General features: G+C 41.3%; 4 protein-coding genes across 5 annotated transcripts; 2 read left to right on the forward strand and 2 right to left on the reverse strand.

Moving 5' to 3' along the window:
* Nucleotides 1-88,104: 88,104 nt before the first annotated feature.
* Nucleotides 88,105-233,899, forward strand: LOC311212830 (contactin-4; the record flags this gene model as incomplete). Its single annotated transcript, XM_084292463.1, has 22 exons — nucleotides 88,105-88,159; nucleotides 117,569-117,695; nucleotides 118,758-118,933; nucleotides 139,863-139,958; nucleotides 158,655-158,858; nucleotides 165,292-165,394; nucleotides 166,012-166,196; nucleotides 174,602-174,738; nucleotides 176,173-176,302; nucleotides 180,639-180,789; nucleotides 199,963-200,090; nucleotides 220,738-220,913; nucleotides 223,403-223,523; nucleotides 225,409-225,567; nucleotides 226,273-226,422; nucleotides 226,956-227,026; nucleotides 228,829-229,063; nucleotides 229,594-229,709; nucleotides 230,422-230,608; nucleotides 231,089-231,201; nucleotides 232,519-232,687; nucleotides 233,799-233,899. The coding sequence occupies 22 exons, from the start codon at nucleotides 88,105-88,107 to the stop codon at nucleotides 233,897-233,899; spliced, it is 3,090 nt and encodes a 1,029-aa protein (XP_084148589.1).
* Nucleotides 233,900-237,528: 3,629 nt separating this feature from the next.
* IL5RA (interleukin 5 receptor subunit alpha) lies at nucleotides 237,529-255,239 on the reverse strand (the record flags this gene model as incomplete). Its single annotated transcript, XM_084292921.1, has 11 exons — nucleotides 237,529-237,621; nucleotides 238,701-238,782; nucleotides 244,651-244,747; nucleotides 247,118-247,253; nucleotides 247,885-248,030; nucleotides 248,957-249,147; nucleotides 249,223-249,355; nucleotides 249,887-250,025; nucleotides 250,848-250,993; nucleotides 252,329-252,436; nucleotides 255,167-255,239. 11 exons carry the CDS (start codon nucleotides 255,237-255,239, stop codon nucleotides 237,529-237,531), a joined length of 1,344 nt encoding a protein of 447 aa, XP_084149047.1.
* Nucleotides 255,240-257,967: 2,728 nt separating this feature from the next.
* Nucleotides 257,968-263,618, forward strand: TRNT1 (tRNA nucleotidyl transferase 1). The gene is made up of 7 exons (XM_084292624.1): nucleotides 257,968-258,128; nucleotides 258,652-258,845; nucleotides 259,446-259,584; nucleotides 259,834-259,960; nucleotides 260,673-260,866; nucleotides 261,037-261,287; nucleotides 261,923-263,618. The coding sequence occupies exons 1-7, from the start codon at nucleotides 257,981-257,983 to the stop codon at nucleotides 262,166-262,168; spliced, it is 1,299 nt and encodes a 432-aa protein (XP_084148750.1). The 5' UTR covers nucleotides 257,968-257,980; the 3' UTR covers nucleotides 262,169-263,618.
* Nucleotides 263,619-267,606: 3,988 nt separating this feature from the next.
* Nucleotides 267,607-286,374, reverse strand: CRBN (cereblon). Of its 2 annotated transcripts, none has more exons than XM_084292531.1 (11): nucleotides 286,272-286,374; nucleotides 283,152-283,264; nucleotides 282,787-282,989; nucleotides 281,764-281,913; nucleotides 280,208-280,370; nucleotides 277,050-277,112; nucleotides 276,275-276,359; nucleotides 275,632-275,747; nucleotides 274,058-274,122; nucleotides 272,176-272,307; nucleotides 267,607-271,208 (listed from the first exon to the last, which is right to left on the reverse strand). In XM_084292531.1, exons 1-11 carry the CDS (start codon nucleotides 286,336-286,338, stop codon nucleotides 271,025-271,027), a joined length of 1,341 nt encoding a protein of 446 aa, XP_084148657.1. In that variant the 5' UTR covers nucleotides 286,339-286,374; the 3' UTR covers nucleotides 267,607-271,024. The 2 variants fall into 2 exon arrangements, with proteins under 2 accessions (XP_084148657.1, XP_084148658.1); XM_084292532.1 differs by having other exon boundaries at nucleotides 283,152-283,261; nucleotides 286,272-286,329.
* Between the last annotated feature and the right edge of the window lie 1,984 nt (nucleotides 286,375-288,358).

Genomic DNA, 288,358 nt, shown 5'->3' on the forward strand with positions numbered 1-288,358 from the left:
CTGCAGTGGCCCCCTCTGCTGAGCCCGTAACGCTCTGAGGAGACAGCAGGAGTTTAAAATGCTTGAGATACCAATTTGTCCACTTATGAATGCAGAGCAAGATAAATAACGCATGTATGCCTGTGTCACTGGCACTTAAGGATGTGCATGTCAGCGTTGATAAAGTAGTGAACTTCCAGTGTTTGGACTAGATTAGCGCTCATCTCTTCACTGGAGCAGTGGGACTTCATTTAGCACAACATCATCAATTTCTGTTAGGACCAGATATTTTTGCCTACTTGAAACAGGACAGATCTGAGAAATCATCTAAATAAAAGCACGCATGGCCAAAAAAAATAAATAAAATAATTCAGTACATGCATTTCTTGCGGCACTTCTACTCAACAGCCTCTTCAGATGAGCAGACCGGAGGTTACATGAGCTGCAGCGATGTTTTATGTCTACGGAGGGGGGTGAAGGAAGACTTCCTTTCTTTTTTCCGAGAGTACTGTAATGAAATGGACTCTTGTTGCATTTGATCACAAAAGCGCTTCTTAACGTGATGTTCAGGAACATCATTTTCTTCTCGTGGGCAGCCACAGTTCGCAGTTGCTTTGGCAGCTACATTCCATTTAATCTGTCAATTTTTCTCACATGGTGTAGCTGCTGTGAAAGAAATTGGAGCTGTTATACTGCGTGCTTTGATGCAGTTTGTAAAATGCAAGGTGGGAGACAGTAAACCAAACACAGCATGCCAGTGATTTCTTTAAAATTGCCGATGTTCCAGCGCTGCGATTCTCTGTCCTAGTGAGCTGTCATCACGCCTCATCGAAAAGGATTGCATTGCTTAAATGCTTCATTTTCATTTGTTTTGACATTTTGGTGCTGCCTATTAAATACACTCCACAGTGCTCGGAAGCTTTCACCCAGTTTCTTGTTTCTAATGACTTTCTGCTCTACGTGGTCTGATTTGTCTCTGGTAGTTCAAGTCCAAGACATCCATGTGGATGTCAAATGCATAGCTTCTATGATAACTACGCTAATTGATCTCTGAAATATTTTTCACGTTGAGATCTATCCCTTACAATATTTACGAGCAACAGCAAACATTTCACAGCAAGAAGCTGGCTTGCTCCATGCTCCAGAAGGGATTTCACAACGCAGGCTGCTGATGTTCTGAATGACAGTGGGAACATCACTGGCCAAGCAGCAGTGGGCAGAGGCTGTCACCCTTCGTGGAGGTAAACCTGTGGGGTTACCTGTGAGGATATAACAAAACTAAGGTATTAAAAATAATTTTAAAAAATAAAAACCCAACCCTCCATCATTAGGATCTGTAATCTGAAGTATCAGTCTCTGTAGTCATTGCATGTAATGAACAATTGGATGCCATTGCCTCTGTTCGCATTTCCTTCTCAACAATGCAGAAAATGAGAAGTTCTCAGAGTTCAGCAAGGTGGTATTTCGCAATGGTATGGAAGGCTCTGTGCCAGGGAATTCCCAAGTGCAAACTTGGCTAGCTAGAAAATGACACAAGTTTCCTAGAAATTGTTCCCCGAATGGAACTAACGTATTGTGGTTGATATTATAGCTATGATTTTGGAACAAAATGTTTCTTATTTACCTGATTGATAGTGTAGGATTTCTTATAATCTAACCAGTTGCAATGTCCTGCAGCTTGGCTTTCCACACCTGACACTCAGTACTACTTAGCAGAATGCATGCTTAAACTGTCCCACGTAATGATGTGGTTTATTTAGCTGTCTGCTGTTTTTTTCACTTGCTTCTCAAACGTTTTGGAAGAACGGGGTAAAAAATTCATATATTTGTCACTACACTTTATGAGGAAATTTTATTCTGGGAACTGCTGGAATTGTTTCTTATTATAAAAGCTACCATTAGAAATAAGAAATGGTGAAATTAAACTCAAAGTCTACACTTTTATACATAAAGCTATAACTTCATACATAGTTATACTGTCCCTTTTCAGAAGAAGGATAGTTTGAAACTAAATCCACACGTTTTATAACGCCTTCCTACTTTCTCAGTTATTTTTGTATTTTGCACAATCAAAGGGGAAATTAGCATTGTAACTGCTCAGCTTGTGACCCAGGAATGATCTGGGAAGGAGATCTGGCAGGAAGACCTGATGCAGGAAGGTTTCTGTGAGCTGAGAACAAACGATCTTGTGCAGGGAAAGAAGCTTTGCTTGTTGGTGGGATGAGAAACAGCCCTGTGCTGCCTTGTACTGAGGGTGCAGCTGGGCTGGGGCATGAGCCCAACATGGGGCTAAGGGGCCAGGTGTGGATGCTTACAAGTGTGGATGGGCCATGGGGGTTAAAAATAAATATGTGCTTTTCAAAGGGTATTTCAATACACTTGCATATTATTTTTTTCAAGTGCAGCAATGGAAAAACAGGAATAACTATATAATGATTTAGAATTATGTGGTTGCATTTTAGGTTAATGAATAAATATTCTTTATCTTAAATTGGTTTTTATCAATTTCTAATGCTCCCAGATCCAAATAGCAGTGACTTCTGTGATAGCTCAGCAAGATCAAAGCAATTTGCCCCAGCTCACAGGAGTTAGCAACTTCTGTGTTTATTCTGTGTGCATTCCGCAGAGCTGGGGCCAAATGCAGGGTCTCTGGTGGAGCCTGATGTGATTTCCCTGAAGTTAATGACATTACACCAGGGCTGAGCTGGACTTCTGGTCACTCTCAGTAACCTCTTGTTTGTCTTTGCTCTGGAACTTTCATACTGCAGTTTTCAGGTGATTCTTCATGTGCCAGTAAATTGGTGTGGGGCTCTAGTTCTTGCTACTGACCTTCAGTGTACTTCTATCAATATTAAGTTTAATGGTACATTAATTTTATGCAAATTCTATTTTTAATTTACTGTTATCTGCTAGTATACCATACTCCTTCTGTAGCACCTACTGACATAAATTACACTGAAGCAATTATCAGTATGAATTCAGCTCTGTGCATACCACTGTTTTCAAATTATTAATGCTGCTGCTCAGAAAAAATGCACAAATCTGCGGTTAATTGGTCCTTTCTGTAGGATGTTCTGAGCATGTTTTTTTGAAAAAAAAAGACACTAAACATTCCTACTGAATAGATAAGAACATTATCTACCTACTTGTTCTGCATGAATTAAGAGGTTTTTTTCCTCCTGTTAAGGTATTATACGTACACAAAGAAATGTCAAAATAACTTTCAAGGATTTGCAAAGCCCCCAAAAAGTTAGAAGTTTTGCCTATATGACTTTGTTTCAGTTGCAGTGTATTTGTGTGAAATGGTATCTTTAATTCTATACTTTCAACAGATCTCTCACTTCAGACACTTCTGTCCTGGCTGTGGGTGACTTCTGCAGGTTCCTGCAGTGGTGACCGGTGAGCCCTGCTCTCCCAGCTGCCTGTTAAGCCCCTCAACTCTTGCATTTCTTCATTCTGATGCTGTCACACTTCTACATGTTTTATTTGCATGTGTTCTTGAAGAGTGTAGAAGAAAAAAAAAATTCCTAAAAGATCCCAGGAGCAGTGGGGCTGCAGGTTGTGCAGCGTGTCGGGTTGCTGAAGGCTGCTGTGGGTCAGGAGCCGGGGCTTGAGGAACGGAGACTCCTGGTTAGGGCAGCCCTCATGAGAGCCTCGAGTGCTCGTCAGGAGGAGCAGGCGTGCACCAGGGAGCCTGTCTTTCCATTTGGATTTCATCAGCACTCACTGAATTTTGATTACACCTCTTTAGGAACTGGTTTTGAAAAAGCCTGCCGTGAAGCTAAACCCAAAAACTTCAGTTTGGCCCCAAAGCCAGGTAAGAAAAAAGAAAAAAGCACAGAAGCAAATTGTCTGCATTGGGCTGCTTGTGTTGCCTGATTACACTAGCAAATTTTCTCAGCATAACGAAGGGCAGCTTCTCTCCAGCATTCACTCCAAGCCTTCCACCAGCCCACCTGAAGGACCTCTTCCCTCCCTGCATGGCTGTGGGAGGCTGGCACGCAGCCGGCTCCAGGGATCACTGTGCTCCTACAATTTGGTCCCTTTGGTCCCTTTCACAGTCCTGGCAGGACATGCTATACTCCTTCTCTTGTGTGTACCAAATTGTTGTCATGTGCTGGTTCATCCCAGCTGCTGTGGGTTTGCCTTAATAAGAATTCAATGTAAATGCTAAGCTTCTTGCAGCAGTTTGTGCTGTTTACATTATAGTGTCTCTGGTTTCTTATACACTCCTGCACAGGGTGCTGCTCACCATGTCCTTGGATCAAAGGAGCTTTTCATGCCTTGTAATTTCTAACACAGTATTGCTTTCTTGATGAAGTATTTAATAGCCACTGGGCTTTCCCTCTGCTTCAATAAGAAATAGTGAAGATAAGCCCGTGGGAGAAGTCCCTTCTGGCACTTCCACTAAGACTTTCAGCCAAATTCTGAGTAGCTGAGAGTGCCTGGTTAGATGTAAGTCACTGATTTTGGACTCAGGTAGAAAGATTTTTATTGTTTTTTTTTTGTCTGGTCTAGTTAGATTTAAGCTGCTTCAGATAAAGAAATCTTCTCAATGTATTTTCTGTGGGAGAAAATCCAGATGCAGGTGGTGCCAAGAGCCCTATTTATGGCTCCACTGATTTCTACAAAAGCCTTTTTGAAGTTGGTGTTGCTCTATCTTGCCATTGTCTGGGGATAATGTTCACTGCTTAATCTTGTACTAATGCTTGGAATCTTTCAGAGATAAGTTGTGGCTTATCAGTTACGAGAATTTTAGATTAATATGGTTTGCAAATAACTTTCATTTCTAGATCATAAGCTGAATCTGTGTAAGTGGAAAAGTAATTAACTTCAATAATTTTTGTATATTCCTTTTTGTAAAAACAAATCTGCTGCTACAGTCTGTCGTACCACTTTCAGAGAAGTGGTTCTGGTAACTCTAAAACTTACAGTGGTGGTCTCTGGGAATCTGCTCCAAGAAAACTGTGCATGCTGTACACTTAGTTTTGCCTTAGAGTCGCTCGTGATTTTGAAGGTATCTGTATAAAGAATCATATGAAAGGAAATGATTTGTTTTTTCTTTCAAAAATTAAAAACGTTGGCCATCTCTCTCAACCTAAATGATTCTCTGAGGCTCACTTGAGCCTTTCAATATGGCATGAGGTCTGTTGGTTGATCGAGAAGCCTGTTCGGACAAATTGAGTGCTGCTAGTACTTTAGGAGCTGTCCAGCGCGTTTGGGGAGTGGAGCCTATACAAGGTCACTGTCTTCTAGTATCTATTCGTGTTTCTTTTGTTAGTGGCTCTAACTGTCCTTGGAGGTTTTCTACTGGTATGAGAAAATTGAAAGAAAACCACATTGTGGCTGTGAACCATTAACCTCCAGTTAGAGCCACTAACAAAAGTTCAGGTGTTTGTACCCTAACAATGGCTCTAAGAGGCAGGTTGTTTGCTGCTGTACTCTTGGGGCTGGAGAGTAGGCACTTCGGTGTTGAAGGCTATCATTCTGAATATGAGTTTTCTGCAAGCCTCCACGATGACAGGAACAAGCAGCACTCTTTGAGGACTTCTAGACTGTGTTTGGATACGTGCAGAAATTCTGCTGGTCTCTTTAACTGGGTCTTGAGCAAAAAAAAAAATAGCATGAGATGGCATTTTTTTAGCTTTATTTCAAAGCTAAAATATTTCTATTTTATATTCCTATTCAAATATTTCTATCCAAATACGGAACTTCTCATTGGTACTGGACTTCATTTGGTATGATAGCTGTCCATTCTTACTGGGCCATTTACTTTGACTGGGAAACAAACCCATGCTATGTATTATCTAATTCTTCTCTCCCCTTTATGAAGTGAAGAATGGCACAGAGCTGCAGGAGGAAAGAAGCTGGTACTGATGAAATAAGTTTCTATTCATAGTTCCTTGATAAAGCCCCTAATCTTGTGAAGAATACAGAAGACTTATGATATGATTTTTTTAGAGCATTTCTTATATATGGAGTTGTGGAAAAGTTTACTGCATCAAGGAGATCCTGGCAATGTTTCTCTTGGAAACCATGTTGCCTGCTTGATTCCTTTCTTGATTCATCTAAGACACTGAATAGTATTTGCAAATGCAGCTATGGACTTTTGTGCTCACATAAATCAGGTGCTGTGATTATGATGTTTGTGTATTCTTGTTGCAGAGAACTCATTTGATGTCTGTGCAGACAGCCCTATTAAAATGCTACAAATCCCAAGATGTACTAAAAAAAAAAAAAAAAAAATTGATCCAAAATTAATATATTAGTGGAAATTAATTCAGCACAGAAGGAGTTGTTACACATCTTGGGGCCTGCTCACTCTTTTACAGCTGTGACATGGCTTCCCAGATGGCACAATTATCTTTCTAAAATATTGTGGAAAACTTTAATTTGTCATTTGGATTAGTGTGGTGAGCTTTCTATAAACAAAGGCAGAGTTCTGCCTATCTGTGTGCTTCATGGCAGCAATTAGCAGTAATTCACTTGGAATCAGGAAAATGTTTTACAGGAACAGGGAACAAGCCAACTTCTTCGGCTCCACTTTTGAAATTGCTGCTCTGCGTGGGTGTATCTCAGGTCTTTGAAATACAACCAGAGTTCTGTATCATGCACTTTTCCTAAAGAATACTTTGTGTTCTAATTGAACTGCAAAGATTCTCGCATTGTGGCAAAGTACAGCATGCACGTTTTCAATGAGAACTAGACTAAAATTTACGGAAACATTGAATGCAGCATGTTGGATGGCAGAAGAATTGTGCTGCTGATTGATTCCTCTGTCAATCAGGAATAAAGCTACAGCAGACAACATACATTCTTCAGTACAGCCAGCACCAAACCCATCTTGTATACTGCATATGAATTTTCAGAGATGTTTCTGGCTAATCTTAAGTATAAATGATGTCCCAGTTCTAAAACATAAATGCTGTTTACATTTAAATATATATATATAAATAGTGCTGGAGGAAAAGCTCTAGGATTAGGAAAATATTGCTCTTAGATTATGAGAAAAAAAAAAATCAAAGGTTTATTAGACTTGTTTTCCAAATCTTTGTGTTTGTGGACTAAATCTGTGGTAGTGTACGTGGGAGTAAGAGAAGTAATCCATAATGGAGAACCAAATGGTCTCATTCAGAATGGAAATCTGGCTGGTGTTCCTTGAGAGCAGTTTGAGCTTGCCAGTTGTGGGAAAAATCAAGTGAGCTATTTGTAACATGATAGGGTGGGTGGATACCTGCAGAATTATGTTCCCACTTCACAGTATCTCCGTATCGTGTGCAGTGACACCTTAATCAGCAGTGGTGTGACACAGGTGTGGGAAAAATCAGATGCAGCATGACAGGTTTTTCTTAGAGGCATTCTGCACTACTGGCGAACAAAACCCCATTTGTTTTTCTTTTCCATGTTTTCAGAGAAAAGCTGTTTCCCTGGAGCTGCAGAGGGGATGTCCTTTTGGTTGATGGGATAACTATCAGGAACAAATACAAATAAAATCAAGCACTTATAACTAAAAATAATACCACTTTAATCATACCAATTCAGTAGACTGGAGCTCCAGGAAGGGAATAACACCCTTAAGGAGAAAAGGAGAGGGCATTTCTCAGCAGGTACCTTCATGCCTTTGGTGCACACAGAGGTAGGAGTCCAAGTGCTCTCAAGTGCTTACAGGAGAAAATTATGATGCAAAAGCCTCTTGTCCAGATAGATATACTTGACATTTTGCTGAGTGAAATAGGTTTGGTAGAACAAAATGGAACTGACTGTGTGGAAGTTATCCAGTACTTAAACTTGATTTGATTCTGGCAAGAAACTGGAGGCGGTGAATTAGGCCATCTTTCTATTATTGCCCGTAGGTGAGCCTGATAACAGGGAGGGAAAGTCTAATCCTGACCGAATGCTTCCCACTATGCTGAAATGCCGGTGCTGGGGATTCTTTTGCAATGCTTTTTGTTTAAAATGAGAAATTAGTCAAAACCCAAACAGTTTCCCACATGAACATTCTTGTTTTGTTTTTCATTAGGAATAATCTTTACATCCCCCCACCAGGCATTTACACATGATGCCCCTGAGCCTCCCCATCCCAGCCCTGGCTCTCCCAGCCTCTCCTTCTATGAGAGGCTTCAACCCCCTGCCCAAGACCATTGTAATGTCCGCTCGCTGGTCTTGTTCCCATATGTTCCTGTCTCCAGTACTGGGAAATATTCTCTATACCATTTTTTTTGGCAAAGGATCATTAGTGTAGCTTAAAGTATCTGATGGAGTGGCTATTCTGGAACAGATGACCTTCATTCACTCGCAGTAAATTTCCTGGAGGAGGGAGGTTGTCCCCAAACAGACTGGCTTTATTTATGGAGCTGGGAGTGTGTTGGCAGGGGCTGGGTTTCCTTTCAGAACTGAGGTTGTGTTGGCAAGAGGAAAACCACTCCACATACAGTCTTATCTATGTCCTTATTACAAGAGCATTGAGAGATTCCATTCTTCTTCCAAAGGCCTCTGGGGGCAAATACAGCCACAATATTTGTGAGAACTTTTTTGCCTTATTCACAAGACCGTCCTTAATATCTCTTGTCTGGATTATTTTTGGTGGGCACATGCAATTTCCTATTCCCTGGAAGAAGTTGCACCTCAGTCAAGGAAGCTGATGGGAAGGGTGTGAAATGATGTGCCAGCTTCTTGTGGGTGTCCCAGGTGGTTTTAGCTTAGGGGTAGCCAAGGGGCCAGCCTGGCACCTAGCTGGTCGCCTCGAGCCAGTGCCACGAAATGAACCTCTCAGCTGCCAGCTCCATCCTCAGGAACAATAAATTCATGTTTTCATCCCAATAATGAGTTTTCTACAGCCGTGTCAAAACTCCAGGGTTTCTTGTTATCAGAAGATAATCATATTCAGGCAGCGGTACTTACTGTGCCCAGTAAATGTCCCAAGGATGTGATTATCTCTGGATATCTCTCTCGCCTGTTAAGCTTTGTTTACTTACAGTGGAGGAAACATTTGTAGTCTCTGGGGTTGATTTTATTCATTGTGGTAATGATAGGAATAAAGTGACCATTTGCTTGCTGGTATCAGGCAGCCAGATTAAAGCCCAAAACGTATTAAACCAGTTATTGAAGAAAAGAGAATGTATTTAAATGACATCTCCTTCCTCTTGTATTTCAATAGCTTTTACTGTGCAGCTGATCTTAAGGCAAAGTTAACAGGATTTCTGGAAACAAACACTTTCATATCCAGATAACCTTTCTTTCCTGTACAAAATTTAGGGTGTTTCTTTTAACACCTATGTAATGCCACTGAACTTTCTGAAGCTGCCTGGAGCTGGAGGTAACAAGACACTGTTTTAGCAACATTAAAGGTGCCCAAGCTAGGGCATCACACCAGGCAGGGATTCATAGAACCTGCAGAGGAAAATGATTTGTGTTCAGATTTCACAAAATGTAATGTAGAAAGATCTTGAATGTAAATGCGTTATCCTACTGTTACAATGCAATATTTGTCATTATTGACAAATTGCTGGCACTGCTGAGGATCTGGTAAATACCTCTACCTGAGTAACAAACTGCACTTCCAAGTATCTTGTATAGGAAAATTTCTCATCCTTAAGGAGGTTATGACTGGTGACAGCTTCTTAATTATTGTACGACGAACAAGATCTATAAAATAATTTGGTTGATTAATGAGTTAAGAATGACTGTTGCTGCTTATATAGCTTTAAAAGAACTTTTCAAGCAGACTTGTAATTTGTTCGGAAGTACTTTTATAGGCACTATATTTGCTGGCACATTGTTAAATACTTGGTCAAATTCTGCTTTTGTATGAAATTCTCGTTCCCTGTGAATTCAGTTAACTCATCTCCAATCCTTGGATTTTAATTGTATGTTTTGTTACCCTATTGCTTAATTTTTCTTCTGTGAAACTGAATTGGATTAAATATTTCATGTCTCACCTAGCGCTGGGGGAGACCTTGGCTGAAGCCAGGAAGAGCTGATACCCTCAGAAGCAGAGAGAAAATAGGTTAATTACTGTCTATTGGCAAGGTACAGTAGGAGCTGCAGCCTTGGATGTTTTAGAGAGCAAATTAGACACGCATTTCAGAAGAAAGACTGCACACAATAAGTAGTGGTAATGTGTGCCTGTTGGGGTGATTGGGGCCTTCTGAACTTAAATTAATTGACAATGAAAAAACCTACCTGAGCACACGAATTGAGGGAAGTCTTTTCCTTTATTTCTGTCAGACCAGTCCTTAGGTAGAAAATGTGCAACACCGTGCTGATAGCAGCCTGTCTGCTGCCTGCGCTGTGCTCGCTGCTCAGAGCCCAGTGGAAGCTTTATCTGACAAACACTAGGAAGATTGAGTATGAAATATTGTTTCAAATAACGTCTAAGCAAAATTGTGATATATGTATTCATGGAGGCTTCATAGATTTATTTCTTTGGAACAACTTTGGGTTCAAATCATAACATCTACTGGCAGTGATTAAATTTTCTATTAATATTTCAGATATGAAGGATGTTGTAAGTAGTGCTGCACAAGCAAATACTGAAAATACACACAAGAGATGAATGTGCAACATAAGAATGCACTGGTTAGCAGTATGAAAGCTGAGTGAGATTTTGAAGGTATGGAGGAAGGCCCAAACTACTTTGGGAAAGTAAAAAAGGAAAAAGTCCTGGCATTTCTAAAATAATTAGAAGCTTTCTACTTAAGTTTCAATGCATATACGATTATATGCATTATATATTAATGAGTAATTTTTGATGCATCAAGTTATGAATGCTTTTGAATAATGATAAATACGCCAGCGCTGCAGAATGACGCATGAAAAACTGACATCCTTGCTTGTATTTAGGAGTTACCTGTTAGTGATTTTGCTCAGATATATATAAAACATGCAAAGTACTAGTAGATCATGGAGAAGGAAGCAAGCTGTGTTAAAATATAAGCTGCACCCCCACTATGAGGTTAGTAGAAAGTTTAGATATGAGACATTCCTATATATACATATCTGTTCTGTGCACTGTGCACCTATATATAGCATATGGAGGCAACGCAGAAAGTTTAACCCACAGTGAATGTGTTTGAACAACACAATTCTGAAATGAAATATCAGTCAGAGGGCGTATCGCTTAGAGAACTCCTTTTGATGGAGAAAAGTGCAGCAGTAATTTAGTTTTACTCACTGCTCTAAAAATAATTTTCATATTCATCCCATAAGCATTCTGCACATGATTTCAAAAATTTCCCTAAAGTGTTATTTTTTTTTAAATGTTTTAATGGGAAGTTTGACTCCTGATGTAAAGGTAGCCACCTCTACTGCTGATTACCCAGTGAACAGAAGTTCTCTTCTCCACAATATGTTTTGGTTCGACAGACCTTTTTGTTAATGTAGCACATTACCTGACGAACCTTAGCTCTGTGACACACACTGCTCCTGGAGTCTTAGCTGAAGGTTAGCTCACAGTGGAAAATGTTGTATGTGTGTTGTTCCCCATTATCAGGTAGGGAAATGTCAGCTGCTTCCCTGGGGTCCATCCCGCAGGGGTTTAGGGGAGCCCCGGCATCCCAGATAACATCTCAGCCCTCTCTGCACCTACAGCAGAGAGCAGCAGCTGGAGAACGGGCTGAACTCTCTTCCCATCAAGGAAAGATGTCTTTTCTTTGGCACAATGGTTCTTGTTACCAAAGGTGCGATGGATCAGAAGTTCGCTGGTGCAGGCAGGGCAGATGACACGGGACTGTCAGATGAGACCTTGTCCTTTTAAGTTTCAATTCTGTTATTGATTACAGCATCACTGTAATACATCAGGTACGAGCTTGCATTTAATTTTCAAAGGCTTCAAGTTCCTTTTGTACTATACCTCATGAGTGGCATAAATCTTTTAATGAATTTTAAAAAGATATTTTCTCACATAGTAAGCAGTCATTCATAATTGTCCGAGGAATTCACTTGTCTTTAAAATGTATCGTGTGTTGGATGAATGGGAATTTCTCAGTTGTCAACATGTTGTGATTTTTTTCCCAGTTCCTTTTTGTCTTTTCTTGAGTTGTAGAAAAAACAATTCAAACTTTTATTAAGTACTTATTTGTCATAATGGATACCTTATCCTCCTATTGTTTTATAGACTGCAGTGATTTACAGAACAGTCAGCCTGGATTTCCAGGCTGTCTATCAAGAAGAGTTATCTGCTCACAATTGATAGAGAGAGAAAAAGACTGTTTCTTCCTACCCCAACACACACTTTGACTACTTGTGCATTTTGATTGACCCTGTGTTAATAACACAGACTTTATCCTTACAGATACCAAGTGATCAAAAGTAATGCTCCCTGCTGTAATTTTCCCTGTGGCTGCATAAAAATCTAGGGGGAAATGAGAAATTATTTCACAGTGAATTCTCCTGGAATATGTTCATATCCCAGAGATCCCAGGTAACAGGCTTGCCTAGTATTTCAATCCAGGATATTTGGTTGCAGCGTATGGAGGCACCAGAGAATTTCCAGAGGTGGAAAACATAACCACAGCTGCCTGGGTTGTGTGGGATGCTGTGCCTGGGAGCTCCCAGGCACTACAGCTGTGTGATGTGACGGGCACTGGAGCTTTGTGCACCAGGTGCTGTCTTCTCTGTGTTTTAGCTGGCTGGGATGCAATGTGCATTAACATCCCGAGGGAGCTGTAATTACGCTTCTGGTTATTACTTACCCTGACTTGTTATCTTTTACAACTGCATAAAATCCATTTTAAGTTTTCATTATTACTTTTCACCGTGTTTCTACTCTCTCTGCTAGACCAGCGGATATCGTGAGGTTCTTCAGAAGCAGCTCATGACATAAACTGTGGAGCTGGAGCGTTACATTCCTTTTTATTGTGCAGCTGTCTAGTTCGGGCGAAGCCAAATGTCCATCCTATTTAATTAAATGCTGCCTTTGCCCCTGCAGTGAGTGCTTCAATTGGATTTTGTTTGTCACTAAAAAAGCATCATATTAAAAAAAGTCTGATGTGATAGCGGAGCCTTTTATAATGAATCCCACTTAACAGGGTGAATCAGTTTGGGCTAGGCATGATTAAGTTTGTGATCAAGAGCTTGACTAAGAATTTTATACTTGAAGTTGATGAAGAATATTGGAGGATAATTAATGCATAACTCCTGTCTTTTACATGTCTGGAGAATCAAAATTACTGAGAGTAGTTGTAGAAAACAGTGGGATTGCCAGCTTATTTGGAGCATTTAGCTGAAGCAGTTATTTCCAATTCATAGGTAGCTTGTGGACAACAGGGAAAAAGGTGTCTTCTACTGGAACTCCATCTCTGCTAATTATCATAGGGATCAGAAATCCCATGAGGTTGAAGCTCAAATGTGTTTAGGATTCAATTTTTCTTGAACAAATAATATAACACTTCAAAGTCTGCATATTTCCTGAATTTCTGGGACTGAAGGAGCAGAAGTTTGGAATCACAATGGAGCTCTTGTCATTTCCAGTTTGTGGACATAGCTGATGTGTAATTAAACCATAGTCGGCTCAGATTCTTCAGCTCATTTCAAAGAGGACCTTGCTCAGCATCCATGTACGTAGGTGAAAATAGCTCTTTGACTTCAGAACGTTTGGATAAGGTTTCTTTTGTCACTTCTTTTTGTCTATTCTTTGAGAAACATTATCTCACTGCTATTAACGTAAGGTATTTTTACTGCAGAAGTCAGAGGATAACAAGATGAAACCTGCAGTAATACTGAACAAACAGACTTGAGGTTACTATTTGCCCTAAAAAAAAAATTGTTATCTGAAAAATCAGACTTCTATTTTTCTGCTAAATGAAACCAAACCTGAAATTACTCTTAACAAAGGTTCTCCAAGCTACTGCAGAGCCTTTTTATTTTTTTCGTTTAGATAATAGAGCTTTATTTTAAATTGTACTAAAGAGGAATCAAAACTATATCTTACACAAATGAAGTTGACACAATTGAAACAAAACTAAAAATATGAATTTTACTCACTTTTAATTTCATAGAAATCACACTTCTAAAACTTGCATTTGGAAACAATGGAAACCTTCTCAATCAAAATAAAAACAAACAGCTTTTACACCCCATTCATTAACTTGATTTGGCTCCAACACAAGGGTCCATATGTGATTTTTAAAAATGTTTTTTCTCTATTCAGAACCTGTAGAGAGCTGGTGGGTTTTAAGGAGAAGGGTATCAGTCTGTAGAGATCTTTTAAAGCATCCTACAAATGTGGGAGAAGTGGTTTCTCTTGCCTTCATTTGAGGCTAAATAATTCTGCAGTTTGCCAAACAATTTGGATGAAATGATACAAAACTTCATTAAAAAATAATACAGAAATAGTGCAATAGGATCATGTGACTGTTGTCCAAGAGAGTGTGCTACGTGAGGATGGGGACAAGCTGCCAGGGCAGAGCTCTCTATTGGTGTGATTATGTCACTGTGGGACCTTCAATATTGCAAATAAAATCTGTTTTGTATTTTAAATCCTTGTTTCAAGTTTCATATTTTTCTCTTGATAGATAGAGACTGTATAAACTGCAATATTGAAAACATTAAGGGTGAGAATGGTATCACTACATCAAAAGGCAGTATTGAAGGTGATGGGACTTAAGATCCTTGCCCTTAATTTGTAAAGGCTTTTAAAGAAGATAAGGACTGGAAAAAAAAAAAAAAAAAAAAAAAAAAAAAAGGGCAATTTGATCAGGTGTAAGTTCAAATCTTTGGAGAGTTCTATATATTCATGAGTACTTGGAAACATGAAATCATGTTGGAAGTGTAAGAACTTGAGCTTTATATAGACTAATCAACAGATGTGTATTCCCCCTCCCCTTATATTCCTTTCTCCCTTTAGGCTTATGAATTAGTTTTCCCCTTCAGCAGATTTGTTTTTTCCTTTATTTCTCCTACTTAGATACTGTAAAAAGTAATTAAGATAATCTTATCAAAGGAACATGAAACAAATTTAACTGATTAAATTTCAGACCAATTAGTCATACAGAAGCCTTTGTGTAGACCTTCTGTGGATTCTGCACTGCTTGTACTTTCCATTCCCCATTTTATAACTGCATGAAGTTAGGAAATTGCATTCCATGGAGATGGTAATTAACTTTGGTAATTAAAATACCACCTTCGTAGCAGATAACCAGTCAGCTTCAGGTCAATGACAATTCTTGATGTGATGCATCTAATCTTAGAGAGGATTGAAATGTAAGAAATTACGTGCTTCTTTTTTTTTTTTTTTTTGGGGGGGGGGGAGGGGGAAGGGCTGAATCTCTTTGTGGTGAAATGCAGTAAAGCTCAGATGGGGGGGAGGTTGTGAAACTGAATTTGTGTTAGGACTTAATGTAAAATAGATACAGAGTGGTGCATCTTAGTTTATCCAATTGTCTTGCTCTGCATATGGATTAGATGGTTTTCTTACTGCTTTATTTCACACCTTTGCTTCTAAAAATTCATTTTGGGGGTGGGAATGGCCTTCAGACAGTATGTACACTGTGTGCTTGTCAGGCACTGTAACTATAAGTCTCTTGAAATCTATTTCTTTGGAGTTAGAATAATTAAATTCTGTATAACCTACACACGGTTTTATGATGTAATTAGTGCACATAGTCTACAGATTATTTTTCCACATGAAAAAGAGAGCCAATGCAGTTGTTATCCCTATGTTTCACCAAGTGAACCTAGATATTTTTGAGGTATTAAAGAAGATAGGAGGAAAAAGCAGCAACTAAATGTCAATTCTACCTCTAAAGACTTTGACTAGATTGAAAACCAGGATAAGAAAAGCATTTCCATTGTCAGAAGAGATGCCTTTTGGCCATAAATTGACAATTTGCCTTGTGGAAGCTGAATGTTTTTAAGGAAAATAAATAAAAAGGCCAGCAAATTAACTGCATTACACTTTCTGACATCTGATTTGGACATGGACTTGAGGAAAGTTGTTTCAGTGATGAAATGACCAATGCTGTCTTCCATGTGTAGATTAACCCAAAACCTGAACCAAAGTTCTGTTCCAATACCACGAGTTCTGCAGCCTGAGAAGTGGTTGTTGACCTGGAAGGAACAGTCCATGGGAATGCAGTAGAAACAAAATACAAGTGAAATCTGTGGGAGAAAAAGTCAGGATCTTTCAGCACTATGATATAAAAGCATTTTTGGTCTGCAAGCAGAGAGAAATGAGAAGAGGGGAAGATGAGTGAAATGAGGGGTCTGCTAAACACTAGCATCAGGATAAAACTATAGTTATTTGGAAGTCATCTTTTTTTATACTAAAAAAGCAATTAAATATTTTTCACAGATGCCATTATTTTCCACAGATGTCATTGTTCACTCTCTAACTTTAGAGTCTCCTTTGAAATACAGGGAAGATTAGTAATGAGATGAAAGTTGACTTTAACTAAAAAGAAATTAGACCTTAAAAGGAGATCAGTAATTACAGCTATCTTCAAATAAAATGGAAACAAGCCTTGAGGAAGTAGAAGATTATCAGTGTTTGTAATAACTGAGCCCAAGGTATGTGTACAATTTATTAAAAACCCTGAAAGCCAGGGATCAGAAAAGCAGGTGGTAGGATGCAGCTACTGAATAATCCTCTTAACCTCATCAATGCTCAACCAGGGCAAAATAGGAGGCTGGCTGGGGGAGCTGCACTGCTGATGGCAGTGAAACAAAGGGAGATCAAAGCCAGTGGAGTGGCGCTGCTGAAAGCTAACTATGCCCTCTGCTAACAACTTTGTTACAGAGATTTCCTGTGTGGTTGTCTGAAATCTCTTGATCAGTACAGAATAATGAATTAGTGGATTATTAAATATTTTAAGGACAAAATATTTAGAATGTTTTTCAAAGAATTTTTATCAGTATGAAATCACTGCAGACTTGGTGGCATTCAGAGTGTGCTGTGCTATCTAAAGCAGCTGAACTTAATTCTATTGCTGCTCCACACCCTTGATAGACACACAGAAGTAAAGATGACTTGGGAAGAAACAGGTTTTAGTCTGTTGTGCAGCATCCTTGCCCCTGGGGTCAGTCGGGAAGAGCAGCCCGGCAGTGCACAGCATCCCCATAGTCTTTGCTCTCATCCTGCTGCAGCTCACACCAGCTGCCCTGCTGCCCTGCTCTGAAGGCAGGAGTTCCTGTGGCTGCTTCTGTGTTGTTCACAGGGGGTTCAGGACAGACACATAAATAAGTATTTTAAAACTAGCTTTAGCAAATGTAGGAAACTGCTGGGGTGTGCCAGTTTCTTTCCTTCAAGCCCAATTTTTTTTTCCTAATCTTAAGCAGCAAAACTCTTCAGCTCACAAAAATCTTTTTCACACTTCAAGGAGGCATCTCAGTGATACGTATTCACATCTGCTTTTTACCTCCCTTCAAAAGCAAGTGACCCGCTTAAATGGGATATTTAATCCAGGAAGCTCTTTTCTGGCTCTTTTCTTTACCCTGGGCTTGTTCAGTGAGGATCCCCCAGGGGCTGGGGTTATCTGCACCACATTGCAAGGGAGAGAAACTGCTGTGGGCAGCACTGCCTGGGCTGGCAAAGGGGCCCTGCATCAAGGGCAACTCTTCGATTTATGGTCAGGGCTGTTTTCCTCTCTGTCACTGATTCCCAGAGGAATAAGTGGAGCGGGTGCAATCCCAGGCTGGTGGGAAAGGCTGGGCCAGCCAGCCTCTCATTTGTTTTTTCTACTGTTGAAGGTTTTTGGTGTTGTTTTTTGTGTGTTTTGTGGTTTGGTTTGGTTTTGTTTTGAGGGGTGAAAGAAAGGCATGGCCTTATATGTGAAAAGTTCCCAAAAAGTACTTTCATGCCACTTCTCTCCTGTCCCAGGTTTCTGCTCTACTCAGAAGTTCTGCTATAAATAATAGAAAAAGAATCGCAATTAGTGAAATAATGAATAAGGGACTTGACTAGTGCTTATTGCCCAGACAAGGCTCAGGGTAAATGATGTAGCCCAAGACAAGTAGAAATGTTAGCCTGAATACAATTCATTATGACAAAATCAAGAGGTTTTAGAAAATTATTAAACCTTTCTGAAAGTAGATGTTCAGGACTGCCAGTGTGAATATTAATGTCTCCCATGAAAGAGGCTTTTGTTCGTGAAGTCCAAGATCATACAATCAGCAGAAATTCAAAATTAATCTTTACTGTATGATAAAGGACCAAGACAGGATAAAAGGAAAGATGTACCTGAAGGAAAAATTCATCCAGGGAGATGTTAGCATCATATAAAAAACCTCAAGCATCTGTAGTTCCCTCTGAAATTGTCTGTCCTTTTTTAGTACCACAGCGATGAAAGAATGTTGGGTAGGCGGGGAAAAAACAAAAACATTAAAAACATTTTTATAAAGCAATTAGAGCATTCCAATACACCAGTCAAAGCCCAGGGAAGCAAATGGGATTTTTCCTATTAATTTCAGGGGGCTTGATTCATATGCTCTTATTTATTTTCAGAAACAAGGCAATAAGTTAGTGAGCCACTGCATAAACACTTATTACTACTGTATTAAAGCAGGTTTTTCATTTCTGCGTTCTAGATGCTCCCCTTATGTGGAACAAGGCATGACTTAAATGTTTTTTTTTCTTTTTTTTTTGCTTGATAAATGGGAGTGCCAGGGGACCCTTAACAGTATGAAGTATGAGATGGTTTTCCTCTTTGTTCTTGTATGTAGCTGTAACCCATATGTAGGGAGACAATGAAACTGAAAAGCTGTACAGTGTAATTTGGGGCTATCACATAATCAAAAGTTATTAAATAGCAAAGGCATTCTGGGGCCTAGAGCCCTAATAAAGTACTGAGTAAGGTAAAGAAACCTCAGGAAAAGAAATCTTCATGTTCTCTCCAAGCCATGTCAGCTGGTTGCCCTTGCAACCACAGAGGGTCTTTTTCCAGCCATTCTGGCTGTAGGAAAAGAGCTCGCTGCTCACCTTCCTGCCTCCGTGACTAGGGCTCGTCCTGCCTGGCCTGCCAGTCCCTCTCCTGGTTTGTAACTTCATCTGTCCTAGATGAACTGCTGTGCTGATGACCTCATTGCTTTCTTCCTTGGAGCTGTTTGAGCTCCTCTGAGGAGGACGATCACAATTAGCCACAGTAAGTGACAGCAGAGCAGCCCTGGCGCCTTGTGTGCCAGGCTGAGATAACTGTTAACAGTGAGAAGATCCAGGAGGTCCTCATCTTCTGGAAGCAGCAAAAGCATTTGCACTTAGTTGTATGTGAGGTGTCAAGCTCAGTAACACCAGGGCCTATTTTTTGCAGCACTGCATGATCCATCCATTGCAGCCTGTCCTGACAAGCAGGAGCGAGGTTGAGCAGCAGCGCGGAGTCGGATGCAGCACACAGAAGCAATCTGTTCTGTACCATTTAATTTGGTAATAACCAGTAATTTACAGTGATGCTCTGTTGTCTTAATAGGAATACTAATGGAATCCAGTCCCTTCTGTCTGAATTTCGGAAGGTCACTGTTAATACTTTTACTGTTTCTACTGTAGAGTCAAGTGTCTGTGATGTATTGTTGGTGGGGATAAGAGGATGTTAATAAACCTAGTGTGGACTTTTTATTAGTCTAGTCTGAAGCTGAAAGGAATGTGGGTTTTATATTTCATATATTGCTTGTTAAGCTCTTTAGGAAGCACGTGGACAAAACTACTAAATAGACGTGAAATGCTTTGAAAAAGCTTATCACATAAGTGACTTGTGGAAGTCTTAGCTGTGGACTTGGTAGCCTTGGATCTGGCCTTGTGGTTGCCTTTCCTCTGCTTGCTTGCACCAGCTGAAAATCTAGCCTGAATTTGGGTGCAACTGAAACAGAACTTAGTAATAAGTCTTTCAGACCATAATGCTTTTGCATTTGAACTTCAGTGACAGATGGTCTGTGTTTGGCAACCTGATCATTTTCCAAGTCTAGCAGTGTTTTGTGTCTCTAACTATTTGAACTCAGGGCTCTTCCAAAAGTAATGGGGCATTTTTGAGGTCTTTGAGAGAAGTAGAGAGGCATAAGTAGCCTGAGAAATACCAACTTAAACCATCACCTATACAGATGAAAACATTTCCTGGAACTCTAAAAGTAGGGTCTTTTTCTTGTATTCATGGCTTATAGAAATGTTCTAGTGGGTGTAGTATAGAAAATAAGACACAGCTCTAATTCCATAGTGATGTAGTCATGTTTCTCAAGCGAAAACAGCTGTGATGTCGCAAATAACTTTGAGCATTTTGCCCTCCCACATCTTCATCTAAAACACATGCAAGGATTTGAGTAGTACCAAGCAACTCAACAGTGCTCTGTCTGTGCTTTAAGGAAACCACGTGAAAGTGCTTGCAAGGTGTCGTGGTTCCGCTCGAGTGGGCAGCCGAGCTCCACCACAGCCGCTCTCTCACTCCCCCTCCTCAAAGAGGAATGGGGAGAAAATATGTGAAAAGGGCTCAAGGATTAAGATAAGGACGAGAAAATCACGCAATAATTATTGTAACGGGCAAAACAGACTCGGCATAAGGAGATAGTAAGATTTATTGCCTACAACTAACAAGCGAGAGAAGTGAGAAAACAAAGGAAAAAAAAACAAAAGCACCTTCCCCCCATCCACCCTCTTCCACCTCCTCCCCCCGAGCAGCGCAGGGGAACGGGGAATGGGGGTTATGGTCAGTCTACAGCACTTCTTCTCTGCCGCTCCTTCTCGGTCACTCTCGTCCCCTGTGCTGTGGGGTCCCACCCACGGGATGCAGTCCTTGATGAACTGATCCGGCGTGGGCTTCCCACAGGCAGCAGCTCTTCCAGAACTGCTCCAGATATGGGTCCGTACCACGGGGTCCATCCCTCAGGAGAAAACTGCTCCAACCTGGCTCCCCTACGGGCAGCAGCTCCTGCCAGATCACCTGCTCCTGCGTGGGCTCCTCTCCACGGGCTACAGGTCCGGCCCAGAATCTGCTCCGGCAGGGGTCTTCCACAGGCGGCAGCCTCCATCGGTGCAGGGCCACCTGCTCCACCGTGGTCTCCTCCACGGGCTGCAGCGTGGAACCCTGCTCCACCGTGGTACTCCATGGACTGCAGGGGGACATCCTGCTTCACCATGGTCCTCACCACAGGCCGTAGGGGACTTCTGCTCCGGCGCCTGGAGCACCTCTCCCCCTCCTTCTACACTGACCTTGGCGCAAGGCTGTTCCTCGCTCCTCTCACTCTCCCGGCTGCTGTGTGGCGCAGCGTTTTTTCCCTGTCTTAAATATGCTCTCACAGAGGCGAAAAACAACATCGCTTATTGGCTCGGATCTGGAAAACAATGGGGCCCTTCCCAAACATGGGGCAGCTTCTAGATCTTTCTCACAGAAACCACCCCTATGGCTCCCTGCTACCAAAACCTTGCCACGTAAACCCACTACATTCCACCCCTCGCCTCTGTTAAAAGCATATTTAAGACTACTCACAACATACTCTCACTTTACAATTATCACAACAACCTTCACAAACTTCACTTACATCAAAAAGAAAAAGAATTCACCACACCAAAATAAACATAACATCATCACAGCACTGACAAGGTGGACATTTTACACACACACCACCCCTCGTCCCTTCACCACACTAACATATCACAGTTACTGCTTTCTTAAATTCTTCACAACTTGTACATTCCTAACAATCATCCTGCACATATTTTTGCCCGTTACTTCTACTAACTATCATCCTTATCTCAAATTCCTCGAGCCCCACGTTGGGCGCCAAAAAAGACTGTCGTGGTTCCGCTCGAGTGGGCAGCCGAGCTCCACCACAGCCGCTCTCTCACTCCCCCTCCTCAAAGAGGAATGGGGAGAAAATATGTGAAAAGGGCTCAAGGATTAAGATAAGGACGAGAAAATCACGCAATAATTATTGTAACGGGCAAAACAGACTCGGCATAAGGAGATAGTAAGATTTATTGCCTACAACTAACAAGCGAGAGAAGTGAGAAAACAAAGGAAAAAAAAACAAAAGCACCTTCCCCCCATCCACCCTCTTCCACCTCCTCCCCCCGAGCAGCGCAGGGGAACGGGGAATGGGGGTTATGGTCAGTCTACAGCACTTCTTCTCTGCCGCTCCTTCTCGGTCACTCTCGTCCCCTGTGCTGTGGGGTCCCACCCACGGGATGCAGTCCTTGATGAACTGATCCGGCGTGGGCTTCCCACAGGCAGCAGCTCTTCCAGAACTGCTCCAGATATGGGTCCGTACCACGGGGTCCATCCCTCAGGAGAAAACTGCTCCAACCTGGCTCCCCTACGGGCAGCAGCTCCTGCCAGATCACCTGCTCCTGCGTGGGCTCCTCTCCACGGGCTACAGGTCCGGCCCAGAATCTGCTCCGGCAGGGGTCTTCCACAGGCGGCAGCCTCCATCGGTGCAGGGCCACCTGCTCCACCGTGGTCTCCTCCACGGGCTGCAGCGTGGAACCCTGCTCCACCGTGGTACTCCATGGACTGCAGGGGGACATCCTGCTTCACCATGGTCCTCACCACAGGCCGCAGGGGACTTCTGCTCCGGCGCCTGGAGCACCTCTCCCCCTCCTTCTACACTGACCTTGGCGCAAGGCTGTTCCTCGCTCCTCTCACTCTCCCGGCTGCTGTGTGGCGCAGCGTTTTTTCCCTGTCTTAAATATGCTCTCACAGAGGCGAAAAACAACATCGCTTATTGGCTCGGATCTGGAAAACAATGGGGCCCTTCCCAAACATGGGGCAGCTTCTAGATCTTTCTCACAGAAACCACCCCTATGGCTCCCTGCTACCAAAACCTTGCCACGTAAACCCACTACACAAGGCTGGGACTATGGGAGGCAAAGGGGATGTGAATGAACTGAATAGCTTCCAGTCTTTATTCAGCAGCAGGTCCCTGCAGTTGCAGGGCTCCAGGAGAGCCTGGTTGGAGAAAAAGTGCAGTGTAATTCTTGCTGACAATGGGAGGGTAGAGTTTGAGAAGCTGATCACCGGAGCATCCTCTGGGCCAGTGATTTGACATCACAGTGCAGAGCAGAGCAAAGGGCACTCTTTATTCTCCTCGTACGGTTCTATCTGGGAATTTTTTATGTGAGAATAGGTGAGGGAATTATTACTGGAGCAATAATAATCCAGCCGGATGTGTGGTTAATGAAGTACATCACTCCATGCTGCTTACGTAGCTGATGGCTTGTGGATTCATCTCATGTTACAAAGCCTGTGTGTGTTATTTGAGTAACACAGCCCTTTGAGAGACTGCTCAGCCAGCCTTTACTCGCTATTTGGGAAAGTCTCTTGAGCAAACAAATAATTGAGATGTACGCATCTCCAACGTGTGGGACAAAGCAGATACACAGAGCATTGTTTTGTGTAAGTTGCCAAGACTTTCTTAGTACAATTCTGGTTCCCAGTAAAAGAAATTCATAGCTGCTGTAGCCAAGTTTCTGTGGAGTAGATATCATCTCCACCCCTCTATCTGGAACCAAGCCCGATGGGGAATCTGTATGGCATGCCTTCTTTGTAATTTTGTTCAGAGCTCTTAAATATAATGTCAGAGAATTAAACTGTTGTTGTTGTTGTTGTTAAAGGTTTTCTACTTAATGAGCATTGTGCTTTGTAATAGGTTTGTCACGTAAGCCTGCCTGGCCTATGTTTCATGAGGTTGTATGAATACAGGCAAAATACGTCTTTGGCCCAAAGACATTTTCATCAGGAGGAGACCCCTTGCGTGTTACTCAGGAGGTGAAGTCTCATAGTGTGGCACAGATATATTTAGCAGTCGGTAACTTAATGAAAACTCACTCATTTCTAGGTTGGGGATGGCAGGTGCAAAGGCAGAAGTATTAATTTTGCTAAGAGGTGAGACAAAACCTTAAGCTAGGGATCTCGACCCAGATTCTGTACCCTGTGCTGGGATGGTCTGCAGCTGTTTTCAGTATTGTACTAGGTGCTGAAAGGATGCATTTCACCTTAAGTCTGATGTGGATGACCAATTCACCTGGGAAATTTAACTCTCTACCTCATTGCTTGCTTTTTTGGTAATATGGAGCAGAGGAGGATGTCTTTAAAATAAACCCTAAGTTTTCCCATGTACTGCTCTCTTGCTGGTGGGTTTGTGCAGGGTTTCAGTGTTTGTCTGAGCTGAATGTAGGTTTTGATAGCAAACTGCTGTCAGAGCACCACGAGGCTGTAGATCACTAGTCCTTGCTGAAATAATTCCTACGTGAAAACAAGCATCAAGGAGTCAATGTAAGAATGAGCACGTGGATTTCCCTTCATTTTCTGAAACCTCTGGGATCACATATTCTAGAATCTCAGCCAAATTTCCTGAAACTTAGAGCACTGAGGGGGTTGAATAAAGAAGTCAGGGTGAGGTTCAGTGACCTTTCAGTGGAAATGCTGGGCTCCTAGCCCGCAAAGTGTGAGCTGAAGTGCCCACAGTGTGGCAGGTACAGGTATGTCACGCCATGGGGGGAGGCCACAATGACGTGGACGTTCTGGATGATTTAGGATCCAGTGAGTCCAGAATAGATCTTGTGCAATTGTCCATAAGAGCAGTAGTACAGCACTTTTCCTTGAGGTTTTGCACAGGTTTCAGCTCATAGACTTGTTTAAAAGCCTTGCAGAAAGCAACACTTTGGTGACAGTGTGTTACGAGTACTTCTTAATTGTTTGTTAATATGGGAAAATGTACGGTAGCATTAATAATAGCATAGGTCTTACATTTCTGTTAGCTTCAGTGAGAAGTTAAAGAAGTTGTGTGGGAAAAGGCTCCTTTTTTATTTAGTGCAGGGCAGACCTTAGAAGTTGCTGAGTATCTTCATCACTGTAAGGCTGATGGGAGCTGAGGGCTGTCATCACCTCGCAGGACTGTCTTGCATATCTGCACATGGAGCGTGTGCCTGCTCTTTTATAGCATCTTGGTGAAATCCTCTTATAGACGGAAATATCATGGGTCAGGAGCACCACAGATGCAGTGATCTTAAGGCAATTTTCAATATAGTCAGTTTTAATGACATTTGAAAGAGCTAACTGGTCTGAGGATAAGTACGATGGGGTGACATATGGCAAAGCAGATAGGGGTTTACCTCCTCCTGCTGGTCTGCACGTTTAACCTGAGAGGAGTAGAAGGGAACCCCCTGTTGAGATTGATTCTGCCTTTTGCATGTTTATTTCATCTGGGGACAGCATTCTCTTATTGGGTGCTTCTGCCGGCTGAAAGTTAGTATTTCTAATGTCATTGAGAAGCAACAGTCTGGGGAAATAACTCAATGTAAGAATGACTGTGTGTGTGCAGGGACTCTGCACCTGTCCTTACCTAGAGGCTTGAAACTGAGCTGATGCTGGAAAGGGGCCGCAGTTCACAGCTGCTGTTCAGGGGCTGTGAGTGCAGGGCATCATCCTCCCAGGAGGAGAGGTGCTGTCAGGTGAATGGGGCTTCTCGTTGCACCTACAGCTTATTTTCTTTCCTACTGCAAAGGCTTTGAAGTAAAATTTAGGAAGAGTGGTTTTCCTTAATGCTTTTTGTCCGAGTATTTTCTTGGTTGAGGAACGGAAATCCTGGTGGGGTCAGGGGAAGCCTGGAGGTTTTCAGTTCTTCACTGAACCTGTGAATATCTATTAAAATAGTATGTATGTATGCCTTCACAAAGTTGTTCCCCTTTCTCCAACTCCCTTTTCATTTTAAAAAAAAAAAAAAAAAAAAAAAAAAAAGCTGTACCAACCTGATGGCAAAGCTAGGTGACAGAAGGGAACCAATTCTCTATTGCTTTACATAGCAGTAACGCCCAAATGCAGGAGCTGTGTAAACACCTAGGAAACCAAAATCTCTGCCTTGAAAAGTTTACGAGTGAAAGAAGATTTTCAAAGACATAAAAGGCAGATTGGTGTCTTGCTCTTGCTGAAAATCACTGAGCACCTAAATCCTCTGAGCATTGTTGAAAATCCTACCCAAAGCCCCTCTCTGTTAGCATGAAACAATACGAATAAGCAGGAAAAGATTCAACAGTGTCTTTCTACCGACCATTTCCTTTGTAAGCCACTAATCTTTCTTCTTAAAGATTATATTTGATACTGAAAATATATTAGTAGGTGGGTCACAGACCAGAGGACTCGTAAAAAAGGGAAAAAGGCTGCAGATGGCTGGTTTCCATCTCCTCCCTGGCTGAATTAAGAAAGATGTTTTTCTCCCCACTACTCTATCTCCCTCCTTTCCATTTTCTGCATTATGTTTCCTCCTCCAGACTGTGGTGGTGGAGCTGAATGCTGATGAGACCATCGGCAGTCTGTCCCCAGACAGAACTTTTTAAGGTCATTTCTTCTGGTTCTCGATTGCTTGACCTGCTCACTTCTCTTCACCAGCTTTGGTAGGCTACCCAATTAGACACTGTTATTTTTATGATACTAGCTTGTCCTTCCCAGCCTTAATCTTCCTTTATTGCCAAGAACATTCACAGTCTCTGTAGTCTAGTTAGAGCTAAAGTTCATAAGTGAAATGTTTTAAATTGACAGTTTCAAGCAAACAACCAGCGCACACTGTGATGAGGGAGAGCAGGCTGTCGGTGGACACAGGTAAGAGCTGTAACGGTGGATGCAGCGATGCTCTCGCTGTTGGTGAGCTGTGCTGGCACTGGTGAATGCTTAGGATACAAATTACCTTTGAAGGGAAGATGGTACACACCTACACAGAGCAGGCAGGCTGGGCAGGGTTGTCTTGGTTTTATAACGGTGTGCAGAAGCACTGGATCCAAGGATTTGACCCTCATTTTCCAAGACCTTGGTGTATATACATCCATCTTTTTCATTTCAGACAAAGTCTTTTTTTTTAATTATATTTGTTGTTAGGCCAAATTCTACACCTATACATACTCACTTGCTAAGAAATCTGTTAGTTGTTCTGCTGGTCTCAAGTTTTGTGCAGTGGTCACTCAGAAGAAGAGATGGAAGGAGATGACATGGCTGAGCATCAAGACATGAATTCTCTTACCCTCCGATGTGAGGCCCACATCCTGTGAAACAGCCTCGTAAACCAGTGAAATAAATTCCCTGATAACAAACATTCTAGTAGACATAAGCTCAGCATCAATAAAAGCAAATTGCTCTTTTGAGACAGAATCTGCAGGTTCCATGTGTGGATGTGCGGGGTCATCCCTGTGGGATTGTTCCCTGGTCAGCACCCAAATGAGAGACAATCTGGGCAGAATACAGAAATCTGAGTGGGAAGAGACACACCATAGTTGGTATGCTCATGGTAAGCACTAGAAATCTTCTGAAGAGCATTCATGGTCTGAGGCAAATGGGCATGAAGTGTTGTGCAGTCAGATGGGACCAAACCCATTCACAGGCACGATTGTCCAAATCGCAGGAACTGGCTTAGGCTCCATGGTTTAAAGCTCTCAGTTTTGTCTGAGCAAACAGGAATGTGAATGAATCATACCGTTAAGTATTTACATTTCTCAAATGCCTGAGAAGCTTTTTAAAGGTCAATCTAATTAAGATAAAGTTTGTTTGTACCGATATAAAATAGTTACTATTATTGGAAATTCATTCCAATGCGATATACGGCATTTTACTTAGTTTAAAATTTAGTTTTGTATGCTTATTTTGGAAAGAGCAGAAATGATCTTTTGGTTCTGTAATGTCTTACTTAAAATGACATTTTAATCAATAATGAAAATTTTTGCTACAATTAAAACAAAATTCATTCTTCCTGATGCAAAATAATTAATCAAAGTTTTACAGAAGGAATCTTTTATGTTGGAAATAAAATTTCCTGATTGCCATCTTATGGGAACAAAAGCTTTTTTTCTCTAATTTCAAGATGCATTTAAATTCACTTTGAAAAGAGTAAATTTCATGATGCATTGCCTTAAAGGCTATAACATTAAAATCCATTTATGCATATCCATAAGAATATTAGTCATAAGTTTTTCTTAGTTTCTTTCTGCCTCTAAAATCATAAAGTGAGATGATCCACTGCAAAGTAGAAGAAAAGTCTTTCCTGACCCTGGGTTTCTTGAAAATATTCAGTACGTTGGGTTTGCTCCAGATGTTCATCTGGCTGGTAGCTGTGCATGACCTGGGTGCAGTTTGTCCTATGTAGTCAGATTTTCTCATGCAGGTTGCTGCCAGTCTTCTCTGCTGGCCTGTTTGGGGGTCACACAGCATCAATCCCCAAACATTTAGCCAACTTGCAGCAATAAGCTTGTGTGTCTTTTAGAGAACATCTCTAAATGTAATGAGAATATGACCTACAGTAAGAATGGTACTGAAGAAGCACCCACGTCAGTAGCAGAGATGAAAACAAATGATGCATATCAAGGAAAAGATACTCTTGAATTTTGGAATAAAGCAGAAACTTCTACCTACTTCTTTCTACCTACATCTTCTTTCACAGTCCCCCCACCTGTCAGCATGGCTCTATGCCTTCTTCTGTGCCTTGTTGGCATCTGACCAAAAGATTTGAAAGATTCAGGACTGCTTTGGAACCTGGTTGAGTCAGACCAGTGTAGAGATGTTTTTCGAGGAGTGTGTACTTCTGTCAATCACAAGAAAGTGAAGATGTTCTTATGCACGGTAAAATGTGGCGTTTTAGCAGCATCGTAAAAAATAATTACTGTATCAGTCAGGTGTAATTATCACAGGTGTGAGCAGAAATAGATACAGCACCATGTCTCTATAAATACTGAAAATACTTAGTGTTGATGGAAAAAACAACCCTTGGGCCTTTTCCTTGGTGCAGCAAGGTTGTGCTGGTCTAGGCATTGCTGCCTTTCACGGGGGAAGGCATTGGGGCAGACATCACTGCTGCTGTCCTACATGGCTGCTGAGTCGCTGCCTTTCCCTCTGCCCGCCTTCTGCGCCTCACCAGGGCATTGCCGTGTCCTGAAATAGAAAAAGGGCTGCCGGAAGGCTTGAATTCCAGACACTCTATCCAGCGGTGTGACATGAAGCAGATAAAGATTTCGCCCTGATAGCTCTGCCATCTGATAGGCACCAAATGGATGGTGCACCTCGCTATCTGAGCATCAGGGACATAAATACCCGCTTGTGCCTTAATGCAGATGGCTTCAGTGGGATGCTCAGCAGTGCCTGCTCGTCCTGGCTGTGCTCTGTCTCAGGTTAGCCTGTGTTGCATGTCAAGCTGGCCCATCTGATGCCTTTAGCTGCACAGTTTTGGCCTCAGCTGGATGGCGTGTCCAGGGGGAGGTCAGACAGGCATCCTTGCTGCTCATGTAGGTGCCTCATCCAACTGCTTTTAAGAGAAAGCAGCATTAAGGTTCTGCTTAGAGTGCACATAAATTGCACCAAAAACATTTTATTATTTTTTTTTTGTGGAGGAAGATAGTATTTTTGTGGGGGGAGATATAGTCTTATGAGTAAATAGCAGCAGTTCACAAGACCTCTTCTTTAACATGTCCCCATTTTGTTAGTGTGGGAACCTCGAGGAGACCCGCTCACAGCTGGACTCCCTCCTTTCTGTTCTGAGCTCTCAGTCACCGAGCATTCTCTGTGGTTCCTGCAGTGCCAGGGCCAGGCAATCCCCAGGCATGGGGAGGTTTTGGTGCCACCCACAGCACAGAGTTCAGCCCCAAAAGCCAGCTGCCTGTGCAGTTCAAACAGATGACAGTGAAAAGCACGTGAAAATAAGGACTTGTACTGCAAGAGTAAATTAGGTATTTAAAAGCTTTGTAGCTGCTGAACTGTTTGCTGGTTTGTTTCTGTTCTAGACATCTGGTGAAGGCACATGCAAAGAAACCATTGTCCATGTCCCTGCCACCCTGGTGGCACCCCAGCAAGGTGCAAGTGCAAATTGCATGGATGTTTATGTTTGCATCCACAGCACTTTTTTTTTTTTTTTCCAAGGGATGCTAAAAAAAGGCTTATCCCATTTCAGACAGACTCCTGCTATGCCTCGTCCCTCAAAACCTGTGCCTGAGGCACCAGTTCCCCTCTCCCTTGCAGGGAAGGGAAGATCTGGTGCACAGGGCAGGGTGTGACATTGTGGTGAGCAAAGGAAAAGGAGGCCGGTTTAATAGGTCCAGACAAATTCTTCATATACAAAGAATATACAAAAGATGGTAATTACCAAAATAAATTTCACAAGAACATGGGTTGAAATCCTTCACTCCTGGAAAGAAGAGTCCAGAAATGCATAATAAATTTTGTCAGTATTTCAGTTTTCTAATCAAAAGATGTGCAGTAAGCAAGGAATTGCTTTCTTGTAGCAGGGGTCCTGGCTTCCAAAACCCTGCAGTGGAGAAGATGAGAGGAATTGCTTTTGAGTCATTCTGGTCATAATGACTGGAGATTAGATTATAATAAGGTCAGTCTCTGAAACATTTCACTTAAAAATCCACTTTTCTATTTGGACATACATTTTAGCTCTGTGGCATGGCATTTATGTGGAAAATGATACAAGGTAAGAGGTGGAGTGCTGTTTAGAGGAAACGTTGTAGATTATAAATAGATTAGATTCATCCAATGGAGGAAACTTTCAGTCCTTGCTTCGAGCCAGACGTGGCTCTTTGCCAGGGACCAGCAGTCGGACAGCGTTGCCCACACTGCGAGTCCTGGAGGCAGTACCGAGGTCTCGTTTTCAGGCTTTTATCAAAGGAAAGGTTGAATGGAAGTTAGCAGCAGTTCTAAAAAAAAAAAAAAAAAAAAAAAAAAAAAAAAAAAAAAAAGGTTTCCCATTTAAAAATAAAAGTTAGATGTAGCTCTGAACCACCATGTTAGCAGGTGTGCCCCTCACACGTCCTTAGTCAAGGAATAGGTATATTTTTTTTAAGCTTGAGATTTTCATCCTTTATTTGACTCTCAAATTGAACTTGAATGTTGGTGGAAAGTTATGAATGAATGCTCATGTGCTTCAAGCATCCATTGGTACTTCCAACAAATGAATGCATTTAACTAATTTAAAACGTATTTACAGGACAACACGCTCACTTTCCTGTGGCTCTGTATGTGCTCCCATGTCCTGGATGGATGTGGTCCTTCGGCTTTCACAGCAAATGATTTTGCTGGTGGTAGGAGTACAGAATTGGGACCTCACCTGCAGCTTACAGGTGGAGCTGTGCCTGCTGCGATGCTGGTATTTGTGAGGCTACCAGAGAGGGAAGTCATTTATTCCTGCTGGGCATTGCATGAGTTTGAGCGGTGTGTGGAGCTTTATGAGCTGTGCAGGTTTCCTTCTGTGTTCTCCAACGTGCTCTGCACGATGATGGTCACAGAGCTGGAAAGCTACAGCAGTGGTTAAGATGGAGGAGAGACAAAACCAGCTTTAATTGGGTTTGAGAATGCTAGCTGTGTTTTAAAATGTAAATCTGCAATTATCTTCTGTTCTCCACTTCGACTTTACTTCACTTTCTAACTGAAAATTTATACCTTTGCTTTTGTTTACTGCACTGATTGATTTAGCTAATAGAAAAGAAAATTCTATTAGTGTAGGATTTTTGTTAATGTAAGGAAGCTTAAATAATTCTTATTATAATACAAAGAAATGTCATAACATTTTCAAAAATGACCAAGGTCTAGCTGCAGAAGTGCCTACCAGCGCCTCCTGCTCCCTTGTAGCAGCGGTGTGACTGATGGTGGTAACTTCAAGCCAACTAGCTTGTTCAGGTGATGAGCTTACATACATGGTAGATGTATATTTAGGATCTCAGCATGAAGAACATCCTAACGCATTTCTACTGCTGACTTTAGGATTTAGGAGTAAATTTAAGTAGATAAGAATGGAGCTGCTGTTGCAGGAGGTAGGGTGCTGTCACCAGGTCCTGCTGGGCTGCTCCAGTGATTGCTGGAGCTCACCAGGGTCCCAAATGGCTTTGGCAAATGTGTCCTCAGTTATTGAAATGCTTATGGTGTACGATCTCATGTTTGGGTTAGAAATGTCAGGCTTTAGAAGTCTAACTGCTGGGAGAGTGCGCTTTTATGTGACTAGTGGGTTAAGAAATTTTGCACAGTATGTGTTGCTGGCTGTTTGTGCAGGCTGATCAACTTGAATGCTTATCAGAACTTAAAGCAAACATCTGCATCTTTCATCAGCCTAAGTGGAGCTAAGTACAGTTGCAAAGCTTCTAATTACTGGTGTGTGTGAAGTGAGGAGCTACACTGCCCTCTGTACAAGCTAGATATGGCTTGTGTGGAGGAAGGAATGCTGTTAAATCTCTAGGAAAGAAACAAGGCATAAACAAACTTGTTAGTGAAAAAGCCTTTGATAAACTTACACATCTAAATTCACCTTGAATTAGATGCTTCGAGGATAAGGTCACTGTTTTTCATAAGAGCTTTTCTGTAATGTTTCTGCTTTACAAAAAGATGCAATTCTTCTCCTGAGGTATCTCCTGCCATTTTCTCTATTAGTCACAATGGCTCAACAATTACATTGCACTTTCAGCCTTTCCAGAAGATGAACGCAAGGTTTCAGATTCCTCAGGAAATGATGGAGACGGAACTGGTTTTAAAACTGAATTGCGGTCAGTTCCCACTAACCCACTACCTCCCCGTGGTCACTCTCCAGCACAATCAGACCAGCCAGATCCGTGCCTACTGCAGGGCCAGGATTAAATATCAAAGCTTGGTTCAAGTTTGGGGAAGTGCCCCCGGGATGCTGAATATTTCCATGACCTGAACGTTGACTTCTGTTATATTTCCAATCGAAATTGTTGACATTCTTTTAGTCCAGTAGAAAATAGTTCTTATTAACAAATCAAGTTATTCTATGTCAAACCAATAGCTTTAACAGACAACTCAACTTCTTTGAATGAACTGCTCAGCAAAGAATGTCTGTTTTCTTTAAACATGGAAGTGTGCCTGTGTGCAGCCACTTCTGATCATTCCTGGTTCTAGTCTCTGATGCTGTGGGAGCTTGTGTGTCTGTTTTGCTGTTAATATCAGTAATAAAGGTTGGAAGGAATCTGGAGATCACCTACACCAGCCTCCTCTTCCAAGATGGTCCAGGTTCTCAGGGGCTTTTTGATCTAGGTTTTGAGCATCTCCAAGGATTTTATATCTTGTCTGGACGTGTTGCATTTTAACAATCCGTGGTGGGGAAAAAATAAATAAAATATTGAGGACAAATGAAAAATATTAAAGGGTCTAGGAGCAGGTTTTAAATTTACTGGGCCTTTATGTGATATGTGATCTTGAGGTCTCTTCCAACCTAGAAATTCTGTGATTCTGTAAAATGTCGATTATAGAGGTGTGAGGTATGCAAACCAGGCATGGTATAAACAGAGGAGGGGGTCACTTGAAGAAGCACTGCTCTGGTCAGCCTCAGAAAGGACACAACCACTCATGATAAAGTTCTCATGCTCTCATCTTTAGAGTAAAATCAGGTAAATTACTGTTAATATTATAGTTAATATCTAGCAATTGCCTCTTTAAGGTACTGGTGTATATCTGTTTTCTGAAAGGCTTGTGAAGGATTTGTCTTGAATAATTTGTTGCAATACCTTCTAGTTTTTGTTTTTGTTTTTTTTTTTTGCTTTAAAATATATTTATGGATGTAAATATGTAGGTACAACAAAGATAAACACAGGGACTCCAAAATTCTATATTTTCTGCTTAAATAACTTTGTATAATTAGATATAGAATCACAAAGATCTAAATAGATAGTGGGTAATGTAAAATTGTTAGATTGTATATGATACAGAATTAAGTTTTCAAAGTAACTTAGGAAGCTAAACTCAATTTGAGACCTAATTATTTTAACAGCTATGAAAATTTTACCCTTATGCAGTTTCCCCAAAACCAAAGAGAGAAGTTCCTTTCTTCTTGGCACCGATTTAATTTTATTTTCTTCTTAAACACATGAAACAGTCTAGCGGCATTAATTAGGTTTTCTGAGATTTGTATTTGCGATATGCAAAACGAAGGCTGAGTGAATAGCCAGGGATTCGGCAGCCTGTATGAGTACAAACAATGAGGCATCTTTTAGACACAAGATGATTTCCCACAGCACTGCCAAATTCTGCACTTCAAATGCATCTCGTATAAAAGATGGCTTCCCAGGAAGCACGGTTTCCATTGAAAATCTGATTGTTCAAGCAGATTTTGTAGCATTAAAATGTGCTGATCAGAAAGTTAAATGGCTGTTTTCTGGCTTTAACTATGTATTAAAAATGGGTGCTTCTTGCAGGCTTTCAGTTGCCCAACCCCAGCTGAGAAGGCAGACTTAGCTCTGCAGGAGTCCCGTTTCAGCTGGTGTACCCTAACAGCAGCGGGTGGTGTGGCATGTGTCTGCATCTGCTGGGGGAATAGCAAATAGCCAGCTCTGGCTTACTGTGCCACGAAGGATAAAACAGTGAGACAGAGGGGTATCGGCATTCGGGACAGTGTTTTTAACAGATGTGGGTGTTCTAGAGTTTGCAGTACCTGCTTATGGGTGGTATTCTCTGAAACCATAAAATGACAATACTTCATCTTTTAAATATTACTAATAAACCATATTACTAATAACCTATACTTAAAAATAGCTGTGAAAAAGTTCAGATTTCCCAGTTTTGCAACGTACAGGTACTGATTGCAACAAGACCACCATAAATATTCAAAGCTGCTTGGGGTGCTTTAGACCCAAGCCTGGTGCACTAAAAATGCTCTATCACCTCCCGATTTCCAGGATTTCATTTTCTCAGTGCCAGGGTCTCAGGCTGAAATGTTGGGAAAAGGGCAGTAAAAAATCACACTGGACTAAGAAATTCCGAAAGCCCCAGTACATGCCTGCATCTTTAGGTGACTTTTTTTAGCATCAAAATCTGCGCCCGTAGCCTTTAGAAGATAGGATTTAGGAACTTCTGAAAATGTCAGCTAAAATGCACTTGGTACATTGACAGAGCTCATTTTATGAATCATCTTTTTCTGGAAGAAATAAAATAAATTACCGATCCTTGTCTTTAGGGAGAATCTTGTTCTATACATGGATCAATAAAAATGCATCTTTAACAAGGAGAGGGTAGATACAATGGGCAGAAAAAATAGTCAGTTCATCAAGGACAACTTGAAAGGAGGAGGAATGTGAAGGTGTTCCAAATATCAACATGTTGTGCCACACTTCCATGATATTAAAAGACCCTTTAGTGATAAATATTTCCAAGTTTCTACAGTTTCAGTTCTGCGAAAGTTATTTTTATGTAATGAAATTAACCGATGTTCAGAATTTTTGTACATGTGCTCGTCTCAAAAGAAGTTTTGTTACATCCTGCTCCATCCATCCTTTGTGAGCACGGAACAGTGATTTAATTTCAGACCTGAAGTGTTAAGTTTTATTTTTTTTTTCCTTTGCTCAGTCTCCTGTCTAGTCATACATAAATCAGAGGAATATGAAAGAACTAGTAAAAATGTCTGTATCCTTCTAGAGTTGTAATTTGGCTCCATGAATTATTAATTATTGGACCAGTATAGCAATAGTCTTTTCAGAAGTCAGTATAAATGTAAGAGGCTCACCTTACCAGCCAGGATCTAAGCCGTGGCAGTAATGTAATTCTTACCATTTAGCACTTTGTGGTATGTTGAAAAGGAATAGGATATTAGACCATTTAAACTTTCTGAAATGTAACACAAAGTAAGGAAGTGCTTTTTTTTTTTTTCCTCTTCTGAAATAATTTCAAAGAAATGAATACCCGTGGATTTCTCAGGGGCTTGGACTTGGGGAAATGCTGAAGCTGCTCCATTTGCAAAGCGTCACTGTGAGGGAGACCAGCGGCTCTGGGCACACTTGGAAAGTAAAGGCTTTAGCTGCTGGGGGTGCTTAGGAGAAGAGAAGTCTGTGGAGGCTTGAAATTAAGCTAAAATGAATGAAAGGTAGCATTTACCAAATACAAAGAAGTCCGGAATTGTAAGTAAAATCTTCCTTTCTGACTAACGTAGTGCTCTATTTTAATACTGTGCCATGCAAGTCTGGTGTTAATTTCGTAGGAGCTGTGCCAGTAGCGGGTCTGGGGGATGCTCAGTGAGTGTATTGTGCTCTGTAGGGGGCTGGCAAGGAGAAATAATAATTATAAGGGGGGAAAAAAAAATTATGTTGTTTGAATGAATTCTGTGTTTGAAAAAAATCTTAAGGACTATACCAAAACTCTGTCCTTCCCAGCTATAGTCTGCCTTTGGCTGTTTCAGAGTTGGGTGAAGCAGTGATTTATTGAATCACATCTTGCAAAATTTAAGTGGATGTAATGGAAAATTGAAATACTTCAGCACTTTTCCAATTTGGAAATCTAATTTTAACATTTTTAGTATTTTCGCAATGCTGTTTTCCATATCAAAAGTTATTTTAATAAGGAGTCTCTCCTGCAATATATCATAATCTATTTTTTTAAATACATTTTAATTTATAAACAAATTGGGCGAGGGTAATAAGAAACTGATTAGGTCCCTTTTTGCACTGAGTTTTTAATAAGCATTATATTACAGAATTTATGTAAAGCAATATTTCAGGGAGAAACAGTAATGAAATTCTAATGTGGATTTTACCTGAGATGGTTCCGCGGGACTGAAACAATCTCGCTGCTGCCACTTGCCTCTGATTTACAGCAGCAGTTCTGCTGCTGTCGGGTGCTGTGGGCAGTGTTAGCACCGAGCAGCGGGCAGCTCTGATGAGCCAGGCTGCACAATTCCAGGGAGGGTGCGAGCTCCTACCCCCATTCTTGCTTCCATGGTTATGTATGACAGGAGAATTTGGTAGATGATGCTGTGAATTAAAGTTTCTTTAATTTTCTTGCTCTTTTCTTGACTTCTAGGGACTATATCTTTGCAAAATGTTCTTTTCCTATGGGGAATTAATAACCATCACTTACACGATTCTGTTAAGCTGAGCACCTCCTGTACCAACAGAGTTAACTTCTTGGTCTGGGGGCACGCTCCGCTCCTGCCTGGCAGTCACTGCAAGCAGTTTGGCACCCTTCACCCTTCCTGACTGTGTTTCTGAGGCCAGCTTTGTGCTGGGCTGATCACCATTTGCTGGTGGTGGAGCACGAGGAGACCCGTGAGGACAGGGCATGGGGGGAGCTCATCTTCGGCGTTCTGGGGAATTGGCAATGATGGAATTGGGCAAGTAGTGCCAAGGATATTCCCTCCCCATGAAGGCTCTGGTGCATGCAGAAGGGTCGCAGCAGAACTGACCAGAACTGTGCTGAGAGGTCATGAAGGCAATTTAAGGCTGCTCCGAGGGAGCACACCAAGGTACGTGCTGGTGAGCCTTCTGCAGAGCATCAGCTTGCAGCAGACCGATCTGCCTATAAATAACACTAAAGTTTATAGGCTTTTAAATAGATGAAATCAAATTGGGATGGCTTTTTCTCATCAGTGTTTTTAGGGGGGGATTTTTTTTTTTTTCTCCTGGGAAGAGCCGTGACCCACCCCTGGCTGTATCAGCAGGGCTGTGCCATGCATGGCATTGAAGGGCCAAGGCTGGGTGGGGAGCAGCCATCTCCCACCTCGGTTGTGTACTACACCCAAAATGAATCCCTTTGAGAGCTGCAAGAGCAGTGGTAATAGCTAGCCTGATATCCAGCCTGCCACACGTGTGCTGCTGATCCGGCACTGGGGCTGTGTCTGAGCCAGCAGAGCTGCCTTGGTGGCTTTCAAAGCAAAGTCCCCGCAGTGCCTCCATCATGGGCTGGGAGCTGTCAGCCTGCTGCTGGTACCCAGCCTCGCTGGGCTGGGGCTGCAGTGCTGGTAATGATGCCTTCGGATATACCCTAAGAGTTTTTTTGAGGGTCCTGGAAATTCACCTTTGTTGCTGCCTTCAAATTGCTGGCCACATCTTGCTGGAAAAAGTGCTGTGAGCAGCAGACGTGGTGTATGGCCCTGAGCACAGGCGCAGAGAAGCTCTTTGAGTGCAACATGGGACAGAACTAACAGCACCAAATGCTTTAATTGGGTGTGCTGCGGTTGAGTACAGGCTGGGGACATTGCTCCCCTGAAGGAGGTTCCCAGGCTTGGCTTGCAGAAGGCGACACACACACAGGTCAGTCTCGGGAGGGGTTTTAAAATGGCCAAAGGAAGGGATGGGAACATGGCTTTTTGTAGAAGCTCCCAATGGCACTGCTGGAAGACCCCAATCTGTGCTGGGAGCCCAGCGCTGCTGCTCCCGCTGCTGCCACACACAGCTCCATGGGGTGACTGCCCGCCTGTCTGTCTATCTGTCTGTCCATCCATGGCTCACCCTGGCCGGGGCCCACATCCCATTTTTGCAGCTGCATTTGGGGAGAAGAAATCTGTCTAGACTGCACGCAGGGACCTGTAAGTTTGGAGGGCTGGAATAGAATTAGTTTGTGCAAGGGAACTTATCACACAGTGAAATTATCACGCGCTGAAATTATCATGCGTTGAACTGCATCTCCAAATGAAGACGTGACAAATAATCATGCTTTGATGGCTTTTGAATCTCACAAATTAAACCTATTAGGAATGCCTTACTCGGGTTTCTGCAGTGCAGTTTGGCACAAAGAACCAGTTGTATTCAGAGAGGCAGTAACAAGTATATACTTAGGTGACAGAAAACATGACAAAATGCTTATTGCTGGAGTGGAAGTACATGAGAAAATATATGGCTATTATCCAGCTGCAAGTTTCTCAATTTAAATGCAAACAAAACAGGAAAATGAAATGCAATTTTTAGTTTAATCAACTTTCATGAGTCTTCTGGGAAGCCCAGAAGTATCTGAAAGGAGCCTCTGGGACCTGTTGGGTTTAAATATGAATTTTGAAGTCTGCTCGGTAATAAATGGTATGCTGTGTTTGGTTTAAAAATTAAGCCTTGCAAGTGACATCTGTGTTTAACTGGAAGCTGGCTGGCAGGGGGATAGGCTGGTTGAATTAGCAGCTCATTTCAGAGGTGGATTAACCCTTTCTTTTGCTAAAACTGTGTTTCAAATTATTTGCCCCTTGTGTTCTACAAACAGCAAGTTAAAATCACAAATGCATCCATTTTACTAGTTAAAATGGAGACGAAATGTGGATAGGAGGCTTAGTAAACTCTCCACAACAGGCTGCACCAAGCAACATAGTGGAGAGAACCACAGAAACTACAGCAGAACTTTGAAAAAAGTCAAAATAATTAAAAATAGCAGGTAGCTTCTCTGCCCATAAAATCATTCATTGGGCAGAAAGGAATGATTTAAGAATGATTTTGCATATCACAGCATTGAATACCTGCTCTGTGGAGACATTACAGGTATAAGAAAATATTAAAAGTTTGTTTTAGATATATAGGACACATCCCATGTATAGGGTGCTGTAAGAACTGCAGAGTGCAAAAGGTATAGCAAAATCCTTTCTTGTTTCCCCCAGTCTCTGACCCTGGGAGGGGCCGGGACGTTTCTGCATTGATGTCCTTACTGTTACGCTTCTCCTGAGACCAATTACAAAGGTTCACAAGGTTGTTTTTATTTTCCTTGCTCTTGATGCCTTTTTAATGAGGCCTCCTAGTAAACAGCAAGCATTATGCTTTCCTGTTGTATTCCTGTCTGCCGCCTTTAAACATTTATTACTAATACATGTGGGAAATGATTTATAAATTAAATATTAGGAAAATGTACTTTTAAAAAACAGGAGTAGTTAGGGGGTATATTTTATAATTGTCATTGGGGGAGTGGGAGAGGAAGTCGGGCCAATATTTTGCTAATGGAAGCACAGTGAAAGGGACTGGTAAAGCATCAATGTGGTTTCATGTAATAAATAGAGATAATAGATGCAGGGAGTTTTCTGTACACATATCTGGGTCTGTGGCTTGGAGTAATAAAATCTGAATGCAAAAAAAAAAAAAAAAGGTAGCTGTGCAGAGCCGTGCCGCTTGTCCCTGTCCTTGCTCTGGCATGTTCCCTCCTCTGCTTTCTTTGCTGCTTTGCTCTCTGGGTCTCCAGGTTCAAGTGGTCCTTGCGAAATATTCTCTAATCACCAGCACCAGCTAATCAAGCCTAATAATGCAGTTGTTTTGGAGTTGAAACATGAGTGATAGAGCCCTGTATGGTGTCATTCCATCATGCTCATGTTGGGATGCTGCCTGCTGCAACGTTGCTCTTGCTACATTAGGGATTCCCAAGTCAAGTACAAATTCCATAATGATTTAAAGATGTTGCATTTTGTTACTGAATTTTATTCATTTACTTGCTGCTTAGTTAATACATAAGCAAATGTTCTTTCTGTTTAAATTACGAATGAACCTGCTGTTGGACAAGGCAGTTTTCACCTGGATTTGGAGCACACGTTTTGCTCTTTAATGCTTTGGTGTCAGACTTGCAGTAAGGCTAATGGCGAGCAAATGCACATCTGTTTTTTAACAAGAGTCTTTGCATTTGACTGCCCTGCAGCAGGCTGTTGTCTCTTTTCTTTGAGAGGCTGCCATGACCCCATGGTTGCTTCTCAGAAGATGTCTGTGCTGGTTCTGCTGGCAGGCTTGGACAGCATGTCCCATTTCACATCTGTAGTAGTTCGGGGTGGGTGGGTGAATAGATGAATACATTGATAAAGTTCATCTATACTCATCTATATGTGTGTGTGTGTATATCACAGAATCACAGAATTGTCTAGGTTGGAAGAGACCTCAAGATCATCAAGTATATATACATGTATGCAGTTGTTCTAGGAAATGGTACACTTGTGGCAGGCTTGGAGCTTGGGGAGGTCTTTTTTCTAGCACAGTGAGTTTGTTGTGTGCCCCTGGAAGGCTTGGGGGGATCCTGGCAGTGCTGGCAGCACTGCTCACCCCTTGCTGGTGGGGGGCCGCGGTGGCTCCTTTTTCTAAAAAGCATTCTGAGAGCATGAAACGTTACTTTGATCATTTTCATCTTTTATCTTTAAGTAGCTGATTTCACTCTCTTCTGCAAGCAGTCATCTCAGATAGCTAATCAAGCTGCATAATAATGAAAAGGTCAAAACAAAGTAGGGAGCTACCACTATTCATGGCAAAGGCTGGGCTCGGCTTTCAGAGGGGTGCCGACCATTGTCAGAACAGACATTTATCTTTATTTTTCAAAAAGAAATGAGGTTGCTATTTTTCCTGGCCTTTTTGCTATAAAGTCATGTTGTCACCCATGGATGTTGTGGTGAGAAAAATAAGAGTGAGGAGCCGACATCTCTTGTAAGGAAAAATTACCCCAGGAACGCAGAGGTCCCTAATTAAATTGAAGTAATGGCAGACTTTGGGCAGCAAGGGGAACATGCCCAGCAGTTGCTATCCATTCTCCAGATGATGGTAACAGCTGCACCAGAATGCAAACCAGGTTTCTCTTCAAATTGCCTTGCATGATTAGAGAGCATGATACTGAATTCATTCAACCTCAACACATCAGTGAAAATAGAGAATGATAGGAAATTAATCCTTTCCTGATGTTTTTAAGATGATAATTCTCCATAGTTATCCTCTCAAACCAAATTTGGAAGATCTTTCATCCATCTCTTCCCCTAAAGGCTTGCACAGGGGATGGCAGGGCCGGTGCTTGGTGGAGGCTGAAGCTAGGATGGAGCCACTGGAGCAGATGCTGCTCTAAAAAGTTCTTAAACTTGTTTTTTTTTTTTTTTTTTTTTTTTGTTTGTTTGTTTTTAATAAAAACTAACTTGGGCAATGGGGAGTTTTCCACATTCTTTCCACGAGTTTGTGGGAGTTTGGCAGTTGGTGGGATTGGCTTGTTCTCCGTGCTGATGGTGGCATTTATTTTAGAAGGCCAATCATTTATTTCTCGGTTCTGTTGCGTGGGATTTATTTTTAGTGTAACTAATCAAATGAGTATAGAACTAGAATAGCATGGGTGAATCAAATGAACCTTTACAGGAGTGGAAGTTTGATTTATTAAGTAGAATTGTAATTCAACCTGAAGAGTTTGATTGCCCTCATACCCACTAATCCTTTTTTTTAGACATCCCCAAAGATGTGTACGTAGGGTTGTTGTTTTTTCTTTTTGGCTGTTGTTTTCCTCAAGACCTTGAAATGGTATAAAAGATGAGCTCCAGCTGTTTCTCACTGTGTGGTGTTTTCGGATGCTCAAATTGCTGGATTTTAGCCTTCTCGGTTTGTTCCAGAGTAAGTATTACTCAATAGTTATTGCTACAGGAACATTGATTTTAATTTTACCAAAATAAGTACATTGAAATGTTTGCATGTTATTTATTACCAACTGTTGTGTTAGCTTTGGAGATGGAGATTTTATTTATTTCTGAGTATGACATAATTAATTTTGTGTGCTTATCTGAGACTTTCTTGCCAGTTATTCATAGCCTGACTTTGTCTGCAATCTTCAGACCATTTACTGGGTGATGTGAAATATTTTTGTGTTCTTGCATTAAGATTTAGAATTACAAGACTGACTTCTGGTATTTATAGTGGCTGGCTGCAGCAGGAGGCAGCTCACCTCTTGTCCCCAGCAGCAGAGGCATGGGGAGGCTCAGCTTTACCAATGCTGGGGAGCTGGGTCTCGCTGAGATCTGGGCTGGATCGGATCATCTTTGTGTGTATAAAAAGCACAGTATTGATCAGCTGAGCAGTGCCTCAGCTGCCCAACCAATTGCTTCATGACTCTGTGGGTCTAGCATATGAAAAAATGTTTTTCTGCATGTGTGACAAAATGCGTAATTATTTTACATAGACCCCCGCTGAGAAATGTGTGGGGAGGTTGAGGAGTTGTGTGAAGTTTTCATTCTTTCCTGGAAGGTTCCCCACTGAGGCATGGTAGCAATAAATTCCAGATGAACCAGGATGAAATGGTGTCAGATTTATCTGGCGTAGCTCTGGCACCTAGCCCTTGCAGCCCTGTCCTCCTGCCTGGCCTCCTGTGCTTGAACCCATCCACTTCTGCTCTCAGCATGCATTTTTCAGGTTTGTCAATGGGCTTAATGACAAGAACGTGGTGGCTTTTATGATAGTATTAAGAAGTTTCCAAACATAGTCTGAATTAGGAATAATCAGTTTATACAGGTGGGTATTTTGAGCAACTGCTTACATCTATTTAAATGAGAGAAAAATTGCAGTGTATTGGTGCTTTGAGGTTTGTTTATAATGGCCCCTTGATAAATATTCTGCTGAAAATGAAATACAGATCGTGGGGAGACAGTAAAAGACTTTGTGCCTCTTGGCTGTAACAACTGATTACAGTTTAGATTGAGTTTTACAGTAGCTTGCAATAATTGTTCAGTTTACTCAGTTTCTGCAGAGATACCAACCACTTTAAATATTTCTGAGTTTCTCAAAAACATTGAATAGCCATCTCCAAGGATTTTGAAAGGAGCAAAAACTCTAGCTCACAGTTAAGTATTTGTCTTCTTTTTTTGGCCCGTATTTGTCATATTCAGAAAATGCAGAAATAAAATGCAAAACAAGGAAATTGATTTTTATTTATTTTTCTCTTTAAAAGCCTGAGACTGAACATAATGCTACTCAGCCTCTGTCCCTGGCAGACCTTGTCGTCTCCTTCCCAGTGAGGTGCATCTTGGTGGGAGAGTGCCTGAGCACACTGCTTGGAAGGACAGACAATTGTCTGTCTTGCTGCCCAGGGCTGCCAAAACTCAACAAAATGGTGAAATTTCCAAGAAGTCCAATTTCACAAGATTCAAGCCCAGAAGGGTTTGGCTAACTTTGGCTCCAGCTGAGCCCCCAGGGGGTGTCCATCACAAACGATTACTGTCTTCAGTTGCTGATCGATGTAATGAGACAGGATACAGGAAAGGGTGTCCCATGGCTGGGCACAGCTAAGGGGGAAGGCAAATTTGTGAAGATAAGTGCCTCAAAAGAGATTTTGTGACTAAAATGGACAAATAAACCTCAGAAGGACTGAAAACAGCAAATAAACCCTTTTCCATTTTAGTGCTTTCCCTGCAGAGACAGGGAGAGCTGTGCTTTGGAGCTTCATGCTACTGTTTTCAATAATATGCCTGGGGCAAAAAAAGACTGTTAAATTACATTTTTTTTCCCCTCTGCTTCAGGATTTCTTCACAAATCCAAAACATTGGTTGTTTTCTGCATGCCTGTTTGGTTTTCTGCAATTAGAAACTGTAGCTAGATTTCATGGCAGTTGGAGTTGGTTGATCATGTAGGAGTAGCGAGAAGAGATTTGTTGGTATGTGTTTTCCCTTGCTTTCATTCATTCTGTTTTCCTGAAATGAAACTTGATGAGATATTTGGAGCTGATATTCTAGTTTTTCTAGGCTGTGCTTGTTGCCAACTGCTAGGATTTTTCTACCTGGCTTTTCACTATGCTTTGGATATCAGAAACAAGAAAAATGATACCCAAAAGGGGACAACCAGGAATTGTTTTTAAATTGTTTTACCTCCTGCCCCAAGGTTGTTGGCTGGGGGAGATCTTGAAGCAGCTGGCACAGGAGTGTGCAGGGGTTTCCTGAATGATGCTCTCCCACCCAAGCAACGCTTGCATCTTCATATATTTAAAATAACTGGTATTAAACGACAGTGTGTGTGCTAAGCAATAGTTTCAGCTCACATAAATATTACCACTTAGAAGGATTTTCCTTCTGACATTTCTTTATAAATGCATTTCAAAGCCTTCTTACTGAGGAGGTTATTCTGATGATTTTTTTTTTTTTCTGTAAATAAACTATTTTTGAAAAACAGATCCCTCCTAAGGGCAGTCAAGTGTCAAACACAAGTTATGGATGGTGTCAGCTGCATGTGGGAGCACACACTCCATTTATTCATTACAGCTGTGAAAGCTTAGCTGTGCAAATGTCGAGTGCTGGTTGTGTACCTGTCACTTCAGAGCTTTTAATGAACACTGATCACGTTCATCCAGATGTTTATTTGAATAAAGTGAATGCAAAGTAATTTTTTGAAAACAGTGTCAAGTTTTGTTGGTTTTTTTTTTGTTGTTTTTTTTTTTTCAGTATTAGGATGAACCTGAAGAGACTTATCCTTTCCAGTGAGCAGTATGTATAGCTTCCAATAATTCCCATCTCTGAAGAATTATTGCTCAGTGGAAAAAGGATTTGCATGTTTGCTTTGGTCATCTCGCAAAGATCGATTTAAACTTTTTTTATCAGCATACTATAACTTCTTAAAATCATGTAAGAAATTTAGTTCCAGGGACCTTATTCTCAATAATCTATCTTTTTCTTTAAGCGATCCCTTTTACCTTGGGGAAAACAAACATCTCTTCAGCTCTTGCAGAACTTTGTAGTGTAATTGGGGAAATAATGTTTATCTCTCATTCTTTGAGTGAATGCTTTGGCCATCCAGATTTATTTTGCTGCTTAAAACTGTTCTAAGTGGTAGAAAATGCAGAGCATAGAAATGTTGCACAGCCAGATTCGAGTCAAGACTGCTGGATCAGCAGAGCCCGTGCCTTGGAGCGCCGTGAGCAGGCTGGGGGGCATTCAGCAAGAAAGCCCAGCAACTGCATTCTCCTTTAAAAGCTCTTCCCTCCCATTTATGGCAGGGTTTGCACATGTTCTATAAGACATACATCAGAAACCGTGGCATGGTGATGGAGACAACATGAGGTCTTTGGGGAAACCTATAATCAACAAATAATTTTCAGGGATTCCATAGGAAAGTGTCTATTATGGGATCTAAAACTGCCATGCTCCTTTCCCCAAACCTGCTTCATTATCCATTGCTGCTTGGGCTGTTTCAGAGAAAATACTTAAAATAGATGTAGATATGGCAGAATATATTGTGGAAGCTTTCATTTTTTATTGTATTGCAGTCATGGAAAAGAAAAGCCCGTAAACAAATCTTTTTAAATGAATTTATTGCAAGTTGTGTAACTGAAAGAAACTGCATGTCTGCAGAAGTGGGAAAAATGTTTTATAGGTTGATCTTAATAAAAACTTTCCAATGTTTGTTTTAAGCCAAGGGCTCAAGTGAAGTCTGTAGCCAAATAAATTGATCTGCAGGCTCTGCATTTGTGATGGCCATATTAAAAAGAAATCCATAGGTCATTACAGCAAGAATAAAGCTAATACTATTAGCTTAGGAGTCACTCTTAAATGTTATTTACATAATGATCTTGTAAGGTGCTGAGCTTTCATAACTGACTTGTGTTTGAGGGTAGAAAACTTATAGGTGGTTTCCTTTATTCAGGGCTTAAGAGTTGAATACAATGCTTTAAGATTTTTTTGTATTTTTTTTTCCCAAATAATTTTAACAATAACCTCTTGAATTTAAGCTGGCTTGGAATTTGCAGAAAATGGAATATCTAATGGCAATCAGATGATAATCCTAATTATCTAACTTCATACTGGCAGTACCTAGTGCATTTATATTCTGATAGGTTTAGAGCTATGACCAGAATTTTGTCATTTTCCCTTGAATAAATAGGTTTTTAGGCTTTTTTTTTTTTTTTTTTTTTTTGTGAGCTAACCTGCTCTCCAGGGAGCAAACCAGCAAATAATTTATTCAGTGAAAATTCCTTACAATTTTCAAGTGAGAATAAATATTTCTATGATCCTTGTGGTTTATAAAACTTGAAATCTACCCACAGATATTCTCTTCAAAATGCTGCAGTGTGGTGTAAGGTTGAAAGCTGATAGCCAGCAAGTTTTTGTTTTTGTTTTTTGTTTTCCCTAAAAGCTCTTCAGAAAGGTTCTTCAAAAATTAATTTCAGCTTTTCAGTAGTTTTGAATTATTTTTCAGTGCATTGTATTTAGGTTAAAGGACAGGAAGAATGAAGAATTGCCTTTTTTTTTTTTTTTTGAGGTGGTTTTGGCTTTTTATTTAACAAAAATTCCAAAGGAGCACTCCTTCTTCTGTAAACTTTGCTGTTTATGCTTTACACAAAAGACAACTTAAAGCAGTAAATGTGTTCTAATATTTTACTTAAAATTTTACCTAAAATGTTTTTTGGTTTGAGATCAAAATGTTTTCACTGAAGCCTGGGAGCAGAGTCCCCTTCACAGGGCAGGACTCTGCTGCCCTGGGGTCTGAATGTATGCTAGCTCCAGCACAAGTCTTGGTTAAACAGCACCTTCTGTTTTGGCCCTTCGGTTAAAATGCCAGTGAAATAAACCAGCAAGGAGGAAGAGGACTGCACTTGCTCAGGGAGGTGGAATTTCTTGCTCCTTATTTTCATATATTCTTCGTTCTTTTGTATTCCTCTCCCACTGCTTGATGGTGTTTAACCTCCTGATGTATTCCATGCCTTCCGAAGCAAGGCAGCCCCGGGTGAAGCTGTGCACAGAGCTTCTCCACGCTCTCATCTGTGTGCTGCTTTACAAGGGATAACTCCTTTAGCGGTCACTTCGTGGTCTCTCATTGCAGGATTTAAAAATTAAAGTGATATTTGCAAATTAAAGCGATCTTTTAGAAGCATTATTTAACAGAAAATTTCCAAGGCACTGGTTCAAGGAAAACCTCACTAGCTGGACAGCTGGGGAAGATAGATGGGTTTTGTCTGCTGCATTAGTGGAGTTGATTAGCGATTTTGTCACCACAGAAGCCCCCCGGGCCAAGGCTGCTGGTGGCTGGGTGCTTTTGTATTCTGCTCCTCTGCAGGCCCAGGTCCCTCCAGTGCTTATATCGAGAGGCAGAGAGGAATATTAAATGTCTATAAGTGAGTCAAGTCACATATGGAGTGTTCAACACACGGCAGTCTCTTTTACAGTAAGCCTTGTTATTATATAAAATAAAAGTATGTATTCTGTCCAGCTTTCCCCATAAGGTTGGGGGGCAGACAAAGATCAATCATTGATAAAGATAGCCCATGGCAGCGGGTAGATGAGACTGTCAAGTCAAGTGAGAAGGCAATAAAGCACGCAAATATTAAAATATTTTGATTCTTAGAGGCTTCTACTTATAATCTTCAATTTCTGCAGCCGGAGGCTCCTGGTTCATCTGCAGCCCAGAGACAGCTCAGACCTTACACACACTCCTTAATGCTGTGTGTTCATTTGCGGAAAACAGCTGTATAGGAACAAGCCTGTGGAGGAGGCTAACCTCTTCCTCTGTGTGCTAAGTGAGAGGGAAGAGCCTCTGGCAACAAGTAAATGAAATTATCGATTATGAATACAATAATACTAACTCAAATACTAAATAATATTTGATTCTTGAGGGTTTTATTAATGTTTAGTTTCTAAAAAATGTTGGAATGTTGGTCAGCTCTTGTAATCTGGGATTTGCAGCATGCAGAACCTGCTTGACCCACTGTTGAACAGCATTTACAGCAAGGGCTTTACAGAAGAGAAGTTCCAGTGTCATCTTTCTGTGTGAGAATTTCAGGAGTCTCGGGGAGAGCTGAGGAGCAAATTACCAAAAGATGTGTGGTGTATGTGTAATACATTACATGTTCCATTTCTTATCTGACTAATAGAGGGCTGAAAGAGAGGCCTGAAATGCAAATAGCCCCGCTGATGTGGCAGACGAAGCGTAGCATGTCTTCCCAGAAACATGAGTTTTACAGAGCGAGTCACACCGAGCATTTCTCTCACACACTGCCAGCGCCTAACCTGGATCTCGGGCCCTGCTGGCAGCTCGTGGCAGAACTGGGGCACCAGGAGAGATGTGGGGCAGTTCTTGTGGTGGAAGATGTGGGACCTTCCTGCAGGAGTGCTCGGAGCCTTCACGGGTCTGTCCTTGGCCTGCGGGAGTGGCTCTGGTCTCCTGCAAACCACCCTGGGTTCTGAGCCCTGCCTTGAGAGCAGGGCTGGGCTCAGCTCACATAAAAGTGTTGGTGGGGCAAGGAGAATGATTGCTCAGAAATAAACCTTGCTCTGTTTTTATTCTCTGGGGAATAATATAACTATTCCCGAGTTTGGAGCTCAAGTAGAGAAGCTTGCATCTTGAAACAGCTGAAGGTATTTTTCCCTCTTTTTTCAAAGAGCTTTACATTTGGTAAAGGGAAAATAGCCTATATCTGGAGTGCTCGAAATGCCTTTTGTACATTACAATCTATTTCAAATAGGAAATATTACAGAGAGTCTGTCAGATATAAAGTTGGAAACTTATCTAATAAAAATAAATTGCCAGGTCACAGTTAGGTCCTCAGCGTGTTAGCTTTAGTGCCCACATGGGGACCATGGGGGTGGTGGTGGCTCCAAGGTGTGGTTCGTCGAGGAGTTACAGTGCAGCTTTAGGAGATCTTTCAATCACTCGCCTTTAACAGCTCATTTAGAGGTAATTCAAAATTTTCTTTTCAGGTGAAATTATGCTAATTTTATTCTGTTATGAATAGCACTGAAGACAAGTTTGAGGTAATCTCCTGATCTGGTTTTATACCTCAGCTACAAATGAACAGGGAATCCCTTGACACTTCAGCACTGTCGTGTGGCTCAAGGCAGGATTTGTTGGGCTGCTGGAGAGAGGAGGGAGATGGATGCTGTGCTGCCCGCTCCCAGTCAGCCCCAGTGAGGCTCTGTGGTGCCACGGCTGTGGTGGCAGTGCCATGAGCTGTGCTTCCATCCTGCCCTGCCATAAGGTCCCTCCTGTCCCCACGGGGATGACCCCTGACAGCTGCTGTGGCTTCCAGCAAGACCCAATGTTGACCATGGGTTTATTTGTGTCTGTTTCCCTCCCAGGTCTTTGCCAGCTGGGGTTCAATGCTGGTCATTTTTGTATTGTAAATTCATGTCATAATATCCAAAAATATAGGGTTGAACATGACTCGATAATGAAAATTGGTTTGAAATAGCTGGAAGCAGTTTGAGGACATTCTGGATCAAAGGCATTACCTGTTGTGACTAAGGCACTCATCCATCATTACCCTGAAATTTGCTAATTTACTAAAGACCGGTAATAATGTGTGTGCCTGAAAATACTTGCTGCTTCCAGCCAGTCCCTTTGCTAAGTAGAGGGAGTCACAGGAGCCCACAGCAGCATAGTTCAGCACACACACACACATTTTGGAGGCCCCCAGGTGCTTATGTCTGCATCTCTGAAGTTCACAATGTAACCACGTAGGATTTATTTTGTTGCCTTTTTTTAAAAATCCCAAAGTGGGATTCAAAACCAAGCTCCAGTGAGGCTGAAAGGAGACTGAGAAGTGCAGCACCGCGGGAAGTATGGGTTTTAGTTAAACGCTTTCTTCCAAAAAGTTACTGAAGCAATTTATTCGCCTAAGTCATAACATAGCTTGAAGTAGGAACATAAATAACGAGTGGCCAATCCCTGCTGGTGCAATGCAAAGGAAATGTTATTTGGGGACCACTCCATTCACTGCAGTTGATTTATAGGCTCTTTTCTAGCTACCAGCAGCCCATCCCGAAGGCAGGATGAGATGGTGCAAGGCAGGGAATAACAACCACCAGCTGCAGGGTTCCTCTGCTCCCAGTCCCCACCATGTCCCCTGTGCTGCTGGCAGCTGGCTGGGGTCTGCAGGGATGAAGGATGAAGAATTAAGGGAGGGAAAAATAAAAGGTGAATGAAAAGCTCCCTGTGTAATGAAGAGTGCTTCAGTGGGGTTTGTGCTTAGAAACACAATAGTGCATCACAGAGATTGCTTCACGTGAAACTTCTAAAAGTAATTGTTTATCTTAAATGTTTATGGATTTGTGCTTGTGGTACATTTCGGGCAAAACACAGGACAATTAGGCAAGTAAAAATTCACTATGGATGCACTCTAAGCCATGTCTGCTGTTTCAGTATTTCTTACATTGTCACTTCTGGGCCATGCTTGTAGGAATATCGTGACGTTGCCAGTGTGGGTGGGACCTGCTCGTCCCCTGCATTGCCCCACACACACCAGGGCCAGCCATAAATGAGGTGTTAGAAACCAAAATGAAGTTTTCTCACATTCACCAGCCAAAACATTTTGGGCCAAAAGAACAATTCTAAAATTTTCTAAATATAATTTTCATAACATCTTTTCTAAGAGTCGAAGCTTAGAAAACATACTTTGTCACTGATAGCAGGAAAAAAAATGCCTCCCTAATACACCCTGTGGTGAAACGATTGCTTGAAGGAAATAACACTGGCAGAATTTTTCTCTTCAAGTGGGAAAGGTCTTTGGGCTGCATTCATTAAAAATAAAAAGCTGTTGTGCAGTTAACTAATTTATTTAAGCTAGAGAGAAAGGCAAAGCAGAGAATGCCTTTTCCCTGGTGAGCTGATATTTCTGGTTGGGCACAAGCTTCTGCTGTGTCACTTCTGAAAAAGCAAACAAGAAGAATATATGCAAGGCATAGATCATTTGGATGTGTAAACTGAATTTCATCCATAGCTTAGAAATAGTTATAAACCAATGTAGAAAGTGACACGTTTGCTGGAAGTGAATGAAGTATTCCAGAAAGAAGCATGCTGTCCTTCAGCTCTGTCTTCCCCTTGCTCTTTGCTCCTTCCCTGGAGTATTTACCCTCAGGACTGCAGCTGCACAAGGCGAGGTTCCTAGTGAATAAATGTGAGGGAGTTTTTTTAATTTCCCTTGGTGCCAGCCAAGATTAGAATTGGAAGTAAGCGAGCGATATGAGAAAAACTTTCTCAGTATTTATCCCAGGTAAAAGCCATTGTTCTCTCTCCTTTCTTTCAGCAGGACTCAATGAATAGCTGTTATCCCCATCGCCCCCTTGCTCATCCCCACTGCCTCTACAGACAGCCCCTGGCATTGAGCCTGTGCCCCGGTATGCCAACTGCTTAAAAGGTTGAAGGCAAGAGTTATGTAGAAGACAAGAAAATAAACAATTCAGAAAAACAATTAGATTGATTCCTGTCTTAATACGATGTATTAAGAGAGCATTCAGGGTAACAAATGTACATAAATTTGAAGTCTTGATTAAATAATAATATTTATAGCAACACTAAAGAAAATGATGGGAGTAAGGGAATTAAGTGACCTTGAATCTGGGTACATTATTACTGTATAGATACTGTTTGACTTTAATTTTTATTAATGTAGATAATGGCTTACATGGGCCTTATGGCTGCATTACTAGTGCCCTAAAATTTAATTAGATTTTTAGAGCAGCCATTAATGTCTTCTCTAGGATTATATAATTCAGTGGCAACGTCAGCGAGCTTCATCCATTTCATTTCAGTAGGCTCTGAAAACAAACTGAAATGAGGTGTTGTCTACAATGCTATCTCAAACTCATGAGCCGTTCTCACAAGATAAATGCCATCGCAGCTGCCCGTTGTCATGCATTTTCTATATCATGTGCTAAATCACAGGGAGAAAAAATATTTTCTTGAAAATATTTTAAAACAGCTTTTTAGGATTAGGATGTTTGTTTCTCCATTTGTTAGATAAGATTTGGACCAAGCACTTGGAGTCAGTTATGATGAAAGAAGCACTCTTTCAGGTCAATCCAGCAGCCTCTGTCCCACCTTCACTTGCCAGCTCACGGCCACCTGCTGCACACCCGGTGCATCTGTGTGCCACTGCAGGAAAACGGGTTGTACTGTTTTGTTGCCATTGTAAAAGAGAAGTAGTGGGTTTTTTATTGTCCTGTCAAAAATATAAGCAGAAATTCACTGGGAGCGGTATTTTTTTTTCATTCTCTTCAACAGAACTTTCTGAAGAACCAGCTGTGGTGGGGCTGGAATAAAGGCATTGGAGTTCATCCAGTATCAGGCATTGAAACAAATCTCAGCTGAGAAGTGTATAGATAATATCCCAGACTAATTTAATTCAGACTAAGAAGGGTCAAACAATAGAGATGTAACGCCTGTGCCAGGGATGTCTGTCTTCTATCTGGTGTGTACAAGAGGCTATCCAGAATAAGCCGCTGACAGAAATTTGGCACATTGGTAACATGTTTCCAAGATATCCTTGCAAAATACACTTTTTTTTTTTAATTAGGAGTTATAGGCTGACATCTGTAGTTTGCATTGTGTGTAGGACAAATGAAGAGCTGCACACTTTGGCATTGTTCAGGCTGCAATTGGTTTATGTACTAGGATACGTTCACTGAAATTGTGTGCAAATCTCCATTCATGTGACCACCTTACCTTCTCTCTATGAGATAACATTATGATAATTTTATGCATGGAAAAGCTATAGGAAATAATTTTAAGTGTCTGATGTATTTCATTCTACATCTGGTCTTCATTGAGGTGTGTACAACTTCTAATGTCTTCACTACTTTGACAGAAATTCTTGTATTTTCTGTCATGTACAGCAGGTAAACCTCCCTGACTTGTTAATTCAATTATTTTTTAATTACGCATGAACGAGCTTCATAAGTCTTCCCTAAATAAATACAGAATAGGTCTCAGCCTGTAAATTAGCCTTGATTGTTAAGAACCTAGCTATGGGTGGTTTCTTTGCACTGGATGTGTGGATCCAGCCAGGGCTGTCTTTTAAGGTGAGGTGTCTTTGACTAGAGGAGTGCGGTTTTCAAACCATTTTTCTGCTACTGGGATGTGACTCAGAGGTGAAGTCTATGGAGCAAGGAAAGATGTAGAGAAATTTGAAAGCAGATTGAGGGGAGAAGTGGAGATGATCAGAAACCTGATGATGAGCTGATGGGTAGGAGGAGAGGTACCAGCCAGGAGGAGCTGCAGTCACAGGGTAAAACCCATGTTTTCTTGGGGTTAGATTTGGAAAGGTTTGTTCTCATGTGGCTGCTCAGAAGGAGGGCAAAGTGCATTTTGCTGGCTTGGTAAACCCTGAGCTTATTTCTTTGCTGTGTCATGGTGATGACTGAGAGCGTGTATTGATGTGGCAGAGCAGCAATGTTAACGGATCAAAGGATAAGATGTGTTAAAGAAATTATAATGATAAATGACAGTGACCTAATTTATGAAACAATTTTCTAGTACAGAATAATTCACTAATTTGTAATTATATGATTAACTCACCGAGAATCAGTTGTGTCAGAATCATCAAACAATATAAAAAATTGCTGCAAGTTTTGCAATAGCGTCTGGAGTGCTGTGAAAATACTCTCATTGCCTCCATAAAACTCTACACAGGAATTCAGTGATGAAAATTGAGATGAAAATTCAGAGGGCATCAGCCTAATTATTTAATGTCAGTGCTAACTGGAGAATGGGCAAGGAAAGTGTCAGATGTGTAAGAAGTTATTTCTAAGCTTTGAAGGAGAAGGATGAAGGGCGCGTTGGCTGAAAGGTTTCCATATGGCGAGGGGTGGGTGGAGTGGGGCCAACACTCAGGAGGAATCGGGTGGCTGAGAACACTCAGGGTAGCTGACGCCATGGTGTGCTGTTACTCGGCCTGCTTTTCTGTGTCATAGGCAGGAAGGAAGCAAAATAATGGAGAGATGAGGCATTTAACCACCAGGAACTTCCTTCTTATAGAAATACTACCTTTAAATAACCAACAAAACCAGTACTTTGGTCAAAATTTGGTATTGCTGTAATTCTGTAAACCTTTTAGAAATGGAAAGATGGATAGTTTTCAGTGTGTTTTGCCATAAATATCTAAGAGTGGCTGCACTGCTAAATATTACCTGCCTTGCATCTGCTGGCAGTTGCAGAAGCAGAAGCCAACCTCATTGATAGATGGCATGGAAACGAGAGGCTGTGGCGTGACGGAGGACCTAAAGCAGGCTGTTCAGCTGGAGGAACAACTCTTCTTTCATCATGCTGGAGCTGCTCTGGTGGCTCAGGGAATGACAGGAGAAGTATTTATTAGCCAGGAAAAGTCAGCATCCAGTGACAAGCACTATTCCTTCAACGCTATTGATTTCACTGAAGGCCATGGCTACTTGTTTCATGAGTAGTTTTGGCACAATTCCATGTGAACCTTTGCCAAGGAGTCTGTTACTTGGGGGAAAAAAAAAAAAAAAACACAATGCATCTGCTGGTGGAAATACCCACAGCAGTATGGGAGATATGAAACAAGTGCCGCCTGTATTTTGAGTTGAATGCAGCAATACCTGAGCTTCCACTCTTCATTTATGGATCTGCAGATTCAATAAAAGTCTTATTCATAATAGTTCTTCAATGCTTGTGAGATTGTGAGTCTGTCTGCCCATGTCCTCAAGTACTCCTAAACTTTGTTTTCTATGTGCTTTTGCCATTCATAATCTGAAGAGGTTCAGTGTGGCGGGATTAAGGTCGTTATCTGCGTAGCTTCAGAGTAAGCCCCAGCCCCAGCAGGGATCTGCCACTTCTGGAAAGCTTCGCTCACCCTAGAGGGACTCCTCTGTGCTTCAAGTCTAAATAAAAATCATTTTTAAATCAAAGAAATCTACTCTGTAGTTAGTAGAATTTCTAAAAACATGGTTAATCCTAAAAAGCTTTTCTATTTGATATTTAATAGAGTTGAGTTAATAATTCATAATTTAATGTATCTGATTAATTTTGCCTCTTTTTCTCAGAAAGTCTTTAAAGCACATAATTATCTCAAATGTACTTATTCAAAATGACTCGGTGACCTCTCTATATCACTTATTCTTGATTCAATTTTTCATAGCATGGTTCCTATTGGTTATCATTCCTGATTTCTTTGTTAATTGAGTAATCACAAATCCAGATCAAAAACACACACGCAAAAACTTTGGCAGGAATGCATGCTGAAAATGCATTGAAAATTCCTTTCTGCAAAGTATAATTTCAAAATGCATTTTCAGTGCCTATTTATGTTAACAGACATAAATTGCACACGATGCATAGAAAACAATGTCAGGGAAGATCTTGAAGAGAATTGATCTTAACACTATAACCAATATTCACAGCAAACTTTAAATATCACTTTCTTCAAAGTGTAAATAACTGAATCAATACCAGAGGTATTGTTTATGCCTATCCTAGAGATTTTACTAGGATAAAATGAAGAGTGTTGATGTTCTTCTGAATGCGAATCTGCATTTATTCAGGAACCTGGGCCCAGTGCAAGGACCACTCAAACAATAAGATCTCTTGCTCTGTCTTCTGCCAGCTCTGTAACTGGCCTGGGAAACTACAGGGAATGGGGAATGCAGGAATTGCAAACTTCCTGGACAGGGCTACTGAGCACCTTCCTTTACCACCGTGGTACCTCCAGCCGAGGAGGACCCAGGGTTCTTTTAAGTCAAACAAATGACGGAGATGCTATCCTAGGGATTGGTAGTGCTTGTGTATCCGTGGCAATTTAACTGTACAAATCATAGGCAGATAATTAACCTTCACAAGCTGATGCACTGAAATGTGCAATGCCTTTTTAATATCCAGAATCTGATTTACATAATATATTGCTAACTTGTATATGTTTATTAAAATAAAGTGCAGGAGGACAGTGGAGTTACACCCAACCTGAGCTGTCCAGCAGTCTAGCGATGCACACTTTTCATCATAGGGAGATCTTTCCTTTAAGTCTAGTATGCTATTTATTTTATAATTAAAATAATTTTTAAAACTTAATAGTCAAACATGGCCTTAATGTGCTAGTTTCATTAAAACTATCTTATCTGGCTTCCTAGCAGTCTGCGGTGGCCATTTGTTGTGGCCATGCTAGCAAACCAATGAAGTTTGTTAATGAATTTTCCACAAATTATTTTTTTCCCCACTAAAACAGCATCGACAAGTACTAGTAATTATCTTATGAGGATTAGGACTAAAAGAAAGCATAACTTCCTTGACTTTATTTTGTGGAATTCAAAGTACTTCTTTTTTAGCCTTTTTCATTAGAGGTTCTACTAACTGGTTGCAAATAAACTCATGGGGACGAACACAAATTGCTAAATCCAGCTAATAATGCCTTGGTTTAGGCTATTGTGTTTCCAGAAGTCACCAAATTTTATTGCATTAGATCTACTGATAGCTTTAGGTGGCTTTTTTTTCTGGTTATTCCTAGTCACATTTAAATAACCTTTCTGGGAAATAACACTTTTTCCAGCTGAAACAACTAAAAGGTATCAGCATCAAATCTGATAAATGGATACCCCATGGTTAAGAAAATTACATAGGCTTAGTACCTGAGGCAAGTGAGTTGCAATCTCAGCAAAAGAGTCTAAAAGGAGCAGGATTATCGTTCAAGGAAAAAGCCACATTAATGCTCTCCTTTCACCTGCAGTGGGAGGGAGTTGTCTTCAATGTCTCCATGTATTTACAGAGGTTTGAAAACCCACACTAAGGAACTTCTGGTGTAGCTTTTAGGAATGTTCTTGTTTAAATACATTAATATAGGCCAAACTGTGCTAATTTTAACGAAATTTGTATAGTGGAAGTACTCATGTTTACGTCAGTCTGGATATTAATTTCAATAATTGTGATCTCCATTTGAATAAAATTCATTCTCCAAGGCACCCTATTACTATATTTGCCACATCACCAAGGCTATGTCATTTCAAGTGAAAAATAAGAAAGTTTGACACTTTCACTGCTGCGCTCGTGCAACCTTCCGAACCTGACTGTATGCGCCCTGGTGAGAGCCCTGTGTTGGCTCCGTGCGGTTGGTAGGGGTGGGAAATACTTGGAAGAGTGGCCTATGTTGGTACTTGGCTGTTTTGTTGTTTTTTCAAGAGTTCCTCAGTTGTGCAGAACACAAACGTGGGGTGCATCAAGTTCCTGGCTCACTGCCATGGGCTTTTAAGGTTTCAGCTGTTAACAAGAGTGTTCGTATGCTGTGGTTTTTAAGAAAGTGAACCTTGAATAAAGGCTGTGCTGCACGCTGCAGACCAAATTCATTGCAGCAGCCAGTGTAATTCCCTGTGAAGGCTTTGGAAGCTGTGTTGTGCTGTGCCTTTGGTGAAAGGCACAATACAAAAGTCATTTTTAAGACGGGTTCAAACATAAAAGAATTTGTTGCTTTAATGTTAAACATTGGTACCTGCTGGAGAAACCAAACAGGGAAGGGGTGAAAATATAGTTTTTGTTGGCTTTTTTTTTTTTTTTTTTTAATGTAGGCAAAACAAGAAAAACTGTAGAAGACTCTGATCACAAAACATGGAAAGCATCAGGGTGGTGTTCAGTGATGGCACCTCTTTTCTTGGGTACTTGTTTGTACAGCGATTTCACAGGCTACAAATGGGATGCCCACTGGGTTTTGATGGGCAGGTGTGAGGACCCAGCGATGACTCTGGTAAATAAATTTAGGGTAGCCCAGCCAAAACTGGCAGTACAGTGGGCTTGCTAGGGACACATCACCCACAGGGGCATCTTGTCTGGGTCTGAGAGCAGTGGTGCAGACTCCCCCAAGGGTGTGGGGCCCCTGCAAGGGAAAGCAAAGTTGGACATTTGTTTTTGGGGACCTTGGGCAGTCGAGTAGGAGAGTCAGGGCCACTGCTTGCCATGGGCAGCACTGCTGAGGTTCTGCTGCTGCTCCTTTTCCTAAAAATAAATGTAATAACAAATAAGTGCAGAAGTTAGAGGACTAACCCTCAAATCAATATGTGCACATAGAGAAACATGCCACCTCCTCTCACTGTGTGATTTTAAGGAATGTAAGACACCCAGTAAGGTAGCACAAACCCGCTTTTGCATAAAGCCCTACCGTAGCAATCACCCAGTCCGACTGCATAACTGGGTTGTCCATTGAAGGACTTGGTTTTTTATTTGTACTTTTATTTATTTTTATTACTTATTTTTATGTTAGTCAGTCATCTTTAGGAAATATTGTTCTCAAAAGGCACAATAGCTAAGGCACAATAATAATAAGCAGAAAATAAATTTTCCTGTTTAACCTTGAGGGATCTTAGAAGTCACAAATTATAAAGGCAATAATAACTCCCATTTAGAAGACATTTGACAGGAGGAAAATGAAAAATGAGGAGGGAAGGGAATGTTTCTGAATAAATGTATTGCAATTCATTTTCCCACACATGACCAGAACAGAAGTTGTATGCAGGTATGGCAGTCAAACACGCCAACTTGGATAAAACAAAAATAGTGTTTTCCTTGAGTACTGTCTGAAAGTCTGGCTTTCACTACTCAGTCTTAAAGCTAATGAAGGCTTTCTGAAGACAATATGCTGAAAGAAATGTTAGCGACCCACATAGCTCCCATCTGCTTCTAAAAAGAAGCGCAGTCTGCATCAGACAGTAATAACCAGCAGAAATGTGTGACTGTGGGTAAAGTGAGTCTATTTTGGTCTAGTTTGTGCTGAAGCCATAGGTATAATTTGGCACTGAGTATGAATGTAGCTATTCGGAAATGCTAACATTTTGGCTCTGAAGAAGTAAATTTCACTCTGCAGGGTTTTTTTGCATTTGAAGAAATTATTTGATACCTTCCCATTCTTAATTTCTAGTACAGTGAGGGTAAATGGGATAGAAGGATTTAAATTAAAGAGTAATGGTTTAAGGGATTAATTAAAACAATCTAGTGTAAATTTCCTAATGCTCCTTACCATATTAATGTTTGCATGCTCTTACGAGGGCTGAGTGTTGGGTGGCTTGTTGAAAAATTTCATCACTTGGAAGCGACTCAGTGCATCAGTTCAGGCATTCTTGTGGGCAAGGTCAAAAACATCGAGTGTGCAGGTAGCTTGTAATTGGCTGTCTGCGGAAAACACCAGGGAATTCACTCTATTACATGCACTTTGGTGCACTAAACTGATGCTCCATGAAGCTGTCAGAGCATAGAAAAGGCTCGCTAATATCGTGCTAGTAATTATTGCAGGTGTGCCATGCTCCTATCAAATGGGCATTAGTCACTTGATGAACTTAAATGTTTTCAGTGATTGTTTTTCGATTAATAAGGTACATATTGCCATACAGGGACTTTGTGACATCAGGGAAAGTACTTTATAGTAAAATCTCAAAATAAGTTGTGTTTTTAGGTTGTGGATTGTTTAGGGTTGGTTTGCTTGCCCCACAAGTTTTTTTCTAGATGTATTTTTCTGCTTTCCTTTTGCTCTGATATTACCTTCTTTCCCACCTTTCTTCTACCAGTGATAGGCACTCTCTGCCAAACCTATTTTTTCCACTGACTGACTGACTGTTTTTATTCTTATTCAGCACAGTGTGAAGAATAGATCTCTTAATCGTTTCTTTACCTAAAAGCAGATTAAATACATTAATTTCTAGTGTCACATAGGTCATGATATTTATGTTAACTTCAGTGCTAATTGCATTGCATTTGACCTACCCAAACTGTAGTACTCAGCTTCTACGTTATTTCCTTCGTAGTGAGTTAATGCAACTAATTTCATGTTGCTTCTCTGGTTCTATATTGTGTGTTTGCTTTTCTGTTGTATTTTTTAATTCCTCTCATCAGCCCAGCTTTATGAATTGAAGAAAAAAAAAAAAAATGTTTGTGGTCCTGTATTCAACTTCAGGCTTGAAAAAAAAAACAGCATTGAAGACGCACACAGGTTGAATGACTTTCTGGAATAGACCAGTACTACTAGTAGTGATGGTAGAAGTAGAGTTACTGTCCAGATACTGTCACAGAGTCCTGTTCACCAGCTCTGCCCAAATGTAGCATCAGTTCTGCCCATTTTTATAACAAATCACTATTTTAACAGACATAGTGCCTGTAGGAACTGTGGCTAGGTAAGTGGCAGTGAATAGAAAACAACCTAGAGGAGCAAGGTTTTAGGAGGCTTTTAGTCTCAGTAAGGGGTTAATTCTCATTCTTTTGCATAACCATAGACCATTGCTAATTCTTAGCTACCCACTAACATTTATATTAAAACTCTGCAGAGACTGTTTTCTCCAAGTCTCTGAGCAGTCACTTGACAACCTGCAAAGTGGAAGATGAGCTCTGCTGAGGTTGGGAAGTAGGTGGTGTCTAAGGGTAAGTGTATTTGGAAAAAAGCTGTGAAAATTCACAGTGAAAGCAGCTTAGAGATACCTGAAATATGCTACGTTTAAGCTTTCAACTTGTACAGGCAAGCTGCTGATCCTGGGGTGACAAAGGGTTTTCAAAATTCAGAGTCAAGAGGCTGAGGTCTGGGTCTGAGAACTGAGCAAGTCAGATACAAGTGGGTTAAGGTTGACCCAAGCCTACAGCGTTGACCGTACCTTCTTTTCATCTCCAAATAATGTTTCTGACAACTGTATGTAGCCTGTCTTTCCGCCATCAGGCATGAAGCACTAGTGCTTCCATAGAAAATCTGCTTTAAGATGAAGAGAATGTTAGCTTTGCCACAGACTGTTGCAGGCAAAGTGAACAAGGCTCAGAGTCTTTTATGTATCATTGGCTGTAAACAAAATGTCCAAGCCAGGACAATTGAAAAATAGCTATATTGTATTTTATATCAAAATGTGCTTCTAAGGATTGTCTGTAAGTGGTACAGTGTGTGATTTCATGCTTTATTGTTCCTCAATCTGTTCAGTTTACAAGGAAAAGGTATTTTTCATTCTCCTAGCTGCTAGCTTTGCCAACACTACGTGAGCTCTGAAGCTCAAGCTGTGATCTTTCTGGCTTGTACATTTCCATCAGTAATAAAGAATCCACAGGATGAATTCTTCTTAGTTACACCTGCGAAACCCCATGATCTTCCAGGATTTCACAGGCAAAACTAAGCAGGGAATAGCAGCCCCTCTGAGAATCAAAAGGACAAGAACCATCAGAGAAAAGCTGCTAGATGGAAAAACAGCCATTTAGACTCATACAAAGAGGAGTATAACTGAGCGAGAGGTGAAAACATAATTAAGAAAACATGACAATGGTTAAAGTTTTCTGAGGAGGATTTGCAGAACTGAAAGATGTTATCTCGAGGGGGTGGTGACAGGTCTGTTGCTTGGATATTTTCAGTGAAAGGGTGGCAAGAAGACATAATTCATCATAGCTGGAGATAATTCAGGCATTTGGGAAACAGTGATTCTAAAAAGTCATACGTTTACTGTACTTTAGAGTCTCCTAGGATTTTTTGAAGTAGGACAATTCTTTGTTCCCCTTTCTTTGATGTTTTCTTCCCAGAACACAATATTGCAAAATTCCTTGGCTTATCAGACAAGCAATGTGATAAGAAATGCTAAAGGAAAGGACGTTCCAGCAGGCATGTCTGGGAGGAACCACAGCCATGACTCAAGCCTGTAATTCTTAGGAACCCTTCCTACCAGATTAAATGAGAGAGCTCACCAAAAGAAGGTTAGGCAATACAAGTGGCAATGTCTCAGCAGGAATGCATGTCTGCAGAGCATATATGTGGCTGAAAAGAAAATATGAGGCAGCTTTTGGCAGATGAACAGAGGGATTTCTCACAAGTGAAGACTAACTGTACAGGTTAGATCTTCCTGTTTAAAATGACGTTGTCCTTTTATTCTACTTTCTTCCATAAACAGTGAATCCAAAACACAGAGGGTCAGCTCATGGCATTCAGTTTTGGACACCACCTTGGCTCAGCCGACCCCTTTAGTTTCATCTGGTCTCTCATCATCCATGTACTTTGACAATTAAAAGACCAAAAGCAATTAAACTGTCTATAATTATCCATGATATCACATTGGCTTTCTGGGCATTAGCCAAACAGCACATTTAACAATCACTTATACTTCAAATACCGTAATCAGTAATTATCTAAAATGCATGGTCTTAACAATTAGCAATTCAAGGTCTTGTTTGCTTGAGAAAGTGAGCAAGAGTAATTCCATAGCATAGTGACATTCCTTTCATACCCAATTACAGAGTATGTGGGAGGCAGCATAAAACCTACCTTTGATATGAGCTCATTAACTTCAGCTTCAGTAGAAGTGGCTTTTAGGAATGATGGAAACAACTCACTGTCACAATATTGTTTAAACTGAGTGTGGGCACCATCTCTGTTAATAGTTCAGAATTTGTAGATAAAAAAGACAATATAAATACAAAAGGGACAAGCCATTCATCTTAGCGTTGACATCTTGAGGCTTGCTGACTTACATTAGCTTTTGTTTGGCTTTGTTTTGGTTTACAGAATATTTTCCAGTTAACGAATGGAACATTTGCAGATTGAAAATATACGCTTTTGTCTTGGTGGGATGATGAACAGGTTATCCTAACTGTTCAATATTTACTGATAATCTTAGAAATGTTGTTTGTTCAAGTATTAATGGAAGAAAAGTATGGATAGCATTAAAAGAATGAGTGTTGCCAAGCATCGTTATTCTCTTTGATGACTTTGATCCATTTGGTAAGTCATCAAAGATGGAAGAGAAAATAAATCTACCCTTTCGTGACCGTCATCTTTATAGAGTCTGAAATAACACATAGGGTAATTTTCCTTCTTATTCTAAACCGAAGTGCTTTTCTGGGAATCTTGCAGTATGATTTTTTTTAATCATACAGCTTATACTTTCAGTTGATAGCTCTCATCTTTTATGGGAGAACTTGCTGAAGTTGAGTAATTAAAGTTATTCTTTACTTCTTTTGTTTACTGGGGATGACTTAGCTAAACCGTAAAAACAATAAGAATTGTACTTTGAATGTTTTTCTGCATATGGTGCTCCTAACAAGTAATTCCTTAATGGCATATACAACAAAAAACATTCTAGAATGGAATCTGACACTTGAGTTGTTCCTTTTTCCATGTCCTCAGTTTTACCACACTGAAGTGATACATGGTAGATTCTTCTCTGATATGTATTTCAGAAGGTGCTTGTATATCATAGCATTGCAAAAAGACTTTGTCTCCTTTTGCTTTTAAAACCTGATTTTAAACCCACTATTGCCATAAAAAGTGCTCAATCTTCTGCAAGCATCTTAGCCTCCTGTTTGCATGCTCTATGTCTTTACCTTCTAGTCTTATACAGGATGAAACCATGATGCAATGAGCCATCACCTCATATAGACAGTACAGTAATTCTCTGGGGTGGGCTGTGATAAGAAAATGGGTGAATAAATAAATTCATAAATAAATTTTAAAAATAAATATTTAGGATAGTGACCTTTTCTGTAAAGCAGTTTTCTGAAAGCCCAGATTTATACCTATGATATTCTCATCCCAGCACTCAAGATAGACCAGATCAAGGCTCTCTGTTTACTAGTCCTTGCAGACTAACAGCAAGATTTTGCTGTTCGTATCCTGTATTGCCCAATCTGATAGTGCTCTGTTGCCCAGGATCTATCTGCTACTGTTATGTTGGTCTTTCTGTATGTGTGGAATGATTTAATAATGAATATGTGCTTTCTTTTCGGTAATTGTGTTTACTTTATTGCAATGCATTCCACTTTGAACAAATCGTTGAGACTTCATACAATGTAAAGTTACCAGCCTTCCTTTCTCTGATGGCCCGTCTCCAGGGGAATACACCCCATCAGGGATGAGCAGAACTAGAGGGAATTATTTGCTAATTGCCACCAGCATTTAGAAACAAACACAAGTCACAGGGCACTAGAGTGAATCCAACCCAAAGAACAATTAAAAAAAAAAGTCTACATGATTGCTAAGGAGACAAAGACTGAATGGAACTTAAAGGCAATTAAAGACTTTACTTTCATTTTAATAATAAATAAATATTTAGAATATTTTTGTTTGCTTCCCCTTTTGTTTGCTCATGGGCTCTGTTTGTTAATAGGGTTGGGATATAAAAGCTCCTTAACCTGTTTTTGTGTGCATCTCAGTTTCTGTGAAATATGTATACTGACGGCTGTGTAACAATAGGGGAAGTAGAAATGACAGATCTGTAAGCACTGGTCAATTAAAAAAGTTCAAGAAAAGTAGTTTTAGAATTATTGGACTAGGCTTCTCCGTAAATTGGAATTCAGTTCAGTTAATTGAATTCAATGGATCTATGGCAATTTACATAAAGTTATAATAAAAGCATGGTTATCTCCTCAAAAGGTGCAGTTTCAGAGCATTTTTTAAAATGGAATAATATAATTTTTACTTTATAATAAGTGAATGCAGAACTATATAATTGACATGCAAACAAAATTGAAATATGTATTCTAGTCTCCATTACAAAGAATTTGGTCTGCAATAAATCCCAGGCAACACAATGGCTATGCATATTGTATGGAAGCTAGATGGTGGTCCATTGCTCATCACTTTTGACAGTCTTAGTCCCAATCTTTTCCTGTATCTCAAGGCTTTGGTTTGCTGCAGTAAATATTGCATTAAGGAAATACAGGTTTTGCTCAAGCCCTGGAAGTTGTTTCCATAAACACGGATGGCCCTGCTTCCACCAGCCACCTGGCAAGGGTTGGATGGAGCTCGGGATCTGCACCCTTGGGCATCCACAGGCTTCGGGGACAAACGCTGAAGGTGTCCTTCAGGTGTTGCCCTGCAGCAAAGCTACTTTTTACTCTTCTGTAAATATTTCTCAGCATCCATTTGTTGAATGTGTTTGTGCAGTTATTACACTTCTAATACAGCGTTTTGTGCCCTGGATTGTGTTTAGAAGGTTCAATTGCAGTCTTTACTGATTCATAAGTGGCCATGGGGAAGGAATCTGTTTACTTAATAATAAATGTGGCAATTACATGCTTGTTACATTGACCTTATGAGCTACTGGATTTGGTGCTTAAATAAAACATGTATAAAGCAATAAACCTGCAGTGGATACAGGAGAAAGATGCAACTACATAGCTGCATGTAGTGAAATTAAAAAAGAAGAAAAAAAAGAAAAAGAGGGAGAAATTAATGATTGTAATGATACATGATGGTATTTTCTCTTAGCCCCTTTGAGGGGGAGACTTCAGGAAGGCTGCTCCTCAGAAATTAACCCAGCAGAGAAGGGAAGGAGCCAGGCAGAGGGCAGCAGGGTGATGAGCCAGTGGGTGCAGCCTGGGCATGGCAAATGGGTGGCGGAGCCGTGGCTCGGGCTTCCTAGCCTGCATCTCAGTCAATTTTAGGCATTTCTATAATCATCTCCCCATGGTGATAGCAGGTTATAGCCCTCACTGCAGCCTATGAGCAAGTACATGTGTTGTGCGTGGTTGTTTGTTTGTTTGTTTTTCCCCCTCTGAATTTTAAAAGACAGAGAGCAGCAGACGGGGCTGGCTCGTGGGGTGCGGCTGGCACTGTGAGCTGCTCCTTGGGATCCCCAGGGGGAGAGCCACGAGGCTGTGTCCCCACTGGTGCTGCGGAGCCTGGTCCTGCTGTGCTGCAGCAGGAGCGGGTGGCACGGCAGTGTGCTGCGTGGTCCTGCCGGCGTGGATGTGGCTCTGCCGGCTGCCTCCTGTATCTGTTCTGCTGCTCACTGCCGGATCAAACTGGTGAGATAGAGTAGTGCTCAGAGCTTGCTCTCTCCTTCGCCTTTTTTTTTTTTTCCATGCATATAATTGATCAATTTAAGCACAGTATCTGTTCTTTAGACCAAATGCTTTCTGTAAAAGTTAAAGATCTTGTTGCATAGGGTAGTGCTGCATGGCCTCAGAGCCAAGCATCAATAAAACTCTTTAAGAGCAAGCCTGAGCTGTTCAGCCAGGTGTATCAGGGAGAAAAGTAGGACCAAAATTATTTAGTATAAGCAGAATTTTTGTCTGTTGCATGCTGTGCTAGGATGTAGAAATTACTTGTTGACATAGCAGCTGTTTGCTGCAGCCATCAGCTGTGTGATCTGCATGGAGCTGGGATGGAGGGGGTGGGAAAGTGAAGCATCTGGTACCTTGCACTGGGCTTAAAACTTTCTGGTTTGTTTGTGGCGCATTGATGGAATGTCAGCAGCATTGATTTGTTTCATTTAAATGTTTAGAAGTGAGTTAAGAGAAGCGTATGCTTTGCTCAGGGAGACCTCACTGTGTCTTCTAGGAGGAATATAAAGACTGAAATTAGAGTTGCATGAAAAATTAGCTATTTGCTTTTGGTCTTACAAATACTTCTTGCAAATACTTACTATCACTGTAAACTCAGAGCAACTTAAATTCCTTGTAAAGATGCGTTAACCTAATGCTATGCAGAAGGCGTTGGCACTGCACTTCTGCAGTGCCCAGCAGTGGCTGCGGGCTGGGCTGTTCTCAACAAATTCTCAGATTACTTCATATTTGCGCTGATCCTCTCTTCATTCTCCTGAAGTATGTTTAGCCAAAAGCAGAAGTCGATAATACCTCAAATACTAACCACACATTTGGGTACTGCTGTGATTTTTGCAAGGCCAAGCAATTTCTGAGTTGTAGTAGCATTTAGATTGATAACAGCCTGTATCCAGGTGTATGGATCTGGGGGCATTGCAGCATGTTAGGAAATGCCGCTCTAGTTTCATATGCTTTTGTAGCACACTGGTTTAAATGTGCTGTCTTTGGGTTTTGTATTTTCTCGGGTTAGAGCTCAAAGCCCAGGAGTAATCTGAAGTCGCAAAGAACTGCTCTTAGTTCAGGGCCAGAGCAGATGCAGGGGTCGCATATTCTGTGGTGTGGGTGGTACATACAAAAAGACAAGTACCTTTCTTTTCCTGAATAAGCAATAAGTCACAAAGCAGAGAAAACCACGGGCTGTGAAGTATGGAAGTGTCTCACCAGCGAGGACAGAGGATATGCTCATTAGGTTTGTCTGAGGAGAACAGCACAGAAAAAAAGCAGCAATAGTGGGTTACCCATGTACTCAGGGTATTCCTGCAGCCAAGGAGTAAAAAGGAGAAGAATAATACAGGTGTAGCACACAGCAAGAAGAGATGATGAAATATCAGTGCATATTAGGTCCATACCCCAAGGAATTAGCATCTTACCCTTCAAAGGTACGCTGGGGTTTCATTATGAATCTTCCTGCTTTCATGGGAAAATGTAAGCCCAAATTAAGCATGTGCAATAAGTATGTTTAGGTTTCTTGTTTTCAGCATTTTTTCTTAATTGAAAGAACTTGCCCTCATTTCAGAATAAAAGGCATCCCCGATGAGTGCCAGTTGTGAAAGGGCTGATGTGAACATTATGATGATAATGTATTTCCTTAGGAATGTTGTAATTTCAGCATTTCTCTAACAATTATAAGCAGATGCAGGGGAAAGAAAAAAAAAAAAAAAAAAGTGGTACTGCTTCAACATGCATCACATTAGCAAAAGAAACAGCATACTTAGTAATGTATCAGGCTCTGGAAAGTATGTACATTTCCCTTTAATAGCACAAAAGTAAACCCATGCAGAAGTCTTGCTTCTACATTATAAGTTTCTCAACTTAGTAGTGAAAGAACCCCATTGCCAAATTTACCTAGCAGAATTACTTTTGTATTATTTTGCCACTATAAATAGTATGAATTCTCTAAATACTCTTTTTCTATCCATCAATTTGTTTTGCTTTACTTTCAACAGAGAATCCAAGTTGGTTTTGATGTTATGAGCTACAGGGTAATATCTCCTCCCTCCCTGGTTATCTAAAGAACAAAAATAGTGAATTCTGGTATCCTCATGCTGTTGTGTGTGGAGGAAAAAGTTGAAAGATGATTGAAAACCTTGGTGTAAAACAGTTGCAACCCCCCATCAAACAGCCTTGAAAACACCAGCTGAATCCCTCGACAGTGCTCCATGTGCTGGGCACGTGGTAGCTAACAAAGCTCCTAGCAAACCCAGCACGTACAAGCACATTTGAAAGCCAGTTTGAGTTGGATCTGAAATTGCCTAAACGTGTGTGAGGAATGATGAGGAATTGGAAGGGAAACCCGCTGACAGCAGTGCTGTTAGCAACAAGACCACAACTGCTCTTGCTGGCAGCATGGCAAGATCCAGCAAAGGAGTGACTTGTCCACTCTTACATAGAGCAAGACATCAAATTAGGCAAAGTATGGAAATGTGAGTGTGATGTAGGCACATGGCTCCTTTTTCCTGAAAGAAAAAGCTTTTACAGGCCTGGAGTTCAGTGAATGCTTCAGTATTCATTGTGTAAAGCTCTGTTGTCTCCTGTGAGCATCACATATCTCCAGGATACCTGAGTTCATCATGCTGGTGCTCTTCTTCTACAAGTGTAGAAATTGAAAAGGGGATAGAGTTGGGTGGGAGCACCCAGCAAGTGGAATAAAGTGTGAAAAGATCAGCTTTGTACTCAAAAGTAAACTAAGAATGATTTAACAAGAGGTTTCTTTAAAGAATGCAGGGAGTAATCACTGGTACTCTCGAGCTACTGAGGAATGTAACAGGAAAGCAGTGTTTTCTGTATGCTTTAAAGGCTTTCTTGCACATCATTTGAATCTTTCACTGCTGAGCGACAGATATCGTTTTAAGTTTTCTCTGCTTTAGTTTACTTTTGATAATGTCATTTCTGATTAAGCTGACATGGTATAACATTGAACCATTAAATAGTTAAGTTTCTGTGAGCTGAATGAAAGTCCTATTGCTTTTGGGTTTCAAAGTATCCATAAATGAGCTGAAGTAGTCAGTGAAGAGAAAGCACTGATGCAAGATCTGCCCTATTTTACTGCAGCCTTTTTCCCTAAGAAATGTATATCCGTGTTAAAGCAAAGCATACCTTCAGCTACCCGGGCTCTGCTGTGCGGAGTGTGGAGGTGACAGGGATCTTTGATTTCTGTAAGCTGTTAATTCCTTAGCTGCAATTTTATGTATTGACTTCGACATCATACGTTTGGCTTTGAACCAATGAATCAGAGGATTTTTGAATGTTCAGCTCAATGCTGCTTAGTTAATAGTTCTGATGGCGCACCAGACAGCTTTATTGTATGGTAGGAGGCAAGCTGTAAATCACAGGTAAGCCCTGCCTGTATTTATTGCACAGAAAGCCTTCGTTAGAGCTCTGTTTCTGTACAATTAAAAGATACGTATTCTCAAGGAACCTATAAAGTAGTTTTGCTTATAAAGCCACAGGCTGCACCAGTATCAGCCTGGTTTTGGGTAAGGAAAACCAGTGATTTAATGTTGAGAGGGAAGTGTCAGAAGGATACCAAAGAAATAAAGTATGTCTTATGGCAAGGTATAAAATGCAGTGTTGTGGACTTTAAAGGACATGGCAGTATTTACAGAAGCTGACTATCCCAGGCAGTTGGCAAACAGACTAAAGAAGACAAATTTAAGGCTTGCCAGAAGGAAATCCTATATCAGGGGAATGAAATTCAAGTGTTCTGCAAAAAAAATGTAAATAAGGCAGTAGATGTCTAAGAGGACTGTGGTCAAATGAAACAGAGAAACAGCTTCATGCTGAGGAGGGAAGATGTGCTGGACGTGGGAAAATATCAAGTGTAAGACCACAGGGAGGAATTTGGGAACAGCTGTCACATGCACTGGTAAGTTACTGTACGAATTATTATGAAACTTGAGTAGTTCATAGCATGATGAGAGATTTAAAAGGTGCATTTAGCTACTGCTGATGCCTAAACATGTTAATAACATCTCTGCATAAGCTAAAAAAAAATAGTGTTTTGTAGTAAGTAGCAATGCTCAGCCTAGAAGGGTACTAGGATGTGACTGATCTTTGCTTTTTTTTTTCTGTAGAGTTATTTGCTTGCTAGTTTTCAGTAAATGGCATGAAATTACATACACAAAGTAGGTTTGGCATGGCAACCTACCCTTACAGCTGTAAGGGAAAAGTGGGGTCCTAACAGACATTTCTGTGCACAAAAAATGACTGCTTGGACACAGGTAGATGTGTTGAGCAGAGAGACCTTTCTTTGCACCACACCTTGGGCTTCAAGCTCCCAGCTGAGGAATCAGAGCCCAAGCAATGTCTCAGTGTTGCAGGTAGTTAACAAAATGTCTCTGGTTGCTGCATGCAAGGTTAATACTAATCAAGGCTCCTAGTTAGTTGTAGTGATGATAAGGCTATTCCCTTTCAGATCTTCTGGACTATGAGATACTGGTCAATAACCAAATTTGAGTGGATGTGTCAAGTGTTGCATTTGTGATAGCAGGTGTTATAAAACTTGGTTTTCTGCAGTTTTCATCTTTATGGGTTATAGTGTGAAATATGGGATGAAGGTAATACACAAACCTAGATTTCCATCAGGAACATTGACTTGAGACTATCTGATGTGTAGTCGCCTGCAAGTTGTTTGTGGGACAGAACTGGTCTAATGTGTGAAAGACCAGATAAAGCCTACAAAGAGTTTTCTGAATTCTTTGTTCAAGTAAAATGGAGCAACTGCAGTTGCAGTTAATGCCAAGTCGCACAAACTGTCTGGGAGCTTTTAGAAATGACATTGGAGGGAAGGCGACAGGAGAGCTGCTGAGCTGTGCAGAATCAGCAACGTGCCTTGCACTGGAGCTAGGAATATTGCAGGGCTTTCTCTTTCATGCAAGATGTTGTCTTTAGAGCGTAGCACAAAGTCAAACATACAGCATTCTGTATTCAGCTGCAATAATATTTCCTTGTATGTTGAAAAATATCATTATGTCATTTTCAACTCAATTCATGAACTGTGGAGTTCAGGCAGTATTGCTTTTAAAAACTCTGCAAGAGTTTTTAAAATGTATATGCAGTGCATATATTTAAACATGCAAAGTTTCATCTTCTTATCCTGACCAATGCAGTTTCTGCTTTACACACAAAGCTTCTATTCTTAGTTAAAGGGACAGGAGACCTGGCTTCACCAATGAATCATGGTACCTTCAACATGAGTTTGTTGTAGGCCTTAAATTATGAAGTTCAGCATTTGGTTCTGTCGTCCTCAAAACAAAGGATTTGTTTCTAAAACGTTTGAGATTTTTTTCAATACTGAATTTAGAAAAAAAGCTAATAAAATCAGGTTTGTGTTACAGAATAAAAGGTTCCACACCCTGTTTGCTCTTCCACAGAAAGACATTCAGGCACAGCTCTGAGATTCCCAAGCACCTCAAGGCCCATCTGATTGTTTCAGACACAATTCCCTTTATAATGCAGGTGCCTGGTTCACCTCTCACTGATTTTATAAACAGTTCTCGAAGTATCTCTATCTCTTGCAAGCGGGGCATGAGAACCTAATCAGGTTAGATGGCTGGTGATTTTCCCTGTGTATAAATTATGGATTTGAGGAGATTTGATGAAGCTGTGTATCTTCAGCTGTCTCCGTGTGTGCGGACTCACTATCTGCCCTCAAGAGAGGGATGATAGAGGGTCATTAAACCATAATGGTATTTACTGGAGTGGAAGCATCAGAGACAGCCGGGTGACCACATCCCAGACTGAAGAAGCAGGAAATAATTTAAACCCTCTTCAAGAGGCTTGGACATGTAAACACCACGTGAAGCAGCTGAGGAGGTAGGGTGTGCTGCAGATCTCAAACATAGCCAGGGAGGGAAAATAGCAAATACCTAGGGACGCTACAAGAAAACTGGGGAGGCACAATAACGACATTCCTGCTCTGCATCCTTCCAGCCCCCTCTGGATCAGCGAGAGCCACAGGTAGGCTGCTGTTCCCCCAAGGAGACATCAAAGGGACCAGGGGCAAACCCGTGGCAAGAGTGACTGAGGGAGCAGCTGAGGGCAGTGAGCATCCTCACTGCCCCCAGCTCATCACAGGGAAGGGGACAGGTGGAATAAGAGAGGGCAGAAGGAATGAAACCAAACCATCTGCCCCTTTTTGTGCTGATAGCCACTAAGACCACATCAACTGTCCCTTCCCTCGTGGCTTTACGTTGCTTGAGCTACAGCATTTTCTCCTTTATGGTACAGCCATGTCAGGGTTAACCTTTCCAGGCAAAGCTGAACTCTTCTGGTCTAAATGAAGAATCAAGACAAAACGTAATGAAATAGAGAAAATTATTCCCGTTTTTCCTAAAACAATTGTATTCCCTATAGAGTTAGGTTCTCTGCCAGTGTTAACGTATTCCACTGAAAATAACAGAAGTTGGTTAGTTTATGTGTGTTGGGTTCCAGCCCATGCTATTCAAGATGAAAATATATCATATGGCTGTTTCTTAGTAGCCTAAAAGACTGCTGATAATACTAAACGTCTTCTCCTAGTATCAAATTGAGGTAACATTTTCAAGTTAAAGATCCATACAAGAGGGTTAACAAGGTTTTTGCATTATCCAGACACACTAACAGCAATGCAGCCTTAAATATCAATTGATTTAGAATATCTTTTAACCTTACATCAATATTAGGGTTTAGTGTAATGCTCCCACAAGAAATCTACAGACTGATCTCTGTACTTGATATTAGGCACCGCTTAACTGCTGTTTACTTCAATGTGTTCCCTAGATATTACATGTGTTAAGCTATATATAAGCATAATGACGTGTTCTTGTCACAGAATGACACATAACATTTAAGCCAAGTTCTCAAAATCACTATGAATTAATTTTGGCCCTGTCTAATTACTGCTTTTAATTGACTATGACTGTTCTTGATGCACAGAGAATCCATCTTGCCTGGGGATGGGTGAAAACATTACTCTGGATCCTTGGGAGTGCCCAGAGGACAGGCAGGGGTGAGCAAGCACTGAGAGAAGCCAGGAAAGAAAAAGTGACTTGAGCAGCCCTTTGGTTTTGAAAAGAGGAGGTAGACTGCAGTGAAAAATACTGAAAAAGTAAATACTACAAATGGTGTACAGCTAAGAGCTGTGTGAGAGAGAGGTGCTGCAGAGCTGTAGAAGTCCCCTGATAAATTGTCTTTGGCATGCAAGTTTGACCATTTCACCTGCACTCTGTTCACTAATCCATCACATGCTGCCTCCCCTGTTCCAAGTCTGTGGACAGCTGGAAACACTTTTTATAGTACTAGAAATAAATAAAAAAAAAAATCCTTTTCCTGCACATATGCATATGATATTTCTTAGGAATGAATCAACAGGATGACAAGTAAATAAATTGTCTTAGTTGGAGACAGAAAAAAATATTTGGTCTTAAAATCTCAAGGTTGAGGTATATTTTCTTACATTCCATCATAGCTAAAGATATAATTTTTGTGAATTAAGTTTTTCATCAATTTGCTGAGTTATGCACACCTGAGTATAGATTTTCATTTTCCCAGGATGTCAAATTTAATGTGCTCTGTGTATTACAGCAGTTCAGTATCATGTAAGCAACATATATTAGTTACTTCCTTGCTCCAAAATTTTGTACAGTTAAGTTTAACAAGTTGTTGGAGGCTGATGTTGAGAGAGGCAATAAGGAGATTTCCCATTTGTATTTAATCTGTTCAGCTAAAATTTTGGTTGTGAGGAATTTTATGTGTCGCTGTTCAGGGGCAGTGTAAATGGTGCAGAGCACAGGCTACATGTCCTGCCCCGGCTGTGTGTTCAGCTCCATGCCCTCTGTTCCATTTTCCAGCCCTGGGGGCAGCAGGAAAAATGTCTTTCAATGAGAAGTAAAGGAAATATGGCTGAAAAGCCTGATAACCACTGGCTTCAAGTTCCAAATGTTGATGTGTTTAGAAGCCATCTAGTCTATTATCACTCTGTCCTCAGGCTGCAGTACACCCTTAGACTTACTGGAGGGATTACAAAAAAACTACACCCTGCTTCATGGTGAAAACACAAAATTTTAGTGTTCAAGTTGCTGCCACACAGACGTTCTGTCTGGAACAGAACCTATATTCTCCTTGGCACCGTGTTTTTTGGGAGTTGACTGGGTGCTGCTAGGAGGATATCCCCCAAGTAAAGGCTTATTTTTCTTTCGCAGCCTTGCACATTTTTTTGGTGCAAGTGACAGCTGTGGGAAAGACACCTGTTTTTCCCCGCTATGCCTGTATGATGCCAGTGCCTATCAGATGGGGAAAATCAGGTGGTTTTTGAGTTCAGTTATATTGTACATAGCTAATGTTCTTTATATCCCACAAAACATTTAGCCATTCTGAATTCTCCCTGCTCATGCACCTCCTGTTCCCAGGCTGCTTAGAGATTCCTCTCTAATAAAATTTGTCCCTAACAAATGCACTCGTGGTTCAGAAAATGAAATCGGTGGAATTGACTTTTTGTCTATGAGATTTGAGGGCACGTTTCACACAGGAAATGGGTCAATACTCAAAATATTGCAGTAAAATAATCTGAGGTTGGGATTTTATTTCTCGGTTCAGAAGAAAGTTGGTTTTGCCACTCTGTTAGCTCTGTCCTGCCTTGCTGTTCTGCATCTGCAAGGTGACAACTTTTATTCTTTAAAGCCTGCCAATTTTGTGAATATTTTCCGTTATATGTGGCAAAGCTAATCAATATGATAATTTGAATTCCCAGCCAAGGGTGAAATTCTTATCATTTATCATATTTAAATTCATTTCATAGAAATGTAGGCCAAAGGAAGACACTAGAGGGAGAAGTGTCGCAATAACTTGCATGGCTCATGCAGTCTTGTCCCAGCTGTGACGTGATTCCTTCCTGCAAGGAAGGAGTACTCTGTCAGGGAATTTAGCTTGCTAGAGTTGTTAATGAGCACACATTAATGCTGTTTAATGATGTGAGCTTAGGAGACAGACCTGGCTCTTCTATTATATAAGAGCATGCCAGTTGCTGGTTTTGTTGTTGTTTGAGTATATTTAAATACTTCTGCACTGATTGGAAGGTCAGCATTTTAGGTTAGCCACTTCTCCCCTGTGCAAGTATACATAAATATTTAACGCCATTGTGAATTCAGTTCCTTTCCTCATCTGGTATGTGCACTCTGTAGCAGGGAGTGCTGGTAGCGAGCAGCACTGTGGGCAGTGTTGCACTTCGGTCCCCACTTGGAGCCAGTGCACTCCTTGTCACAGTGCAAAACATCAGTGTCGTTTCCATGCAGGAGAAAAATTTCCTGGTCGTAGTCTTTGTGATAAATTTAAACTGTAGGTCAGGAGTTGCCTGAATTCTTAAATATCCTTATTGAAATTATCCTCTGTGTGGATTTTTTTAATTGTTTTTTCTGAACTTCTTAGCTGAACGTTTCTGTGAATGAAGACATGGAAACAACCCACAGTCAAGTTCATCATCATAAACAGCAGTAATTTCCCATTTGAGCTTATAAGCAGGCAGAGCTCAGTAATATTAATTGCTCTTTGTACGGAGTTTAATATTCTTACAAGCTTTAAAAGTCTGAGGAGTGCTTGGCTTGAGAAGTTCTGCAGAAGTGAGCAGACAGAAGGCACAGACAGATAAACCGAGGGACATTTAAAAATAGTAACTTTATAGGCTGAAATTAAATATTTTTATCTCTCCAAACTCAAAGCAATTCAGTCTTGTGATTAGCACTCAATAGCAGTGCCTGCTGTGCCTTTACTCTGATTTTTCTCATGCATAGTGATTAAAAAAAAGAAATCGGATTTTTCCTGCTGCGTTTGTAACTAGCAGCTCTGGTACTTTGCCTTCTGTCTCATATTTTCGGGGAAACTACAGCTTTCTTGCACTCATCCTTCCACTGTGGAGGCTAAAATCAGCATATGTGCATTGCTTATAACATCTCCGTGAGCCTGAGCCATATCTTGGCTTATCTCCTGCCGCCCGGTGTCTGGCTCACGTCGTGCCATTGAGCGAGTTCTCTTACAAGCATTGCTTTGATTGAAATATTTATCTTTCTCCTGTTTTATCTGCAACTTCTAGCTCACTTTGGGTATTTTGTCGAGTTTCCCTTGGCAATATGGTTGTTGTAAAATACAGGGGAATGTAATGGTTGTGCCTTTAGCTGCTGCTTTAATTAAAGAAAAATGATTAAGGGCTCCTTGTTAAATTTTGGTGAAGGTTTATAACGTAGTTTCTCACAAGTTATCCTATACATAGACCTGATGTAACTGACAAGTTCTGTGATGCAGGTATTTATCACATTGCAGTATTTCTTGTCCAGCACCATTTTTATTTCCACTGTGGTTTTATCCAAAGCCCGTTGGAGCTAATAGGCTCCTATTACAGCAACGATCTGTAAGTTGGGCCGTAAAATGGGCTATTTCTGCTCTCTGGTTATAGCCACTTGTCATTGTTTTAACTGTCTTAACAGGAGATAAATTAACATACTACTGTTGTAACTGAAATTGTACAGTTTAAGTTTTATCGTGCGCACTAAATTCTTATCTCGCTATTCCAAAGATCACTTTAATTGTATGGCAGAGGAGAGCCCTAATGAAATCTGGGTCTGTCCTCCTTGTTCAAACTGCCTCTCTGTGCTGGCTCTGGTTGCTTTCGATGTCTCCCACCAGCTGTAGGGGTGGTTTCGCCTCTGGTGTTGTGGCTCTTCTGCTCATCTTGCACATTGACATCCCCAGGTCAGCGAGGGCCTGCTCGCCTTGCTGAGGTTATGACACAGTGCCAGATGTCATTCTCCAGAAGGACTCCTTGAAGGACAGAACTGAAGCCATGCATTAGGAGTCCTGGTTGAAGGCTGGAAAACCAAAAGAACATCCCTGAGCTGTTACCCTTGTTTTTTTATCCTGCTTTTGGTCCTGGCATTATGGTAATACTATGAAAAGGTTAAATAGGAAAAGCCTTAAACAGTAGGCTGAGCGTTGAGGGATCTGTCTCTCCCTTCAGAAGTGATTCAGGGAAATGATTAAGATGACAATTTCAGCAAGATGGATTCCTAACTTCCAGTCTATGAAGCTAAAGTGGATGATATTTTTCCTCAGACATGTTTTTCATGTCTTTCTCAGTCTTAGTTTTCTAATTTCATACTCCTCCTTGTTTTTTTTGAACTATTTATTTTCAATTCAAGATGTGTTAAGAGAAGTTGTCCCAGAAACCCCTAAGAAGTTATGTCAAATACTGAGTGTATTAAATCTGTGTTGACAGATCCATCTATGCAAAACAAGAAGAGGAAGATATTGACTGCGGATGGAAAAGAGTTGGCACGTAAAGATAAGGAATAGATGAAGGTTGAAATGTTGACAATTAGTGCTTGAGGAGATATTAAAAGAGGGTTTAATAGGCAGTAAAAAGGAGTGTTGTGACTGCAGTACTAGGATATACGGCTTATATTTAAATCAATAGATAGTTGGGACTATCTGCAAGCTGGCAAGAGATGAACTCTTTCCACCTCTTCAGAGAATAGGCTCAATTTGGTGTGAATTCATCCTGCTTTTCATACTGACTCCATCTGTGCAAGGTGGAAGAATCTGCTGCTCAGGGAATGGCTTAAAGAGAAAAGCTTGAAAATCTCTACACTGGAGATGTTTTTAGCATCAAGGACTGTTGTGTGTGCATTGAGACCTGGCCTCAACACCCCCCAGCCCCTTGCTTTTCTCATGGGTCCTCCCCTTGGTGCTGTGCTCTGTCCCCGGGCGAAGAGCACAGCTGCGGACAGCTCCTCCAGGGCTGTTTGGTGGCTGGGGAAAAGGAAAGCAGCTCAGGAGAGGAGCTGGGAGCCAGCCCTGCTGCTGGCAGGCACAATCCCCAGGTCTTCTGCTGCAGAGTGAAAGCTGCACAGAGCCCTAAGCTGAGGATAACAGGAACACGAATTTCTGTCCATGTGTTTTGAAGCCGTTATACATAAATCAATGCTCCAGTCAAGTTTGCAAACCTTATTTCCTTTCATCTGCTTCTTATGACAAGAAAACCAAGGGATTAATGTGATATCTCAATAAATCCTCATGCTACCATCCCGCCATTCCTGAAATGCCACGCAGCTCAGATCATTTGACATACTTATCCGCTGCGGAGATGGTTCTTGTTTTGTCTGGCCGTGGGGTTGCTTCCTCAGTAATTGATATTCCAGATTGAGAACAAAACCATGTGCAATGCCCCCTTCCTCTGTGTACCTCTGCCAGCTGCTCGCCGCTTCCCAGCTTGATAGCCTGTGGCTACGAGGGAGCATGCAGCCAGTCTTTTTTTTTTTTTTTTTTTCCTAGCAGCAGCCAATACTTAGTGCAAGGATGTCTTTAAGCAAATATACTGCTTCTATGAAAAATAGCAGAGGCAGAAAAAGGCAGTAATATCACATAATCTGCATAGTCAATATAGGCAAATGCAAGCGTGTTTTCAGCCCTCTAATAGGGTATCATAAACATGCAGGGTTTTATGGCATTCAGCTGAAGAATAGCTCCCATAAATTACATGCAGTGCAATTTTGTTGTTTTCATTCTGAAGTTTATTTCCTTTTATGTTTAGTAATTAAATCAGAGCAAAAGGATTGTGTTGTGGAGTGTACCAATGAACAGTGGCGATTACACGGAGGTGTCGTCGGAGTCGCCTCGTATTGCTTGGCTGGGCTGGAGCTGCCAGCGCCTGGGCCAGCTCTGGGAAGGATCAGTTTGCCCAGCGGCCGAGCTCTGCTGCCCTTCCTTTACCTGATGGCAAGTCGTCCAGGGCTCAGTCATGGTTCTTGAATCTCTGCTTCTCAAGCTGCTCCCAGCTAGTGGTGCCACTGTGGTGAATGGCTCCTTCCAGCCTTCAGTTGTCTTCTCTTGGATGCTTCATTGGTTGGTTTGGGGGATTCGCTCTTATTTTATTTTGAAACAAATATATTTAGGTGTAAAAGCAGACTATTTGATAGCACAATATCACAAACAAGGTTTTGACTCAGAAGCCTCTTCAGATTTCCAAAGGAAATGGTGACACCACCATTTATTTCTGCAGTAAGAAAAGCTCTACAGGGCATGCAACAGGGGTGCTGTGTCTTTCCTGGACATCCTGCATGTGGTCCTGGCCTCACTGCTGGGATACTGCACTGGTACCAGGAAGTACCAGCTGGTTGGAACTCTACCCATATTTTGCTCTATTACCTCCTTGCATGAGTTCCTTAATTTCATAGAAACAGCCAAGCATTTGGCTTTGCACCATGAACTGCGCCTTCTTATGCAACCATGGTGAGAAATTGAGCACTGAAAATAGGCTGCAGCCACGTGCTGATGGGAACTGCTGAGAGTAGCCCAAACACACAGGGCAGGGGCACCAGCGCTGCATTTGGAAACACGGAAATAAAATCACTGGAATTTGATATTGTAAAAAGCACCCCAGGCAATCAGGTGGGCAGCACGCCAGGCAAAACACGCTTCATCGCGTTTGTGTCCAGTGCACTTGATTCCCCTCAGGGAAGTCCTACAGACAGGGTTTTTTAGTTTTTAAAATCAAATAGATTATTCTACAAGCTCCCGAAGTCAAAAATAAGATGTCATCAAGATGCTGATTTTAGAAACATTGTAGAAAGATCTTTAATATTTTTACATTGTTTTTTATGTTCTACACCAGATTATGCTCTCTTATAAAGTCTATTTTGAAGTGGACTCATTCAAAAGTGAATGATGTGCTTGGATTTAACTTTGAATGTTACTTGTCTGTCTTTGTTCAGAGAGTGAACTGCCTTGATTCATTACCGTGGCGCAGTCACCTAGGGATAAAAAGCTTTTCATTGTCAGGCGGAGTCCCCTGAGCCCTGTTTCTTCGGGGCAATGTTCTGTCTAGCTGAGGTAGTAATAAATTAACCCTTGTTCTCTTGGGAAATTTATGATAAAAAGTTAGATGGAGGTGAACACCTCACTTGGCCTAGCAGTGTATCTTTGTGATGCTACATCCCGGAGCTGGGCAGTGCGTCCCTGTTCTCTGCTGGAAGCTGCAGAAGGACCAGGTGGGGGCTTTGGAGGGGGCTGTGTGGGACTCAGGTCTCTCACCCGCAGTCTTCTGCTATCAGCAACAAAAGCTGAATGTGTCGTGGGATTTGTACCACTTCTACTGATGTGGCCAGGAGAGATGGGCTGGACTTGCTGAATACAAAGCCAAATTTCTTCTGCTCTTTGAGGTATAAAACTGAAGTGTTTCCATCCCTAAAGCTGGCATCCTATGCAGAGCTGATTATTTATTCCTTGGGTGCAGAAGGTAGCTGTTCCTTTTGGACTTCCCAAATCCTGCATTGAAAATCTTACCCTGCGTGAGGTCAGGAGTGGTTTTTGGGTCAGTGAGCTGTAAGTTCACCATGTAAGGCACTGTCCAGGAACAGTACTGCTTGTTCACCCACCTGGTGGGTGGTTTTGGTATATCCCTTCCATAGAAAGGCAGAACAATGCAAAGTGACCCCTAATTAACACTGATAGCTTTAATTTAGGCTTGCCTTTAGTCACCCAGATCTCCTTAGCTTGAAGTGATTTGTGCTTACAAATGATTCAGGTTTTACAGGGCAATGTGTGGGAGCAAGGGACAAATAGCGAGGGCTCTAAGAGCATCATGTGTGGTAGTTAGTAGGTAGTAATTAAAAGGCTTTAATTACTGTCATTTTTTCTTCAGTGGTGATTTGCACTCTGGTTGGCTGGAGCAGCAGGGTGCAGAGGTGCTGCGCAGCTGGGAACATCAGCATTGGGCATGGATCATTGCGTCTGTAACGTTGCTGGTGCTAGGGGTGTACAGGAATGCTGCAACACAGTAAAATCTTGAGAGTGTCTGAATTATTGTCTATTTTAGTATAATCCCGAGTTCCTAAATAATATACAAGCTGCCTATGCACCTCTACATAAGGATGGAAAGAGGCATATAGCTTCTACGAGTTTGTAAGGTAGCGGGTGGGAAAGGGGTGGTGGCAGTGATGGGTGTCTCTCTGCACCTTCTGCTGTGTGAGCGGGGAGGGCTTCCCCCTGCCCCATGCCTGGCAGAGCTGCCCGCCAGCCAGCTCCGTGAGGATACAGCATCAGCAGGAGCTGAGGAGCACTGATGCCTTGACAAGGCAGCAGAAGCTGTATTTAAATGCTAGAGGTCACGCTTTGCTTCAGTGGCCGATTACTGAGTTATTTCTTCAGTGATCTTTGCTAACATGGTTAGCACTACGTTTACTGTCCAAGTCCGGTTGATGTAATACGATTGCCGTGTAGAAGCAGCTATGAGTGGCCTGGCTAGGTCTGGCAGGTGTTTGTGTAACTGTACCGCTTCCCTGCATCTTGTCACCCTCTCCAGGTGACAGCTGAGCTTTGGCAGGCGCCTACCTGGGAGCTGAAGGCTCAGGCACAGTGTGCCCCAACGAGCCTGACAGATACAAACGACAGGAGTGAGTTGGGAACTTGCATCTGGTGAGGTGCTGTAGCTTCCGTGATAGAGTGAAATGAAATCTCTATCGCGTGAGTGGGAATGAATGCCCAAAGGAAGAAACAAAATGTAACAAGTGACATTGCTCTTCTCATTCTTTTTTTTTTTAGATAATTAATTTTTTGAAGCGTTGCATTCCCATTCATCATAAGCACGTCTCAGAAACATGGTGTGTGTGTCATTTGTTTTACCAGGCACAATGCGCCTATATATATTTCATAATATATGAATTGTGTATAAGCACAACTCCAGAAGGGATAATTTCAGCAAAGAAGCTTGAGATGGATCAGGATCTGACAGACGTGCTGTGACGCGAGGAGAGCTCGCTGTGAGATGCCACTGGCACACTCCTGCTACCCTTCATCTCCCCCAGACGTCCTTTTGAATTCCCTTTTCTTTTGTAGATGCAAAAGGGCCGCTTTTGGAAGGCCAACATTAATCTCAGGACTCATAACAACAGCTCCCACAGCAGAAAAGGATGGTGTCCTGAGTGCTAAAAAAAAATCAGGGATGTGTGCATGAAGAAAAAAAAAAAAAAAAGTCTTACACAGTCTTACTGTGAAGATTTGGACTTTTGCAGACACATCTTTAACGCGCCTTCTATTTTGGGACACTCAGTTTTGTAGGTCACTGGCTGCATCTGTTAAAGTGAGCCTGTGTCTTCTCCCAACGGTGACTTGGAGTACTCAGAGGCTCAGGGCCCCTCTGCTGCCAATTGCTGTCGGTTGTGGAGCTCACTCACCGTGCAGCTGGCAGCACAGAGACAGGAATTCTCCCCCTTCCCCTTCCAGATACTGGTGTCCCTGAAGGCAAAATACGTACTCTGTCTGTCCTCAAGATCTGCATCGTTCATAAATTTATCTTACAAATTGTTAAGAAACATCAGCAATGGACATTTTGCACCCTACTCAGCCCATTGCTGTGTTTGAGCTTGCCTTAACATTACCAGAATTCTTAAAATCTAAACCTTAATCCCTTGTGTATATTGATTCTTTTTGCATCCACCTTGCATGAGAGCAAATTATTTTCTTCTATTTCCAGCAGTCTTCTACAGATTTTAGTACCATTAGCATTTTTCTCTTCAATATGTTTTATGCTAAGCAGCCCCATTTGCTTCCTATTTGCAGGATGTGTTTTGCAGACCTTCATGCCTTTGTGGCATTCTCCTTTGGATGCTTCTGCCTGGGGCAAACTTTCCTTGCCAGGCAGCACCAAACCCAGGGGCAGTTCTGCCTCTGAGACCTGCCAGTGCTTGAGATTTCCTAGGGAGCTGTACATTAGGAAGACCTGCACACCTGGTTTGTGCATCCCAGGCAGGGTTTCTGCTGCTTTCACAGCCACGTGGCATCGTTCAGAGGCATTCAGCCATGCATGGGTCTGTGCAGAGCCATCACCTTGCTGCTTACCCCCCGGCATGTTTGTGCTATTTGACACAGCATCCTGCTCACCGCAGTACACAGCACTTGTCTCTTACCCGACTTCATCCTTCTGTCTCAGTCTGCAATTTGTTCAATTTGTCAAGATGATCCTGAATTGCACTCACATCCTCACAGGTATCTGCTTCATCTTCGTGGCACCAGCAGGCCGAATAAGCACACATTTTCCATCCTTGCTATTAGCAAAAATGCTGGAAAACATGAAACCAAGGACAGACACACTGTGAAAATGAACTTCCAGTAATTACCCTCCAGCTATGACTTCAGTTATATGTGCCCTTCAGTAACTCCAGTGAACTCTAAACTCAAAATTTCCGGTGATTAAATAGATGAAACACCTGTGCTGAGAATAGGGCTGTGAGGATGAGCTCAAAGCACACGTGGACTTGCATGCCGGGGGTCCGTGTACGTGTCTGCTTTTAAAAATAAGCAGATAATTCTGTCTGCTTAAATGAAGAATTGTAAAAAAAAAGCCTTATTCTCCTGCACTGCTGGGCCTGTGAAGTCAATAAACTTTTGGAAAGTGGGTTTGGAGAGAAGGAGCATTTTGGAGAAAAGAGCATTTTGGTGTAGGTTCACCGATCAATTTTAGATCTGTTCATATGCCGTGGAAAGCACCAAACACATACATCTTTAGCAGACAGAGGTATTGTATGTTTTTATTAGAAGAAGGCACTTTTATCTTAGTGGGAAGGGTTGGTTGGTGAGGTTTTTATTTATTTCAAACTCAGCTTTCTATGACTTATTTTCTACTTTGTTTTTTTGTTTGTTTGTTTGCTTGCTTGCTTTTTTGGTGTAGACGAGATAAATTTGATTTTATGTTCAGCCTTTGTACTTGGGTCTTGCTGAGACTAGTCCCTCTAGACTTGACCAGCAATATGCATTCAGTGTGGGCACTCTTGCATACATCTGACGTGTGCCCATCTGCTTGGGCACTCCAACACTTGGTGCTGCCGGGAAGCTGCATGGCCCCAGGCTGTGTCTGTCACCACAGCCGTCAGGGCAACCCATAGCTCTGCTCTCTCTTTTGCACCCAAGTCTCAAGGTTATTTTTACAATGCTATGCTTCAGTTAAAAAATAAAAATAAAAAGTAATCCTTTGGAAGTTTCTGCACCCTGACTCATGGGGCAGGCACTGCTGTACCTCCTGACAGCTCCTGCGCTCGTGCTCAGAGTGGTTTGTGCTTACCTCTAGCTCTTCTTTGTTTAGGTGATTAAAAGATGCCTGTTGCTGTCTGTATGTGCAGCATGCTTCATTAACAGTGATTTATTTTGGAGTTTAGCAGGATTGGCACTGTGTAGCACACCGGTGTGCAGAAGGAAAACGTGAGATGATTACTAAGACTTCTTGCTGCTGCTGCAATGCTTAGGGGACTGAGATGTTTTGAAAATTTTCCTTCAGATCATTCTGGGAGTTCGTTTGGTCCAAACTGGGCTCTTATGCTCCTACTAAAGGCTACAAAAGAGTGAGAAAAGGGAGTTCCAGCCAAAAGGGCATTTTTCACATGTTGAATGCATCAGTATACCTTAGCCTTTTTTTTCCTATTTTATTTTTTTCAAAAGTGCTAATCTTTAGGAATCCAAATCCACTCAGAGAAGTTAACGACAAATATTCCCACTGTGCACACCTGTTTTTCCTCTCCCAGTTACACTCAGAGCCCCTAGAGTCAACTTTCTTTGTCAAAATCCAATTACAAAGATGCCTTTCGAAAGAACTTGCAATGGATGCATTGTCAAAAGTAAAGTTAAAAAAACGTCTGCATGTGTGCATTGGCGTTACATTTTCTAATGGGATGCACTTCCAAACTGCAGCACTGTTATCTCATTTTCATCTTTTTAAAAAATAACTTGAATGGGGCTGAAACTATGCACACCCTCTTCTGGAAATGAAATATTAAACTTTGCTAGTTTTCAGACCCATTCCAGGCACTTTAGAAGTAGAGCAAAGCCCCCTGAGATTTTATAGTCAGAAAACATTTAGAAATGGGAAGGATCTGTTCAATTATATATCTTTTGCTCATGCACAAATGTTGCCTTTCCTGAAGTCGTTGCCATAAAAAAAAAAAAAAAAAATCAACGTGTTTCAACAATTTTTACACAGCTCTGAACAATGGACCTACTGATATGAATAGCAGCTATGTTTACAGGAAAACATTTTTGAGATTGGAGTCATTCACATGTGAAATAAGGAACTATCATGGGAGACGAAAATGCAACAGCATCTTGAATACCACCATGTTTTAACCCTAGGAAAATATTTGTAATGGTAATCATCTGATTTCCTTTTCACTATTTTTTATGATAGGACAGGCATCGTTTCTCTTCAGGAAACTTTCCATGGCGTGCTACGTGTGTGTGTTATGAGAAGTATCGGTAAAAGCCAGGGGATGCTGGGCAGAGGCAGGGCTCCGTGCTGGTTTCCAGTGCTGCTCTTGGCAGGCTGCTCCTAGCTCTGGGGAACTGGTGTTCCTGCAGCCTCAGTTATCCAGTAGTAGCAGTCCTGGGAATGACCACAGGATGTGGTATTATTCCATATATTTAGAAAATTAAATATGCTAGAGCCTCTTCTAGGAATGTATTCTAATTGTTACAGGCTATATAATTTGGAAACTCCACGCACTTACAGCCATTAATGCTGATGGAGATGCCAATGGCTGCTGTGGACAGGCAATTTGTTACTATCGGAGGCATTTGTTTCCCTTCAGATATCTGAATTTTTTTTGCTTCAGAGGGCATCCATGACCCTCTGATACTTGCTGGTTCTGTGGAGTATGTATTGAATACCTGAGTGATAGGGAAGACTTACAGGTTTTTCATTGGACTTTTTTATTAACTCTTCTGAGTACTAAAAATGTGTATTTTTAGCAAAGCTTTTATTTTTGGCTGAAAGGAAGGCCCAATGACTGTGTGAAATCATGGGAGGAAAGAAAGAGCCTGCTGGTTTTAATGCCCTTATAAGCTAACAACTAATTTACATTAATAAATTTGAAATGTCTTGTATTAGTTTTTAAAATGCTTAGAGAAGCATAATTTCCTGACTATAAGAAGAAGAAAAAATGAAAAAGCTGTAAGTAGAAAAATTGTAAGCAGAATATCCCTGCCTTCTCCCGAAGGGCTGGTGGGTCACGGCAAGCTATGGTAAAAGAAGTTGCAGTAGGGGAGAGAAATGAGTTGGAGACTGAAAATTTTATTGCATCTGTGGAAAAATAGTTGGCTTGTGTATTTTATTCCCTATCCCAGTGAGAAGGGAGTGTTAGGAAACTGCAAAAAGGACTGCCATCTCTGCAGGCCTCCCTGAAGAGTGGTTCCTCATCTCCATCCTCACAGCCAATGGAATAAACAGGGGCACTTTGCTTGACTTTGGGTGGATCCAGGGCTTTGTATTGCAAGTATTTTAACCAACAGGCAGATATAATGCTTTTTTTTTTTTTTTTTTTTTTTTTTTTTTTTTTTTTTCCCAGTGGCAGTGTTTGCAGGCGGGAAGCTTGGTGCTGCTGCTATTAACCCCCAGGGCAGAGGGGGTGCTGCAGCCCTCCTGCAGGCCAGCAGCTCGTGGGTAGGTCTGCGGCCGCTTGCTCTGGGTTCCTGGCAGTAGGTTAAGTTGATAAGTGCCATACCTCTTGTGTTTTTAATTAGGTATCAGTGGCTGTAAGTGATTGTTCTGTTTCAGTCCCACGTAGCTTATTGCAGTGAGGAGAGTAACCATAAAGCATTGCACAGCAGTGTAATGAAGAGGGGCCTTATAAGTGACACGATGGGCTTATTGATGGCACTAATACGTGGGGAAACAAGAGCATGAAAGAATTTCAGCAGTTGCTGGTGAATATAGGATTTATCTCCCGCCTTACTTAAACCAGTGTAAAAGTGACAGCTCCTTGTCTTTGGCAGAAATCTCTGGGTACGATTATATCCGACGGAATTTGGTGCGGAGAGGAAAGCCAGTGCTTGTCCACGTGTGCAGGCTCCGCAGTGCAAACAAATACGTTTCTCGAGATCACTACAAACACAGAGTAACTGTTTAACTTTGTAAATCAATATAAAGGTCTATGATGACATTTTCCTACAAAAATTAATAATTAATGCTCTAATCACTCACTTAAGGTGTTATTAGTTTCCATTGATTAGGCCTTCCTGCTAACCCCAGCTAGCCTAATCAGTCTGCATGAGAACAGATAAATATATTCAATTAATCTCTACCCCCTTCAAAATTGCGTCTTCAGATCAGAAGATAGATTCTTAGTCTTCTCAGTGCATCGAACCTGACTTTATTAGAAGAATCCTATCAATTTTACCTCACAAAAGCAAGCGGAGACCTCTAATGATGGCCCTTCACATGCTATTAGTCATGCAGTTTGTCTTATAAGCACGAAGGCCTCTTAACTTCCAGCCCTCAGTGATATGAATAAATTATAACAATGTGTGTCTGACTTGATATATTTATTTTTTAATATTTAAATTCCTATGCTGGAAAAGTTTTTTTCCATGACGGGGCATTTTTTTTAACCTGGGATTTCACTGGGGGTGAGGGGGAGGTACTGCCATGATACGCAGAGTGTCTTCAGATTGCCTGCTCCGAAATTTTAACTACGTACAAATTGTAATAGAGAGTGAAGGCAAAAGATTTTTTTTTTCACATGGAGATGTTTGAAAGGTTGTTTTCTTGTTTGTTTGTTTTTTTTAATTAAGATTTTCAGGTCAATGAGAATGGGAAGGAGAAGGGAAACACATCCCCCTCTCCTGAACAGGGTGAGAACTCTTCCTAGCGAGCACTGCCTTGCAGAGGTGATCTTTCACCCACAGAGGGCTTTTGTTGAGAGAAGCAAGAGTAGTTTTCATGGCTTTTTTCTTAACCGTAGTTTACAGAGTTAACGAATTACATGTAAGATTACCCCAGAGAGGCACTGAGCAAGTCTGCAGGTGAGAAAATGGAGAAACTGCAGAAATCTCACCACAGCCTGGTGGAAGATGCAGATCTGGGGCTACATCATCATCCTGAGCTGGTGCCCAGTGTACCTAGAGCCTTGCCTTTGCAGATTTTTTTTTCGTCTGTAAGTTCTGTGCATCTCTCCTGACAATCATCTTCTCCTCTTCTTGAGATCAGTTGTAGTCTCTAGTCTTACTACTTCTCAGAATTATTTAATGTTTTAAAAACTTTCTTTTGGTCTTAAGATGAGAATTCTATGGAGGGAAAAAAAAAAAAAAAAAAAAAAAAAAAAAAAAAAAAAAGCAAGCCTTCAACAAATGGAAGGAGCAGCAATCCTAAATCTCCTTGTAATCTCTTTTTTCTCTTTTACAGAATAAAGGTTGCCTAAAATTTCTAAGGAGGCCCCATTCTCTCCTGCAGTTCCTGAATTTGTCTCCTCTGACCTGGGAAGCTAAAGATGAGGTTGCTATGGGAGCTGCTTGTGCTGCAATCGTTCATGGTGTGCCTTGCAGGTAAAGTGTCATTTTAAAACTTCTTCAAGAATGCTGCTGTATTTGACACCGAGGCAAAAGCGCACTACATTTTATAAGCTACTGATAAAACAGCAAAATAAGCCCCTGCTCCATGTTAGGCATTACCAACAGTTGCTGAGCAGATCACACTGATGCTCTTAGCAAGCTCTTTCTCCCGCTGATTGGTATTGGCACAGCAAAAGCTCCGTGTTTCAGAGCTCTGTTCTGCCCATCTTCTGTTCTGAGTTGCTGTTGACAAACGTTGTTTTCCCATGCTCAGTGCTAAGTGTTTCAATGCTCAATTAAACCTACGTGGAATATAGCTTTAAATCCCATTAAAACGGTGTTATGAGGAGTGTTATAGCTAAGACCCTGCTCCATTTAACAAATAATTAGAATAACGTATTTCAGTAATAAAACCATCTTCTGTAACTGTCCTTATTTAATTTTTTTTTTTTTTCCATGAGAGTTGCACTGTTTTGAGCAAAATGAAATTTCTGAGTATACCATTTTTGTGGAGCCAAAACAGTTCTTGAAGACCCTTCAGATTTATGAAGGGCCAGAAAAGCTTGCACCAAGCGAGTGCCTCTGCTCCTGCAAACTGTGCAGTCAGCATGGTTCACTAACATATGTTTTGTTCTGGGTGGGGGCTGTTAGATTTTAATTGCTGTTTGTCACCTTAGTGTTCTTGATTGCTCTAATTTATCTGTTGCTTGGTGCTCAATTTTGTTTAGTAACTTGTGCTTTCTTCTATTTTATGTGTGTACGTTGTCAGGGTACTTTTAAAGCATTAGGTAATAACAGACTGCTTAAATAGTGTTTGCTTTCTTCTGCTTAGCTCTACTGAACACTAAGCCACTTTTATTCCGGTACTTATTGGTCCCTATTTTTGAAATTTGGTTCCAAGTCTTCTTAAATGTGCTATGACAGTTTCTGAGTTGGCAGAAAATTGGATGCAGAGAGATTCTGCAGTGCAGTGCCATCCCTGTGTCGGGAACTGTAAACCTCTAGAAGTTATGCTGCAGGAGTAAATAAAATAGGCTCCTTTATTATAAGCAAATACACAAAATTTTGGAAAAACAAAAGCATGCAGAATAGTTTTGTACTGTGACTTCCATATTTAAGGCATCTATCACATAAAGTCTAAGGTCAGCAAAATGAAAGTTTCAGCAGAATGTGTTCAGGGGGTTGTCTTCATCTTTTACATCTGTTTTTGCTTTTTTTTTTTTTTTTTTTCTTACAAAGCTTCTGATTTGCCCACAGACCTTTTTGTGATGTTCCAGAGTAAGTGAATGTTGTTTCAGGATGGTCTTTTCATGCCTTGCGCTGTCCAAACTCCCCATGGATGTAAGGGACATCGGGGACTGCTGCAAGGCTCCAGCAACCACTTGGGCTTTCTGCATGTTTCCAAAATTAACATCTGTTCCCTGGAAATGGCACGAGAACTTCCAACCCCTTCTCTTCTACGTCATTAAACAGCTGTCAGATCTGTGGCACAGAGTATCTAAACGTGCTGTGGACCTACCAGCTACTAGCTGCTGGAGCTCCTGCACTCTGAGGGATGCTACTATTGATTTTACGTGCTGGGGGTTCAGATGTTAGTTATTCACTGCAGGATAACGTGCTAAGATAAGAAAGCTAGATCAATCCCAGGACATAGCTTAAACCAGCTGCGGAGAAGTGCAAATCTCATAATTTTGGGAGCTATACGGCACTTGGAGAGGTGGCAGCATTACTAAAGGTCTTTCTGACCTTAATGCCCCCTTTCATCCGCCACCCAACTGGAGATTGTGTCTTTCTGGGTAACTTTCTGGATTGTTTGGAGATGTATTGATAAAAACTAACACATTTGCTTTGACTCGATAGCTGATGTATAAACCAGGGTTCCTGGTTTTCTTTCCCGGTTTCTTTTCCTCAGGTGTCAGCTCTGGGAAGCAGCAACTGCAAATTATTCCTTTGGTCCCAGATAACACAGATTTGTTAGGGCTGTCAAACTCCTTAAGTATCAGGTGTGATGGTGATAGTTTTGAAGTTCAGAGGGTGGGCTGAGAGGCAGCACGGGCTGTGAGGAGCAGCATGGCAGTGCCCACGGCCTGTAGTGGGGTGCCTGGGATAAGCCGCGCAGGCCTGAATGGAGCCTTCCCGTGTTTGCGTGACTTTTATGCAATTCTTTGCCTCATTACCTTCCTGTGGCAATGAGTTTCACTGTTGAAGTCTTATTTGCATGTTAATGAGCTGCAGTCCTAGTCACATTACCCGTGTGAGTGTGCATATGCATATTTTATAATGTCATTTAACCTCTGAAGATCCGTACAGGCTTTGGCAGAGGATGGAGGAGGAGCCTGTCAGCCCTTGAGCAGTGCTTTTGCTTTGCTGTTCTGGCTTCTGTCCTGCCTCCAGCCTCACAGGCTCTGGTTTCTGCCCTTGTGCTTGTTCTTGCCCTTCAAACACAAAGATCTCTGCTCAGCACAAGCAAGGCTGGCCCTCCTTTCTCCTTAGCAAGCACCATATAAACACAATAGCTTCAACAAACAAATTCACCCTGCAGCTCTGTAATGGTGCTTCTGTTTCCACAAGTTTGTTTTGTCAAAGGGAAAGTGCTGTGGCAGCTCTGTCTGCTCCGACCAGGCCAATGGAAGTGGCTTCAGAAAGCCAAAATACAGGATGAAGTGTTTGTTTTATTTATTTGAATGCGTAAGAAAACAGTGTACTTGCTAGCATGGCTTCATGCTGTGGAGGCCTTGGTTTTGCTGTGTGGGTAGGGCTAGCAGCTCAATGGGACATGGATGCTGGTTCTGAACACGGACAAGTTTCTGCATCGCCCCCAGGGCGGTTTATGGGTCACTCTGAAATTTCTGTGCTACGTTCTGTTACGTGAAAAGCTGGAGTTTCACCACTGTTTGGGTATCCAGAATTAGATATAACAGTGTTTGCTATGGGCTCCTGGCTGGCTCTCAGACACTGTTGGGATGGCCCAGCAACATCCAGCTTCATTCTACAAATCCAGGCACAGCATAATGTTTTTCAATATCAAATTCTATCATATTTTTCATTGGAGCAAAACAAAAGCATTGTTTCACCTATTATTAACTGGAAAATACCATTTTCTAATCTAGAAATATGCACAAGAGAGCAAAAGTTGAGAAGACAAAAACATTTCTGCAGAGCTTAATTTCAATGTGCTTTTTCAAAGCTGTATTTTAATAGGAAAATATTCTCATAACTGCCTGTCCTGTTATTCCTTCTTCTGTCAGATTCTGGTACAGCATAGCCAAATAGCTCAGCAGTGGTCCAGGACAGAATATTTAGAGCATGGTTATGTAATTCCTTGGGAAAAAAAATTATATATATATATTAAAGTGTGTTCCACTGTTACACAAAAATGACGGTAATTTACATCAATGCAGCTTGTGAAAAGAACTGGATTTAATGAGCAAATGTGTGTATAAGAAAACTTACTGTATATTGCATATTCACATGGTGTCTTACTGACAAAGTACTGTATTTTTAGACTGAAATTTCAGAATAACACAAGGCCTTAGTTAGTTTAAACACTGAACATTTGCTACATGAATAGGAAGCATAAAATAACGTAATCAGTAATGGCAGTCTACATCAAACGAAGGGTGATTTTTCAAGAAATGTGGACATTTCTTTCCCATCTCCCATTGAATTCCAATGAGATCTGGGCATCCAGCTCTGTTACAAATTCGAAATTCATACAAAGATGAATATTCACAGGCCAATTTAAATGCAAGCTTCTATCCAAACAGATGTAGGTTATGTACAAAAGAAATTCTACTAATTTCATGTCTGAATATAAATAATTAAACCAAGAAGAGTAGTACATGTTAAATGATGGTCTTCTGTAAATGATGCAGCAATTCAATTTGTTCAGCTTTTTTTTTTTTTTCTGGTGCTCTGTAGTTCCCATGACTAGTGCTTTGATGTTAGTGGGTAGCTAGAAAGTGATTAATCTGTTGCAGTTCTATAATTAATTAATTTATATTTTGGTCAGTTCTGCAACGCTTTGCGTTTCTGTACCCGGTTGCCTAATTACTGTTTGCACAGCACTTGGAATAGATAAAGCACTGAATGGCTCCTATTAATATCATCGCTTCTCCACTGTGACATAGCCCTTGGCTTCATGGCTCTCAGTAAGATGTCACTGAAGTTCATGGGCAAAGGTTTATACAGATGAGATCTGATACTTAATACTTCAGTGTAGTTTTTTTCTGAATTATTTGAGGTTTGTTGCTCACTTAAAGCTCCTGTACTTTCAAATGGTTTAGAACGAAGTCACACAGAGCCTTGCGTGCTAGCTGTGAGCATGGCTTTTCTACTGAAGCTTAAATACTTACTGGCATTTATTGTATATCTTTTCCATCCGAGCAAATGTATTACTGGAGATTAGTGCTATGAGTGCACTGGTCTTCACAAAACTCTGGGCACCCACCACCACAGCAGAAGCTGTGATTGCAGCAGTGCACCGGGGCCATGAGCCCAGCAAGATTGATTGTGTTTTTCAGTACGTCAATATGATGAACAACAGTTTCATGAGTGGCTTTTGGGAATTCCTTTGACTGAATTATATTTTTAATAAAATTGAGTGTAATTTACTCCTGCCAGTAGCCATCATGTGACCTGGATCCAGCAAGGTGATGTGGCTGTCAAAAAGGAAACAGGGTCTTAGCATACTTCAGGGAAGGATGTCCAGCAGAAATGGGGAAAAGCTCACACCTTGATGCTGTCTTGGGTGGGGTACTGTGTGCAGTCCTGGCTGTGTTAGGGAGGTGTTCAAGCCATGACAAGGAACTGCTACATCAATCTGGAGAGCTGGAGATGAAAAAAGGTTCATTTAAGCTAGGAAAATAGAGGAGAGAGTGGAAGAGCTAAGAGGGCACTGGGATAAGAACAATTAAATCTGAAGTGAGCAACAATTAATTTAAATTGAAACCAGAACTCTTTTAGACACCAAATGGGATTCTACAGTATCACTCAGCTGTGCGTTGCTGTAGAGGGAAGGTTAGAAAATATATGTGATTATGTGTAATGTATTCTTGTTTAGGGATTATATGACAAGTTTTTCTGTGATTGCAGAAGATTGGTCTCAACCTCACAAGGGGTCTGTACCCATTTCGCGCTCCTGATATGTCAGCAGCGAAGCCCTTGCTAGATGTGACCTGACTCTGATCTAGGCCATAATTTCACAAATTATAAAGTTAGGGACAATATCAATGCAATTCTCTTTTTTTTTTTTTTTTTTTTTTTTTTTTACATGGAGATCATTAGGTACATTATATTTTTTTCTCTAACTCTCAAGTCCACCTGGGCAAGTTTAATTACATCTTTCTCAAGGAAAAATTACTGAGGTAACATGATGCACTTTGAATAAAACAGAGAATACACAGACATTTTTATAAGCAGATGTTCTGACTATCTGTCTGTGTATTGATCCCCTGTGCATTTTATATGATGCCTCTTTTCAATTTAGCTTTTTTGCATTTAAATTAGTAGGTACGTATTGAAATTAAATTTCACTTAGGGAGTTACAAAGATACCTACTTTTCCAAACATCTATCAAATTAGGAAGAATATGGACCCCAAATGCTTCTTTATTGCCAATAAGAATGAAGTTTTATGGAAAAAAAATTGAGGTGCTTAGTCTATTGCTTTATAGGTACAATCTCTTATCTGTTTCTTAGCAAATCTAAATATTATTGGAAAGGGACCTCATTTTGCAATTCATCTGTGGTCATTGAGAAGAACGAGAAGGTAAGAGAAGGAAGAAGAGAAGGAAGGCTGCCAGGTCGGGCACTGGGGTTTGCTGCTGACTCCATCCCGTGGCTGTCAGTTGGCTCCATCTCCGAGCTTTGATTTAGATGACACAATTGCACAGCCTGAGAGCTGCAATCCTGGGCTACAGTGCATAGCTAGAAATAATGATATCTGTATTCATTGCATGTAAAACAGTTTGCAGACTTTCTGAGGTCTTTGGTTGGAGCTTGTATTTACTGCTGCATTTGTCTTGAGTTGCTGGGGAAAGTCTGGCGTAAGCAGGCAGAAACCTGCATCCGTGTGGACACTGTTAGCTTGTCACCCCTTGACGCTGCCTCGCATAGACACAAAAAATCCCTTTTCTCCACAGTTCTGTGGGTATTTTCTTCCTTTAGAATAGCAGCAGGAGTTGCTGGAGGAACGATTAGTTTCCAGTTGTGACTGGTAGGGTTAAATCTCTTGCTTTTGCCTCCTGCCCTGATCTCATGCAGCTGAGCATTAGCTGATGGAAAATGATGTTGATGGTGATCGTTATTATTTGGATAAAGGTCTTTCAGCTAAGCAGCAATCAAGGGTGATCATCCAAACGGAATAAAAGGGGAGAGGGTCAATTAAACTTTGATAATTATAGTACTGTAAATGTGGGGAATAACAGAATTACCCTTTAGTGACAGCAAAGTGTGTAAACAGGCCGGCAGAGCATTGCTGGCTGATGCTATCCCTAGCAGCAAGTAAGACTCTGTCTGCATGATTTGGTAGGGTCTGACAGAAATGCATGTTGTTTTCTGCCACCTAGACACTGGTTGTTGCAAGGGCTCCAGGTCGTGCAGCACTGGGGCCATGAAACATTTCAGGTGCTTGGGTGCAGGGGAGTTTGTGCTCCAGGTCAGTGCATGGACAGTAAGCGGGCTGCTCCCAGTAAGTGCTGCTTTGAACAGAAGGTTGTAGTGCAGCTCGCTTATCTGCACGTTATTTAATGCTGGTTTATTGGAGTGTTTGTAAAATGCCGTGACGGTCTGCACTCTGAAATTAAGGGTGTTCTCACGACAGGCTGCGCACACTTCTTGCTGCAAGTTCTAGAGAAGTGCTCCCAAGAATTATGCTGAAAAATCAAAATTTGAACATTATCACCACAGTGCTTCATTTTGCCTTATGTATTTCAATGTTTATTTAGCAATAAAATTTACGTATTTAGCTTCATAATCAAACCAAGACACAATTGTTAAATAGTCTATATCCTATTAATTAGGCTGTGAAACAAAGCAAGCATTACAATCATTTATAATCGAGTACTGCTGAAGTTGATAATCAATGAGACAGACAACTAATTAACCATCCAGCACCCAACATCTTCAGCTGAAGTTGGTGACTTTAAACTTAATTAAGCTTTCCAGATGCCGGTAAAAATATGAAAAATATATCTATCTTAATGTACCTTATTTCCACTTTTGTGAATTGAAACCGATGAAGAGTACATCACTTTGAAGAGAAATTGTAATTTATAAAACATCCCTTATCCGTATTGCATAGCTAAAAAGTCCTGTATTAGAAGGCTTTGTTTGAACACATGAGGGACAGCATGTTTCAGATTACTTCCTCTTTATTGTGGCTGATATTTCTGCCACATCATTATTTGATTCACACCATCTAAGTATTTCATTGATGCAAAAGAGATCCCTGACAAAGTTCAAAATGCTATTGTTGTTTTTACTTGTGAAAAGCAAATAATATAATGGGAGTTCTGTGGGACTTGGAAGAATAAATTATTTCTGCCCCTGCAAGCCTGCTGTCTGTAAACAGACAAGATGAAACACTCGCTGAGAGCCGGATCAAGCTTTATTCCTGTAGCACTCACTCTCCTTCCATTTTTAGGATGCTCCATGTGAAATGGCACTTTCTCTAGGTTCACACTGTGTGGCTTTACTAGCAAACATTTGAAGAGGGACTTGAAAGAAGGCAGGTTGATGGTTGGGCTTTCTGAGATGTGAAGCCAGGGAGTGATGCAGGAGACAGCAAGATAAAAAGGGGCTGGAGGCGGTTGGCTGCACGGGTGGAATGAAGATGAGAAGCACACTTCCTCAGCTACAGAAAAATTGCTGCAAAATTCTTGGTGTCAAATCATCCTCTTCAGATATATATATTTTTTTTCTTTTATAATGTCCCTTGCAAGGGGAATTATGTCTAGAACAAATAACGGCATTGTCATGTTTCTGAGCTCGACTGCTGAAGTCCCGGTTGTGATTTGGCAATAACTTCAGGCACTGCGATCCTTCTCCTCGCGCATTTGTCATGAGTTTGTGATCCCCCAAACGCGTACCACAGGTCTGATGCTTGTAGTACGCCAGCAAAAAGGTCTCTAACCTCCTCTGTGATTGATGCACAGGTATTCTGGTGGCCGTACCCAGAGAAAGTAAATATAGGGAAGTGCTGCTGAGAGGGGTGACACTGCCAGTTAACGTCAAAGTAAGACAAACAGCTTAAGGAGCAAGCAGCTTTGTTCTTGTTGTTTTTCTCCTGAGTGAGGGAAGAAGACTTTGAAAGAGTTAGAGGTGTGAGAACAGACCACAGGCTGAGTGGCACAGCACAGAAATGATGGCTACTGTGGTACTGCTGAAACAACAGTTGAAGAAGACCCCAAAAAAGCTTTTAGGTGCACCAAAGCTCAGAGTCTGGGGGTTTCCTGAAGGGGCTGTGGGGTGCAGCTGTAGCCAAGGCACCCAGCAAGAGTGGGATGGAAGCTGCTTTTTCAGTCGTGCATGTTTGTCTCTGTTGGCTCCCTTCGGTCCCTGCAGGTTAGGAACACTGAAGTATTCAAGGAGAGGAAGCAAATCTGAAAGGCAGCACAGCACATCATCTACTAACGAAAGATGATCCTCAACTGTGGCCAAGAACAATTAGTGGTAAAGGCTACTTCACTCTTGTGCTACCCATTGGCAAAACTCCCTTCCAGGTGTTCGTTCCTCTGTGCACACTAATGTCAGTTCCTCATTTCAAAATATTTCTGCTTGAACTTGGATGTTTTGTTTTATCTCTATTTTTTGGTACATTCTCATACTTAGTAGAGAATATGGAATTTATTCCCAAATGAAAGGCAAAGCAGTGACAAGTCATCAGTTAGCAGGAAGGGAGAGAACCTAGCACTTTCCCGTGTAAATTATGTGAATCCTGGATGTAAGCCAGGCATTCATTTGGTTAAAATGGGGTTTGATAATTGAAACTAATTTAACATCGACCCTATTAAGTTGCATTTTATTGCTCATTTAATACGCCTGTCTCCCAAGCTCTCCAAAACTAGGAAGTGCCTTTGTAATATGAATTTATAATTTGTCAGAGCTCCAGCCAGGTAGGTAGATGCCAAGTTTGCTCCACGGCATCAGCACCAATGCGTGGAACAAGCATTTGGTCACTGCAATGCCTTCAGGCAGAGCCCTGGGTTGGTACCGGTGGTTACACTGAGCAACACAGAGCCCTGCCAGTGCTGCTGCATCCTCTGTGCTGCCCCAAAAAGCAAGGATTTGTCCCTCCTGACAAATAGCAGGGGTCTTCCGATAGCCTGGGTCCTTAGGCTGACATCTGTCAAAGAATGCCAGTTTAAATCATCCCAGGAGCCATCTCGTTTTCTTTTAATGACCCAGGATTTTCATGTTGTGCCATCCGACTCCTTGTTCCCTCTGCCTTACTGATCTTTTGTATGATTTCTGCATTTCACCACTAGCTAAATCTTTTCTACGGTGCATGAATCACCGTGCAATTCTGTCATTAGTCAGCACCCCTTTCGATGCCAGTGGCAGCGCAGCGCTAGGTGTTGGTTACTCAGCCACAGTCATATTTGTCAAAAGAAAAATGAGCAGAAAAGGTGAAAGGGCAGGAAAATACAAGCGTGCGCAAACCCCCGTGATGGACATTTGTTTACAAACATGTCCTTTTCTGCAGCTCTGGCTGCAGGAGCGGTGTGTGAATGTTAAATTACAGCTCTCCCCCCGGGGAGCTGCAACAGGAGTGCGCTGGGCTTGTGTAGGGGACCCGGGGGACGGGGAGCACAAGGCACTGAGTGGGTGTCAGCGCTGATGCAGCATGCAAAGACAAGCTCTGCAAACGCAACCAAAACCACTTAAAGTGGAATTAAAAGGTACAGTTAGTGCTACCACATGTGAAGTGTGACCTGGGTAAGAAAGTGTAGAACTATTTAATATTACACCCATGCCCAAAAAGCACTAACCAGAGGCATTCAGTGCCTGGTTTTAGCTGCAACTTCATAATCCAGAGCACGTTTAATGCACGTGGCTAATGCCTTTTTTTTTTTTTTTTAATATAAAAGCATGCAAGCAGATACTAAGGACAGCAAATCCTTGTGTGAGGCAAAACATAGGGTTGTCTCCATCATCATGAAAGAACAATGTTTGACAGGCATTAGTCATGTTAATTAAACCCCTGCAGGGTGCAAGAAAGGGGGTATTTGGATGTTGTGTCAATGTAGGATTTAGAGCTCATTCATACAACCAAAGGGTTTTGTTGGCAGGAGATGGCACAGGGAATTGTCCCTGTTGGTAGCTGGGTGCTGAACTGCTGGACGGAGCTACTCTGTGCTTTCTCATCCAAAAATAGTGAATTTGATTTTGGAGCAGAAATGACACTGAAAATCAGTGAGATGCTGTTTTAAAAACAAGCAAAATACAGTTTCTCCCTCCAAGTGATCTCACAAATGAGATCAAACCTAGAGCAAGAGGAAGGCAGAGGACTTTGTCATCAGGTAACTGTTGCATTTAGAGTTTAGACCATTCCCAGCAGGTCCAGAACTTGGCACATCCTGGTAAGGATGTTCCAGTGGCATCACTGCAGTCAGTAATAGCTCAATTAATATGTTTCTCCTTTTTATTTATTTTTTTTTTTTGAGTGTTGTCAAACCAAACTTTTACTTGAAGTCACCATTTCAGTTCATTTCGGCAGCTGTCAGGCTCGGAGTGTCCGTTCAGTTGTGGCTGTGCTGTTTCTGAAACATGCTTGCTGTGTATAAAATGTGCTTATAGTGTTGGTTTTTTGTGGTGATACAAACTAAATGTGCCTGTCAGTGTTTTGCAAGATTGATTTGTGAAAGGCTGTTAGCCTGTGAGGTCTTACACGTTGGAGTCAGCAGCACAGTTCACAGCTCCTGCAAGGTGTTGTGTTTAAAATTATGTTGGAGGCTTTTAATGATTCTTTTCTAATTTAACTTTCCTTATTGTCACATCCATTACTGGTAAAACTTAACCACCTCATCTTATTTTTAAGTGTAGATATTCTCTGGTGTTTTACTGCTTCTAGAAGTATTTATTAGAGGATGCAGGAAAATATAGCAGTTAGCAGCATGGCGGTTAGCAGGGATTTTATGTAATTTGGTGGAGATCATAACAGAGCTTTAAAAAATATTACGGAGAGTGCATTTTTAACGTGTATTGGCTGGTAAGATGTGCCAGTCCAAACCAGTGGAATTGCTCACAAGAGGGTAGATCTTCCTGTGCTTAATAGTTTGCAGGATGGGGATTCGGACACGGGTTCCTGCAGGAAGGCAGGTCCCATGGGCTGCAGCCAGCGGCCAGGCTGCGGGCATGGGGCCGCTGGTCCCCACTGCCTGCTCTGCACTGGGAAAGAGGTGAAATGGGAGAGAATACAAAGCGTTTGTGCCTTCTTTGCTTAGCCATACATGGGACATGGAGGAAGCCACATGTTGTGCAGGAGTTGGGCTTTCTCTTCAGATCGTTGCAGCTGGTGAACAGGAGAGTTTAAAAACTATTTATGTCGTGTCTGAGGACTTCAGATGATTTCATGAAAATTCATCAGTTACTCTGCAGCTCCCACATAGCATTTAAAGTAATAAAAAGATGTATTGGTTTCACTATACAAATGTATTAGCACCCAGTCCGTACGTATATGAAAAGTGTAGTAGCTAAGCCATGGATGGGAACATATAACTGGGGTGTCTGTACTGTATAGGGCTTGACTTCAGCTGTCCTTCCTTGTTAATACAATCTAAAACAAACAGTAAATGTTGCAAATAAACCCCACATAGAAAGGATGCATGAAAATACAGCAGTTAGCAGCACAGCAGCAAGCAGGGGGATATCAGCAAGCTGTTGTTTTTTGTGTTGTGTTGGAGAACAACCAGAATACACGTGAAGCTGAGCAGAGCTGCAGCCTGCTTGATAATGCCGTTCAGAACGATGTGTTCGTGGTTCAGCACATGCATCCAGAGCATGAATGTCAGGGTGTGTGTGTGCGGGCCGGTTAATTAGAAAGCCGTCTGATTTCCCTAAAGAAGCTAAGATATAGTGATAAAAAAAATAATCCTCTGAGGTGGGCATCCTTCATGGGAGGATCAGATGTATTAGTTTTCACCCAAAGCAAGGCTGCAGCGTGTGTGTGCGGCAATTCTTCAACCATGAGCCCTGACACGCTGCCTCTGTAGTATGCCTTTAATGTGTGCAGATACAGCTGCTGCTTCCAAAACCCACAGGTGCCAGCCCACACTAACTAACTGGTAGCCAGGTGTGGGCAACCTTGTCTGACTTAAACTGGACACGGTGAAACTGCAATGCTCAGGAAGCTGGAAGATGCTGTGCTGCAGAGCAACCTGGAAGCTCACAGGGGCTTGTGACTTGGCCCCTTGCCCGTGCTCATTTCCAAGTTGTTTGTTTTTTTTTTCTCCTGAAGAGTCATGCACCCTTAGCCATTTGTGGCCTTAAGTTATTTTTTTTAATGTTTGTAAATATTGTGTAGTATAAATCCAGTTCTGAGTACCAATTTCCTGTGGGTTGTATTTAGTTTTCTGTAATAACACCGTGCTTTTGAGAAGGTGATTTTGATAGCTGCTAAATGTTCCAACAAAATCACCATATAATTCTTTTCCTTTGGAGCATATTTTTAATACTGCTTGTTCCAGGTGGTTTCAGAAACTCAATTTGTGAATCAGAGCCAGAGCTGTATGAAAAAAAATAAGTGTACAGTCAATGAAAGCAGGTGATTGGGATCCTTTGTCAGAGATGCCACAGTGGGCACTAATTACGGTGTCAGCTATTCTGTATCTTAATCAATTTCAGTAATCTCATTTATAATTTTTGCTCTTACCCACGAGTAGTTATTCAAAGAAGTAAATTGACTATCTGTGTAATTTGGTTCTTGGACACAAAAGGTTCAAAATTAACTTTCTTTTTTCCCCCTGGAGAAATCTTTTCTCCCTGCAGTTTGATGTTCTGCTAATTGTGCCTTTGTCCCCTTTTGTTTCCTAAAGGTGACAGCGACACCTGAATGGGCTCGGTGTGCACCATGCAGCCCCCGGCTGCTCTTGCTCTGCGCCACCCAGTGCACCCCCTTATTGCCACTGGTTTTCTGTGTTCCAGCACGAATAAAACTGCAGCAGCACAGAGAAGTCAGGGCTTGTGATCAGGTCCCTAAAATCAGCCTGGTTTGTTTGCATCTGTCCCTTGCTGGAGAGAAATGAAGCCTGGTTTAGTGCGTTTGGGAACTAATGAAGCAATATCGTAAATCAGAGGAGTAAGCAGGGTGCCCGTCAGCGTGGGGCTTGTGACAGTCTTTGGATCTCGTCTCGCTGCTGCTGACAATGAGCACCTTCAGGATGCAGTCTTTCTGCTTGGTGCTGCTACAGGTGGTTACTTAAAACAATCAATTTACAAAGAACATTTTTTTACTTTTCATGCTGTTAAAGCAAATTGGTATGTAATTAGATTTATATACTGAATAATCTCATTTGCATATCCAATTAATTCTTCCTGTTTTCATTTGTTAGGGTTGGATTCACATTAGTAGTAAAAATAACACTTAAATTAGCGAGGATTCAAATTTTCCTTTACTATAATTTGCGCAAGATGTTGCATTAAAGCTGGGTTCTCAGTATTTTCTTCCTTTTAGAGGCGATTAAATAACACGGAAAAAAGCAATGAAAAGAAAACTAACCTCTGGTGCAGAAGCAATTAGGGTCTGTTTGAGCTGACCAAAGCAAATGTGTCAGGAATTTAGGCTCTTTAAGTGCTACAACCCCTAAGCAAGTGTCTTTGGAACTTTCATCAGGGCTGAGAAGTCAGCGAGCGATGTATTTATATAGATGTGCAGAAGGCAGCATGTTCCCAGTGCGTGTGAGGCGTGCAGATCGTAGCCCTGTTTCCCACTTGTCCTTATGGTTTATTTTGCCCAAATTTGGGAAAAGAGATCTGTTAGGCGTAGAGGAAAAAAGAAAGGGGTAGACGAGTCTATCTAAAAAGATAAGTGCCACAGTACTGGTGTTAAACGTCCCGAAACATCCACTGCACAAGCTCGAGTGGGATGGTGCTATGAGCTGCCTGTCTTCACCTTTTCCTGACGATGACCTTGCTGCTCAGCTCTGGGCACCCTTTGCCCTTGTCACAACGAGATCAGTGGCAGAGGGATCTGCATCTCCCCTAATAGTTAAGGGTCTTGATTTCAGTTTAATTCCCAAGCACTTGATTGCACGTTTGCCTAGTAGCTCTCTGCTTTTATTTGATTCTAACATTTTGAGCAGCTTGTTCTGCAAAATGTTAACTGTCTGCGGGAAATCACTGCAACTGAATATACAAAATGCTACCCAAAAAACACTGTTTTATTCATTTGGTGTAAAAAGCAGGGCTTGGAGTTACGGTCTTTTATTATTATTGGATGGCTAATGAAAGGATTTAATTATAAAGGGAAAGACTCATGGCAAAGGGTTGATGCACAAAGCCTGGAAAACTGTCTGGGGGCTTCTTTCACTCAGTGTTTGACTTCAGGTGGCTTTAGCAGGAGTTGTGTCCACGAGAAAGGGATTAGCAAGGAGTTGGTGTATGTATATCCATGGCAAGGCTGCAAAATGAGCACGGGGTGTTGCAGAGTGAGGGCTTGAGACCTGAAAGTGAAAACAATGTATTTAAGTGATTTAATAAATGAGGGAAATACCGTTAAATTGTGTTGCACTCATTTAAGTTATGTCCTAAACTAAATCGCTTTGGGTCCCAAGTAGCAGCCATCGGTTATTAGCTAAACCCAGTGCCAAGAAGTAAAAAATAAATAGGTAGAAGTACTTAGCTATTGCCTACTTCTCCAAACAGTGCACTTGCAGCGCTGTTTCTACCTAAGCATCCCTACCTAAAAGGTGAAGCCACTCCTGCAGAAGCTGCAGCAGGCAGCCAGCAGGTCACAGGAACCACCTCCGTTGTGCTGCAGCTTCAAAATACAAAGGAGGAGACAATTGGTGGCAAAACAATTCCTGAGCAGCACTGGTTTTCTCATGAGGAGCAACTACATCTCTGTGCTCAGTAATAAAAATAAATGCCGGCACAGAGCCTGCGCCCTGCCAGCCTTGGCTGTTGCTGCACGATATGAATAGATGTGCAGATAATATATTCCCTCTCTTGTTCTCTCTAATCTGTCTGCCTACTTTGTAAACTGCACTCGAGCAAGCTACAAACAGCTTTTAGTTTCTGAGGGCAGGAAAAGACAGTACACATCCCTGCGTGGCAGGAAACTAAGTGAGAATGACCTCTAGCTCTAAGGCACTTATTGAAAACCTATTTTAAATTGAATACACAAGCCAAGATAATACAGGCTGTTTGATAAGAAACATTAGAGAAATCCATAACATCAGGCTTTTTATTATAGGTTTATTACATCAATCTCTCCAGTGGGTAATGGAACTTGTAAATATACTCTTATGTAGGAGTCTCCTTGCGGGCTTTTTATTCATGCTGAAGTAAGCACAGCAAACTTATTTGCTGTCAGGGTACATTGAATTTAAGATTAGTATTTATTTTGGATCTAAAGAGGTTTTGCTTTTGTGAATTGGAGCTGGAGCAGCTGTGGGAGGGGCAGCAGGGGAGGGCAGGGGCACAACAGCCTCCCCAGGGCTCTGGCTGGCACCAGCCATGGTGGGACAAGGGGCAGGTGTGGGGACCAGTACAGCGGGTGGAAAAGTAGCCTGTGTGTAAGGGAAAGGGGTCAGCACCTCTCTGTGCCAGTCTCAGTGGGGTTTTTACTATAGGCGCATTTGTTCCTTGGTGTTTGTGGACCTGTAATTCTTGCCTGGAGGTGAGCAGAGTCGTGCCGCCGTAGCAATCAGGCAGCATGCTTTTGCTGACATGGGAGAGGCTGCGGGTAAGTTCCTGCTGGATGAAAAGTTAAGAAAAAGTTTATGCAGAAGTTCAAAGGACAAAGAAAGTTGTAGCAGTGTTAACAAAAAAAAAAAAAAAAATCTTACCAGCTTACAAGTCTGTTCGTTGGAGGATATAGTAATTAATTGGTAGCTAATTTAATATAGGGACACATCTGCTTAATTAGAAGATGTTAATTGCAAGGACCAGAAACCTGCTAAAGTGCCAGCAAAGTCAGCATTTAACACATGACTCTAACAGCTTGACTGTTGTGCAGTTAATTCCTGTTCTAATTATAGGGCTGTATTTTCATTCATACTGTACCATGCGATCGCTGTTGTAACTGGGCTGCAAGTGGCTGTATTTCGATATCAGATATATTCTTTTTATTTTACATTGCACAGTTTGGGTGCATTCTTGGAATTGCAAAACCCCATTGGAGTCGCACACCCTTCACTCCACGAGTTGGTTGCAATTGGGGTCCGTGCCGGCCTTCTGATGGGTGACAGAGGTAGAAGTCCCACAGCTGGAGACCCTGAGCCCAGTTTCTGGTCCTGGGGTCCCCCATGGTGGGTGCCCTGGCAGGGGGCAGGCTCCAAAACCCCCCTGCAGCACAGGATGTGGGTATGCTGCTGCCTGTGGGGTTGGGGTCGACTCCTGGGATGCTGCAGAATAAGCAGGGCCGGGTGTGAGTGATGTTTTGGTTTTGCAGCATTTGTAAAGATCTTTTACTGCCTAAGATGGATGATGACTGAAGAATGAAGGATGTGTATGTTTAAGATCTGAGGGTGTAACAAATGTGCTTGTACCGAGAAACTGCTGCTGTATCAAACCCAGGTGACAGAAACCATCCTGTTCACACACCTGGCTGCATGCTTTCCTTTTCCTCCACCCCCAGTTATTAGGCAGTAGCGCTGCCACTAACATGCATCAGCAAACAGGACAGCACTGTTCTGGTTCTATGTTCTCCCATGGATTAATTATGCATTATCATTTCCATCTCTTTCATATTTAAAAGATAGTAATTTTTTTAAGAAAAGGCGTTCGCTATCATGTCTTTGAACTATTTTTGGCCGCCTCCTAGGTGCTCCCTCCAAGCCCTGCAGGCAGAGGCTTCAAGCACTTCGCATTTGAAGCACTCTCAGCACAGCAGGTTGAGGCGAACAGGTCAAGAGAAACTTCCTTCACTGCTTTGATTTTTTGCAGCTAACAGAAACAGAGACAGCAGAGTGCTACCAAAGCATCCCAGAAAGTTACTCGCAGTTTAATTACTTTGTCTGCATCTTCCTCATTATGCTGTGTGGTGGTATATTTCTTGAAGTGAAAAGCCAAGCTCTTATTTCCAGACTAAAGACTGCTTGCAGGAGTCTTTATTTGTCTGCGAGGCAGCTAACTAAACCAGTCAGTAGGCTCTTTGTAGTGCAGTTCTCAATCCAGTATAATCCTTAATTTTCAAAACCAAGAAACCCATTATTTTTTGTAATTGTAATGAAAAAATTGCTGAAGCAGTGCACATTATTTCAATTGCCCATTAAGCCCTCCCTCCACTAGAATGAAATTATATGGGTTTTGATGATTTTCATGCTTTTAACTTCTAACTTGTTTTGTTTTGGTTTTACTAAATTACAAAAAAATAATAATAATAATTTAAAAATAAACCTCTCCTGGCATTGGGTGTCTTCCAGTTGCCAGAGGACTGCAAATGGTCACAGCATCCAGACAAGTAATGTGCATCAACTCCTGGTGCCTTCCTGAGGTTTGGGGTTATTTATAGTAAAATACAGCAAGGCATAACATTTACTGATTTGCACTGAAGTTCCAACCTATGGCTTTTGTAAAAGCTTTAGCAACTTGCTTGTTCAACATAAGCAGACATATAGTGACTGATTTACTGCACTGGATAACATCAACACAGTAAAAAGTATAATTTCTTATAGAACAATGAAATCTGTTTATAATTGTAAAGTAATAGCCCTCAGTCAGATGATTTTCTCCTAAAGAAAAGCACTTCATCTCACTGCCATTCAGCTGTTGATATTTAGTGGTATTTATTTATTTATTGTCTCTGTTATCGTTTTATTGTAGTGCACTTCTCTGGAGCTTTTCCTAACATCCTTTGTCTAGCATCAAAACAAGAGCCTCCTGGGGCAGGGGGGCAGCCAGCTCCGTTTCATCTCCTGAGGTGCAATTACTCCGTGTTTATCCGCAATGCCCCAGGGTGACACAGTGCAGAGGGAGTACTTCTCCCCTGCGAGCACCACGAGCACCATGCAGGCTCACACAAACCTCCTGCAGCATCCAGATGTGTCTGTGCTGCCGCCTTCTCTGTGAGTCCTGGGATGGCACCGTGGTGGTGGAACAGCCTTAGGAGGTTTGGTAGTGTGACCCCTCACTCACACTGATGCTGGTTTGCAAACCATTTGGAGAAAATGTTATTTCCATCAGGTCATGGTCTAGTTGTGTTTGGAGCATTGCTGTCCTCCTTGTGAGGATTCAGAAACCTCCTTATATTGCAATCCTTATATTGCATTAAGAATTGTGTTTCAGGGAGCAGTTTTCTCCTGTTATAAAAAAAAAAAAAAAAAAAAAAAAAAAAAAATTAAAAAGGAGCTTTTCTCCCAGAAGTGGCCCTGGATGGTGAGGCCAGAGCAATCTCACCACGCTGCTGCAGAGATGTGGGGGAAAGATGTTTGAAAGCTCAACCTGGTAGTGTTACACCAGATAGAGAAAAGATTTAGCTCACAAATGCCATCAATCAGAGCAGTTTCTAAGGGTACTAAATTGCAGTGTAAGAAGTCGTAAAAGTCAGGGGGTTGACAGCTATTACTGATTTTTTTCCCCTGCTGCATCACTTAAAGTTCATAACATCCTTTAAAAATTAAAAGGACATGTTCTATCCGTGGACAGATTGTACAAATTGTGCTCCCGGTTGCTCTTTTGATTTCTACTGATTAAACTCCAGGAACTTTATTTAAGCTCCTCTCAGTCTGGCATTTGGTGGCACTTAGGTTTTGTGTGGGACCCTGTGCTTGTGCACAGAGGGTCTGGTCCCTCTGCAGGGATGCCCCATTGGGGTACCTGCTGACTTCCAGCCCTTGCAGAAGCATTGGGACATCTCAATGAGTGCTGCAGGTCGGGGCAGCAATGCCTATTGTAGCTGCTCTGCTGAGGGCTGCAGAAACACAGTTAAAAAATAATAGTAATTATATACACACACACACACACACACACACACATATATATTTATTTTTTTTTTAAGAGGGACAGCTCTTCAAATGTGCCCTGGGGCAGTGCAGTCCCACTGACTTCAGTGAAATGCTGGAGATTTATGCCAGCTGAGGTGCCCAGCTGGTGTCCCCACAGCACACTTCAGATGCCTTAAATCCATTTATAGAACATAACCACCTGGGGATTATAACACCGGAGCCTGTTTAGAGGATTAAACATGTTATTGCTTTGGCAGCAGTGGGAAAAGCTAGCGAGGTTTCCCCGTCCATGGCCAGGAGCCTGCTCAGCACTGTGGAGCAGGGCAGTGGGCTGCCTGGCATCTCTCAGGGGGCAGGCAGCGCCGTGAGGGCTGCAGGGATGGCTTCCTTTAACCTCTCAGTGGAGCTCCATAAGAGAGGTTATTCTGTCCTCCTAAATAAGGTGGTTCTTGTTAGACCCCAGGTACTCAGGATGCCCTCCGGCTTTGTATTCAAGGCAGCCAGAGGTGACTGCAAGCTGCTGCTGACGATTTTTGCACTGAAAATATCCATGTATAATATTGTAAACATGAGGCTTCCCTCACTGACCGTTCTGTCTATTATGCTAAAATGTGTCGTATTGAAATAGTTTGTTTTTTCTTAAGGGAATGGGCTGAACCTGCTAGAAATAATAACACAAACTCAACATGCAGTGTCTGTGGTGAAGGTGATGCTTTAAAGGTGCCTGTGCCACCAGGCTGGGATGGACGGGCACGTCAGCATCAGAGGGCCAAGGATGTTATCCTGGATGGGAGCATGTCTTGGGAGAAACTCCTTGCCCATGTGCTCTTTCCTTAACATTACTTACTCTTTCTTTATACTGAAATTCAGGTAGAAAAACTGCAAATCACAAACTCCTTTTCCATAAGTTTTAGAGGCTGGCTTCAAACAGGGGCTGCGTGCCTTGGCTGGGCCTGTTGGTACAGCAGCTCTCAGCTCTGCCTCTCCCGGTGCTGTGCAAATAAACGCAGAGCCAAAGTCGTCTCCACCATGTTCCTGTGGGGACAGCACTGTGGTTTCTTGCCATAATTGCAGAGTGTGCACCCGTGACCCAGGACAAGCAGATTTACAGTGCCACGCTGACAAGCTGAGCCGCTGCACCAGCATTTTCTGACCGGTGACACAGTGCAAATTAGGCTCCCAGTCGTTCGCTCAGACCCTGCCACTCTGATTATCCATTGCTCGCCGCTGCTCGCAGGATGCTGCAATTTGATCTGCTTATTGGTAAATATTGGAGAGTGGGATCCAGTGTCTAAACCTTGCTGTAAATAGCTGGGAAAAGGTTGGCAGGAATCAGCCTTACTTCTGACAGTGGCTAATGTACTTTAACCTGAAAACACAAAAACAGGCTTCACCTTGAAAAACGCATGGGAGACCATTCCTTTCACCTTGCAGGTTTCCGTGGAGTTGGGCTCCTCAATCAATGCAGAGCTGGCACAAGTTGCCAGAGTTGTCTTTGTTTTGCAAGCAATGGATGATGCAGAGATTATAGGTTATTGCTCCAGGGACTTCTCTTTTCCAAGACTCCAGTATTTTAAAGGAAAAAGGCTTTTTCAGTATATTTTGTACCAGTTTAGCGTCTACTGTTGGGGTGGGGAGGATAACATTTATTAGCCTGGCTTTTACGTACCTTCCTTATTACATGAAACATTAAAATCAATTGAAGTTCAGGGAGGTACAGTGGATAGGAAGTATGTGGCTTTTAATTTAAAATATGCACACAGATACACTACTTCAGCCTTTTTTTAATACCCACTTTATAGTACCTGTCATACTCGAGGCAACTGAAAATCTTATAATAACGATGCATGTTCTTCTTGGGAGACAGCAATTATATCAATATCTTAAATTTTACTAATAAATCAATAGCTAATTAGTACAGCCATTAGACCTTTGAAGTACCTTATCCACAAATAGCTCTGTATGAGAACACAGAGCATTGGAGGAATCTGCAGTTCCAGGGAGGAGGATGAAGAGCAGTTGGAGGCAGCTTTGTATTCACAATGACATGCTGTGCTGTGGCTTGGCCAGACGTGAAAGTCATGTCAAACTGGCCAGAAGTAAATATGAAGGTTTTTAATAGTCTAGGATGCTGGCAACAGCTTTCTGAAAGAATTTCAGAAATTCAGGTCTGTTGGAAACACTTCCTTAAGAATGAGACAAAAGCCACTTTCTGACAGAAACCAAAATCTTTTCCCATCTTCAGCCACTGCATCCAGAACTCATGTTCAACACCGATAGCAAAAAATCAGCCCGGTATTGATTTGTGCCTGCTGGATAGCAGGTGCAGTCAGGATGCACAAACCCTGGGAACATTTCATGTGGTTTGGCTTTCCCTGTGCTTCCCAGGAGGCTGCAGACCTCTCTGGAAGGAAGCCACCATTGCCAACAGCATAGGGCCATGAGGACCCATGGCCATAGGTCACCGGGTGCAGGATGTGGCACTGCCCCTGTGGTGACAGGCCGCCTGCATGCTGGGAGATGGATGAGGGTAATGGATTGAGGCAAAGCTCAAAGCTGCCATGTCAGTGGGTAAGATTAGTGCCATTGATGGAGTAAACCCCGAGCCACGATTGTCTCCCTTAAGGACTAATTTCTCTGTCATTGATTGACCTCTTAAGTGTAATCTGTCATGTCCTGCATTGAATTAAAAGATATATATAAGCCATGAAATACATTTTGTGCCAGTGTTTCATTTAAAGCAGTACATAGTCCAGTCATCTGAGGTGCACAGATTCAGTTCTTAGACATGCAGCATTTCAGAGCAGGGCAGCCAACAACCAGCGTCTGCATTTACAAGTAGGGGCTATGTTGAAGATGTCCAACTGCTGTCTGAAATTTGTGTAGCACATCAAAGGTGGTTGAGCGCAGCCTTTACGGATGATGCCAAACACACCTATCATTTCTTTTTCATTCATACAGGAGTTTTAATTACCCCCAGTATTTGGTTGCCATAATCATGCTCATTGTGTCTATATACAGTGGTGAAACAAATGAGCATGAGCTAAAGTGAGGCAGTGATCATTTTTTCTCTATAACCCACAGGTTTGACCAGTTAAGTAATGACTTAGTACCATGAGTTGCTGTAACAATGGCCTTAGGGGAACAGAAAGAAAGAAAGTGTGGAAAATATTTCCAGCAGCTGAAGAACCAATTCCGGGGTTTTGTCTTAGGCTCAGTTGGCAATGTGGTGGTGCCATCCTGGTGGCTGTATCCCTGGTCACAGCTCAGGTCTGAGAGAGTTGCACATGAACAGCAAAGGTCATTTATTCTGTCAGGAACCCGTAGGTAAGTCTATAGGAATGAGCTCTTTACGGTAGGTTTTTAGGTAACACCGGCTTAGTGTATTTACTCCTGGTGACAGAGTATGCTTGGAAATATTCCCAACAGTTAAGTTATGAAGCAGCTTTTGAGAACCTGTGGAAGCTTTTATATTATTCATCTCCTAAAATCAGAATGTGTGTATTTGTTATTTTAAAAAAGAAAATGTGTATTTTTATGACTGCTCAATAGTTGCAACATAATGTATTGTGTCAGCATTAACAGAAGTATTTTAATTTCCTATCATTCTTTTTCCTGTGGTTAGTTACATGATGGTTTCACCAGGGCTAGAAGTTAACTTACAAGACATCAGAACAAGATTGATTATTATATATTTAAAATTATCTTGCAGAAATCACCCTTTGGTGATTTCTACTATTTCAGCAGTGCAACATGTGGCACATTCTGTGTTAACTTATGTAACTGATCTTACGGCCGAGAAGCTCCAATGTTGTTGTTCTTATAATCATTCATTGCTCTATCCTGGGCTGATACCATCCTCAGCAGAGCAGTGAGAGTTTATCTGTTTATTTTCCTGATGTCAGCTGTGATGACTCAGGGAGCAGGAGGCTCAGTAAAGAAATTTGTGATTTTCTGCAGCAATGAAGAACTATGCTTTTATCATATACTGAAGGGAACATCTGTGATCATAATCATCCTGTTGACTTACGAAGATAACACCAATTACGTTCCATTAAATGAGGTTTTTATCGTAGTACAAGTCGCTCATTACGCCGCACCAGGAATCGCCTCCTCCCGGTGTCTAGACCGGGCGCGAGGCAGACGTGCTTGCTTTGGCATGTGTGGATCAGGTAACAGCATTTTATCTGAAAAGCGCTAACTTGACGGCGTTTTGGCATAATTACTCATCTGGCACTTCAGTAGGTGAAATTACAGCGCAGCCGTGGTGCACGCAGGCTGACGGAGAGGCTTTGGAGGTGAATTCCCGGAGCCAGGGCTGACCCCGGCTGTGCTCAGCCGCCGCAGGCCGCAGCACAGGCAGCGGCTGGGGCCGGCTCCTGACCTCCCGTAATTGACAGACTCTGAGCTCTCCTCGAAGGTCAGAGCACGCCCGCGTCAGGGTGGATGTGTTTAACCCTGCCTTTAATTCAGAGTGCTTCAGATATTCGGGTCACTCATAAATGGAGTCCTCAGGCCAGCGCTGTCTCCATTTCAAATGCCGGAGCTCTTCCACACCTGCATTTACGAGAGCGAAGATTTATTTCTTCCTGTCGTCTGAGCTTTAGGGATCCTCCGGATTTTTATAGTTTCGTTACTGTCTCTGAGGAACATCTGACACTGCTTTTGAACTCAGCCATCAGATTCATGCCTATTGCATGTCACCTGTCAAACACGGCTTTCCACTTTAACTGTGTCAGTACAGCAGGGATCTGGGAAGCAGAGGTCTGTCAGGGAGGAGAGGCAGGAAAGAGGAGGGGGCATCCAGCTCGCAGCTTCTGCTGGGGACCCTCAGGGTGCTGGGGAACAAGCCCAGCCCAGCGACCTGACTGATGGCACCATGAGGAGTAGGAGAGGTGGGTGTCATTGTGCTCAGCCACTCTCAGCCTGCAGGTGATGTGTGTCTGTGGTTTTTGTGAGGATGCTGAGCCACTCTCATAGCCCAGGTACAACGGAGCATTACAGAGGAACTTCAAAAAGAGGGGTTTATGTACTGATAAGGTGGTATGGGTGAGAAGGAAGGAAAGAGCCTTGTAGCTTCTTTCAGCTTTGCTCCCTATGACGGTATCTGGTTTTGTTGTTGTTTGGTTTTCTTTCTGTATATTGACTCATCCCTAAACATGAGGTCCAACTGCGGTGCAGAGGCACGCAGGCACGGTGGCAGCCCCAGGACAGAGGCAGGCTGGTTCTGTCTCCAAACAGGCAGAGCCGAGACCCTTCCCTTAAAACAATGCTTTGTGCAGGACGTTTTGAATCTCCTTTTTGGAAACACATCTTTTGTTGCTTTTGCATGGGAAGAGCCTTGAGCAGGTCCTGTTTGTTAGGAAGCCTAAGGATAATTCTTAGCAGGAGTATCTGATATAAACATTTCTCTCTTATCATTTCAAAGCCGTTAGCACCACTTGCGTGTGTGGTTGATGTTGATAGAAGCGAAAGGCAAAAAATAAAGAGTGATCCAGCCAGTTTAGGCTTTTCCCACACAAGAGGCTGTAATGCAGCTGGCTAACCTTGCCGGTGCTGCGCTGCGTTAATCAGCGCTGCCCTTGAGCTCTCCTATCTAGTTCTCTTCCTGGTCTCCTGAAGAGTTTGCTCTTCCCAGGGTGCAGTTTTGTCTTGAAGAAATACCGACTTGTAGCTCTGTATGAAAACGCTCCGGCATACATAGCAGAAACCAATTCCCTCAGCAGCAAACAAGGGGAGGATTTTTATCATTTATCCTGGAAATACTCCAAGAATTCTCTCCTCGCTTTAGTTATTATCTTCCCCCACAGTGTGGAATATTCAATTAAACCTTCTCTCAAATTGGCCATAACTTTCTACGAAAATTAAAGCAGTCCTATTTAGCTAACAATATCCATCACTGGGCCTAATGTTCAGAGAGAATAAGAATGGTTTCACCTGTTCGTTTGAATTAACCTCAGCTGACATTCTTCATGTTTCAATTCCTCAGAAGTGCAGGAAGACAACAAGCATTGAGCATCACACTGAATGTGCTGGCTCTCAGGTCTGGGCTACTGGAGGGATACATAAAATATCTGCTTCGTTTGGAGTATATTTAAATGAGTCTGGTGTTTTTCAATAGATTTTGTTATTCACTATAAATATATATATATATATCAGCAGAAGCTAGGATAGCAGAATGTTCTGCTAAATTATCTATCACATTCTGTCCAACAGCATATGGGCATATACTTCATACTGTGTTTAAAACTGATGCTTTTATCATGAAATCACTGAAATTTCCTATACCCTGCATTTTCCTGAAAGACACAGAGTTCTCTCGAAGGAGGCAAAACCAGAGTCGTAGCACATTTGTTTCATCTGACAGGGGGAAAAAGTGCTTTTTGGTAACCAATCTTGTTTGCAACTTGTCTTAAGCTCAGGGCAGCTCAGTGTTCATTCTGGGTTAGCTCATTTTGGGCTTGAGCAAAAGAAACGTAACTCAGAAAAATAAAATCTGTCACTAGGAGAGAGGCTCAGCAGTTAGCTTGTCCAGGAAGGTTCCTTACTGCATTTTCCCAGGACAGTGACAAACCTGTAAGGAGTCGCAGAGGTTATGCAATAGCTGCTGAAAATCATGAAGAGCAAAGTGAGCTGTAATAACTGAAGGGAGCAAGAGCAGCTGTCATATTTGTACATACCTATGTGTACTGCATCATCATGCTGGTCAATTAAATATCTCAAAGAGAGCCTAATGAACATGATTTGATTTTTTATAAAGGAGGGCAAATAGAAAGCCAGTTTAACTCAGAAAAGTGCCTTCATTTGGCATCGGTGGGCTTGTGTATCAAGCTCCTAGAGCTCATCAGTGATAAGCTGAAAATTGTTGTTTAATAGCTGCAAGTCCCTGAGCATCACTGCAATAGGAATGAAGTAACCACTTTTATAAAAATAAAATGTGAAATTCACATTTAGAAGTTATCTGGATAGTAAAACTTTTTTGCTACAAAACACTGCACTGTTTTTGTAATATAGTAATGCATTTGCCTGTGCTGGCAGTAAGCATGCGAGATCCCTTTTTATCCAGCAGTATTATAAGTTAGTTAAAAATATTTATGGTACTGATACTTCTAGTTTTCTCCCTATAAGAATCTAGATGCAGTTTGTTCTATTTATTATTGAGTGTTTAGTGTTCTTTGAACCAAATCTACACCTTCTAAAAGGCACCATGGCTCCACGCACCGCAGCAGGGTCTATGCTGCAGTGTTCTCTATCAGGCATTTGGCTGTAGAAAAAGGACTACAGACGAGATTAAATAGTTTGGACTTGCTTATCTGGGTTATACACTGGCAGCAATAAGAGAAAGAAGAAAGAGTAGGCACTTAAAATAATTTTATCTGCACGGTGTTGTGAGGCTGCTTCCTCTCCTTGTGTTCTGATCCACGCAGCTGCGTTTAGAGCCCCTCTGCCGGCCCTGGCAGCAGCCCCATGGTTGTGCCCAGGCTCTATTCTTTCCAGTTAAAGGAAGGCGAGCAATTTTTATTTTTTTTTTTTCTGCATAAAAGCTGAATGTTAAAAAGCAACAGCAGCAGATGATGTCATTTTTGGAGAGTGGCTTCGTTTGGTATCTTTAGTGAGTTTCCATTGTGTGAAAATATGTAGCTTAGGCAAATTAAGTTCATTAGGCTTTTTGCCCATTTCTGAGCATTTCTAACTTTGTAGTTCTCTACCTTTGGTGTCTGTGACTTCTGAATCATACACTAACGATGCAGACAGGTTGCAGTGTTGTGCAGAAGCATAACTCCTGGCCGGGCCCCCTTGGCACCGTGTCACTGTACCCTGAAGAGCAGTGTCACCCCCTGCCACGGCACCGGGACAGTCCAGGCCCTGCTCCTGCAGCCGAGCGATGTCCTGGACATATGGGGACACATTTAGTGTTGGGTGGTTGGGTCCTTCTATTTGTTTGTGCATTTTCCAATGCCATCTACTTTTTGACACAAGGTGTATTTTCCTGCGAGGGAACCTGACTGATTTCCTGACTGAGAATCTGACCTTTGGCGTGATGTGACACAATATAGGTGGACACATGATAATTGAAATAACACTAAATGACAGTGTGGCGTGACTTGAGTCCTTTGGTGGGGACACAGGTGACACAGCCCAAGCCAGCACGATTCAGTAAGTGAATTCTCTGCTACGGTTTGGCTTCTGCCTGCCCCAGCATGTTGAAGCTCCTTGCTTATGGGAGTTAAAATGAGGACCCAAGCTCCAGGCCAGCTTCTGAATTTTACCATTAGAAAATTAAAATGTATTTTAATTCTTTTGTTTTCAAATCCATTAATATAGTACTCAGAGCTATAATCTTTATGGGCCAGATTGTAATATTCTTTCTCGCAGTAAATGAATCAGCGCAACTGGTTAAGAAGTCGAGCAGCCCTGGGTCTCAGAAACAAGTCAGGATTTAATCATCTAGCCCTCTATGCTTTACAGTTATTATTATCTTTTTCTGCCAGCAACAGTAAGTTGCACACAGGTATAATTTAAAGCTAGAGATTATGCAGAATGTGTTTTGAATAATAGATGAGTCTCAGTCAGATATCGTTAACATATAATTAAAAATAAAGATAAATACAACTGATACGACTATATTCTTCGTACAGTCTCTTTTGTGGCAGTACCTGAGGGAGGAGACATGGGAAAGGTTGCTCTATTATAATCTTCCTGGCAGAGTCTCTCTGAAATCATCCTGTGGAAAAGACAGAATTTTCTCCCCGGAGTGCAGAGTTGTTGTTCCATCTCCTGATACACCCGGCTGGCTCCCCAAGCATTGCGGGGCTGCAAGGGCTGTTCCCAGTCATCCTCACTCTCCTCCAGTCAGGAAGATGCATCTTCTTCTGTTCATTCACGTTTCTTTCTTACTTTTTGGTACATCCTATCATCTTTATATTTTATTTATTCTTTCTTCTCTGACCTCCTACACCAACAAATTCCCTGCATGTCCATCCAGACAGACTTGTGGCCCCACAGCAGCCTGTAGTGCCGTGGGCTCACGTCCCTCCTGGCCACATTAGGATGGGTCATGGCATGGATGGATGCTTTCCAGCTACCTTGCTCCATGGGTGGATTGATGTCAATCATCACTTGTACTTGTGGAGAATGCTGTTAGCCAGGCTTTCTGGTGGCCTTTGATGTGTACCTGGGAGAAACGAGCAGCATTTGGAGTGTGGCCCACTGGGCTTTATTCATCTCTGTCTAATGTAATTCCTAGGAAATGCGTTCAAACGCAGATATGCATTTCAGGTCCTTTATCAATACACTTTTTGGTCAGAGAGCATTTTTGGCATGAAAGTCCTACAAGAAGAGAGGTTTTGGTGAGGTTTTTATATTTTCTGGTGTCATAGGAATCAGAAGTACCGACTACTGGGGCTTCTTCCCACAGGTTTGATTCTGACACTTCTGCGCTAGTTTTGCTCTCAGAAGCAGAGATGCCAAATACAGCAGGAGATGAAAAATAAAGTATTTTGAAGCCTTTCTGTGCTTCTAGTTACTGTTTAGATTGGAGGGGGGCAGAAACAGGAGCTGTGCCTACCTGGTGTTTGGCTGCTGCGCTGCAACGCAGTGTGATTGCTATTGCCAGGTACAAACCCTGCTGATGCTGCTGCTTATCTTCTTGTTGCTTACGGTCATGATAATGCTGAAAAGGGTGGCCAGAGGAATAAAATCAATAGCATTGTGTAACGTGGCAGCTGTGTGCTTGAGGTGGTGAAAGCCAGGATGCTAAGCGAGGCCACGTCCCCTCTGAGATGCTGCTGTGCAGCTACAGCCACCAACTGTGAAGAGTGCTGAGTCCTTGGACGGCAGATCCAGCCCTGCTGAGGGATTTTCTGGGGAATTGTACCTGCTGGTCAACATCCAGATAACGTGTTGTGTGGCTGTGTTTAATTGTGTTGTTGTTTTTTTAATTTACAGAGAAATTTTTCAGTTTTTAAAAGTGAAGCTTAAGCATTCCAATTTTACTCGAGCTGTGTTACAACCATAAGACTGTGCCTGTTCCCATTCATTGAGCTTTGGGTAGAATTTCAATCTGTCCTCTAGTTAGCATGCAGACGTTTTTATGAATGTTGAGTCCATGCAATGTCCAATGGCTTTTGAAAAAATAAAAAAAACAATATCTGGGTTCTCTAAAGTCAAGTGTAGTTACTGCTTCTTTTTAGGGTGAGTGGTAGCCAGTCTCTTTCTGCCAAGGTGCTATTTTAGCTTCTGATGCATGGAGATTCCTGCAAGTCTCTCTCACATTTTTCTTCTCGTTAATACAGACGACAACACACTGCATGGGCCAGTTTTCCTGCAGGAACCCAGCAGCATGATCTTCCCATTGGATTCAGAGGAAAAGAAAGTGAAGCTGAACTGTGAAGTCAAAGGAAATCCCAGACCAACTGTTGGGTTTGTTGAATGCTTAACTGCTCCTTAGCACCATCACTGCGCTACAGTCATGTCATCCTGCAACCTTTTTCCTGCACATGTCACCCAGTCTAACTCAGCTCTGCCCCTGGGGTTCTCGCAGTGCTGATACCAAAGAAAAAGGCACCAAGCATGTGCTGCAACACAATTGCAAAATTTGGTTCAAAAAGGTTATGAAGGGACTGTAAATAATGTTGGCTTCCTCATTTGTCCATACACATGGACAAAGCTCTCAATGGTTTTCAGATTTATTAACTGCTTTGAGGTCCTCATGAAAAAAAGATGCTGCTGTTCTTGTTCTACACATCCACTTGGGCTGATGTAAATCATTTTGGTTGATCCCCCCTTTCCCACCCCACCTTTTAGTGCCTTTCTTATTGTTTTTAACCAAAGTAAAGGGCGCTTTGAAGCCTGTGGGAGTCATAAGACCTCAGCCCACCTGCTGCCTTCTGCCATGACTACTTGATGTAGCAGACTGTTGTTTTTCTCATGCAAAAATATTCCATTTTTTTCTGCATAGGTTCGGATCGAGGGAGCTGCTCTGAGGTTGAGGCTCCCTCGCATGCTCCACGGCGAGCAGTGGGGATGACAGTTGCTGTAATTGGGGCAATGTGGTGTTAGAAATTCTCAGTGCCCCAGTTAGTGAAAACATCTGCTGTGAGTGAATTTTCTTAAATTTAAAAACAAACAGCCAGCTTAAGTCAGGAGAGGGAAAGAAGCCTCTGTGGGCTTGAACAGTTTAAAGATTCTGTTTCTGGGACTTCCTCTTGCAAAATGATTAATTCCAAAGAGCAGCAGCACTTGCAACAACTACAGAAACATTAATCATATCAGGGACTGAAATATATGTCAAGGATATTGCTTTTTCAGTTACATACTAGAATATTTCAATACTGTGCAAGAAACTTAAATTTTTCATGCTTTTTTTTTTTCTTGAGTAGTCAAAGATGCTTTAAATCTTTATTTTCTACATGTGGTATTTTCAAATACACAAGAGTACCCATTAATATTAGCAGGATTTAACTTTGGCATTTTGTACTATAGGTGGAAATTAAATGGGACCAATATTGACATCGGTATGGATTACCGCTACAGTGCAGTGGAAGGCAACCTGTTGATCAATAATCCCAACAAAACCCAAGACAGTGGAACGTACCAGTGTGTAGCAACAAACCCGTTTGGAAGGATCGTTAGCAGAGAAGCAAAGCTGCAGTTTGCCTGTAAGTACCAACTGCACCGCAGCCTCGGTTCTTGCAGCTTCCTAGAAGTATGAGAGCAATGCCTGCCTTTCTGACCTGTTCTGATCTGTTCTGTGTTATGCTCTGAGTTGTTCATGGAACAGAAACCACCTGGATCAAGAGGGTAAATGTGTGTGAGGAATGGGTGTCTTGTTTTATGCTTGCTTAGCTGTAGTATGCGGGGTACAGTGTCTTTATTTCTTGAGAAAGGGACCACCTGGCAAAGTAGCTGGTAAATAGGGTTTCACCATTGATTTTTCACTCCATGGAGAATTAATGCTTCAAACGCTTTTAAAGGGGCATGCTCTTTGTAAAGAACAAATTCGCTGTGACATTTTTCATAACTCTTTAAGTTTCAGTAGTTAGGCACAAATACTTGGAGGTACAGCTGATATTTGTACCCGTGTACGTAGAAAGGAAATCAGAGGCTGCTTCATATTTATTTGGGGTTACATTCAGTATTACAGCTTCTCATCAAAAGCTAATGATAACAGAAGACATACATGTAATTCTTAATGTGAATCAGCATCATAAGAAATTAGGAAAAGCTGTTTTGGGGTACAGGATAGGGTCCATAAGAATGGGCAAATGATAGCAAAACGGGCAAATGAAAACCATCTGTTTTCCCACCTAGTCATGAAGGGAAAGGCAGACAACAGACACAAGGGCTTATTCATCTGTCATCTGAGTGATGCCTCTGTGCCATTGTCGTGGGAGGGGCGTACACAGCAGCTCAGTAGTTACAGCAGGACCTACTATGGAATATCCGTGCTCAGAGTTCAGGAGATCAAGGCACGCCCTCACAGACATAAAGACATCAGTGGCGGGGAGCTGGGTGTTGAGTTTAATCCCAAAGATGCTTTTGATGAACTAGTAAGAGAAGCTTGTGTGTTCCATCTAAAAAAAAAAAAAAAAAAAAAAAAAAAAAAAAAAAGGCACCAAATCCAAATAAAAGGATAAAGATGCCAATAAATGCCAGCTTCACACAATACAGAAAAGTGATTTGTAACAAGAAATATTACTGTGCATAAAGTCAAGTCCTCCATCTCCACGCATAATTTACAATATATTGTCAGTTTGCTTTTGACCTGCTTGTGTTTGTCCATGACTGAAGATGCATTTTCACTGTGGATGGGTAATGAACAGCTTCCTCAATACCAGTCTGGTAACTCCAGATTTCAGTACGTCAAGGTGATTGCTTCATAAATACCACCTTGGTCTACATCTCGAGAGACTACATTTTCTTGGAATGCCCCCTCTTACTCATTGTGGCCTTCTGCTGGCTATCAGGGCAAGCTTTTGAAGCATCATCATTTAGAGCTAAGCACTTCAGCACCCCTTTGGCTGGGATCATACTCTTAAAAAAAAAAAAAAAAAAAAAGTCAGTCATGTAAGGACAAGCCAGTTACCAGGTTCCAGCTCTGTGGACACTGGTCATGGGTTTCAAAGTCCAGGATGGGGGACCAGGAGAGAGGATCCAGACGTTGTGTGACTCAGTGGCAATACATTAATTTCCTTGCATGTTTAAATGAACTAATTAACTAGGAGCTTGTAAACACAGAGGATCCTGGGGGGGGGAGAAGAGGGGGGAGAAAGAAAATCAACCTTCAACATTTTAACTTAGCTTCAGATACAGAACGTTTATTAAATTCTGATTAATTTATCTGTCTTGATGAGTGGTACATCTGGCAATAATCTTGCAGGTTTTCTAGATGACCAAAAACAAATTTGGTTTGACTGATTCTTAATTAATATTGAATTCAAAAACAAAGCTTATTCTTTTCTAGTTAAAATAATGATAGCAAACCTCAACAAATTTTCAATTCCTGAAATTTATTTTACATTACTAAAACAGTATAATCAGATTAGAAACATTTGGATTAAATTAAAAATAAAATAACATTTATCAAACTAGGTTCTATGCTTTCACAAAACAGCTTAGACATTTTAAGGTGTGTAATCAAAGGGACTGCAGCCAGAATTAGCTGAATTATGAAATATGCAGAGCATATTCCAAAAGCTCTGCCTCTAAGAACCAATAAAATTAGGCATGTGTGTTAGTAATGCTTGTTTTTCAGCCTTGACATCCAAGACATCAGGATGCAGGAGTGCTGCTTGCCCCTGAGTGTTTTTATTGCAAATATTACTATTTTTGCGTTGCCTTTTGTAGGGTCTGGGTGGAACAACCTAAATTAATGTGTGTGGGGAAGCCCCTTTCTAGCCACTGCACAGCTCTGCTAAGCCTGTTTGCCCTCAGGGAGCCTGTTTGCTCTCTCTGGATTTTTCCCTTTTAACAAATTATTTTCTCTGAGTTTGCCCCCTTGTGCATCACCTGGATCTGCTGAAAGCCTGTGGCGGCACAGGCAGGCTCTGCCCCACCTTTGGCTCCAGGACAGCAGCTGGGGTCTTGTAATCCCCATTCTGTTGCATGTTAAGGTTTAGCTCTGGAAAAACATTTTGTTAGAGACTCACGATGGTGTTTTACCAGTCCGTAGCTACCCCATTCATCCGAGTGAGCTGTTATTTTCCAGCCTGACCCATGTGTTGTTTGATTTTTGTTTTCTCAATTTTGTTCCTGAGGAAAGTTACTGCAGGTTCATCTGAGACTGGTGTCTGGGGGTTTGAGCTTTGTCTTTTTTTTCTCTCAGGGGGTTAAATTCTCAGTCCTGGGGCATCATTAATATATGTTCGTTCGTTCTTCATGTGCTGTATTATTCTTCTCTGGCGTCTTCACTGAAGATTAAACTGTGATCCAGCTATTCAACCTCCTGTGCAGGTCAGAGAGGGTCACCAATTTAATCCCTGAAATATGTATTTAGGTTACAAACTCATTACGATAAAAGTGCTAATATTTTCCTCCAGTACTTGCTTTGTGATATATCATTTACATTTCAAATTTGTTTTTTTTTTTTCCTCATATGTTAGTTGCATCTGAAATTCAACATATTTTCAGAAAGGGAGGAATCTGCTGTGCCACGGTAACAGAATATCGATTAATGATACCCTAAATGCTGTGCTTATACCAGCAGAGGTTATCACCATATAAAGAAAAAAAAAAAAAAAAAAAAAAATTAAAAAAAAGGCTTTATACTCTGAGTATGGATTCTAATAACGGCTTTTCCAAAATGATATATGAAAACACAGCTGAACTAGATTAAATTATGTGCTTTTTATTTTAGGGTATGGAACTTAGCTTGACAATTTTATTCACTGTACAGTAGTTTCTGTTTGGAAATAACACTGAAATCAATAGGAAGTTATGCCTGGGAAGAAGTGCAGCTCTCAGGCTGCATTTCAGAGACGTACCCACTTGTTCAGACACATGATTAAAGTTGTTTACTATGGCCCGGATCCTGCTTCCGTTTAAGTTGAAGATAAAACTCGTATTGATTTTTAGTGGCACCAGAGTTGGACCATACCTCTCAGAAAGTGATGAATGGGCAAGTTGTAGTTCCTCATTTGCTCTGGCACGGCTTGAAGGTGCTGAGCAGCTCTTAGCCGTGGGCAGGAGCCTGGTGCAGCCCCATGCAGAGCAGCATGTGGTGGGCAGGACATGCTCCCAGTGAATGTCCCTGCCAAATTATTTCTCCTGACTCAGAAATAATTTACAAAATGGAACATTAGTGCACACAGGTGCTGAAAGTTGCATTTATGCCCACATCTACATAGAAATGAACTCAAAAATAGAGTACTGGGAAAGGCTGCAAGATTTGGCCAGCCCAATGTGAGGCAGCATCGACGCCTTCCCTGGAGCAGCCCTGAGCTTGTTCTGCACAGTGTTTGCAGACCAGACATATGTATTTGGAAGACTGGGCAAAGGAATACTCAGTAAGATTTCATTTGTTCATTTCATTTATTTTGCTGCACTCCACCTTTGCCCATTTTACCTGCTGAGCAGCTACTACTGGTTGTCTGGAGGACACGTGTGCTCCATGTGCTGTGCAGGTAATGGTCTAAGGGCTTTCAAGTCCATTCCTCCCTGCTTCTGTTGGCTTCTGAATGTGAGAGCTGTCCAAAGGAGTGTGCTTTTGGGACACCAAGTCACAGCGTCTTCCCAGCAGAAATTTCTTTGCAAAAGTCCCTGACCTACCACCGTGTGTCAATGACCACAGAAAACTGCCAGTTCCATGTGGCTCGTGACTTGCCTGGTATCCATCCCTGTTCCACTTAGGGAAGGAAAACAGGAACTGCTTCTCAGCTTAGCTGGAAATGGAGCTTGCAAGCAAATTTTCTGAAAGTCTTTTTTTTTCACAGTCGGGACAGACATTTTGTTGAAACTTGCTTGATAGGTCTTTGTATTTTAAATGTTAATAGAACCTGAGGTTTTATTCCAAAGAAGTTACTGACCTGGAGTTTTCTTTAATCCTGTAACTTAACGGGTTCACCCTAATGTAGCAGCTATTTTCTGCAGCTGGTAAAATATTATTGCATGGGGGGGGGGGGAGCAGAAATGAGACCCCAGGACTGGGCAGCAGCCAGCTGAGTCCTGCCCTGGGGGTGCTGGCCTGGACCAGCAGCAGCACACAGGTGCAGGGTTTTCCCTGGGCTGCAGAGAGAGGAGAGAGACAACATGGAAAGGGAGCAGCCATCTCCTCCGGGTCAGGCAAGAAGGCTGAGTTTGTGTGTGGAATTTAGTTCAAGCTGTTCCACTGCGTTTGAAGATTACGCTGTGCCTGGAGGGACGGGCTTGAAGGTGGCCATTCCCGAGTGCTGACGGGGCAGCAGCCCCAGCGCTGCCTTTTTATACATTTTTCTCTTGAATTGTTCAAATCGTTTCTAAAAGCTTTAACTTTCTTTGTTGCCCTGAGTACATCTTTAACTGCAGGGAATCAAACTATTGTTTCTGAAAACTGTTTCTCCCCCCACTTTATTGAAGGGATTTGTTTTATAGAAGTGTTTCTGCGGAAATAATTGTTATGCATGAATTAGCAGATAGGACTCAGCACTGTGCAGTGCAAACAGTAGCAGAAAATACAATAATAATGCGGTTGTAATGAGAATACTTTGGGGCTTTGACCTACCGTCCCAAAATAATTTCGTTATGATGGTAGAAAAAGAAAATTACTCCCAACATTACACTGAAAAGGATTTTTTTTTTCCATATTCCCATTGCTGGAATAATTCCTGTTATATCTTGCACCCAAGCAAATCCCATAATTTTTGCTATTAGTTGCTAAGAAACAAATTATAATTGCTGCTCAAATTCTTTACTGTTGTACCCTCTTATTGCCCTGAAGTGCATTCATTTTCTTTTTGAAGATTAAATGATCAATGAAGTAATTCTTTCAAGAACAATTAATAAGGAAAACATATTCAGAAAACCACCAAAGTATCTGCGTTTTCCTGGCTAAACAAACAAACGCAGCAACAATTGCATTGATTGATCAATGAATTGATGCACTTCTGCTCAGCTGAATGAGGCATTTGGCACCCAAATTAAATCATTTCCACAGTCGTTATTAATATCTGAGTGTTGAGAAAGCACGATGTGCTTTAAACCTCCTGGAAATGAAGAAGAATGGGGTGCGTGTTGTTTTCTCCAGTGTCAGACCACAGCTGGGGCAGTGAGCATGCACTCCTGGCACAGGTATTTCTGTGCTTGTTTGGAGCCTTGGCTTCAAGTCTGTGCCTCCTCCCACAGGTTGGATTTTTAGTCTGGGTACTGCCTCCTATTCACTTTAAGTTCCTCCTGATACTTTTTTTAGTTTTGGGTCCAATAAATAAATCTGCTTTGGTACAGATTCTATGGTAAGAGAGTTTTCCTTAAGCTTCTCACCCTTCCAAAAGGAACGGTAGTTTTGTAGCTCCTGAAACTCCACCAGTAAAACATCATTTCAAAGCTTGCGGGTGTGCTTCTGTGCCAGAGACACCCATCTCCCCGGGCTGCCCCAGTCCCACCAGTGTGGCTGTGATGTGTGATGACCATCTCCACCTTCTAGCATTCACTCTTACCCAAATGAAGCTGTAAGGCTGCAGCTTCTAAGAGCACAGGCACAAGCTATTTCTGGTGTCCCCCTTTCTGCAAAGGTATAACGCAGCAAAAATATAATTACAAAGGTTAATGCAGCAAAAATATAATCCCCGCTTCTGCAAAGGTATAATGCAGGTATAATATAATTGTACAGACAATTAGCATCTGGGAGCTAGGTATGAGAAATCTGGCTCAAGAGTGTCTCTTCTTGCATCCAGGTAAATAATCCCTGTTTCCTCCTCTGTTTGTTTGTGGTTTTTTTTTTTTGTTTGTTTGTTTGTTTGCTTGTTTTCAAGGAAAAATAGCATTTATATCAATAAAGGTCTTATCCAAACTTGGGCACCAGTAATGAATGGGCTCCCAGGGCTGGGTTTGGTGTGACACACAGTGCTCTTTAACAAGGAAACAAGTAAATCGATTTGAGTTATTGTATGTGCACAAATGTTTCTTTGCTAAAACCCAAACACATCTGTGTGAAGTGCGGCCACTGCCATCAGCGAATCAGCTCACCACCTCCACACCTTTGCCACACAGTCTCCAATGGGACAGAAAACTAGGTTAAGCCTCGGATAAGATTTTTTATTTTTTTTTTGATGATGAATAGGACCAACAGGGAGTACGTAAGTGAGGATAGAGATATAACCTACTTTACTTTAATCTGTGATAGAAGGGCCCTTGACATAGAACATAGGATTCCTCTCAGCTATGTTTCTACCTGAGGGTTATAAATAAGATGAATACATGATTACCTAAAACAGCGGCAGGGCATTTGTAAATAATCAGCACACCTTCTCTCAAAGGTGGCTTTCTTGCCAGGCTTCACAGCTCTTCTGGGAGTGCGATCCTGGCTGCACCATGCACAGCGCTGCTGCAGGCAGTGGGGCACAGAGCAAGAGCCCTGTCCCGTGGGGACACCTCGCCCCCAGCACCTTCAGTCCCAGCTTGCTCACAGCCTGGGGTTTCCTCTGGTTTAGAAATTCAGGGCGCAAGGCACAGGCAATAGGTCTCTTCCATCCCTCTCAATGTTTATTAATTTTACCTTTAATATGTAAAATAAGCAATACCGTACATTCTAAGTCTATATTTATCCAGATACCTAGGGGCTGGATCTCTAAGGAACAAATGTAGACGTAGTCATTTGTTGAAACTGAATGTGGACCTGGCTTTGATCACAGTTTGGCATGGTCTGGTGATGTGAAGGTTACCCTGCAGAAAGCTTTGCTGTTACCTGAACTCTCTAATCTTGAGAAGATTATCTTTGCTAAATCATGCTATGAAAAACTCAGGCTGGGCCTGGAAGGAAATAAGAGAGATTTCTCATTTTCTCTGAAGTTCTGAATAAAACAGTGAGTATTCAGGTTCTTAGCACAGATATTTGGGGCAATTTAACTTTTAAATCGAATAGATATTTCTGCATTTGAAGATCTGTTGACCTGAGGCTTAATCAGTCCCGTTGACTTTTCACCTTTTAACTTAATACCACCATTCCCTTTATGGCCTTGATACGTAGGTCATAAAGACAAATGCAGAGCTCCTACAGAAAGCTTAAGGGGAGATCAGGACTTGGTCTTTCTTTTCCTTCTCTCCCCTCGGCTTTGTGCAGGACCTGATACTGCTCCATTTATCAGCAAAATCCCCTGGTCTCGCTCTCTCTCTTGAAGCCCTTACAAGTTACCTGTGTAACCAACAAAGTGGTCATGGACCCTTTGGTTCTTTACCATTGGATTCTTACAGAAACAGTGGAAGTCACCTGAAATCTGGCCTCTTTTTAAAAGGCTAAGAGCCACTACTATAGGAAGCTGTGAATATTAATGTATCCCTAGCAGTTGTATTAATCCTCTGAATGGGGCTATATTTACAGAATATTTTTCTAATTTATTTTTTTTCCTTAAATCAAAGGGAAAAACAGCTGAATAGTTATGTAGATATTATTAGAGTTTCCTTTTGGCATAACTTCAGACTGTAGCCCAGCTATCTTCACTGAGTACAGCCTTACCTCTGCAAATCATTGATATCCAGTTGGTTTGTTCTGATGACAGCTAGAAGGATGCATAAATTACAGAGGAAAATAAATCGTAAATTTAAATTACTATTTTGACAATCGATGAAATAGCTTCAAAATGCAAATGCCAATATAAAGCAGTATCCTTACGAGTGCATTGACCCTGCAGGGATCTTGGTTATCTGGTGAGATTGAACCATACTTTCTTGAAAAGAGAAGATGGTTTATAGCCAACTGAAACCTGTACATTTTAAAGTCTTCCACTCATGACTTGCAGATATTTATTAGAGTTGAACATGATATTTCTTTCAAATGTTAATATCTTAAAATTTTCATTAAGAATCCCATAACAACCTTGCCTGTAATGTAGTCTTAAAAAGCCAGAGCAGAGCTGGACTCTCTGCCTGCACTGGTGCTCCTGATTTTGCATGAGCAGCCACAGGAGCCATTCTTCTATCATACAACGGTGAGATCTGGGCATAGTCTCCAAGAGGAGTAGTCGCCGCCTTCTCTCTCTCTCCATTGCAAACCTTAGAAGTATGTTGGGTCAGTGAACCTTTGTTTTCTGGGCAATATAATGAGGCTTAAGCCAAATAAGCAGCTGTATAAGTACATGCAAAGAAACTAAGAGGTCTTTGTAATATTCTTAATTATTAAAATGACTTTTTGTATTGTCTCCACTTTTGGATCTAAAACTCCACATCTGTCAAATTAAATAATGTTTATTTATTTATTTACATATTTTGAAGAAATAATTATAATCCTTAGTTTGATCTCTACTAATTCTGTATCGATGCAAAATAGCAGTTCCAGGATCCCTAGATCAAGCACAGCCTGTACCCAAAGGTGGACCCCATCACTGCAAGAAAGCCTGTTTCTGCTGATGGGATGCAAGGCCAATGTCAAACAGTTTTAGCCTAGAGGCTGCTTTTCATTGTGTTTTTTTCTTTCCCATTTTCCTTGTGTAAAATAAAATCAGGGAGTCAGTGTTGGCATTCAAAGAACAGTGGAGCTTTAAATATGTTTGTCAAAAATTCTCCTGTTAGTTTTCCTGTCTGCAGCAAATGTGACTGCCATCTCATAATTCATTAGAAGTGAGAGATGAACAGAATGAAAAAAATCTCTCTTCTCTAAGTAGTGCTGCCTGGCATAATAATGTATCTTCTCACAGACAACCTGAGCAACCATGTAACCTCTGAAGACCAGGATCTCTGCAGGGTAATTTTTTTGTTTGTGTTTCTATCAAGTAAAGGGAAGTGTCAGGATCAGCAAGCTTGTGTCATATTATTTTGCATTATTTAGGGGTCTGTATTTGCATTCATTTAGCTACACAAAGTAAGAAGGTGCAGCACAGCACGGTCCAGTAGGGAGCACACAAGGTGTCTGCTGTGTTAGCGCTCAGTTACCAAGCTCGAGGGGGCTGTGCAGTATCTCCTGCCTGCCACTGATGGCAGTTCTGATGGCTATTGCAAAATCTGTGCTGGAAGAGCATGTGCAAATATTGCATTGTTTTGCTAAAAAAAAAAAAAAAAAAAAAAAAAAAAAAAAAATCTAGCAGTAAACTAATTCTGTTCAAGTTAACCCAAGGGAAAATATCTGCCCAGGTTTTCCAGATTAAAGTAATAAAATTTTCTAAGTCCTCAGCATTTTGACTCAAGCAGAAGGCTTTCTTCAAAATGAATGTTTGAAATACTTCCTGTAGAAGGATAGTAAACAGGCAGTTTTTATTAAAAGGAACGTAAAGTCAAGGAGGTGTTTTTTTATTTTATTTTTTTGGTAACATCATAGCAAAGAGTAATTTTATTTGGGAAGAGAACAGTGGACAGCTTGGACAGGTTGCAGATATTTATAAGAGCCCCTGTTCAGTATGATGAGTGGCATAAAAGAAGGTTGAAAAGCACTGGGGCTGTACTGTTGCCTATTCAGGGGAAAAGATGAAATCCCAGCAAGGTGCTGAGGCCGCAGCGTGCCACGAGTAGCCGTCCCAGGGAGGACAAGCAGCTCAGGCGTGATGTGATGGAGGAGGAAACGGTCCAAGTGCTGCACGGGCATCCGTGACTTGTGCAGCTGTGTTTTGGCCAGCGGCACTTGTAAAACTGCAGGAAGAGCTCTCGCAGTCGTTGAGATGCAAGGTAAAAGCCCGAGGAGAAATTGTAGCCATGCAGATAGACAAATCAGTCTGTGATAGATGGTGGTCAGAAAGACTTGGCAAGATTTAAACACAGTCTCAATATGAGAACCCAGATAGAGATGTCAAAGTCCAAGATGATGCATAGGTCAGAGATCTGAGTGACAGGCAGGGCGGGGAGGGCTGGGGAGGAAAACAAGCTGTTGACTGGCACGTATTTCATTCTGTTTTTCTTGCTGGCTCTTCATATTTTACTTGTCTCCTGCAGACTTAAACAGACGTTTGACTTCAGTGGGGCTGGTCCATGTTCTTAAATAAAAGTCTCTGCAGCATCTCTTTTCAGAGCACACGGGCAGGCTGCTGCAGGGCAGGGGCTGGGTGTCCTTGTTTTGTGCCCTCTCCTGTGGGCAGCCCCACTGCTGGCAGGTCTCTCTTCCAGGAACGAGTGGGAGAAGCTCAAATCTGGTCTAGTGTGTAGCCCTGGGAGCTGTGGGAGAGGCTGATGAACACGTACATCCAAACACCAGATATTTCCTTCTGTAACCACCAGCGTGGCCATTCACAGAGCCATTCTCCCTAGCAGGAGGCAGCATGCCTCCTGTACAAATGTGTGGTTTCAGTTCAGGGATTGGGAGTCCTCCAAGTACACATCTCATGTCCCTACAGCAAAGGCTTATCTGAGAATTTTTGCATCTTGTGAAAATGCTACCCGTTTCTGTTCAGGAAAAACAGGGAATGTAAAGGTCTGGAAGTCCAAACTGGACCTGGTTGTTTGGTAAAAATCCACAGGCAGAACAATGTTTAATGCCTACAGTAATAAAGTCCAACCTGAATTATTTTCCAGAGGGGAGGCAGGCTGGGAGAATGACAAGATGTTTACATCTACAACTTTTTTTTTTTTCCAGTAAAGTGAAATCCCAGTGAAAATTCTGTTCTAAAGGTCAGATTAGAAAGCTTTCATCCCCAGACTTGTAAACCATTTCTCAAATCAGTGACTCTAAAAATTATTCATTCAAACACCAGCTCTTAAACTAAAATTCTATTAAGCTCTGTATCAAAGGGGTTTTTATTCCAAACTGCACAGCCAGCTGTGTAGTCCTGACACAACAGCAAGGACATGGGCAGAAGAACTTAATCTTTGTGTATTTGTGAAAGGGATGACATAAAACCCTGCTTTTAAAAAGTCAGGCACAGGTTTTATAGAGACAGTGTTTAGAGATATTAGAGCCATAAATATCAAGAGGCAAATCTTGTCAAGTGTTTCAAGAGCAAAAAGCTTTAATGCTTTTGTGGGTGCTAGTCATCAGTTAAAGTGCTTTCAGCCTGCCTTCATATAGACAGGCTATGATTTCTTCAAACCAATGTCCTCTAAAGTCTGTAATTGATTGAGATGCACTAGAATCTCATCTTCAAGACTGTATTATGGGCCAAATTAGCATAGTTTATAGCCTGCATCCAATGAAGTCATATTATTCCATGGACGGCAATGCAAATTACTTTTTTTTCCATCTGGTTGTGTATTTTATCCAGGATATTAAAGAGTGCTCTGTTGTATGTGTATTAGAGTTAGGCAAATTTGATGAAAACAATTTGGAAGAGGGCTTATGTTTTGGTAGAAGGGTCTTTATTCAGTCAGAATGAGGAAGATTTAGCCAATCCAACCAGTCACTGTTTTGTTGAATAAGGTGTTGTTGCCAGCCTGTTCCGAATCCCCTTGCCATCACATCATATGGCCCTTAATCAAAGAATTCCAATTGACTTTGATTCAAGGACTGAATATGACCTTAAACATCAATCTAATTTTTAGATTGCTGGGATCATATTAAAATTATTAAGGGGTATGAGAAGGAAAACCACGTTACGCTCTGTAAATCTCTTTAAGTCATGGTTGAAAATTGACTTTAGGTGTCTTGCCTGTATGTGTGTACGTAAGTGGATTTTGAGTTTCTTTCATGTAAATTAACTACACCTTACCTATGTCATTACAGTATTTCCCATACTTCCTGTTGTTTGGGAGCTCAGTGCATGGTTGTTCAAAGTTTGTATGAAGTTTAATGTATATAGTGTTTTTGTGTGTGCGTGTTTTTTTCCACTAATGGAGACCCCAACTTGTCAGTGAACAAATTTTTTGTTTTGTTTTTAGTTTTCTAGTGTGCCAATTCTTAACTTATCAAATTCATTTTTAACCTTTCAAGTTTCTTGTATCCACATTGCAACCAAACCTCAGGGTTGGAATATGAAACCACACACCCCGTGCAATTTATATGGGAAAAGATTCATGCAGTCTAGCTACTACTACTGCATCACTTGCTCTTTATTCACTGATCACTCTCTCTGTTATATCCAAGTTTTACTGTGTACGTTTTATATAGGTTGGATTCTTGTTTTTTTATATTCAAACCCACTTTTGCTTTGTCCCAAGGTTATATTCCATTAATGAAGGGTAGCTGTGGGTTTCTACAGATAGCTTCTAGACCGGTTTGTATCCTGTGTCTGCATCATCAAAGCCTTTCAATTATCTTGTGTTTGTATTTTTGGGTTCCCATGTTACAATCCTTTGTTTTTCCTTCAATTGTATGCATGCTCTATTAAGGTTCACTGAATAGCTCACTCTATAAAAATAATAATCCGTTTGAAGATATAGATAAACACACAGATAAAGGTATTATGCTTGAGTAGCTGCTTGCTATTAACATCAGCTCACTACAGCAGTATCACTGATGTGTTACCAAATTTGCTTACAGAGATCTCTAGAGATAGACTTTAAGTCAAATACAGCACCACAGAAGCCACTTTTTCTTTCTTTTTTTTTTTTTTCTCTAAGCCTGAATATTAGTCATGTTTTCCTTTGGAAATTAAAATTCAGTGATGTATAAAGAAGTGATTGATGTATGTATGTTTTGGCTAGAGTATAGTAAAAGGAGAAATAGTTTCATATCAGTTAAACAAGAATGAGAATAATAGATAAAAATAGCATTGACAGCGCTTTTCTAATCATTAGGAAAAAATCTTAAATGTAATGACAAAGGGTTCACTAATGGTGTATGAGTTTTTGACAGTATGCCATTCAAGGAGATGTACAGCAGTGCTTCTTTCTACGTGATATAGTCACAGAAATTGGCTTTCTAAAAGACATGCAGACACCTGTCACAATCAATTTGAATCATTTTCTGTTCGTGTAATTTTCTATAATATTTTTGTTTTTGTTTAAGAGTTTGTTAGATCTAAAATAGCCTTCTTGCATAGAGTTCTCTCTTAATTTTGGAACTGGCATAATTATAAAAGTACTTTGGATTCTAAAAATATGCTATGCATTTAAGAAAAAAAAAAAAAAAAAAAAAAGCCTAAGAAGGAAAAACCATGGAAACACTCCTCTGGCAAACAAAGTAAGGCAAAACAGAGCTTAGCTTTCATAAAAAATAGGGATCTCTCTGTCAAATCACCAATGACCTGAGACTTGCAGCTCCTAAGGGAAGCCTCATTGTTTCACTCTTGTTTCCAGGGTGTGCTGAGTTCAGCAGCTGAATTATTTCCGTGTTGTAGCCAATAACGGGAACCAAATGGACCTTGTGTACACACACTGTAAACACTCTGCTTGGGTAAATACCTTAAAATAGAACAATCAGTGGAGCTATAAATGAAAATGGATATAAATACTAAAAGCACAGGTCCGATATTGCACTACTCCCTGATAACCTTGATATTGGGGAACTTAAGAGAACAAGGAGCTAATCTGCTCCTGCTAACTTGTTGGTGCTTTGATGTCATCTGTGAAATCTTTCTTTGAAAGAGCAAACTTTGATTTCTGAGACTTATCGAGTAATCGCTTAGAAAAAAGACTTACCAAATTTCATTTTACCTGAATTTCATAAATAAAGTACAAACACAAGTAAGTCCTAATAAAGGATAAAAGGCTACAACTCTTGTTTTGCTTATAATTGAATCTTCCTTGCTCTAAAGACTGGCTTTTGTACTTGAAATTTGGGGAAATTTTTCATTACTCTAGACAAAGTTGGATAATTGTTACTCTGAAATCCATATGTTTTCGATTAAAATGTTCGTATGCCATTTTCTGAGACAAACTACAAAGTCTTAAGGGGCTTTGGATCATTTCAATTTGTTTAAGCTTTTATTAAACCACATTTGAGGTTTTGGAAGGAGGTCATTCAATTCAATACCCTGCACAAAATGAAAAGATGATGGGATTAAGGTATGGGGACAGCTGCTGCTGGCATGTTCTTGGCTCTTGAATGATTTTGAGGAATAAGAATCTGAATTAGACTGACGTCAGTCACTGTTACTTGCTTACGCTGTGTTACTAGATGCTAAGGCAGACTTTTACTGGAGATCCCAGAAAAATCTAGTACCTGAGGGAACAGTATGGAGCTGTGACAGGGGAGGGTCAGACTGGATGTTAGGGAAAGCTTCTTCCCCCAAAGGGTGGTCAGGCACTGGGACAGGTTCCCCAGGGCAGTGCTCACAGCACTGAGCCTGCTGGAGTTCAAGGAGTGTTTGCACAATGCTCTCAGACATAGGGTCTGATTTTTGGGTGGTCCTGTGTGGAGCCAGGAGTTGGATGATCCTGGTGGCTCCCTTCCAACTCAAGACATTCTATAATTCTGTTCTATGATCTAGTAATGCAACCAAAAATATTCAAGTTCATGTTAAAGGATGGGTGTTAGCGTGTACATGCTAATAGCGTATCACACTCATGTATAGTCTTCTTGTTACATGTCAAGTTTATGTACAAATGTCAGCTAATTAGGTGTTTTTAAGACAAATACTCATCGTTAGCAGAGTGCAAACTTTGACACTGAGAATTTACGTGACTTTCCCAAGGTCATGCAATTGCTAGTATAGAGTCAGCGGCACAAATCAATGTATTTTTCACAGATTAAATACATGTCCCTTTATACTCGTGTGTGTCCATGAAATCTGATTGAGAAGTGACACTGTGGAGATAAAGTTTAAATGGTATCCTCACTCACTCCTTGAATGAGGTCTGATTAAGTGTTAAGTACGCTAACCTGTGTGTGTTTCTGCTAGACTACCCTCAGAATGGTCTCCTTTATGCACTGAAAACATTGCTAATCTCTTCCTCATATAGTACTGAAGTTACTGGAGCTTTTACAATATTTTCTATTTTCATTGGAGTCATTGGTTTAGTATTGTGCACTGCAAATAGGCTTTGGCAGTACATTGACCTCCAGAATGAGAAGTACTACTATTTCCTTCCTCAGTAATTTCTCTTGATCAATTTGGCAATCACCTAATAAATAGAGAGAATGCCCAAACTAAATAGGGAAAAAACAACATGCAAGGGAATTATTTTATATATCTAATATCAGATCTACAAATATCTGATCTTAATTATTTTGAATCACACATCATAATAAAATTTGAGAGTTTTTAATTGTTATTTCTCTTTTTCAGTCCTAAATAATTACACATTAGGAAACAAGATTGTGCCTAGTTCTTGTACCTCAAAGGACACAGAAATTTATATGCAGGCAAATTTATGTAGATTTTATGTACCTACTAAAGTTGTATTTTTTCATTGTTTACGTTTTAATGATTGTATCACGGTTTTATTGTCTAAAGTAACTTTTAATTATTTTTTCCTTTCATTTAAAGATAACCACTTAGTAGAAATGTGCAGGCCTGCAGTTTTATTGTATCTGTATGAGTGTATGAAGAGAGAGGCATCATTGGCAATCAGTATTTTGCTGCCATTTGATGTGGTTTCAATGATGAGTTTATGAACAAAACACAGTGAATTGCACTTTTTGCTCACTCAAATGACCTAGGATTTTTCAGGCAGATGCCTGCTGTGTTGATTAGTCAGGGTAGGTTTTCATCCTTATTGCATCTGCCATACTGTGCAATTTTCTTTTCCATTCTATGAATAAAAGGAGTATTTCTTAATGGTTGTATACTGTCTAGTGCCTCCAATATGGATCACTGAATGTACACATTTTCACCAAAAGTGCATGCAGGGATCCTGGCTCCAACAATATATCTTTCTGCCCATGTGAGCAGTCCTTGATTCTGGTCATGTATTGTTTGTTTAATGTGTAAATATTTTTATTGAAATTAAGGCTCCTTTCTGTCTTGATCTACGCAGTGAAAGATCACTGTAATTGAAGCAATTCCCACCCTAAAAAATTTAATTAAATTTCAAAGATGCCTGCGTGCTAAAACTTAATGAACTTATCTCTTCCAGGCATTGTTTTGCTTCATCTTATTCTCTCCCTTCTGTTTACTGATGCTCAGTGCATTATATCTAACATTTAACTGTAAAGTCTGAAAATGAACATGTCTTTTATTTCTGTTATGAGGTATTTAGTACCCTGTGGGGAGCTTGAAATAATTAATCGTAGTGTGATTATTTTCAGATTTCTTGCGTACTGTTTTGCCAAGTCCCAGGAGCCCACCTCCAGGCCTCCCAGGTCTGTCAGTGGGCATCAAGCCACCAGACCATCACCCTGGCTTCCAGACCTCCTCCTCCTCACCAGCGTTTCATGCACCAGACATCTAGAAGGATGTAGTGCCCTGTAACATAGCTCCTATTTATCACTGCCATATTTCCACCAGTTTATCCCTAACTGAACCTGGCTGCGTAAGTGTGATAGAAGTTACTGTTTGTACATGCTCTAGAAAGGTGATCTTGATCTGCAGACCTCAAGGGTGCTGAACCCTCTGTTTTCTGTTGTAATTTATGCCAGCAGCTGATCATCATCACTCACAATAAGCCTTACAGAACTTCTGTTTCCATGACTTCAGCTTCCTAACCATTAGTTTTTGTTACATCCTCCTCCACTAGCAAACACTTGAAGAGATAGCATTGTCTCTTCATGACAGTACTTATGCAGGTAAACCAGAAATGTCTTGCTTCCTTTTGATAAAGTAGAGTGACCTGTTCAAGGCTTTCACTGCCTCCCTCCCAAATCTGAAATTGTCTTTTCTCCTATCGTTGTCTATATGCTCAGCAGCTTTTCAAGATCTTGAATTGTTTTGTTTTCAAAATACAGGGCAAAAATATTTGTATCAGGGGACAGTGACTGCATTGACAATGTACACAGGGGAAACAGATGAACAATAAGGTGTAGAAGACTGTAACACGGTGTAGGTAGCATGGGGAGCAGAATAAGGACAGGTATGGGTAGTGACCAGCCCTGCTGCAGCATGTGCTGAACAGCCCCATTGCCCCGGGGGTTCATTGGCCCCAGCACAGCGGGCAGGTCCAGTGAAAGGGCACCTGCAAACCTCAGCCAGATTTCCCAAGTCTCCTCATTCTGCTCAGGTGTGCTTTTTGATAGAAAGAGAGTTGATATCGAGAGAAACATGGAAGTATGATAGTCCCACTTCAAGCATTCCTCCAAACTAGTAAGTGTGCCAAGAAGTCAGGCAGCTTGCTGGCTTGTAAGTCTTCTGGGCTTTTTCAGTGTGTTTGTATGTTGTTAGTTTTTTTAACGACATATAAGAACAAAAATCGTCACATGTAATCCTATCCCAAAGCTAGGATCTTTGGGTTTAGGGGCAAGGCAAACTAGAATGTGAGTGAGGCTCATCAGGGAGACACAAGCAACTAAAGCATTTACATTGTAGTTCAGAGTCATTCTCTAGCTGCAAGGGTATTTTTTTTCCTGCTTTACTGTCCCATTGATTTTTAATGTCAGAAGTACACAGAATAATTTCTTGCTGCTCTCCAGGCAGGGCACTAGACAACTGTGTTTCCTTTGGAAGACGATAACAGAAATAGGAAAAAGTGTTAGAGTGTTACTCCTGCAAGAAAGCTTCCTGTGGGGAGGTATCCAGCAAGTGTGTTTAACTTTTGACTACCAACCAGTTTTACCTCCATGTATGGGGAATTCAACTGTGCAAAATTTCAGCGCAATATTTTGCACCCATTTGAGCAGAAGCTTGTAGGAAATGTTTTTGTCCATTTTGCACAGCATGTGAAAGCAGAAGAACCTCTTGAATCAGCACATCACTGATCTGTACACTTTGCAACCATTCAACAATACTGACACGATTCCTAACTTCTCAGCAAAGATCGCATAGCAAGTTGATGTTTAAATGAAGTTTCTTACTAATAGATTTTTTTAAACATAATTATACTATTATTAATTCATGTTACTATTTAGGTATTGCACAAATAAATTTAAAATGTGGATTTCAGAAGGCGTCAGAATAATCAGTCCAATCAGTTTGATGAGACATTAGCCTTTCTTATAATTACCTTAATCTTGCTAGTTTATTCAGAGACAGATTTTTAGCACATGCATGAGGCTTTTTGGAATTGACAATTGACTTTAAAAACTCAATAGTTTGCACCGGGAATGGTAATGATGAATGCTCTGCTTTGTTTGCTGCCTCTAATTGATTTTGACCATTCTTCCATCATTTCCTAGTTGTTCATCCACACAGAGACTTCTGTTCCTAGTAGCCGCTCTTTTCTTGTCATAAATATATGGCTGTTTTGTCAACAAATGGGTTATTTGTTCCTTGCAGAAAAAGTTTGAGGACTAGATTTGCATTTAGACTACTGAGTCATGCACTTTCTCTCCACGTTATTATAATTGGGAGTTGCTGGGTCACCAAGCAGGTGCTGTTTCTTATGATTGGTAATGAAAGACCTCTCCCACTCCCTCCCCCATGATTAACTGAAGCGTTCCCTAGAGCACTGTACAAGTAGGCTTAACCATGCATTCCCTAGAGCACTGTACAAGTAGGCTTAACCATGCAGGCTGAGTGGATGCAGTTTTTTTCCTTCTTACCTTCCAAAGCAGACCTGCATATGGCTCTTTTAAAATTTGTGCATGGAAACTGAATCCAGTGCAGTCTCTAAAATGGTGTGTGTACGCATATATGCGTGTATATGCAGAGGGCATAATGGATTAGTTACTGCTGCAAAGACAGAGGAAAACAGTTACAGCTAAATACCGATATGAAGAATCTTCCATATTATATATTATTTAACTAATAAATTCTTCTGTGATTGTCTGCTTTATTCTCTCCCTTATCTATATGCTGTATCATAAATTGCTTTACATGACCTTGAATCTTCACGAGGATCTTCTGCTTATATATTGCTCTGCCTAGACAAGAGTCTGAGCAAACAGCTCACACTTGTGAACTTGCTGCTAAATTGATATCCAGATTACATTTGGACCAATTCTAAACTCATCTAGTTTTGAACCTTTTGTGTGAACCCATTTTGCCCAAGGAGTTTGATTATACAACAGAGCTGGCAGCTGATGCAGGCAGCACCATGACCTTGATTTGGTCAGCATTGCTTCTGTCCATGGATTGAAGCAGAATTTTGGACTGGTTCTGTTTTCATGAGTAGTTCTCTGCAGTGCAGCATCTTTTTAAAATCTCCCTCAAACCACAATATTTAGCCTCTGAAATGCAAATGAAAAAGCTGAAATTATAATGAGATCCCTGGAATGATGAAACGTAGAGCATGAGGGCATGACAGACCTGTGCTGGAAATCTCATGATGACTACTAGCACAAGAAAATTTCTACTTGTTGATTCCATTGTAGCTCTCTTTTTGCCTGGATTTTGTCCTGAATTTGACTTCAGCAGGACATGTCCATGAGCAAGGTTTCTAAGTACTAGCATTAGAATAACAGCTGATCTGCATGACAGCCCAGCTCTTTCAGATTGGTTTGTATTTATGTACATGATTAATTTACCATGATGCGAATGAAGGCAGCAAGCACTGCCTGTGCACATGTGGCACACTCAGCTCCAACTCAGGCCACTCTGAGGTGGTGGCCTGCATACTAGTCAGTATGAAACAAAATTTTAATTTTTTTAAGTATGCACACCAGTGCTTAAAAAGTAATAATTAAAAAAAAAAAAAAAAAAAAATCAAGAGTGGATAAAAATCAAGGGTTAATTTTTCACACTTTTAAAATTATAATGATGTTCCTACTAATTCCTGCTGTTAAATATTTATCACCTATGTTTCCTCTAGTTCCCAACTGCACTAACAGGTTTGCAATCACCAAACCATGTCTCAGCCACACGGAAAGCAGAAAAAATGAAACCTGAAATGCAAGGGACTGTTAAAGATAAAAGGCTATGAAAGTATTCAGTGTGTTACTGCTCCCACAGCAGCCAATGATGCTGATCAATAAGTGGTGCCGCTGCTCAGCTCGCAGAGCATCACCTCATCATTTAATAGCAAGTTTCTTGAATTCAGTGAGCAAGGCAAGAGAGGGAGCTGCATTTTTGCAGTACATGGCCCCTGAAGGAGAGCAAAGGGAGAGAGGTGGAAGAAGGAATTGAATTTAATTAAAGCACTGCGTGGCTAACATAGTTATTAACAGGAGACTTCCTTATGGGAAAGGAAGGGTTTCTACACATGGGTTGCAAGGGCATCGGTAACAAGTCTCCTAAAGGGAAACAGAACTGGGTTATAATGTAATTGGGGGCTGTGATCGTTTAAGGCAATAGTTCTTAAATTTATAAGAAAAAACTCTAGCAGCATTATGGGTTGGTGGAGTTTTCTCTGGATGTTTCTTCTGCCCTGGGTAAGTCAAAAGCTTTTCCCCTTACCTTGAACAATACCTTGAAACTTGTGGAGATGTTTTCTGATCTTTTTGTTGCTTTTTTGTTGGTAGTTGGCTGCCACAGCAGCCTTCTGCTGCACTGTAGTCCACCCAATTCCCATGAACTTGTCATCCAAGCTGATGCTCACTTTGTTTCCCTGTCACACAGCAAAGTCCTAATGAACCTTCTGTCCTCATTAGGAAAAAAACAATTCCCTTTAAATGATTTCTTTCTCTCTTGGCAGATCTCGAAAACTTCAAGACCAGAACAAGAAGCACTGTATCCGTCCGCCAGGGCCAGGGGATGGTGCTGTTGTGTGGACCACCACCTCATTCTGGAGGTAAGGACATTTACTTCTGCTTTGAGGTTTCAGTGGCAATTTGCAATGTTTTCATTCTCAGGCTATGTTTCAGAAAGTTTAAAGAACAGCTCTGTGTTGGTGCCAGTCTGAATGGTTTGTTCTGAGTGGTCATGCTAAGCAAACACTGAGGGAGATCTCCCATTGGGTATGAGGGCAGAGAAAGCTTATGCAAACTAGAGCAGTATGTTATAGGGAGAAGGCATGGCCAAGATCTTGTGGAACGTGGAACTTTCAGAAGCCTTTTTGTATTTGACCTCTGTGTGTGTATCTTCTGAAAAAAAAAAGGTTGAAGGTTGTTGTTAGAGTTACTTTTGTACATAATCTTTTCATTATCATTTTAATTTTTCAGACACTTGTCACTGTTTTTGCCTTGTGGGTACTCAGCTTGTTAGTGATTGTCCAAGTCTAATAGTGATTTATTTCTGTATGGCAGTACATATTTTTCCTACTGTTTTTACGAGAGGAAAAGGCAAGGCAGAGTGGTAAGGGAGTGGAGGAAATACCGTGCTAATAAATTACATAGGGATCCTGCAGGCATTGCAGTATTCACTGTTGATGCTCATGCCACCACCTGTTTTTCTGGAAATCATAATCTGAAGCACCAGACAGAATGATGGGCAACCCCACTACCAAAAGTCTCTGAAGATATGCCACTCTGTGCACTATCATTTTTGTCTGATGACATATTTAAATCCATTGGAATTATAATAGATTGGTACTAACTGTAGCTCAAGGCTCATTGAATGTCTGAAAATACAGACTCTGTGCAGAGAAGTATTCAACCTGTCTTCTCTTGATAGTCGCTGGTATCTCTTAACACCAGAAAAAAAAAAAAAAAAAAAAAAGGAAAAAAAAAAAAAGACATGTTTGTGACTTTTATGGAGAAACTGAAAAGCTGTAGTAGCAGACAGGCAAAAAGAAATCTGCAATGTTAGAATGGTCTTACTGATGTGTCCTCTGTAGACCATACTGTAGTTGTGTTTAAAAAATAAATAAAAAAATAAAAGATTCCCTCTTAAAATCTTACTAAATTGTCTTTTTTGCACCTGTCACTTCTTATACTCACTTTTTAGAACAGGGGAAATGGCATATATGTCTTAATGTATAATGTAGCAATTATTTCAGTGCAGTTTGATCTATACAGGTTTAAATACCGGTACCATATTTAACACAACAATTCTTTCAACTGAGCAAAAACTTGTTTTAAATGTGGCAATCCTGTCTTGTGGCAAGTCCATGTCTTGCACTGTTATACCCAAAACAAAGCCTTAGAGAAGCAGTCAGCCCATTGTGTCTCCCTTTCTTGTGGCTGCCATCAGGCCTGGGGGCGAGGCGTGCGGAACCGTGCAGCCTGCAGCTCAACAACCAGCCCCAGCACCAAGCTGGTCTATCAGAAGGCATTTCAGTATATCATCAGCAAGTGGTCATCTTCTGCAGCTCTGCGTCCCTTTTAAAGAAATTTGCAATCATGCTTTGAAATCTGTCTGTCCTCTTCCTTGCTTGTCAGCCGGACAAGAATTGCCTTGCGAGCCGTTTGCCATTAGGCTGCTTTTTGTGCTCAAATGCAACAAGACAAGCGCTTACAGAGCTCCCCAGCCACTCTGACCAGCTGGCAAAGGCCTTGTCAGGGCAGCCAGAGTGCCACCGTCATACAGCAGAATGAGGAAAGGGCCTAGGTCTGCAGGCGTCGTGACCCATTAGGCCTGCTACCACTTACACATCAAGAGCTGGAATTGTAAACATTCTCAGGGGAACCTGACCCAAAAGCTCTTTGGAATGAGGATAAAGCCCATTCAGCAGAGCAAACAAATGTTTTGCAGTACTAAATGTGTTGGTCTTTGCGTTGTGTGGTACTTTTATATAAGGCATGTTTCAGGTGCCAGCCACTAGTCTCTGCAATGGGAAACCTCACTATTTCATACCATAGGGAAGGAGCTGTATGGCAAACATACCTACCTACTTCATTTATTCAGTGAGGGCCTCCTTCACTTTTGGCTTCAGATGTTATTTCTCCTATTAGTTCAGGAGATTATCATGAGAGCTTCAATATCTCACATTTCTGATATTCATTACTTGAAGGTGATTCTTACACCTGTAATGCCAAACCCACAAAATTACTCGTTATTGCATCACATAATTTTTATGAGAGTGGCTCCTGTATTTATTAGGTATACCCCAGAATTACATGCCCTCTGCTCTGTGTGAATGGAGCTTGCCACCTTCCCCCCCTGAAATGGGTCTCACTGCAGCACCTCATTAGGAAGCTGCCAAAGCTAGATAAAAAACACTGAAGATGGGTTGTGGACCAGCCATAAACGCATTTGGAGTCTGTGATGCTATGGGAGATGTCATTCAGGAGGAAGAGTTGATCCAAGTGTATTCACTGATGATGCACACTCTCCAGAAAGGCCCCAAAGTTATTTCAGATTTCTGCAGGAAGGAAAGAGCACCTTGCAGTGACAAAGAGGTGAGTGCATTTCTGGAGTCCAGACAGGCAGAAAATTGAAGGGTAATTATTTCCTGTTGTCATTTGGATGGGAGATGTCTTCCTACTTGGCCACATTTTAGTGCCTGCTTTATTCCAGCTAGAAAATTATCTTGTTTGTATCAAGCCAGATCCACAATTAGTCTAAATTGATACTATTGCAATTTTGTACCCAAGCTGGGCTGGGTACTCCCCTGGTGGTTTACTGGTTTGCATAGAAAGTATTTCATGGAAAGTCAAAGTAGTTCCAGGTAATTGAGACTGAGACCTTTGTTCTGCAGGAATTAATCTTCTCTGTGAAAATAATTTCATTTTCTCTTCCTTCCTCCTACTCCTTCCTCGCAAGTTGAGAAATAAGGATGAGTTTTAAAAGTCACAACTGCAAAGTTAATGCTTTTCAATCATGTGCATCGCATTTCTGTCAGCCAACTGTATGTCTCCCAGTGTAATAGAAACTATTTGGTCTCTAGCAGTTATTGCACAATTACCACAGCTATCTCCTATTCCAGCTCTGGGCAGATGGAGCTTCGTAAGAGAATATCAGATATCACTGGAAACTAACTGTATGTTGGAAAATGACGGTGTTTCATTGGCAGCTTCCATCCCAAGGGTCCAAGGCAGTGTTTGCAAAGCTGTAGAGAGCAGTTCCTCCCCATGCCCTGCTATGCCACCTCTGGGATATAATGTTGCAACTGTTTAACATGGTAGTGCAACAGCAGAAAACAGTCAGGCTAGAAGTGAGAAGTAATACATCTAGTTCAAAGTGTGAGTGGCATTAAGATGGAGGAAATGCAATTACTTATTTTGGAATTTGATTAGGACAGAAAAGCTGACTTATCATCCTTGCAAAAGTGCCTGGAGACATTAATGACCAACTCTGAAACAGAGGACTGCCTGGGGAAAAATTCTACATTATGGCTTTTTTTTTTTTTTTTTTTTTGATTTTGGTTTCTGTTCTGCATTGAAAATGACATTATATATATATATATATATAACTGGAGAGTAGCTGTTGCTTTGATGATGAGGGTATTCACTAGAATGAGAGAAGCCTGGGGAAAAACAAACAACAAAACAATAAACTGGCTGATTCCTGAGTACAGAGTTCAGGATATCCTTCAGGGTGCCAGAGGTGCAGTTCTTCCCTGATGGTAAAAATCTCCCATGTCTGAGGGGGGGAATCAGTTCCAGCTTTTCCTCAGCTTTGAATTGACTCAAGTGGCAAGGCTTAGAGCCCCCATTATCTGCAGAAATTTGATAAAGGAAATTTACATATATTAGAAGAGAATCTTTACCTGTCCACTGCTGTGTCATTGGTCATCTTGGTCTTTAAGATCCAGGATTGTACTAAAATTAAAATGTCTGTCTGCATCCAGACCTTTATCCTTTCATCTGTAATTCACTCTGATACTTTGCTACTTGGAATTACCCATTTTTAAAGAGCTGGCAGTTAAAAGTGAAGTTATATTGGCCTACATACACTGGCTGTTGAGAGGTTTTTTCTTCTTAATGATGCCAAATAAAAAGCTTCCTATTACTCATATGTTACCAGGATTTTATCCTGAAAACAAGTCCAAATGATTAACAAGTATTTTCAGCATCATAAAGTGGACCACATACAGCTTGCACAGAACAATTTCGGTATCTCCATGCGTGCCCTAATTTTTTATTTTACCATGAATTGGAGATTGACCATATGAATTCAGGCTTCTTCCTTGAAACAAAATGTGTTTCTTGCGGTACATTTTCAACAGGGAGTCACTATTTTCTCAGGTCAGTGCATCCTGGTGTTATATTTTGTTAAGAAGTATAATGATGTGATTGCATCCTATGATGAAGTGCTTGCTGAATGCTGGAAATCTGGAAAATAAATGCTCATCCGGAGCTCAGGAAGTCACTGGGCTGAAAACCAGAATAAATGCAAATCAAACATTTGCTTCTGTCATATTTTCTGCTCTCATAGCAGTCAGTGCCTGAGCCCTTGAAGCCTGTCCTGCTGTATTTATACTGCCTTCCTGCTAGAAATTTTAAATTCTTTTTTTTTTTTTCTCCTTTCCTACTTGTTCACTACTCTAAAACAGCATAAGTAGTAGTGGAAAAAGCCTACCTGAGTTGTTAACATTTTTCTGAAATAATTATCCTGAGCATGTAGGGTTTTCCCTCATTATTTCCACTGCTTTTTAATTAAAAGCCTAATGATGTTCATGTGTCAACCAGTCTACCTATGAAGCTCTATGGAAAAAATAACGTAAGAGTAAATGCAGTTATGGGAACATGGTACAAGTTGCACGTGTAACAGCTCAATGAGCAGTGGTAGAAAGTGGGCACATTGTAGACAAGAAAAGCCAGTTGAAAGTCTCGACTAGACCGCGTATACCTGGTGGTGCTTCTTACATACTTAAATCACACGGTAATAGTTTTGGAAACATGAAGAATCAAAAAGTTTTCATGACTGTTTTGATGAGGCTAGTTATGGTACCTCAGCATTTCTTAGGATGAGCCCTATAATTTGGGTACCGTAAAAACAACGCTATATTGCTTTACATTTTTGAAACACTCCTAGATCAATACCATCTGCTGTCTCTCCTCGGAAAAGCTGTATGAATAATTGATGTGGGGGCATAGCTAGCCAAAATGAAAACAAAAATACAAAAAATAACTTGGATTTGTCCGAAGTGTTTCATTCCATTTTGTATTTTTAAGCCTTTTTATTACATTTAGATATATTTAGAGACAACGAAGCATTTTGAAATGTAAAATAGTCTGTTTAATTTAAAGCTGTTGGTGAAAACATTCTTTTTTTTTTTTTTCCAGTATTGTTAATAAAATTTGGCAAGATAAATTTAATTAGAAAAAAAAGAACGCCCCCTGATAAAAATGAAATAAAATAAAATGAAGCAAGCCCTCCCTTGAATATCTCAGGGCTTTAATCACAAATGAATTCCATACGGGATATGCCCACAAAGTGCCTGGAGGTCTTTGCCCTTTTAACTTTATCTCCAAATTTTAAAAGAGCAAACCATTTTTTATGGCAAATAGTTGTTTTTATTCAAGCTTGTGGGAACTGAGTTATTTAGCTGCCACTTTTATAAGATTTATTTGCTGTTCAGGGCAGACTTAGTTAATATTTTAACAACTACAGTTTGCAGCTACCTTCTAACATCCCTGGTATTTCATTGCGAGTCTAGAGATTAGAAAAATACAGTCATAGAAAGGTGTGAAAGTTTCACTTGACAGTTGGTAGCACACCCATAAACAAGCAGAAAAACAAATCTGTAAATCCATCCCTAAAATCCTTCCCCTTCCTGTCTTTGGGAAGATAAATGAATTTGTCTTTGGGGTTTTTCTTCACTATTTTTTCCCTTCCCCAGATTTTCTCTTATTCATCTTTATGAAAGATCTATATACACAATGTTCTCGTGACATTTGCCTTCCTGCCCTTGTGGGAAAATCCTATAGAATAAAAGATTTCCAAGTGTTGTGAGAAGTGATGAGTGTATGTGGAGAACTGATGAAAATGATCTCTGAATTACTCAATTATTTAAATTGTGTTTCCTTTACATTCCCTGGAGGCTTGTCATGTTCTGAGGTCTGTCTTTCCATAGCCCGTACCACTGCTCTTCACATCTATAACACATTTATTCTCATTCTTCTTAATTTATCTCAGTAATCTGTGGAAAAAAATAAATTATCTGATAATTTTTTAGATTGGGAAGTGCTTAAATATTTAAATGAAAACTTTTCGGCATTTCTGAAGGATGCACCTCCTCCAGCCCACATGCTTATGGCCATTGAAGAAGTTCCTGGTGGTCCAGGACCTTGAACCTTCCCAACACCAGTCCTGACCCACAGTCCCCTGACATGGAGGTGCTTCTGTTCTTAGCTGCAGCAATGGGTGACTTTCCTGAGCATTAGGAAACAGCACCTCTGAGCAAACAGTGACCCAGTTCAGCAGTTTTTATATCATTTTGATCTACTAATGCATAAAACCGTCTACATTTTACCAATTAAAAGTGTGCTAGCATTTGCACATCTGTATCTCATCATTCATTTCTATGGAAAAGCCCTAGCCAGAATTGCCCAATTTTGGAGGTATTTACATTGTTATTACACACACAAAACACTAAAGAAAAACAAGTTTTCTGCCCCTCTTTGCTGCACCCATGTCCTAGATACACTTGAAAAAGTCCATCTTCTCAAAGAGGAGGGAATTTATTAAAGTTTGTTTCAAATTTCTCTTTCCCAACTTATGCTATTATTGCTGTTGGAAATATACCCATGTAGTCTGTGTCTGTGAGCTGAAATGTTGACAGAGAATTATTTTCACATCTTTTCACATAATGGATGTGTTCAGGTTTTTCCCATTCTCTCCTGCCTTTTTTTCCCCCAATATCTGAGAGAACTTTTAGTTCTGTTGCACAGCTTAATCAAGTAGAACTAACTAAATTTTAGCATTTGACAGAAGAGATGGCAATTCTGATTTCATCTCAATCTCAGCCTTTCATGCTGTATGGTAGGTAGTGAAGTGTAGACACCAGACATGTTTTTCAGAAAGCACTTTACTGATTACAGCGGTGCTATGACCACTTCTGTGCTCTGCAGAAAAATGATTAATGCCTGGTTTCTCATCTGGTCAGTTTTTCTCTCCTTTTATTTATATATATTTTAAAAGTGATGATGGGCACTTCATGGGCTGGAAACAGTGAAAATGTTTTGGCTGTGAGGATGGCTGATAGCCTGTGTTGTGCTACGTGATGAATGGTTTGAGGAATTTGTCTCGTAAATAATCTATTGCACAAATCAGATCTGGGCTTCTCACTTGTACAGCCCCAACTGCAGAGTGCAAGGGGAACAAAAAAAAAAAAAAAAAAAAAAAAGAACTTTGAAAAACTGCTCAGAGCAGTGCAGGTGGCAAAAGGCAATTGTCAGCCATTTTTATAGCATATCAGGAGCAACGTATGGGGGCTTTCACCCCCAAGCATGTTAGAAATGTTGTTATAAAATAGGAAGAAGAATTTGTAATATTCTCTGTTGCTGCCCTTAGAGTCAACATTAAGGAAACCTTATGTTAAAACTTTGGAAAGCAGGAAAGCATTTATACAGTCAGCCTTGGAAAAGGCGATAGAAAGGAAAAAAATAAATAAAAAGAACATACAGCTAAAGAGGCCAAGGACATTTCCATCTAATGCCTATCTAAAACCACTGGATTATTTCATTCTATCCAAGCAGCATTATCCTGCTCTGCCTACTGTGCAACATCTATGCCAATGCATAAATGCAAGTTGCTCTTATGCTGTGTGACCGATTCAGCGTGATTTGGGACAAGGCCCTTTAAGCACATGTTCCCATAAGTATTAAATCAGCTTCTCAGTGCCGGATCTTTCTCTTATGGCCCATTCCCATTAATGTGAATTCTTTAGAGGGATGGAAAGTTGAATCAGACAAGTGCCATTACTTTTCTGTTTTTGTTAGGATGACAATTGCCGTATTCTTACGTGGCATGTGACCTGGGGTGTTTTACATCCCCACCCTGCTTTACCACAGTAACCTAAATATTCAGCCTTTATTTTCCTGCAGTTTCGTTCAGTGCAGCATGCCCAGAGCTTTCTTAAAATGTGCTTCTTGCACAATCCATATACGCAGGACTGTCCAGTTGCCTCTTGCCAAGCAGGCTGCTGAAGTGCTGAACTACCCCACCTTTCCCTTACTGAGTCTTTAAGAGTTTCTCCTCTTTCGTTCCTATCTTAATGGCTTCTTAAGCCTTTGCTGCTCAGTCAAATTTGGTTCCAATTAGTGAGAAGTTAATTTAGAGAGGAGTTTCTCACAGACGGATAGGCAACATGGTTGTAAAAGTTCCATTTCTCTAGGAAACGAAGCAAAAAATCTGCTATGCTGTTAGCAAGTGTTGATTCATTGGTTGAACTATTTGTCAAAATGCTGCAAGGTCATCGAGTAGCCTTCATGGGTTGCTGCAAAGATTGGAGCCAAAATACAAGCAGGTAAGCCACTCCCTTGTGACTGGGGAAGGAAAGAAAAAAGAAAAAAAAAAAAAAGAATAGAAGTGTTTTGGATTAGCACTGACCAAGGGATGCTTTCAATGTGTTTGAAATCAATGTGTTTGAAAGTATCAACATGTACAAGTGATTTCCAGTGAATATGTTGTTGTGCTCTAAAATCTCCAAGTGAGTTATCTCAGGCCAAGAATGAGAAAATAACATCCCCAAAGCTGCCAATTTCTAGCACCTTGCAGTGTGCACCTCTTAGGTGAGATCCCCTGCTCACACAAAGGGGAGAAGCTCTCCTGAAAGCTGTTGCTGGCTCCCAACAGCCTGCCAGAACAACATTAACTGGGAGCATCTTTTTCTGCAGCAGCATTATGGCAAGCCAGTGAGCAGGAGCTGCAGGAAAGCAGCATGTTTTTGTGCCTGGCTCTGCGTGTTGAAGATTATAACAGTTCAGCAAGAAGAGGTTTCATTAAACTTAGAACCAGGCATATGAAATTCTCATTTAAATAAAAAGTGATTGAGAGTTGTAGCTTCCATTTAGAGTGCATCTCCCGTCATTTATTTTTTATATTATGCCACAGTCGGTGTTTAAATTATTAAAACCAAGAAGTAAAAAGCTTCTCAGGAGATAGAAATGGATTAGATTAAAATTAATCTGACATAATCCTTTCTCTAAAACTGCTGATTCAGTGTGTGTACCAGGTTTATCAACATATTTAGTGATAAGGGAGAGAGATAAATTATTTCCTAATTCGTGAGAGGGAAAAGTGCTTTTGTAACTCACTTACCACTTTTCTTTTCTGCCTGTATAACAGATTGATATTTCTGACAACACAGAGAATATACAGTGCTGTTTTAATTGATAAATTTGTGAAATTGCAAATATTTCCAATAGCATAAATGCCAAGCTCATTTTAGATTTATGCTACTGTAGGGACCCAACTTTGTGCCTCTTGCTTGTGCCTGTCTCTGCCTCATTTCAGCAGGGATAGGTTTTGTGAACAGGAGTTGCAAAATAAGTTCACAGTCGAGGAAAGAATTTGGCACAAGCATTCAGACCCAAATTTTCATCTGGCATACATTGTTTATTCACCCTTGGTGCCAGCAGAGCTGCTCTGGCCCTATGCATTTGTGATGCAATTTTAAATGAGACAGTAAATGTCCTTAGAGTCTTCCCTCATACTGTGTGGTGTCTGTTCACAGAAGTTTGTGTCCCCGTTGGGCTGTCGCAGGGTAGGCAGCGAGGTGGGATATCTGGTACTCCTACCTCATGCTGCCTTCCCACAGAACCAGAAGAGAACAGGCTCATGTCTCCAGTACAGGCCTTGGAAATATTGAAATAATAAGGAACATGACACTAATGGATTTTTTATTTATCAGTGACAGCCCATGACATCTTTAAAAAGAAATAATCTGCAAGCTAGTCATGTGGTTTATTCCCCTGTTAAACTGCGGCTGCTGCTAAATGAAGATTGAAGCGGTATTGAAAGAGGTGCGGTAGGCAGGGGCTGCCTGAAGATGAGTGAAATCTGTCGTCTGACAGGATTCAGTCAATAGGCATTTATTGAAAGTCCTGGCATCTTGTGATCTCTATATAAAATAAATCAGGGATCTGAAGCTAGCTCCCAGGCTCTTCTGACCACGTTGCCACCATCCTTACCCTCCACACCCTACTTCACCTGGCCGCTTCAGACGGAGCTCTCAGAAGTGGCTGGGCAGCCTTCTGCTTTCAGCTCCCTTGAGATGGCCAGAAAGGAAAGCAGGCTGTTGACACAAATACAGCACTGATGTTTACCTAATTCTACAATCAAAGTTGGGTTTCTGTATCTCTGAATGCACCTACTGCTCCAGGTAAGCCAATAGTCCTGCACTCCTCCCTGTTAAGGTGTTATTTTGTTTTTGAAAAATAAACAAGGTATTTTCTCTTACCTGAAACGTATGTCTAACTGTGCAGCCATGATGTGGCTTTAAGCTGGTATATATCAAAACTCTTTCTATCAAATACATGAACAGATTTTTTTTTTCCTATGTCTTACGGGTGAGTGGCAAGGTATTATGTCTGGTGTATGCAGAGATGTCCCCTAAAGGACGTACTGCCCACCCTCGCTGCTTGGCCAGGTATTTCAGCCCCGGAGTTGATCGTAATAATAATTCACTGCAACAGGAAAAATCTCCACAACCAACTTTCTTTTTGGAAAGGTTTGATCTAATCTCTTACAGCTACAGTAAGAGGCTGATCAAAAGGTAGTGAAAGCTGGTATTAAAGGATTAGCTAGGTCACATTGAAATATGTTTTAAAACAAGCCCAGGGACCTTTTGCTTTACTGAAGCAAGTGCTCAAAAAAAAAAAAAAAAAAAAAAATGGTTTCAGGCTGACTCTCTTTGACTCTAAACAGAAAACAAACTGATGGATTAAAACTGTGAGTCATTCCTTAAGGTGATATCTGTAGCACTTTATGTAGGATAAGCTTGGAAAATACAAATAATGATTGAAAAAAAATCTTGTGCAGAATTAAAAATCAATGTATCATTTATGCACATGTCCAGCTTCGTTCTCATTTGATGTTTGCCCATAAGTAATTAGCAGCTTCAGTCTGGCCCCCTTTATCTTTTGTTCTGGCCTCTCTCTCCTTTCCATTTGCTGCTGACAGTATCTACCACAGAGGTGCTTTATTGGTTCCTTTGTGTTGATACCACTCCGTGGAACATATCAAGCTATTATTCTTTCTTTACCTGAATAGCCTCATTGAAATCAGCTTAAAAACAGAGCAAGTATCATAAAGCTCTATGCATTGCGCAGTGGGAAAAGCTGTGAAATCATCTGGAGTTAAACCAGTATTGCAGGAGACTTGCGTGTGGCTCCCGGCTTCCAGAAGTACAGCGTTGTGCGATTAGTAGAGGTAAAGGTTACAGCAAATATATAGCTATTTACCCTCTCATGAGAGCTTCCTGTGTTGTTGCTCTTTTTTAAGGTTGGCTTGCTGTAGTTACACGGCACACTACATTGCATGCTCAATAAGATTTCCTTTTAATCTTTATTTCACCATAACTCAGCTGCACTTTATGCTGGCGGAGGTGGTGATCCTGCCAGGATCTGGTGATTTCCCACGAGGTTCCTTAGCAGACGTAGGCTTCCACTTCATAATTCCCTTCCTCAGGGGCCAGCGTCTCCAAGGGCCCGGCGTGGTGCTGCTAGCTGCTGCAGCTGGAGGTTGCACCTCCCTTGGGCTAGGAAGGGCTCCTCCATCCCTCAGAGCCCTCGTCCAAGATCCTGGGTCACTGCTGGTCTTGACCTAACTGCCAAACACACGTTTTAACCAGAGGTGCATGAAATTGAGTGGCATGAGACCTATTCCCAGGCAAAAGTTCTCCAGTCTCAATAAATACAGAACAAGGCTCCCCAAAGGTACCGTAAGCCCTTTTGACAAATACAGGTTGAGTTTGTTTGTGGGTTTTCTTTTCAGGCAAGACCACGCTAAGCTGTAAATTTCTGTAAGACAATTTATGAAGTTTGTCAGACAGAAAAACATATAGTTGCTTCCAAACTCTGTCAGTCCACATGCTAGATTGCTGTGGGGTTGGGAGGGTGTCAGCTGCCCGTCAGAAGTTTTTGCAATAGGTTTGTGCATTTAGCTGTAGTAAATACAGCAGCAAGGGACTCTCCACCTCGTAACGTTTTCTATTCGGTCATAGATAAAGGCTGCTGTTGATTTTGCTCCCTGAGGGAATTTCAAGTTAAAACTTTGTCAGAATCCCAAATGGCATGGTGCAGTAGTCATTAATGCTTACGGTGCCACAGCAGCCAGCACAGCCAGCCATCGACTAGGGCTGGAAGCTGTTAGAGAGAGATAAGCCAGGTCAATTATGTACAGCCATCAAATATTTAACTATTTTAGAGATACTGAAAAGTGGAGATGCAGCAGATACAGGTGATTATTGATTGGGCTTCAGGTAATGAAGACCTCTTACCTTTTTAATTACCCACAGGTGAAGCTCTACATGCTGGGCGAGCATGGACTCAAGGGGCTGGGAAGCAACCACAGCCCTGAGCGCATTGCAAAAGGCTGTCTGGATGTCTGACACAAAACTTGGCTGATCTGTACACTTTCCTCATCCTTCTGACTCATTAATGCACATGACATTGATCTGTGATTTTGAGTTGTTTGTGATTAAAAAGGTGACAAACTCCGGTAGGGAGCACTGGAAGTTGCATTCACTGAATGCATTTTTATGCATGAATGTGTACGTATATATCCTGCTTTTCTGTTCCCATACACCGGCACCAGTAAGCACATGGGCACAGTTGTGTTTAATGAGTTTTTCCCCCAAAGTAGAGACCACTTCCAGTCATTGCTGGTGCCTGGTTAGGAGATGGCAGGAACACAACCTGCAGCATCGCCCTGTTCTCTACCAGGGTGTTACGCCCTGCTAGACCACGTGGAGAAGTTGTGCAATTGGAAGGTTTTAAGAAAAACTTTGAAACACCTCAGAGATGTCTCAGTTGTGATTGATCATGCCTCAGGTCAGAGAGGTGACCTATCAAAGTCTGTCCATTGCCTTCCCTAGTTTTGTGTCTTTATAACGATTCCCATCATATTAACTCCTTTATTTTACTATTTTAAAACATCATGAATCTGGCCATTTCTGGATTTGCCTGACTGGTTGTATTGGCTTCAAAGAGTGTGTTGCGTGGCAGTGTTATTTCCTGTACCTGCTGAACTGTACAGTATCAGGTAAAACTCCTAAATATTGTAGCATCTTCCTGGTTATCATACGAGTGCTTCCTAAGATCTCTCATACGAGCCTATCACTTGGATCTGCAAAGTTGCTGGGAATGAAGAGGGGTCTTGGAATAGTTAGAGCTATTCCTTGAATAGTGTGGCTAAATACTCCTTTACAGAAGACGTGGTTTTTGCCAGTCGCTATATCACTGCTGGCACTAATGACCACTGGCCCTTTCATACTCTTGTAAGTTAAATTCACAAATTGATTCGCTACCATTAAGGCTTGTTTCCTGCCCCGGCTGCCAAGGATGGTACCTTCCTTTGTTTGCAAATGGTTGACTGCTGAGTAACGGCACTGTCAGTTTTAGCGCAGATGAGTGTTCAGCCAAAAATGTGTTATTAACTTTAGATTAATCTTGTTCATTATTCATTAGTCTTTTCATTAAAAGTTGCAGTTGCGTCACAGAGGCTATGATGCTACCTGGCTGACCGGCCCTGCCTGATGGAGAGCATGGGGCCAAGGGGAGATTTATCAAGTCATGTTTGCATCCAGGTTGATTCCTTTAAATTATGCGGCAATTATTTAAGAAGAGAAGATAAAAAATTGATCCAAAGTGCTAGCAGGGCAATGAAATGGGCTATAGGCTCACAAAAGAAATGTGTACTATGCATAATTCATGCGGCTCTACTATTACAATAAAATTCTGAAGGAGAAAAACTACCAGAAAGTCCAGACACGGCACTGCGTTTGCAGACAAGCTGGTATGGGTGGAAAGGAGCTTCAGGGAGGGGGTTGGGTAGGGCCAAATACGTGGTAGGTAATGCCAGGGATTCATCTCTACCTGACAGTCCTTTGTTTTCTCTTTCCCACTGCATTGTCATGCAAAATGTTGTTGTGCATTAAGCCTTCTTTTCCATTCATGGTGTTATTCATAATAATGAATGTACTTCAAAATTCAAGGAAATTAAATGCTTGTGATCTGGGGGGTCCATGTGTGTATTTAACCTTTCCTATACGCATTTAAGGTGAATGTTACCACTCAAATGGGATTCGTAGGGACACGGTGCATTTGCATTAGGAGTGCTGGGTTCAGTGCTTCCCAGGGACAGCATCCGTGTGCTTTCATGGGTAGTGGTGGAAATGGGTAATTGAAAATAACGTCTTGGCCTGATTTCTATATGGTTTGGGGATTTGAATGGCTTTTATGAACTAGATGGGGAGGACGTGGGATATGTTTAGCCTTCCATAATGCAAAAAATGGTTATAGTATCTGAATGCATGAAATACACGGCAGGTGTGAGCACCTGGCACTGCCTGATCTGGAGCACAGCAAGTGCTTGAAACGGGGTGAGAAGGGCTAGGGACAATTATGCAGGGAGGATTTTTCTTCATTTTCTTAATTTCATATTTGTTTCTTGCAATGTGTAATGAAGCATAATTTCTATGTATTCAGATTTACGGGAAATGCTGCAGAGCTTTTGTTTCACGTTAAAAAACAGTTCCCACCTGTCCGACGTGCGAGTGACGTGGTTGGTGATAATATATAAATTGTAAGAATCCTTAATGATGGGATTAATCTCGGTAACTTTCAGTTAAGTCTATAAAAACTGAAAGTGTATTGTACCACACCGTTCTTATTAAAAGTGATAAATGATACCCCTTTTTTTGCAAATATTAATTTCATAATTTCATTCTTCCATTCAGCTTTATGGTAACCATAATCGTGATGTTTTAATAGATTTTCCCATAATAGCTGCAGAGACCTTTTCAAGTGGCAGCCCTGCCTTTATCCTTTATGGTAAAGACTTCCACAAAAGAAAAGAGGAAAAAAAAAAAAAAAAAGAGTTTCTCGTACTAAAAGGCAAAGATGCAAAGCATGCATGTGACAAAAAAAGACCAGAGAACATAATTTTGGCAAACCACATGGCCTAATTACAATAATTACTCATATAAGAATTTCTGTGCAGCTTTCAGTAACATTTCTTAACTGCTTACAATCAGTTAGAGAAAAATTAAAAATTTACAGCATCTTTAGTTTTGCTTCTTGTCTTGAGCCAGAAGTATTCTTTGGACAGTAAACGAGAGCTCGAACACTTTAATAGAGTTTCTCACTGACTACTTCAGAAAAATGACAGGACCTGGATGTGATCAGTAACTGCAGGCCAAGGAAGACAGTATTTTTGGGGATGTATGGGAGGAAGAAAAAAAAAAAAAAAAAAAAAAATGATGCAGGAAGGCACAGTGATAGAACTATGTCTCTGTTTCTCTCGTTTTCCCTACGTGGCTCTGCAGTGTGCGGGGTGAGCTCACTTACATGTCCAAAATCCATAGTGGGCATTTCAAATGCCTTAAATAATTTATTGTCTTTTTAATTGCTGAAGTTGACAGCCACTGTTGGCTGAAACACTTCTGTGTGCTGGTGTGTAGCGGACCTTCCTGCTACACGTATGATCTTGGTGTGATTCACAGCTCTGCATGTTTTTGCCCATCCCTGCCATTGCCCAAAGTCCAACCAAACTTCTGCTCACACCCCGTGTGCTCCCCCCTGCTACCTCCACTGGCAAGAGTCATCAGACGAGTGAAGATCTGCCAAAATCTTTATCTCCCCGCAGACTTCATCTCACTCTAATCTGTCATGGAAATCCAGAGCATCAAGACAGTGAGGAAGAGCGCAGTATAAGTGGGGAGGGTGGCAGGGGTTCCACTGCTGCTGTGGCATTGCAGCTGGCGGGGATTCTGATTTTTCCAAAGCACAAATATGGGTCAGAAATCTTCAGATAAGCTTCTCTGTTCAAGAGATCAGCTTGGATGTGCTTTAAAAGAAAAAAATAATAATAAAATATGGTAAACAAGGCAAAATTATATGTAAAAGGTCCCCAAATTAAAAAGGAAAAGTTTGTAATAAATCCTAAAGGATATAAAGTTTAATGTGTAATTAGAGAAGTGTGAATTGCTAGTTACTGAACATCCTTTGTGCCGAAATCTGTGTGTCTGTAACTCCCGTAGATGTTTCCATCACTCGCAGTCACCAGGAGCTATCTCAGGCTGTATTTTAAGTGTCTGTTTACACAGTTGTTACAAATTGCCTATGGGATGCGAACTGTCTATCACTTCCAGAGCAATTAGTATGTGAAACCTTATCAAAAGAAATCCGTCAAGTTTGAAAAGCCATAAATATTGCACTAGGATCTCTAAGGAAATCAAAGTGAGTTTGATACAGTATTTATTTACATGTTGCTGCAAAAGCAAATGCACTCACAGAGACTCCAGTCTGCTGTATTTCCTGTGCTTTTTATTCCATCGGTCCCACATTATTTTAGAGAGACAATTATCCAGTAGTTTTAGATATTTTAGAGCAATAATGGACTGCTCCTACTATCTAAGGCTGTGCGGTTCAGGCAGTTGCATCTTTGTGGACAATTATTTGTTTTAACGAAACTAAGGCAGAGTTGTCACATCAGGTCTTTGTTATGTCCAGCATTTTGATTTGGGGTTCCTTATTTTTATGTAGCCAAACTGATTTAATCTGAAGATGTCTTGGAGAGATTTTGAGGGTGTGCTCTCAAGGAATAGATCCATTTTTCTGCCTCCAGTGTTGGAAGGATCCATGGTCTCTGCATTTGGGTGCTCTCTTTGGTCAGACCTTCTTACTCTTGCACAACTTCACATTTGCTTTCTGTTCTCCTGTGATTTTCTTATCCAGGATTTCCAACCTAGCACTCTGCTCAAATGGCACATATCTTCAACACTTACAACTAAAACAGAGCTTTAGCAGAGCTTTTTTATTTTTTTTTTTTTTTTTTTTAAGGAAAATCTACTACAGTCATCATGAGATTGGAATGACTGTCTTGGAAATGAAGGCAGAAGGACTTTTGATTGCTCTCACCAGTGAAGAGGCAAGACCCATTAAGCTAAAGGCATCATTAGCCCAGAAGCACATGGATATAGCCTAGTAATAAAAATATTTAACCCAGAAATTAGAGGGTTCTTAGCAGTTAAAAGCAAAACCAACTTTGAATAGGAAAGCAGGAACTGAAAACCTTGCTGCTTCTGGGATGTTTGTGAGTGGGACTAGACAACCTCCTGGGGAAGGATAGGGAAGGTCAGGGGTTGTTGATCCAGAAAAACCCTCCTGGTCCTGTGTTTTTATGAAGAACATGTGGTTAATTCACCATTCCACAGGCAATGCAAAATGTTGTACTGCGGAGTTTGGGGGGCTGTGGTGGAAACCTGCTGTGTGAAGGTTTGCTCAATTTTAAATGCCTCTGTGCATTCCAGGGCACTGATGTTTATTTGCCTATTGGAGAAGCTGGATGCTTCTGGAGGAACAAGATAATCGTTCACCAAGAGTAAATTAAAAAAAAAAAATAAAAAATAAAAAAATTAAACTACTTGCAGAAAATAATAAGCCAGCTGAGAAGTGCTACCTTGTTTGCTCTGAGTATCCTCTTGACATCAGCATGAGGTTACTTATAATTAGATGCACATGTGTAAATATGATGATTAGATATTCCCACATAAACATAATTATCATATCTTCCTAAAAGTCTAAGTAGGCATTTTATAATCCTGTTGTTAAGAAATAAATAAATAAAAGCCAACAATCTGCTTTCAACCTCTTGTATGTGTAAACAGTGGAACATGAGGACAGAATTTATTTTCCAAAGTACCTAATGGTAGTTGAGGTCAATTACAGTTATGACTCATTAGAGTATTAAACTAAGAATATGCTTTTTAGTATAATTACTGTTCCCTTAGAAAACTACAACAATCTTGTACTCACTTGAGTTCTTCAAGCATTTTAGCGGGCTTGGGCATTAGTCTTAGGCAAATATAATAGGGTTATATTGCATTAACCTTACTTATAAACTGCAGCCTCTTGCAGCATGTCTCTCTGTTATTTTTTGTTGCACAAATAACTTCCAAAGTTGCCTTACAAAACACAGAGTATTATCTAATTAGACACATAGAAGATTACAGCTGCTTAATTTGGTGTTTGGAATTTTTTGCTGATTCTGAAGTTCCAAAGGAATCAAACATACAGTGTATGGTAACATGGCTCAGCAGACCCTTCTCCAAACTTTTGAGGAAAAAATGAGCTAAGAAAAAGGAAAAAAGAGTCAGAAACATTGAAATGTTCATGACAGAAGAAGTGGGATCCTTATAAAATTCATTGTATTCTGTGTTGGAAGATCTTTAAGGAACATTTTAAGAGCATTAAGGTCTGTGTGCAGGCTCAGAGGAGTCACATTTGGAAATTTATATTTATAGCCTATAGCCATAAAGATGCAAGCTTGCAAAATGTGTGCTGTTTGGTCATTTCATGGGCTGTGATGGATCTGTTGTGCCTAACCAAAGCAGGCAGGGAGAAAATCATTTCCAGGGCTTTAGTTCAGACTTGGGACTGAGTCACGTGGAGGTTTATGGGCTGTCACTAACTCTGGTGGTGCCTTATGCTTCCAGAGCTCACCTATGCCTGGATCTTCAATGAGTACCCATCCTTCGTGCATCAGGACAACCGCCGCTTCGTTTCGCAGGAGACTGGCAATCTGTACATCGCGAAGGTGGAAGCTTCAGATGTGGGAAACTACACGTGCGTGGTGACAAACACAGTGACCAACAGCCGGGTCCTGGGCCCCCCAACCCCACTCATCCTCAGGAACGATGGTAGGGCCTGTCTGGGTTTCTTTGACTGGCTTTTGCCAAAAAAATAACAAATGGCTTAAAATATTACTATGTAGAGTAAAGGGAGAGGTTTTCCTTTTGCAGAGGTTCAGAGAGGCTGAAAACTTCTGCTTTAGCTATGGTTCCACATCATAGTCACTGGTGGGTTTTATGCTGCTGTGGCCAAGGTTGCTATTTCCATCATTGGAAGAACTCTCGTTATAACAGAAAAACCTGGCGACACTCGACCAAAGACAGGAAATAAAATAGATTTCAGAATTTGGATATACTGTAGCTTTGCTCATTTTATGCAGCCCAAAAGTGAACAAAAATACTTTGTTATTTCGGTAACTGTTAGCTCAGGCTCTATTTCCCAGCAGAACTAATGCTATTTTTAGTAGTCTGTGGAATAGTACAAAAAAAAAGTGAAAAGGAACCAAAGGAGGATTTCTAAATTTATACAGACAATTGATTTGTATCATAGTCATTTTTGAGTAGATAAGAAAAATAAATTTGCATGTTAATTTGCAGTGTCTGTTTAAAGGATAACATTTAGGACATTTGTTCCAGAAATAGAAAGGCATTATTAGAAACTTCTTCTAGAAGATCCTTTGTTGCCTAGCAGTATTGTACAGAAATTCCTGCCGTGTAAGATGGGCTCAGTGCTGCCAGCCTGTAGTGCTGTTCCCCTTGCGTTAACGTGTGTCCTATAGGTGGGGTTTTGGAAGGGTTGGGGCAATGAGCAAGTGCCCCCATTACACTGGGAGAGGTGAGGACAACTGCTTTTCCATGTGCCAGATCTGTTCTCCCTTACATTGCTTCTCTACACACAGTGGCAGTGGTTTAAGTGACAGTAAATCTGGCCCTATGAGTCCAAAATAAGTCATCTAACATCTGAAAGACAAAGAGGAATATTTAAATTCATCTCATGTTAACATTTTCAGTACTGAACAAGAAATATTTGTAGCTATTAAATTAGCAGGACTTTTATGCAAGCCTTACCTAACAGAAGACGCTTCCATCTTTCAAAACTGAGCTCAATGGCTGCTTCTGTTTCTGAAACGTGGGTAATGCTATGATGATTGCTAATCACCCTGATTGTCAAGTGCATTGCCAAGGGCTCTACCCCAGTGCATCGCTCCTCTGCACGCACTCAGCTTTATTTACAGAGACCAATTGCCTTCCCGAGGTAATTCTCGGGAATGTTCTCCGATTCCTTTGAAGTGCACTCTGCTGTTTATTATAGATATGAAACTTTAATTGAACCTCTGAGGAGCTCCGAAATACATTCCTGAGTTAAACAGGAAAGGTGCTGTAATATCTGTAGAGCAAAGATGGCTGTACTCAAATTTGAACATGTGCTGAGTGTGTTTTAAAATAGGAGGGCACTAGTATTACATGCAACCTGCATTTTAAAAATCTGCATGTCTCAGCTTTTCATTCCACATAGAATAACCCCAAAAAGTGTGTAAAATCTGAATATTACACTCTATTGTGCTTGAAAAAAAATGAAATTACATATGTTGCTCTGGAAGTGTGAAGAGAAATGAGCAAAAGGCAAGGCTCATTGTGCTGCAACTAGCAAATGTGTCAGGTTTATCTTTGGCATTCATATTTGCTATGTCCAATAATATATATGTTATTTTCTTTACAACACTATATCATTATATCGGTAGACTCAGAGGTTAGCTCACCAGCAATTAATGTTTCAGTTCCATTGAATTTCAATTACTGAGTTTAATGGGAAAAATCCTAAAGTACCACTCCATATTAATTTAAGTCACTGACCTGCTCCGGAGAGGGAGCCAGGGAGGGGCTACTGCAGCCCTGAGACCCCGCAGCCCGGGGTGCAGGGCTCCTGTCCTGACCTCGATGCTCTGACCATCCCCAGTGAACCTGTTACAAATTGGTTTGTCACTAAAAATGGCTGGCTTCATGTTGAAATGCATTTTATGAATTTGGAAAAATTCGAAGTACTTTACAAAAATCTCTGTAATTTCTGTTTTTCTCAAAAATTTAAGTTGTTCTTAAACTGCAAAGCATTTTTGCTCTCGTGCACGATTAACTGTGGGTCCCTGTGTTTCACACGTAACCCCATTGTTTTGAAAGAAAGAAATGATGGGATAAGATGCCACACAAAAAGAACATTGGTCACTTATAACTAAGTATAGTGCCTGTATCTGGATTTAGAATTATTTCATAGAGATTAAGAAAGAAAAGGAGGAGACTCTTTCCATATGTGCATATGATAATCTCTCACTCAAAAACTTAAAAAATTCTCAATTCCAGAGTGTGGTGGTTTTACCATGCTAGGCAGCTAAACACCACAACCGCTCTCTCACTCCCCCTCCTTAGATGAGGAAGAAATTAGAGTTTGGACGTTCACAGTTCAGCCAACTCTACATTGCTCACTATTAAGAAACTCAGTTGCTATAGGGGATATTTATAAGACTTACATGGTGGGTACTCGTTCAGTGGCAGCGCTCCAAATCTCCATCATTCCAGCAGTCCTTGTCCACCCAGAGCAGCTCGCTTCTGCAGGAGCTGGGCTGAAATCTCCCCTGCCACAACGCTGAGTTTTTTTTCCATATTTCTTTTTCAACGTACAGCAGTAATTTTTCTAGACTCTGTTGTGAATCATTTGGGTTTTGTATGCTTAATACCTGCCATCTTAGTCATGGGTATTTTGCCTGAATTTAATCACCCTGGAAAAACAGCTTTTCAGTGCGTTTTTTAAAGCACAGCTTGCTTTACAATAGCAGGCTTTTGAGCTGTAATCTGTACAGGGGAAAGATACAGGTGTATGGGATGAAACCAGATCCTACAGGCAGATTGCATCCCCCACCTGTGCCTTTATGCTTCTCTTCTGCTTGTTTGCAGTTGCAGGGCTCTGCAGTTGCAGATCTCTTGATGTCGTTTGCAGTGCTTTTGTAACCAGAGGCACAGGAACCAGGTTCCTCTCCTGCTGCTGTGGGAACAGACATTGCCTCTTGCCCCATTAGTTATCCCCAAACAGCTTTTCCTCCTTGGGGAGGTAAATATCATAGAGGAAGGGTAGTGGGAGCAAACCATGCTGAGGCAGAGGTTTTGGTCACCGTTGGACCAAGCTCTCTGTTCCTGGCACCAGAAGTTATTGGACAGTGATAAATATGGTGGAAAAAGGTCAGAGGTTGGGCTGCTCAGCAACGCAGAGCATCCCTGCAGCCTCCTGATCATGTAGGTTAGGCTTGGGGCAGGAACCACTGAGGACTCCCCAATGTTTTATTGTTTTCTCATGCCTGCACCCTCCTTTTGTGCTGCTGTCCTAAAGGAGCTGCTTTCTGTTCTCCCCCACTTTCACACTGTGTAAAAGGCAGAAAGGGATGTTATGGTTTTCTAGGTTTCCCCAGGCTTTGAGGTCAGGTTTTGGCTTGAATCTCCACGGGTGCTCTGGCAGCAGTTTGTCCTGGTGGTATCAGCCGGTTGCAGAGAAACGGCTCTCTGCACTATTTCTGTGCTGGCCAATATAATGAGTAGCTAAATATATATGGCACCAAGGGCTGCAAATGGTCCTGATGCCTGAAGGCTAGGAGTTCCTCACCAGTGCAGCTCAGACAGAAAAAGGATTGAAACATGAATGGCCAAACCAGTTGTCTGGCACCTCTCTGTGGCAGTCCCCAGTGCCACAGCAGCGCTTTTGCAGTGCTTTGCTTCTACTCTTTTAAAATGCACTTTGGAGTTTTACATCAAAATTAAAACAGTAATAGTGAGAAAGTGCCACAATAGACCCAGAATGAAATTACCGTCAGCAGCAGCTGTATGGGCCAATTAAACTTTAACATCTCACAGGTGTTGTCAGGAAATGCGTATCATTTCCTCAGACAAATGAGCTTGCTTCTGAGTTCCTGGAACTCTCATCCAAAAGCACATTTTTAAGCCTTGAAATTGGGAGAAAAATATGAAATCCTCTGAACTGCAAACACGTACAACATCTGATGTGTCATGACACTGAAAACATTCTCCAAGCTACAAACCTGGGTCTATTTTAGTCTTTTATTTTCTCCCCTCTGCTTTCCACCTGCAATGCTAAGTCAGATGTTAACTCACCCAGGAACAGCAGGAAAAATAAGAGCTGTCCGTGTGAAAATGGGCTTGGATTCAGTATAGAGATGTCTTCTGTGCCCTGATGTTTTTCCTTTAATGCAGAGAAGACAGGGCTTGCAGCACACCCGATAGCTACAGGTAGGTTAGAGCTGCAGTGGGAGTCTGGTGGTTTTTCCTGGTACAGGTCCTGGTTTTGAAGTGGTTGGTGTTGTAATGTTAGCAGTAATGCTGCTAAACTAGCTGGTTCCTTGCTGTAAGAGAAAGCAGCAGGGGCTGGCGCTGCGGGGAGCAGTGACCGTGGCCGGTGCCCTGCAGCCCCAGGCAGCCCTCCCACGTCTGCCCTGCGATTCTCCCCTCAGGATCACAGCTTTCCTGCTCCAACCGCAGGCAAGGAAACAGGAACAAGGAAGAAAGAGAAGGGGAAAAAAAAGAAAGCCATTGTCTCTCCCTCCCATTCCTCATTCCCCCCTCCTGATCTGTCGGGTGAATAATGTATTAATAATACATTGTGCCTTAATTTCCTAAATAGCCCGTTAGTGTCAAGTGATATTTTACAGACTACTTTGCATAAGGGGGCCAAATTATCACTTTAGGAGTGAAGGGAGGGAAGAATAAAGAATTGCTCTTGTTGCTTTTGCTTTTTAAGGACTGGATTAAGTACGTGGCGTGTCTGGCTTTGGCTGCAGGCAGACTGCTCCTGTGGAGCATCCACCATGTTCCTTGCCCTGTGAGGTGTCTCCCACCTCTCAGTTTGCTGCTAGTGCAGCCCCTGGGTTGGTTTTTGGGGGGGACAGGCTGTCATGGGCACTGAGGAGCTCTTCTTGGGGAGGGTGATTACGGGAGGTGCTCAGCTCTTCAAGGAAGTCCCCACTGAGCACTTCAAAGTCAGTGTCTGCCAAAGCGAGGAAAATGGCTGCACCTGGTCATGCTTTCCTCAAAAGCTCTTCCTCTGCCAGACTGTGGTCTTCACTGCACAACATGGAAGTGTTCTTCTGGGAAAAGATCTCAATAAATGTTAGTATCTGCCAAAAAGTTCTGTTCTGGCAAACATTCACACGCGCGGCCCTGCTCTTGGGAACAGCCAGGCAATAGCTGCTCCATGTCCTGGCTGGAGCTCTCCCAGCAAATGTTTAGTGTGGAATGTGGAGAAATTTAGGCAAAATTTGGTAAATTCACAGTCAGGAGAACAGAGAGGCTCTTCCTCAATAGCCCTGGATACTTCCAGCCCTTCAGGGCTACGCTGTTAATGTGCCAAGGGCTAATGGGGATCGTGCTCCGTGACTCCTTTCTGTGTGATCTGTAAGCGCCGGAGTGCTAACACAGACTCACAGGCTTCCTGCTGTATGAGCTTGCCAGGGCGTGTGTACAGAGAGAGCATTCATATCTTTAACAAATGCATTTCATTTGGATGGCTGACTTTGTGCAGCAGCTGCTCTTTGTGCAACGTAGCAGTGAAAGAACGAGGTTGAAGAACGCTGATGTGACTTGTTAGTGCACCAAAGCAGGCGTTGCACAGGTCACCACGTAAAGAGAGATTGGATGTAAGCCTCAGAGTGAGCATTTTCAGCTTCAAGCCTCTCTAACTGTGAAAAAAAGTAAAGCCAAAAGGCTTCTCTCGCTACCTCCTTGCAACACAGGGAGACAGCGCTGCAGCCACAGCCACCGTACCCAACCCTGCTGCCCCTGGGTGCCACAGCAGCGCCCCATGGTTGGGATTTAACCTGCAATCATCAATTAGCTGATAATCACTATTGGTGAAATTATATGTGCAGGTTTTAAGACAGTACAGTGTCAAGAAGTGGAGTGATTTATCATGAGTGTAATGGCCCTTTTATGTGCACAATTTTTCTAACACAATTTGGTGAAGAGGCTGCCACAATATGTGGTTTACTGGGGCAGTAAATATGAAGAAATTGCCCAAGGAGTGTATGGTCTCTGTGCCTCCAACTCCTTGAAGTTAATAGAAGCCTTGATTACCTCCAATACTTTTAAAACTTTTTCTAATGGCATTTGTTCCGCATTTCATTTTCTAGAAGGCGGTGAACCTCCCTTATTATTGCTTCCTTTTATTCCGCAAGTTACCTGCAAAATCCGTGAATATTCAAAAGTCAAAAGTAACACAGCCATGAAGAAATGTTAATCTTTGGCAGATGGTGTGGAGCGCTGGTTCTGATTTTCCTCTAGTAGTAAATGGGAAAAGAGCCCACACTGCACGGCTGTTAGCAACGGGCCATGTTTAAAATGAATGGATTAATTGGGCAAGTAATGATGTAGAGAAGAGCTCAGCACAGAAACACTTGCGGATTTATTGCAAAACTTCAGCCCAGTCTTAGTGTCTCTTTTATGTTTGCAGGGGTGATGGGGGAGTATGAGCCGAAAATAGAAGTGCAGTTCCCAGAAACGGTTCCATCTGCAAAAGGAACAACGGTGAAACTGGAGTGCTTTGCCCTGGGAAAGTAAGTTATTATCCACCGTTATTTCTTCATCTTCTGACTTTCATAGTGCTGTGGAGTTTGCAAAGTTTGCTAATCCTTCACTTTCCACAGCAGGAGTTACTTATTTTCAGGATTCATTACAGACAGAGGACTTGGGGAGCAGCAACTTTACTCAACAAAAACATAAACTCTCAAGGAGGAGAGAAGATATGTTATTTTGTAAAGATGTGGTTGTACATTTTACTTCTGAGGTCTCATGCGAGACCTAAAACACGTTCTGGTTCTTGAGTAAGCACTAGCAGCACTTTCAAAATGAAAACGTGGGATTGGTAAGAAAATTGATGTATTGTCACAGCAGAAACCCAAATTCAACTTTGTCTAAACATCACTTTTATAACATAGTCTCCTGTTTTTAAGACTATGTGAGCAATACACCATTGGTATGCATATATTATATAAAGTATATACAAGGCACCCGACTTAAAATTGCTCCAGATCCTTCACAGAGTCTTCAGACTGGCCACGTCTTCATCATCTTCAAACATGAAGCAGTTTCAAGTTGACGAGACAAGATACTATCAGGACAAGACCTGTAGCTTTTATTATGAATCTTATTTTGCTTTGTTTTTCTCATTTAGCCCAGTTCCTACAATCAGCTGGAGGAGAGCAGATGGGAAACAGATACCCCGAAAAGCTAGGAGACACAGATCAAGTGGGCTTCTGGAAATCCCAAATTTTCAGCAAGAAGATGCTGGACTCTATGAGTGTGTAGCTGAAAATGTGAGAGGGAAAAATGTGGCACGAGGACAGCTGATATTTTATGGTAAGCAGACTGCCTGATTTTAGGTGGTTTTATTATATCAGATGCAATATGCAGTAAATATTTTGTGAGAATATCATTTTGGGGGATATTTTTAAAATGACTTTCCTTTACAAACAACGCATCTCAAAAAGGGTGTAATTTGGAGTAAAACCTGTCTGAATAGCACATATTGATTGGGAATCAAAGTTGCTGGATAACAAAAACACATTGCTCTAAGGACATTGGCATGTTAACATGCAGAAAACACTTGCAAATGGTTCATTTGCCTTCTCATGGCCGCAAGTAAAGAGCAGGGATTTTGGTGGAGCATGGTGGTGGTTACAGCTTGTGATTTATTATGCATGTGTCGCTCCACACTATAGGTGTCGTTCCCAGCTTGTGTTAATAAATGTTAATTGTGTATAACCAATTAAAGACTGCTTGCAGAATGGGTTTCTGGTAGTGGTTGCACAGCCTGGAATTAAGGTATTAACCATGTCAGAGCCTGCAGTCAGGCCCACCTAAAGGCTTTCTACACCTGCTCCTATGAGACAGATATTTTAGAACTGGAAATTTTAGAACTGGAAATATTTCTAAAAGACATATTTAATTTTGAAATCCGATATATTTTTTTGAGCTTCCATTTCATTTCTTCACTTATAGTTGGCTAAAACAAAATGAGGCAATGTTACAAAAGGGTTAAATAGCAAGAACAAAGTGAAATCTTTCATGTTAAGGAAAGAATTTGGGGTTGATTCAAACTGTTTTTTCCTTTTTAATTAAAATGGTTTGAGGATTGCTGTTTCAGATAATAAAAAATTGCATGTTTCTCTTGATTTTTCCCATGTGGACAGTAAATGAAGTCTCATCAGTTGTACAGTTGTGCTCAGCCCAGAGCCAAGGCTGCAGTAAATCGAGCCTTTGGTGGACTCCTACTGGAGCAAACGTTAGATTACAATCTAATTAACCAAGTGAAATTTCCCAGTCCCATCCCGTTTCTGGTGGACAGCAGATCATACACAAATGCTGCCACCATGGCTGGTGTCGATTTTCACACTGTTTCAGCACAGAAGCTAAAGGCTTCATGGAAAGATCAGTGTCCCCTCTCTGGTGGTCCTAATGCGGGGAACCATCTTTACGTCCTCTTTTCTTCATGTAAGCAGAGGGTTCATACAGGGGAGTGTTAGCCTATGATCTCTGCTAATTACTGCTTTTAAAGATAATAGACTGAAATACCAGGCTTGTCTTCAGAATGATGAGATGTTGGTCTGTAAATACCCAGTTTTCAAGGATAGCCTGTGTTTGGCAGCCATTTATTACTGAAAACAAATTGTTTTTTAACAAAACTCCCTTTCTGCAAGCTAGGCTTTTGAATTTCACATAGCAGTGTTTGTTTTTTTTTTAAAGAAAGCAACTTCCTGTAGACTTTTCATATAAATAGTTGAGGCTGAATGAAAGCTATTTTTATTTTTAAAACTGAGAAGTATTATGTCATTACGGAAATATAACAGCAGTGTTGGCAGAGCTACACCAGTTGCTTTTGGTGGGTTGGGGGCTGATGCTCGGAGCAGGAAATGCTCTGGAGTGTTTGATGTGGAACATCAGGCAGGGGCTTACGTGCAGTGCTGCACAGGGACACACTCTGTCACAGCGTCTGCCCCGGAGATTAAAATCTGGCTTTAACAGTGTTACTCTTTTCAACCTGGTTATCTGCCTCTGTGCCTAGTAAAGAAAAAAAAGCAAAAAAAAAAAAAAAAAAAAAAAAAAAAAAAAAGAGAAGAAAAGGAAAATGAAATTCAAATTTGCCTGCTTGGTGCAGATAACCCAGCCCTGCCTGTGTTGTCAACTTCTTTCAGTGCTACTGGAAGTTGTCAGGAAAGGTTGACTTCTGTTGTATTTCATTCTTGTATCAATGTTTATTTTTTCCTCTGTTAGCATATCAGTGACATGAAAGTTGTTTGACATTCTTGTTGCAGCAGGAAAGGTTAATTAAATGTGCAAGATCTGTTCTTCCTCCATTTTCTCTGCTTTGAGCCCCTACAATAGGCTGTACTTTATTGTTCTCCTACAGCATTTGTTCTGAGTGCTACATGTCCTACTTGATAGATAGACCTATATGACAGAAAACATGTTAGTGTTAATGCAATTACAGTGACTTATACCTGTTTTCCTGACTATTATAACTCTGAATGACATATCACTTGGTTTCTTGCTTGCTGTAAGACTCTCTTGTTCTGACTGCCTTCTTAACCTGATACCATGTACCTGAAATCAGCTCCTGAGCTCCAGCAAATTCAACTGGAAGCCAAGCCTTCCGTATTTCCACCCATACTGTAGCTGCCATAAGGGCACGTTGTGCCACGATGCTGACTTCGCGGACCATGGCTCCTGCACGGTGCCTGCCGGCCAGGGCTCACCACACCACCAGCTCTGTTCTGATCCCAGCATTTCGGAAGTGCTCCCATTGACCTGATTCTATTTTTAATCTGGCTGCTCATTAATTTTCAATTCATGAATTTTCAATTCAGCCCTCCATGAGGCTCAGATTTATATCCTGAGCAGAAAGCAATGTCATGGTGACTTTTTTTCCAAATTTACCATAAACATTACCTTAGCTAGCTATGTTAAAAAGGAGTTTCCTTTTCTTTCATAAAACCAGCATTGAAAAGAAGCTTATTTGTTAGCACTGTGGATGTTGTTTCATTGATGTTAAGTCTCCCAGGTCCTATTTTATTCAGATCTTCCTTTGTCAGAGAGTTGCAAACCCAAGGGTTGTTTTGAGTGCAGGGCAGGAGGCAGTAGGCAAATGCACAGCCCCAAGGAACCTGGAAAGTGTTGCTGCTGCCACTCATCGTGGTGCTTAAAACCTTCCATCAGGGCTGGGAAACCATTTAATAGGCTGGGAAGAAACCATTTAATTGGCTGGACCACTTTTCAGATTAAATATTTCTGAAATCAAAGTCCCACCAGGAATTTATGTGGCTCCTTAATTTTACACTGAAAAGGGTCCCCTTTTCATGAGTGAGCCTGTGTTTTGTTTGTGCTGAAGCCACTTTATGCCACTCTGTAAAATAAGCTCAAATATAAATCACATTGTGTTCTTCATTGTTGTTGGAGGTCTGAAAAGGAAAATTGCATAAGTGAAGATCAGGGAGTTGTATGTCCCTACTCCATTTAGGCCCCAGATAACAACTTGCTGGAAAAAATCAAAAACACTTGAAATAATATGAGTTACTGTACTGATAAAATACAAGAAAATTAACATAAATAGCACAAGTGTATGTTATTATTAGTTATAATTTACATGCCTCACTAGAAAACCTAGTTTGCTACCCATTATGCAGATATATTAGAAATCAAGTTCTCACCTTCAAGCATCTCCAGGTTCATTTTATTTAAAGTTCTCAAATCTCATGTTGTTACTGAATACTGTGCCAATTTAACTCTTGGTTAACCACCATTTAAAGACCGGACAGCAGCCAAATCCATCCTTTCTGCAAGCTGCAGCTGGCTGTGGGAGCAATCACTGCAGTGCCCATCTCCATTGGTTGCACTCTCCCAGGGGAAAAGCAGTGCTCTGGATGAGGATGGCTTCCCTCCTGCCAGCAGAATGTGTGTTTTCTCAGACTTTCATGCAGGATGAAATAACTCTGAGTTTTGAATAATGTGCTGCCTGAAGGAAGTAAGGGCTTTCTGCACAGACAGCAGGCATCTCTCTCCTCTACTTCCCCTTTTCCTAGGGATAGCTGGAAACCTGCTTAAAGATAAATCAATTTTTAGGAGATTCAGAAAAAGTGCTCAAATTACTGTCATTTTGCCTTCTAAATATAGCTCTTCATCGTGAGAAGCTAAAGCAGGTATAAGAAATGAAGTGAAGGCTACTCAGAGAATACCCGCATCTTCCTTATTCTCCTGGGTCACTACAGTCTAGAGCATCAGTGATTAAAAATAAATAAATCCCTGAGGTCTGGTCTGTATGAACGTGTCTGTAATACACACAGACTTTTGGTGCCTGACATAAATTGGGAAAAAGTCATGCAATGGTGCAGAATAGCTTATAGAACAGGAATTAAATACAGGTAAGGGACAATTTAAGTAGTTTTTATCAGCTAGATTAGTTCCTTTGAATTCTTTCCTTTGTTTCTTTTCCTCTGATACTTAATATTTTAGTAATAAGCAGAGCTCTTCAGCTGGTGAATTATGGTCAGTCTTCTAGAAAGACAGAAAGGAAACAAACTGCCCAAGCAGTCGTATTGGCCACAGGCAGATGAAGGGAGATGATTTTGATGTGACATTCAAGCAAATGACTTTGGGGGGGCAGTTTTGCACGTTTGAGACTTGTATGGATTTCAAATAGTCCTCAGTTGGCAGCAGAGGTCAGGAGGAAGAGATTAAGAGGAGGAAAGGAAGAGAAGAGAAAAAGTGGTAACTTGAAGTCTGGTTTCACATTCCTGTGATCGTTGGGAATGACAACAAATTGGGGCCATATGGGTGTTGTTTACAGAAGCTATATCCCCATTTGGACCACGATGACGCGTGCACTTGTCTGCACAAACTTTATACACTGGCTGTATCGTTTATTTTTAATTACTCATGTATTTCTCCCATCTGTTTTTCTTATTTCTTATGCTTGGCTTTCTGGTCTTCAGGCGTTTCTGATCCTGGGCTGAGTCTCAATCTCCTCAGAATAGATAGAGTAATGGACAGTCATTCAGCCCTTCATCTGCCACTAATGATGAATTACACAGCCTGCTCTAGGTCATCAGCTGCTATAAATTGGCTTAGGAACACTGAAATCAATATACACCGACCAAGAATTGGATTCTGTGTATGTATTAGTACCTCATTTGCTTTAGTCTTTTGGGCTGTTTTGAACTCGCAGGAGCATAACAAGTCCTACAGATTTATTTCTGTTTTACTTCTTACATCGCTCCCATAACTCCTTGGTTTTGTTTCTTATTTCTGATATGATGCATCATCATCGGCTGTGTCATTTCATTTTCAAACGTCTTTCAGGAAGTGATTTCTGGTCCAGATTCCCAGTGCCTACTTTTGCTTCTCAGTTTGCTATAGGGAACAGACTTGCTCTAGACTCTTTTCTCTTGAAGAAGCAAGAGTATACTTGGGCATAATTCTGTAATCACCTGGTTTAAAATGCCCCACTTTATGTTTTCAAAGGCTAAGTGAAAAAGGTTGCTGGTTTTTGTGGTTTGGGTTTTTTAACCCATACTTATCATTATTCTTTTGTCCACTTCAGTACCCATTCCAGGCAGCTCTCATCACCTATGAGGGGAATATTTCTCCTATAAACTATCATTATGCAAGTGCCATGTTTATATTTTAAGCTTTTTCTTCCAGTTTATAGATTGAGTATATGACTTTTCTTTGCAACTCAGATGAATTCTTATCAACTTCTATGTTTGTTTTTTTCTTTCATATCAGACTTTTCCTCCAGGACCTTTCCAACCAAAACCTGTAACAAACTACCCCTAATACGGCCATATGTCTAGTCCCATCACACGGAAGAATTTCTCTTTGCTCAGCACCACAGAAATTAAATGAAAGACTTTTTCAAGAACACTGCTGTCAGTCATTAAATTAAAAAAAAAAAAAAAAAAAAAAAAAAGTTATCTTGAACAATGCACCTATACCAGGAAATGTAGTATAGAGCTGATTCATACCCTTATTTGAATTATTTTAATTATCGTGCTTGAAATCTTGTGGCACATTACCGTGTCTTGGTATGATCCCCAATGGGAGGCTGTCAAATTTCATTATATTATGGCAACTCTCATTTGGTGGCTCAAACGCATTTGCTCCATGGACCAACCCTTGTGTATTACTCAATATTAAGTCAAGAGCATGTCTGGTATTCTCTGAAATGAGCTGTTCAAAGGAGAGGTTGACCTAATTAGAAATGTCTCCCAAAGAGCAGCAGAGAACTAAGTTCCTGGGAAACAAAGGGCTCCTCCAGTTTTCTCTGAGCTTTTTTTTTTTTTTTTTTTTTTTGACCTAATAGGCTTGTTCCGTACTCATCTGCAACATAAATAGCTGTAGGATAGAAAGTTTAACCAGGTTAAATAACTGGAAAGGATGAACCGTGGTGTGAGCCCATGGCTCACAGGTGCCACACATGCATTGCAGCGAATGGGCTGCCCACAGGCTCCCAGCATTTCCAACACCATGGGTCTGAATCACCGCACAGTTCTGTAGGGTGGGATTTCACAACTGTAACCTGCACTCTGTAAATGAAGGACTGGATGGGCACGAGTCTTTCACTGGGTTGAGTAAGAACTTGCCTTAGTTGGGGACCCTGATTGCCTGCAATGAGGATCAGTATTGAACTGAAATAAGGATAAATATTAAGTCCTCTTTGCTCCTCACATGAGGGTTTTTCTGTTTTCTTTCTTTTTACATAGCTTACATTTATATGCTGTAGAGCCCACTGTGCTTTTTATGCGTTTTATAGCTTTGCAGGTTCCTTTCAGTTGTTTTGTCTGCTTTTTTGTTTTCTTGTGGGAAATCAGTAAAACAGTACTGCAGAAAGGCAAATGGGTCTGTGTGGTTTTGTAGAGCTCTTTTTATGATATCATAAGACTCTTTTCAAAATCATGAGTTAGATGCTATTAGAATAGTAAATATGGAGACTCATGAGTAATTTGCAAATGTCCTTGAGCCAGTGAACCTGCGGAGTAGCACAGGGTGTCTTGGCTCAATGGAATTGTTCAAGTTCTTACTCCAAAAGACAGAGCTGACTTTCATCTTCCTGCATTTAAAGGCTTTCCTTTTCATATGTCTTCAGATACGGTTAATAAACAAGCTTAACATACTACAGGGCAGAAGGGGCGGTCAGAGAAGCAAGCACCACTCACCTCTCCTTTTCAGCTCCTTCTCTTGCTCCGGCATTGTCATTATGTTCAGTTTGCCTTTCTGCTTTTCTTACAAGTCCCTTGGAATATTTCTTGTGGCTTATTTAAGATTCTGTGCAATGTTCTTCCTCTTTCTTCTGCGCTTTGTTGTTTATAGATACAGTGAGAAGGGAAGCATGCAATGAGGTGGATGTGGGATTAGGCACACATCTGTCGCAGTCTGAACAGTTTTAAAAGGCACTGAGCTCTCTGAGAGTGTATATCCAGCATCTCGTAATGGTAGACATGCCAATAGTTTAGGTATAGTCATACCAACTAAGTTCAACTTAGCATGTTCATATAATGTTTTTTAATTTATCCTTTCAGATCTTTTTTTCTGGTCCCTGTTTCTGTCCAAAGGAAATATAATATTTTTTTTTTTTTCTCTTGGAGTAATCTTAATTTTTTTTATCTGATTACATGTGAAAGGGGATTAACCAGGTTCTTGGAGACCTCTGCTGGTTATATCTTCCTACTAAGTCTCTCAGATTTTCTTACTTCAAAATAGGGCAAATGACCACTAAAAAAACTGAACTCACTATTTTTTTTTGTTTCCTCCCCTCTCTCTCTCTCTCTTTTTTTTTTTTTTAATGGTATTATCTGAAATGTATTGTAGATAAATCTAGCATGTGGTTTGTGAAGGTAACATAAGAAAGAGGTTCTGCGTGTTCTCCAAAAAGTGGCAATTTTGATCTGCATGTGGGGTCTGGCTAAACTTAAGCTATATGTTAAAACAAACAACTACAAACTCCAATAATAATATGTAAAACATAACTAAAAATATAACTACATAAATGTCTGAAAACTACCAGCACCATTTTTAATCAAATTCTAAAATTTATCTCCAATATCTGCTTGTGGGGTTAATACATTTCTTCAATGTCATCAATATAATTATCAACTCCAAAAAGTTTTTCATATACATGGAAGATCTTCATAGGACAGTATTCCTTGGATCTCATCCACATCTAAAAAAAAAGTCTGAGAATATATTATTTGTACCTGAATTTGTGCTGTAACCATGCAGGCCAAAGTTCCATGTATAATCTTAATTTCAGTGCAGAGATAGCTGTAAATTACTTTCTTTTTTTTTTTTTTTTTTTTTTTTTTTTTTTTTTTTTTTTTTAAGTTGAATACTAAATGTCTCTTTTTGAAGTATCAGTGGTCCAACAATGCCATCTATTCCACTGGGGCAGCATGTGAACCATTGCTTTGTTTTGATATAGTGGTGGTGATGATGATGATGATCTGTGTTTCTGAAGCTGCTCCTTTTTCATTAAATGTTTTTATTTAAAATGAAAGTTAGGAGAGCAGGTTCTGATCTTGCATGTGCTACCCTTCAGGAATTAGAACTGAACTCAGGAAAAAAAATAAAAAGGATCCTCAGGGTTAGTAAGCATGTTTTTAAATCCAACCCTTTAAATGTGATGATAAAGGTGTATGGTTGTTCGCTTGCATTCTGAAGGGCATGCTATTGTTTGCAGATGTGAGGTTTTATTCATTCCTTCTGCATTGCAGCTCAGCCCAACTGGATTCAGAAAATCAGCGATGCCCACGCAGCCATCGAGGAAAGTGTTTTCTGGGAGTGCCGTGCGAGTGGGAGGCCAAAGCCCTCGTACCGCTGGCTGAAGGACGGGGAGCCACTGCTGCCCCAGGTAGGCTCTGCTGGAGTGGCTCTCATTGTGCATATTTTATTACTTTTGGAATAGAAATGGAAGTGATGGCAGTGTTCTGAAATCCCCATGCTCTGTAGGCAATTCCTTGCCATGCTTGGTGGATGCCTTTGTATGGAATTGAGGTCCTGGGCTGGAGGAGACGGAGATGCCCCATCCTTTCTCTTGGGCAGATGTTGGCTTCAAGAGAGTTGTTGTTAATGACGTAGCATGTATGATAGCTGTGAGTTTAAAGTTCCTCCTTGAAATGAAGGATCCACAGTGCAAATCTAAGTGCAGAAACATGCATGTGAGAAAGTGGGAAAGGCTGAGTGGGACTGTGGGTGGACATGGATTCATTTTTTCAGTTTATGGTTTTCAGGTGAACTTCAGCTGCTACTGAAACCATTTCTGCTGGTCTCTAGCAGCATACCCATTCCTCCGGCCCTCCTGCCAGGGACACGAGGAGCTGTCTAGATGGGTGGTCTATAGGAGCAGAGCAAGAGCGTCCTCAAACCACCAAGGGGAATTGCTCAGTCCTGTGATTGCCTCAATTATAATGACAAACTAAACAAATTACTAAAGCACTGCTTTCACAGTAAACTGCATTTTTCCCCTTCACTTACCGTGAAAGAACATGGCTGCTCAGATTTGATCAAACCCTGACAAAGATTGCACAAACATTAAATTTCCACCCTACGGCCAAGTAGAAGGCCAATAGCTCTTTATATTACTATTTTTTTTAATGGTGAAACTCTTGGGAAGGGAGGGAACACTTTGCTTTACTTATTAAAATTGATAACATGAGCTCCATATCCTTAGGCTGACAAATGATACTGTGGTCTTTTGTTCCACACACTAATTTTACTTGCTTCATGCTGGTCACTAGCAGATGGTCTTGTACTTAAATCACGTTAGTGGCTGATACAAAGAAAAGGATCATTAAATTATTAACAACTATACTCTTTTCAAGAAAATGCAGAGGATTAAAAATATTTCCCATTGTACCAGCTAAGATGGCAACCAGTCTTCCAGACCTTCATTGCCCTATATACCTGTAATGCCATCGCTTTAAAGAATGAGGTTGGCTCTGATACGCCACCATGGAACAAAAGTGCAATTTTTTATTCAAGTTTACTTACTTGAAAGGGAGATTAATCTAAATGGTTTGGGTATTAAATCAATGAGAAGTCAAGGGAAAGTCCTCCAATTTAAATTGCATTTACCAACTACTGTATTGTTTTTTTTTCCACATAGTATGTAACCTGACAAGAATTTAGTTGGCAGACAAATAGATTGGAGCATGCAATTTTTTCCTGTTGCCCCTACCTTTCTTTGTCTACCTGGACATGCAGTATGGCACAACTGCTGCTGGGGATATATTCCAAGGAGGGATCTCCTTACTCACTTCTTTATTTGTTTCACTGTTTCCTACAGGGCAGAGTTCAGATAGAGCAGGGCTCACTGACGATAGCAAACGTCAGCCTGTCGGACGCCGGGATGTATCAGTGTGCAGCAGAAAACAGACATGGCATCATTTTTGCCAGTGCAGAACTCAGTGTCATAGGTAAGTTTACTTTCCTGAGTGCTACAACCCTCCAAAATTGGCACAGCTTTAACCCAAACTGGTTCTGCCAAGTTTTGGTGTCTGAAGCAGAAGTGCTGCTGAGGATTTATGTCAAGTTGTTTTTAAATAGAGCATAAAATGAAAACTTGAGAAAGCAGATATATAGAGAACAGATTTCTTTACATGATCCCGTATTCTCATATTCATCCAGGTAACTGAGCACAGAGAGCTGGCAAGCTCACTCACCTCTTGCTGTTAGAAACATGTTGTGGAGACACCCACGTATTGCCCCAGTTCAAAGCACACTGGACAGTAGCTGCCTGCTCGTGGGCTGCAGAGACGGACTGTCCTGAGGAGATGTTGAAAACCCTTCTGTCCGAATAGACCCTTCACCATCCAAACGGCAATCACGATGCTTCAGTCCCAAACCCTCACCAAGAAAAACTGCTCCTGCCCCGCCTGTTTTGTGTACCCCTACTCTAGTTTTCCCCATTAGTATCAGGGGAAGCTCCTGTGAACTGAGAGTCCTCAGCTCCTCCAGCGGGTTAGAATCAGGCTTAAAGTGAAATCCAGCTGATGTGTCTCTGAGTGAGAATAGAGTTCAAGTCTCCAGACTCACACTCTTTACTGAATTAACAAGCTGTTTTCCTCAACAAAACCTAATGAGAACTATTGGAGGCAGGTCTGGGGGTGTTACTGATGTGTAAGGAAGCAGTAGGATTACAGGAGGCAGTAGGATTACAGAAACAGGCTCAGCTCACTGATGCCCAGTGCCCAGATAAGAGCAACAGGCATCAACCAAAACACAGAAAATACCATTTAAACATAAAATCTGGATTTTACTGCTTCGAATGCTGGAACAGGTTGCCCAGAGAGGTTGTGTCACTTCCATCTTTGGAAATATTCAGCACCCAGCTGGACACAGCCCTGGGCAACCTGCTCAGGCTGGCTCTACTGGGAGGAGCTGGGGCTGGGCCACCTCCAAGGCCCCTGCTAACTTCAGCTGTCCTGTAGGTCTGCACCTTACCCCCAGATGTTGCTCTTAAAGCTCGTGTGTGAGTGACAGGCCTAGGAACCAATAGGTCAAAATATGTATGTAGTTTTGAAGAGTCAAATAGAATTTGAAATTCAGAAATAGTGCTTTAGTTGTTTTCAAAGTGTGCGTTCAATAGCATAATTCTCTGCTTTATCCTGAAGAACAAAGCACAAGGTCTTTTCTGATTATGGCATTTTCAATATCGGTCATTTTTATCAGCAGCGATACATGCCTGGATAGAAAAAAAAAAAAAAAATCATTTGAAAGATTGTCATTGTTGCTGTTCAAGAAAAGTACAATAATGTTCAATAAATCAGACTTCACAGCACTAAGACATATTGGGTGTGTTACTGCGTGGAAGAAATTCAAATAAGCCCCCTGATGCTTTCCCTGTCTATTCAAAACCCCTGGAGACATGAGCCTTTGTCAGAAAGGCAGATCTCTGAAGGTGCGGGATGTTAGTGGTGCCTCCAGCCCTCCAGGGGCCCAGCAGCCCTGAGCACCCAGTGGCCTCCCTGAACCAGCAATGGTGTTGATGTTGGTCCTGAGAACATGGTCACTGACATTTTTGGACTGCAGGTTGAAGACCATGCCTACAATAACAAGACAGAGTCCTCTGCACACTCAATGCAGACTGAACCACCACACAGAAAAATGTGACTGAAAACTGAGAATGTGGGGTATTTACAACGAATGTCATTTCTACCCTCACCAAGCTTTAGAGGTAAAAGGGACATCCCCATGTAGATACCATGTTGGCACCAAGAGCAATGACTTTGGAGAGCCTGCTCTTGAAAACCTGCTGGATAAATTGTAGTTGGCCGACTTCTCATCTGGATTACACAGTCTTGCTTCTGTGTGTCACATGAGAAAGTACCAGAATGGTGTGCTGCACATTAATTTCTATGGATCAGTGATTTAATTCGGCATATTTTTAAAGAAAAACAGTATGTTTTCCTTTTCACAAGGGTTTTCAAAGGAGGTCAATATTCTGAGCTCTCACTGAGAAATGTTAGCTTTTAAACAGATCTTTCTGAGTATAAAAATGTTTTTTTTAACAGGTTCTGAAGTTAAGCACTTGAAATGATTAAACACCACTAATAGCAAGTGAAGCTTATAGCAAAATTAAGTGAAAAAGAGAAATGGAAAATTACAGACAGAGCTTTTCTCAGAGTGATTCTTCTCTATTATTGTTGCCAATTATATTGCCTGGAGTCTTCAGCTAGAACCAGAATCCTGTTGTGCTGGGCATTTTAAAAGCATATAGTAAAATGCAATCGCTGCCTGGAAGAGTTTTCAGGCTAAATGTTTGAAAAAAAATGGGGAGAGAGGCCTAGAGTGAGGAAAAAAAAAAAAAAAAAAATTGAAATCCTCATTTTACAAACAAGGTGTGGAGCCATTAAATGCATTACCCCTGGAGTGGCACAGAGAGGCTATGCTAGTGCTGAGAAGAGAGCCCAGAGTTTCTAAATTTCAGATGCAACATTATACATCCCTGTCTCATCCATAAGCATGTGTACCTGTAGAACAGACCTTTTTTTTTTTTTCTTGTCTTCATACCAGCAACTCTATTTTTAGCAAATTGACCTATTTCACAAAACCCATAGACCCAAGAAGCTGTTTCACAAGGTACCACCACCTGAACAAGTCTGTTGCAACTCCTAGTGATATGGTGTTTTGTAGGGATGACTCAGTCTGTGGCTGAGTGCTGAATACCTTGCATAAGAATCAGACTAGATTTTCCTCCTACCCCTAAATTTCAGTAGTTTTGATCACTTGATATGTAATTTGTTTGTCAGCCATCATAGAATAAAACCCACATTGTGTAACTCCTCTGTCACAGGCAGGATCTCAGGTAAGTAGAAAGTTACTTGAAAAAAAATATATTAAAAAAAAAGTCTAAACTGATCCTTAGAGATGGAAATAACAAGATTATTCAAAAATCTATTTTGCCAGTAAATTTTGGACAGTCATTTGAAAAAAAATCCAAACAGTAATAATGTATTAATTATGATATGTTATAGCTAAGCTTTATCTGGGTCTGAGTGCATTGGTATCTTCAGGATGCTGCCTTAATTTTGAAATGTTTTATATATATGGTGTTGTTTTTCAGGTGGCTCTTATAGTCTTTAATAACATATGTGTTTTCACTTATGCTAAAATGAATCAGCTCTCTATGAACAGACATAGCAGGCAGGACACCTCAGAGATTTGTGAACTCTGATCCGTAAAAGTGGAAGTTAGAACAGATCTATTAGATACTAAAGTCCATCGTGTTATCAGTGTAGGATTATTTTTTATATTCAACTCTTTTGCAGCAGGAATGATAGTCAAAAGAATGGAGGAAGGCAAGATGCTGTAGGAAAAATGAATTTGCTTTCTGTATCACACTGCAGGTTTTTGTCTCCCAGCTGGTTCAGGTGAGCTTTAGATCATTTTCTGGAGCATCAAGCAGTTGCAATGCACAGTGATCTAAACTCTCACCTTGCAGGGTGCAGCAAGAAAGAAGGATGAGCAAACAGCTGCAAGCTTGGGGATATGAGGACATGGCAGAAGGCACAGGGATGGAGAGAATTTGTGGGGACCAGAAGGGACTGGGCAGAGTTCACTGCCACCGGGCTGTCTGGGAGCAAACTCCTGTGAGCAAAGATGGAGTGAGCAGGTCAAGAGCTCTTCATAAAACCCTTAAGCTGCCTCACCTATTTGTTTTGAGCTTTCTGTACTGAAAAAAAAAAAAAAAAAAAAAAAAAAAAAAAACAATTTTCCTATTTGATATAAATAAAACCTTCTGGTCTTCCTACAGGCAGCTTCCTCCAAGCTCTGCCTGTCATTTGGTCTCATCAAATAAATCATTAAAAATCCTTTGAGGCAGGCATCAGAAGCCAAACAATCTCCTCCGTGCGGGGCCTGCCTTGCAGTCAGTTTGCAGACTGTCTGCAGGGCTTCGGTGTTTGCCTCAATGAACATTTGACTGTTTCTCACAAAATAGAAGTTTGTGCCCTGGAGAAACTAAGACAGATGATTGGAGACTACTCTGTGCCCTGATGACTACTGAAGTCTTGCCTTGTTTTGCTTGGTTCAAGACCTGGCTGTGTCAAGGTCTCTGAGCTTTATAGCATCAAAATAAAAGACCCTCTTCAGGCAAAAATTGTGAATATAAAGTATTAAAAATAAGATTTTAAGGCAGATCATTCAGCAATTACAGGTGAGAAGAAACTCTGGAATATTCTAATGTGCCCGACTTCCTTTTCCAGAGGTAATTCTGATTGTGTGTTGTTTTTTGTTTTTTTTTTCTTTCAGCTGTCGGTCCAGACTTTTCCAAAACTCTCTTGAAAAAGTTAACTCTTGTGAAAGTGGGTGGTGAAGTAATCATTGAGTGTAAGCCGAAAGCTTCCCCCAGACCTACTTATTCTTGGAAGAAAGGAAAAGACATCCTAAGAGAAAATGAGAGGTAATGTTTTAAAGTAACCATTTATTTCATTAGCTTGCTCCAACCCAGGGGCTTTCAGCAATGAAAGCTAAATTTGTCATTAATAGCTTCCCAAAATTGACTTGCAAATAAATGTGAAAACAGCCAGCGTTCAACCTCAAGGAGCTCGGGCCAAGATTTCTATTCCCATTGTGTTTATCCCAGTCTCTGTGTATTATTAAAGCATCCCTGCCAAGAAGCTGATAAAGATACATTCTAAAAAGCAAATATTTTGCCTCTGGATTGCTCTAAATAGCCATTGTTTTTCAAAAAAATATCCCCAGGAGTATATCCCTGAAACTCTCCACTGCAAATTACACTCTCCTGGTAAATTACTCAATGTCCTGCAAACAGGAGTTATTCGGGGTCAGTAATTAATTTGGCAGTCATAATGCCTAACTTGGAGATGGCTTTTTCAGACTGGCTAAGTCATTTTTTTCTTTTTTTTTCTTTTTTTTTAATTTCAAAGGAAAGTGTTATAAGGAATAAGAGCCTACTTTTTAAGTCCACATGCATTGCTTCTGTGCTTGTAGCGCTTGTTGACTCTGGGTGTTCCACTCATGCAACATCTGAGAAAGGGACCTGTAGTGTTGTGTAGGACACCTTAAAGTGTCACATACCTCTTTTATTGCAATGGATTTGTGGGAAAAATCATGCCCTGTGAGTACAGACAAAAGAGCCAGAAATTACAGGAAATTTTCTTTTAAAAAGTGTAAACCTGTTAGAGCTGTCGGTTTGTTTTGGTTGGTTGTGGTTTTTGGTCTCACAAAGTCTCGTCTTGCTCCAGCCAGCCTGCCTATAATGGACGTTAAAATATATACCGTGATGATGTGTATGAGTATGTGAAAAGCTGTAGTTCATTTTCAGCCAGGTAAGTAAAATAAGGCACAACATATTTCTCACTTACTTGGCACCTGATATCTGGTATTTAGGACGCAATCGTCTATGAACCGCTTGACTTCATCTCTTGGGATAAAAGGAGTTGGGTGATGAGGTGTGCAGAGCTTCCTTTAGCAGCCAGGGCACAGAGCTGGGCAAGGCTGACACTATAGTATATCGACGTACATTGGTTTTTAAAACTGAAGTACCTTGTTCTTCTAGTGAAGATTGTGGGAAGGGGGAAAGTACTAAATGCTGGAGGTTGCTGGCAAAGTTCACAGCTGACATTTGCTGTTTTCTCTGAAGCTGCTCTCCTAGGCATGCTGCAGTGTAATCTCCTCATTTAAATATAGTGAGTGGGAGAGGAAGCAGGGGTTTATGTGAGTCAGGGATTAGGAAAGGAAAGAAGTGAGAGCAACTGTGTTTCTTGCTTTGTCACCGCTATGTAATGCTGACAAGAAAGTGATTTTTTTTCCTAGCGCTACTCTTTCTTTTGCAAACTTTCCTAAAAGTCAGCTGCTGTAATACAGCAGAGGACGCTGGATCCCAGCTTTCCAAGGGAAGGGGCTTGTTCACTTGTACCTTATGGTGGTTCAGTTTGCCTGTGCCTGTCATCACAAATAACAAATCTGAATTGGTTATTACAGTGCGCTACTGATGTTTCAACCAATTTCCACCAAGTTTCAAAAAAAGAAAAAAGGTAGCTCAGAGCTGAGCTCAATGCAGACTGTAGAAATGCCACGCTCTTTGTCCCACGCCTGCCAGCGCACCTCTCCCAGCCGTGAGCCTCCCACTCGGGCACCGAGCCCTGGATGGGAAATCAGACGTGAAATGTGCCCAAGCAGGTGTGAAATTCTCTGCTACTTCAGCCCTGGGGTTTTTCTGCCAGCCAGAGCTTCCAGCAGGACCTATCTGGCAAAATGTCTTAATGAACACCGCTCCGTTGGCTTGGCACTTGGACCTATTTAGTTCTTATGCACACTTGTTTGTGGCTCCCATGGGGACAAGGGTGTTGAATCCTCGTCATTGCCTCTATTAACCATGCCATCCCTACAATCTGTGACTGGAGACTGTGTGAAATGTGCAATTAAGGATTTATATTGTCTTCTGTGATCACGGCATTGTTGATCAGTGCTGTCTGACTTCACAAGGGTAAGAGAGGCCAAGTGGCTGGTCATCTGCTTAACCTTGCCGGTTAAATTTCTGGTTTCTTTTTTGCTGAAACATTTTCTTCTCACTGCCTCCCTAGTGGACAGCAGCATTGACTGAAGTCCACTCCTAGTACGTCCCTACACCCACACGTATGTGTGGGCTTCAAAGAAGAACTTTCCTGGCTGTTGAAAAAATCTGTTGAGATACAGTAAGAAAGATGCCAAGAAAATCTGTTGCTGAAATCTCTTCATCTAGGGAAGAAAAGAGAACTTTGAGACAGGCGTGGGAGAAACCACTTAAATGACATCTCCAGCTTAACTGGCATCAGAGTCCTTTGAGTTTCAGAGAGGCACCTGAACATCTGGAGCCTTCTCCAAACTGAACTTGATTGTGTGAAGGTTAATCAACATAGATGGTCCTTGCAACTCCAGGTGGAATTAAAAGTAACATTAATGCGCTTGTCCTTGCTTTGAATTCTGATGTACAGCCTGACTTTGATGGTGACAATCATTCAGGCATTTGTCCTGGGGCTCTTGTGACTTTTCAGATGGCGTGTAATGTTAGGGGCAACTTTCTGGAGATGGAAATAGTGTGTATCAGATTGGGCTGCCAGGACTCCTGTTCTGGAGGCTACGGCTGTCCAGGAGGCAAAACTAAGTGTGTTGTTCAATGCTTGCCCAGAGGGCAGAGATTATCATGGAGAAAAAAAAAAAAAAAAAGAAAAAAAAAAGAAAAAAAAAAAAAAGAGCTTTATTGCTTTAGGTTTCATATTCTTCTCTAGAGGCTGAACTACTAGTGTGTACTGCACCCCTAATGAATAACCTGCCCTGAAGATATCTCTTACCAGTGTTTGAGAACTGTGCAATCGTGTTATTAGAAATTCTGCCCTGAGGTACAATTATATTATTGCAGTCATTAAAGGTAGTTCATCTCCATAATAATGGAAATCCTGCCTTGGAGGCCTGACTGAGTCAAAATAATGTTAGTAGCTTGACTCCAGAAGGTAAATTTTATATAGAATCTGCTATAGCACAGGTACAGATACATTGCAAATTCTGCTTCAGAAACAAGGACTATTTCTACATGGAAGAGTTCATTTTCTGTCCCTGGTGCTCCCTTACATTCCTTCACATTTCCAGGCAAAATAGCTGTAATGCTCTATGGGGAAGGTCTTCAGTCCTATTAATGCCACTCTGTACAAACCAGCCTTGCAGGGCTGCTGTGGCTGTTGGTAGAGTAAAACAGGTGAGTCCAGTGCCTGCCAATGTAACTTCCACACCATTGGGATAGCAGATGGGACTGAAAATCATCTCCCAACAAGAACTGGGAGCTCAAGGTGGAATTAGTGTCCTTGGTTATTGCAAAACTGTTACATCTTTGGGGTTGCTTCAGACTGTTCCTTCAGACAGAAAAGATTAGTGCTGAGGTTTCAGAATGTTTTTCACATGCCATTTGGTTCTCTTATATTTCCAGATGAGTTTAGCCTCCAATCCCCTTATTCTGTCTCAACAGTAGAAGAGATGTTCTGGAGAGCTGGATTCCTATTGTATAGGTTCAGTTTGAGTCATGTGCCACCTACAGCAGAATGACTCTTAGAACTTAGACCTCTGAGATCGAGCTGAAGGGTACTACTGCCCAGCTGCCCGAAACCAGGGCATTCAAACCAGGCAAAAAACACTAGAGAGAGGAAGGAGGGCACAGACTACAGAAGCCAGAAAGTATGGTTTCTACTTAATTCTCACTGGCATTTTAATCTTCTTATTATCTTATGTCCTTATCCCTCTGATTTTGTGAAATACAATAGTCATTGTCAAGTGAGTTTTTGAATGTAAAATACATAGTCATCTATGGCATTGTATACACATTGGATAGGGATCAGACAAACATTATACTCAGAGACATGGTCTTCTGCAGTTATTACACCATGTGAAAGACAAACTGAGTCCATGTTTTACACAGAAGCTGTCTCAGAAACCAAATGAATCATTCCTAGATGTCAGTGGGAGTTACAGAGGTGGAGGATAATTTCACCTGAGATTTACCAAGATAAAACAGATATCCACAGCTACCCACAAATCTGGAAAATCTTCCATTAATTGATGACCTCCGCATAACACTGGTGTGAATGAAAGCCAGTCCTTAATGGGGAGTCTTTCCTTTAAACTCCTGAATGCCAGCTGCAGATCAAGCGTCTTACAGAGCCCAGAATTTCCCATTTGTGACAATTATTTCCTAGTATGACACTGTATATGCTGTTCATTGCCAGGAGTGGGAGGGGAAGTCACGGCACTCAGATTGTTCTTGCAGGATTTTCTTAATCCTCTCATAATAATTCAATTACACCTAATGCCACAACATTACATAAATTTATTACTAAGACTTGTGTTTTAAAACCTTTATTTTCAGGTGATCTTATCATAGAAAGCTTTCAATTTGTTCATAATTACAGCATGGCTCCCACAGAGAACTGTGCTAGCTGTAAGCACAAGCAGTTCGTCCTCACTCTGGTGGAAATCACAAGTCACTGTCGTCCCTGACTCCTTCATTCAGATTTCCTGAGTACTAGAGGGAGAATCGAGCTGTGCATGATTAGAGGAAAATCCTAGAGCTACGCAGAGCTCTGCCAGCTGAAATTAAAATAAGACTCTGTCACAGCTGCTCCCACACTCCAAACTGTTAGAGGAACATCCTGGAACAGAACTGAAATTCACCTTGAAATATATATCAGGAAATGATAATTAAATAATAGAAAATGGTTAATTCAACCTTAATTTTGAAACAATTAGATTTTCCTTAATGTCCATATGGTTTTCCATAGCCGCCAGAAAAAGAACATTGCTACCAGCAGACTTCCAGGTTCATCCACGTCGGCAAACACCATCCAAGGGCTGAGCCCAGTGGGGCTTAGCATTAAGGCTGATGCTGACAAGGAGATCTGTAGTGACACCCCAGGGCTTTTACACACTCAACTGCGTGGCTTGAACTGTCTCTTAGTATCTTCCTAACAAAGGTCCTTTTGTTAGAGTACCTTAAGAAAATTTCTAAGGGAATTGGTCAAATTGATGTGTTTTGCTATTGGCATGGAATAATTTCCTTGGAGTAGAGTTGGAAGGGATTGTTAGAAGCTGGTTTGTACTGCAGGATTGGCATGACTTTCTTCATGAGTCTTCCCTGTTTCATCAGTTACTTGTTTTTGAGATTCAAGAAATTACTCTAATTTACATGCAGGTCTTTTGGTAAGATTTGCATTTATTTATTTTTCACAGAGGATGTCACTTCAGATTTCAGTCTCTCAGAGATGCACGTGTCATTTCCCAGAGCATGAAGCCATAGTGGTGTGTGGGTCAAGAGGAGGTGAGGGAGACATCACGTTTCAGTCTCTCATTGCTTCCTGCTGCTCTCATTCTGTGTTGATTCCCAGCTCCAGGCAGTGTAGGCTGTGTGCAGGAAATCCAAGATATCTTTCATTTATCTGCTTTTCTGCCAGTCTTGGGGTTTGTTAGCACTGCTGCCTGGCCATCCTGCCGCTGTGTTAGCCAGGCTGTGGTGCAGCAGTGGAGTGAAGTGTGTCGTCAGGTTTAGTGAGTGATATCGGCACTAGGAGTGGTCCTGTGTTGGTGAAGCCTTGTTCTGTGATGGTTTTGAACATCACTGTAAGGAGGTGAGCAGGGCTGGCAGTGCCCTCCGGCTCCAGCTGCACACTGAATGTGGTTGGTTTAGTGTCCTGAGACACCAACACCTGGCCTGCAGCAGGTTTGGCATGGACAGTCTGTGCACAAGGCTGAATCCATAACCTGCTTTAGAGTTGTGAAATTAAAGGAGAAATTCAGGTGAAAGAATTTCAAGGAGAAATTTATCAGTTTCCTGCTCAATCACACAGTTGCCAGTGCTTCCCTGTTCTGTTGTCAGCTAACTCATGCACTTGGTAAGAACTTGCACGTGTCAAAGTCTAATGTGTTTTCCCTTGAAATAATGAATGTTTAAAATATGTACACAATGGTTTTCATTTGTAATGTTCTCCTAAAGCTATTGGAAGTCACATTTACTGTGGTACCAGACATATACCCAGTCCAGGACAGAAAAATAATTGTACTTTTAAGCCCCCAAACAAATTAGTCTTCTCCCGTTCTTGTTCATGTAGAGCCCTTATATCATTAGAGCTGTTTCTTTTCTATGAATATACAGTGCATTGTTTGTACGGTTTAATTGTAAGGAAAGAAATTCATAAAAAACAAATGATGTTCTGTGCTGGTAGCAAAGAATATGAAAGTGTCCAATTAAACAGGCACTCACTAGGACTCATATAATAGCAACATCTGTTATCTTAATTAAACAAGTTTCTGTATAAAGGGACCCTCATAGTGCACTTTGTTAGAGAAGGATCTGACCTAGATACTCCAGGCACGCTCGCTGTCTTCATGGAAATTTTCCCAGTTGGTCCCATTATCTTGCAGTCTTGACAAGCTTTGTGATATATGAGCGCACTCTTGCACACACAAAGCCATAGTGCTTAAAGCAGGAAGATTTTTATATTTTTTTTTAGTTGAAAACCAATAAAAGCACAGACATGCAGCATATAATGGCATTTACTCATTGAATTCAGTTACGGCAGCATTAAGAACTGTAAAGCGTGCACAGCAAACTTGGACCTTGTCAGATAATGGTCAGGAGAGAGCCGCGTTTCCAGAAAGTGCTCAAGGTTCATTTGCAGAAGTGATTATGTGCTTCACAATTTAAGCAATTTAGGCCCAGATTTTTCCAGATATTTCATAGCTGCTCTCCACCATATCATCTCTGGTCAGAGATGATCTAGAAGAGTAAGCTCACTTTTAGAAGTCTCAGTGCCCTCGTGACTTCTGAAGGGAAGATGAGGGTTTGTGAGACTGGGATGGGGCAGTGGAAGGTGGAAAGGAGCAGACAGGAGACTACAGCTGAGATGTTCGTTGTGTGTGACTAGATGGCTTTGTTGGCTTCTGTACTTTAAAACCATTCAGAGGCTTTTTTCTTGTGAGAAGGAAAGACCTTAGCCATGGTTTTCTCCAGGGTTAACATCCTCAGCATGTCCTCACGAGGGCTGTTCCTTTACAGAGCCATCAGATTGGGTGTCATTTTAATAAAAAATTTTAACATGTTTATTTCGATGCTATGCCATTTTGAGAAGGAAAAGTTGTGAAATCAGACAAGAAAGGAGAGCCTTTTCTCTTACTCTGTCAGCGTGTCTGGAGTTTAAAAAGCTGTATGAATTCCCATTTTTTATTTGTTGCCTCAAACTTCCTAATTAGTTACTAATTGCTTTAAACAGCCAGAAACAAAATGGCAATAGGACAGGCAGCACATCTTTTCCAGTCTGGTGCCAGAGTACAAACCATGATAATATTTTTATACTGATTACTTGAGAGATGAATTGCTAGCAGTGGCTTTTGGACATGCAGTCTGGTGACACCTCAGCAGAAAATAAAACCTCAAAGGATGCTTCCTATCATTGTTTTGCATTAATTGTGTAGACTTTTTTCTTTCAAAATAAAGCACCTGTGCAATTTCTTTAAGGCAGACAGGTAACCAAACCATCAATAACATGTCGGTTTTTCATTACATCCTGCCTAGGCGATATGAAAAATGACACCCTACAAATAGCTTTTTGAAGTTTGAGCCGGCAATGCAGCATTCATCTTACTTTTCAAAGACAATGGCAGAGGATGGCTCTACTTCATGGGAATGTCTGAAATAACTGGCATGTACTTACTTTAACTATTTTTTTCTGCAAAAGAGAACTAAAATGAGCCAGGAAACCACTTGATTCACTGGTCAGAGCACCTAAGGAAGCCCTCTGAGTCTTGATGGCCTCATGTTCACAGATCATTCCTACACCCACAGAAGCTGATGTTAGCTTTGTGTGGTCTGTAGGATCCCAGCATGCTGAAGCACAAGCTCACTTCACTGTGGTTTTGTCAGCCTGAAACGACAGCTCTGGGACGAGCACCTTGAGAGTCTGCCCCAGCTCACTTGCTGCTCTCCTGGGCACTCGCGGGCACAGTGTCAGCAAGGGGAAGGAGCGGAGCCGGCTGGCAGCTCTGTGCTCATTGCCTCCTCTGAAGTCCGTCGGTGAAAACCATACAGCTTGGTCATAGTTTTCTGTAGGAGTAGGTCACTAACTGCTCTTGGCTTCATCAGAAGGAGAGTTACCAGGCTTTTTTTCCTTTCCTGCTCTATATTGGGCCATAATAACTCTCATTGCTTCTGTAGTTGGAGAAACTTGCTGTATGCTTGTATACATAACCCTCTAAATGATACTTCCACAAAGGTTAGATGTTCAGCTGTTTCACTCTACCAGCCTCCTAATTGTCTGACTTGAGTGCTGATAGTAAGTTGGCAACTCCAGTGTTCCTTGCTGCATTGCCTTCTCCCTCTGTTCTTGAGCAAATGTTCCTAGCAAAATGGTTATCTGAGCAAGGTTAGAGATTTATTTAGATCACAGATTTGCTGCCATTTTATGTTGTCTAAAGTAATTAGGCTGATCCCTAAAACGTGCACATTCATTTATCTGCTCCGTGCTGTCAGCAAGCTGTTGCCATTCTCCCAGCAGACTCTTTTTGGTGTGGTGAGGGTGCAGCGTGGACACACGTACAGCTTGGCTGTCACCACATGGGGACCACAGCCTGGCTGTGGTACATCCGACCTTGCCGTGTTGGTGGGACCCAGAGTACCTAGAGAAGTCAGCAGGCTTTTACCATGGGTCATGGCAATTTGTTTTAAAATAGAGCCTTGCTTGTAGGGGGTTGAAAGAGGAGAGAGCGAAGCATGCAGGCAGCCCCGTTCTCAGAGGCTTCAGAGCCCCGGGGCACGGTGAGACGTGTCCCGTGCTTACACTGCCATTCGCCGAGTGCTGTTAAACAGCTGCTGCTTGTCCTGCTCGAGGTGTTTCATCTTTATGATTATTAAATTCATCTCCAGGTACCCTACATGCAGCTACAAATTATTTCTCCCTCTCGGTAAAAACACTCCAGGAAAGTCAGAGTTCTCCCCCGCGGAGCTGTTGTGTCGGGCGCAGGCAGGATCTGGCTCCCCGCGGTGAGGCGGATTTCTCTCTGTTGCAAGCACACGCCGCAGCCAGCCCTTTCAACAATAAATGCCTGTAATTAGCCTTCTAAACACAGTTTGAAATTCATGTATGGTTCATACATGTCCTTTAATTTTAAAATGATAATAATAATAATGATTATAGCATCTTGAAAGGAAAAAAATATATCAAATGTTTCTCCTCTTGGATATTTTCATAATTAGGAGCTAAAAGATAATGATTTTACAGATTTTACGCTTTAAGAAATGCATGTTTAAAATCCAAGGAAATAATTATATGTCTACTGGGGAAAAAGAAAGGATTTCTAATGAACTTTTTAGACATTCTACCAGACTCGGTGATGTTTTTGATGATTATTTTAACACCATTTTTAGGTGACGTAAATGTGTCTTTGGATCTTGCAAATCTATGTTAATGTCGATTACAAGTGGAGTGGGTAATTTATCTTTGTTCTGTGGGCATTTTTTGTTGAAACTAGAGGAAAAGATGTGTTATCTTTGAAAGACTATGCCTTTGGGCATGTATTCAGATGGTATCAGCTGGAGCGAATAAGCTGAGAATGCATTTACTGCTTCTGCTCTAATCTCACGAATGCTCCCAGAAACGGTTTGTGTCAGCAGATGATGCACAGAAAATCTCTTACGGATTTTTTTTTTTTTTTCTCATAAGAGAATAATTTTTATGAGCTTCAGTGGAGTTTGTGTTAATGGTTATGTTTGTCAAGCCTCTGAAGCGTTTGCTGTAGGTAGAGGGTGCTGGCTTCTCCTTGATGGGGAAGGAGTTGTTAGCGAGGGTGGCTGGAGGCTGCGCTTCCAAATTTGATTCCTCAGATCGGCACCGTCCCTCTTTATCGTCTGGGAGAAGTCACTTAATCTCCATGCCTCTGGCTCTAATCACTGCTGTGGAAGAACGAGCATAGCAAATATTTCACCGAACATTAGGTAGAGCGAATGCAGGAGCAGCTTCAAAGCACCTGCTGCTTTTTTATGTGAGGTTCACCTCGCTTCTGAGTGCGAGAATACTTGGTGGGGAGCTGCGTGCCCATGGGTGGGCAGCTGTGCACACATGGATGCTTTAGCCTTCTACGAGGTGGTCTGTGAGCATGCCAGGAAGAGAAGATGTGGGGCTGCTGAAGCACCAGAGCCTGGGCTGTGCAAGGGGCATGCTCAGGACCCTGAGCACCCCTTCCTTCCCAGTGCTGCTTTCGTGTTCTGTGACACACGGCCAACTCGATCTGTAAAAATAAACTGCGAGAGCTGTGCTAAAAGGGCAGTTTCCCATGAAGATTGGTCTTTGTTTCCCACCAAAATCAATGGAAAATTGGCTCTTTGCACCATTGGACCCTTCCAGACTCAGAAAATCTTCCCAGATAGCTCAAATTATTGCCTCATGTCTAAGGAATGAAAGCTGTAAAAACGAGTGTCCTTTTGCTTTGCTCAGATCTGCTTCTTCAAATATTTATTTTCATGACAGGGTCTTTCTTACTGTATTTATTTTAATTCTGTGTGTAATGAAAAAACAGTGTAAAGGGAGAGAAGACTAAAGGTTTCTATTATTTGAAATTCACAACAGCTTTCTCTTTTCCTTCGGGGTCCCTGGCTGTGTTTGTGTTTGGTTTTCATTTGTTTCTTCCTGTTATCAGCATCCCTTAAGAAAGATATTTTGTAGAGAACCGTTCTTCTTAGATAACCCAGGGATACTTTTATATTTGAATTATGACCCTAGGCATCTCTGAACAATTTACATGAAGTCTCTAATAGCTGTAAATGCTCGCTTCTTTCCTGCCCACTCCTTCAGGACAGGGTTTCATCAGTTCCACACTTGCCTTTAAAATTTCTGGGCAAAAAGGAGGATGATGACAAAACACAGCTTTTGTGTTGATAGATATTAATATATGCTGGGTGCTATATTATTTATTTGGACTGCTCTGTCAGTGCAAGTAAACAGTTTGCTGAAAAATAAAATTGTGGGAAGAACTTAGGATGCCAGCTCCATCACTCGTTTATACTGACTGATCCTGAGTTCAGTGGAGTTATGCTGTTGGATGTCAAGGAGGGCCCCATTTTTTTCTCAAAAATATTTGTTCGAGCAAAATATGTTCTATTTTTCTTTATCTCTGGAAAAATATTTACTGTTTTTTAGGTTTTTTTAGTTGTTTTTTTTTTTTTTTACAATAATCAGAAAGAATTTTAGTTTGTACTCTCCTCACTTTTAATTCTTCATCCTTAGCAAGCCTGTAAATGAAAAGCATAAGATGAAAACAAGTTTACACACAATTTGCATCCCTCAAATAAGATCCACATCAATAAAAAATAGCGTAATACTCTGTATTTGTGATGCAGCAAGGTAAGAGCAGCTGTTACCAAGAAAGGCTTTTGAAAAGGTCTGTTTTAAATCTTTGTGCATTCCTTGTAGTCCCAGAGCACAGCAAAGACCAACCGAACCCAAACTGTGTACATCACAGGCTTCTTGCTAATTCCCAGTTGCCCTGATTGTAGCAGGAAACCTTCTGGTGTCCTTCCTGACTCAGATGTACTGGTAAAAACGGTGCAAAGGTGGTTTTCCTGGCCTTTGCCAGCAAGTGTTTGTTCGGAATATATATATATATTTAAGAATCCTGCCTTAGAGGTCAAGAACACCCACAGGACAGAAGCCCTGGCTGTCCTGCAGCCCTGTGCCACATGACCACTTCATCCTCAGGCTCTGTAGTCCCATGTAAGACACAGCTCCAGCAAAGGTGGTGGAAACTTTCCTATTAAACTAAGTGCAGCAGGATTTTAGCTCAGTTTATTTTGAGCAAATATAGTTCTTACCTGGAAATTAATTATAGTGAGTTTGCTGTTAAGAGACCTGCCAGTTGTCATGGATAAGTAAGGCCTTACCTAATGCCTGCTTTCACCAAGAGAAAGACATGTACTAAATTAAATGGGCTTTGACTGAGGCTCTAAATTAGCTCAGACTTTTCCGTGAACCATGAAAAGACAAGTAGTTATAGACAAATAAGTACTGAAGCAGCTGTAGGTGGTTATCTAAATCAAAACTAACAGGTCCTGGACAAGAAGTTGTGTATCTGTAAAAGGCTGCCTGCGTCGTCTGGCTGTCAATACCAGTTATGTGTTTAGATGGATGATCAAATAAAAACCACTGTAATGCCATTCCAGCAGACAATATCTTCCTGCAGTTCACTCAGATGCAACGTAATGGCCAGGTTAGACACGAATCCAACTTGTCCTTGCTCATGGTGCTTTGCTGGCCCTAGCCCTCAGGACATGGTGGCGTAATGGCAGCAGGGACACCATCCACTTCACACCTTTCCCAGTTAGGCAGAAATGTTTGGAGCCAGAGCCGCTCTCGGGGGCACAGGTGGGTGAAGCCCAAGCCTGGAAAGTCCCGTCCATGCACAGGGAGATAACAGTGTTTTCGTCTGTGTTGATACAGGGTGGGAAATCTCAGGTGGCTTGAAGCTGGGGGGTCACGATCAGGGCTGTCCTCTTGTCCTTACCTCCCTGCACGCTCTAGCAGCCATCCAGGGTGTTGAGTGGAGCCCTGCAAAGCCCACACTGACCTCAGCGCGTACTGTAATGGGGATTAATGCTATCAAGCAGACAGCTCTAACCTTACTGTTATTTATTTGTGCCACATAAAGGTTGTAGTCACACACAGCGGGAGCATCCCATGGCCACAGGAATTATTGGCTGTGGACCGTACTCGGAAGCAGCCCATCCTTCACAGTGACGGGCAGGTACTGGTGAGCGCTGTCCCTGGCTCGTGGAGGGCTGTGAGCAGTAAATCCTCCCTCGCAGCCAGGCTTCTGCATTCAGACCCGTGAGCATTTCTAAATCTCTGTGTTTTCCTGAAATAGCCTAATGGCCAATACCACTTTTATGAGATCATTTTAATAATCCCAGTCGCTGCCTCATTGCATGGGAAGCATTATTAAAAAGGTAATAAACTGCTGCAAAGACATGTGATAGAAATAATTTGATAAATAATGCAATTGCCTGGAATCATTTACATTTGTAGTGGAGTTGTGGCACAAAGCAAAGTTGTTGTTAGGCTAAAAATTGCTCTCGCTACTCCTGCCTATGAGCTAGGTAAGGGCTGAGCAGACACACTGCCGAGAATTCAGGCTGCTCTGCCTGATGCCTTTCCTTTCCTGCTGCTTCCACCCCCCAGCCCAAGCGAGGCTCCGGAGGAAGGACAATAAGCCATTCATCATGTAGGCTGAAATACACTGTTTTTCACAGGTACATTTACCCTAAATCTTCTCTCAGAAGACGGATTATCTCTTAGAAGAACTCTGGCACCGCAGTCCCTTTTCAATAGCCATGTCAACCACTGCCACAAAGGCTGTACATGAAGGGATCAATGGTAGTTTTATCTCAAATTGCACTCAGTGTGTGTTTCTTCCAACTGACATTCATTTAAATGCTTGCTCTAAGACATCTTTTCTCCCTGTAATAGAAAAAGGATCGGACATCCTAAGCATTGTTTCCTGGGGGAAAAAAAATTAAAAATATTCACTTGGCGAAGCACAAAATATTTCGGATGTCTGTGTTTAATCAACAGTGAAAGCAAGTGTAGTTATGCTTGTATTTCCTAAATTAAAATGCTGAAATTATCAGATAAGAAGCAACATACCTTATTTCATTGCAGCAGAGCTAATAAAACCATGTGAGATTTAAAAAAAGGTCAGTATAATTATGAGTACTTTGCTCCAAAGAAAGACTCCAGCTGTAATCTGCAGTCCAGCAGTTCGGCTGCCTGCCTGCGCCCCGTGTCCCTGGGGAAGAAAACCGCTGCTGTCACACGCAGCCTGCCATATGCACTGCCTCTGTCGTCCATTCTTATTCCACACGTTTCCATCTGCTGAACAGAAAAATAGAGGGCATGCTGACAAGAGTGTGTTGAGGGATACCTGCAGCATCATCTGTCTGGTGCAAATCTTATATCGGCGATGCGGGGACAATGTGAGTGAGCAAGTAATTCCCTGTGAGAAGGTCAGCACATGAGCATGCCACTTATCCTGTAAAGGCTTTCACCTGGAGCCCACAACATACAGATGAGATTTATCAATCCCCGGCTTTGCAGAGCTGGTATATTTGGTTCCTGGACTGAATAGTTTTAATTAAACAATGGAGCAAGATGTTGCAGTAAATATTGTGAGTCTGCAATCTCTGGGCAAATACTGTATCACAGCATGGGGTCGACCCAAGCAGCAGACCGTAGGTATGCCTTGGTAGATGCAAGTGCTGCAGTCAGACACCCAGAGGTCAGATTTCCTCTGGGCTGGGCTGGAGGTAATTACTGATAAACACTTTTATGATGGGCTCTGGGCGTTTTGCAGCTTTCACCCATCACTCATATTGCAAATAAGGGCTCAATCTTGTTTTCACTAAGTCAGTGATAAAACTCTTACTGATCTCAACGGGACGTATTCTGTCTCTAAATGCATGTGTTACTTGCTGAGAAATATTTATCTGCTCTTGGGAATTCTGCCCAGCAGTGAGAGATGTCGAGGTGAGCTCCATGAATCAGATCTGTTGTGCTCAGTTCGGGCTGGGGGCAGCATAACCTGCTGACGGGTGACTTAACCGATACGGCAGAGGTATCATGATTTGAAAAACAGGGGGTAGTAGATCAAGTGATTGTGTGCTGGTATTTGTCCTAACACTGCTCCGGGACTGCCTGGCCTCTTCCATCCATCGCTAGCAGCTGCTGAAGATCCTGGGCAAACTGGAGTTGCTGCCTTAATCAGAGAGGGCTGTGCAGATGTGGCCGTGATACCAGAGCAGATCCTTTCTCACTGGCTTGGGTATCTGTGAATAGCACTGCTCTGTGCAAGTTAGAAGTGTCTCATCCAAAAGGACACATCTTTCTCCTTCATGTAGTTTTCAGGGTTCACACCAACCAGCCAGACAAATGCCTTAAGGCACTTCCATTCCTGCAGAGCTGGCACAGGGCATGGGCAGTCACTGTGTGTACAGCATCAGCAAGAGGCTAGTGTGAAAGCTCTGTGCCTATCAATTTTGCAAAAGACTTCTTTAGGGTAATATAAAGTGTTCAGCTTGCAAGTTTTTATAGCTGCTGCAGAAGTGGCAAAAATTGGGCAAGGAAGGCTAGGGAGAGATGTTTTCAGCATTTTTAAAGGTCCTTTGTCCCCAGAAGATTTCTAATCAAATATCTGACAAGGTCGGTTCCTCCTGGGGTAGAGCCCAAAGCTTCAGTTTAGGAAACAACCAGTCCTTTCATCTCCTAATTTCAGCTGAGTCTTTGCTCTCTGTGGATCTGAAATCTCCAGTTGACAACACAAGTCAACAGATTCTTTCCTACAAATGATATAATATGTTCAAAATAGATGACCTTTTGTTATGTAAGGATGCTAAAATATCCTATACCATCTTGATACTTCTAAGTGGATGTTTTTCTCTTTGTCTGTTCTGTGATACCAGCAGTGACTAACTGCCGGTTTATCAGTTGCTTTAACTGGTGCAAGAACAGATTTACATTTTTAGTTCCTCCTCCCAGTGCTGTGGTTAGCAGTGTCAGGGAACTCAATAGCAGGTCAATAGCTCAGTTTTTGGGTTTGAGGCGGTTTAAAGCGGTGTGTGCTCAGCAACCACTGCTTTATTCTGAAGTAATCTGCCTTTATGGGAAATGTGCTTTATTTTTAAGTCTTCCTAGCTTCTTACTAGAGAACATATTGTAGGTATTTTTCAGAAGAGAAAGTGTAGGGAGCAGTACTTCATTTAATTTGAACTTTGGGTCTTGTAAGGACTTGTTCAACCAAACTGCTGAAAGCGGCTGATCAGGGGATGTTTGCTTTCAAGCCAATTAGCAGTTTGAGAACCTTCAATGGCCTGCAATGAGCCTTTCCTCCCCCCTAATGCAAATACTTCTGCAAAGAGAATTTGTGAAGTAGCAAAATCAGTGAAAGTCATTCTTACTTTCTCAACTAACTGTAACAAATTTCAAAGTGTTAAAATAATTACTTGTTAACTTCTAGCACATTGGATTCAAATTAAGGCACAAAACACTCAGTGTAGAAAAGCACCTTCAGCAAAAAGAGCCACATAACCATAAGGCCTCCTAATCAATGACTCACACTAAGATTTTAGTAGTCTGATTTATTAAAATAAAATAAACAGCTTGCACAATTATTTGTTATTTGTAATGCTGGTAATTTACAGGAGTGTACAGGGAATTGGTTACCACACCCAAATTAGGCGTGCATGGACACCCACTGGGGAATGGGTGTGGAGAACTTGGTGCAAGTCCCACCCAAACATTTTGCAGTGTGTTACCAGAGTCAGAAGGTGCCTGTGTGCTCAAACTGAAACCAGCCAGCTGGGGCTTTCTGCTCAGAGATGGGAAGAAACAAACAACAGTAACTGTGCCAGAGCCAGTGGTGGATTTGCTGACCTCATCCAGAGGTTGTCCCTAGAGTTATCCAGTCCACATTAACTGCAAACTAATTTTACATTGGGAGTAAAGATGACTTAATAGGAAACCAATGGCATGGGAAAGACACAGACAGAAAATACATTAAAATTTGAAATTGATGCTAGTTTTGTCCACAGATGCAATTGAAATGACCCATGGAAGAAATTGTCTTGTGAACAGTTTTGAACCACATGGATCAAAATAAATAAAAATAAAATCTCAACTCCATGGAAATACATTCTAAAACACCACTTTTTTCAGATTTCTTGATGGCAGAAATGCTGAGGGAGTTAGTGCACACAGCCTGGCAGAGCAAGGCTGGTGTAGGGTGGTCCTTCTTGAGCTAGAGCATCTTGCTGAGCTTGTTTCTGTCCTCTATATTGATTTGAATTTTAATGCCTGCCAAGGGCACCTTCATCCTTCAGAAAGGCATTGTTGTTACCAAAGACCTGAAATTGATAACAGCAGTAAGTAATTCCTTGGGAGCTGCTGGTGGTGCTGCTGCCCAGGCTCATGCACTAGAGGCCAGTATGGCAAGTCCTGTGCTCCAGTGCACGTTTAATGTAATACATGCATTGATTTGTGCCAACACAGTGGTAAAGATAAGAGACAAGTAGCTATACACTACTCTCTTCCAATTATTGAACTGGAGCAACTGCTACCGAAGCAAATATATGTCACTGGACTCCTGCAAAAATAAATTACAATAGTGAATGCTACTGACTGCAACAATTTGGAGGCCTATAAGCCAGTTGAGAAACTTCTATTAATATCACTGTTATTGATGTGTGAAATATAACCTCTGCCCCTGGTTTCTGACAGATGGTCTACTTGTTGTGCTGCTGCAAGAGCAGGTCAGGGAGAGGCCAGGAGGGAGGTTTGGTGGCTGCTGTCGGAGCATCTTGCACCATCCTCCTCCTCTTCACACCATACCGACACTGTAAAGACACTCAGGCTGTCACATTTTTGTGTGGAGTGGGTGACCCATATGTGCCCACCAAGAGGGTATGGTGTGACAGAAGGAACCAGCACCAGCTCTCCTAGGGGAAGCGACATCTCCTGAGTCCCTCTGGAGACCGTGCTTGTCCCAGTGGCTGCAGCGTGCAGAGCCTGGGGAGTCCCTTGGCTGGTGGGGACAGCTGTCCTTGAGCTTGTGTTTAACCCAGCTGTCCTGCTTCTGTCAGCCAGCTCTGTCCTCCTGCTCTGTCTGACACAAACCTGCCCCAGTGTCACACCATGGCTACACAAAAAGGCTGCTGCCAAGTCACGCAGCCCGCTGCTGTTCCCTGCCCAGCAGTGCTCACCTGGCAGGGCCCAGAGCATTTCTGCAATGAGTGCAGGCATTGTTTGCTACATTTCTTTCAGCCCAATTTCTCAATCCGGTTTTACAGAGCTTGATTGGCATTAAGGATGCAAGAAGGCTTCTTCATTTTCTTTCAAATTAGTTAAATTAGGAAATAATTGAGTAGGAGAAGGCAGGAATTAATACCAGATTTTCAATGCAGGTCTGAAAGTGGCTGAAGGGCAGAAAGCAGATTGTGGTAGGAGACATGGAACTGAGCAGACAACCAAGTGTTTTGCTAAAAGAGATGCTATTCAGCTGGAGGGAAGGTTTCCCTGGAGTTTCTACAGATTATTTTTGTGCGTCTTCAAATAATTGTATTTTCTGTGGTTGCTAGACGCTGAAGTAAGAATGTACTAATTAAAAAGAAAATGACAAAAATGTAATAGGGGATGCATTGAAGTATTTGGAGTAATAAAGAGAGGATGTCGGGGCAAAGTATTTAAAACCACAGTCTTTTAACACTCTGCTAACCAGTTGCAGTGATGATGTTGGTCAAAGATGCTTCTGATACTGGAATTTTCCTGGGAATATTTAAGGACACTGCAGTGAGCAATACCTGAATTTCCCACTGCAACTGAAGCTCCTTTGCTGTCCTGTGTGTCTCCTACATCATCTCAGGCCTGTAGTACCCACCACAGGCACTAGGTCAGTGAAAAGCTGCCTCCAAGAGAAAGTTAGCAGTGCCCACAGAAGCACTTCTATGATGGGGAGGATCTGTGTGAGGAGGGAACAAGAATGAAATAGGATCTTTTTTTTTAACCTGCAAGCAGCCGAGCACTGCAGGCAGAGAGGTGGGGAGCAGGGAGGGGAAACTTGGCAGCGTGGGACCCTCACTGCAAACCCTCTGGATTTCCTGGAAGACAGCAGCAAGGAAACACCTGCAGCACTGCCCAGCTCAGCAGAGGCATCTGCATGGCTAAGCAGCGAGTGTCGAGCCCTTCAGATGTAGCCTGCGTAGCACATGTTGCAGGGGTTGTCATGGTGAGTGCCTGGTACCAAAGTACAGCCTCACATAAAACCTACACAAGCTGCCGGTGTGTAAATTAGAGTTGCCCTCAAGTAAAGACATGGAAAACTCATGTAAATGATGTATTCAGTATTTATGAATTGCGTCCTAAGAGATTTCCGTCAGCTAAACTCACTCGGTAATGGGCAGCGGACTGTCTGTTGTTCAAATTGTTAATAATTAATGCAGACTCAGAAGAATTTTATGTTAACATAAAAAATACATAACTTCTGCTCCTGATTGTCTCTCCAGAATCTCAGTTTTGGATGACGGAAGCCTACGGATTGTCAACGTCACCAAAGCCGACGCAGGAAGCTACACCTGCGTGGCGACCAACCACTTTGGCACAGCGAGCAGCACGGGCAGTCTGGTTGTGAAAGGTAATGTGGCTCTTATCATGGGTGCACAGTACCCCACCGTGGCTTCTGCCAGCTCCCGGGGCAGTCACACGTGCACTGTTCCTTCCCCTGCACTGCTGAGCCAAAGCAGCCTCGTGGGAGTTGCAGGTTCTTCCACACTCCGGCTCTCCCGGCTGCAAAACAGCCTCGTGTGTCAGGGACAGGAAATCCAGGTGTTTATTCATGAGCATTCTGAGTTTTTCCATCTTTTTTTTTTTTTCAAAAGCAGAAGCTATAATGTTTGACAAAGATGTTTAAAGTAATAATTTGTTAAACGGAGCGACACTGACAAATGTCTTAAATTAATTTTTGCCCTGCTTATAAGTAGTCCTATGTCTGAGGAATTGTTATAGGTAATGAGTATATAGATTATTACGCTTATAATAGGTCTCCTTCTCCTTCTTGTTTGAGGAAAAAACTATATTGGATAACAAATCAGGATGATTGATTACAAAGCAATAAATCAATCACGAAGCTCTAATGCTGTCAGTTTCAATTCTCCCATGTATTGGCACTGATGGATAGTATTTGGTTAGAGGGTCTTCTCATCAATTATTTGTGTGGTGTATAGGGAATACTTTAAAATGTTTCAATGCAAGTTTTAATCCCTGTTTTTTACAGTCAGAGCACATTTCAGCAAGGGATGTCAGGCAAGTGCTGATAAAGCTGGTGAGCCCCTGTTGTATTTATGAACTGCAGGTGACACTGGTACAGCAGCAGCTTCCTTCTCAGGGCAAAATGTGTGCTTCTGATTTAGCTATGCTGTTAGGTATTATAGTTACAGGGTTTTTGAGTAGCTTGTATGGCATTGCCCATGCCCGCATCTGTCCCTGCAAACAAAAATAGAGATGAGTGAAGATCTTGATCTCCACATGAGCTGACTCTGCCTTTACTTTGTGTTGTCTTGAGGAGGAGCCTGCAGCAAACAGCTAAGAAAGCAATGCTCAGGGAAAGCAGGCGCAACAAAGCCCACGTCTGCTATTGCAAGGGTTGGTCGATGACTGTCTGCCCTGGAATAAAGGGGGCAGCACAAAAAAGGGGTGAACACAGCCTGGGCCTCTTACCTGGGAACCCCATGGAGGTGGAGCATCTTTGTGTCCACGTTTCACCCACAGCTGATGCTGTCCCGTATCTCAGTGCTGCAGGATGCCCACGCACTTGGGTTTGGGTCTGCAGCACCTCTGCAATTCACTGGCTGCTTGTGGCACCCTAAAAAGCCAGTCATTAAAAACAGGACTGTGTTTCCCCGCTGCTATCAGAGAGTCATGCTTCTGTAGTTCACGGCATGCCCTCCCTTATTAGTAGCACCCAAGGAACAGGCAGTAACTCCGGGCACAAAGTTCGCAGCTATTCTACCCGATCTTTGGGCTCACATGGTTTACAAATCACTTTGCTTTGCGGAGAGGTTATAAAGGATTAGCAAGTGCTTTTTTCTCCCTCAGTGCTCCGTTTTCACTCGGTTCCATTAGCATTAATGGGAGTGACACGTGTGCATGAAGCAGAGAATAAACTCTTAAGCCCGGGATGTGGATATTAACAGCAGGCTGAGAAATGCAATTTCAAAGTCTATCCCATAAAAAGTATAAAAGAGCAGAAACTATTCTGAACTCCAAATGAACTGTGTAAAATACTCTATTTTATACTGAAATGCTTGAGTTTCTCTGCCCTAAGTAAAACACAGGCAAGTTTTGACAGAAATATGACAGAATACCTTACTTTAACTCAGTTTTGTGGTGTAAAAAAGACTAATTTATCAGCTGATGAGTTTTTTGACCTTAAGATGTGCTTATATTCTCTCCTAACTCATCTTATGTCATTGAGGAAAAAACTGTGAAGGTCAAAAGACATTTTTTCTAACCTTCCTCTGTTCTTCCATTAACATTGCAGGTTCTGTCTCCCTCTCTCTCTTTTTTTTTAATTTTCTTTCTCTCTCAGGGAGAGATGTCGACAGTGTCAAAGACAGTGTAGGCAAGGATGGAAGGAGGAGGAGAATATCTGCTACACCAGAACCAAGGAGCTTAAAATAAATCTCTGGCAAACAACCAGAGAGGGATGAATAAATATTCATATTATGCATGACTAGACAGCTTACAAAATATGAAATTCTGATGGGTGCCCATAGGGCTGTGTATTAACATGCTGTTGTCAGAGCTGTTGAGCCTCAGTGGCTTCCCGAACCAGTGAGGTTGTGTTTTGGGTTTCTTGTGTTGGTTTGTTCTCAGTGAGAACCATTCTGGCCTCTGAGACCTAAAATCTTGCAGACTTGCATGTATGGTTTGACCTTTAAATTAAAAAGCAGGATTGAATTTGTAAGGATGGAGGAGAATCCCACAGACTGTCTTCAGAGCTATGTAAAACATGGCATGTATTTACATGTAATACATAAATATTAATTTTCCATCTTTCTTTTTCCATTTTTACCGTACTCGAGGCTAAATGTTCAATTTTTCCTACACATAGCAAGGCTATAGACTTTCTCAGCACCAGGGAATTACATGACAAAGAGTATAAACAGGCGTATACTGTACAATACAAGTTTATTTGTATTTAATGCAGTTATATAAATTGGCTAATATAGCAGCAGCTCTGAAATAGGAATCTAATTTCAAGGTGCTGCAATAGAAGCTTGAATATGCTAAGTATGAGGAGAAGCCGAGGGAAGGAGCTGCTCCTGGCCGGGATGTCCCAGCCACCGCGTGATTTGTTCCCCAGGGACCTGCCAAGGAAGGCACCAGCTCCCTCCTCTTGAGCATGACTCCGTGTGTTGGTTAAGTGGCGTAGTTGGTGCCAAGTGGTGTACTTGGAGAACTGTTCTGTTGCAAAGACTTCAGGTTCCCTTCAGGAGCAATGAGTGAGACCCAAATGGAGGTTCCTGGGAGCCAGCCACGAAGGGGCAGTGGCAGCAGTCGCCATCCCTGCTGCAGGACAGCAGAGGTGCTCTATGGCTTCAAAGAGCTCCAGCCTGCCAGAAAGGGCTTCTCATACCATTCATTATCTGGTTGTGTTTGAGTGTAGAGCAGGAAGATCCCATCCTTTCCAGTCCCCTTATCAGTATCTTATAACAGAGTGAAGCAGTTTGCAAACGCTTGGTGGAGTCTGTAATTTCTGTTCTGGTAGTAAAGTGCAACAATGCTGGTAATACTGCTTGGTAATACTGTTAAATCTCTGACAAGGGCAAGTTCCGATGACATTATTTGCCTGTTTCATTATGAAGCACTTTTAACATTTTTCTACTGCCATTAGCTTGTCTCGTTTTGACTGTCATGGGAAGGCTCAAAGCAGTAAAAGCAAGAGAATTTTTGTTAGCCTGTATCTGTATCATTTTAGCAGAAAAATAATACAAAGATAATGTCAGTAGGTTACTTTTTTCCTCACGCTTGAACAGACTGATTGTCTTGACTTTGTCCAGCACAGGGATCCAAATTATTTTCTATAAAATTGCATATTTTCCTTTCCAAGCCTATTCCTTTGTGTGAACATCAAATTGGTGTATTGCATTTAAAACTGAAGATTGATTAAGTACTGTAAATTCTAGTCCATTATCATTAAATCATAGAAAGGTTTGAGCCAGAAGGGACCTTAACGATCATCTAATTCCAACCCCCCTTCCATGAGCAGGGACACCTCAAAAGACCTGTCAGAGACTTCAGTGGTATTGTCTTTAAACCTGATATTTTCCCTGTGTTATTCTGGCACTTTAAAAATAGCTGAGCTCATAGTTCAGAGGCAGTACCGTGCTCATCAGTGTGGGTGCAGACCCATAAATTAATTCAATTTTTATGCTATTGGAGTCTAACAAAACTCAGAAAATACAGAGATAAAGCTCATATGGAAGATCATACTCTCAGTGATATCCCTCATGGGTCTTAAGAGAATTGTTTTATTCTTTTGGAACTGTTTACACATTACCACGCTTCACTTTTTTGTTGTTGGATATTCATGGATAAAGTCAATCCAGGGTGAATATCCAGAGTATTATGAGTTTTAATGCTCTAGCACAGTTGTGCGTTTCTAACAGGATCTCTTCCACCCTTAGGATGATGTACATGTCTGTTCCTACCTTGTTTTATACTTAAAAATCATTTATTTCCCTCATCACAGACACAGATTCTGTATAACAGCCCTAAATCTCATTGTGTGGCTATTTGGGCTACTGAGATCAGCAAATACTGGACTTTCCTACAACTGATCTAGTTCTCTGATAGTGCCACTACTGATTTCATTAGTCAAACAAACATACATGTAGCTTTTTTGAGATATATCTACCTACTGCTGCAGAAGTGTTGGGTGCATTAACAAAGTGTTCGTCCTTTTTAGGGTACACCCCTGAACTGAATGTACAGGAACTGTGCAATGGTTTTACTGTGCAGTAGCACAAAATGCTAATCTTTCAGCACGAAACTTTGCATGTGTATTTTCATGACTGTCCCTTTCATTTTTAATTAGTAAATAGAAATAACTTAGCACCATGAATTTATCAGCTTTGTTTTGAGCTATAACTTGACTACTGAGTAACTGGGATATCAAGTGCATGTGGGGGCGAAAGGTGTTATTTTTTTTTATAAGAGGGAGAATAAGCTTTCCGTTAAGATGGGATTTATTTGTGTGTTTGGCTGATTTTTCACATTAACCACAGGGAAAATGCAATAAATGATACTTAAATATGCTCACCCATTTAAGCACGGTCCACGTTACCAGAAATCCTCTGTACCTCCCAGAAGTTCCCCTGGTCAGACAAATTGCTGCTGCTTTGCTTATATAGAAAGTTGTCCCAGGAGGCTATTGCAGGCATCTTCTGTACCATCTGTATGTCGTGGGTTTAGTGGTCAGTCATTTTGAAATACGAATAGCCTTTCTGTCACACTTCCTGAGGTCTGTCTTGACCCAGCCATGTTTAAGGTCATGCAATGTCTTCATTCCTCTTTCCTCACTGTTCTACTCAATCTAATTTAAATTCCTGTTGGTTATGCCTCAGTCCTTAGGAAAAAAAATAAATAAATAAATTTAAAAAAAAAAAAAATAGTTACATGACACCTAGTGTTGAAAGCAAAAAAAATATAACTTAAAAAAAAAAGAGTTGCAGAGTTTAAAGTAATCTCAGAGTAGCACTTTAGGGCTGTCCATATATTATGGGCTTTTTGCAATTATGCTTGGTAGCATACACCAAGTGTATTTGACTGATATGAAAAGCAAGGGTTTCTACACAAAAATTTAGAACTCTGAAAAAGTCAAAAGTTTTAATTTTTTGTTGTTGTTTTTTTTTGTTGTTGTTTTTTTTTAGTAGTTACTGGACACCGTTTTTATATGTAGTCTAGATATGAATATTCAATTGCAAACCACAGTAAAGGTTATTATATGGTGCCTATCCAAAATTTCCTTCTGCAGCTGTATGGAGCTCATGTTGTTTGTGTTGAAAAGCTGGCAGGTGCATCTACTCTCTGTGGGTTATACCTGAGCCTGACAAATAGGTAGTTTTTTTTCCCAGCTCTGCTCACACAAGAAGTTAAGGTCCTCAGAAAAATCAGGTCAGTCCCAAAGCACCCCAGGGAAGATGAAGTAACTGTGTATCATGTCAGCATTTCCATTTTTTTGACAGATAATTGAAGAAAAAGGTTGTAATTGTTGCAAGATTACAGAAGGGGCAAAATGAGAAGCGAGTTCCCATCTGCTGCCAAGCCCTCCCCAAAGCCAGTACCTACCAGGTACCAGCCTTGTGCTTTGGGTTTCCTCAATGTGAACTCGTCAGACATGACAGCCAGAAGCTATTAGCTGTGTTGTGCCGGGGAAGGCCAGTGGCCTTGCTTAATCATTGATTAGGATCATAGTAAGCATCCAGGGGTGGGGCATGGGGTTATCAGAGGGGTAATTTCCATCGGCCTCTTTGGAGATGTGTCGTAGCACAGTGTTGTGGGCAGACTGTCATGTGAGGCTTAACTCACAGACACTCATGAATCAGCAGCACCACGAGGTCTGCTTTTTAGCTGGGGGAGAAAAAATTAGGTCAGATCCTAAGGACAAAAACAGTTAAGTGGCAAAGAAACATGTAAATGAAATAAACTGTAAAATGCCGATGGTTCGCTCTTAGGGCTAGCTGAATGAAGTTAGTTTTTTTTCTTGTAAACACTTACTGATCATAACAAATAAAACTTGTAAACACAATATAACTGTTAAGCTTCATTAAATTTGCAGCAGACAATTAATTTTTTTCAGGCAATTCAAATGGTCTTCTGTAGTACTGACTCAGTTTAATTGAACGTATTACCACAAGCAGACAATAAGAAATATATTGAAGATATCCATCTGGCTTGCATTGAAAACCTAGTGCGTTTCATTTTCTGTGGCTGTCACAAGCCTTACTAATTGCCTCATTTTGGCTGTTTTACAGTTAGTGTGATTTAGCCATTAATGTGATAAAAGTCATCTTGGTGAAGAGCTTGATATTAAAAAGCATAGATCTTCAGCCTATCTCTCCTGCCAATTTTGGACCTATCTATAGCATTATTAGAGTTATATTTTTAAAAGCAGAAATAACAAATATATTGACTCTCATGGAGCAGCTTCTCCAGGATCTTTGCCTATCAAATTCTGCTGTACAGAGAGCCAGTCAGCATGAAATATTTGCTCTGGGTAAACGCAGCAGATGCTTCTTCTGCTTCTCCCTGCCTTCTCCTTTCTGGTCCGTGTCCCTGCAACCTCCAGACAATCTTTAGTCACATTGGGGATCCTGAAAGTGGTAACTGCACAGACGAAAAAAGGAAGTCAAAATGAGCAATTGGCTGATTCTTACAAATGTTTCCAATTCAGCACATAAACGTGGGAAAAATAATTTCTTTTGGAAAAGTTCAGACATTATATCTGTATAACCTGTAAGGTTAAAAAAAATAAATCCCATTTTTATTGTCTATTTTTGTCTTAAGCCCCCCATGATATTGCAGGGTCAGCATCGTTACAACCTCTTCTGCATAAAATGACTTAGAATAATTCCTTACAAAGCTCAGCAGTTTCTTTTTAGATATTTTCTTGTCTTCTCCTCTCCCAAAAAAAAAGCAGGAAGTTCAGGAGTTGACTCAGTCATCGATATGGGATTGGGTTGTTTAGCTCATCATTGAAGATCAAATCCGTACATCTCTTGAAAAAGGAGATGACCTATAGGTTAAACACAGACTCTTAATGAGACGAAAGCAGGTTAATTAACACTTTTCATCAACTTGCTTCAATTTATTTTAACATGATCCATTTCAGAAAGGTTAAAATATTTTTCAGTTTTTGAATACAAATGAAAATCCAGCATAGTTAAAATGAAACCACAGATCAAGGACTTCTGATATATATATATTAATCAAATAGATGTAGTGTATTCACTTATGTATGTGTCCTTATGTATGTCATTGTATATAAAACGTAAGTAATAAATACTTTGTCCAGTAGTTCATTTCATAGCTAAAGAAGACTAGCCAGAGCTTGTTAACTGGAAATTATTATCTGACTGGGGACACTTACAAATTCATAAGAAAAGGAATACATTTAACTTAACGTTTTCCACCCATTTCCCTAGCTAGTAGCTGCAGAGAATTAATTTAGATTTCAAAGAGCTACTAGGAGAAGTAGGAAAAGCTGAGGTCTGTGGGACGAGCCAGAATCGTGCGGTCTGGTTAACGAGGCAGTGCCACCATGCTGAGCACGCCAGAAGTGTGCTCAGTAGATTAAATCAGTTGGAGGTAGCTGAACTGATGGACCTCTCCCGTGTCGGCGGGCTCTGCTGGTTACAGTTCGGGCTGTTGGCTCTGCACACAAACTGGCTGCGGAGGAATAAAGGAGTCCAGCTGGGGTTGGACATAAGGGGCTATATTCTCACGTCCTGAGACTGCATTTCTTAATGGAGTCACTGGGAATTGCTGGCAGTAGAAGATCTGTCTCATGGAACTCTTAGTTTCTTGCAACTGTTTTGGTCTGTAGAAAACTAAATGTGACAATTCTACTGCCATGAGATATAAATCCCACGTATCTATCTTCTTTGTGCTCATTCAAGAAGACTGTATTGTAAGTCTACTAACAGCATGAGTTTGATCTTCATCCCAAAGGAGGACACAGTTTATCCTTTTCCAAGGCATACAGTGGAATAAACTTCCAAACGTGAGCTTCACAGGAATCCCACATATCTTGACTAACTCAGGGCCATGCTGTAAGAGAAAACAATACAACAGAGAAAAGTGAGATCATTGTAGCCTTGTGGAAGATGGGAGTAGGTGTCCCTACAGCTGCTTCTCTCCATACCTGAGTAATTCAGTCTGGCTGCGCAGTTAGGGATGGGGGAGCTAATGATGTAAATATTACATGCATTGAGCAAATTACTGCCAGTCTCCATTTCAGGTGAGAGATGAAGGAATCTCTGCAGGAGAATAAAGAGTGAAAGTGGCAGTGACTCTGTTACTCCTAAGAACTTTATATCCTAGAAAATAGTGACTAAGAACAGACTGGCCTGAAGGCTATGGTTTTTACATCAAAGATACAGAGGAAGTGTTTAGAGAGCACATTTTGTGTAGTAGGAGGAAAATGTGTGAGCAGTGAAGAAAAGAATCTGGGACAGTACTTGGGGAAATATCAGTCCTTTTGTGCATTTTCTCAGAAGCATTTCTGGAAGCAGCTTAGCAGAACCAAACTTCTGAGGTTTTGAACAGTTTTGACTTTTTCTCTCTGGCCCTAGGTGGATTGGAAAGAAGAATCTAGTGACAGTTTACTCAAAGTTGCTTATCAGATAATAATATCCAAGTGGCACGTGGATAAAGACTGCGTGTGATGGTTCTTAATACGTCACGGAGTAACTAAAACACTGCCCAACAGTGATGAGGTGGTGTTTGCAATATTAGAGACTTCTGCAACCTGATTTTCACCTCTTCTAATGCAATTTAAGTAAGATTATGAGCAATCCCATCAAAGTTAATATAAAGCCTAGAGTTCCTTGTCTTAATCCCAAAATCATGACAGCAGAGAGAATTTAATATCAGAGGCCACCAGAATAGGTTAAGTTCTGGGAGCGCTGTAGCACAGCATTCAAAACAGTTATTTAGGAACATGACATAAATAGAAATCTTCATGACTCAATGGCTGGTTGATCCCAAAATACAAGGAAGTTCTGTCATGAACTTGGGTTGATTCTCTCTCACACACACATGCACACTTGAAATATGAATTTTATTTTCATTATGTTTGAAGTTTTTAATTGTATCATGAAGAGCTAATGATCAAAGCTGTAGGTTTTAGTGCTGCTTTCTTCTGGCTTCATTGTGAATACATCTAAATATTAATCTTTATTTGAATTTATTTAGAAAGTCAGCAGTATTTCACCAGTGAAAAATTCAGTTCTTTTTATGTCTCAGTAGGAAGTCTCCGTAACAATTCAAGCCTGAATCCATTAGCCCTGATAACTAAACCATTTGCTGTAATTGAAGATGAATGACATTCCCTGCAGCAGAGAGCCACAAGTGGTAGTGTCAGGGAGAAATACTGTAGACCATGACTAAAGTCCTAGCAAAGTTGTGTGCTGAGAAGCGTGGGGCCAAACTCATCCATCACTGAAATCAGGCTGGAAGGAAGGATGGTAGGGCTGACGTGCTCTTTGTTCCTCCTCCTCCCTGTGTGATTCTTTACAAGTTAGATCTTGATTGTTGTTTTGAGGTGATGTACGTAAGAAAAATTTGACTAATTTGAAGTAAAATGCCACGCAACAGGAAAAAATGTCAGGGACACTTTTTAATGATGCTCTGTGATGTATATTTGTAGTATAGGAGCTGGGAATTTTGAGCAAGTTATAATGACAGAACAGTCTTGCAGGTTATTATTCTCATTCCACATTTGATCCTGCCTTGATCCTGCCCCTTCCTGTAACATCAGTACTAGAGCTTCACCAACAAGAGAGCCAAACAGTAGCACGTCCCTCAGAAAGGCTTCTCTTCTCAGTTCATCACTAATTGGGACATGGAGACACAAGCCACTGCCTTGCAAAAGAGCAAAGCACATTGACAGACAGTCTCACCTTCACCAGGAAACAAATTAGACCTCTGTGGCCCAGAAAATATTTTTTAAAGATTCGTTTTGTTCTTACAGTAACTTGATTTTTTTGGAAGTAGGTGTTTGGGCTTCAGTCTCGCCTGTGGTAGCAGAGGTCTCAACAGGGTTTCAAGTAAAAGTTTGTCTTAAATAAAAATATCTACTGTGCACAGCGGTGTCAGAAGACAAAACACTTTATAATGAAGGTCTTATATCTATTTGATAGGCTGGGTAAATAAGGCAGCAGAGACTTTTAATGACTAGCTCAAGGTCAGACGAGGAAAGTAAGGAGGAGAGCTTTTATTCCCTTTCGCTCCAAGATCTGTTATCTTGCTGGCCACAGAGCAGGCTTGCTCTTCGCTCTGTGCTTTTCCCCCTCTTTTGCTTATCTAATTCTCTATTCAGTGTAATTCTGTTAAGCTTAATTGTTCACATTTGGTTGTGATTCAAACTCTAAAAACTCAAACTAGTATTTAATAGGATGGTTCACATGCTGTGCTTGCCCCTAGCAGGAGCGATTTACAAGCCGGCAGTTTTGGATATGCTCCCTCTGCAAATAGCTACTAAATAGAGTTAAAATAGCTCTCTTTTTCCTGCTTTTCTTCTCCCTGTTGGCTGACTCAGTTCTTTGGATACTTCTAAATTCCAGAGGTTTGTAGATGAGTTTGGGTAACTGCTATTGTGCTTTCCTAATTAGTTCTAAACTTGCAAGTACTTTTTGACAATGTGTAATATCCACACGGCCTGAATAGGCTTAAACTTTTCTGCTATTTATATGTAAAACCTGAATAAGAATTCAGTGTTATGGGTAACTAGAGACAGACATTTTCCATCTGAAAAAAAAAAAAAATATTTTATTTAAACAAACTTTAAAAATGTTTTAAAATAGAAAAAAAAAAAAAAATGTTACTGGGACAGCGTTATTTTTTCTAAGTGCTCAGTTTATTAATAAGTTTGACTTTTCATTTGAGGTTTACCTTTAAGCTGACCTGAGAAGATATTTTTGAAATTGAAAATAAGTAAAAAATAAAATAAAATTGAATAATTGATTGCCCTACCTGCCTGCAGATTAGGCTGTCTAGTCCTGCCCAGTGGACAAAAACTTCTTAATTATGTCTTGTTGTCAGGATGTCATTTCCTGAGGCACTAGAGAAATGCCTAGATTTCTTTTTAGTGTAGATTGCATAAAGCTTGGGAATTACAGATTTTGCTTTAGTGTGGTAGAGGCATTTCTCTATGGGAGCTCCTTGCAAGAACTTCTACTAATTATATTCTAATGATAAAATAGTAGGAGCAGATGATGTTTTAGAGAAATACTTGGATTGAGAGCATTCATGGGATTGATAACAACAACCCAACCAGCATCTAAGCCATTGAGATAACACCAGGAGACAGACACTCAGCAATGAAAACTGAGCTGGACATCCTTCCTAATGACAGATAGCCAGGAGTTCAAGTGGGAAACTCTTTACATTGTTCCTGGGGTTTTTATGTTGAGTTTTGTGTCCCAGTGGAGATTCTAACCATTTAATGAACTAATATATTTGGTGCTTACTAAAATTAGTGAATCGTAGCCTGTTTTCTGTCCAGGAATCCTCCCTGGTGCTTTTTTCACTTAAAAATGAGCATATATTCAGTAGGTCACAGTTCTCTGCCTCCATAATGAAGACAGACAGACACAGTCATAGGAAATCAGTAAAAATGATTTAGCAAGGACAAAACTGTCTTGTTATTTTGTGGATGCAAGATTTTCCACATCCCTGCAGTGTTACCCCTCAGGAGACACTGACCATACTGAATTAGCAATGGAAATATTCAGTATCTTCTGCTGATGTGCAGTACAGCGCTCGTCGTTTCACATGTGACTTTTGGTGTTGATACCTAAGTTATGTCATCTTTCTGTTGGCTTTCATAAAGTATCCCCAGCCACTTTCAGTACGACAGGTCCATCAGGGGGCAGGTAATGAAGTCTGCAAGGCATGCAAAAAATTGTTATGTTCTAATTTTTTTTTCATCCCAGCGAGAATCTTTAGCTCGTTACCACAATGAATCTTATATTCCATGCTTTTGTAGTCTGCAGCATGTTGAGGTTCTCAGGGGAAAATCAAGGCCAAAAATCCCTAAACCAAATAGAAAACCAAATGAAATAAAAAGGAGGTGCTTCCCTTCAGCTGATTTTATGTTACAGCTTTAGGGAAGTTGGGGAGTTTTTTACTGCAGCATAGGATAGCCAAAATCCCAACACAAAGAATATAGTGCTGGACTTAACTTAGTGACATCCTTGAACATATACAGTTCCACATGCACACACACATAATAAAGAATCAAAAAAGATTTACGTTAAGGTGTGTGTAGATATATGCTAGAATTGAGACTGTGACAGCCTCTGTGTGTGTGTATGGCTCTCTAGGATGTTCATTCTGATTGCAACAATAGCAGAGTATCACTGAGAACTAATTATATTATGTTTGAGAACTAAGAGGTGGTGACTTCCTACAAATTGCATTGCTGTATGAAATGGTATTTGTATAGGTACCTGTATTACAGCATGTATGGGAGTTTTACTAACTCTGGGTAAATATATTGATGTAGCAGTTAGCGTAAATGTTTGTTTTAACAAAGTTATAATGCATGGGAAATAAATTAGAATACCCTAAAATTTTCCCAGGATCTTAATGTAACAGTAAATATTTTCCTGTTTTCAGAGATATCAGTAGGTGCTCCCACCCAGCCCTCCTTACTGGTAGGACTGGTGACGTGCTGTGTTCACATCAGCTGCTTGAAAAGCTCAGTGTGTCTGGGACCACTTGATAAATCACCTGTACACCAAGACTTGCTTATTCCAAGACATTCATGACAAATGCAAGACTTGATCTGGGTGGCATTAAGGGTGGTTAAGCTGTGAATCATTCACTGGGAAGCTGGAAATTCCAGCTACTGATTTTCATGCCATTCTGTAGGTTTGACAGCTCAAGAGACATCAGCTCCTAATGACTCTTGACTTGGGATTTATTCTTGCATGTCAGCTTATTCCTAACATCTTGGTCCTGAGGAGGAGGGTGTAGATAACAGACATAGAACTCAGTTAGGAAAAATCTAAAACCATATTCTACCATAAAAGTGCAAAGACCGTGCCAGTCACTTTATAATGTCTCAGTTTGAATGCCTGCCTATCATATTATTGCTGCTCCGTTTCTTTCTGAAATTTTCTATTTGTGGTCATTACCATTCAAAATGTATTTAAAAGCCCCATAAATCAACAATCCCAGCAGGTTAAGCTGTTCAAATGGAGAAAAATCTTCTGGCCCCAGCCCATGTACATGGGCTGCACAACAGACTGCACAGTGCTGCATTTGCACAATTACCTGTGGCTTGTAGTACAAAGGGAATGGTGATTGATCCTTGAGTGACTTGCAATTTATCAAAGATTAGATATGATTTCTCCTGTATCTGATTAACCTTCTCTGTAAGATGGCCATCATTTTTGTAATGGCAGTAGATTATTCCATACTTGAAAAGATGGATATCAGCTAGTTTCAATCAATAGCCCACAAAAGGTGACACCTCGGATTCACTGGGTTATCTATAAAGTGTGTCACAAATGGTTCAATCGTTTGTCAAATATACCAATTTCATCTAAGGCACCTCTGAAGTGGAGTGGCTTTTATTTGAGTCTGAAATGCAAAGAGAGAGAAGGTATGTTTGGGTTTTGTCGTGTAATCAGGCACTGTTGCATGCTGCTATAAAGAACAAGTATGAATTTCTATGAGTGACAGATTTGACTGTCATTTGCAGCCCCCATTACGTATGATTTTCTTTGTCACAATTGTATGGGGAGAGCTTGATTTTATAAGATTGCTTTGCACTGGGTAAAATGGAGGTTGAAATGAAGTATTGTGCCCTCTTGTTATTTAAGTAACACTCGTTGTACTCTCAGTGGAGTGGATATATTTTCATACATTTTGTCTTTGAATTTGTTATAACGGCACATCCCTCCCCAGTATCCTTTGATACAATTCCATTCTTAATGTGTTTTCAGATTTAAATTAACCTTCATTTATTATTCAGCCACACAAAGGATGTGTATTTGAGTATGCAGAAATGCAATCCGCTGATTGACTGCCGGGTCCCTGTCTGGGAGGTGGGAGGCATTAATTCCTGGGAGGGAGACTTAGACAGTTTTCAATCTGTGGGAAGCTATTTTTCAATGTCAGTTTAAGAAATATGTTAATAACTTGTACCGCAACTGCAGTTCAGCTCTGAATGAAGCTGAGAAGGAGGCTGCCATTCTCACAGGTGAGGCTGAAGCAATTGGATGGGCAGGTTACTGAGGAGGGCAGTCACAAGGAGCAGAATATAAAATACTCACTTAAAAAACAAAAACAAACAAACAAAAAAAAACTGGTCCACTCCAAAACAAAGAGGCATTCCTTAGAGAAACGGGCTCAAGTGACATGCTGAAGCACACATCTGAAAATAACTGCATGCCCCCCACCCTGCCGTAGTTCTGATATGGCAAGATTTAAGCCAAGTAAGTAGCAAGATAAGGATTCTCTTTCAGGAAAGCAATTTTAGCACGTCTTAAATGCCCAGCTAAACTGAGTGTATTGCTGAATAAGAGTCTCCACTCTTCCAGGAAAGGTCAAACGTTCCACCCCTTAATCCCTGTAAAATATGTGGCCACGTGTCACTGCCAGCGGTGCCAAAGATCAGTGCTGCCTGATTACATGGAAAGATCTAGACCACTAACCACAAATATTTCTAAAATCAAAAAATGACTTTAGTCCTAAGCCTAAAGTCCCTTTTCTAAGCTGATGGTGTCCCTTTCCCTTTTAATAAGATTACAGTTTATGAGGCTGAACTACCATACTACAAACACGAGGAAGTGCTGCAACAGTGCCCGTTAAGGCATGTGCCTTATAAACCAGTTATAAACCACTTACAAACATGTCCTGCAGGAGCACACGTGTAACAGCTGACAGCATGGAACTGAAGAGTTACGTTGGCATGAGGACGAGCTGAAAGCACGTATGTGGCCATCACAGCTCAAGTCTGCAATAGTGTAAAGCAGTCTATGTTTTGCCATTTATCTTTGGCTTTCCCCATGTCTTTCTCAGATTAATTTTGGCCGTGCCCCATAGGGTGCTTAAACAATCTATGAAGATAGCTGTAGTTTGTTGTGCTAATTCATACTATGTGTTTAGTTATTCACCAGTTATAAATCTCTTTAGCTTAGGGTTATATTTTCCTGTTTTTAGTATTTTTCACAGTGTCTGATGGTGCCCAGAGCACTGAGAGCTCCTGAAGCTGAGCTAGACGTCAGCTGCTTTGGGCTTCATGGTCTTGGATAAATGTTTCAGTCACAAACAGGAGAGAAAGAAACATTGGAGCACATTTGAGCACTTATATATTGGCCTTTGATTCTTCAGTTGGTCATAGAAAACAGATGATTCTACCTCCAAGATTGATTTTTATTATCTCCAGACATGATTTGCCTTGAAATCAATATAATAATGTAAAATGTCATTGCAAATAGAGGACATTGATCTGTAATGCATTTATTAACTCCCTCTTATAAAAACAACAACACAAAAAAGAAAACAGTAACTCCTCTGGTTTTCCATAAGGAGAAAAAAATAGCATTATAATTTATATTAAAAAAAAAAAAAATTAATCTTGTAGGTAAAATTACGCGGATTAAGTATAAAATGGAGGTGAATCTTTAACACGGTAACGCTAATTGCTGCCTCAGACAAGCAGGTAATTAGATGGTTAATCACACTTGCAAGTAGTGCTTATCTGCCTAGGTCTACATAAAGAATATCAGCAATGTAGGTGGAAATTCAGCCCCAGGAAAGCAGCACTGTCCCTTTTCCTTAGCGTTGGATGCAGCCCTGTGTGCTTGGCATTGCCTCTCTTTGTCTTAGCTGCTTGTTTGAAGCATCTGGTAATTGCACATAAACTCTTGCACTTGAGCATTCATGCCTGAACCTGAAATTACCTTGTCAGCCACACCGGCTTTCATTAAGCAGCTAACAGATGCCCTGGCATGCTGCTATCCCAGAGCATGATGCAGGGAGTTGGAGCCTCGTGTGCTGCGATGGCCATGCTGCGTGTGGCAGCCTCGTGTCCCTCCTGCAACAGCCATGCCCTCTGAGCACAGTATGTGGGACACGAGTATTTCTTATCTACCTGAAGGAAATGAACTAATTCCTTTGCAAAAGCGCACACTGCTTTTTTCTGTTTAAAGAGCCAGACTTTGTTTCTTCTCTCTATAAGCCACTGCTGCAGTTTTTGCCGTTCTGACTTGTGTCCATTTCCACAGTTTTCCATTCAAAGGCACAAATATTTGCTACACACTTTGCCTCTATAGGCACTGCTAAGTCTGGGGATGAATTATGGTTCCTTCCATTTTCTTTTATTATGAAAAAATATATCCAAAGCCTGAGTGTTCCCTTCTCCTTCATCTCTTTTGACCTCCTCCTCTGTGCCAGGACAGATGTCTAAATAAGCACTTAAGCAGTAGGTACACAAGTTTCAGAAACCAGCATTGGAAATACTGTCATTATTTCTTCTTTGGATTAGTCTTGGAGATGCTCAAGTCCACTGACTTGAGTCCAACGACAGGAGCTGTGTCTGCTGTTCAATCTTTTGCTGTGGTAAAGCACAGTGTGTGCCTCCTCCACCCCGGGCTGGCAAAGCAGACCTCGTTGTTTGCTAAGCACTTTGATATCCACAAATGAAAGGCACTGCGCCTATTAATATCGCCGAATCCGTTCCCCGCAGAGCTGAGCACACAGCCGCCACAGCTGAGCCAAATTGGAAATGAGTGTATTTGGAAGGGGGGTGCCAAGGAGCCGAGCAGTGCAAACAGAGCAGCCTTCCCGTAGGTGCAAACCCTTTGCTCGGCTGGAACCTTGCTGGCTGGCACCACGCACACGGTGCCGCTTCTCACTGTGCCCTGGTCCTCTTGTATCACTCAAGGTACATTTGCATGCCCTGGACTGACTTTAAAAATAAAAACCAACAAGCATTATCCCCAAGTGTCAGCCTCTGCTTTGCTCTATGTCATCTGTGCTGTGCCTCTGTAGCTGGTGTCCCGCTGTGTCACGTCCTCCTGATCAATGCGACGCAGCACAGCCCTGTGTGAGCTACAGCAAGCAAGCGCAGCCCTGCAAAGCTGTTTATCCTAAACAAGTAATCCCCCCTAATGGACACCCAATCAATAGCAAGCTGGGGTGGGAAGGCTTCTCTTCAGCTCGGATAATTGCTGCCCTCAGCCCATACTGCGATGCCAGCAGCCTGCAGCTCCATGGCTGGGGAATGCGGCACGGCGTGCCCAGGTGGGACGCACCGCGCAGGCAGCTGAGCACGGCTGCCTTTAACAGGGTGTGAGGGACAGAAGAGCAGTAGCTGAGGGTAGGAAATGCTGCTCAGGTCCGTCTCTTCTTCCAGACTGAAAGCTATTAGGAAAGCTTTGTGAAGATCTCTGTTCATATAAGCCAAATGCATTAAATCTGTCAGAAATATGGCAAATTCTCCAAGCGTGCACCGCAGCAGTAACACTAAGGGATGTCACTCAGACAACAGCAGGTAAGAAAAGCCAAGATGACTTCTCTGCCCCTGAAGGGGTCTGGGGGCCAGCCGAGCTGCCCCGGCGTGGCTCTGCTCCGCTGAGGGTCTGCCCCGCCAGCTCACACAAGCAGCAGGCTGAGCCCCCAGCCTGCTCGGCATGAGAGGAAAACTATGTGTAAAACAAACACCACGTGTTTCCTTCACATGGCAAGCACAAAAACTGCAGTGGTGAAAATGCTGAAGTGAAAGGAAGGCGAAGAGGGAGCCTCGCTGCTTCCCAAGCCTTCAGTGACACCTACAGCCAGGCGCATGGCAGGGGGGCACCGCAGCTGCACCCAGCCTCTGCTCAGCAACACCAAGAGAGACCAAACACCAGATTATTCTACCTCCTGACGACGAGGGCTTTCCATTCCCTGAGAGCACTCCCTTTATCATTCAGCATTCACTCGTCTCTCCTGCAGAAACTCGTCAGCAATGCCAGATGCACCTTCACAGCACTGACCGGGAGCAGTTGTGCTCCCTGGGGCATTTGCTGGGCAGTTCCCGGTGCCACCTCCCTCTGCAGCGCCCACAAACCTGCAGACAACAACTGCACAGGGTGACATTACTGATAGAAATTCTTACCCTTTATTTGTAACTGACTATTTCAGACATTTTTTAAAATATCTCAAAATGCACCAGAGTGCTCCAAAGGTGAGTATTACCAAAATCACAATTTTTCTTTAAATTAGCTGTCCTTGGTAACAGTGCCCATACTGAGTAAAGACATCTAAAGAAAATAATCTGCACTTGGGTTAGTAACAGAGTGGTGAGCTCAGTTCACACAAGGTATTTGTCTCTGTAGATTGCCTCTTGTGCCTGGCAGGTGGACAATAAATAAACGAGTAGTTAGTAGAAAAAAAATATATATATAAATTTATTTATTTATTTATTTATTTTTGACTTGGATGCTAACCAACACAATTTTGGTATCATTAAAGCACTCACCATAATTTAAAAGGTGCCTGATGTTACAGATTTTGAAAATGCAAATCTAATAATTTTGATTACCACTTGGCTGCATATCACCAAGGTGTGCCTACACTTGGCTGCCCTCAATTGGCTTCTGAATAACATTTTCCATTAGCTGCTCTGCTCAGGTTATTCGGGGGGGGGGGAGGAGGTGGTTTTGTTTTTCAGCTTTTCTAGTCCTTGAGAAGAGATTGGTAAGCATTCTCCTTGGGGTGATTTGTAAAGTGCATTACAGGGGGCTCCTGCTGATGCTGAGCGTGACTTGGGTCAGAGCCCTGCCTGCATGTCGTTTGTCATCATGCCGTATCGGCCGCTCCTATAACCCGGTATGTCCAGCTGTAAGATTGCAATGCTTCTTGACGTGATTGGATTGAAACCTGGGGGCCTGATTTTCAAAGGCACTGGGCACTTTGCAGCTCCTACAACTTCCACAAGAGCTGTGCTAAGCTGCTTTGGAAAATAGGTCGTTAGCAAACATACATGCTTCATTCTTTATATTTTTATAAACTCTGTGTATTTCATCAGGAAGAATCAGGTTTATGGTATGGACTTCTCGCCTCTTGTAGAAAGTGAATGGCAGGTGAGGGCAATTTGCAGAAAAACCTCACTGCTTATGCTTGTTGAGGACCACGGCACATATGGTGCGTTGTGGGACACACACAGGAGCACTCAGAGCTTTGTAGGAGGCACTCATTGCATCTCAGAATCACATCCTTCATAAACATTTCCTATGGACTTTGAGCAGGACAGAAACTAAACTCCAGAAGCTGTGAGGAATTTTGTGAGTGATTCCACGCCACTGCACTTGGGGGAGTCTCTGCAGCACCCCAGGCTCTGGATGCTTCACATCCTTCCACATTTCAGCAGTAGCAATCCCAAACGACAGTAAAATCCTGACACATCAGTTAAATAAAAACAAAGTAATAATTAAATATTGTTTTAGCAAATTGCACTTGTACTGCTTTTCACCTGAGAATCTGGAATGTTTTACTTGTATTAATTACTGAAGCCTCATAACAGCTACTGTGATTATGATAAGAGTTACTTTGTTTTGTTAGAAAGTGAAACCAAAATAGACATTAATTCAATTTGCTCAAGGTAATACCACCATGTCCTTGAGGACTTGATCTGAAGCCTGTTCAAGCCAGTGATCAAACCTTTCTCACTGCCTCCTGGAGACTTTTGATGAGGTTTCTCAAAACCCAGTAATAGCTTCATGTCCCCTGAATTTCAACAAACAGTTTTGCCCAGGACAATTATTTTTTGCAATAGCCTTGCTATTTTAGCAGAGAGTTAAGCAGTTGGACAGTAGTCCCTGGATGAAGTAGTTAAGATTTTGGTTTCATATACTAGAGAATGAATAATGCCCGTAGTATTTTACCATGACAGCTGTGTGGAATAGACTTTTGGAATAAGTAAAAATATCTATCTGTATATGATTTTCAGACTTTTGGTCTCATTGTTAAGCAATATTTTTTCTCCTTTTCATTTCCTCTGTGGCCCCTGTAGAAAAAAAATATAGCATTTTTATCAACAGAAATGAAAGACAAATGTTAACTTTAGAGGCAGAGGGAATTCATAGGCACAGATGAGGAGCTGAAGTTGGCATAATGTGTCATGGCTCATCTTTCTATGCCACCATTTTGTTCGTACTGCATGACTGAAGTGAAAAATGGGCAATTAAACTAGTGGTAAAGGATCCACGTGAACTCCAAGTGAGGAATATGTTGCATTCTTTTCCATCTTTTTCTTTTCTCCTTGTTCATCTGGACTGCAGCTAGAAGAGGATTCTGGAAGACTTCTTGATAATGTTTCTATCCAACAAAAAGAGAAAGGTATCGGGATAAATTCAAAGATGTGATAGTTCATTTTTTTGAAAAAGTTCAAGAGCTACTATTGTGATAGATCATGTAGGATCATTTTCAGCTCCACATGGGCCTCCCTTCTCAGGAAGACAGGACTAATTTTTTTTTTTCTCTATTGCCTTCATTTGTAGATCCAACACGGGTTATGGTGTCACCTTTCAGCATGGACGTCACCGTTGGAGAAAGTATTGTCCTGCCTTGTCAGGTATCTCACGATCACTCGCTAGATATCATGTTTACGTGGTCATTCAATGGACACCTGATAGACTTTGAAAAAGATGGGGACCACTTTGAAAGAGTTGGAGGGGTAAGTATTAATACTAAAGCGATACCCCCAAAGTGTTCCTCTTCTCTATTGACAGTCATAGTTATAGCTGAACATAACATAGAATTAAGTTAACGCTAGGAGACATCTTATAGCTCATAGACTGAGAAAATAAATGTTGACAGTACACTACTTTGTGATAGTTTATGTAGAATTGTTATAATTGCTTAATGACATGCCTTAAATATCTGCTGGCATGAATGATGTGTTACCATTGTGGTGAGCTGTATGTCAGAAGACCTGCAATGCATTTTCTTATTGCAAAAAAACTGAAAAAACTGCCTTCTCACTTCCCCACACAGAAGTTCATACTAGTTTTGCTGCATCTGTAAAAACAAACAAACAAACAAACACTATAGAACTTTTTGTATTTGTACAGAAATTGGGAAAAATTCATATTTATTTGGCATATTTATATGTCTGTGTCCTTCTCTTGTGACCACATGCTTGCAATAAGTATTTTTCCTCCACGCAAAATGATCTGCATAGAGTTAGAAATGTCTCTGACCTTTGGAAATGATCTTTCTCCTCGGCGTTATCTGCGCAAGTTTCCTGGTGATGTCATTTTGGTATCTTCAGGTTCCCTGTTTGTTTATAGGAAACCCAGTCTGCACCAACTGACAGTGCAGACTTTTGCAATGTCCAATGAAATATTTTTTTACAGGTTTTGAAGGTGATGTTAATGGAAATCTGATAGCTAGGAGAAGAGTCAGGTGTGAGGTGATCTTTAGACTCTCCATTAATTACAGCTGTAGCCATCTCTGTCATTCAAGAACATGATCAAGTGGTAGGTATGGGGAAGCAGCTGTTGTGCAGGTAGGAATTGCTTTCCTTCCTTAGGAGAGGAGAAGGTCTGCTTTTCCTGCTAGGTCTGCTATTTTCTGCCTCTTCAGGAAGGTTTAGGAGCAGAAAGTCCTCATAGGGCAAGTGTGCTGGCTGGCTGGCTGGCTGGCTGGCCAGCCCCAATCCCCAGAGAGGAGTACGCCCCAGGGGACAATCTACAGCACCGCTGACATGGCCCCTTGGCTAATGTGGGCAATCTGAGGTTCCCTGAAATTGTTGCAGACTAAATTTGGGGAATTGGAAAGGGTCACTGCTATGCAAGATACCCGAGGAAGCCATCTCTTGGAAAGGGGTTTCACATAAGGATGAAGCATGTCTGTCTGTCAGACCTTCCTCCAGCTTTTTATGCTATTCTTTTGAATAAAAATAATTTCCAAATATTTTTTGATAAAACAGGACCAGACGATTCACAGACTATGTGTAGAAAATAAGTGAAAAGTTTACTTTTTTTGTAATTCTCATGTTTTCCTTCACAGCTCAGATTTCATCTGATTTAACCTGCTCAATGCTGTACTGGCCTTGTGGGAGTTTAATTTCTAACTGAATTGCAATTAAAAATTGCTTTTCCCATCATCCTTACAGATGATTTTTTTCCACTTTTATTGAGTGAACATTGCAAGAAAAAGATGGAAAGAAGTATAATAATTTTTCAGCAGAAGTAGAGGACAGAAGGGAGTTTTGCATGCTACTCTAAGGGAGGTTTGACAAAGTCACGTGCTGCACTGGGTTTCGGGCAGACAGGCAGTCTATGTTTACACTTGTCAAGAGTGAAATTTGATGCTAAAAGGAAAAGGAAATACAATTTACAAGCCTTGCTTTTATACCAAAAAAAATCATTAAAAGATGCACTTAAAGATTTATGCCTAGGGTGCACATCAGCACTGACAGCTCTTCCCAGTGACTGAGCTACAAAGCCAAAATTACAAACTTTATTAATATTCTTTAGTCAGAAAGCCACGATCACAAGGTTACCCTGAGACTTCTAATGTATTGAATGTTTTGCATCTAGAGAAAAATTTAGAAAGAGTTTTGAGCCTCCTATACATACAGAAACGTAATTAGTTCTATTCAACAGTTAATCAGACATGCATTTGGTGTTCGGAAAACAAATTACTGCTGTTAGGTAATGTGAGATTTCCTTGGAGAGTGCTGTTCTCATGATCTTTAGTACAAAAACGCCAGGCAATCAAAATGCTGGCCGTAATACAAGGCCATGAAACTCTTGCAGATGCCTCATAATTTGGGCTGGTTTGTACTTGTGAAATGGATGTAGACCTGACTTAGACATGTGAACAGTGAAGAGGCTATAAATTGCTTATCCAGAGAGGTGAAGGAGGAATTGAGGCAAGTCTGCCCCACATAAGCTCTGTCACATTGTTTTAATGGGGAAACTGCTTAACGGACCCAAACCTGGCTCCCTTGCCCCTTGCAGAAGCCGTAATTTTAGAAACGCTCACGCTCTGATCTTCAAGGCGAACTCGTATAATTTTAATAGTCCACGGCTTGCATTACGAATGTTTTCATCAGCCAGTATAAAATAAATCCATTAGTCACAGTGTCCTTCATGTGATAATGATGTTTAGCACTCATTAAAAAGTAATTGTAACCACTTTTCCCTACTTTATCAGCAGGATTCAGCTGGTGATTTGATGATCAGAAGCATCCAGCTGAAGCATGCTGGGAAGTACGTCTGCATGGTGCAAACAAGTGTGGACAAGCTATCGGCTGCTGCAGACCTGATTGTAAGAGGTATTTGAATTTTGTTACTGTTGTTGTTGTTGTTGGAAATTTTCTCTTTTTTTCCTATCTTCTGCTGCTAGTAAGACAATTTCTGTGCTCAGATACATTCATTAGGATCCCAGCATCTTGTAATTAATCTAAGAAATAAGCTCTAACTACAAGCTGTGGTTCACGGTACATTCTCAAGCAGCATATATAAAGCTGCTTTCATATATGCATCCTCGTACAGCAGACGCAGCAGATAAACACATGAGTACGCGTTCATGTCCAGAATGCAAAACTTGCACCAACTGAGCTCCTTTATTTGGTGAATTGTGCAGCAGAAATAGGTAGGGAACATGGTCATTTTGCTTTGGTCTCTCTGAATGGTTCTTTTCATCCGCTAACATCACGTTTATGGCTGCACTGCATAGCAGGGTCAGACCATGCGTGGTGGTGGGCAGCGGTGACCGATGGCCCCGTAAGAAGCACGAGAGTGCCCAGGCTCTCCATTATACCAGTTCTTGTATTTTTGCTGCAGCATTATTTCAGATCTGTCAGGGTTTTTGTTTTGTTTTGCTTTTTTGTACAAACATTTCAAAACAGCCTGCTGTGAGAACCTCAGTTAGGTAATTTCCTTAGCGTTGGCTCTGTAAACAAACAGGAGGAACATTAAATTCTCACAAGAAAGTGGCTGCTGGTGACAGCACAAATACCGGTCCTGTCCCTCTCCCAAATTATCAGTAGGGATGGCTGCACCTGGAGTTGTGCTGCATCATGCCACCAACAGTGTGCAAACTGGGAGGTGTTGCTGGGCTGTGAGACTGGATGAGGGACGCGAATAGCTGCTGCATAAATAGAGCATCCATAATAAATTTAAATTTTGTTAAAAATACAGTCACTAGAGTTATGTCAAGATAATGTTACGCAGCATTTCCCAGGAAAAGGCTGTTACCCCCTTGCATGTCTTTGGCAGTCCTGTATGTTTAGGGGATTTGTACCCTTGGTGACAGACCACCCCAGTCCCCAACCTGTTATTTCACCTTCTTGCGTCAGTGTGCAGCTACCGGTTCCCTCTTGTATGTTCTGATAATTACATGAGGATGCCAAAGATTCTTTTCCTTTTCTTGACTTTGGGATAGCATCTGTATGAATGTCTCTGAATTAATCTGACAGTATTTCCCTGCACCCTGTTAAGAAGCGTATAAGGAAATGTTGGGAGTAACCATCACTGCTCCAAGACATGAAGTGAAAATGGGTCATGTCAGCATCTGCCAGGCAGGAGGAGTAATTTGTGAAGGATGCAATGAGGTTTCACTCCTCTTGTGGAACTTGGGGGGAAGGATTGAAGGAACTAACAACTGAGCGAGGCTGCCTTGCGTGATTGCACTCCCCACAGCCTAGCAATATGATTTAGAATTTTAATGTCTTAGAAATTAAATGTGGCTAGACCTGCTGAAACTTTAATTTTAAAGATGAGATAGTGGAAAGTTTCAGGGTATTTCAGATATTTAAATATATCTAGGTCTTAGTATCATTTGAGAACAATTTTAGTCCAAGGATGGAGGAATGAACCACAAGATGAAAGTTGGCTGTGAAGTGGTGCTCCTGGGGGGAGATGTCACCTCGGTACCACTGCCGATAGGAATGGCTGTGTGATGCAGGAGAGGTCGTACTGCTGGTGGAGGTGTCCTGCAGTGCTTTACCTGTTACCCAGCAGTGGAAAACACTGCCCATACTCAGGCACAATGCCCATTACAGGCAGGTTTTTTTGTTGTTCACCAGCCTCCCAGCACAGCCAAGCTGCAGCTCCACACCGAGCTACCTCTCTCTGGGTCGGGAGGGAAGGCCTGGGTGCTGTTCCCCCAACCACTGCCTGGCTTCAAGTGCTCTCCCCCTGTGACTTCTCTGTCAGGTCCCCCGGGCCCACCAGAAGCTGTGACCATCGACGAAATCACCGACACCACCGCTCAGCTGTCCTGGAGACCTGGAGCAGACAACCACAGCCCCATCACGATGTACGTGGTGCAGGCCAGGACCCCCTTCTCGGTGGGGTGGCAGGCAGTGAGCACAGGTAAGCACCAAGCCCCGAGCATACCCCGGAGAGCAGCTCTGCCCAAAAGTCATTTCCCTGGCTGCAGAACAGCGCTCTTTTCAACGAGTGTCAAGTTAGGCAACCCAAAGATTTAGGGTCCAGTCAGTGCGATTACTCATCCATTTTTCTCATGAATGTTTAAGGGAAAACAGAATGAATTCCTATCTTTTGTTGCCGCGCTGGAGATATACAGCAGTAATTGTGGTCTATAAAGACATCCCTCGGGGACAGGCCATGTCATCTGGCCTATCTTTAAGTAGAATTATTTCCCTGATAGAGGGGAAAATTCCATGATGTAATTGCTCATTCCACCAGAGGTTAATTTCGTTCCAGTAACCGTTAAGGAGAGAGAACAATGTAGTTTAAAAAGAGAAAAATAAAAACCATGTAAACCTGTTGTCTTGACACCTTGTTTTCAAAAAGTGTCTATTTAGGAGAAACTTCTTAAGGAATTTTTGTGCTAAAAGCACAATGTTTTAAGTGTCCCTTTCTTGCTTTAGTAGAGTCGCTAGCTTTAGCAATTAACAAAATGTTAAAAAAATAAAAAGGGTTTGTCAGTCTGTATTTGCTTTCTATTTATGTTAAACCCTCACTTCTAAGGGCATCTGCTAGGACATTTTCTCAGCTGTTTTTAATACTTTAAGTGGGTTTTCACTGCACTCCTGACCCTTGGCTGTCTCCCAGTTCCAGAGGTCATCGATGGTAGGACATTCACAGCGACCGTGGTGGGTCTGAACCCTTGGGTTGAGTATGAATTTCGAGTAGTGGCTGCCAACCTAATTGGGATTGGAGAGCCAAGCAGACCTTCAGAGAAGAGAAGAACTGAAGAAGCTCGTAAGTAGTGTCGGGCAGCTGAGTTATATCTCATTGCATGAATGCTAATCATCATTTAAGGATGCCTGACAAGTCTTGAGAACTGTAATGCTCCTTGATGCTGCCCCTGTCTTTTGGTCTGGCAGAAAGGGGTCACAACCAGAATTAGGCTCAGGGTGGTGGTTTCAGGGATCCATGTCTCAGTCATGGTAGGTGCCTCCTCTGCTCCGTTTTAGCTTGCAATGGAACAGAATGTGAAACATGAAAATAAGTAAAAGCCTTTTTTTATGGAAGATAAATGTTTAAACTAAACAATTAGAGACTGAATACACAAGTTAATTGACATACTTTTCGTATACTATTATTGACATAATTTTAATGTGCTGTTTGCCATGGCAAATTAGTCATTTGCTAATGTTTCTGATACCCAGCAGGGGAAGGCCAGCAGAGTCCAGTAGTTGTTTCATTTCAACACACTTCTCTGGTTTCAAAATCATCACGTGCATTTTCAGTGCTATCTACAATGCTGCATCTTTTTTTTTTTTTTTTTGCAGTTCCTGAAGTGACCCCAGCTAATGTCAGTGGAGGCGGCGGGAGCAAGTCTGAGCTAGTCATTACATGGGAGGTAAGTGGAGTCCAAACCAAGAGGAAAATTAATACAGTGGTGATCTAGAGGCACCCTTCCACCCCAGTGTCTTTCCACAGAGCCCAGTGAAGCTCCTATAAATAGTTTGAGGTAGAAAGTCGCAGCTGTGTGATGAAACAGTCCAGCTATTGAAATTGAGCTAAAGCCCATGCCCCATCCCAGGCTGTGGTGCAATGAAGCAGCAGAGAAACACTGAGCAGGGGACTACAAGGTGCCCATTGCTGCTTCAGCACAGTGTGCATGGCAAAACCTGCATGGGCTGCCTACAGGCAGAAACCACCCAAGGGGTAAAACAGAGTCTCGAGAAATCAAGCTTGGCATGCTCTCGCCCAGCTGAGAACCACAGCTGGCTCTCAAGCTTCAGCCCTCATCCCTGTGCTGCATTACATGGCAGCAAACAGTTAAGAGTTAGCACGACACATTGCATGCTGGCTTTCGTTGCTGCTAATGAAAGCCAGCAAGAGGAGATACAGAGATGAAAAATGTTTAACATTCCTTAAGGCAGCCAGGGCTAGAACTTTAGTCATTTGTCTGCTCATATTTTCATGTTATGATGCAGTGCAGCTGGCATATTTTTCCTAATAATGAACTTCACTAGACATGCTAACACTTCCACTTAGCACTATTCCTGACCAGGCTGGCAGAATGAATCACCAGAGATATTTTTAAGGTTATTAAAAAACTATAAATGGGTTTTTCTCCTTACCACACAGCTCAATGTGCTAAATTTCCTCCTCCATTGGACTAATTAGTTTCGCTGTATCTCCTACAGATACTCCAATATGTCTCAAAAACACAAGAACATCAGCCGTGACTTTGACTCATAATTTGCACGAAATATAATTTGTATTCCAATAGAACAGTCAGTTTACTCTTGTAAATGTCCAGAGACCATTTTTCTAATAGTCTGATATTTTTTTGAGCCACAGACAACAGAGCTAGAAGCAGTCACCAAAAGTAACCCTGCACCGTGCTTAAGCACCATGGCCTCTGTGGGACAGTGGCCTGTAATTACAGATTATTTTCACCCATTGGAGCTTTGGGTTCAGATAGGCCTTTTGGGGCACTATGAGCCTGCGAGCAGGCAGTGACAGTGTGCATACACGTGACCCAGAGGTGACAGGTTGTTCCTTCTAGTTGTTCTCCTTCACGTTTGTGACAAATCACTCTCTGTTGTCATGATTTCTAAGAGATCGTGACATTGGGATGTGACTTTTCGGCTGACCAGGCCCAGGTCACTATAACAGTGGGTGAGTGTGTCCACGTACTGTGGGTGCTGTGCGGGGCCACCTGCCCCAAGCGGTGGGGGGACTTCAGTCAGGACATGTTCTTTAGGACTTCACGTGTGACTCCAAATCTCAGAGCAGCTGCACATGCCTTGGGAAAGCAGTTGTGTCCTGGGTTCACCCCACCAAACTTCAGACACAGTCACTGCAGGGCCTAAAATTACTCACTTTGTCACACCAGACTCCGTGTCTAGTCAGGGAAGGGAGGTAGGCAGCTGTGGAAATGGATTAAGTCCTAGACAAAGTGACTTCTGGAGTTGTTTTCTGCTCTGACCACAGGGAGCACACAGAACAGCAAGGCCTCTAGCACAGACGTCACCAAAGCGCCTAAGATCAGGATGGGATAAATTCGGGTTAGATGCAAAGCAGAATTCCAGCTGCTTCCCATTCCAAATCCTTACTGAGGACGGTAATTTTAGAAGGAGCAAGAAGCAGTGGGGGAATGGAAATAAATGCATGAATCACTGAGTTCTCCCGCTGTTTGCCTGCCCCCAGACGGTGCCCGAGGAGCTGCAGAACGGAGGTGGCTTCGGCTACGTGGTGGCCTTCCGCCCCTTCGGCACCGTCAGCTGGATGCAGACTGTCGTGGCCTCCCCGGACGCCTCCAGATACGTCTTTCGCAACGAGACCCTGCCGCCCTTCTCCCCCTACGAAGTGAAAGTGGGGGTGTACAACAACAAGGGGGAAGGGTCCTTCAGCCCCGTGACGGTCGTGTACTCGGCAGAGGAAGGTAGGGCAAGGAGCCCACCCCACCGCCCCTCTGTTTCCCCTGCCTCATGTTGGCTGTGTGAGGTGCTGACCGGGCCTGAAAGGGTTTAGCATCCGCACCGACACATCCTTTGACTCCGATCCTTGCTCTGATTTATAATAAATGGCGCGCCACGATTAATTCTTTTGATAGTCATTAAAATAACATTAATCGTAATGAAATCTTTTGATATTAATGGAAAAGTAATATGTAATCTGGAAAGAATTCAGCTGAGAATTAGTATGAATTAATGTCCACTGATTAGAAAATGTTCCCTCTTGTCCTAATTACTGTACATGGTATCCTGGGTTGAGTTTAGAAATGACATTTATTATTTCTTCTGCGGAGGGGAAGCGCCGTCTGCCACAGGCCTGACAGGACTTGGATTTGAAATGGGAAAGTTTGTTTTTGTAGCATGCCTCTTTTTGCACGCAGTGACGAAAATCCCTTGAATTTTCTGACTAATTGAACATAAAATTGAAAACTGACTTTATTTTAACTCGTCTACCCAGAGCCAACCAGAGCTCCAACCACTGTTTTCGCCAGAAGTCTTTCTGCCTCAGATGTTGAAATTTCTTGGGCTCCCCCTCGAGAGAATCAGCATAAAGGAAGAATACAGGGGTATGAGGTATGGAAGCGAACCGTGGCATCGTTTCAGCACCAGGCATAGAGCAGACACAGGGACGTGCCGCGGCAATGTGCCGTGGCGATGCAGGGCAGGCGGGTCCTGCTGCGTGCTGGCTTCCCGTTGTTTCCTCAGCACACAGTGTCTTCTCTCCCAGGGTAAAAGGCTGTGCATCTATCTGTGTCTAATCTGGCTGAAAATGCAGATCAGAGCTTGCTGGGGGATGCCTGTGTGCGCTGGTGGCAGGGAGAGGCTGCTCAGAAGTCAGCATGCTTCAGTGGGAAACTGAAGTGCAAAAATTGTGTCATTTTCTCCATCTCAGAGCAAAGCAATGGTCAGCAGTACCAGCTTTACGGACAGAAGCTAGCATGTCTAATCCCTGGGGTCTCCCCTGAGAGAGAAAAAACATCAAGAGTTACCGAGATGAGACAGAGTGTTGTCCTAATGGGGTTTCACTTCCAGGATGGCGTCTACAGCCCTGCTCCATTCAGCAGTAATTAGGCTCGCGTTAACCGTTCAGATAAACTTCACACTAGGCACAGTATTTAATTTACTGCCAGTAATGGCTACAAAAAAACTATGGCCCTGAAAGGCTTAGTGATACCGGGGCAGGCAGGAAAATGTACTTCCATGGCCAGCCAGCAGCTGAGCCCTTGGGAAGAGAGCAATGCAGCAATGCGTGGCTGGGGGTTGAAGTACCTGCTCTGTTTTCCAGGTCAGATGTTGGAGACATGACGAAAAGGAAGAGAACGCGAAAAAGATCAGGACAGTTGGTAACCAAACATCCACAAAAGTCACCAACTTGCGAGGCAACGCACTCTATCACTTGGCAGTCAAGGCCTACAACACTGCTGGCACCGGGCCCTCCAGCGCCACAGTCAACGTCACCACAAAGAAGCCACGTGAGTGCCCCTGACAACACCCGGTGCTCTTGCCTGGAAGGGTTTCTCCTTTGGTTTGCAGGTTTTCTTGAGTCTGAAGGAGCTGGGAGATGTTTCTTTGCTGCTGCTTTGAGCACAAGGCTTACCAGCCTTTTTATTTTATTTTTTTTTTTGTAAGGTTCTTCCCCATGTTAAGTAAGCAGAGCATGCAAAACTGAAATCATAGCTGTGCAGGAAAATTAAATATTTATCTCATCCTTCAAGAGAAATTTTATTCTGGTCTCAGGCATGTTGAGCAACTGAGTAAATCCTTTTTTTCATTTAAAGGAGTATGTTGTGTCACACCTTCCGTGACCTTGAGGACACAGTTCAGTGAAACAGCTCATTAACTTGCCAGAGGAGTAGGACTCTGCATGCTCAGCTGGGGCGGTTGGTACGGGGAGGGATTAAACTGGAAAGGCTGTCCCTTAGTAATGTAATTCTTCCTATATTTTGCTGTAGCACCAAGTCAGCCCCCTGGGAACATCATATGGAATTCGTCAGACTCCAAGATCATCCTGAACTGGGACCAAGTAAAAGCACTGGATAACGAGTCAGAAGTGAGAGGCTACAAAGTGAGTATTGTGTCAGCATGACACCACTGCACGGCCTCCCCTGGGACCTGCAATGAATCCTCATTTAGATTTAGCTGCCTCCAGATTCTTGTACTGGGATATAAAGGACATTTCCACGAATCCCACGTCAAGTTCAAGGTTTATAATAAAGTTAGATTAGGTGTTTTTTTGTGGTACTTGCCTGGTGTTATGTGTTGAAACGGGACCATTGCCCCAGAAACAGTGACCCTCTGGCTGTGCCCATGAAGGCATCAGCCCGTGGACCTGCAGTTCCCCTTCCCCAGCCCCTGCCTCCTCTGCAGCTCAGCCCATGAGGCTCGTAGCCCACCTGCAGGACTGCTCTCCTGCCTTGGGTGGAAACCTTCCAGAGGCTATAGTTGGCTCCTTAATTGCAGATAAATAAAATGCTTTTTTAATAGCTCCATTTTCTTCAGAGAGCAAAGCCAAAAGAAAGGAAAGAGAATCCTCATTAGTAGCAGTTTTAATAGGTTTTAATTTAGCCAGAGAGAAATCTTGGGAAGAATTCAGCTCTATCACCTTACACAAGGGTTTAATTTGGCCCAAAGAAGACATCAGTGAGCAATTGCCAGCCGTTGCCTTGAGGGTTGGACTGTGCAAACGTTTTCCACCAGAGCTGGAAACAACGAAGAACCTGGGCATGCTTCGTGTTTTGTTCACAATCTGAAATTCTGGCGGCATCAGCCTTGGGAGCCTGTGCCAGCTGTCATTTCTGCCCTCACTTTTAAGTATCTTTGGTGCACTCTATTGGATTATCAGAAATAAGTAACTCCTCAGGGTTTTCAGTCAAAAACCTCAGATGAGTCTCAGTAGTTTGGACCATCTCTTCACTAGGTTTTTTAGGTTTGAAATGCAAATTAAGAAGTCACTTGAAACAGGTGAGAGAGATTCTCGTCAGCCTTGAAAAAGCAAAATCCTTCTAGCAGGTTTCTAAAAAACCTTTTAAACTTATTGTTAGAATAACACAGTCTTATTCCTTCCTGGCTCCCAGCAAAACGTTGCTCATCTTCTTATTTTTTTTTTCTGGAAAACTTCTATATTGTGTCACAATTTATGATGTTAATTAATACCACTTCCAGATCTTAGAAGGTGAATCAAAAAAGCAATTTATTCTGGGAAGCCAGGAGGGATCGTGGGGGTCAGAATGGCACCTCTGTGACCAGACCGTGTGTCTGGGCATTGATGGGTATGACCAGAGGCTCTCGAGACACGAGAAGAGCAGCAGTAAATCTGGATGTTCCTACAGCAATGAACCTTTCTGCTGTTTCTGCCTCCTCGTCTCTCTCCTGCTTGCTGCAGGTTCTGTATAGGTGGAACAGGCAGAGCAGTGCCTCTGTGATCGAAACCAACAAGACCTCGGTGGAGCTCTCCCTGCCCTTTGACGAGGACTACATCATAGAGATAAAGCCCTTCAGCGACGGGGGTGATGGCAGCAGCAGCGAGCAAATCCGAATCCCAAAGATCTCAAGTAAGGCTGGGGAGCGGGGTACGTCAGCCAGAGCCCGAGCCCCTCTGCTCCGTGATGGGGCAGCTCTTCATTAGTAGCAGTTTTAATAGGTTTTAATTTAGCTTTGCGTCACCCTAGGGAGCAGCTGCAACCGCCAGCGGGGCTGAGCCAGGGTAGGCATTGGCTTGAGCACTGGCGTCTCGGGGAGCTAAAATGCAGGATCAGCCAGCATTCGAGCCCAAATTCCTGGTTTCATCCCGAGCAAAGATTAAGCCATGAGAAACACCACCACAAGTGGTTATATTCGTATTTAAGATTTCTAGACACTTTCTGCTCTCCTACTTCCATGCTCGTATATACTGAATATATTGTTTCACTGCAATTCACTATAACAAAATATAAAATGCGGTGTTCAGAGGCTTTTAAATTTATAAGGCTACTGTATAGCAATATTCCATTGTGTGTTGGATGCATAAATATTTATTTAGGGAAATGAGGTTGTGTAGAAGAACAAACAGAAAAGAGAGTATTTTATTACTCAACATTGCTTTTGCAAAATCTCCGTGTCCCATCTTCCATTAATAACACCGCAGTTTATAAGCTGCATTAAATCAGAAGCCTCTGCAATGCAGGAATATGGCATTAAAATTACAGCAATGTAAAAAACTCTGGGCGAGATCAGAATTATCTCCACCAGGCTGTGTGCTGTAGCCATATAAACCATACAGAAGGATTTCATGGGCAGACACAGGAGAGCAAAGGAAGATGCCAGTTCCTATTTGGCTCCACACAGGAGTATCCATGTAGCTCCTTCAGGCTGTGGATTGGGCCAGGCTGGTGCCATAAAGAACAGCTTGAATATAGTATAGCTGGAAAAATAAATGTAAAGAAGAAATTAAAGAATAAGAGGCCATGAAGTAATATAATGTGAGAGTAGCCTCAGCGCCAGATTGGTGGGAATTGAATGAAAAGCAGGCGTTCAGCTGGAGAGGTGCAGGCCTCCGGGCAGGGGTCGGACCCTTTGCTGCCATCACCAGCGGAGGGCATGGAGCAACCCAGTGTGGAGAGGGTGGGTGTGTAAGGGCTGCTCTCGGCGCTGGTGGCTCATCTTCCCCCTCTCTCCTTTGCTCAGATGCGTATGCGAGAGGATCCGGTTCTTCAACCTCCAACGCTTGTACACTGTCAGCCATCAGCACGATAATGATCTCGCTCACAGCTCGATCCAGTTTATGACAAAAATTACATAAAGGACTTCTTGTTTATAATATAAGCAACATTTAGCTAGTTGTTTCGAAGACACCCAGTACTAAGTAATATTGTGGTTTGAGTACATCTTACTACTGGAAAAATGTTTATGCTTCTTTAGGAATGGCATTATACAGTACTTCCTCAAAGCAAATATAGCTTTGTCTGAAGTTTCCTTGGAAACTCTGCAATGCACTGAAAACATCTGTAATATGATGTTACCAAAGCAGTTTACATATGTCCTTATATGCATATTTTTTATTATATATTTAGTGTTTTATAGAATTTTTTAAAGTTAACATATGATGTAGATATTAATTTTTCCTCTGCTATAAAATGCTATGGACAACATTATCATGAAAATATTGTTTGAATTTTTTCCTTTATGACCGAGAGTTCAAAGTTGTTCTTAGTAAATTGGCTGCAACTTTCCTGTACAGTTTTACAAGGCTACGCAAGGCAGAACTGCTTCAGATCGGGTTCACAATGCAGCTGCATTTAAGGGCAGTTACCATGATTCTTGTGTTAAATCAAGTGCTTCTAACACACGCAATTTTACATTTTATTCGGAGGACTAAGCGAGACAAACTCCAAAGGCTCAGAAAGAACACTATAATCTTGAAAAACCACACAGCTTCTGGTTATTTGCGGACTACAGGACATGTAGCTGATATTCTGGCATCATGCAGTAAGGTTCCACTTTTACCGTCTTGAAATAGCTTTGGCTTTATCATGATTAGCATTAAATTGGGTAGGGACTAAGGTAGTGCAGAGACATCACCTCTGCCTCTGCTGACACCAAGGGGCAGGCAGAAGGAGCCAGGAACCGAGGGCCCCCGGCGCAAGCCCTGCTCAGCCCACGTCGCTGCTCTGCCTGTCGCACCGAGGACGTCAGGGTACAGCGGCTCTGACACCAGGCTCACCGGCGCTCACTCCCCACGTGTGCTTTCCCATAACTCATCATTCTTCCCAAGTCCACCACAGAAAACGTTCAGACCCCCGGCCGGGACCTGGCCGCACGGGGCTCCCCCCGGCCTGCAGGGTGGCCGCGGTTCTGCAGGAGCTCTTCGGAGAGACCTGGAGGCGTCACGGAGGCACGCCGGAAAAAGAGGATATCCACAGCAAAATCATTCTTCTTAAGAGAAGGACTGTTTGTTACTACGGGGTAATTTTGTAAGTTCACTCAGATGGGATAATGCTAGTACAAGGCAATGGAATTTTCTATAAAATTTTCAAGTTTAAATGCGCTGCAGTGGTTTATTATTATTTTTTCCTGATAGCTTGAATTTGCCTGTAACTTGTCTTTTTTGCTTACAAAATAATACAGTTAACTTTTAGACCTTCTAAATATATTTATTCAGTAACGCATAATCAGGATTCCACTTGTGTAAAAGTCAGGGGTGTTGACCAGAGAAATATTGTCAGTATTTCAAGCTGTGTTCCTTTCTTAGTTTGATATGGTTACTTCTATGTAAAAAAAATAAAAACGACAAAAAAAAAAACACAAAACCAAAAAAAATGGAACAACAAAAAAAAAAAAGCTTCTGTAGTTTTCTCCCCAGTGTAAATGATATTTATCAGTGATCTAGCAGATGTAATCTTTTTTTAAAGGTATTGGTAATAAATATTCTGTCATTTGTAAAGATACCTGTCTGCAAGGAACGTTTGTCCTCCATGCTTCGTTGCACCTGGTGATAAGTTTTATAAGGGTGAGACATCAGGTAAGATATCACTTTTCCCATTGTCTTTGTGGATTTTTGCAACTTTTTGCAATTCTAGTTCTGATTTTTAGGTGTGGCAGCGCAGAGAATCCCTGTGATCCGAGTCACTCTGCTGACTCTACCCAGGGGCTGCGCTGAGGGTGCCAGGCCACCTGACACTCAACCTTGCTGCTTGGCCAAGTGTTTCACCAAGGCCCAGGGCTGCCGGCCAGCAGGACGGGCTGTCACAGCAAAAAGCCCCACTTCTGAGTGAGTGCGGAGGCACCGACTGAGCATTTACAGGCTCCCAGTGCTGCTTCATGGAAAAAATACAGAAAGCTGGGCACCAAAACCAACAGGCTGCTGGCCTCATCATCACCGACTCATTGCAATTGTTTGTGTGGTTTTCTTGCGATTTACATCCTTACCAGTGACATGGAAAATCAAAAGCTCATCTTTCACTTCCACTTCCAGGTCTGTGAGCAGAAAGCCAGGGACCTGTCCAAGCCCCTGGTGCCTGGAGTGCCCAGGGCTGCAGAGCTTTCACTGGGAAGTGCCGAGCATTCACACACACACTTTTGAATTACCAAATGTACAGCTCAAGTGCAAAATGCACTTAAATGCATTGCATTAATCTCTGCAGAATCTTTCCCTTAATGGGAATGAAGTTATATTTAGAAATTTTATTTATTAGGGTACTTGAAGGCATGACATAAATGAAATACACTATAGTAAATGAATTCTCTTTCAACTCGTTTTTAGGATTTTACTAATGAAATTCTGATTTTCAGACTGTTAAAGTTGGGCACCTCAAATCCATTAAAATCACACGCAGCAGAGGCATTTGAGGCACAAACATTGTTATATTAATGAGCTACATTAATTTTGATGGAGCCATGCTATTTCACCCAGATGAGAACTGGCTCATTTATTATAATTATTTTTAGTTTGTAGCACCTGGGAACTCCATTATGTTTAGGCACTTTCCAAACAATTTACTTGCTAGGTCAAATTTCTTTTTTTTTTTTTTTTTTTCTTTTTATTCTGTGTTAATGTGCTTAACCCCACCTCTGGGCAGTTCAGTGGGTAGGAGGCTTCTTGGGCAGCCAAAGGGACTCTGCAAGAGGAGCAGAGCATCGCGGTCAGCAGCGGATGAGTTCAAAGCCTGAGTGGGGCAAGCAGTTTCAGGCAGGAGGTTTATTTGTTAACTTGCTTAGTGGATTACACAACAGAAGTACACAAAGCACAAACAGAAACCCACAATGTTCCAGACTCGGTTCCTTTAAGATGGAACAACAGATAGGTAAGAAAAACAGGTTGCAATATTGGGCTTGGATTTTTAAAATTACAAACAAAGGAGCCGTCCAGTTCCTGTCTCAGAAAGCCCTGTTAAAACCACCAAGAGTTCCATGGCAATTTTCTGTAATTCTGTGTAATTGAGAACTCTGCATTCCCAGGCTGTGTTTTCTAGATGCAATTGAAGAAATTTATCAGTATGTGCCCTTTTTTTTTCTCCTTTTTTTTTTTCTTTCTTTTTCAGGGAGCTGCTTGTCAGTTTTCTGCAGGGTTTCATGGCTATTTCCCAGAACAGTTGCCAGGGGCCCCAGCCATGTACCTTACTGCCTGCACCAGTACCATGTACCTTACTGCTACACAAAAATCCCAATTTGCATTTTACATCCTTAAGTTGTCAGAAGTATTTAAAACAAACAAATAAACAAATCCAAAAGACTAAACTGCCTACCAAAAAAAAAGCCACCAACTCTTTTCCAGGATTATTTTTTTTCATGCAAGAACCATGGCACTAGTTCCGTGCACTTACACCCTGCTTACTCCATGACTTTCTGTGGGGCAGCTCATCCCCACGTGGGGTGCCCTGGGACTTGGCATGGCCCTGCTGTGTGAGCCTGCGCTGCCTCAGAAGACAGAGTCATCCAGGGCACTGCAGGAGAGATCTTCGTCGAAGCTGACGAGCTCCGTCTCTGTCTCGCTGGTGCAGGTGCGTGCTCTCTGAAAAGCAAGAGGAGATTTAGGTGGTGAGCTGCAGGTAAGCAGAGGTTATCAACTGACTCCGTTAGCTAAGTGAGCTCACATTTTCTAGCTGCAGTGTTGATATTTGCTATTTTTCATGTTCTTATGTGTGATACCCTAAGTCATATTATTTTACAGCAACAACTTTAATTAAAAACAAACATTATACTATAATCTTTTAAGCCTGTTTCCTTGACCAGACCATGGAATAATAACCATGCCCAGAAAATCAAACCAGTATTCTGAGGGGACAAATTAAAATCAAGTTACTGAGCAGCACTTCCCTTGAGCAGACAATGAGGAGTTTTATCTTATCTGTAAGGCAAATGTATTTACCAGGAAGTGACAGCAAGCATAATAAGGCTTAAAACCAGCTTAGCAGTAGGGCCCAAGCATTTCTCACTGTTAGGTTTCACAGAATAAATCAGCTCTCCAGAAGCCAAGCTGCAGTCCCTGCCAAGGCAGGGCTCTGCCTGGCCTGGCTCCTGCAAGGAGCAGCTCCAGCGGCTTTCTGTGCAGAAGGCAGAGCCACAGGTACGGCACCCTGTGGCTGAAATGCCCTGCATGATAGAAACCAGACAGCAGCACTTAATCCTTCCCCAGCCCAGTACTCTGGAATAGGCCTTTCCCCTTTGGGCTTATTTTCATTTGTTTTTTATCCTCCACAAACAAGGTCAAACCAAGGGCTACTGCAGGCTTGGATCTGTGGCGCTCTGTCCCCCTGGCAGAGGAGGTGGTCCCAAAGCCAGGTGGGCTCTGACCCTACACACACAGCTTCCCAAATGGCTAAATGTGAGGGCTGACTCCATGGGACACCATAGGTAAGGCAACGCATGGCATTACACTAGCTGCACCCACCTATTTCCCATTTGACAGGTTTTGCACAACACATTTGGCAACTGAGCCCACATTCAATGCTGGCATTAGAAATTCTAAGAGGTCAAAAGGCTGTAACTCAGCAGTAACAGACTGTGCTGATAGTCCTACAGGGAAAGAGCAGCACAAAAGCACAAATGTTCCTTCAATCATTAAAAAAATAAATAAAAATTTTACTTTACCTCATACTCATTTGGAAAGGGATCTCTGAACTTGTTGCTGGGTGTTGGAATTGGTGGAAACAGTTTACGCCATACAAATTTCCTGTGAAAAACAGTGGCAGAGGACTATGAAAGGACTGCTCTTTCTGATGGATGAAGCATCTGACAAGCAGCGCATTTCTCCCTGAGAAGCCAGGTCCTATTCTGTGAGCCCTCCTGCTCCCCTCCTGCTTCCGCAGCTGGAAGCAGCAGCACCGGATTCAAAGGGATCAGAGCTGAGAGTAATGGTCCACTGGACACTTCTGGACCCTGGGGACAAGTGGATGACAAAAAGGAGGGGCCCCAACAGCCTGTCCCCTGCAGCTGTAGTGGAGAACCGGGGCGCTGCCCCATCCAGCGAGGCAGTAACAGCCCCATCTTGGAGAGAAACTAATTGCGCTCATCTCTCTGCTCACACACAGCTGCTTCCCAAGGGCTGCGCTGTCATGTGCCTTGTTTGGACATTCAGGACAGGCTGCCTCTTGCTCAGATCATGGTTTCTGGACATAATCTGCCTCTGCGTTATGGTAGGAGAGCAAGTGCAAATAATTGTGTGCCAAGGGAGCACGGAGGAGGCAAGGAGTGGGGCCAGAGAGGGCTGACAAGTAAACGGTTCCACTTAGCGGGATAATAACTCATCCTGCTAGCACCCTTTGAGACACTCCTGTCCTGCCCAACGCTCTTTAGCCCGGCTAAATGTACTAGGCATGGGTACTTTTGTGATAGCAAGTGCTGCCGAGCAAACGTTTTCTTGGCTTTGACATACCCCAGCGTACAGAGTTTGCATTTCAGTCACTAAAATGCCTTCACTGTCTCTACCTCTGGGTAGCATGAGGTCCAAGTAGGGTCAGGTTTTAATGGGAACACGGCCTGACTGGAGATTAGAGGATTTCGCCCAGAATTAGTGTGCGGAGATGCTTTGATGTCCATGAAGCAGAGACGTGGCCCAGGTGTGGAGGCCTGGCAGCAGCCCTCCTGCCTCCTCGCCGCTGGGACCGAGGGCAGGGCTGCTCCTGCCCGTGGCACTTGGTGACAATTCTGCATGAAGTTCAACAAAGCCAAGTGCCGGGTCCTGCACCTGGGGCGCAATAACCCCAAGCAGAGCTACAGACTGGGAGAGGAATGGTTGGAGAGCTGCCAGGCAGAGAAGGACCTGGGAGTGATGGTGGATAGTCAGCTGAATATGAGCCAGCAGTGTGCTCAGGTGGCCAAGAAGGCCAACGGCATCCTGGCTTGTATCAGGAACAGCGTGACCAGCAGGGCGAGGGAGGTGATCATCCCCCTGTACTCAGCTCTGGTGAGGCCGCACCTCGAGTACTGTGTTCAGTTTTGGGCCCCTCGCTACAAGAAGGACATCGAGGTGCTTGAGCGGGTGCAGAGAAGGGCGACGAAGCTGGTGAGGGGCCTGGAGAACAAGTCCTACGAGGAGCGGCTGAGGGAGCTGGGCTTGTTCAGCCTGGAGAAGAGGAGGCTCAGGGGTGACCTTATCGCTCTCTATAGGTACCTCAAGGGAGGCTGTAGCGAGGTGGGGGTTGGCCTGTTCTCCCACGTGCCTGGTGACAGGACGAGGGGGAATGGGCTTAAGTTGAGCCAGGGGAGTTTTAGGTTAGATGTTAGGAAGAATTTCTTCACTGAAAGGGTTGTTAGACATTGGAACAGGCTGCCCAGGGAAGTGGTGGAGTCACCATCCCTGGAAGTCTTCAAAAGACGTTTAGATGTAGAGCTTAGGGATATGGTTTAGTGGAGGGCTGTTAGCGTTAGGTTGGAGGTTGGACTCGATGACCTTGAGGTCTCTTCCAACCTAGAAATTCTGTGATTCTGTGATTCTGTGCCTGGTGCCTGGTTAGCCGAGCGCTTATGTTATTATGACTATTCTTTTGAAAGCTTTCTGATTTCTGTCAAGTTCTCTTTTATCCTGTTATTCCTCCTCAGCAGGGAGTCTAAAATAAATTCCTGCTGCTCTCTTACTCTTTTCCATAGCTTTCATTCTGAGAAAAAAAAAAAAAATCCTCATCTCTCTCCCTCTCTCCCATACCCTACCCGTGCAAGAGTTTCTTCAAAGTATTTTCTGACTATCAGTTTAGAGCCAAAACTTCCTGGCTGAGCTGCTGCTGCCTCGAAGGAGACATTGCTGCATAACTAATTACTTGGTGAAGGGAAGGGACGTACCGCTGCTGGCACAACAGAAGACCTGACCGAGCAAACTATGGGACGTCTCCCCATTGCTGCACATGGACTGGGGTCTATGAAGGGGGTGTGAAGCCAGAACCTAGACTATGGGGAGGAAAAGCAGTGTGTAGGTACTCCATGGCTCCTCACTCCATCGCAATTCCCCAGCCTTCCAGGGGCCAGGCCCCAGAGGCCTCATGGTTTCACCTCTGTCCTGGTTACCAATTCCAGACAGACCCTGGGTTCAGCTTCAAACTCCAACAAGAGCAGCCAATCCAGGGTCAAAATCAAGGCCTCTCTTCTTGACCATGGGAAGGTTTTGTGTGGAGAAAGCCAATAATTACTTTGCTACTGCTGTGCAAGTTTAGTTGCCTTGTGACATGACAAAGGCTCATTTTGCTTTCTGAAACCAGGTTTACACTGGTACATGACATTAGATTAGATTAGGATATAGATTAGATAAGGACACATCTAATGTAATCTAAATAATTTATTATGCTCAACAGAAACAGGATCACTTCCTACAGGGTGGATCTGAAAGGGCCCTTGGTAGCGAGGTGTGCAGCAGGCCTGGCACTTCTGGGGGCAAAGCAAGGGCCTGGTCTGTTCTCTACCTCTTCCCCCCAACTCCTAGCAGGGACGCATTTCTAGTTGTGCTGTTTATCAATGAAAGATTTTGATGGAGCCATACCAAAATTATTTATTGAGTCACCAAAAAGCGTAAGTTACATGTCACTTAAGGAGGGGTGCACAAACGCTCAGCAGAAATGAGGCCGAAGCACACGGGTTCATGGTGGTTGCATGCCCCTCAGGTGCAAGAGTCTGCAGTGAGGCGGTGGTGGGGTGGTTACAGTGATGCTCTCAGTATGGTCCTGGTCTTTTTTGGCAGGACACTGAAAAGTTGGAGTTAAGTGATTAAAATATTTTGTCCAAGAAAGTTTTCCCGACATCTGTGTTTGCCTCTATTCGGGTAAGATCATGGCCCTTTCCATCAGCATTTATTTGCACCTTCAGGCTTTAGAAACACTCTACAGGACCCTTGTGGCTTAACTCGGTGTTTCAGCTTTTTCACTCTAGCTATTGTGCTGTCTCTCTTGCTGAAATTTGCCACTTTCCCATGGGCTGTGGCATTAAAAGGCCTAAGATAAACAAAGAGAGATAAGTAAGAGAACATGCTCTTTTTTCCCTCTTCTAACCTCTACAATGAGGCTGATAAAACATTTTTCACAGTATGTTGGAGTGCCTTTTCTAGTGTCTTGCCTCCCCAGAGATTCCCTGTGACATTTTCCAAAGGACTTCCCTGTAGCGGGTGGCTGGTGACTGCTGGTCAGGGACTGGTGTGGCATGCAGAGGAGGGAGGGGAACCTGGTGGAGGGCCGGATGACTGCTCTGATTGCAGGGCACAGAGGGCTGCTCACTGGCCTGATTTCGGTTAAGTGGAGAGCAGCTGGGAGCAAGTTGTTAACTACATCCTCCTGTGGGCTCACCTCCAGGAGAAAGTGGTATTCTGAGGCACAGCCTAAGGAGGTACAGAAGATGCTCATTCATGAAGACAGAGGGCAAACTAGGGAAGCATTCGATTGTACTTTTTATCAAGAAAATATCTCCATCAGCTACTGCAAGCAATTATCCAGTCACAGAGGGCTGTCTTGCCTTGGGATATTTTTTTCCCAAGCAGTGGTCTTTATTTCTGATGATTGTAGTCACCAAGAATTATACAGAAAAATTTATAGAAGTCTTTGGTGTAATGAAATTCCTTATAATGCCTTCAAATTGTATGAAATTTGAAATGATTCTGTGGCTTGAATTGCATGGTACACTTCATGAATTTTCAACAGCAGTAAAAATGAAAGAGGGTAATAATGAAATTGTGATCTAGGGAACCTGTTCTACTTTTAATATCTGCACATTCAATAAACGTGCAGGCTAAGCACTACGCTTCATCTTTTTGCACTTCCTACCTCCTCCCAGGGTGGGCTGGAGGACTAGAGAAAGGGACAATGGAGTAGAGAAGTGACAAGGTACTGAGTAGGAAACTGCCAGGGATGGATGGAAGAAAGATAGCAAAACCATGAAACTCAGTACAGCAGGCAGATAAAACTTTAATCGCTTTGGCAAAGATGGTATGTAATGAGCCTTTGGGTGCTAGAGAATTATACACCAGTCAGGCAGAGAGAAAATCCTAGAAGCTACCAGTGCAGTGTCAAACATCTGATCCTGGAAATGCTAGCTTAAATTTGCTCAGTGGATTAAAGTTCATAAAATGCATTAGTACAGCATCTTCAAGCCAGTCTTTGAGTAGAAATCTATACCAATTTCTTCCCCATCTCTTTTCAAGGGTATTTGCATAATATCCAAATAGTTGCTAAACTCCATGGGACAATAAGGAGCATTATGAGTGCTACTAATTGTTTTTGGACAAAGATGTTCGTGGCTATCCCAAACAGAGATGGGAGAGCTGATCAAGTTGGTTACAGAGCAGTGGAGGACCTACAGCCATACAGAGAGGTCAGTCCATACAGGTATCTGTGATGTTTGCAAGGGTGGTTTGGAGATATCCACCAACATACTAAGGCTGCTTAAGAACATGTGTATATGAAATGCAATATGAATATAAACTCTCTGTATAGTTAATCTTTCTTTTTCCAAAGACAATTATTTGTTGAGACCTGCTAGACTAACTAAATTAACTTAAGAACAGGTTATTATGGATATCAGATGCTTTGGGAGAGTTAATAACATTTATTTTAATATAACATTCCTGGAGAGAAGACCTTTCTTTATTTGATAAAAAAGGAAAATAGTCATGGACCTATCAGGATGACCAATAATTTAAAAGGCACTAAAGAAATTAATTAAAATAAGTAGCAGAGTTGAGGACAGCGCCTAAGTTACTGGGAGCTGTGTTTATTGTGGACCTGATAATTGCTGCTTGCTCCATGTTTCAGGGAAGAAGCTTGTAATTACATTGATTCGTTAATTCATCACTTATGACCTGATCAGTCACTGCTACAGAAATCCAATGTAGCTGGGTTTCTTTACAGCACATTTTGGGAAGCTGGGCTATAAAGCATCTGTTTTGGCATCTATAGCCTCTGTAGTATTTAACAATAAGCTAAACAAATAGTTTAAAAAGCTCGTAACAAGCAACAGTTCAATACGCTTCCTCCTGATAAGGGGTAAGGAGGAGCAACAAGCTCAAAGGACCAGAATTTCTACATCTTCGGAGCATCTACCACACTCCTTGATGTCACCTGTAATTCAGACCACATGCCTGGGGCCCAGTATTGAGTGTAGTTGTACAGGCTGATGTAGACACGACTGAGAAAATACTGGACTGTACATTTTAGCCATGAAAGATGCTCTTAGCAGTTTCACCAGGGTTAAAGACAGAATCCTCCTGTGGAAATTGTTGACCCAACAATATCCATTTAAGTAAGGAAATGAGATGTGGACAAACAGGTTTTTAAGAAATTCTCCTAACTCAGTATATATATACTTTTTTTTTTTTTTTTGCTTAAAATTAAATTGAACAACCCTCTTACCTCTCCAATTTTGCTGAATGTTATTATAAATAATTAATGAGGATGTACTGTAATGTAGTGTAATGAGGATTCGGTACTTTTGCTTTGCATAATTATGCTTGAATACTGAACTTGGTGCCCCTCCTGAAAATTAAGCAAAGCTTTTAATGGCACCCCACACCTGTTCAACACCTACTATTTAGTTACACTGTAATTACAACGAAGTTATTGATACTTACATTTTGCATATTATACCAACAAGCACGATTGTAGCACACATGGACACACAGAGCACAGCCAGAATCCAAGCTATGAAATTCTCCTGTTTGTTTTCTCCTGAGTTTCAAGAAAAAAAAAAATAATAATATATATAAAGCATACACTTTATCACAGGTTATTTTTAAGCACATCTTTTACAAAAGGTTTCATCAGCTGTTTTATATTCAGATCACAGTTTAACACACAAACTATGAAGACCTGCTACCTCTGTTTAAAACTGAAGTGTAGAGCTTCAAGAATAGTTGCCATGAAGCTGAATTTTTTATTTCATCAATACATTTCTTTCATTTTATTGCCACCAAGCTGAGAAGTGTGAAGTGCCTGCTCTGCCAGTACCACCAGGATGCCAGGCTGTGTTACGCTGCACCCCGGGATGCACCACGCCGTGCAGTATTCGCATGGCTGGTACCCAGCAGAGGCACTGCTTGCTTATAACCTCAGGCACAACCTGTTAGTTCTCCATTAAACCCTTCTTCATTTCTGTTAATCCTCTCTAGCCAACAACTACACTTCTCTGACTTTGTTAGCTTCCCTGTAAAAAAGATGTTGAAACGCCCAATTTTTCTTGTGAGCTGTTGCTGCTGCATTTCCTCGGGGAGAATTTCTCTACTGCCTCTGCCTGGGAGCAGACAGGTATTTCTATCAAGGTCAACGTTTCCATTTTAAAAAGGCATGCTTAGTGACCATGACCATTATTTTGTGCCATATTATGCCATATAACAAAAGCATTTACATTGAACTGCATTTTCAAAAGGTTGCTGAGTCCGTGTGTGCTTCCGATAACTACCTGTCCCATGCATCAAGATGTCAGCTCTGCCATTACCAGGTAATTGAGAGGACATGAATCGGCCAGCAGCAGGCCTGATGGGTTTATTGGTGCTGTAGAAAAAACAATATTCAATTTTGGCCTGATTTCTTTCTGAGAAACAGGGAGCTGAGCCTGCCATCTCCACCAAAGGCTGCAGTGGCACAGCAGGCCCCAGAAGCAGGGCGATGTCACGAGCATGCCTGCACGGATCTATCCTGGGCCTTTGTACCACCGTGGCAGTGGAACATAGTCAGCTTTTCAACAAGCACGGTAGGATGGCTAATTTTCATTCAAGAAAGTAGGATTTGAGGATTCTCAGCCCAAGCCAGTGTTACAGCCCATCCTGGTATGTCTGAGACTTTAGTCATTTTTTAACAGAAGACTAACTTTCTTTTAATCTCTTTTTATCATCCCAGTGGATTTTCCATATCTGGTATTTGCTGAGCATTAGTGGAGGAGTCTGTAACAATGACGTTCCCAGGTTCCCCAGTTATCATCACGCTGCACAACAGAGATGGCTCCAAAAGCATTTCAGCTGCTGTAGAGGTGCCTTCAAATGCTTCAGCTTTGCTGGGAAAGCAGAATCAGGACAGCACAAATGTGCTGCGAGGTATTTCTCTGCCCCAAACTTGACCTATAGATTTTCTTTTAAACTGTGAGTCGTGGCAGCAGCTATTCACAGGTACCTACCATCTCACAGATTTGATGTCATGCATAGTTAATAAGGCCGGCCGGCCTACTCAGCTGCATTAATGATTTCTGTATCTAGCTTTGTCTGACTGTAGTGCTTCCAACCAACCTCTCAGAGACAGATGGCATCAAGATCCACTTTCACAATGCTCTTTTTGGCAGCATATGGCTGCACTGAATCTGGTTTGATCACCACAGCTCAAGGAAAGGAAGCAGAATTATATTTCAATTTTTAGCAAAGCCAGAGGACTGCTGCTACAGGAAAAAGTATAGTAAACAGGAGAGAGTAAGGGACTACTTTCTTTTTTTTTTTTCTTTTCTTTTTGTGAAAACCAGGAAGTGAAGAAACTCAAAAGATAACAGCAAAGCAGGATGTCTATGAACAAACAGTCGATAACGTGCCATGATAAGAAAACTGCTATTTCCAGAAAAGAAAAAGAAAAAAAAAAAGCCATGTTCAGCAAGCAGAAAATACGAACAAAGTGAGGCAAATTATTATGTTCCAAAGATGCTAAAACCATGCTGTTTTTGTTTTGGTTTTTGTTGTGTTTTTGGTTTTGTTTTCATTTTTCTATTCTATTCTTTTTTTTCTTTTTTTTTTTTTTTTTTTTAAGCTAGCTCTATTAAACTAGTAATTGACATGACCACTCATATTAACTTCCAGCATGAGTATCATGGTGCATGCCAGGGAAATATATGTGAAAACTAAAGAAGTAATGTAATTAAAAGGCCTTAGCTAGAACTTAGGCCTTAAGCTAATCTAAAGTAGACATAGACTCTGAAAACATAAGCATATACAAACAACAAACTGTTTAAAAAAATAATAATAATCTACATGCCCAAAAGTTGGGGGGATATTTTTTATTTCTAATGTATTAATTACTACAATGTATTGTTTTTTTTACAAGACAAGGGCATATCATTCTTACCAACATAAAGAATTTCACTCCAGTCACTCCAAAATCCTCTTCTACAACATATATGATGGTTAGCTCTTATTTGTATGGAATACTTGCAGGTAACGTCAATCCGTAATCTGAATTCATTTGAGTATGTGTTCCATATCTGTTAGAAAAACAATATCATACTGTTGTAGATTACTTATGGCTAGGCAACTCAGGCAAAAAAAAAAACTTTTTCATCTTTTTATTTTTAAAAAAATCTTTACTAGACTAAGAGTGAGCATCAGGCCTTGCTTTTGAAGAAATAACTCTATTTATAAGTGTAATTTCTCTCCTAATACACCTATGTCTTAGGCAAAGTTTTTGAAAGATGCTTCATTTTGGATTCTTCCTTAAGACGCTTCACGCTGGAGTTTCAGAATTTTCTACCTTCATCCTGTTAAAGCTAGATGCAATAAAACTTTCCTTTTTGTCCTTCTGTTTTCCAAGCTGTCTTGGAAGTAGTTTGTTGTAGACATAAATGATGTCCAAAAGAAGAATTAAAATGTGCAAACTGATGAGACTTTGGCTTTGTTGTACCAAAGTCACAAATGGGACACGAGTTTCACCAATAATCCGTAGTTTCAAAAAATGCACTGATGCAGGTTTTATTTAAAATTATTTTAAATTTGTACCATATCCATGAATACGAGGCTTTTTTCCAAGGCTGCATAAAGGCAACTTCTAGCTATTGAGGACACTCAGCTCAGAGGAGGGATCATCACGTAATACTTGGGCACCAGAAAAGCAATTACCTGCTCGTTACCTGTCTTCAAGTTGATGAGGTAAAATTCATATTCAAAACACTCTTTAGAGAAAGGAGAAATTGGCTTCTCCCATGTGGCCAGGAGATCATTTTGCTCTAAGAATACAGAGACGTTTCTGGGAACATTCACTTTTTCTACAAAAAGAAAATCATACCAGTTATTTATAGAGCAAAGCTAAAATTCTAACAATTGGAGCAGTTTAGAACTTGATAGTGTTTCCAAGTAGGACCTATAATCCTTGAATTTATTTCACATTTTGGGAAAAAAAAAAAAAAAAAAAAGGATTTGGGAGGAATAACTATATTACAGAAAATAATTAAGGGAAAACAGTTTTAAAATCCAGTTAAAAGCTTTCAAAAAGTAGATTACTGGGGGGGGAGGTATTTATTAAATTATTTTTCACAAATGCATGAAATTAATAATAGACTGTTTAGAAAAAAATCTTTTTATTAAAAAGAAAAAGAAAATGCAGCAAGGAAAGTTGCTGAAAATGGGGAAAAAATCATAGAAATGGATCGGCAACTATTATGAGGCTGATTTCTAAAAATAAACGATGTCAAATGTTTTATATGTTAATAAAGCTATGAGAAAGGGAAATGTTACATGTGTACAAAAAAAGTGAAAGGCATGGAACTAATGATGAAGGAAAATAAATTCCTTGGGTTGAAGAGACTGATGGCTAACGCCTTTTATTCTATAGTCTAATGCCTTCCTTTAAGGCATGGTTATCCTGAATGTTGTGTTCCTTTTAAAGAACAGATGTAAAACAAAAGGTAGTAAAAACTACTTGAAGGTATATTAATTAACTCAATAGAAAATGTATATTTAAATAATCCTTAGGCTACAGATTATTAATTCTCTTTCTAGTTTTTCTTTCAATTTTTGTCATTCTATAACAAATTATTAAAATCTAAGTTAGTTGAAGCCATCAGTTTCTGTCTCATCCTCCCTTCCAGTTTCATTGACATCCACGCAAAACCAGCACATGCTTTCACCTGCATCAAGGACAATTCAGTTCACTAATATTTATTTTTTTTTTTTTAAATGCATTTCTACTCACCAATGGCATTTTGGTTAAATAATTGCTGAAAAGGTCTGATTGCAGCATACTTGCTAGACCCGTTAATATGTATTACAATGAGTTTGTCGATCTCATCAGGAATAATATGAGTCACTGAAAATCTGCACTCTATATTCCTGTTCCACTTGTCTTTGATATAATCTTGACATTCTTCAGTGCAGGTCTCATACCTAAATTAAAACATTTGTGATAAATGATGTTCTTAAAGAAATTTGTTGCTGAGTAAATTGGGAGAAGACACCAACCTGTAAAATAGAAAGTACTTGGTATCTTCTGGTGCCCCTTTGCCAGGAAGCCAAGTGCAGTGGAGAGAAACGGTACTAAAAATGGTGAATTGAGTAGCACAGGACAAATTAGTGACAGCTGTATTTGCAGCACCTATAGAATCACAGAATTATAAAATAGAAAAACAAGAAAAATAACTCATTACAGAAGTTGTAAGAAAATCATGTTTCTAAGACACTGGTTAAACTCTTTGGTATGTTTTATCTATGTTGTATATTTTCTTTGTGTTTTATATATCAAACGATTCTATCAGCAATGGAAGGATGAATATTCCTAGCCACTGTAAGTAAAGCTATACCACACATCATTACATATTTCACGTACACCTTGTAATTCAAGGCAATATCATATTTCATTATCATAAAACGTATGAAAGTAGGTTATCTTTGCCTTAGCAAGGAATTTTTAGAAACTTTTTGTATGAGTTATCCATGTTGTGCCTCTCCAGATTATATTCCAGACTTCACAGCTGTAGAGAAAGGCCTGGACTAAATAGTTTGGTAAAACCAACATAGCAGGTGTAGGGGAAAATGCCATGTAGTATTAAACCTGTCACCTTTTGATGTCTAGTGCACAGACGAGTACAGAACACAAACTTCAGACCTCCCTCGCATTTCTTCTTACCTGGTGGAGGCTGGAGTTCTGCTGCAACCCAGTCACTTGTCATCTGAAGGCCATTATGGAAAAGTAACGTCCGAATATGTGCAGAGAAACCATTGTGAAGTGCAGCTGTTTGGAAACTGTGAGTCTTCTTTGTATCATACTATAATAATAATAATAATTAATATTAATAATAATAATAATAATAATAATAACAACAATAATAATAATAAAGCAACACACGATGGAAGCTGAATTAAGGGACCTGCAAAGAGTGATCTTCTACAAAGGGTGGGCCTTTAGCAACTGCCTCACTATATGGTTACTTGAAACCTTGAAGGCGGTGTCTACCTGCTCATCACTTAGCTTGGCCCTGGCCATCCTGTGCTTCCACAGCAGGAGTCCCGTAGATGGTGACTCACAGCAAGCCTTAAATTAGTTGCTTTAAATAGCCCACAGGAGCAAACCAGCCATCTAGTGTCAGGAGCAGAGGCAAACCAGCTAGTTAGCTGAGCTGGTTATATTAAATGTATAAAGCTAGACAGGACAAATAATCCACACAAGTGTTTAAAGTTTCTCAGTCAAGACAACAGGACCCTTATCTTAACTAAATTTGCCTATAATGCATAGCTGTGGCAAAACACAGTCTAACATTTTAACGATAACCTAGCATTAATCTGAATTAAATAAACTGACTGGAATGGGGAGCAGTATCACGTAAACCCAGTCTACAACTTTCCCTTCAAGATGAATGCTGCAGAAACTGCCAATTCCCTGGGCAATTCCTAACCCTTGTCCCAGCAGAACTGTACCCATAAGCACAGATGAAAAGGAATCTACCCAGTGCTCAAAGTACTTGTTTATGGTGGAAGAGAGTAAGTGACTCAATATGTCAATCATTCAAGAGACATATCACACATACTGCACTCTGATTTGCTGCTGTAACAGGAATTCAGACTGTTTAGGATATTGGACTTAATTTTACCTCTTCAGACACAGGAGCTAAGATTTTCACATCATATCTAATAGTGTAGTTTTTTTGTTCTTGATTAGGGTTTGGCTTCCAGCGTAGGAGTACTCGTGCTAATGCAGAGACCGTAAGGGTAAAGTTAACAGGTGGGAAAACCTGAACTGTAAGGAAGAAAACAAAAATATTCACAATGCAATAATCCAGTGCATTGTTTAGACCACTAGCTATTTATAAGTAAAGGGTAGTAGAAGAAAACCATAACAGATTTTATTTCAATATTGTATTCTCTCAACAGTTTCTAATAAAATGTTTCTAATATTTGAAAAGTATCTTTAAGTAACACCCAAAACTTCATCAAATAAGAGTCTACTTAAAACTTAGCTTAAAAAATGACTTTTTACAACAGTTTCAACTTGTAAATCACAATGACATATTGCATTTTGCTTATTAATTAGTTTCAGGTTTTTCAATCTTGATCCTGACAGCTACATAAGCGCTGGGCATCCATACTGAATGGGGCCGATCAAGTGATCAGCCGTGTGATCAATTCTCACCCACACAGGCTGGCAGAACAGCATGACGTGGGGGCTTTCTAAGTGAAGGCTGACAGCCACAAGAAGTCATACACGAGAGAAACAAAAGTATGATGAACAGAGGAATTAAGCACAAATGGAAGAAAACATAGAAGGATGGGAATGATAATTTAAAACGACAGGGCAAGAGGGATTCCTGGAGCTCTTATGGAAATGAAGGTCTCATGCTGGGGGAAAATGTTAGCATATAAATAGCAACACAGTGAAATAATCAATCTACTCCCCTCCATTTCTAGAGTTCTTCAGAGCCCGTCCTCCCTTATTTGCCATCTCTCACGCAGCTTTTAATGCCCATTTGTTCCATTTTCAAACAAGTGCCTCGCATTAGAAAAACAGCCTCATAAAGAGTCAGAAAACCCCGACACAAACTGCCTCGAACTGCTTTCTTTAAAATGTTCCTTGTTGAGATGTCCACAAAAAAAGGTCAACATTCAGGTTCTTGGTATACCAGGACTGCTGCCAATGATGCTTTATGTCATCAAGTTTCTGCACCTAAGTCTAGTTTTATTCCTGGAAGTAAAATTGCAATCCTGAACGATGCTGCTGTTCTGCCCAAATTTACATGGATTAATAAACCAGGCCAGGAGCCACTGTCAGCCTGGAGGCCTGGTGGCACACAGCTTGCACCTACACACCCCGCACACCTCCCCTCTCACAGCAAAGGTGATCCAGACTGCCCTTGGGAGCAGTCCTTGGGCACTGGCTGGGAGAAATCTCACAGAGATAGGGTAAAATGATCCCAGAAAGCACCTTAACACAGCATGGACATCTGTGGGCCTCTCCTCGGGGCATGCCATGGCCTGTTTCATTTACGTGTAGAACAGCACATTTGACTAACACCTCATGGGGCCTTGGTCACCCCAGTGCTGAAGCACCACGTTGGTAGGAAGGAACACACCTTACCTGCTTTACCTTGAGGTACATGTAGCTGAACCACAATCATTGTCCAAAGGAGGATCAGACAAACTCTCATCATGCTTGCCATAATGTTTAGATGGTCAAGGAGAAAGACTGTATATCAGTGTACGTGGCTTGCCATCATTTCACATCAAACGCTGAGAGCTAAAAACAAACCCAAGCCCAAGCATTAAGCATACAAACCATGGAGCACATAGCCACATGATCAAAAGGACAAAACTGCATAGACTTTTCTCATTCCCTTGCAGGAAAATGCGTTTTGTTGCAGCTAAATCTAACTTAAGTACCAATAACCACATCTTGTTTTGCTCCCTTTGCTTTTGTCAGCCCCCCTTGAAAAAGCTACTGTTTTCAACACTGTCATGTGTGAATGTTCAGAGCAGCAGTCACGGAGTTACCACATCTCTTCACAGAGAGCAGGAAGTCAGGTACAGGTATATTGCCTTTCAGTGGAGTCCCCTTTACTCCAAGAACAGAACTATCTATATTTTTAGCTGCCACTATATATAAAATGGCTACTTACTCAAATGTACTTTCCAGTTTCTATTTCAATAACGCTCACTAAAGAAGCTGTCTCAGTGCTCACCTCAAGGCTAATTCTCCAGTGTTAATTATGGGGTGTAAGAGAAACAATTTTGTTTGTTTCTAATTTAAATGAACGACTATTTTTAATGCTTAAAAACAGCATGTTCTTATGCTTCCTACAGATTGTTTCATGAAGTACTGGGGGGAAAAATCTGTGTCTTATCATTCATGTATAACCTAATATAAACAACATGGAAATACAGAACAGCAGCTTTCCAAAATGTTCTTACTGAAGAGAAATACGCCCTCCCAGCCCAATCATACTGCTTCCCTGGGGCATCTATAGCAATTTCTTGTGTGGAAAACATAATATTTTCAGATGGTAATGAGCAGAGAAAGCATCTTTAACCCATCAGTTCTCAGTGAACCTCCAATAAATAACCCAGAGACTGGAAGCAATCCAATTGATCACAGTTGGGGTACTTCTGCTATGCAGTAACTATTTTTAAAAATGGTGTATGAATGCTTAGTTCATTAAAATGATGCATAATCCACAATACAGTGTGTTTCTTAATGTCCAAGTCCACTCATTATCTATATTCGTATTCTGTATGTATCTAGTATTCTGCTAGCCAAAATGTGCACGAGGCTAATTGAACCTCTGGAGTTTTCTAACGGATTATTCCTGGAGAGTCAGGGTTTGCTTTTATGTAAGCTGGGTTATTGAAAGACATTTTGGTTATTCCAAAATGTATGTGAATCGCAACCAAGTAATTATTATAGACACCATACATTTATGCTTACACAACGCCACTAAGACTTGATCACACTACCATTCATAAAAAGTCTGTTCTTTTTGGATTGTAACTTTTGGATGTACTTGCTTTTTTATTTTTTTTTTAATTTTTTTTTTTAAAGCAATCACTTCAGTACATTATTAAAAAAAAAGTCTTTAAAAAGCTTCATGTTTTACAACTGCTTAGGATTCACATCTACTAACTTGAGTAATCTCAGTACATTGGTTTCAGGATGGCTCTGACATTCAGCACAATTAAAAAGCTGACACTCTCCTTCCTTTGCTTATATTGGCTTCAGTTGCCTAAACGTTTTTTACTTTGCCCTCAAAAAGTAAGTATTCTGATTCTTCTTAGGCACATTCTTTTCCTTGTACTTTTGAAAAGACCCTAAAGATCAACTTTTGATTCAGAAGTACTTTAGCTGTCTAAAAGCATATGATTATTAGGCAGAGATCTAACATTTCCTGGCAAACAGTTGCTAATTTGTAATTTGGTATAAAATATTACTATAATGTAGACTGGATTTTAATAATTATTCTTGTTTTTCTTGTCATTTTATTTTTCTCTACCTTATTTTCAAAAATGTTACTTTTCTTTTTCTTGCTATCAGCCTAACATTGAAATTTAGCTTTTGGAAGAGGTATTTCCATAGCTGTGTGAGCTGAGTAAATGAACATCCCACAAAATGTGATAACCTGGGTGTTTCATGTGATAAATTACTGAAAATAAAATCAAAATAAGTAATTTAAGTAAAGAAGTTAACAAGAAATGTACAACAGGATTATGCTCCTCACACAAATTGATATAATAACTTCCCAGGATGAATAAAAGCCTTGATTATATTATGTTTTGGTTATATACAGTAAAAAGTCATAAGCAGAAGGTAAAAGATACGTTCCCTTCATGAAGGGGAATTTATTCCTTCTTAAAGTGCAGTATAAATCTAAACCATAGAAAATAGCCTCTAAAAGGTAATGATTTTCTTTTAGCTGACAGATGTTCCACCATCTCAGAGGCAACTGGTCAGAAGCAGATTCCAGATGGATTTCCCACTATAATGAAAAAATGGCTTTTCAAAGTGGGACCTTTTCAGTCTTCAAACAAAGCACAACAAGGCAAAAAAAAACCAACAATCTACAACACATATCCCAGAAGGTTACCTGTGGAGTCTCAAAAGTTCCGTGAAGAGCCTGCTCTGTTTGTTCAAACGTCCTCTGGGTCATCTCCCTGTGGGTTTCTTTTATAACTGCTGTCTTTTAAGTACAAATGTGATAGGTACTTCAGAAATGATAGCAGATGATAAGTTAGACAAGCATGCATTGAAAAAGGGAACTACAGATTTAACCACAGGGTGGAAGGCTCTATTCTAGCACACAGTCTTACTTTATTTATTGACGGTTATATACCATAGTCTGATAATTCTCCAATAACTTTGCAAGAGTTAAGCAATGTTTAAACACGGGACTGCAAAGAAATAACCTACAGACAGCTACCTACTGACCAGTGCCAATATCCCAAGTTGTTCTCCTCCCTAGAAAATCAAATCCTGATGTTGTCAGAAGACTCTGCATCATGATCAATGATCCTGCTATGTGGAAACCAGTGGTATTTTGAGAAGTTACCAATATCAGAGCAAGACCAGCTTTCTAAACACGTGCAGAGAGCTGTGATCCATGGGTTTGGATAACAGGCTTATAACCAGGACAAGCAGTGGAAACCATCCATGGGGTCTAGAGAAAACCCTAAAGAAAGTGCAGCTATTCGTAACCAACTTATAGGAAAGGTGAGAAGGTTAATGACTTATTTTCATCAGAAACCTGGTCTGCAAATAAACTAAGTGTGAAGGTGGCAAGCTGGGAGAGGAGAGTACTTTGGCAGATAGGATAAGAATTATTCAAGTTCTTGACAAGTCAGTGAAAATCGGGCACAATTCTGTATGGACAAGCTCTTAGCTACATTTAGGCACTACAAACTGCAAATTACAAGTTATTAATAGTCTATCACTAACTGGTTAGGTATCTGTTCTGCCAAAAAGGACCTGGGGTCCTGGTGGGCCATAAACTGCACAGGAGTAAACAATGTCATGCACTTGTGAGAAAGGTACCCTGGGGCAGCATCCTCTGCAAGACACAAGGAAGTAATCTTTCCGCCCTGCACAGCGCTGATAAAGCCTCCGCTCACATGCGCTGTGTCCAGTTCACATATTGCACTTAAGAAAAACATGGAGCAAACGATGAGAGGTTAGCACACATCGAAGGAAAAGCCTAAGAACTATCAGCATGGAAACTCCTCAAACCAAGTGAAGGGAAGGCATATGCAAAGTGCAATCTTAGAGCTCATATTAAGTCTTTCACACATTTTCTAAGTCCATTGGGCTGGAACTAGAAACACAAGATGATGACAGGTAAAATTCAGGTTAGATATTAGAGAACGTTTTCATTGCTGAGGTGAGGGAGACAAAGGAATAGGAAAGAAACTGTATCACTGGACATCTTTAGACAAACATCAACTGGGAATGAAAGTCAGAATCCTACCATGAGGCACAGAGTTTAAGTTAGGCACTCTATTTTCTACATCTGTATCTCCCAGAGTAAACAGCTAATTTTTGTGTAGAGAGCTCTAACATCCGCAGCACAATGTTTCAGCAGAAAGATCATTTCTAAAGGTGAGGCAGGATATTTAACAAAAGAAATAGTCACAAAGAAAAGGTAAAAAAGGTTATGTTTTTACCTTCTTACATGGGCCTATGTTATTGTAAACCTGAGATGTTTTTTGGAATAGGTCATTCCCCCAAAAAAACCTTTCATGCTCACAAGCATTCTGATTTCTACAGTGAGGTGCTGATCTGTTAGGTACTTGAAAGGCTGGACAGACCTGCGTAACGTCTCCTTTCAGGTACAAACCTGTAGCAATCTTTGCCTAGACAGAGATTTATTCAGGCTTGAAACTTCAAAGTGAACCAAGCTCCCAATTTAACTAGTATTTGAGGGAGCTCCTCCAGGCTCCACTCAAATCTCTCAGGCTCCAAATCTCTTGGGCACGAGTAGGGCCGAGAGGAGCCAGGAGAGCTGCTGCTCTGCCCTGCCCTGGGGAAGTGCACTCGGCCAAGCAGCGAAATGACACTGGTGAAGAGGGAACGACAGATACCCAGAGCTGTGCCAAATCCCCAGGACTCTCATCTTGTCCATACATTTCTACACGTTAGAGAAAATGTAAATCAACCCAGGAGTTGTTACTGGATTGCACCAAGCTTAACGCTGCTTTGGTGACTGCTGAAGTGATCTCACAAGTGGTGCACTGGCTATAAACCCTGTGTGAGCAATGAACCCATTTCTTTAGTTGTGGCTGCATCGTTATCAAAATAATGTTTATTTTTGTCCCATTTGTAACCCTTCTCTAAGCTGAAACGAAGCCACGGTAAATCTGTTCTGTAGTGTTTCTTTTGTTATTCCCTTTTTTCATGCTTTATTTCTTGGCAGGACAAACGTTCACCAGCATTCCCATACATTCATAGCCGTAGCTATGAGGTCGGCATGACCGGCTCTGCTGTCCCCAGGAGAGCAGCAATCTGCCAGCAGCCTGAACATCGCTGCCCCATTGCTCAGTGGAAGCACGTTCTTCACTGCACCCCCAAACACGGGATGAAAGAGCACTGGTATCCCCTCCAGATGACCGCAGCTGATGGACGAGGTGTGTTGGTGGGCCTCTGAAGGCTTCACAACATTATGCCACGGGAGTAAAGCGTGCCAAGCCCTTCCCATCCTGCAACTCATGCAACCCGTGCTCCCCGTGCCAGCTCGGACCAGCTCTGTCCAAGATACTTCACCAATGCTGTTATTTCAGAGGAAAGCAGGGAGCCACAAAGCACAGGCTCCATCTGCTCTGCCTGTAGGAGGCAGCACGTCTCAAACGTAGCGTGGCTGTGCGTGTCTCAGAACCTACTTCTTATTTTATTACAGAACAAGCGAGGCAGCACCTTAGGAAGTGCTGCCTACACGGGGCCCGACCTAAGGTGTGAATTCAGCGCTTTGCAAGGACTCGTGTGGGCTTGTTTCCACCGCCACCATCCCGCGGGGGCTCGCGGGCCGGCACTGAGGAACCCCGGCAGCAGCAGCAGGCGGTAACGGGGCCTCGGCCACCGCGGTGGGGCCGGGCTTGGGGCCGCTCCCTGCCCTCGGTACCCGGCGGGGCCGGGCGGCGGCGCTGAGCTCCCGGCGGGGCCAGGCCGCTCGCAGCCGCCGGGCCTAGCGCCGCCGGGCCGGGGGGAGAGGGCCGCGGAGGCTGCGGGGGAGCGAGGGGAGGGCGGCCGTGGCCGATGTGGGCTGAGCGGCTCCTTCTGCCCTGCAGGGCCCGGCTGCGGCTGCTCCCGCCGCGGCGGTGGCGGCGGGGCGAGGCGGGCGCCATGAGGCTGCAGACGCCGCAGTTCCAAGCGCTCTTCACGCCGGGGCTCCGCAGTGTGGCAGGTGGGGGAGCAACGCGGGGTCGGGCTGGGGGCTGCGGGCTGGGCTGGGCTGGATGCGGCACGGAGCTGCTGAGGGCCCCGGTAGGAGCTGTGCGGGCCCGCGCGGCCCTGCCGAGAGGCACCGGGGGGAGCACGGGGTGCAGGTTTGGGGTGCCGGGGTGCAGGTTTGGGGGGCCGGGGTGCAGGTTCGGGGGGCCGGCAGCACCGGGGTCCTTGCCCCTGCGGGTTGCTGAGCCCCCCAGCATCGTGGGGGGATAGACACAACAGCCCGCTGATGTGCAGAGTGGTGGAAATGCACCAGAAAGGTGTATCAGACATGACCTGAAAAACACACGTGGGTGCTCAGCTGTGTACCTAATTTGTGCATTTTGCAAAAAAAACAGGTATGTACACACTTGGTAATGCATATTCAGGTATTTATCCCCACCTCTGTGAACTAAGTCTGTGGCAGGCTGGTTATGGCTGCCCATGTGCTGTGTTTTTTTATCTTGGATTGTGCCTTACGGCTTTCCTTTCCTTCCCAGAGCTGTTCGAGAAGAAGAACTATGAGCTGAGGATAGCAGGAGGTGCTGTGAGGGATTTGCTGAGCGGAATGACACCACAAGATGTAGATTTTGCCACTACAGCTACACCAGCAGAGATGAAGGAAATGTTCACGTCCGCCGGTGTTCGTCTGATCAATAACAAAGGAGAAAAACATGGAACCATTACTGCCAGGGTTGGTTTATGATTTGACTGGGATCTTCTCTAACTGCTTCATGTATCGGTTAATATGCAGCACATCCAATAGTAAACTGGTAGCATGCTCATGCTGTGTCGAAGTGTCACACTAAGAGTTTAAGTGATAGCCCACTTTGAAGTGTGTAGTGTTTTTTGATTACTTTCTCTTTGTACAGTTCAGTGAATTGCAACATTTTAATGCATTTTACCTCTGCATAACCCATTGATGCTGCTGCGTCATTGCTAGAAAAGCTGCCCTGTTCATGCAGAGTAGGGAAGTTGATTGTAGGGTTTTCTGTTCCTGCTCCTGACCTCCCAAGTCTTGCTTTCTCTGCCCTGCTCGTACCTCTGCTTCTTACTCCATCTTCTTCAGACTGTCTAGATTTCTGCAGACTGTCTAGAAAATGAATAATGCAAGGATTATTTTCAAGTGTTCATATTTTTTGATTGTCTGCTCTGTGTGGAAACATGATATGTGTTTGTGTACAGTTAGTATTCAAGCCAGACACGTGCAAACCAACATGGGGCTTAAAAATGTGTGTTTGTTACATTTATATTCATGATTGTGTTGAAATAACAGTATCTGTGGGATTTTCAGCTCCATGAACAGAATTTTGAAATTACTACTCTTAGAATAGATGTTGTCACCGATGGACGACACGCAGAGGTGGAATTCACCACCGACTGGGAAAAGGATGCTGAAAGGAGGGATCTGACTGTCAATTCCATGTTTTTAGGTAAAATTATTTCAAAGGCAAATATCTAGATATATCACTGCTTTTCAAATTAGGCCAGTAAATTCTCTCAGTCTGTTTCCATTTTGTTCAGTTATATTGCTGTCGGCCAAAAAGTCTGTACAAATATGAGAGATAACATGACAACCCACTCTAATCATACAACTTATTTTCTGCATTTTCAAATGAGAGTGTTTAATTATGGCAGTAATGTTTGTAGATTTCTACTCTTACTTTTTTTTCATCTTCTAGGTTTGGATGGGATGCTGTATGATTTTTTTAATGGATATGAAGACTTAAAAAACAAGAAAATTAGATTTGTAGGAAAGGCAAGTGCAAGAATACAAGAAGATTATCTACGAATCCTAAGATATTTCAGGTACTTGGTTTTGCCTTTTCTAGATAAGGAAGTGAACGAAAGTACTTCTGATGACTGGTTGTAGAAAAGTAGGTTCACAGAGAAAGTTCAGAATCAGAACTGAAATGATACTATTTTCCTTAAAAAATGATGAAAGAACCAATTACATGTTTTGGCTTCTGTTTTCTCCATTCATGTGAAGAATACCCTTTGTTCGTCAAAATAAGGCTTTTCAACAATTCTGTTTGAAATATAATAAACGTAATTTAAAAGGAAACAATAAGCTTATTGATTGAATGCAGTTCAATTTTCTACGTGTAATCAACAGGACTAAAATTACTTGCCTTGAACCTTTCCGCAAGCGGAAGAAGGGGGATGAGGGTTGGTCTGATCAGGACTGAGTTTATTTGCTTTGGACAATGCAAACTTATGTTGCACCTTTTTCTTTGACTGTGAACTTCTTCGAGTCATGTAGTCTCTCTTCAGTTTTCTCTTAGTACTGCTTGGTACAATGACATGCAGTGAAGAGCTTTAACGTTTGTAGTAGAAAAAGATTGTAAAAAGATAGCAGAGCAGAAATGTTAAAAAGAGTTGGTTGTCATATTTTTTTAAAGTGTCCTCTAGTATATTAAAGTACAATACTTTATATTGTTGTGATATTAATTCTCCGAATAGCAGTAACAAGTAGAATATTTGTTCTCAGTTGTAACATACAAAAAATTTATTTGGGCAGGTTTTATGGAAGAATAGCAGAAAAACCTGATGATCATGAACCTACTACACTGGAAGCAATTAAAGAAAATGCCAAAGGTTTGGCTGGAATATCAGGAGAAAGGATTTGGGTGGAACTGAAAAAAATTCTTCTTGGAAACCATGTAAACCATTTGGTTCGACTTCTGTATGAGCTGGATGTTGCCCAATATATAGGTAAAGTTGAACACAGGTTGTAAATGATAGAGGAGTAGGAAATCCAAAGGAACTGCAGAATAGCAAACAGATAAAACTTGTTTGCTTTTACCCAGAAATAAATTAGTCTTTTTTTTGCTGTTTTTTTTTTCCTTTTTTATTAACACTCTTTCTTGTCTGTATCCCTTTAGGACTACCACTTAATGGAAGTTTAGAGGAACTTGACAGAGTCACTAAAAATATTCAAAATTTGTGTCCAAAACCTATGACTGTTCTGACATCATTGTTCAAGGTGAAGGATGATGTCACAAACCTTGATTTGAGGCTGAAAATCTCAAAAGAAGAGAAGAACCTTGGCCTCTTTTTAGTGAAACACCGGCAGGAGTTAACCAAAGCAGTGGGTCCAGAACCTCTTAGACCGTATCAAGATTTCATCATGGATGTAAGTGTATTTCACATTGGTGTACTTCGTTCTTCACAGTAAATCTGAGTTGCCTGTTCTACAGAGCAGCAAAGATGGCAGTGCCTAGAGGAAGGAGAGGGCTGTGAAGGGTTCTTTTTTTTTCCCTTTCTCATCCAGAAGACTGAGGTTCTAAATTCATTTTAAAGAAATTATTTTGAAAAAAAGCAATAGTTGAATTGTGCTTTGAGAGCTGGTGTAGTTCCTGGGACATTGGTATTTATTTTTCATGAAAAGTACTGTTAAGTCGGCAACTTGTGATATTATTCAGTAGAGAAGTGAAGTTCTGCACATCTGTTGCAGTACCTGAGGCCTAAGGTGAGAGATGTCAGTCTCCACAGTGAGGCCTGCCTCCCACAGGAAAGGTAGTAATCCCTCTCCAGTTGTAGGTTGCAGATAATGGTTAAAGCTCTTACCTGGAATTCAGGAAGCCTCCAAGGATCTCCCAGAGCCTCCAAGCTCAGACTGAGTTTTAAAACTTGTGAGACAGAAGATCCTCACTTACATAGTTCCAACTTGTTGTGCCTCATAATATGTCAGAGGAGTGATATGATGTAGAGCACAGCTTGAGCTGTTTGTAATGTTTCATACTGAATCCTTTTTTTTTCTTTCTTTAGTCTAGGGAAGCTAACACAAATTCCAAGATAATGGAGCTTCTGAAGTACCAAGGAGAAGAACATCTTTTAAAAGAATTGCAGGAATGGACTGTTCCTTCTTTTCCAGTTAGCGGCCACGATTTAAGAAAAATGGGTGTGTCTTCTGGGAAAGAAATCGGAACAGCATTACAGCAGTTACGGGAGGAGTGGAAGAAGAGTGGATACCACATGGATAAAGAAGAACTGTTAAGTTGCCTGAAGAAATAGCAAAATTGAATAATAATAGAGAACTGTTTGTGCCCTGTTCCAAGTAGAATTGAGATACCAGTAATTATTTTGTCAACATACTAGCAACCAATATGGTATTCTGTGTATTTAAGATCTTCACAGACAGCACTGTTCTCCCATTTATTAATAAGTATTTTCTGCAAACAGAGGTTTAATTTTGTAGTGATGTAAAATCTTATTTGGCAAAGTCCACAAACTACCTCTTTTTGTTATATTTTAATGATAAATATTTACTACTTTATCTTGATTTGGGGAATGTAGAGGTGACACAAAGACTTTTCTCATTGTGACTTTGCTACATCTCAAAAAGAAGATACTTCTGTAGATAAAATCATCTTCTTCATGGGTTTTTGTGCTTAGGAGAGGGACAAAGTGTGATATAAATCTTTTTGTCATTAAAGCTATGTATAAAACTGAAATACCCACTTCAGCAGTTCCCAGTCACAGCCTTACCGTGTAAAACAAATCTGTTTTCTTTAAGAAAAAAAAAAAAGTCACCCTTTTAAGCTAAAACTGATTCTGAAAGTATGGATTCTTAACTGAGTCAGTCTAGTGAACTTCTTTCTCTCTTCAGTAGTTTTTCAGTAACTTCTCATTATGAGGAGTAAAATCCATAGAGAACTGGTGAAGGGTCCTACAGTTCTCAAACGTATAACTGAAGTGTATCGTCAGTGGAAATTGCAGAAGTGAGGGGAAGTCAGCTTTCCCACTTGTTTTTTTCCTTGTGTTCAGTAGTTGACTCTTTCTTTTTCTTCTCCAGTTACTTAAGTGGGATTACGGTGGCGATGTTACTGTGCCTAAACAAAGTGAATCTTGCCTAAGTCATGTATCTGTTGCCTTCAAACTACTGACACTCAATAAATTACTGGTTTGCATTCAGTAATTCTCCACACATCTTTTTCTGTAGCTCACAGCAGTTACACCCAGAGGCGTTCACCTCGTCTCTCATTGCAGACATTCTGTTTAAATCAGTAGAATTATTTGGGGAAGAAATCTTTACCATCCCTGCTACTATCACTACAGGATCTTCCAAAGGGTATGTGCAACAGCTGTGTTGCTTCTGTGTTAATTGTCCATACATATCTTCTGTCTGAGCAGATCCACATTAAAAATGCACTCTGAATTCAGTTCAAAAGGAAATTTAAATATTTTGTCCCCTCAACATTAATAAATATATCAATAGCATTTTGGAAAATATGAGAAATAAGGGGTTTTGACTCTAAGTTAAAGCTGATGGGATGTAAGGGGAGAAGGAAACCCAAAAGAGGAGAGAGTTGTGTTCATGTAGTACCTAACAACTCATACTGGACTTGATGAGTAGTTCGTAGTCTGTTTGAACAGTAGGCATGAAATAATGCTGTGGAAGATAGACTTTTGAAACTGATTTGTTCATGGCTGGTCATAATGAACATGTAATAACATCCCCGGATTTTTTTGGTGTACTTTAAAAAAAATTAAAAATTGTTCTAAATGAAAGCATCTCGTGTATATAAATTTTATTAGCGCGTTTACGTTTTCTTACAAAACCATGGTTACTACGTTTCCTTTTCCTCAGATACCATTTTGTAACACTAGATGGCAGTAACATCAGAGCAGTGGCACGAACCCCAGCATTTTATGCTTTAATATAGACAAGTTACCAGCTGCTTTTTTTTTTCCCTAGGAAATCAGTTACTTTAAATTATTCTGAAGGTACTTAAGAACTTCAGGGAGACAGCAAGGGAGGGAAAAATGTGCTGTTTTTCTCTGTTAATAAGGCAAACCTGATAACACGATGGTGTTTGATTTAATTATGTAATTAAATTGAAGCGTGCTTGTGCAATTTATTGAACTACTAAAATCTTGGGAGGGAGACAAGTAATAAAATTTAGTGCTTTAGTAGTCTATTCTCTTTTAAAGAACACTTAACAAAACTACATCCTTTAAGGCAACTTCTGTGGAGATGCTAAAATGTTAGCGAGTACGCTTTATGTTACACACAATTCTTGTCCGGGTCAAACCCCACTTGGAGGTAGGATTTTTCTGATGTTTAAGGACAGCAACTTGAAAGCTTTATGATCTCTGGTGCCAGTTGAAAAAAGCACAGATTGTTCTGAAAGCATCATAATTAAATACTCCTGCTCTGAATTAAGTGTAGTTAGCACATGTGCTCAAATAGCTCGTTTAAAAGTCTTGTTATACTTCTTTCCATTTGGTCTTTCCAGCATCTCTGTTTTATTACATTTCAAAGAAATTAAATCCTAGTAAAAAGGAAACTGCATTCAATCAAAACAATGGCATATTTTAAACAAGCAGTAACAGGTTGAGTTCTGGAAAATGATCTGTTTGAATAAACATTTTTTATAGAGTACAAAATATTTAAATATCACATCGGTGATAAGAGATGAAGCATTTAAACATATATGGTCAAGTAAAATACCCTTCTCCAAAGGATTACCTGACTAGTTAGACAATGTGCACAATGTGTTTTAATTAAAAGTGAGGTATCAGAAACACCTGGGGACTTGCTGGTTGGTAGCTGTCCACTACTCCCCACTGTGATGTCCCTTTTAAAAATCAGCTGCCAGTATTGATGTAAATCAACCTATTTCAGTTTGTTTGGCTGGTGTTTTTTCTTTTTTTTTTTTCTTGCAAAAAAAAAAATGCAAAAGATTAACATTTCCCATATGCCCTCTTGTCCTTGGGGGGACATGTCTTAACAGTTTGCAAAGAATAATGAAATAAACTCTCTTTTTCCTGTGTGTGAAGCTAATTTTCATTCAAATTGGAGTCTGGAGCAGCAGGACAGGAGTGCACAGACCAAAATCATCCTTGCAGCCCAGAGCCCCTGTGTTTGAGGGAGCCACAGGTGCCTCCCCTGCCCAAGCTCATCACTGCCCTGGGGGGAAACCTTGTGTGAAGGGCAAAATGGTAAATAATCCAAACTGGCTTCCCTCACAGATGGTTTCTGAGAATTAATGAACGTTTTTACCATTCTCTCAAGATGTAATGATCTGTAAAAATGATTGAAAGGCCAGAGTGGCTTGAATGAATTTTTAGGGGAAAGGGCATGGCTGATTCTCCCTGCAGAGCCTATGAACCCAAGGCCTGAAGGAAAGATATGAAGAAAATAATCACAAATGCCCCACGACCACCTGGGGGGAGGCATGGCAGCTCAGTAAACCCTTGGGAGGATGTCAGCTGCGCCAGAGGGCAGCGTCTGGAGCAGCTCCCCCAGGCACTGCCACATTGGCCTCCCCTGTGTGTATACATCTACATCTATGTGTATACATCTACATAGCTATATATATGTCTGATGTATACATAGATATGTGTATAGAGGCTGTGAGGAGGCCTTCTCCTGTGGAGGCCCGGCCTGTGCGGCACATGGTGGCTGCACTCTAGGCAGTCCCTTCCCTCGGCCTGCCAGCAGTGCTGGGCCTGAGGCACCCCAGGGCAGGGCCAGCCCTCCTGGCTGCCAGGGCTCACTCCTGACCGTCAACAGCACTTCCTAATTTCCTATCATCCACAAACTCTGTATGCTTTTGAGTCCTGCATGCAAATCATTTATAAAAACACTGAAGAGACGTGGCCCCAAAATGGAGTCCTGAGGAGCCCCACAAGTGTGTCAGGTCACCAGCCTGAAGTAATGTGTTCCCTGTGCCCTTGCTTCAGATTCCCTGCACCTGTTGAAAGAACATTTTCTGCAGGTGTGTGCAGGGCCTGTAGCCCTGTCCTTACGCCCCCACAAACCAGGCACAGCCCCTGAAGTCACCCCAGTGTCATGGCTAGAGTGGGCCAGGCGCTGCACTGGGTTTCCAAACGCAGTAACACGGTGCAGTAGATTCACAAAGAAATCTCCAGCGCACATGCGCTTCTGGGAGCTGTGCTTCCTAAACAGTTATGAACTGTGCCATGGTCTGTTAAGTTTATGCCTCAGCCCCCCCAGACCTTGTTTCTGTTCAGCTTGGGGAAAGAGCGACGCCTGTATCTACAGCTTGCACAATAAATAAGCGTTGTACATGGGAATTCATCTAGCTGAACATAAAAGCAGGATTATTATCCTTATTTTACTTCCCCATATGGTACAGACACAAATGGCTCATTAACTTAAATGGGAATCTCGAGGGATTAGGACTCAAATAGTTTTTTGATGGCAATACCAACCTATTTGTTCCCATGTACTAGAAGCAGAGGTACCAATGGGCAGGGAAAAACATGTACAGCGAGGAAAACATAAACTGAATGCAGACAAGTGCCACAATACGTGGACACTGATGAATCTTTTCAATTAGTGTAGCCTCTCAGCACTCTAAAAGTCACATTTGCCTTCTCTAGAAGAGCACTCTAAGATTAAGGAAGCCATAGAACACACTCCCGTATCAAACCAGTTATAATTTCTCTATGGAGCCAGTAAAATCAGGGGTAACATCTTTAGGTATCCAGTCTTCTATAAAGGCTCTCGTTCAAGTGGGTGACCTTTCTTACAAGCCTCAATAAATTAACAAATCTAACAGAATATCGTGGAGCAGGACCGGCTGTAGTGTAATCATTCCTTTTCCTCCCTTAAAAAGCTTCTCCCAGCTCCGACGGGACAGTGCAGATTATGTTCCATTAAGAGAGCATTGTGCTAGCAAGACTAACAGCATCCTTCATTACCAGGCTGTGCAAGGGGACAAGGATTTAAAGCTTTGACATTTTAGGTAATTTCTTTATAACTTGGTAAGACAATAGCTCCCAAAGAGTCTGAAATTCAATTCAGCATGCTCCACTACCTGCATATAGCCTAAACTACAATCCTATAGCCTCATTTAGTCACTGTACCTTCAGATAAAACTGTACCAAAAGAAATATGAGGCCGGGAAGCGTGCTCCGGGGCATGTGCAGGTGGCTTTGTGAAGAAGCGGCATGGCAATCCCCATTGTAATCCTTGTGCTTTTGTCACACACTCCATGTGATTCTAAATAACACTTAGAAAAACTGTGGGGCTTTTCCAGTAGCGTGGCACCCATCCTGAGTTCATACTACCTGCACATTTTGGGGGGGGATTGTCATGCAGCCATTTAAAGCTCTCATAAGACACTAAGATTTGAAAATACAGGGGAAGGTAAGGTCCAGAGCATGCTGCAGAACTTTAGTAAGAGCAGGACATTCTTGCAGTAGGAACAAGTCCTGCACTAGCAGTGTTATCTAGGAATTGCTCACGCAGATTAAAATACATGTACAGATGAGACAGAAGAGTTTGAGATGAATGTCCTAATGGTTCATTTTAGTTATTAGTTGGAATGACAACCTATGCTTTATCTTCATGCTGTTCTGTGCCTTGTCCTTTGCTCTTCAACTCCCTTAGCATCATTTTCCGTAACCAATACAATTCAAAACACAGTGTAAACCCATTTTCTTTCTGTTCCAGTCAGCAAAAAATGTGTCCTCCAAGATCAGTTTTGAAACAGATTGAATTTTATTCTTTGCAAATGTTTGCAAGCAACAAGACTTTTCAGAAAAAGTTGTCCCAAAAGGCAGACAGAGGAAGAGTTAAAGCAAAGAACGTGCTACCCCTTCTGCAGCTTGTACAAAGCAATTAAAGGTGAAAAACAATGAGGAACAAAATTAATTGCAGCACATACAAAAATAGCATTATTATTTTTTAAAAAAAGAACAGTTTGAACATTTCAGAACAGGTGTGCAAATGTCCTATTGTGATTCTACCTAATCATCTAAACTAAAATACATGAAAACTTGCAAAATTACAGGCCCCGATTGTATGACGTCTTTATTCTACGGCTACGGCAATGATAGCTTGAAAACGAACAGTTCTATGCTGCTCGTACTCCAACCCAGCTGAGATCTGCTCAACGGGGCAGTCCCCAGTCTATCCCTCCCAGATGCTTCTTCATCCTTCCTCTGCCAGACCTGGCACGATGTGGCTGTGCGATCAGTGCTCCGATCCTGTGACTCTGTAATTCCCAGGTCTCACGTACAGACACAAATTACAGTGGGAGAGAAGGGAGAAGCAGTCCCTTTTGGCAGCAGCCAGCATGTCAGTTGGATTAATTACAGCATGAAACTACAAGCCAACCAATGAACGTAGTAAATACAGCTATTATGATAAAATTTGCTGATTTCCTTTGTACTTAGCTCTCAAAAGCGTATGATGCCCATATTTGTCAGAAATAATTTTCCACAATCCCAACATTCTAGTAGTTTTCTCTCCAAAAAAGAGAAAAAAAGCATAGAAAATATTAACCAACGTACTGAACCATTCACAACTCTACATCCACGCTGGAAGTCACGTGCGGTACATTTTGGGAATTCTTACACATGTACCACTTCAATGGCCAGCTTCACCACAGCAGGATTCATCATTTCTGCAGCAAGGTGAATTATACTTGCTTTCAACCTGGAAATTGTCATGGACTTTGAAATGGCAAATTACACAGAAGGTTAGGCAGATGGAAAAGCATCATCAACAATAAAATTAAGTTAGAGCGAAATTTACTTCTGACTTATCTCGATTATATTAGTTTACATTTGACTATATATACACAATACCAAAAATATGCTTATTTTGTATTCAAACATTGCCACCATAATGCCATTTTTCAGTTGAGGCAATCTGAAAGACTTGGCCAAAACCCAAAACACCTTATGAAGTTCAGTGAGAGCTGAGAAAACGATCATTTTAAAAGCTCCACTCACCAAACCCTCTGTGGATGCTTACAGCAAATGGCAGCAGAAGGTACTTTAAAGCACCTTCAGCCTTCCCACTGCCCACAAGACCTACCGAGGGCGACAGGAACAACAGGTACTTGAGTATCTCAGAGGAAAAAAAATAAACTAAGCCTACAGCTAAGCCACACGTGTCTGTGTGCACCCATTTGCGTGCTGCATGTATGTCTGTGCCTGTGCAGGGAGTGAGGGGGAAAGCAAAGTATGACTTAGGTGCTTGCTAAGTACAGAAGTTTCACAGTCTCTCGCTCACACTAGCGCTTCCCGTGTCAGTCTTTTGAAAGCTTATTATAGAAACATAATCAAAATAGAGAATGTTTTCTTTAAGAAAATGAGCCATCGTTCACCCTCTATTTGTTCAGAATTATATTCAAAGAAGTATTGCTTTTCATGGTTCACTGGCAAGTCAGAGCACTGCACACACAATTAAATATAGTATTAAAGATGTCTACGGAGAGAACAAAAGTTATCACAGAAGCACAGAGGTAGAAGGCTTCAAAGAACTAAACCTGAGTTACACAATCATTAGTTTCTACATACCTAGCGTAATAAACTATCCTAACAGCCTTTCAGCTTCTAGCGTCTTTTCACATCTGGATTTTTTCTCAGCTGTGCTGTAACAAATACCACATTACCACTTAAATCAGCTACTTGTCTTGTAGAGGTCTGGCTTTAGCCTTTCACTGCAGTAATCTATCCATGCTACATGTTTGATGTAAGAGTATGACTGAGAAGGAACAATTAGTGGCTTATGTCTTCAATCTTAAGCAGTTTTGTGTCATAGTATTTAATAATGTAAGTTCTTAAAGATTTACACAGAAGAAATAAAGTGAATGAAAAAGCTTCAAAAGAAAAAGAAAATATGTATGTACACACAAACTGAAGAAATCTTGCCATCTTCAGTTTCCGCCATCAAAGTGCATTCTGATGAAAAAATCAACCCAGCAGCAGCAAAAGCTGCCCCGTTTTGGCACCCATGTCTGTAGCACAGACAGCACTCCAGAAAACAAAAACAAACGAAAAGCACTGCCTTTTGTTTCTGTTTTATTCAGAAACATTTGCCTTTTGTAGGGTAAGGTGCTAATGCAAAATTTTACCTTCTGATATGAAAGTCGACAAGAAAAAAAAAAATGATATGTTGCCTCCCCCTTATCAAAAGGATAGAGAACCAGAGAACCTTGTCTCTACAGTCTCGTATTGCAGAGGATACTTCATGGAACCCTGGGCATGCATACCTGTAAACTAATCTTCACAGAAATAATTTTGGAAAGTAAATATAAGCACATTCAACAGTAAATGACAATGTATTTTATGTTCTGGGACTGATCTGTATGTTTTGTATAAATAATTTAAAATTTAAAAGACTTTTAAAGTCAAAAATGCTCAATACATCAGATAACTTATAAGGACCATATACATAATAATAGCTTTTTTTCAAAGGGCATTTTGTAACATGCTTGTTCTAGCTGCAGGCAGCTCTTGCTTCTGCCAGTTACATACTGTCACTAACATTTCCAACACAGTATCAGTCAAAATACATGCTTCAGCCTTGTACTCTTTTTTATGGTTATTCAGTTAATAATTGAGAAACAGCACAAGCATAAAATTGGAAGTATTCCACATAGTTAGAAACAGGGATTCTCATCAAAAACACTGAAGTATATTACGGGAAATACTCCGCAGTAAGTAACTGGTATCTACCATCATATATTGCATAAATTATACTCTGTTTAATTGCAATCTTAGTTTTTGTCTCCTTCTTTCACTGTAGGTTGATAGCAGTAAACATTTCTGAAATTATACACAGAAGTAGAAAGATCAGTCAACTCTGTCCAGACGAATCAAAGTGATTTCTTGGTGTCTCATACCACCTTCTCTCCTCAGCTGTCATTTTAAAGATTCAACCTTCAGTTCTCAGGGTGGCTGAAGCAACAGTAATGTGGATGCACACCAAATCCAAGCGTAGTGAGCCTGCTTGTTTGGTGTGTGCTTTTTTTTTTTTTTTTTGGGGGGGGGGGGTCGTTTTTTATTCTGTTTTAAGGTTAAGTAAGCATCAGATGCAGAACTGAGCAGATGCATCTAAAAGACAGACCACTGCCTGTTCACCTCCAAAAGCAGGTTACTAGATTACAGGCAGAGTAACGGTGATCTATCTTGGCCTGATTCATCATCTGTTTCTGGAATCCGAGGCAGGAGAGCAGACCGTGTCAATCCCCAGAATTTTTGAGGTGACATATCCTTTTTGGTAGCTGTGAACTTCCATCCCATGTGGTTCCCACAGATTCTGCACTGGGCTATAGTCCACGCATACCTATCAAAAACAAAAGAAAAGGTTGATGCTAACGTGTAAAGAAAAGACACTTTCAAAATACTACACCACAGTTCACTTACAGAAGTGAACAGAGAATAATAGTTTCAAGCTAGATTTTCAAAGAATCTTAGGGAATCAAGGTATCCAGCTCTCATCTAAAACCCTGCAAATTGTAAAAAATAAAAAATAAATCAGCCTTCAAGTATAGAAAGTAACTGAAGTATTTTAGTAGCACAGCATTTCAACAATATAATGAAATGCTGTGTGCCATAAAAAAAGAGTCAGAAAGTGGTTCTTGGAGAGTAATTCACTTAACTGAAATAAAAGTGATTTTTGCACTGCTGATAAATTAAAAGGGAACCACATTTTCCAGACAGATTTTTCTTTAACAGCTTCAAAAGTCAGAACATGAATATTTCAAAACCAGAGAAGAAAAGAACCAAGAAAACAGGTAAGGATGAGAAAAATTAACTCCAGATACTATAAGCTAAAAGTTTTTCTCAGGGAATCTTGAAGCATGCAATTCTTAAGATAGATATGCCACCTGCCCTCCAAGTCATTACTCAGTGTTATGTGACAGTCCAGAAAATAAATGAAATTTAAAAAAATGCAAGAGTTAATGAGTGCATGCATTAGTCAAGAACCTTGGACTGGCTAGAAATACAGCAACGTAATATTTTATGCTGCTTTAGACATACAATAGCCAAAGGGACAAAAGAACGATTTCTGACATTGCAGTACAGAAAGGGCCACACAGAAAAGCGATTTGGTGAAGCTGTAACAAGTATTTTTGTGGAACTATAAATAATGTTTTTGTTAAACTGTAACTCAAATATATTTTGACATTTCAGCTGCTGCTGAGAGGTTAAATATTCAAAGTTTTGAATGTGTGCCTGAAGCGTGCATATCTAGGCAAAATAATTCCTACCAGAGAGGTGTGACATAAATTTTCTTTTAATTGTATTACCCAGGAAACCAGCTGTGTTCTGTTGATGGTCGTCCACTGAGATTCAAGTTGCAGGCTTTATATACAGTAAGGGTTTCGTGGATGTATCCGTGAGGATTCACATACGCTGCCATGGGTCCACATAAGGATAAACTACAACAGACAATTAAAAATTTAGACAAAGTTCATGAAAGAAAAAAAAAGCTCTCAGATGTAAACAGATGAAAAACAGCCAATGATGGTTAAAACTATTTTGCACAGCAAAAGAACTACATCAGTCTGTGGAAAAAAAAATCTACCTTTAATTATGTTATTAAAAACTGAAAGCAAATAGTTATGTAAAATAGCAAGCAAACAAGTATTGTGAGGTTACTTCAGGCTGGTGACCAGACACTAGAGGGGTTCCTCAGGGCTCCATTTTGGGGCCACTTCTTTTCAATGGTTTTGTAAATGATCTCATATGGGACTCAAAAGCATACAGAGTTTGCAGATGATAGGAAATTAGTAAGTGCTGTTGATGACAACTTGAATACGAGTCAGGAGTGTGCCCTGGCAGCCAGGAGGGCCGGCCATGCCCTGGGGTGCCTCAGGCCCAGCATTGCTGGCAGGCCGAGGGAAGGGACTGCCTTAACGTACTCCTGTTATCTAGTTAAAAGTCTCTACTTCAGTAAAGGTAGCTAAAAAGATATTATCCCAAGTACAGATTCAAATATTCAGCTGCATCTTGCCCAGCTGAGGAGGACAAGTTATTGCTAAGGAGGACAAGTTATTAGAGGATAGCTGACAGGATGTTGTTATGCAACTCCCCCACTTAAGGTTGTTATTAATGTTTCCCTCAAAAAAGTACAGCTCAGTAGTTGTAAAAAAAAAAAAAAAAAAAAAAAAAAAAAAAAAAAGCACGACAGACTCAGTTTATTTTACTTGCCTCTACTGAGTAACAGCTTCCAATAAAAACAAGTAGCATCCATATTGCTACTCTTAAATCGAACTTTAAAAGTCAGCAAAAATGTGCATTCATTACACTAACATCTCATCATTCTTCTGTCAAAGTACATCATGTCAACACAGCAGGAATTGTCACTTCTGGAATCCATCATTTAATTGGAAGATAAGAAATGGGTTTTAATTATCGCATCAGCTTCTTTTCACACTGACAAAAGAAAACTGTGGGGAGTCTTACGTTCTTACACCAAGGCATCTTTTAACCTTCATATTATCATAGGTGATGGACAGACATTAGTTATCCAAGATGAAAACAATGACAAGACTGCCAGAAGTAGCAATCATTTGGAAAACGTACAGTCTTATCATTGTTTAACATGGAAGATACTGTATAGGTCGAATATACAGTGAGGGCCTAGTACAGTTATTAGGTTTAAACCCTATGTTCTTTAAATGAGGGAGGTATCACAATGCTTAACAACATACACAGGTAATTTGCTTACACAACACCACCCTGGGATCCTATCTGTGTCACACAATTAGTGCATTTTAATCTGCTGCTCAAGTTTGTTGGCATACAGAAAGTCAAAATGAAGTGCCAGGAAAGTATTTTTTGTCCTATTATTTCATGAGGTCCCAAATTTTATACGTAGAGTTTTGGAGTTCAAAACTCATCACTGAGTGCACGTGGCAAGATGCAGGACTAGGTGATAAAAGAAGTTCCTATGAAAGGCCTTGTGTTACAATATACATGGTGACGTTTGAATTTACTAACTTTTTATTAAAAAAGCTCAAATAACCAGGTTTGTTTTATAAAGAAAATTCCTTATAAATATTTAATTAAATTTTATTAGAGCTGTGGAAAACACATTAGTTATAAGACATACCCCGGCAAAATATGTTTTGCTGTGCCAATGTTTCTGATCAAGAACCTCACAAAGATTAAGAGCAATAAACTCACCTGAATATTTCATTCTTGGTTGTTATTTCTGTATCTTGGCATTGCTTACAACAAAGAGATGTACACTTGAAAAGAAAAACCAACATGGTAATTTCATTCATTTCCAGATACTTGTCATCACACTGGCAAATAATAAAATTTCTCTCCCCTTCCCTCACAATAGGCTTTGTACCAATTCCTTTGTTTATCCGGGTAGGAATCACTTACATTTTCTCTTTATACCAAAGGATAAAAATGTATACGCATTTTCGTTCCTTATGGTAAATGTTAATTGTTATACAAAAGATAAAAAAAAATCTTTATACACTTGCTTTTTAAAATAAAAAGAGGATCTGAATAATCTGACTACACAATAAGCAAGTCAACTTGCTAAGGTCTTTAAAATCTAACTTAGAAAAAAAGAAACTTTGCTCTTTTAATATATAACACAAAAGGAAGACGAATACAATCATTAAGATGAATGCAATCATTAAATTCTGCTAAAATTTGCGAATACTGTAGATCAATGATTTTGAATTTCTCAAGACAAATATGTAAGATGCATTGACCTTTTTCTTAAAGATTATGACAGAGCAATTTCTCTCCTATAATTTCTATAAAGCAGAACAAGCAATTAATTGCTGACATTACCAAGAAAATATCCATTTAAAAATCAGCTTAGTAGAACGCTTTACCATGAACTTTCAGGAGGTGCACTGTTATATGAATACATTAACAAAACATTAATTTGTCTCTCCATTCAAAAAGTGGATAGTAAATGTTCCAACTACCACTACCAGACATAAGCAAGTTTACAGTTAAAACTTCTAATTGATGACTCTTGTACATTTTAACTGATGACTCTTTAAATGTTTTCTCTTTGGAAAGAGAATAGCAATCTGAACTGCTATTGCAAATGTTGCAAGATGTTTTAGCAAACACTGCTCCGAAAACAGATGGATTTGACATGAGTTTGACTGACAAATACTTGTATTATAATATATAATTTATAGTATGTTATTATTACGCTATGTACTATGTAAAAGTAAAACTACATCCTACATTTAGAGCATTACATGGCCATGGAATGGAAAGAAAATAAGAAAAGAGAAGTTTTAAAATAACTTTAAAAGGTGTTGCTTAACAAGTCAATACATGTCTTTTGCCAAAATCCTTTTAGTCTAAGATTTATACTCAATAACTCAATAGTACAAAGATTTATCTTTTGTTACAAAATCATCAAGTCTTCATGGCACAATGCTACTTGATTGCAGGATGTTATACAGCAACATGGTGTTCTGATGTTCCGAAGATCGGTACCAACAACACTAGACTACTAGCACCACCTCTTGGTGAAGGAATTGCTGCGTGTTTTCAAATAATTTCTGACAAAAGCAAATGTGGCTCTTGCTGCCAAATAAAGTCTAGAATTAACAACATTTTCTTTCTTAAACCAACTTTTCAAGGTGAAGGTAAAATAAAAACTCGCAAACTCACTCTCTAGATGAATTACTTGTTATAGATTCTAACAGTCACTTTGTGTGTGTGTGTGTCAGAACAATTTAAAGTAAATGACAGGTAAAACAAATACTCACTCTGTTCATAATATCTAATTCACACCGGAGTCGCTGAACAGCACTACCTATTTTAAGCAACTGTATACGCAATGCATCATCAATTGGCAGGCAAGCAGCAACTCTGTAAGAAAAATCTAGAAATGAGAAAGTATCAGACCTGTTAGAACGTAAGGAAGAGATAAAGTGTACTAGTTCTCACAGATTGAGTGCTAAAACTTAAGTTTATACTGGACTTTCAGAGGTCATCTCAGCATACCCTTCTGCCCTAAAGCTGGATCACGTACACCTAAAACTACTTCTAACATATTAGTCTAATCCATAGTTAAAGATCACCAGTGATGGACCACTTAGACTTACATAATAATTTTTAAAATCTAGTATTCTTTTGGCTCATGCTTTCGTAAGAAAGATTATCACATTCTTCCTGCCATGGAGCACAATAGAGTTCTATTTGTTCTACTGAACATCTTTCAAAACAGCTGGAGATGATCACACCTTTAAAAGTTCTATCGTCTTTTTGTCAAAATCAGCCATCAAAATTTGCTGGAAACTGGAAGTGAGAAATGGACTGTCAATTGAAAGTAATTATCTAACTCTTATTTTCTTAGGATTTTTTTTTTCCTAAATCAAATTTGAATTCATAAGCTGAAGAACATCATACCTATTGGATTTGTTGGAAGAGACTCATCTTTAAGATTTTCATCCCATTCATGTAGCTGCCTCTTGACTCTTTCCATCAAGGTTTCCTTTTTTTAGAAGAAAAGCCTAATTTAAATACATAGGTATTTCTGTTTTCTTTAAAAAAAAAAAAAAAAAAAAAAGGAAGCAAGATGTAGAGTAAGCTATTTTCCCTAGTGGACATTAGCTTTTAAGACTTACAATAATTATAAACACTTCATACTTGTGTATTTTTAACTTAAGTGTAAAAGGAGATGGGAAATGGGCAAAAATCAACCAATGGTAGGTATAAATCTCATCTCAGGTAAGTAAACAACTGTTCAAATTCTAGGGATGCATAAAACAGATCAGGGCTAGGCAGAATTAGCCTCCTCCTTACCTGTCCCTCCCTTACAGTAATTACTTTATGTATTAATATACATATATACATACGTAAATGAAGATTACATATATTATACCTATAAAATATATTTTTTAAGTAAGCCAACACCTGTGACTGAAGTTGGTTAGGACACTCATCTGAGGCATGTGGGATAGAGGATCAAGTTTTTTGTTCCACGATAAAAGAGCAAGAACCTGAACCTCTTCTATCCATCCCAGATGTATGCTCTAGCACCAGGGAACAACTATACAGAGGCAAGTCCTTCCCGCTCTTACCAGTAAACTGAAAGCTGTACCCTTCTTTAAAACATAACTTACAAGCCAAAATTAAAACTTTTATATTATCCAATAATTAGATACTACTTGGTAATACTTACAGCATCATACAAAGAGTAAAGCCAGGGGGGCCAAGATGTCAAACTTGCACAGTGAAACTTCCTCTAAAACCAAAATCACAAATATTTATTTTTTAACCACTGGCAGATCTTACCAACATTTCTTGTTCACACAAATAAGACGGAGGCATATTTGACTATCAACAAATTATCACCATCAAAACCAGTACTTCAAAATGAGGCTTCCAAAACACTTCTCAGATGCACTGAGGACTTTTGTATAAAGGCTTTTATATAAAATAAACTATACATGGATTTTCTCAGAAAATCTGTCTCAGCATTAGAAGTATTTTTACTGCTTACTGATGAGAAATACGCATTTCAAAACAGCATCTATCTGAAATCTAGACAGTTAAAAAACTTAAGGACTATTAGATAGCGCATCTGTTCCTTAGTCACCATAGGAGATTAATGGGCCACAGTAGGTATCTTAAGCTGATATCTATAAATTCAAAGAATATATGGTCATATTTTTAAAGTGGAAAAGTGATGTGTTAAAAACATAGCTAAAAATAACCACACACAAGTTAGGAGTTTCAGAGGATGCCTTCTCACAGCAGAACCATTTCTGACTAAGAAAACTGTTGGGCAGCCTTGATGCTTAATCACATATTGCTATCCATTCTTGTTCTTGTATCTATTTGTAATGGAAATAATATTTTCAGAAATGCTTACTGAACATCGATACTTATGACAGCCTACTGAAAATTTATTAAATGGCTTTATTATTACTACCCAAAGACAAAATATTGCACAATATCCATCTAGCAGCCTCCTGTGAATAAAATTACATACCCAAATGGACTATGGAGTAAGAAACAAACGTGGAGGAAGAAAACAAGAACATCAGAAAAAAGTCCTCCAAAGGTCTCATAATTATTTTTACTGACTTCTAGTCTTTTAAAATAAAATTTTACTAGCAGAAGTTAGCCATGCTAGCTGCATCATACTTCACTGTGCACATGACTAATGCGTGCACTTGAACTGTGTACTGAAACAACTGCACACAAAAAAACAGCAGGTAAGGTGGAACAAAATAAAAAGGGCCACCTCACACCTCTAAAGTATCTTCAGCATGTGTGCACCCTGCGCACATCCTGCAGACAAGAAGCCCTAGGTTTTACCTGCATTCATCTGACAAAACTGAATTTGTTAGCCACCAATTACCAGCAGTGTAAAGGTATTTGCTTAGTTAATTCTCTAATTAGTTGATGAATTCTCTACAGTGAGAGAAGTATCTCCAAGCAAACAGTGGCGAATTGTTTAGAGTTTCACCACATCCTCTCTCCTGTCCTCAGTGCTAGCTCTTGTCCCATTAACCTCACCGTGCACACTTACTGACTGCTAATGACAGCTGGTCTTTGTGCCTGAGAAGGAGCCAGGTTTACACTTGAAAGGCTTTGGTGGTGCAGCTCTGCTAGTACAACATGCTAGCATGCTGCTTATTATAGGAATGTAATTTATTGCAGCAAAACCATCCTTTTGACAGCATGCTTTATTTCAGACTTCTAAAGGAAAATGCTGTATACTGGTAAAAGTGCACACACGTTCGCTTGAATAAATGCATATTTTAGCACCTTTTAAATAGCACAGATGTCTCTAGCACAAATCACACCTTATCATTCCCCTGAGCAATGCAGAAGTTTGTAGCTTAGGCTTGGCATCTGCCACTTAGGAGTCTTGAAAATTCTGCCCTATGATCTTAGTGCAAATTCCCTCCCAAGTATTGTCACAGCTGCAGTGCTGCAAAAATAGTGTAAACAAGCAATGACAGAATTTGTACCAGTGAAGTAAAAGTAGAGCCTAATTCCCTAATGGCCATACCAACACCTTGATAGTGATTATTTCTCTTCTACTGTTTTGGTTTTCTTTTTAATCAAAGAGTAAAGCAAATAAAGTTCTGAAAGCTCTAGGAAATAATATGGAACTGCTAGTTCACCCACATTGCTCATGTGTAAAACCACTTTCTTCCTCTATTAGCTAACACATCAACATATGTAGATTGCATGAAACAATTAGAGATTTGTGACCTTTTTCTAATGTGTCACTTTTGGTAACATAACAAAATTTAAGAAAATTTCTAAATTAAATTTACAAAATTGATTCCATATTATCTATCCCAGGAAGTCTGTTAAACAAATACCAATAAATAATAATTAAAAAAAAAAATTAGAAATGCATGTGCAATTGGACTGAATAAATTTGTTGTATAGAAATATTGCTGCAAACTGAGAAAGAAAATTACTAAGCACAAAAATTAACAAAAACTTTAGATAGATAAATGTTTATAAGACGGTGAAAGAGCACCATAAAGCATGCTCAGACCACCTCTGACCTTCAGCCTAGCTGTTAGCCAATGCCTGGGTGGGAATATTTGACTGAGTTAAAAAACAGAGCCATCTTTCTACAGTGGATCCACAATTTCTGTAAATAAGGAACTGCAGGTACAGAAATCAATTCTCTAACTGAAGCAGGTTTTAAAACAAAATTAGCAAACGTAGTTATGATTCCAAACAACCAAGTTCTTACATTTTAGACATCAAAGGTCTTCCGTTTCACTGTTGGAATTTGAGAGTCACCTCTGCTCTTTAAGAACTTCTTCTACCTCTATCAACCAGCCACAGAGAAAGAGTTATAAAAGCATCCTCACTTTCAAAGCCAAACATTACTCTAAGTACAAAACAAGACCCACAGCACTGTCAACACTGACTGTCACTATTTTTATTGCCACAGCAATGACTGTTAACATCAAGATGTTTCTTTGACCTGCCTACGAATAAAAAAACATTAATTTGTTTTTGTTTTTTTCATGAACACTTCATCACCTATACGCTTTAGCGATCAGCATTCTCTTTGAGGTGCTTATGTATAAATTAGTAACAACTGTAATATTATTACATGAAATATTATGTTAATAGCATTAATCAAATACTACTATAATTAAAAACAAATATAACGCATACAAAACATGTATTTCCCTGCCGCTAACAGCTGATAAATAATCACAAAGCCTGTGAAAAAGCAGGAGGTTGGCATCTAGTGTCCCAGTCGTGCATCCACTTCTGAAGACAGATGGAATTTCATACTCATTTTCAAAATACCGTCAAACATAGTAATTTAAAAAAAAATTAGCTTCTGACCTTTTGATATTTCTGCCACCACTGACGTAAAGCTCGGTCCTGCCACGCTGTAGGTTTTGAAGAAGGAAATATGTGGCATCGGCTGAGAGACTGCAGCTGTACTGCTGACATTGTTGAAGGCAGCACTCGCTCAGGAAGGATTTGTACTTTAGCCTGCTGGATTCTGATAAAAGAAAAAAAAGACATATATACACATACACTAGAGTTTCAAAAATTGATTTTACTGTTTATCACTACATGGTACTATAGAATTCAAGCAAGAATCTATTTCATCCAAGTTTTCTTTTTTTTTTTTTTTTTTTTTTTTTTAAACTGTAGCAATGTAAATCAAATTACCATAGGGAACATACAGCATATTTGTAGCAAACCAAACATATGCGTCTAAAATACAGACATCCTCTGCTAAATTATTAAAGCCACTGTGCTGACTGGACTTTAGCATGCCTAAACTGAAGACAGAAGCAATACACTGAAGATACTTCAATCTCTATTTTCCATTTGCCTTTAAAAATCAGAACTAGCTGCTTACCAAATATTTTTGCACAGGCATACAAAACCAGAAAATCACTGCTCTTTTTCATCAAAAGGTAGTTTGCTTTTTTCCTCTCACAGTTACCTTCCTTTTCCATGGGATACAATGGGAATGCTTATGTATCTTAAAGCACAGGGCATCTGCTGTATTTGAAAGTATTTGAAAGCAGAGTAACTGTATATAAGTTTAAGTCACTCCAACAAATCTAGAGCTTGCCATGAAGAGAAAATTCATCTTACTTCCTTTATTTCATACATTTAAAAATTCAGACTTATGAATGAAACTTGTGGACATGCTGTATAAAAGTGTTTTTTCCTAGTCAGTAGATAAGAAACCATCAAAATAAAATGCTTTAACAGCTAATAAACACTTTATCATAACTGCTTCTGGATACAGCATTCTGAACAATGCCATTGCTGCTGCAGTTATCCAAGTGCTGCCATCTTGTGTTCAACACCGGGTTTTTTAAATAGTAAAATTCAGAATTTGCTAACTGTAACCAAAAGGCTAGATAGTAAGGAATAGCTAGTATAAAAGGTATTCTTTGTTTCTTCAGCTGAGGGTCATGAAAGTCTAAGAATGGTATCTATGGTGGTGCCAGGGCAGCTTATCTACGGCATCAGGGAGCCTTTCCACAAGACAACACAAGACACATACCTGATAAAGGAGAATATCTTCTCATTTCACATTTGGTTTAAGCACAAATGTGAGAGATATTGAAAGTTTTACCACTTATAACGCAGACAAATCAACATCTTTTTCTGGCTTAATTTTCTGAAACAATGTTGTTCTGACAGATATTTTCACATACACACCACATCAAATACACACAAGCATTCCTGAGAGAATTTTAGAGCAAAGCTCTAACAACTAAAACACATAGTTGAAGAAATTACCAATTAAAAATAAAAACACTAATCAGTCAGTTGTGTGACTGGCAGGCCAGATGCACCCCCAATATATGGTAAATGCCTTGGTGAAAGAAGATTTGCAGTAGGTAAAATTAAATGGGTTATTTTCTTACCCATCCGACTGGGTTCGTATTTCGAGCACCTTGAACCTCTGTCTTCCTATTGCTTTCACCTTGACTGTTTCAATTCCATATTCCTGCTCTTCTCTGTAGGCATATATTTCTGCCGTTGTTCCAAAATGTGCTTCCCTTTCACGTACATTACTAAAAGCAACAGAATTTAAAAGGTTACCTACCCTCCAAATAGCACCGTTCATCCAGATTTCACAATACACCTGCACTGACTGTACAGGCATACCACTTACTGTTACCAAAAAGCTAAACTTGGTAAAATACTTTCAATTAAATACAGCCATTATTTTTCCATTTTAAAAGCAACTTCTAATAGTATTTTCTTTTTTAACCATTTAATTTGGTTTTCTTAAGGGTGTAGAGGTAAGAATCTGGGAACACGGGGATCACCAAAGTATCTGTATTGGAAATGCCAACATTGAAAGCACCAAAATTCTTTAGACCAGCTTTCCAGAAAACAACTGTTCCCACTTCCTACATAATTAAACCATAGTAAATGCGGGGGAAGAGGGAGGAATGCTCCCAGCTTCTTCTGGGATATATTAGCCTTTATCTTTTCCACTTCTCTAATATCTCATGTCTCTACTCTCTTATCAAACCCATTGTCTGTGCTTGTTTGTACACAAAGCAAGCAAATACACCTTTATGACAATGAAGCTGTCAAAACAAGAATCTCATTTTTGTATTTCAGATCAAGGATGCTTCTTTAAGCAAAATGGGGCAATGCATTCAAAGTTAATGAAATGAAGAGGATGCTCAAACAAGGAATGTTTGACACTTTCTGCTCCTCTTATACAAACATGATACTGTCATGAAGCAACCCAGTAACACATGAAACCCTCTTCCTGATGTACTCGAAGACATCTTTCGCCTAACAATTTCAGATCACAACTTAGTTATTCACCACAAAACTGATGCAATCATCTGCTTTTGATTAAGTATCCAAAGTTACTGTGCTACAAATACATGCCGCATACCATCAGTAAACCCACTCGTGTATTTTACCTGTATGCAAGAACAGCAAATGTTCTGTCTTTCTGAATTAAATTCCGCACCATGCTAACCTCTTGAGGGCGAAAAAGCTGAAGAGGTAACGTCTGTCCAGGAATCAACATCACCATCACGTGGGGCAACACTGGGATCACCTGACAGCTGTCATCATCGTGCACCGTTCTCCCATGGAACTCTTCCATATCAGAACCTAAATACTGAAAACAATAAGTAAGGAAATGACAGCAGTACACCAGGCTTTGTTGACTTAAGAGGATAAAATAAAATCAGGCCTTTAACCTACGGCTTTTACAACAGTTATGCATAACCAATCAAAACTTCTTCAAACTGCATTTAACGGAAGACACATAAAGACATACCACATGTGATGTTGGCAAACTGGTGTCAAAATTAATGATGTTAGGCTTCTCGGCTTCTTTACCATCTTGATCTTCAACTTCCATTTCATTGTCATCCTCTTCCTCACTCTCTACTAATAAGCACAGACAGAACACCATGTACAAATCAATGAAAATTAAAATATGGAGAAAAATCAAGAGAATCATAGAAACGCATTCAGAATTCCCAGGCTAAAGCCCATCTTCACAGGGAAGCAGCTTGCATATTTGTAAAACCTATGAAAAATTCTTGCTGTTACAGCAAAACCACTGTTCTATAGAAAGGGTCAAAAGCTGGTAATTTATTTTTGAAAGGCTAAGGAACAACCTTTTTTTGGGCAGCTAATATCATCCAAATTCTGTCAGTTCAGATTTTTTTTTCCCACTAGTAGCTTTTAGTTACAGTTCCTAACATGTTCTGCCTGTAACGCAGGGATACCAGCTAACTTAATTTCTTACAGGCTGCTGAATACATCACTTACAGTGCTACAGCACTGTACACTATAACTATTCATAAAGCAACTGACTTCCAAGTAATCTGAAGCTCCACATTCACACAGCCTCTTGCTGATGTTTCTAGACACTTTCACTGCTGTCAGCCTCTGCTCACTGTGTACCACACACAATCACAAAACCCAGCACACGCAGGAAGGCACACACAAGAAAGATAACTACAAAGGAAGGGAATGTTATGACTCTACAAATACATCTTAAGATACCAAACAATTTATAAATTACTACTTTCTTGTAATTTCTCAGTTCTAGGAATCAATCCTGAAATCACTTTCGGGCAAGGAGACAGTTAAATTATCAGTATGTTTTATTATTTAAACACATAGCCAGTGCATCTGTATAAAATTCATACAAATATGTTAAATTAAAAAAAATAAAAAAATAAAAATAACAAAAAACGTGTTTCTAAAATGCTGTTTCACTGACCATTCCATGTATTACCATATAATGTGTGCCTGTAAATACTCACCCAAAACAAATATAATGGGATTAACACACATTTGTAATTGTATTATTTGATCCTATTTCCTGACACTTGGAACATAAATAATATTTATATGCCAGGACACGTCTAAATTAGATTTGTTGTAAACTTTGCAAATCATATCTGCAGGATTGTTACGCCAGTAGATGCTGAGTAAAAGACAATCCCAACGGTGCCAAAAAAACATCATTTAGATCTTGAAAACTAATACGTCAGCAGGAAAATGTCCTTACAGCAGGCTGTCTAGTTGCTTGTCTTTGCAATTAGTGTTGACAACTTAAAAGGTGGAGCGATTATCTCATCTGAAATGTACTGTAAGCAAACCATATGAAGGGGTAGGGTTTGTAAGGAAGGATCCTTCCTTCAGAACCACCAGCACCCTTGCTCACTTAGATCTTACTCCTTCTGAGTGGGAGGACGAGAGAACAATGAAGAGATGAGCTGTCTCTGGAGAGCGTGTACTTCCCTTCTTTGGCCTTCAGGAACATTTGTTAAACCTACTCTTTACAAAAGGTTTAGTTGATGGTTATGTTTTGGTTTTATCTCACTTATTTTTTTTTAGATCTTGCAGTTTACAGACCCTTCTCTGTAGGAGGAATAGCATGACACACGCATGCTACAGATCCAGCCAATACTGTATTTACATCAAACAGAAATATTACGTGGTTCTGGTGCAGCAGTGTGGGCTGCAGGGAGGGAAGCTATCTCCTCCGAAAATTATATTCTGCTTTACGTGCACTCATTAAATTGCATGAATCATTAGCAGTTTTAATAGCCTTTTAGACAGAGGCTGTTTCATTTGCTCTTCTGAACACAAAGGGAATTAACAGTCATTGATCTGAGAGCAACTGCATCCTGCAAACTTCTGCTCGTTCTCTCCCAAATCGCACACTGAGGGCTGCGTGGTGGCAGAGGGAAGCTGGAAGGCTGAGAGGAATGATGACTCATTTTACTGCAGCAGCACCACGTGAATGTCGAAAACACACCGCCGGCTTCACTCTCCTACTCAGTCACACTACAGGAACAGGAGACGGAAGACAAAAGGAACTGTATATTTGTCACTTAACCGTATTTTTGTTGATTTTTTTCATGATTAATGAGACCTTGATTACACTGGAACAAGAGAAAGGCAAGTGCCAAAGGCACAATTTTCATGCAATTTTCTTCCACAGCAAACTGCATCGGTTACCAGAAGGACTTAGAGCTATGTGCATGATTATTCTGAAATAATATTTTTTTCTTGTTTAGGAGGAGTTGCTTCCAAAACCAAAATATGAGCTCACGTCAGTTTGGAGGCCCTATATGCTAAATCAGAAAAATGCACGTTATTATGCACTGGGTACCTACATGAGGAATTACGACGGTGTGTGAGGACAGAGAAACCAGGCTGCTCTGCAAATTCCAGCACGAATACTGCAGGAAGTGTGGACACGGAGTGGAATTCAACACTGCCCTCAAGTGCGGTACAGAGGACATCCTGCTTCCCTGTTTACTAATGGCATTACAGAGCATTTAGACCGAGTGGAGGCTTTCTAAAATGACGGATGATTTCCTCAAGTTTTGTTAGGTTTTACAGCGGCCCAAATTTGCAGAGTCAAGTGTCTGCATTTGCTCATGTTGGTGGAAACTACACCTTTTCAGCGTGCTTTCACCTGACCACCTGCCTAATACCTGAAGGCCCAGTGCCTGAGCGTCTATTCTTCCAATACGGACTGGTGGACTCGGTCAATAAATAAAAACGACAGAAAATGTACAATAACAGGTGATTTTGCCCTTCTCTGAACCCTGCCTGGTGTGGCCAACCTCTGCACAACCTCCCACTGCTGCCTGGCCTCACACATATGTCAGGGCGAGCTACAGCAGCGTGCCCAGGAGCAGCTCCAGCACCCCAAAGGCCCAGGGGCAGCAGGACAGGACAGGACAGGACAGGACAGGACAGGACAGTGTGGCTGGTGCCCTGCACACCCTCATCGCCCTCCCTGCTGTCGCCCCGCTGCCCCTGCCCCCGGTCCCGCCCCGGCCCTGCCTCACGCCCGGTCCCCGCCCGCTGCCCCCGGCCCCCCGCCGGCCCCGCCGCCTCCCCCTTTCCCCTCAGCGGCCATTACCGGGCGCCGGCTGCAGGTGGTTGCCCATGTTGTTGCGGGGCTCGCCACCTCCCTCCTCGGCGGCCATCGCTGTTTACCCGGAGAGGAGCCTGGGAAGCCGCCGCCGCCGGAGGAGGAGGAGAAGGGCGAGGAGGAGGAGGAGGAGCCGCGGCCGGCACCGGAGCCCCCGGTGGTGGCGCAGCGGCCTCTGGCGGTGCCCCGTGCCTCTCGGGGAGCCCCGCCGGGCTCCGGCTCGTCCCTCGGAGCGGCACCGGGCCTCAGGGCCTTTCTGCTGCCCCCAGGGTGTCCCTGCCCCGCTGCGGGGGCCCGAGGTGGTGGGGTGGCCTCCTGGCGTCCTCAGTGCCGTGTGTGGTGCACACGGGTCCCTTCCCTCTCTGAGAACTTCAGTGAAAAGTGGTTTTACACGCAGAAAATAAAAGATGAAAACTGTGTTTTGTAGCACGGCTGAAACTAAATGCTTCAGGCTTCCAGCTAAAAGCGCAAAATGTCCTGACACGAGGCTGGCGTGATCCCCAGGAGCAGGTCACAGCTGTCCTGCAGGGCTGGCTGACACAGCGACAAAAAGGCCGAGTGGGTTTGCTGCCCAGTTCTGCCCAGTGCCACCAGTTATACATTGCCTTCTCCCTTTAAAAAAACAAAACCATCGTACCAGGCCTCTGGGACTTCTCCCGTTCTGTTAAAATGTTTACTTTTTGTTGCTGTTGGCCTCTGCTGCAGTCTCACAAATCACTAAATCCCATGCGATGCTCCCAGCCGCATGCTCCTACGTTTCTCAGAATTAAGGTGTTTTAGAGAAACGTATTTTAACGATAAAAAGCACAGACACATATCAACCTAGGGGCTGGCCACTCATTTCCACCCAACTACTGAGCATCGTCATTCTGTGCTGATCAGCCTTGGCCTGGGAACACAGAATCACAGAGTCACCTAGGTTGGAAGAGACCTACAAGATCACCGAGTCCAACCTCTGACCTAACACTAACCGGTCCCCCACTAAACTATATCACACCTCCACGGCCAGGCTGTCATTCCCCAGTTTTCCAGTGGGATGCTAACTCCTCAGCACCATGGGTGGGAAATCTAAAAATACTCATCGTCTGTACCGACCTGCGTATGAGCAAGATTCAGTAACACATTTGCTGAAAGTACCACAAACACTCCTATGATGATACATAAAGCATTTATACGAATAAAACGAACACTCAATTTCTCAGTGATTCCATGGCTTTTTTCTGCACCGTCTGGGTATAATATACATAATTCCAGGATATTGTAGCTATTACATTAACCATAATAAAAAACATATAATAGTTTTGTTGTCGTTCTGTATGGCAGTCTAGCAAACTGAAATATTAAATAATTATGAGCCATTTCTTCTACAAACCCTAGGGTTTGATTAAAAACAGTCATGCTAAATATTTTTGGCTTCTTTTGATATGGTAATATATTTTGATTTTTTTTTTTCAATTCTTATGGGTACATTTCAATCACTTTTTAAAGCTTGTTTCTGCAGTTAGGAGGGATAGAACTTATTTTTTAATGACTACTGAGATTCTCAAATAATTCACATGACTGAAGGAGCTTTTTTTTTTAAAAAAAAAAAACTAACTAAATAAATAAATAGATAACATAATAAAATTATGACTACTGGAAATTTTGAGACCAAAACCCCAAAATTCTTATTTTGGATGATACTGCATCTCTTTTTAACCTTAATACTGCTAAGAGCTATATTCATGTGCAGCATGTATAATTCTCGATAGCACCTCAAATCTAAGTCCAAAACCACAAACTGGCCATAAACTCTAATTTAGTCTCTGCCTATAAATCACACCTATTAAAATCCACCAGCCTTTCCTACAAGGGCATAATGAAGACACAGTGAAGATTTTTCTTAAGGTCTGTGTTTCTGACAGATTACATGTTGTTATTAGGATGCTTATTTTATTAAGTATGCTGATATGTGCTTAATTTTTAAATTTTTAACCTAAACCTCTTAGAAAGTACATTTAACATATATATGCTTAAATTTATCATCACAAAAGCCAGCGTGTAGTTTGAAGAGTGTGGGGTTCACTAATCTCACA

This window comes from Netta rufina, assembly GCF_964035555.1.
Source record: "Netta rufina genome assembly, chromosome: 10".
NCBI lineage: Eukaryota > Metazoa > Chordata > Aves > Anseriformes > Anatidae > Netta > Netta rufina.

What these genes read in the sequence shown, in the direction of transcription:
- TRNT1 (XM_084292624.1), top strand. Translation starts at nt 257,981, where the DNA reads ATGTGGGCTGAGCGGCTCCTTCTGCCCTGCAGGGCCCGGCTGCGGCTG. An exon ending in CGAATCCTAAGATATTTCAG is followed by an intron (nt 259,961 to 260,672) that starts GTACTTGGTTTT and finishes TTATTTGGGCAG; the next exon opens with GTTTTATGGAAGAATAGCAG. An exon ending in GGATGTTGCCCAATATATAG is followed by an intron (nt 260,867 to 261,036) that starts GTAAAGTTGAAC and finishes GTATCCCTTTAG; the next exon opens with GACTACCACTTAATGGAAGT.
- CRBN (XM_084292531.1), bottom strand. Translation starts at nt 286,338, where the DNA reads ATGGCCGCCGAGGAGGGAGGTGGCGAGCCCCGCAACAACATGGGCAAC. An exon ending in GTTTGCCAACATCACATGTG is followed by an intron (nt 282,990 to 283,151) that starts GTATGTCTTTAT and finishes TATTGTTTTCAG; the next exon opens with TATTTAGGTTCTGATATGGA. An exon ending in TCTTCCAACAAATCCAATAG is followed by an intron (nt 275,748 to 276,274) that starts GTATGATGTTCT and finishes TCTCATTTCTAG; the next exon opens with ATTTTTCTTACAGAGTTGCT.